The sequence below is a fragment of the Notolabrus celidotus genome, chromosome 22, assembly GCF_009762535.1.
Source record: "Notolabrus celidotus isolate fNotCel1 chromosome 22, fNotCel1.pri, whole genome shotgun sequence".
NCBI lineage: Eukaryota > Metazoa > Chordata > Actinopteri > Labriformes > Labridae > Notolabrus > Notolabrus celidotus.
The window spans coordinates 17,295,575-17,580,065 of NC_048293.1; the positions used below are offsets into that span (position 1 = coordinate 17,295,575).

At 41.3% G+C, this 284,491-nt stretch overlaps 17 protein-coding genes and 1 long non-coding RNA gene across 30 annotated transcripts in view; 7 read left to right on the forward strand and 11 right to left on the reverse strand.

Moving 5' to 3' along the window:
• Window positions 1-7,500: 7,500 nt before the first annotated feature.
• prkcha (protein kinase C, eta, a) lies at window positions 7,501-31,212 on the reverse strand. Of its 2 annotated transcripts, none has more exons than XM_034675170.1 (14): window positions 30,466-31,212; window positions 24,636-24,699; window positions 22,209-22,362; window positions 22,079-22,113; window positions 21,911-21,993; window positions 21,188-21,317; window positions 20,957-21,090; window positions 20,728-20,859; window positions 20,402-20,575; window positions 17,614-17,768; window positions 14,631-14,769; window positions 13,119-13,307; window positions 10,677-10,823; window positions 7,501-10,530 (listed from the first exon to the last, which is right to left on the reverse strand). In XM_034675170.1, the coding sequence occupies exons 1-14, from the start codon at window positions 30,814-30,816 to the stop codon at window positions 10,381-10,383; spliced, it is 2,037 nt and encodes a 678-aa protein (XP_034531061.1). In that variant the 5' UTR covers window positions 30,817-31,212; the 3' UTR covers window positions 7,501-10,380. The 2 variants fall into 2 exon arrangements, with proteins under 2 accessions (XP_034531061.1, XP_034531060.1); XM_034675169.1 differs by having other exon boundaries at window positions 21,188-21,320; window positions 30,466-31,211.
• A 7,694-nt stretch (window positions 31,213-38,906) lies between these two features.
• Window positions 38,907-51,605, reverse strand: slc38a6 (solute carrier family 38 member 6). The gene is made up of 16 exons (XM_034675779.1): window positions 51,321-51,605; window positions 48,952-49,085; window positions 48,756-48,829; window positions 47,200-47,252; window positions 47,054-47,093; window positions 45,011-45,089; window positions 43,015-43,100; window positions 42,867-42,925; window positions 42,709-42,780; window positions 42,216-42,272; window positions 41,766-41,845; window positions 41,085-41,185; window positions 40,760-40,884; window positions 40,395-40,539; window positions 39,993-40,087; window positions 38,907-39,895 (listed from the first exon to the last, which is right to left on the reverse strand). Exons 1-16 carry the CDS (start codon window positions 51,411-51,413, stop codon window positions 39,812-39,814), a joined length of 1,377 nt encoding a protein of 458 aa, XP_034531670.1. The 5' UTR covers window positions 51,414-51,605; the 3' UTR covers window positions 38,907-39,811.
• A 43-nt stretch (window positions 51,606-51,648) lies between these two features.
• On the forward strand, window positions 51,649-56,110 carry trmt5 (tRNA methyltransferase 5). Its single transcript, XM_034675778.1, has 5 exons — window positions 51,649-51,745; window positions 51,891-52,483; window positions 53,628-53,752; window positions 53,881-54,520; window positions 55,864-56,110. The coding sequence occupies exons 1-5, from the start codon at window positions 51,738-51,740 to the stop codon at window positions 55,920-55,922; spliced, it is 1,425 nt and encodes a 474-aa protein (XP_034531669.1). The 5' UTR covers window positions 51,649-51,737; the 3' UTR covers window positions 55,923-56,110.
• Window positions 56,111-56,117: 7 nt separating this feature from the next.
• Window positions 56,118-87,720, reverse strand: mnat1 (MNAT1 component of CDK activating kinase). The gene is made up of 8 exons (XM_034675782.1): window positions 87,513-87,720; window positions 80,600-80,752; window positions 80,127-80,200; window positions 78,957-79,060; window positions 78,574-78,714; window positions 77,237-77,368; window positions 67,720-67,841; window positions 56,118-56,420 (listed from the first exon to the last, which is right to left on the reverse strand). Exons 1-8 carry the CDS (start codon window positions 87,599-87,601, stop codon window positions 56,300-56,302), a joined length of 936 nt encoding a protein of 311 aa, XP_034531673.1. The 5' UTR covers window positions 87,602-87,720; the 3' UTR covers window positions 56,118-56,299.
• Window positions 87,721-90,056: 2,336 nt separating this feature from the next.
• six4a (SIX homeobox 4a) lies at window positions 90,057-95,369 on the forward strand. The gene is made up of 3 exons (XM_034675332.1): window positions 90,057-90,926; window positions 92,487-93,190; window positions 94,254-95,369. Exons 1-3 carry the CDS (start codon window positions 90,193-90,195, stop codon window positions 94,844-94,846), a joined length of 2,031 nt encoding a protein of 676 aa, XP_034531223.1. The 5' UTR covers window positions 90,057-90,192; the 3' UTR covers window positions 94,847-95,369.
• Window positions 95,370-102,256: 6,887 nt separating this feature from the next.
• On the forward strand, window positions 102,257-104,402 carry LOC117806396 (homeobox protein six1b). The gene is made up of 2 exons (XM_034675330.1): window positions 102,257-103,139; window positions 103,982-104,402. The coding sequence occupies exons 1-2, from the start codon at window positions 102,580-102,582 to the stop codon at window positions 104,274-104,276; spliced, it is 855 nt and encodes a 284-aa protein (XP_034531221.1). The 5' UTR covers window positions 102,257-102,579; the 3' UTR covers window positions 104,277-104,402.
• Window positions 104,403-105,027: 625 nt separating this feature from the next.
• On the reverse strand, window positions 105,028-144,473 carry LOC117806399. Of its 2 annotated transcripts, none has more exons than XR_004629663.1 (4): window positions 144,137-144,473; window positions 113,360-113,418; window positions 112,909-113,015; window positions 105,028-105,310 (listed from the first exon to the last, which is right to left on the reverse strand). It is a non-coding gene; the product is annotated as an uncharacterized LOC117806399 (long non-coding RNA). The 2 variants fall into 2 exon arrangements; XR_004629662.1 differs by lacking the exon at window positions 144,137-144,473 and adding an exon at window positions 114,436-114,597.
• On the reverse strand, window positions 125,312-127,898 carry six6a (SIX homeobox 6a). The gene is made up of 2 exons (XM_034675331.1): window positions 126,836-127,898; window positions 125,312-125,556 (listed from the first exon to the last, which is right to left on the reverse strand). The coding sequence occupies exons 1-2, from the start codon at window positions 127,405-127,407 to the stop codon at window positions 125,391-125,393; spliced, it is 738 nt and encodes a 245-aa protein (XP_034531222.1). The 5' UTR covers window positions 127,408-127,898; the 3' UTR covers window positions 125,312-125,390.
• Window positions 144,474-156,752: 12,279 nt separating the features above from the next.
• On the reverse strand, window positions 156,753-173,988 carry ppm1aa (protein phosphatase, Mg2+/Mn2+ dependent, 1Aa). The gene is made up of 6 exons (XM_034674681.1): window positions 173,600-173,988; window positions 170,309-171,162; window positions 170,088-170,205; window positions 168,521-168,632; window positions 168,340-168,397; window positions 156,753-161,554 (listed from the first exon to the last, which is right to left on the reverse strand). Exons 2-6 carry the CDS (start codon window positions 171,143-171,145, stop codon window positions 161,525-161,527), a joined length of 1,155 nt encoding a protein of 384 aa, XP_034530572.1. The 5' UTR covers window positions 171,146-171,162; window positions 173,600-173,988; the 3' UTR covers window positions 156,753-161,524.
• A 2,327-nt stretch (window positions 173,989-176,315) lies between these two features.
• dhrs7 (dehydrogenase/reductase (SDR family) member 7) lies at window positions 176,316-180,231 on the forward strand. The gene is made up of 7 exons (XM_034674669.1): window positions 176,316-176,517; window positions 177,319-177,471; window positions 177,587-177,693; window positions 177,932-178,171; window positions 178,407-178,529; window positions 178,632-178,847; window positions 179,652-180,231. The coding sequence occupies exons 1-7, from the start codon at window positions 176,391-176,393 to the stop codon at window positions 179,691-179,693; spliced, it is 1,008 nt and encodes a 335-aa protein (XP_034530560.1). The 5' UTR covers window positions 176,316-176,390; the 3' UTR covers window positions 179,694-180,231.
• On the reverse strand, window positions 180,045-193,163 carry pcnx4 (pecanex 4). The gene is made up of 11 exons (XM_034674668.1): window positions 192,998-193,163; window positions 188,833-189,607; window positions 188,559-188,738; window positions 187,409-187,947; window positions 187,195-187,295; window positions 186,928-187,050; window positions 185,429-185,789; window positions 183,683-183,786; window positions 181,450-182,558; window positions 181,129-181,315; window positions 180,045-181,023 (listed from the first exon to the last, which is right to left on the reverse strand). The coding sequence occupies exons 2-11, from the start codon at window positions 189,528-189,530 to the stop codon at window positions 180,772-180,774; spliced, it is 3,654 nt and encodes a 1,217-aa protein (XP_034530559.1). The 5' UTR covers window positions 189,531-189,607; window positions 192,998-193,163; the 3' UTR covers window positions 180,045-180,771.
• Window positions 193,164-198,866: 5,703 nt separating this feature from the next.
• lrrc9 (leucine rich repeat containing 9) lies at window positions 198,867-212,475 on the reverse strand. Of its 10 annotated transcripts, none has more exons than XM_034675713.1 (33): window positions 212,361-212,475; window positions 211,757-211,864; window positions 211,412-211,630; window positions 211,007-211,147; window positions 210,823-210,886; window positions 210,651-210,721; window positions 209,674-209,856; window positions 209,205-209,360; window positions 208,888-209,096; window positions 208,639-208,770; window positions 208,358-208,537; window positions 208,118-208,238; window positions 207,811-207,946; window positions 207,577-207,717; window positions 207,364-207,488; window positions 206,932-207,114; window positions 206,722-206,841; window positions 206,371-206,562; window positions 206,162-206,287; window positions 205,740-205,880; window positions 205,463-205,643; window positions 205,160-205,380; window positions 204,946-205,068; window positions 204,726-204,856; window positions 204,507-204,615; window positions 204,283-204,422; window positions 203,613-203,749; window positions 202,943-203,160; window positions 202,006-202,074; window positions 200,995-201,120; window positions 199,642-199,831; window positions 199,304-199,457; window positions 198,867-199,190 (listed from the first exon to the last, which is right to left on the reverse strand). In XM_034675713.1, the coding sequence occupies exons 2-33, from the start codon at window positions 211,811-211,813 to the stop codon at window positions 199,157-199,159; spliced, it is 4,530 nt and encodes a 1,509-aa protein (XP_034531604.1). In that variant the 5' UTR covers window positions 211,814-211,864; window positions 212,361-212,475; the 3' UTR covers window positions 198,867-199,156. The 10 variants fall into 10 exon arrangements, 5 of the variants coding, with proteins under 5 accessions (XP_034531604.1, XP_034531608.1, XP_034531605.1 ...); XR_004629734.1 differs by lacking the exon at window positions 212,361-212,475 and adding an exon at window positions 203,339-203,360 and having other exon boundaries at window positions 198,870-199,190; window positions 205,463-205,640; window positions 211,757-212,199; XR_004629735.1 differs by lacking the exon at window positions 211,757-211,864 and having other exon boundaries at window positions 199,304-199,495; window positions 205,463-205,640; window positions 212,361-212,473.
• Window positions 212,476-214,401: 1,926 nt separating this feature from the next.
• Window positions 214,402-236,204, forward strand: rtn1a (reticulon 1a). 2 transcript variants are annotated; one of them, XM_034675946.1, is made up of 9 exons: window positions 214,402-215,131; window positions 223,604-224,317; window positions 225,470-226,156; window positions 233,521-233,728; window positions 233,816-233,954; window positions 234,173-234,242; window positions 234,564-234,610; window positions 234,702-234,760; window positions 235,351-236,204. In XM_034675946.1, the coding sequence occupies exons 1-9, from the start codon at window positions 214,906-214,908 to the stop codon at window positions 235,391-235,393; spliced, it is 2,193 nt and encodes a 730-aa protein (XP_034531837.1). In that variant the 5' UTR covers window positions 214,402-214,905; the 3' UTR covers window positions 235,394-236,204. The 2 variants fall into 2 exon arrangements, with proteins under 2 accessions (XP_034531837.1, XP_034531836.1); XM_034675945.1 differs by having other exon boundaries at window positions 214,608-215,131; window positions 233,813-233,954.
• Window positions 236,205-236,472: 268 nt separating this feature from the next.
• tdrd9 (tudor domain containing 9) lies at window positions 236,473-257,449 on the reverse strand. Its single transcript, XM_034675944.1, has 35 exons — window positions 257,205-257,449; window positions 249,910-249,983; window positions 249,735-249,802; window positions 249,058-249,279; window positions 248,134-248,256; window positions 247,769-247,849; window positions 247,519-247,683; window positions 247,326-247,429; window positions 247,135-247,254; window positions 246,874-246,958; window positions 246,735-246,792; window positions 246,522-246,626; window positions 246,334-246,431; window positions 246,097-246,228; window positions 245,147-245,309; window positions 244,979-245,042; window positions 244,369-244,432; window positions 244,200-244,244; window positions 243,719-243,772; window positions 243,317-243,433; window positions 243,045-243,152; window positions 242,787-242,887; window positions 242,521-242,691; window positions 241,860-241,971; window positions 240,865-241,080; window positions 240,647-240,736; window positions 240,295-240,552; window positions 239,434-239,601; window positions 238,865-238,935; window positions 238,667-238,776; window positions 237,800-237,896; window positions 237,576-237,714; window positions 237,112-237,230; window positions 236,957-237,029; window positions 236,473-236,829 (listed from the first exon to the last, which is right to left on the reverse strand). The coding sequence occupies exons 1-35, from the start codon at window positions 257,330-257,332 to the stop codon at window positions 236,734-236,736; spliced, it is 3,999 nt and encodes a 1,332-aa protein (XP_034531835.1). The 5' UTR covers window positions 257,333-257,449; the 3' UTR covers window positions 236,473-236,733.
• On the forward strand, window positions 250,801-254,058 carry rd3l (retinal degeneration 3 like). Its single transcript, XM_034675947.1, has 3 exons — window positions 250,801-251,161; window positions 251,852-252,185; window positions 252,693-254,058. Exons 2-3 carry the CDS (start codon window positions 251,872-251,874, stop codon window positions 253,057-253,059), a joined length of 681 nt encoding a protein of 226 aa, XP_034531838.1. The 5' UTR covers window positions 250,801-251,161; window positions 251,852-251,871; the 3' UTR covers window positions 253,060-254,058.
• Window positions 257,450-258,957: 1,508 nt separating the features above from the next.
• kif15 (kinesin family member 15) lies at window positions 258,958-271,911 on the reverse strand. The gene is made up of 35 exons (XM_034675690.1): window positions 271,734-271,911; window positions 271,522-271,552; window positions 270,992-271,178; window positions 270,818-270,894; window positions 270,663-270,700; window positions 270,462-270,559; window positions 270,186-270,365; window positions 269,826-270,035; window positions 269,607-269,732; window positions 269,355-269,477; window positions 269,120-269,267; window positions 268,875-268,966; window positions 268,569-268,778; window positions 268,179-268,356; window positions 267,968-268,097; window positions 267,368-267,509; window positions 267,094-267,261; window positions 266,872-267,000; window positions 266,645-266,750; window positions 265,357-265,522; window positions 265,126-265,276; window positions 264,943-265,028; window positions 264,775-264,853; window positions 264,584-264,670; window positions 264,378-264,482; window positions 264,158-264,280; window positions 263,908-264,054; window positions 263,695-263,790; window positions 263,435-263,599; window positions 263,185-263,279; window positions 263,039-263,102; window positions 262,920-262,957; window positions 262,710-262,842; window positions 259,612-259,743; window positions 258,958-259,510 (listed from the first exon to the last, which is right to left on the reverse strand). Exons 1-35 carry the CDS (start codon window positions 271,759-271,761, stop codon window positions 259,442-259,444), a joined length of 4,137 nt encoding a protein of 1,378 aa, XP_034531581.1. The 5' UTR covers window positions 271,762-271,911; the 3' UTR covers window positions 258,958-259,441.
• A 1,452-nt stretch (window positions 271,912-273,363) lies between these two features.
• On the forward strand, window positions 273,364-281,433 carry tacc3 (transforming, acidic coiled-coil containing protein 3). The gene is made up of 17 exons (XM_034675691.1): window positions 273,364-273,499; window positions 276,448-276,613; window positions 277,097-277,224; window positions 277,309-277,355; window positions 277,440-278,544; window positions 278,651-278,693; window positions 278,799-278,937; window positions 279,055-279,113; window positions 279,203-279,333; window positions 279,469-279,553; window positions 279,685-279,813; window positions 280,315-280,382; window positions 280,470-280,513; window positions 280,594-280,754; window positions 280,841-280,947; window positions 281,030-281,150; window positions 281,242-281,433. The coding sequence occupies exons 2-17, from the start codon at window positions 276,449-276,451 to the stop codon at window positions 281,305-281,307; spliced, it is 2,598 nt and encodes an 865-aa protein (XP_034531582.1). The 5' UTR covers window positions 273,364-273,499; window position 276,448; the 3' UTR covers window positions 281,308-281,433.
• Window positions 281,434-282,198: 765 nt separating this feature from the next.
• The window catches only part of LOC117806737 (fibroblast growth factor receptor-like 1), a 28,413-nt gene continuing 26,120 nt past the window's right edge, over window positions 282,199-284,491 (reverse strand). Inside the window, exon 7 of the mRNA XM_034675777.1 lies at window positions 282,199-283,744. Coding sequence (XP_034531668.1) covers window positions 283,299-283,744 — 446 coding nt within the window. The 3' untranslated portion in view covers window positions 282,199-283,298. The remainder of the gene's footprint in view (window positions 283,745-284,491) is intronic.

Sequence of the window (284,491 nt, forward strand, 5' to 3'; positions counted from 1 at the left end):
ATCAAGTCCGGACACATTACCAAGTCTGACTCACACCATCCTTCCGCGTCTCACTTCCTGACACTTTTAATGTGTTTCCTGATTAAAAAGCTTCAGCTGATGTGTGTTTTCAATGAAAAATGGAGGCCTTGGGGAGTTTAAAATACTTGCTTTGACCTACAAAACAAAACAGGACCATTAGCTGGAAAGTGACTACATTGGTGAAGTTATCTTTCAGGCACAAAGTCAGATTCTGATAAAAGCAACTTACCGCCCTCAGAGTTGAGGATTATGTTTATCAGTCCCCCAGAGCAGTCTCACATTGTTCGCTTAAATAAAGGCAGAGGGAGATTTTTCTACAGTGCACTGTGCATGTATGAGCAGGACAGGATCAGCAGGGTGATAAGATGGACTACTTTGGAGGCAAAAACAACTCCAAATGCAAAATTCCTCATACCCTTACAAACAAACACTGCTCACCTCTGGCCTTTCAGATCCCGTCCAATGAGATCGAAGCAAACCTTAAAAACTATTGCCGTCTCTAAATGACTGAAATGCATGAATAGATTTTCTTCAGCATGACCTTAATGCGGCAACTTGCCATCATGTCAGAAACACCATTAATATGCATCACTTCCAAAAACACAGCAGCACTGTCGTCCAACTCTGAATCCACTTTCAGGTATGTGAGTCAAATAACAAGGTTAATGTGCATCATGCTGCTGAAGGCGATTCATGGAGGTATTGTGTTCTTACTTCCTTCCATGTATTGTTTGTGTAACACTCCGTGAAAGTCATTACAACAGTGCTGCACGAAAACTATCAACGATGAAGAAAGGGGGGAAAAGAATTGTGCAGATAATTGTGGTTTTGACATCTTTCTGCATCAAACCAATAAAAAAGCTTTCTGGTTTACACTTTTGAGTTTCTAGCTTCCTTTAAACTTTTCCTTCAACTTCACATGAACTCTTAAAAGCTTCTCTCTGTTTGCCTTCTCTAAACACAGTGACATGTTAACTTTCTTTATTGTTGTGTTTGATCATAAAACCTGAATTCTGAAAATGTGCACAAAGACCAAACACACCTTTGCCCTGCTCTAGCATGTTTGTTTCTCAAGTTCAAACTAGCCTGCATTCATGTAGGTATTGTACTTGAGTCTCAGGGCAGGCTGTTGTAAACTGCAGGCAGGGATTCTGTCCACACATTTGGCCACTCCTATTGACGTCAAACTCTGGTGATTAAGAGATGAGACAGAAATAAATACAGAGGCACCTCACACACAGAGACAAGCCCTACCTGAATCAAACCGGGCCACAACTCTGGAGTTTTGTAGATTACTCTGCTGAGCACATTCATTGAGTCTTTCACAAGACTTAAACCACACACACACAAAGACACATTTAAATCAGAAGAGGATGAATAAAGCCAATTAGGTCATTGAATGCAGCACAAAGGCTTGAAATTAGACAGACAAAAGAAATGGCAAATTATCTTAACCAGCAAGCGCACAAGTCAGACTGTTTTTTTTTCTACCAACGCGATGACAGTAGCAGTGAAATCCTGACTAAAACAGAGAGGATAGAGCAGGAATGAAACTACATGCACACATGTGGAGCAATATTCTCCAAAAATTAACCATTACACACTTTTTTAATGTATTTTGTATGTAATTTCTTTAGTAAAAAGCCTCTACAGTCCATCCTCTATATGTGTGTATCTTTCAAACAAGACAATAGACATCTTCAACACCAGGATTCTGTTACTTCTGTAGTTTCACAGTTTGTCTTTCCAGCATTGTTCTGCTTCAAGAATTTATTTGTTGCCAAAATGGACAACCAAAGAACCCACTTTTATAGATCTGCTGTGAAACAAGAAATGTTCAAGACACTTTTTATCAGACTATTTCCTGGTCTCAAAAACTTTCGTCGTGATTATGAATCGGCACGGGACAAATGATCTTAAACTCGGTCAAGGACTACAATGAGCTTGTAATGACAGTCAGAGGCTAAGCAAATCACCCTATTGCAAATTACTATGTTTTCATATAAGCAATTAAAAAACAATGGCCATTTTTATCACAGACAATGAAGAGGCTCCCAGGCTTCATGAACAGTCTGACTGTTGACATTGATGACTTTAGTTGAGTGTCGATTAGAGTTAACAATCACAGGGTAACTCCTGATGTGATAATACAGCAATGACTGATGAATTATAAGACAATCATGCATTATATAAAGATATCTGATTTTCTAAGATGATGACATCCCATTAAAGGTAATGTGCAGGATTCATTTAAGAGCCTCCATGAGGAGTCTTGGAACCAGAGCGCCATATTAGTTTTTAAATTACAATATCAATATTTAGAGCCGGTATTTAGTACAAGTCAAGACGACAATGCACTACCATATCAATATTTGTCCCATCAGTACTGTAAATGCAATTCAAATCAAACAGCATGACACAAATATTTCTCTTGCTATGATATGATCATAATAGTGTTTGTGACTTTCTTTGTCTCTGGTTATTTCAAACCAAAATCTTGTTCTTTTGTAATTTGCACAAATTTAATATTAATAAAAAATTCTTCATGAAAACTTTTTTAGCATAACATAAATCATTCATCCCTGCAGCCATTAGGCTTCATAACTCTCTAGCCAATGGGAGATGAGCTGACAGACACCTGAATTACTTGTTTTATGTGATTTTTATAGTTTTATCTGGCAGACACCTGAATTTCCCTTCAGGGATTAATAAAGAACATTCTTTTCTATAGGCTGGTTGTCCTTTTCAAGATTTAATAAATGGTGCGGCAGTGCATCCTGCCATGTGTGGCAACACCTTCCAGAACATTTCTCTGATAGTTTGAGTTATCACACCTGACACTGATGATGACTCATATACAACTTACAGGCATGGAGATTTAAGCTTTAAAAACAACCACTGCCAATTTTTAACCACAGGTTAACAAGCTAAATTACATAATTAATAATAATAATAAGTTGCCATTACAGAAAAGGTCAAACATAAAGCTGCTGGGCAACTTTGCTAATTAATAATTAGAATAAAATATTAATTTCAAAGATAGCTATGCTCTCAAGCTTATAGAAATCTTGCTGATCATTGCCAAAAAAACTGTATTGCCTTAAAATGGAAATCAAATGTTGGCATTCCTATTGGGCTCTGGCTCTCTGACATTAACAAATGTGTTCCGCTAGTGAAAATAACTTGCAGCCTGAGAAACAGGAGTAAAACATTTTATAAGATATGGCAACTGTATCTGGACTACATGGAAAACCTGCCGTCTCACATGATGGACTGTGCCACTGTATAACAAAACTGTATTGAGAATGTCTTGAATATCACCTTTGAGGTGAAGATTCATCTTTGTCTCTCTTTTTGTAACTTTTTGTTTTTCTATTTTCTATTTTTGTTCTTTTGGAACTGCCTACTGTCTGTATGTATTCTGTAATGTTAACTTATCTCATACAATAGGCTTCCTTCTCTTCTTTTCTGTCCTTTATATTGTTTTTTTTTAAAGTTTAGTTTCTTTATTATTCACCATGTCATGCACCGAAAAGGTGCCCAGCCCATATGGACTTACAAGACAAAAGCAGAACAAAATAGGAGCAACAACCTAAGACGAAAACGAAAAAGAAGAGAGCAGTTACAACACTGCACGTGTTCAGCAATAACCTAAAGTAATTAAAAAGCATAGTGGTACACTTCAGACATCTGACAGTGACAACAACTAAATCAGACATACAGTGTGCGCCTACGCTGCTGAACACAAACTGAGCAAACTGGAACACTTAGTTTGTTAACAGGTACTGAAGTCTATCTTCATCAGACTTGCAAAACAAATCAGGACAGCTTTCTGATATTTTGTTGAAAAGGAGGCACCTGCGATCATGATATGATAGACAGTAGAATAAAAAGTGCATTGCATTATCAACTTCCTCCAGATCATATATATGTCTATATTCTGTTTGTGTTTGAATCTGAAAAGCAAAATAAAATATTCCCCCAAAAAACAGAAAGCAAAAGATCAGCTTCCATAATAAACTCAATATTTCATCAGAAACCTCACACCTCCTCTCCAGCACTGCTCGCATGAGCGCCCTGTCAATGCTGGCACACCAAACCCACATAAAACACTAACCTTAAACCAACACACACTTATCACAACAACAAAACTATCAAAACAACAACAACAACAAAAGTCAAAGATGCTTCATGTAAATGTGGATTATCTCTACAACGAGCACAAACAGGGACGAAGCAACGCTGGTGTTAAATTTAAATAAATATCAAGCCATACTTCATCAACTACATACAATACAAACATAGCAGACACATGTTCCTTGTATTAAATTATATTAAATATTAGTTAAACAGTTTTCAGTGTAGTTCAACGTTAGCAGACTGGCTATGTTAGCTTGCTAATGAAAACAACGTCGGTTGTATCTCTCCAACAAACACACCAAACTAACCGTTAATCTTTAAATTAGGCTTACAATGTGTGTCAATATACATTCATTAATGGACAAAGTTGTTAGGCAAGCTCTCAAACAATAATACAACCCGCTGTGTAGCCTTAGCTAGCCTTACCTTTTCTTTTCGGGGACAGTTCCTGTGTCCATGTCAGGACGAAGGACCGGAGTAGAGTCTCTCTATCGGTATCAAGCTGTATCCGGGCCCGCCGAGAAAACAACCCAAATATCACGGTTTATCACAAATTTTGATCCGTAAATCCTCCACAGAGTTACATACGAGCTCTCGCTGTGTGTTATTCTTCAAAGAAACTGAGCTTTCATCCACTAAAGAGGGTCCGTTCGTCGGGTCTTCATCAGAGATTGTGCCACGTTACGAGTGGAGAGACAATCACCGTGGAGGATCACTGGCTCCGCCCCCTCCTGACTCCGCGGACACGCGCAGTCACATGCTTTCTCTCTGTTGTGTACGCGCACGGAAAACCTCACAAACTGCAGCGTTGCAGAGTAAATCTACTATCTAATTACGAATTACTTTTACTCCACTACATTCAGAAGACAATTATTGTACTTATGAATCTACATTTCTATCAATGCTCTAGTTACTCTCTACTTTTGCTTTGAAGTCAGCTGTTTAATTTCCTTCTCTTTTCTGAAATCTGATCCCTAAGACAGTACAATGTGTTTGTGTAGTTCTGTTTGTCTCAGTGGTTCAGCCATACTTGTATCATGCATCTCCACAGTTGAACGTGGAGCGAGCACAGAGCAAGTTTCACTCAGATCAGGCAGTTCATTTAGAGGTGGTAATGATGGCTATAATTCTCCACCTGAGCAACCATGGTCATATCTTCAGCCCGTGTTAGAGGTTTTTGAAATAAAGAATGATACGTATTGTTTGAAATGTTCACACTGTTTCCCACACTGCCCTAACATACAAACATTCACTGTCCAACCTGAGAAAGTGTGTTGAGCTACGCAACATTTGTTTCATTCCAGATGAACATTTCAAACTAAGTTGTCTGTGCTTGGAGTAACTTAGTTGCTGTTTTTATTACATGGTATAGTTTTTAGAGATTTCAAGTAATGGTTTCTAAATAAACATAATGTAACAGAATGTACTTTTATTTATTCTTGACTGCCATCATGCTTTTTGAAAATACAAAGTTTTGAGTACTTAAATATTTTAAAAACAAATACCTCAGTAATTTAACTCAAGTAATAATCTGACTGAACAACTTTCACTTGTATTGGAATAATATTTTACCTGGAGTATCTATATTTTGACTTAAGTAATAAAGCTATGTACTTTGTCCACCCCTGACTAACTGTAATTTTCAATGAAAGTACAGTGTTTGGGTCATTAATGTTAGAATATATGTCACTAAAAAGCAACTGCATAATTTATATAGATTAAAGTTTATACATCTCGTTGATCAGTAAAAATGATATGTCTCTAAAGTGTATTTTATTCATCATGATCATTTAAAGCAGGGGCGTCTAACTCAGTTCAGGGGCCACATACAACCCAAGTTGATCTGAAGTGGGCCGGACCAGTAAAATCATAACATAATAACATATGAATAACAAAAACTCCAATTTTTTCTCTTTATTTCAGTGCAAAAAAGTTCAAGAACATTCTGAAAATGTTCACATTTAATTAACTATCTTTCTACAAAAACAGCTTGTGTATTTTTGTCATGATGAGTCTCATAGTAGGCCGAATATTTCCCTCTTTAAGCCCTGAAACCTGCTGCGAACACACCAAACACGCGTTTCCCAGTCACCTGACACAGAGTGTGATGTTTAATGCAAAAGAACAGGGATTATAATAATGAACAAGGTAAATTTGACTATTTTGGACCCACCAGCTCCAGCATGAACAGTTTGCTTGCTGGTCAGTGTTGTATGCAGGGGTGTAGTGCTAGTGTTAGTAGTAATTTTTTCACTTTGCAAAGTTGTTCCGCGGCAGCCGGATTAGAACCTCTGGCGGGCCGGTTTTGGCCCGCAGGCTGCATGTTTGACACCCCTGATTTAAAGTGAAACACCTTTGGGTATTTGCTTTTGTTGTAATTTCACCAAAGGTACAGGGCAGGTACCAGGTGGCAACCACTGCTGCCTTTTAACATAGGCACAAATAAGCCCACTTTGACAGGCAAAATCCTTCTCTGGTCTTTGCCCCCTCAGTCTCCAGTTTCATGTATTGCTTATCCCCTCTTTGCCCAAACTCAGTTGAATATTTTCTGTGGAAATAATTTCCAAGTATTCAAAAATTGAATGCAAAACTGTATATTTCCACTTTACTGGCTTCACTAGCTCAAAAAAGCTCTTGTTCATTTTCCTTAACTGGTTTGGTGATTTCTGTCCGGTCAGGCTCCTCCTACCTGCCCACATGTTTGGCAGTTATTCACGTGGCCTGTGATTCAGCTCTAACATTGGGAAAGAAATATGGAAGGAAAATGTTCTCCCATCCTCCAAAAAGTCCAAGAGAGGATCACTCCACAGAAAATCTCCCCTTTGCTACATTGCACTACCTTACTCCTCATCCTCGTGCATATGTTTGATGTTACTCTCCTGCTATGAGAAGCTCTGTTTATCTCTTCCGAGAATTGTTGGCTGGCAAAACACTTCAGTTTGACTGGCAGAGCTGCACACTTTAACCTGAGGACAAACAAATGCAGGACCAGGCAAGCTTTCTGTTGCTCTGCTATAACTTGATTATTAAACTGTACGGCATTGTCGCCTGATACAGAGAATCAGCAAAACGCATTAATAATACTGTTTCTATGTGTATTACTTATCTTGCTGTTGCTAACTAAGGGTCACAGAGTTGGTGAGTATTCATTCCTAGCTAATTATGTTTACTTATTTAGTCAGTGTGATAAACTTTACGATTGTCTGGCAACGTTTATACCCACCTTTTTCTATGTTCCGGAAAGGTGAGCCCTGTCAGTTATCTCTGTTGAAGTAAACAATAGATTAGTATTTGAGGACCATTTATCAAGTGTCCAAAACCGGATTAACAACTGATGTCTTTTGAAGTGGTGCAACCTTTTTAATGCCTTACAAGCTCATTTAAAGTGCCCTGAAGGGACAGTCTGCTGTGTGATAAGACTATTAACACAGCTTTGAAAGGGAAATGGTGAAATGTACATGACAGATTGCATTATCTTTGAAAACCCTCCTTTGATTCTGCTTCCTGGGTCAGTATCTTAATACTAGTAGCTAGTTCTAGGACTGGTCAAAACCCTGAACTACGGGCTGTATGTAAACTCACAAAACTCATTCAGTGAACAGAAGTTGAACATAAAAAAAGGAAGATTCAGACAGGGTGATGTCTATGTAGTCTTTTTCATTATCTGCAGCTACTCTGGAGGGTATCGTCCATTCAGGCACAGACTGAATCGAGCAGTGCTGAGACGCTGCTGGCAGCCATCAGTAAGTCTCAGTAATAGAAATGGAGACAGGGCTCCTAAATCTCTCCTCTCATTCAGACATTACCCGAGGAAAGCTGCCAGACAGGGGGGCACTTTAATGGGCAAACAAAAAGTCAAGTCATTTAATCCAATGTCCTGTTCTCTGTGTAGCACACATCTTTGTTAGGTCAGCTTAAAGCTCAGCAAAGTCCCTGAGATCAATGCACCTCCAATTCGTGAGTTGAAATTATATTTAAGGTGAGCTAGAGACTTAAGAGGGATTAAAGCATGACAAGAAGAGCTTAACCGAAGCCTCAAGTCGCACACTTGCACTTGCAAATGTAACGAATCACCAGCGCAGGCCTGTTTCTACTTTCAGATCACACCCTCGGGGGCGTTTTGTATCAAGGTTAACAATTTACAGTGTTTAGAGTCTCAGTCCTCCAGGAGAGGGGGCTGAGGAGATAAACAGATGTGATGACTTCCTCCCCCAGAACCAACAGGAAGAGTCCATCCCCGTCCTGAGGTCAGGGCTGTTCATGTAATGGCAGCTTCTTCATGAGGCTCTCCTCTCAACACAACAGTTTCACTTCTTTGTCGTTTCGTTTTATAGGTTTCAACTTTTGTAACCAGAAGCAGTAATGTTCTCTATTCATGCTTCAAAAAGTATCATAAAGGCATGATTTGCTCGTCTTTTTTTCTTCCTGTTTATATCAAAGGCGACAGTAATGGTGCGGTGTGGTTTCCTGTTTACTCTCTGCTGGTTTGTAATGACGACAGAAGACTCTGACGCCCCCCACCAGATGATTTATGTTGCTGTACTGTAGGGTTAAGGTTTTTAGTTATCCCCCGTCTATCACCTCCTACAATAGTTTCCATATTTATCTATCAGGGAAGGATGTTAAACTGTGCAACAGGGAGAATATTTAATAAGTTTCTCTTATTTGCATGTTTGAAAATGCCCCCATGCGAGTCCTCATTAACCAGGCAGTCCATCTACAGACTAAAAAAAAAAAGCATCTGTGAGCAATTACTCATTACTTTTGAGAAATCTTCAGACAGCGTAAGACTCATTTAACATCACACTGCTATTCTTCCTGTTACCGGGATGGCTGTGGTGAAATCGCCAAATTTTCAGACATTTCACAGTCAACATGAATCACCTGTCCTTTCACCTCCAATAAAAGTATTGCGTCATCCTCAACATGCCCTGTTGATTAGAGCACAGAGATGGATGCCAGGTTTTTGTTACAGGGTGTGAATAATTAAGTAACACACATGACCTACCCTATGATACCGACACCTGCGACTTAGACACATTATTTTCATCCCCAATAAGATGTCCAAATCCACAACATTCCTTCCTGTTGGAGGGAGTGTGGAGACTGTTTGGCAGACAGTAAACATATCTTTAAGTTTTTGTCCTCATGTCACCCTTCTGGTAAGGAGGGCTGCATTTAATCTCAGAGACTGGATCTGACACTTGATTTCTCTTTCCCTTTTTTGGTACCTTGGAAACTCATAGGTTTGAGTATAAGAAGAGTAATGGAGAGTAAGTAATGAGAAAATCACAATTACTCTTTAGATCCAAATGATGAAGGGAGACGAATCCTGGGACAGATAGGAATACAACAATCATAAATACTCTTAACTGAGTTCTTCTGAATGTCTGAATGCATCTGTGTGTTGTGCATTGTGCCTGTGTCTATTTTATTGAACTATTTTTCTATTTCACCTGATGAAACCGCAATATATTCATCCTTTCCTTTATCTATTATAAAACAAAAATAGTAGGAAAAATAAGTTTTCCCTTGATATGAACTTAAACTTAACTTAAGTTTATTAAATTAAGTTTAAGAGGACGTTCTGCTGTTCTAAGTTTCAAAATGGTGGGATTTCACCATTTGGGCCGGGTCTGCAAGTCTGTTTGAGTTTGTTTAATCTTGAAAATGATGTCACGTCATTGAGGAGCTATTTCATCAGTTCACTCAGTCCTTCCAGGCAGCTGGAGTTTTCAGTAAATCTCTGGCAGGCTGGTTAACACTTACTACTTACTTTTTCTTCTCTGGACTGAAAACAAAACATAACTCATACTTTTGTACTCCAAAAAAAAGTGCCTTTTTCTATTTGCTGTTAAAAGAAAGCAAACTTATTGGTCTGCATGAGAGCAAATGTAAAAACAAAAATCATGACATGGTACACCTTCTCAAACAAGTTTCACATCAACATGCCAAAAAGACACTTGTACGAATGAATGAAGATCACGTTGCATCAGAGTCAGAAATAAATGTCATCTCAAAGTTCAAAGCCATGTTTTTGGAAAATTACAGGAGTGCTTAAGAGCGCAGCCCGTTCTTGTCAAGCATGTGTCTGGCTGACTCCTCGGACACTTTGCACCCTCATGTCTCTGGGGAATGTGACAGTGTTGGACTGTTCATGCCACTGGGAACTGTCCTGAACACACATAGAAGATGCCTGCTGGATCAATCAGGAGATATCTAGCTCTCTAGAAGCTCAGGCGAAGTGAAGGAGAAGTTTCGAAACTCGTCCTGGTTGATGGAAGGGATCAGAGGGTCATCGATGGGTGTGAGGGTGGGTTCTTCCTGAGTAAAATCTGGGTCAAAGTTGTTGACGTCCTCTGGCGTTTTCTGGAGGTGAAAAATGAAGTTATTCATCGGCAGCAATGTTTCTGCAGCAGTCAAGGTAAGACAAAGTCAAACACTACGTAATATCTGCTGAGTGCTTTCCTTATCTTTTTTACACATAATCATGCCATAAATGTCTTGTGACTTACAATCCTGGGCTTGAAGGGAGGCTCCATTTCTCTACGATTCAGCTTCTCCCAATCAATGCCATGGAAGAAGGCGTGGCTGGTCACTGCACTCTCTCCACCCTCTGAGGCCACACAGCCCAGACGGCGGGCCGGGTTTTTGGTCAAGAACTGTGAAAACAAATAGATGGAAGAATTGTTGGACACTGGAGATTTGATAACAAATGAAAAATATATTTAATGTATGATAAAGCATAAGAGTAAACAACTAGTATGAAAAGGCTTCAGAGGAGTTCAGCAGATTGTTTAGGATCTGTACCAACTGGGGAAATGTGACGCAGGTTAGTGAACTAGATCAGACTAGATTGTTAATGGGAGTCTTGCTATATTGGACTCGATCCAACATGACATCCAGTCAGTCCTGCCTCCCTATTCAAAAACACACACACACACACACACACACACACACACACACACACACACACACACACACACACACACACACACACACACACACACACACACACATACACAGACACACACTCTAGATTGTGACTGGCGCCTCCCACAAAGTTCAACAGGGTCCAATGGAGCAACTAAGGTGTCTCAACTTCCTGGTTTTGTGCACAATAAAACAATACAGAATTGAATTACCTGCTGAGCTCCAACTGTTTCTGTGCAACACTCGTGTAATTGAAGCCAGAGGGAGAGGCCCAAACAAAACAACTTAAAATTGAGTTAGAGTTTTTTTTTCTAGTTGCCTCAAGGAATAAACCGAAAAACAAAAACAAATGTGTTTTGGACGGCTGTCTGTCTCTTAGCTGGTGAGTCCGTGCACACCTTAGGGCTGACAAAGATGTTCAGACGAGGCTTCAACATAACTGATGAGCCTCCATCTCCACTTTAAAAGTGTACAGATTAACCCGAAGTCATTGGGAAAGATTCATACAAATATCAGAAGCATGAACAGCAAAAAGTGCACAAAGGAAATGAGACCGTGAGACGTGTGCAGGAAAATATTAATTGGTGATTCATTTGAGCTGGAAAAAATGGCCAAGTGAAGAAACTACACACTTTACTGTAAAGACATGGAAGAAACTACACAGTTTAATGCTTATGCAGTGTCGTGCAGAGAAATGCAGCTGTGAGCATTATCGAGCTTACAATTTGGACCGAGAAACAAACCCACACAAGTGCACCAGTTTGAGTTTTTGATGTGGAAATGACTGAGTCAGAAAGAAAAATGCGGGGGTCAACCAGTTCAGACAACAGATGACAAAGCTAAAGACAGAAAATTCCACTGAAGTTGATGCCATCTTTCCATGGCTACACGTCAGCTGTGCCATCCTAGGCACCAGACCTACAGAGTCAGCATGTCTGCATGAAAAAGCTGAGTCCTGCCAAAACTGTGTATTTGCAGAATCAGAAAGAAGTTCATCGGTAAACTGAAAGGAAATTTACCGTCAATGATTTTGTATTAACTGGATATTGCATTACCTGATTACTTTCATCCAACAAAGATTGAAACAATTATCACTTTTTGCTTCTTTTTTTTTTAACTAAGTCATTTTTTCATAGTAATCATTTCTAACATATTCAGTATTTCAATGGAGATCCTTACAAAGTAAGATTGACCGCTCAAGTCCTTGAACTTGGGAATGGGAACAAGGAGAACTTTACAACGGATCAACCCTCAGTATAAATAGCGCAGCAGCGTTCAAATCCACTCACACAGACATGCATCTTTACGTCACATGTGAGGCTGGGGAGATTGGTCCAGTGCTTCTTCATGCATTTTGCAATAAAAACATGGATAAGAAGAGGAGTGAGGGTTCTCAGGATGAGGGGGAATGGGGGAGCACAGGAGGAGGAGGACAGGGTGCATTAGAGGAGGAGAACGGGGCAATGAAGAGGAGGAGGAATGGAGCAAGGGGCGTTGTGATATTTATAGCTTGTGTGCTGTGACTGGGCAGTGGACCATGCCTTAATATAGTTATGTAAGAGACCCAGGCCAAACAGCTGGCTGTCAGAGCACCATCAGGCTGCGAGTCACTTTGCAGTCAGAGTGTCAGACAGTCTGAAGGACAACAAATAACAAACCCTGACATCAGAAACCCAGCTCAACCTTTAACTTAAGTCACACTGTAGGCGCGAGTGATACTGTCCAGGAATGCAGGAAATCTCTTTTAGTAAATGTTCATTCAACTCACTGTTTTTTGTTTCTTGACCTTGCTGGCTACAGCTCTAGTGATGAATTGATCTCCTTTATCGTCAGCTCAGTTATAAAAAGCTTTACAGACATTTCCTGCAATTGTGTACAATCAAAAGAGCCCGGCAGAGAAAATCTGAGGAAGGCAAATGTTTATGAAATAGGCAAACACTACAGCAACAACTTGCCTCCATCTTTTATGCAGTCTTTACTGTTAAATGAACTAGATCCTGAGAATTGCACATAAAAAGACTCACAGCTTTGAGTATATTCACTGCCTCTGTGCTGAGCCAAGAGGGATAAACAATCTCTTCATTCAGGATGGATTCAAAGAGGTCGTCTTCATTCTCTGCCTCGAATGGAGCATGACCTGACAGCATCTCGTACAGCAGCACTCCGAGAGCCCACCAATCAACAGAGGGTCCATACAGCATCTCCTGCAGGATCTGTGGAAACACAGCGATCATTAATGTCAAACACCGCAGCACAGAGAGCCTCAGAGAGCAGATAAGTGTGTTTCCAGAGAGGCTACACAGAGGTGCATGTGTTTATGACAGCAAAGAAGCCTTTCATAAATCCAGATGCACAGCTTTAGTGGAAAAATATTCCCCAAAACATGAGGACATAGACCATTTTAATCCCTTATAATGAGAGCCAAGTATGCCTTCCAGTCAGGAGGGAGAGAGGGAGTGGACCGCAGTGTTTGTTTTTGGTGAAGTGGTGTGATGGAGAGGAGATGGGAAAGGGAATTGCATCATATGAACTCAGAAAACCTGAGCTGCTGGTATTTGAATCTACATAAACTGTAAAATCTGTACTTGGGGGTCTGGCTTTTCAGCATGGGTGGATATTGGATTTTCATTTGTAGTATACATGTAGTTCAAGCAGTATTGAGCAGGCTGTGGTGCTTGCAGGAAAAACAGTCCCTATGGAGAGCAAAGGCAAGCAGAATGCAATCAGCAGTAACAGCATCCCGGCTCCAATTGGTGGTAATGTGACAACACGTCCTATAAACAGAAATCAGCATGCCAGTGCAGCAAGCAGTCTGTTCTAGATAAAACGTTTCAACTCAAGTGAAAAATCAGCTCGACAGCCAATACGTTTTTTGATTTCCTAACTTCCTGGAATGCAATATAATTTAGGAATCTGACCTTTCCGCAAGTATTTCGAAAGTTGGTTTTGTTTCCTCTTATGTACAAGGAATTAACATCATGATGTTGTTAGTAAAGCAAACTTAAGACCCTTTAATTAAAAAAATCTGTTTATTCTAGGGCTCAGATCGCTAAAATAAACAAAATTAAGCCTCTGTGTAACTTACTATTTACAGTGCAACTAAGACTCACCACAAACAAATGGACGGATGCTCCTTAATGAAACAGGAAATGACAGCATTCACTTTGCAGACATACAGTATATGTGACATCAGCTTTGATTTTGATCTGAACACACGGACGGTTCTCAAGTTGCTGATTTGACTGAAATTAATGGTGTGTTTTTTTTTAAGGTAGGGTTGGCTGGAAGTCTTTCATTTAATTATCTGCCGGCTACACTGGCAATTAAAAATGGTTTTGAGACTGCACGTATTCAAAGTGGCTACAATGTATTTTCATGCAGTTGTTCAATGTAATGTAAATGTATAATACAGCATAAAAATGCCTCAAACATCACAAGAGTGGGGTATAAAACATCCAAATGTCTATCAATAGAAGTCTGTATAGGTCTTAAACTGAATGTATGTGAAGATATCGTTAGTTCGTTTAGAAACTGACCTCAGGGGCGATGTAATCTGGAGTCCCGCAGAAAGTACCCGTGGCCACGCCTTCAAATATGCCCTCTTTGCACATACCAAAGTCTGCCAGCTTACAGTGACCATCTTTGTCGAGAAGAACGTTGTCCAATTTTAGATCCCTGAAAAGCAAAGCAAACAGAGAAATTATAGAATTAGTGATCTGCAGGCCTAAATAAAGACAAGTTAAGGCTGGGAACTCGTCAGCCAACAAGATCCAATTAAAGCCACCAGTTGCTAAAATGTGAAGTTTGTGCTTATTATGCAGATGTTCCTTTTTGGTGTTGTTTCTACTCATATTTGGGGAAGGTAGAAATTTGTGGTGAGTATAAAAATGTCTTCTGAGGACAGAGAAGCTTCTGTAGCAGCTGGAGCCACAGACAGAAACAGCAGCCAGGAGAGGTCTTACACATTCAGATGACAGAAGGAAAAAATGACCTGATGCCAATATTTATTTTGCCTCAAGGAAAGGTAAAAGGTAGAAATGCTTCTTTTATATGAAATATCAAATGACCTGAGGACGTTTTCTGTAATAAAATTGACTCACTACAGTATACAAATGCCCAACTCTCCACAGAAAGCAATAAAGGTTCTTAATATAACTTAGATTTATAATAAAATGTACCAATATATACAGTGTATGAGAGGAAGCATCTCCCTCACTGCTGACTGTGCATGTATATGCCTTCATAACCGAACACTAGAAAAAACACCCCACCTCAGATGCTGCTTTGTCATCTGACAGAGTTTAAAGCTGCTGAGTGTGGACTCTGGAGTTCAGGTGTAATCTGTGATCAGACAACCCTTCTGTGGACCACGGTCATTTCATACAGATTGGCTGGAGCAAGACGGATGAAGCTCCAATAAATAATGGACTCATTCTGAATATATATTACCGCATTTGTAAAATAAATTAACAGTTTTTGAATGTCCGGTGTGATCCAGTAAAAACCTGTTCAGACCACTCTGGTTTGGTTGGATTAATCTGGTTCTCTCTTCTCTACTGTAACCTGATTGTGAAACAGTGACTCAGATGCTCATGGTGACCATCCCTAGCAGCGTAACAAACAGGAAAACAGACGCTTTCACGTCAAGACCACTCAGCTGTAAAGTACACAGTTTAGATGATGTGAAGTCTTTGTGTCTGAAAATCTGAAATAGAGGCCAGTAAAAGTAATCATGTGAAGTGTGCGTTTGTGACTTTCTACTCTAGGTATGAGGCTAGTATAGAACTGTTCATATTTGTTATGTTAGTATGACTGTGTTCAAGGTTTTGCTACCATGCTCTCATTGCTGAGCTACAGAGGATTGCAAAAGAAGCCACTAGAACTAGTGCAGACTGCGTGATAACATCAGCAAAAGTCAACACCTTTAATATTGTCAGTACTAAGGCATGATGTTTATCTCACTGCATGAACAATCAGTGGGGTAAAAAAAAATGGGTTGCATTAGTGTAAAATTTCCAAAGAAGAATCAGGGAAGTGCTGACAAATGCTGTGACGCAGACTGTGAGTTCTGCTAGCTGACTGTGGTTGGAGGGCAAGAAGAGTGCATTTGAGCCTGCCACCATAGCCTTCTGAAGTCAGCCTACACTCACATGAACTACTGTGACACTGGTCACATAATCTGCAGGGTCTTTTCATTTTAAGATGAATTAAAGCATTCTATAAATAAGAATTCTGGTTGGAGTTCTTACGTTTCCCAACATGGAAACCTCTTCTGGTCTGTACCGACATATCTTCAGATGGCTCACAAAGGGGATTGTTTATTGTGGGGCTTTTTTAATCTAATGTTTGCATGACATTGAGCATCTGTTCATGATGCTGTGTTCATCCCCGGAAGGCTTGTGTTCAATTTGCTTGTCTCATTTGAAGTGTGCAATTTTAGTTTTAGATTGTTTGAAATGAAGTCTTCAATTACAAGAGCCTTGGACAGAAGTTGAGGTCTTTCTTTACCCAGGAAAACACAGCTTGTGTCTATCTATGCCAGGGTTATTAGTTGAAAATATGCAAGGCCAACTGGCTACTTGGTTTCTGTCTTTTTATTTTATGTTTTCACTGTTTTTCTTTCCATTACTGTACTTGTTCTATTACTTTCTCTCTGGGTTTATAAAGGGATGTTGAATCCCTGTTAACAAATATTTAAAAAAAAAGGAAAAAACACAGCATTTTAAAAATTCTCCCACAATCTTTCAACTTCATTTTAAAGATTGTGACATGGACACTGGCGTCAACTGAAATGCCTCAGAGGACACCTGAAGTTAAAGAAGATACCATTAATGTTCATGAGAAGACAAACAGCACTGTGACTGAGGCTATAACCTTTGTTTCAGGAGGCAGCGTGATCTCTGCTCCTCTTACACGGATGGCCTGATGTGCACGCTGCTCTTTGCCTTGTTATTCTCGTAGTAGCATGCAAACTGCTTGTGGCCTCTTAAGTTAACAGTCATGCTATGTGGTGCTTGCTGACACGGACCACATGGACCACTAAATATAACTCACATAATTTAGCTCACATGATGTCCCCTCATTATCATCATACACTGGCAGGGAGACCACTACTCTGCCAGCCTTCTCCAGCATGTGGATAACAGCATCAGAAAAAAGACATCAGGGAATAAACTCAAATATGTAAAGACCGGAGCTGCAACATAATCAACATAATGGAGTTATTTGATACAGGGTGCACTTTTAAATAACTTTTTTTTTTCTCCAAGTGTCTGTAACCAAGGTTTTCTGTCGTACAATTGAAGTCTTCAAACCAAATTAAAGCCTGGTTGTATTATAAAGGGTTTCTTTTTTCAGACTTTCCTGGGGGGGAAAAAAAAAAAAATGTTTTTAAGGATTCATCTGAGGTCAAAGTAAGATGGAGAAATACTGTACCAAATTTCAGAAACTTTTCAGTACATTTGTTCAACATCTTTAGCCCCATGCTATTGGATACGTATCAGTGTTCCCTCATCACACCTGTAGATGATGCCTTTGCTGTGCAGGAACATGAGCGCAGAGGTAATCTCTGCCGTGTAGAAACGTGCTCGAGGCTCCTCAAACTTCCTGGACTTCTGGATGTGGAACATAAGATCACCTCCGTTCACAAACTCCATCACAAAGAAGAGACGGTCCTTTAAAAAAAGTAAGCAAAGAGATGACATTTAGACATTGGCACATAAACCTGAGTCAAGTGCCTGTGTTATTAGACGGCCTATAAAGCCATGACCATGCTGAGATTGCTTCAAGGATGATGCACAGATACTTCTAATAAATTTCACATGTCTCCTTAATGGATTCCTGTGCAACTAACCGCAGCTAGAAGTCAGCCTGGCGAAAAAAGTACCGATCAAATCCATAAATCTTTCTTTCTCATTACAAGCTGTGGTCGATAAATGATCTAGAAAATGAGATCATGGTGGGGGAAAAAAAATACTGCAGGAGGACGTGATGTAAAGATCTGCCATAAAGCTTCCAGAAGAGGTTAGGACACTCAGCCACAGCTGAGTCTGTTTATCTGCTCTGTGGTTTACAGTGGGCCGGTATTTACCTTGAGCTTACTTGTATAATGTTAAATAATAATGTGCTGCAAAGGCAAGGCAGGCAGAACTCTGTGTGTGGTCGAGGTGTGGGAAACTGCTACTCTAGACTGCAACAGTTTTAGTTTTCCTTTTCAATAGATTATAAATGAGATCTTCCTGAATATCAAAATGTGAGTCAAACGGACATTTTAACTCTGAGATGCAAAAAACCTTTCATCTGAATGTCTGATTCACAGTTTTGACTTCATTTTGTTCCTTGAGGAGAATTTGTTTTCACATGAACACTGTAGTTAGCACACACGTCTTTCTGTCCTCAAACACTGAATACATAACAGTATAAAAATATTAAATTACACAAAACATTTAACTCCCGACTACACTTGACTCAAAAAGCATCTTTTCAAAAACATATTTAACAATGTAAGAGGAATGAATCTGTAGTAGGTGACCTTCAATGTCATCCTACAGCCAACTTTCACCCTGCATTAGCATATGGCAGGTGTTAATGCTGATGAGCAAAATGTCTTGTCTTCATGTAGTATAGGAGACATTTATGTCCATAACACCTCACCACAGGCTCAACCCCTTCTCACCCTCTCTTCCACTCTTTCCAAACGTACACTATTCAAACACCACACATATAAGAAGCTCAAACTGGATCTAAAATCCCACTTTGAAGAGGATGCAGAATATTTGCTGGTTTTGTGAGTTAATTTATCGGTCAGGAGAACGGTGTCACTGAGTCAATTCCTTACTTCCTGTTTCTCTATTTTGATCCGAGGTGAAGTAGGTCAGCGGTGGTTAAAACACAAAAGCAGATTAGGAGTGTGCGGTCTGTGCCAGGAAGAACAGCTCTGGCAGTGAGCGCGCATCTCAATCTCTCACTCTCTCTGAGGCACTGCTTCCACCTGCTGACCAGTTTACACATTACAACCAAACAACCCTGTGTTCATGCTTCAACAATTCATACTTAGTGTACACAACAGTGTGTAACTGAACCTGTTAAGAGTGAAACAAAGCAAAGTGTTCTCTTCAGTTGGGTTATTTATGTCTTATTACCCGACTGTCTAACTAACCACCCAACGGTGTCAAATGTTGGATCCTGATTGGTCAAAACCACTTGACCACGGTTATTGTGGCAAAAATGTTAGTTTCCATCTGGACTGGTTTTGAGAGTCAGGAAATACCAGGCACACATATTTGAGAAGTCTGGGGAGCTACTTTACCCCGACCGTCTCTGATTGGGAAAACTACAGCAAGATCCTGTCCTGCATTCCCGGGACAAGGCTGGTGAATGCATCTCTAACTTGCAGATTAATGAAGTAACCTAAACTGTAAACTGTGATTATCGCTACATTTGCCTCATTCATCTATAAAGGTGTGTCGTCTGCAAAGCCCTTAAAAGTAGTAGCAAAATGCTGACAGAATTATTACTGCAGAAGTCTCGTTCACCGCATCTAACTCAACTTTCAGAGGAAATATTCAGTTCAACGTTCTTTACAACAAATAAGTGGGTCAATATTTGTACTTGACAGTGAATTCCACTGTTCAATTCAATGTCAATATGTTCCCCAAAAAGGCTGAGGAGAATCAATTGACATGGAAGCATTAACGATTGTGGAATCAGAGAGACTCATTTTTAAAGCTCCCACATGCATTCTGTAAACTAGTTTAAAAAAAGGAAACCATCATCTCTGATATTCTCACACCGTGTGAAACAGGTATATTTCATTATGGTATTTTCATGCATTTATTTGTATGCAAGACAGTTAAGGGATGAATTTAAAGGTTTACAGAATCTATTTGAAAAACAAAGAGAGGTAAAGCAAATTGTTAAGTAGTAAATCAATGTATACATGACTTTATTTTAAACTGATATTTTAGAGATGCCTATGAATGATTGAAAAATATCCAAAAGTGTATTTTACCATAAAGACAAAGCCTCATCTTTAGTAAGATAAGAAAGGAAAAGACTCAGAGATCATTACATTTCAGATTCTAACAAATAAACAAAGGATGTGGTTTCATAGATGCATCTGGTTGCAACAAGGCTTTTCTTTTGCACAGTGTTTTTTTTCATTAAGACCAAATCTAAAAACATTCTTCAGTGAAGAAAAGGAAAAGAAAGCATTTAGTTTAAGACAAATCATCAATTCTGCAACAGATTACCATTACAACACAGGCCTGCTGAACTGCGTCACTGTGGTGTTTGTGTCTGTACTGACCGGTGTCTGGAAGCAGCAGTAAAGCTGCGTGAGGTAGGGGTGACAGCAGGCCAGCGACAGCACCCTCTTCTCTGTCATGGTACACTCAACATCATCGTCCTGCAAAATGATGTCCTTCTTCAACACCTTTACAGCGAAAACCCGTTCTCCATCATTCAGTCTCGCCAACATCACCTACAGATATAAAAGACACAAACAACACAGAATATGCCTGATGAAGATTCACAAGACGTTACATATTCTGTGTCATGTTAATTAATAGGAGAGGTTTATAAGTAATCAATTCATTACACACAGCATTTTTCATACTGTCTTGTTTTTCCCACCTTGCCAAAGCTGCCCTTTCCGAGGACTTGTAAAAACGTGAAGTCTGAGATGCCCAGCCGGGGGGTCTGCAGCTGACATTCAACACCCTCTCTGTCTTCAGAGGGCGCTCTCATCTGACCAACACTTTTAGCCTATAGAGCCAGAAAGAACAACATGCAGATTAGGAAACATTCAGATCAAATAAAACAATTATTTGGCTTATTCTGGGGGAAAAACTCTCCCTTTTACCAATGAGTTGCGTTTAGAGAGTCCTCCAGCCTGCAGACCCATCTCTGCAAGCTTATTAGCCAGTTCCACACTGTTGACTCCACAGCTGGGCGCCACATTGCCTTTGCAGCGGATGTGAACATTCATCTTACAGACTGAGGAGAGGGAAAACAAAGGACATGAACATTTAATAAGACAAACTTGAAAACTGGAGGTCTTGTTTTAAAATATAAGTGTTGTTGTGTGTCTTACTTTTACAGTGCAGCCCCTGCCGCACTATTCCCCACAGCAGAGAGCCGCAGTGGTCACAGAAGGTGGGCGACTTGTAGTTGTGGATGTTGAACTTGTGAGGGACATTGATGCTGAAGCCTTGGGTTACGGGCTGCTGAAATAAGACAGACCCAAAACGCTTTATTACACTTAATGTTAAAACAGTGTACTCAACCACCATGTATGTAATCTAACTCAGCATGAGTGGCCACATGAACTGTGAAAAATACTTCCTATTTTTTATAGAGGGCTCTGTTTCTGTTTTTGCTGTAATTGCTTCCCTCTGAATGCCCCAGAGGAAGAGAAACTTGTTATGTTCAGCAAAATGTAACAAAATCAAGCGAAAATGAGCAAATGCTGAGCTGCTAAAAAGAGCACAGACGTATAAATAGGAACATGTGAAAATGCTAAAAGTATCAAGCATGAATGGAAAATTATAGTAAAGTGCAAGGCAGGGTTCTGGTTCAATGGCCAGTTCAACACAAAACAGGAACACACACAGTCTGCTGATCACTGCAGGTGTTTATCAGTGGTGTGTATGTGTGTGTGCACATCCTGTTTACAAGATTACTGATTTAAAATATAAAAATAAGAGTGAGGTGTGAAAGAGGAGGGGAGTGAGTGGGTGTGTTTGAGGGCTTGACACAGTCGGATTGTCCATCACTGAACAGGAAGAGTGTTAACTTGATACAGGAGTCCTCTTACCTGTTCTTTCGTTGGCTTCTTCATGCGTGGACACGCTGTGACGACGTGCTGGTGGCATCGTTTGTGAACCACGCAGGTACACACTACAAAAGAAACACAGTCAAACCCTCAAATCTAAATGTTTAAATGTCACGAGAAAGTGTTGATAACAAAACAAGGTCTGCTCACCTTGACACTGGTAACCCTGCTTTCCAAAAACACCCCTACAACAAACACAGAGACAACATCAGATTTAGTTTACAGAGCACACAGACACGCGCGGGGGCGGCAGTGATTCAACCCCACTCCACTTTCTCACCATATGAACTCCTTGCAGTGGAAACAGAAGGTGGGCTGACGGAGGAAGGTGGACATGAACTTGTGTCCGTTGACCTGGTGGATCCTCCGCCTCACAGCCCCCTGACGCTTCCTTGTAAACTGCTTGTAAGTCTTTTCTTTTACCATGGCGTCGTCTGTGAGGACGAAAGAGAGAGAGAGAGTTTGGGTTGTAAGAGTGAAACAAGTTCTTAATAAGTCAGAAGGCTTTACAACATTTAATTAGACACAAAAGCTAAGGTTTGGAAATACGTCAACATCGATCACTGTTGTCATGTTGGTGGCGTCTGCCGAGCAGTTGTACTCAGCACTTCATAAACAAAGGTTCAGGTCACTTCTTTTGTGTTAGAGGGCTTACTTGCAGACACAGAAATACTGCAATTACTACATTTTTCTGTTCGTTGTGTTAGTTCTCGGGTTGCTCTCATACTTGAGCTATTACCATCGCTACAACTGACAAAAAAATCCACCTGACGCCGCCAGCACACCACTGACCACTAACTAGACAAAGTCAGGGACTAGGCGGTAAACACAGTGGAGCATTTAGCAGCTAGAAGAGCGGGAGACTTCACACAAAATGAAGGTTTCTGTTTGTTCTGTATGTACTGATCGTGTCAGTAACTACTTTTTGATGATAAGTTCACCATTGCAACTCTAAAAAAGGGTGATAATATAACCAGTGATGTTGTGTTGAGGGTGTTGAGGGTCCTTTACGTAGAGGAAGCTGCTTATTCAGACCAGATTAATGCAAATGAGGTTAAGAGCGTAAATGAGGCTCAGATTAGTGCCACTAAAACACTGAAAAGGCAGATCATGTACTTTTTTGAGTAAGCTGGCTTAAAGAAACATTTGATAGTTGAAATTGATATCAAATGTTTCCCTCATGTTTCCTCATGCTTGCCAATGCTTGATCAAACATTCATAGTTCGACCTAATGCTTCCAGCTAGACCTGATTTTCTATTTCCATCTAATATCATGCTCAGAAGATTAACACCTAGTTATTTTCCTCCATGCAACAATTACTGCAGCATAACAAATGGTGAAAAACATACATTTCTATCTAATGAACATCCCAGTTATATTACATTTTTTGTAACAGACAAAAGGATGACAAAACAGAATGATCCTTCAGACTTTAAGCTGTGCAAATGCATGTGCATGGTTTGACTCATTGTGTGCAGCTTAAGCTAAAGTAAGAGAAACTAAAGTCAGAGAAGCGCAGCTATCTGTCAGGTTAAAAAAAACACACACATACATATACGATGGAAACTGCTGAGCCCTCACCACTGCCGTCAAGCATGGTGTATTTGTGGTAGAAGTGTGAAAGGGGGCTTTACTTTGAGAGATGTTGTACACCAAAAAATCATTTACATGTGCACTTTTTTTCCCACTGTAAATAACTTTAATTAATTATTATGCATATAATGTAAATATACAGTTATTGTTTGCAACGTCACATTTTCCAAATGAGTGATTCAAAGGGTGTTTAAATGGGAAATTAAAAAACAACTAAAAGTCAACTGTCTGCAGCTCCTCGTATCTCCCCTGAGACTGACCAGCACACAAAAATACTTTTTTTTTTTTACCTTTTGGGGTCACCGACACCTCAGGAATGATAACCCTTCAAATCAGCTGACTGTTACAGTTTGTGCACAGTGAAAATGTCCATATAAAGTCTGCGGTTATCTCTGAAGTTTGGTGAGTAAACTGAAATGTTTGCTTAAAAATTAGTGACAGTGAGGTGCTTTACTTCAAAACAAACATCCCAGTAGACTCTACAGAATAAAAGAGGCCGTTTCTAAGCAGTGCTTTTCAAAGTTATGAAAAATGATGGCAAAATTCAGCAGCAAGGGGATGAACGAGAATAATCTTTGTTCAAGTTGTACATATAAAAAATGATTAAATAAAAGAGGAGTGAATCTGAGAGAAATTAAGCACACATTGGTAAATGCAGAGCTAAACAGAAGGAACCCTTCAACATCAATCATTCTTTTACTGGTAAAAACAATGATGAAAATAAAAAGGGTGACGGTTGTGCAGATTTCCATGAGTTGCAAAGACACTGACAGCACTAAACTTCAAAATGAAACACATTTGTTACGTGCTTGATGAGCTGTGGGGCGTGACAGCAACAAATACAAAAAGGTTAGTGAAGAAGAGCATGACTTCTGCAGTCATCACCTCTGAATACATGACGTCTGAGGGAGGAAGAGGTGCATACCTGGCTCATACCAGCCAGGTCCAGTCACACAGAAACATGTGTGCACACCTATACTTCAGGCATCTAATATTACACACGCACAATTTAGCTATTTAAGGGCTCAGTGGTGATAATTATTCAAAATGACGTTTAGCATGTGGTGAGAAACTCTGGGCTGGGTTTCAACGTACAGAGGTGGACAGACTTACCATCAATGAAGGATCCAGTGAGTGTTACATGGACGTAAACTTTGCCTTCTGGCTCCAAGTCCATCTGCAGACACACAAACAACGAAACGCAATTATATTTCTGCAACAGATCAACCACAATTCCAACACGACCAGTTTATTATAACAAAAGGTATACATACAACTAACCATATGTAGCTCAAACTGCATATATTAAAAACAAAACAAAAAAATGAACACATATTTAGCTTTCATAAATAAGGCAGAATTGATGCTGCAGAAATTATACTTGAAATGTGGATGCTGTTTAGATATATTTAGTTACTTTAAAAAGCAGCTTGACATGTGAGCGTCTGCCTTTTTGAGATGCAGCTATGCGGACTCATATTGTTGCGTTCTTTAGTGTGTACGTAATGTCAGAGGAATTTGGACAGCGTAGCAAAAAGAAAACAAAGCAGGTCTGGCAGGTTGGGCTGGTTGCAGGGGTTGTGTTGACCTGACGCTCAGCTGAGAGAGTTGACTGACAAATGTCTACATACTAAGAGAGGGTCTCTATGGGGGCGGACGGCGTCGAGCAGGCAGAACACAAAGCTTCCTGCAGCAACCACTGAGAGGAAACATGGGTCACAATGCATTTAAATAAGGATCTCTTTGTTACATGTGCACCCACGCCTGGAAGAGAAACGCCTGCCCACTAAACATCAACACATCAGGTGTTATTTGCGACCACACTGTTGGTACATTTCATGTGAAACTGTCATTTAAAGGAAGAGCTCATTCTGCTTCATCTCACACATCCCCACTTTTGTTCTCAGTTACCTGTTCATATCCTGTGTCTGAATCTGCAGACAGCACGTCTGACTCGTCCACTATGAGGACTTTCTGTGTAATCTTTGGTATTCTAAACTTTGCCTTTGGCCATTGTCTGGAGCAGAACTAAAAAGCTGCGATGCATTTGTGAAATTTCTCTCTCTTCATGTCTGTTGGCATGTCACCTTTGTTTGAATAACCCCTTCTGCAGCGAAGACAGGCAGCTTATGCAATAGGTCTGTTTGATGTGAGAAAGAGCTAAAAGGTGCGATAACGCTGAATGATGCAAAGTACATGATGTGTGACCAGTAAACAAATACAAAGTGTGCACCAACAGTTCCTGTCTTTCTGCTGTTCTTCCTCTGGTTGTTACCCATCTCTCATGAGTCCAAAATAAATACCAAATTAATCTCAGGGTGGAAAGAAGAGCACAGTTTTCAAGACTGGGAAAGGATTAACTAGATCCAAAATATATTTGAACTTTTAGATTTTTACATCTGTATGATTGTGTTATTGTTATTTCTTTCGTAAATATGTTTTTTGGGCATTTTTGCCTTTATTTGATAGGACAGCTGAAGAGATACAGGATATGTGGGGAGTAGAGAGTCAGGAGGACATGTAGTAAATGGATGAGGCTGGAATCGAGCCTGCGACCTCTGCGACCAGGGCTATGGCCTCTGTATATGGGGCGTGCTTAGACCGCTAGGCCAACAGCGCCCCAGTTATTGTTATTTGATTAAAAAAAAGGCTCAAGGAAAAAGGGTAACGCAAAAAATATAAATGTTTGCTTTTCATCTTTTCAATACAGTCACAAATTTAGGTCTGTGCAGGTTCAACATGGAACTCTAACTCAATGAGAGAGCTTTGTGCAGACACAACCCACTCTCAATCCATGCTCAGAGGTTTTGGATGGCACTCATCTTGGCGGACCCACCACCCAAACCTTCAAACGAAGAGATAGGGTGTAGGGCAGTGGTGTCCAAACCTTTTCCAAAGAGGGCCACATTTAATGTTTTCATAATATCTCAGGGCCATGAAATATCTATTTAATAAAAAAAAAAAATTTCTCAATAAAACAGTAACGAGGTAGTCCTCAGTTCTCCACAAGCCATGTAAACATTAGTAAACTTTATCTTCTTCTGGAGCAAAATGTTTTTCATAAGGGTCGGGCAATGTGGGAAAATCTTTGTATCATTATTTTTCTATGGCAGGATCACGATCTGGATTTCATCGCACTTCTTTTTCATGTATTTTTAAGACTTTTCTGACCAGCAGACAACATTTTATAACAAAATAATTATTTTCCTGCGTTCTGAACAATTTTTATTAACAATTTTTGCCTTTTTTGTACGATTTCATAATTTTGATCTTGTCTTGGGTCCTCTTTTGTTTCTTCTGAACTTTGAGTGTTCATCAAGAACATTTTCACATCATGATGAAAACATTAATTTGAAAACCTGTCAACTTTAAGAGTTCTCGTGTTTCTTCTGTATTGCCGTCTTGCAAAATTCCCAGTGATTTAGCTTTTATACAAGCAGTCCATATAAAGCTTTTTGAGACGTTTCTGGATTGACTTTAGTTTTGTTTGTTTTGAAAGAAACTACAAATGTACAGATGATTCAGAATGTGATTAATTTCTGTGCTATAAATAACACAATTTAAGATGGAAGCTTGGGGCCATAAATCCATGGATCTTTGGCCGTGATTGGCCCCCGGGCCGTACTTTGGACATGCCTGGTGTAGGGAGTGCAGAGGGCAGTTTTGGAAAGGCTCTTATTGTGCAAACCGACCACGTAAACTCAATGAGAGCATAAGTGCTACATTTAAAAGATAATCACTAGCCTCGTGTGATGAGTGTGATGATGTCCCTATAACTCAAATGTCTGATTACTTTAAAAAGAGACTGGAGCAGTAATGACTGCTGCCAATGACTCTTTCGATTAAACCTAATGTGGACCTGATTTCACTAAAATGTATCAGATCTGATGGTTGATGGATGTTGGTGATGGCAGCATGATGGTGTAGTTAAAAGCAGAACTTTAAATGCTTTATCACAAAGGAGGAAGTCTCTTCTTTTTTTTTTTAGCCACAGGCAATGAGGCCCACTTCGCTTGAGCAGACAGAACACTTTGCTGGAAAATGTTGCGGGTCCATTTTTGGCCCACTTTCAGTTTCAGTGCCCCTCAGATCAGCCTAAAAAAGATCGCAAACACCAAACATGCCTCACAAAACTAAATATATCCAACATATTGTGACATTTAAGAGCCTAAATGACTGAGTCGAAGATGCGTCAGTGTGCTGTCATGTCCTTCAACAGGTGGGAGGCAAAGGAAACTGGACTCATGTGTTCAAATGTCATCTGGTAGATGTCTCAGACAGATGATGTCAATCCTGATGCTTCAGTTTTAGTTAAAAGAAGAACTTAGGTAACTTTGAGATTGAATGTTGTGATTCTACATCGGTTTACAGCAGCAGAGACCTTCAGTTTTCAGTGTATGTGAAGTTCATCATGTGGGAGGTCAAAGGCACTATAAAAAATGTATGAAAGACAGAGGAACATCTGGATAAGAGCCATTAGAGAATGAGTGTTTTACAGTGAGCCCCTCGAGCGCTGATCAGATGGTGGGAACGATGTGATAAACAGCAGTGTGGGCGTGTGCAGGCTTGTGTCTGTAGTCGCAGCACCTCATGTGTGAAACAAACCAGCCCCACAGCACTTCTTCAAAAACCCTCAACAGCTCACATACAGCAGATAACAGCTTCAAGCTTGTGTCTAGAAGTGAGAAAGTCAGATGCACCAAAAAATTAGGTCTTCAAAAACTGCAGACCAAGCTCTTCACTTTCACACCACTTCCCCTCCATGCTTAGGGTCTTTGAAGGTGTTAACAATTTTACTTTTCATTCTTTTTGTTCACAATGTACGTTCTTAAACATGCAACAATACTCACTTTTCTCACACAAGTATGTACTCTTCATATCATTTTCACATTTAAAACACAGAAGAAGACTTGTGTGTGTGGTTCAGCAGATGATGCTTTGAGAACCTTTTAGTGATCATATCTAGCTGACTGTACTTTTTACACATCCATTGGCCAGTACTGTTTAATGTGATCAAATAGAAACACGTGTGCTTCCCTTCTTTAAAACATCACACCCATGCAAATTAAACTTCCCCTTACTGGCATTCATTGCTGTTACTTGAAAGTCCTTGTCATACATGATGCACAAAACACTTGATTATTTTACTTCTAAAACACAAATTCTGAGATTGTCAAATTCTTTCACTCTGACATGAAGTGCTTTGCAGATTATTTTAAACCCGTTTGGATTTACCTAAGGTTTAAAACCAGTTCAGATTTGTCAGGTTAATTCTCCAGAGGAAATCTGCATGTAATGAAGATTGTGTTGTGCTTGGTAGTCGATACCACCTGAGCCAGCTCCAGGCCTGGACAGCTCATGTTACAATCACTGACACCTGCAGTGGCTTAAGTCCTGGAGGGATGAAAGTACTAAGTCATCAGAGGGAAACTCCTGTCTGAAGGGGCAGTTTATGTTTGTCTCTGGAAGAGAGTAAGACTCATATGATGGTATACTGGAGACATCTAATTCAAGCTTCTATGTGGACTGTTTTCTCCCTGTTTTGTTGAGTGGACATTAAAAAAAATGAATTTCTGACTGTTTTTGCCCCCTTGTCGGTACAAGCAGGTGAAAAGCTGTGCAGGCTCAAGTATCGTGTTTCTTGATGCACCCTGCAAGCAGAATTAACACATCGCCTCTGCAGTGGTATGTGTGGTTTCAGACTATATCTGCTGGTGATCAAAGCAAAATCAAGCAAGCTGTGAAAGGTCCATGTACAGCAGATGTTGTCCACTTCAGGACGTGCTCTTTACTTATGGTATACTGCTTTAGTTTTCCTGTGCCTGAAGACAATGGTGAGGGTTGGGCTGAGAGCAGATGAGACACAGTGGATGCAGTCAGGCAACAATGCAGGCAAAGTAGTTACTCACTAAATGCCAATGGCACGTGTTGTGAACAAGAGTAATAGCCTGTTCAGTTTCCTGAACCTCCTCCCAAATATGATGAGCATGTGTCAAAGATCCTATTGGAACTCTACAACATCCCCATGCAGTTTAAAGGGCATTTAAAGTTCATCAGGTTGGATTCATTGATTATGACTTTTCTATTTACTGAAAGCATCTGTTTTATGGTATTTATGTGGTAAGTAACGCGGGAAAGAATGTCTAAAAAAAATGAATCCCTTGCATATGACAAAATATCCTTTTATCTGATAGCGACTAAACAGATAAATACAATAAAATAATATATTCTAAGATGCCATTTCCCATCCCATTTTCATACTCTACAATAAAGACTTTGAAAGGGCCACCAACTACACCCTAGGAACACAAAGAAGACAAAGGCAGACTATCTCCAATGAATCTGTACAGATAAGGCTGTGATACTGCAATCTGACTGTTTAAATGAACCACTTGTGATTTGGGAATTTGCACCAGTGAAACACAAAATCAACAAAGATAAGCTAATACAGCCAGGGTCAGTTGTGTTGGTAGCACACTCAAAAGTGTTAGTTTCAATAGCGTATTGACACACAGAGCACATAGGCACATACGCAAAGTGGGTAAAATGGTTTTGACTGCTTGTTGAAGGATTAAATGGATGTTAATCATTACAGTTATGTGTCTAAACTAAAATGTAAACACAGCATTGTTATTGGTTTAAGTGTATTTGCACCATCTACTTATCTGCTGTTGTCCATTAATAATTTACATATTTATCTTTTACTTATTTACAACAAATACCTGTTGGCAGGTCTGGTTTACTATCTTGTGTTTTGAATGCATGTGATACCACATATTCAACATATTATGACACACTGGTTTACTTTACATGAGTATCACTGCTTTTTGGCATCAGTGTTGTAAAGGGTTTTTAGAGTGCAAGCAGGTTTGAGGGCAGGACCCAAGTGTGCCCCCATAAATTAACTTTTATATATTTCATTCTTGGTTCCATTTTGACTCACCCATCCCTCAAAAGTCTCTCCTGTGTTGGAGGTCTTGATGAGGTCCTCAAACTGGATGATGCAGTTGGCCACAAAGTCATCATATCCAATCGGTGTGTCGTGGAAGACCGCCAGCTCGATCCGTTTCCCGTCCTTCACCTCATGGGAGAACTCCTCGTTGTACGTAGGGTTCTTGGTTTTCTGTTTGGTGTGAGTTTGTCCAATTTTGCAGTCGTCCACTTTCACCACAATGTATGGGTCCAATGCTGGAGGGGCTTTGTTGAAGATGACAGAGTGGCGGAGGGAGAAGGTGGTCGGCTTCAGGTCCACCGCCTCACCAATCCGCAACTTCAGGTATCCGTTAAACTTCATTTGGATCAAGTAAAAACCACGTCAAGCAACACGCGCAAGGAAAAGACGCTCAAGAAGCGAGGACGGAATAAAAACGCGTATGCGTAAAACCCAACTACATAGAAGCGACAAGGTGTCATACATTTATTATCAAAACCTTAAAACTACCAAATTGGGGTCACATCTCGCTGTCTGGAGCTTTCATCCTAAATTAACATTTTGTCCTCGCGCCGTACAACACGAACATGAGCTGTCAGCCCCCGAAACGCCTCCTTATGTGGACCTGTATGTGAACCTGGTCCAAGTAGTTTCAGTAAGAAGGAAGCCACAACACAGCCATGCTGGTGAGTTCCGCATTACTTGTCAGCGAGCACACACACCAAAAACACAGCACGAAGCCTCTCAACCTGTCACTGTTGGTTTTCAATGTCACATGGTTGAATTTGTAGTTCTTGTTTAGAGTCTGTTAGGCTACTCCAATAACCATGATGCATCGCTGTGGTCACTGAAAGTGTAGTGTGGCTCACCTGTCCTGGTTGGTTGGGAAATACCGCCATCTAGTGGCTACAATGGTGAACTAAAGGAAAGACAAAAAAAAAAAGAAGCGCCTATGTCAAACCCTGAGGCATAGATAATAATAATAATAATAATAATAATAATAATAATAATAATAATAATAATAATAATAATAATAATAATAATAACAAAAAGAACAACACTAATAATAATAATAACAATAATAATAATAATAATAATAATAATAATAATAATAATAATAATAACGTTTATTTATATAGCACTTATCAAAACAGACATTAAAAAGTGCTTTACATCATAAAAAACCCACAACAATAAACAAAGCATGAGGAGGAGACATATTGAGCTAGCAAGACAATTTAAGAGGAACAGCTTAAAGGAACATTTGAGTAAGAGTAAGAGCTAATAAAATACTAAAAGCAAATAAAACAAAATAAATTAATAAATTAAAAATAAATGTAGCATCATGGATAAAGCAAAGAATTACAGGAAGGCCTTTTGATTGAAATGTGTTTTCAGCTGTGATTTAAAAGAAGAGACTGATGTTGCTTGCCTGAGATAAGTAAGGTTTTATATAAGTAATATCGTTAGATCTACTTTCTTTTCTTTTTTTAAATTTATTTTTGTGGTTTTGTAACAAATATATAACAAACAATACTGAAAAAATAAGACAGACAGTGTCATTGTGAGTGAGGTAAAATGTTTGACATTATAAACCATAATAAAGGGAAGAAATAAAAATAGAATAAAATAATAAATAAAAAATAGTGTAGTGTTAAGGTGTGTTACTCGACAATATTAAACCTTAAGGTTCTGTTAGTACAAGAGTGTCCACAGGAGAAAGAAACAAGGCAGTGTCCACAGCAGAATACATGAAAATATAGACCTCATTACACGTTCATATAAGTCGTCCAGTTCTTCCAATATTTTTCACCTGTTTTCGTTGCATGTCTTAGAGAGAAAGTCAGTTGTTCCATAGAATACACCTCTTGGATAATTTCTTTCCATTCAGTGATTGTTGGGGATTCTTTATTCAGTCATTTCTTGGTGGTATCGTTTTTACTACCAGCTAATAGTCTTTGTAGTAAATATCTGTCCTGCCTTTTTAGCCCAGTTGGCACATTTCCCAAGTATATAATACTGAAGTTAAAATAAAGCTCTCAGGTAATACTCTTTGGTCTCAGATCTCAAAAAAGGCAGCTGGGGGGAACAACTTCAACCAGAGCAGCAGAAGGTGGCCCTTGGGATTTAACACAAAAATTAGCCTAATTTGAAAATCATCAGAATTATTTAGTCTCAACAGGGTTTAATCTGAGCAGTCAAAATGAAATATTGTTGTTAATCACAAACCCTGGACAAACTTGAATTTGATTAGATTTGATTTGATTTGGGTTGATTAGATTTGATTTGTACATGATTGGCCAAATTAATTATTCAGATCATCCGCAGTCAGCTGGTGTTTAGATCATTTTTTAAGAAGGACAAATGAAGAACAGGATTTGTTGTTTTGTATTTTTCTATCATTGTAAATTTAATATTCTTGAGGTTTAGATTGTTGTGTCTTTAAAAAATAACCACTCAGGGAAAATTGTTCATATTTCATATTTTACAGACATCTCGAAGAAAGGATTTAGAGATCCATTTGAAAAATCTTTCATTGAAATATGAATGCAGTTGCTAAATAAAGAGGATAAAAGTCATAATAATTAATGAAATTCTCTTTCTTTTCTACCCATGCTAACCTTTTTCTCTAACTGCCATGTTTCTCTCTCTCTCTCTCTCTCCTCTCTCTCTCTCTCTCTCTCTCTCTCTCTCTCTCTCTCTCTCTCTCTCTCTCTCTCTCTCTCTCCCTCCCTCCCTGATGGTGCTGTGCCTGCTCCATCTATAAAAGCCATGATCAAAGTCTCCACTTTATTGGTGTTAGACTTGACCTCTCACCCCACTCTGCTAAATGTCAGCGCTCCACATCTCTCTGCTCCAGCTGTTAGAAATAAAGAGCTTGACTCACACATCTTAACACATCCCTGGGATACAGACTGTCTTGTAAAGAACGTCTCAGACATGACGACCTGACTGAGTGGAGAAGCTTGTAACGATGCAGCAGGAAGATAGCTGATTGAATTGCTTCAGTGGGTGCAGATACACTTAAAGCTATCAACAGCAAAGGCATGAAGTTTCAGTCTGACATGGTGGGTTAAGGTGAGACATTTTGCTCTGTGTGCTGCAGCTTACCTGGATCCCCAATACATACAAATTTAAACACCCAGCACCTCAGAGTCAAGGTATTAAACTGTTTTCATTTGCCCATAAGTCAGAAATTGAGTAAGAATACATTTCATTAAAATATTTAATTTGTCCAGCAGAGGGCAGAGTAAGACTTCTAAATTCATTATTTCTCTCCTTACCTCCGTCCTCTTCTCCTTCATTTCTTGTCTCGCTATCACAGTGAGGCAACTTAGAAACCCCAGAGGCTGACCTGTAGTTTTAAAGCAGATGATGGTCCCCCCCCCCCCTTATTCCTCCTTCTTTCCATGAAATGGTATGCATCCCTTCCTCTTTATTCCAGGTTGTTCGAGGTTGTCATGGCCATATTCAGAATTTTGCACCCATGTTAAAAGTCTGCAACTTCACATCACCTAGCACCTTACTCAAAATACAGAGTTCTGGGCCACATGTGTACATGTATACACATAAAGGCATGCATACTTTAAACATCACACATGCAGGAAACCATAACTAAACTTCTGATGTATCTCCTCAAGTTGCCAAACTTTTACTGCACACAAGCTCAAGGCATGGCTATCATAATCCTCCTATATTTCAGAGCAGGCTGTTGCTCTGTATACGACTTCATTTCAGCCACCTGTAGAGCCTCCACATTCAATTTATGTCCGTGTAACCCAGGACAGCTCAATCCTCTGGCTCCCTGCCCAGGTATACAACCTATAGCTGCGGCTAATGAACCATAACATCGCTGCCAAACAGGGCAGCGGGGAATAAAGAGTGTATGGCCTAGATCTAGAGAAGCCCAGTCCCAACTCTACTGACCCTGGTGAGAGTAATCCTGCGGGGCTAGTATACACTCACACCACGCCTCAAAAGAACTAACCTTCGTCCTACAGTCACCAGACCCCAACCTCTCCTCAGGTAGGGCTGCACAAAAACCCACTAAAACACACACACCAAATACACACACTTACATCCCTGTGGCTGCCTGAAGTGGAAGCAGGGTTGCTCCATAAATCACACCTGTAAAAGCTGATTTGGTTGTAAATGTGCTTTATTCACAAGTGGTGTTTACTGCCTGCGCTGTAGCACGAGAAAACATGACTTATGATGGCACTGCTCAAAAAAAAAATGCAACAAAAATGGGGTCAAAAGTTTATGAGTTTGTGTCACAATAAACAGTTTTTTCTGTTTCTAAAACATCTCTCCTTGTTGGCCTTTTTTTTCCATTACTACAACCTTTGTAAAAGAAATAAGAAAGACTGGATGACTGCAACAACAAGCACTCTAGGTACTGTAGCGAGTCTTAAATCTGATACCCTTCCACTGATTGGTTGAAAAATAAAAGAACAACACTAATCAATGAAGAGGATGTGTTTTCTTAAGACAGGGGAGAAGAGAAAGGAAAGAGGGACTGGCAAAAATAGAGCTGTTGTTGTGAAAATTGCAGGAATGTGACTGTGAGAGTGGTTGTAGCTGAGTTGGACAGCAGAGCAGAGTGAAGTAGAGAGTGGTGGGGGGCTCTGTCACAGACCCCTCTAGGGTAATTGGCTCCAGATGTGAGGCAGCATGGCCCCTGCGCCAGCAAGGCGTCAGGGCCGCATTAAGAGCTCAGCCCGGGGCTGATGGGATCGCAGAGAGACAAGCTCACCCCTGCACCCCAGCCCAAAAATACAGCCTGTACCTCATACTGTGCTGCTGACCACTGATGCTCCATGAAGCCCCCTCCTCAGCCCCCAGCTCATCATCTGCCAAAATAACCAAGCACTGCTGTTCTTCCAAAAACAAGGCGCAATCCTCCCTGTTTATTTTCCTTGATTTCTGCTCGGACAAATAAAAATCTCTATCTAAGGATTGTTGTCTTGGTGGCAATGGTGACAGCAATCTTGGGCTCAAATCTATTTCATGTCATCCTGCTGCTCTTGTGCTGGCCCTGACTCTTGACTGACGGGTGATTTGGGTGACAGGAAATTCTTACCTTGAATACTTTTCAGGACACTATAGTAAGGATCGGTAGTTGTGGTTGAAAGTCAGCTTTGTGCAGCCAGTGGTGCTCAAAAATCCAGTGGAAGTATAGCGAAGGGCATCACATGTTTACACAGAAGCAGCATGGAGCACCAGAGACACATCTGGTAAAAAGAAGAGGCAGATGACAATTTCAAGATTGTGACTTCATACATCAAGATATCTCAAGATATGCAGCCTGTTGTAGTGATGTTGTAAGAGATAATGCATGGTCCATCGCTTTGTTTTAAACTGGTATTGTCTTTTATATTTCGTTGGCCTTTCATCAATTCAATTTCACAATAAGAATGAACAATAGGGGAAAAAAAGAGTACATTGTAAGGTATCCCTAGTCTAGAAAAGAGCCTTCAAAGCCAGGAATTCTCTTACTGTGACACAAAGAGCATGTATACTGATAGAGTGTGGAAATTGATTAAAAGCAGAAAAGCAGCATGGAGTAGAAGAGGGAAGAAAAGGAAAGAAAAGGAAGGACAGAAAAAAATCAAATGGAGGGCACTCTATCAGTGATGACATTTACGTATTGATGGCGTTTGCTGAGTTGCAGTTCGCCACCGTGACTAAAGTGAAAAACCACTCATCATGCCAGCCAGCATTAAAAGGCTTATGTGAAAAGACCCTTGAAGCACCTTTCAGGCAGGAATGCCTGTTGAATGGGATTATGCGGGTAAACAGAAAGCAGATGTGCATGTTCTCAGCTGTGCCTCTACCTGTAAAGGCAAGTGAATCTGATTATGTTGAAACACAAACAGGAAGAGGAAGTACTGCACTTGATTTCTGTCAATAACATACTGATTTGTAGAGGGTTTCAATGTCCAAATCAAGAGTTAGAACAATAGGGTGCATAATGTGATGTAAAGTAATGGCTCCCAATCATTTTTTGTCAGACTTGATTTTCTGTTAAATAAACAAAAGAAGATTAGAGCTACTGAGACAAGTTTTCTTGACATAAGGCCAGTAAAAAAAAAATTCTGACATCTTTTAAATCCTAACTTTAAAGTCAAAATAATGATAAAAAGAAGGTTTAGTTTTTTATTCTTTTCAGGGCCTAACTCTATGAGAATGTTTTTCATAGGCCCTGACCCTCTTCAGTATAAATTGGGTACAAAGTGCCAGAGAGGCGTAATTTTTGATTACCTCACAATATTTTAGCATAACCTCCAATTTCTATTTTGTTACCCCGCCATACCTCCGGTACCTCCATATTAGGCTACCTTTGAGTGACCTTATGTAACCTCAAATTACTTTGAATCTCTCCAAACCTCTTTACCTCACTATATTTCTGTGTTACCTTACAATACATTATCATTATCACAAAATATGTTTTGCATTACCTTGCAAAATGCTTGTCTGTGTCTCCCTCTCTTTCTGACAGTAGGCCTTGATGTGTTTCTACCAAGCTGAAACACACTGCTAGGCTATGAATCCGCTCTAGTTTTGCTTTGAGCTGGGCATGGTGTATACGGATAGAGTAGGCTAAATCTGCTATTATATTAGTTAAAGTAAGCATTAACGTTATTATTCATCTTAACTGTATAAATTAGTTTTACCAAGTCAGTGAACTGTAACTTCTGTTGGCTTGCTTACTGGCAACAACACTCAACTTTTACATGGGGACTACTGCCTCAGGTTGATGACAATTTTAGGGTATTGTAAATTTGTTAAAGATTATCAATACACCAATTTACATTGATAATGATAATACTCATGCCAAATCTTAACTAAAAACCGGTGAACAATAAACTTTAGCTGAATCAGTTTTACCCATGAAACTTCAGATACAGATCTACCCCCAAGATCAACCTCTGGTCGGCAATCACTGGCCTCATCTCTGATTTAATAAAATGACAAACTGTGTCAGGGGTCAAAGTAGCGTTTGGATCAAGCCCAGCTGTTACTCAAAAATCCTGTCCTCCAACAACAGAAAATGATTTTCACAAAACACAGCCAACACCTCTTAAAACAATACAAGAGCAGTGGCTGCCAGCAGGGGATTAATTTCAGCCCACCATCGTTCCCCCGCCTCATTCCATCCTCTTACCCCAGGAGATGGTGTTGTCATACTGCTGGACATGGGCCCAGGGTGTGAGTGAGTTTAACCAAACAAAAACACTCCAGCCTCAAAAGGGGACACATGCTTCGGTTAGACTTCCACAAAAACAACTCTGTTTCTCTGTTCACATGCTTGCCCCCTACCCACGATAAACCTGAGGCATCTGGTTATCTCTAGTTAGGCTTTCATAAACCAAGAGAGGAATGCCAATGAAAAGAGGAGGACATGGGCTGCTATGAGTGCAGTCTGACACTAGGTGGTAATCTTGTGTTGCCAATGGGTTTGGTCAGATTTTTTTTCTTAATGGAAAGTGTGAGGCAAAAGTTGTTTTAATTCTTAAGAGGGTTGATGTTTTAACAGATTTGGTGACCCACAGTTGATGGTTGCCAGTTGAAGAGCTAAAAAGAGTAAGCTACTATTAACCCCTTAGAGGTCAATATTAAAGTTGAAAGTGTGTTTGTTTAGCTTAAAGGCAGTGTATGTTTTTAAATTGTAAAAGTAGTGGGGTTTTTTCAACTTTTTGGTTTGTGAGTTGTCATGATTTAGAGAAAAATAGCCAATGCTTAACTCAATTATTCATGAAAGTATTGCAGATATTTTTCTACCCCGTCAGTCATCTTGAATCCTTCAGATTTTTTAATTTGGTCCTATTGAAGGGAGAACCAACCACTGTGTTGAAAACCACTGAACTAAAAACAGTAACACATTTCTCACCTCCTGCAGACTTGTGTTTGTTTTACTTTGAATATTTGTTCATTTTGCAGACAATATATTATACGTCTGACTGCAAGACTGGAAATGAAGATTTTTTTGCATTGTTGCATTGCTACTTTTATGCACCAATCTGAGTACTTCCCCCTCCTCCAATCAAATATATTCTCATCATGAGTGTAATAGAGGTGGGTTTATTCATAGGTGTCCTTCAAAGTGGAAGGTGGTGGCAATATTTCCTGCACAGGAAACCATTGCTCAATGGAGTGTGAAGGGCGAGCAGCCGCTGCTTTCTGCAGGGACAAGGAGGTCGGCCAGTCTAATTCCTGAGATTAAAAGCAGCAGCGGGTGGCTGTAGGTTCCAGAGCTGCATGAAGACAATCTAAACAGCATCATGATTAGAAACGTACCGAGCATGTGGCTTTCATTAGGCCCAGACTGAACCCACAGCACAACACTGAGAGCAGGTCTCACTGTGCCTGCCAATCAAACACACAGCCATGAATGTGACGTTCTCCACTGATAAAACACGATAGTTGTTAAATGAGCAAACCGACATGTCTGTATATAAAGAATATCCCTTTTATTACTACCGGAGGTCATGAGCACCGTACAGTTCTCATAACACAACCACATGAGGTACATTGTAATTAAGTGGTCCAAACAAAGCATGATCAGTTTTTAAAATCTGTGACCTGACTGGTCCGTGTTGTCACATTCATTAAAGCTCAAGAATACAAGTAGCAGCAGTAACACTAATAGCCAAGGTTCAGACTGTAAGTGGTGACGAAAATCACTGCATGGTTTGGATAATAAAAACAAGTTTAAAATTAAAATAAAAAAAAACACTTGGCTCCTTAATCTAAAAGTCCAATCTGTTACAGAATCTGCAAAGTGTGAAGATTTCACAAACTTGATTTGAGAAAGTGTAAACCTGACAAATGTAGGATTCAGACCTGGTCAGATTGCAGATTTGTTTACATAAAGTGCATGATCGTCCACACATGACAGTAAAAGGTCTGTCGGAAAGTAAAAACAGAACGTGATTTAAAAACAGAATAAAGGAAAGGAAATGGACATCTTGCTTAAAGCGGTCTTGCATTGTTCTGTTACAGTAAACCTCAACTCTTTCTTTCCAGGCAGAAAAAAGAAAGACAAAAAAACTCAAAACAATAAGTGTGCAAAGTCCCAAATACATGTGAGTAAACATCAGTGAAAAGTCCTTGTTTCCCCGTCGGCTCATTTGTGCAAATTTTGGTCCATTAGTGAGTTACAAAAAAACATAGGAAAGCAAAAAAAACCTTTTAGTTTCGAGAACAAATTTCCCTTAAATAATCTGCCTGAGGAGATGCTGATTACAATCTGTCTGTTTCCTTTCTTTATCCAGTATTGAGTTTCTTTGGCACGCTTTTCCCTTTTCTTTGCTCTTGCTCTGGATCAGGGAAAGTGGTCGGGGTTTGGGAGATGTCAGGAGCTCTGTGCCAATGTGATAACGATGACAGAGAGGCTGATGATTCCCATAATTAGACCAAAGACCACCAGGAATAGAGCCTGAAAACATAAAAAGCATAAACAACCATGTTAATATTATCACAATGAAACCATTATTTTGTCACTTGAAATAAATATCAGGACAGCTTGTGGTTACCCCGATAGAGTCAAAGGTTTTAAGGGGTTGGCCGCTGATCTTGAGGTAGAAGATGCCGGGGAAGACGAACAGCAGGCAGCTGGATGTGGTTGATCCTGAGGAAGAAACAGGAAAGTTGACTGAATTGCAGACAATTGATTTTATGTGTGATTATTGCAGCTTCATAAACTGTTTGAGCAGCACTACAACATTAATTATGTATGAGGAGAGACTGTAATGCTAACCATCAGGATCAATAATTGTGAATCCCGACATTTCAGCAGAAATACTTCTCTTAATGTCTGCTGAAGTTGAAAACACATTACCAAACAAGCAACTTACTGAGTCCGTAAATAAAAACACAGTAAAGTCAAGCTGAACAGAAACTTATTTTCTTTTCCAAATTTCAAAAACATCACCTACCCACTACCCCAAACACATGTCTGATATCCGGCACAAAGATGGCCATCAATAGCACCACGGCCAAGATCATGGAGGTTACGATGATGTGGGTCAGCCAGGAGAAGGGTTGATCTCCACGCAGGAGCAAAATCACAGCTTTACGTGCCTGCAGCACACACAGACAAACAAAGCTCAGTGTAAGCAACAATACCCAAAGAGTTAAGGTTAGGAAATAAGCAGTTATAAAAGACACTGATTCAAAAATAACCTATAATAAACCTTATTTCATGTTTCAAACCAGTCAAACAACTTCAAACATTCAAGAGACTGGGATACTGTTTTTTGTTGGGGTGTTGACAGAATTAAAATGACATCAGTGCACTTACAGGGAAGTGAATAAGTGGCACAGTCAGCAGCACTGAGAGCAGGATGGCCAGTCGGACTGTCATTACCATGATGTCATGACGCAGATACGTGTCGTAGCTGAGTAACAGTTCAGAGTCCACATGAGCTGTGATGAGGAGACATAGATGAGACTCGGTCAGGTTAAGCGGTTAGGCATCTTTATTAATCAACATGTCAGTGAAATAAAGATTACTTTAGTAACTTAACAAAAATGACAGGTTTCGAAGACAACACAGAAACTGTATAACACATACTGCGTTGTTAAAGATCACAGGGTTACAGCACCATGTTTAGCTGCAGGCTTACCGTAGAAGGTGAGGTAGCCGAACACTGCAGAGATGAGGTAGAACAGGAGGCTGAGGCTGATGCTGACATTTGTTACATTCTGCATCCTCTTCTTAGAGGGTCTGAAAACATGAATTTAAGATGTTTTTTTTGGGATTGTATTTTATTTGGGGTTTAGTAATCAAATGCCAATGATCATTCACAACAGTGGAAGGCGTCACTTATCTGTGAAGTGAGTATACCCCTAATGACTGAGGCCAGCTGTCACTCACCACTTGAGTGTAGAAGGACAGAGACACGGTGATCATCCGGAACAAAGTTAATCAACAACTGAGCCAGAGTGATGATGCCGATTTCAAGATATTAGTTATCAATGCAGCAGAGATATTAGACAACTATCAAGCAGCCATGAAATATTAAAGTTTTGCAGAGTGAAAGACTGACTTGAAACGCGTGCATAGGTATGTTACTGGAAAATGGAAGACAGGTATGCCTATTTCATTGGAAAGCTTTACAAATGAAAAAACACCATCAGTTTGTTTTATGATTATTTTCAATTAAAATAATTTTAATCTATAACGACAAAATCTGGTTTTCAAAAAGTCTCTATCTAAAAATGACCCTTAAAAATCCTGGTGGTCTTATATCTGTGCCAACACGGAGTGTCAGATGAAGTAAATGGTGAATGTGAGATGTGCTGACCTGTCCAGTTCGCAGTAGATTGGCAGGATGGCTGTGTGGCACAGGAATGAGAAAGCCATGGTGGGGATGGCGTAGGCACTCTGAAACACACATCAGTTAGATCACAGCTGTCCTTCACAGATGATCCGCTTACAGTGTTACACAGGAGTGAGCAGCAAGGTGGGTCAAGGTGAGCTCTGATGTTTTTGTTAGGAGCAGATGTCGAGATGTTTTTAACACTGAGGGTCTTTTTGTAAAACATTGTCGAGCTGAGTTTGAATAAAACGATGTCTTCATGCTACATGCACATATGGTCTTTACATGTAACACACGTGGTGAGCAGCAGCTGCACAGTGCACTGGATTTCCTTACACAAGAGTCCAACAACTGCAGCAGACCTACTTTCAACAGCTTCTCACTTGCCACCTCAGAGGCTCAGCATGAGAAAAAGGCTCGTTTTTATCCACATACCTTGCTGGAGATGACAAACAGCTTTGGTGTGCATTCAGAGCTAGAGGAATTTGAGGTCTGCAAAACGAGGGGAGAAGAGAGAAAGTGTTATTAGTAAAAGAGAAGGCTTCTGTAGTGCTGCTGAGGCCAACATGGAGCAAAAAGCTGGACTCCAGAGGTGGCTTTGGAGCTCAAAAGGAAAACAAGCATCTAGGTAAACCAGGCCAGCTCTGAAACTATGGTACGATCTGTATAATTCCAAAAGGCCAGAGGTTATTTCCAGTCTGATGTGAGGTCACATGAACTTCCTTCCCCCTCAGGAGGACTGGCACCGTTCACCATGCAAACCTCTCTGGTCCTCATCAACCAGTCGACACAGTCGGTAAACTCTGGTCTCCTGGGTTTCCTCTCATAATCCTGTGGCCGTGACCGTCTGGTCCACACTACAGACCGCAGACTTAGGGTTCCTTGGCGTGTGTGTGTGTTTGTGTGGAAATTGAGATGTTGTTGTTACCTGGAAGGTGTCTGGAGGTGTGGTTATGTTGTGAGGCAGCGGGCAGGGGATGGACCATTTCTTAACCACAACCTGGAGAGGAGAAAAAACAGCTCGTCAACAACAGACAGATGGGGAAAACCAAATCAGTTGAAAAGGAGGTATGTTTAAGAACTCACCACGACTGCAAAGTAGAGCATGAAGAAGAAGGCAATACTACTGGTGTAGCCCAAGAAGCCTGTAGGAGTAAGAGACAGATCTGCTGTGAAACAATAATTTAAAGCAGTTGCACAGAAAAAAAGACAGACACCTTATCTTCTTACTGACCTATTTTAGGTGACATCGACAAAGGCAGAACGATACAAAGAGTGACAATGATCAGAAGCAGCCTGCCATCTTGATACCAGGCATCTCTGCAAAACAAGCACACATGAATTATTAAGAAGGCCGACGCTGAATCAAGCCACATTTCCCATCATCATCATCCTCCAGGTCCTGCAGTGGATGTCATGGATAGCACAGATTAATGTCCTGAGCCTTAAAACAAACCTGCTCTGGAAAATTTGTCTCCATTTCGTGCTCAAATATAGAGCGACAGATTCATCATGTGGTATGAATTAAGGGCTTTAGCTCTTGCAAACCATAACAATTATGTAATTCACATGCAAACGTCGTGTCGCTCTGTCATTTGAGACCACATTTCACTTGCTGTTTTTTTTCTGAAAGGGGGGAATAATATTTTCCTTTGCCGAGGGATAGCCTTGGTGGTTTATTCAGGATTGGGGAGCTAAAGGAGGAGGAAAAAGGAGGCGAAGAGGGAGGAGGGGTGGCGTTTGGAGGTGACACATGTGGAAGGCATGCTGGCTCTGCTGGGGTCGGGGTTGGGGTTGGGAAGGGTGCTGCCTGGCGCTGGACTGCAGCATGGGGGTCATGAGGGACTGGCTCCAGCGCTCTTTATGGGGCTCCCACAGTCGGCAGCACCTGCTCTGACCACATCAACACCCACTGACCCCGGTTTGGCAGTTTCACAGCTGTGGCGTTAGCAGAGGCGCAGATGGATTTGTCTGCGTCTACACTCGTTTTTCTGCCCTGTAACTGGATGTCGACGAGACCTCTATTCCGACCCCGACTCCCTCTTGTCCAATCACCTCTACCACAACCTAAGTTTAGCCGAAGTGCTCTACCGCAGCTTAGCTAAACCTCTACTCTACTTTTACAGAGTGATAAGCAGACCCAGGGATGTAAAAAAAATCTCCAGCCCTGCTTGGATCCAGCTCGAGGCTTACAGTAAAGAAGCAGGATACCTACACGACCCATGAAATGTGGAACATTTCACGCCATAACAAGATGCAGGATCGCTCTGCGTTAAGGTTGGAGTTTGACTGCCAATGAGTCAATCTTCACATAGTGTTGAAGATCAGCATAAATCTCGCCAACGCTGCGCATGAACCAAATCTACAGCTGTGCTTGTACTGAGCCTTGTTATAGAACTGAACATGACGAGAGGAACTTAAAGGGCACAGACAAAAACGATCAAGCATAACTTTGTTTTTGTACTGCTGTGTTGTGATAAATGAGCCAGAAAAAAAGATGGGTTTTAATATAAAACAACTCGTTTATTTCGGCTTTGATTAGGTCAAGTGAGTGTCTTTTAACATCCCAAAGCCGCTCATTAACAGAGATGTTTTGTTTCCCGCAGCAGCGAGCTGTAATTAGAATGGCAAAACTGATATCCCCTTGTATCAGTCTGATTCCGAGGGAACATGTGCGAGAGATTTGGGGGTGAAAGGAGAGCGCTAATACAAAGCAGCTGTGTGTGGAAGATTCAGATGTTGACGGATCGGGCTGAGAGCAGCTACATATCTTAGCTTAAACCAGTGTGGCCAATAATAAAGCGATAGGAGTTACTTTCTTGGCCTCGGCCTGCAGGCTCGTCCTCGTGGGCCAATGAAAGAGCGGCTGCTGATGATGCGTGATGAATGGCTCTCTGTCATAAATACATTTCCTCTGGGCATGCTTTGGGCTATACAACACAGAGCTCCCTCTGATCATTCACACACTAAATAGAGGTAGTGCACTGTGGTTTGGTGAGCAATCTTCTTCCATGCGTTGTTCATAGCTTTCTCCTTTTTCTAGTTTCTCTTTCTTTGCAGTGTCAAATTTGACGAGTTTGAAGTCAAAAGTAAGATCTACGACTTCATGGGAACAGGAAAGACTCAACGTTATCTGCTAATGCAGCTAATCTAAAAGAATGGTTTGGTTTTAGCCTGCAGCTGTGACAGATTTTGCAAAGAAGTGAGCTCAAATTGATGAATATACCCACCCTGTGCCGTGTGAGCTCAAGAAGCTGTTGATGGCTGCAGGGAGCTCCGACTTCAAGATGAACAGATAGGATGACATGGCTGAGGAAAGAAAGGAGAAAAAAAAAGTGAGAAAAAGTCAGATTTTTTAATTTTAGTGAGCAAAGAATCACACCACAATACTAAACACAACACATACAGCACAGCACACTGCTACAAGCATGTCTGAATAGCTGTGTGAGGTTTGTGTGTTTTCCAGCAAAAGGAAATGGAAGGCAGGGTGGATGGAGTACGGCAGCTCTGAGTTAATACAGATGGGTGGGGCGGGAAGCTAAAAGGGATCACCAGAAAAGCCCTCCAAGTGGAGGAGGAGACGTTATGCAGATCTTCAAACTGCTGCAAGCCCGGAGAAGCAGCAGAAATGAAGGTAAAGCAGAGGGGGGGAGGAATGCTAACAATAATGATCTCTGACGCTAATCCAGGTATTTCTCCCCCTGCTCCACCTCTCGAGGAAACAGGATATTATCAGCCTCCGACGGGCTCCGACATCCTTCCATGGACAGCCAATCAGAGAGGGGATCAGGGTCACTTCCTGAGGGTCGTACCAGCTTCAATAACATCAGGAGTAAAGTTTGAAACGAGAGCCGGGGCTTGAACCAGGCGGGGAGGATGTTTCTGGTTGAATGGGGATGCAGATGCAGTGTGTGGTCAGTCATAAAGGGAGAGTGTGTTAAGGGATTTAAGTTTTGGGAAGCAGGGCAGAGCTGGCTAGAGTTAGCCAGGACCTTATAGCCTCAGGGGCAGGTCTTGCACTCGCCGTTAAATAAGCCTAGACCATAATCCCTCAGATCCTGTCTTTGTTTATGAAAGAAAATTCCTCCAATAACCCACTCAGCCCACACAGACACAAGGACATGCTCACTCTGTGAATACCATTTATGAGCACTTAAATCTGTCAATAAGACGTTATTCTGAGGTGGGGATAGCTTTGGAGTTAAGGCTGCAAAAGTTTATCAATCAACTTAAAAGGAAAATAATTTTAACCACACTGACGGGGATCACACAACACTGAGATGCAATGCTTTAGTTTCATGCAGCTGGTTAGCACAACACGTTTCACGAGAATCCCTGGATTATACTTACGTTCCTAAACAAGAAAAGGCCCTTGAGTGAAGAAAAAGGATTGTTATTGGCAAAAGTGGGAAGGAAAGAATTCTAATAAAGTATGAATGTAAAAACTTATTGGAAAACTGACGTAAACTTTCTGTGTGTGGTCAGCTAGCAGCGGTAAAGTGTGTTCAACATAAGACAGAGCCACTTTCATTTCATTAAGAGCGAGCAGAGAGGCGGGCTGAGAGCTCTGGGCTGGTCAGTAATTAAGGTCAATTGGCCCATCAGGCTTTGGCAGAGCAAATGAATGTTTACCCAGAGAGAGGCTAATTGCGCTCTTATAAAAGGGGGCCCGGGGTTGTAGACAGATGCATTCTGGAGTGCCGGCTCTCACACTCTCACACGTTCTGCCCCATGCTGGGAAAACCACAAACATACCAGAGGGCACGGCAGTAATCCACTCAGACGTGCCGCTAATGACTGCAGAGGAGCTATCACCTCAGCTCTGCACTGTCTGAGAGGAGCGGTGTGTGGCTGTAGGGACAGTGAGAGAGAGGTGTGTGTGTGTGTGTGTGTGTGTGTGTGTGTGTGTGTGTGTGTGTGTGTGTGTGTGTGTGTGTCCCCATTAGGTTACTCAATGCTGGGTGGGTTTACCATCAGTGATCAATTAGATGAGAAGTCAGGTTTCAGGCCCAGGGGAGGGGGCCGAGAGGACAGCGGCTACAGGGTCAAAGGCTATCTGGAAATCTGGATATTAGCCTCACAGGAAGGACGAGCAAAGCAAAAAAGGCCTCTGATCACCAGTAGGAGGAGCTATCTACCTCTACAGTAAACCAGCCACAGTCTGACCTCACACTCTTCATCACTCTGCCTCTATAAAAACCACAAAATCACTTTATGTCCAACATGTCAGACATAATGTATGAAACTGTGCAGTCAAATGGGAGCTGACTTACCACCAATGTTTTGGATGAGAATAGTGATTGCAACCAGAACCTACAAAGAAGTTTGAAAGGGTGGTTAGTGTGAATATGTCTGCTGCTGATACTGAGATTGTAAGTGAGTGAATTCCTTTGACACTAATCCAAAAGACAACACTTACCTTTCCTGGTTTTTGCAAGGCTCTCCCTCCAAGTTCTTCATATGAATTTATGCCTATGAAAGTCAATCAGAAATATAATATAGTAACTCAATTTTCACTGATTTAAGTGCACTATGGACAGCCTCAAATACAAAAAGAATCAACATCAGTGCAATGGAGCATGAGGTTCCTCCGTTTGTCAAAATGTTTAATCAACTAAAAGAATTAAACATCTGTTTGGCACCTGAATAACTAGTCATTTAAAAACCTTATTCATATTTTGCTATCGTGACTCCAAATTGCCAGTCACATGTTGTATCTAAGCTGTAGCACAGCCACCCACCACAAGCTAGGGCTGCAGCTCTGGTTAGTGGCAACTACCTGAATGCTATAATGCTCTACTACCCAGATGTAAATAAACACAGATGACCGATGGCGTCTTATAGTGCGGTGCGGCCTGTCGGTATTCTGGTCTTTAAAATGGAGATAAAGTTGGATGCAGGCTTTGTCTAGTTAATCTGGTTTACAACCACTAGGCCAGACCAATGTGTAACCAGCAAAGACATGTGGATATGCAGCTGTATAACACATAGCAAGTTAAATTGACACTGTTGACCCACAGACTCTGTGATCCTATATTTAACAGAGTTATGCTAGCATTATTACTATTATTTTTGATACATGAATTTATTTATATATTCTTCTTCTCTCTGTGTTTTGGGGAGGGGGTGACAGCACATATCTTTGTCTGAAATTCTGCTTTGTACACACAGGGAGCCTTTGTTCTGTGAATGATAAAATAATAAAAATGTATATTAAAAATAAAATTATGCTCAATTTAACTGTTTTAGTGCTTTCTTCCCTTTGGACTAGTTGGTTTGTCAGAATTTAAATGACTTGGAAATTTAACGTTCTAAAACATCCCTGATCAAAACATGGTACCTGCCTACATTACCCACAATGCAACATAACTGCCCAGAGTTCGGTCTGAAATTTAACCATGTTAAGATTAAAAACGCTGTTGAGTGTGTAGCAGATAGTTAGATTAATTAACTTCTTCATAACTACATCCCCAGATTCTTTGTCATTCGAAGTGACATCACTAGAGGCCAGTTATTAAACTCACAACTGTTCTATCTGCAGCCACATCAGGCTATTTAAACCGACGGCTGGTTAATCTCAAATACCTGAACACACCTAATGTGTAAAATTAGTAATGTTCCTTTTCAAAGATGATCAAATCCGGATTAGAGTGCTCTCCCTCGTAAAAAAAATCTTTCAGTTTTGGCGACTAATTAATAAGAACACAACCGACCATCATCTATTCTTGTCTTGCTCTTCTGAACCTTAAACATGATCTAAATACCCACAGATTAGATCCCAAATAGGGAGTATATAGAGACAGAAAACAAAGAGAAAGAGAGAGCATGATCTTGATGACACAGACCAGGATGTGGTAAAAAAAAAAAAAGTATATAAAGAGGGGGGGGGGGGGGGGGGGGGGGGTTAAACCCCTGGATGAAAGCATGGGGATGTGCTTATCCAAAGTTAGACTGTATCCATTGTTAACCCCTCACCTGTTTGGTCACATAACTTCAGGAGGAGATGGATAGAGTATGCTGCCAGGCTGGATACTGCTACCAACAGGATACTTCACAGGGAGGAAACAGAGAATGAATTAGTTTATGTGTGGTTGTATTGCATCTGATTTTTTTGAAGCACTGACATATTTGAACAGCAGTGTGCTGAACTGTGTGAAAAGATCACTCTTACCAAAAACCAACTATTCCAGTGCTTGCCATAGCGTAAGCTAGACCCAGTATGCCGCTGCCCATGATGGCATTCATCAGATTAAACACAGAGGAGGCGAAGGAGGCTCCTTTGGTTCTAGTCTGTGCTGATGATCCCTGCACACAGAGGATAGAGGAAACATTTACATAAGGATACAAGTAGACTAAATGTGAAGATAAAGGAGAGAGGAGAAATCTGGTTATTTTTGTAAGAGCCTTAAGAGAATCTTTCATGACAGAACACGGAACAACTGGCAGGCCCTGATGATGGATGTCATGAAACAACACTGCAGTGGCATGCAGGATCAGGGAATGGGAATGGTTGGAGTGGGATTTGAGTTGCTGGCTGTGGGACAGCTGCCTGAGCTCAGGATAAGGGGTGCTGCCCGAACTGCTTGACCTCTGTAATAGGGGATATCCTGGAGAGAACAAGCGGCAACTCTAGTGTCAGTGTCACAACAAGCTTGGCTTGACCTGTGAGCTGCTGAATCTGAATCAGCCTGAGTTACAGTACTGAGGGGACCGGATGTAAACCATGACACCAGACGTAATGCAGCTTATTAAATTAATAGAAGGATAACATTGTGAAAATAAATCTGTGCTACAACAATAGGGTTAAAGAAAGTAGTCATGTTGTCATATGAAAGCATTCCCACATTTATTTGTATATTTTGTTAGGGGAAACAGGAGGGTTTGGGCATATCCCAGCATGCACCACCGCAGCTCAATGCTGAGTGAAGCAGAACAAGTACTAATAGTTGACACATTTTGTGTCTTTGATGGTTTTAGATTAAAGAAAGTGTCATTTAGATAACATTTTCAACTATCTGTAATCATGAGACATTTGTTTTTATACTGAGTGGTTTCATTAAGTCACTAAGTATGACAAAGGTTTGTTAATTTAAGGAAATGGGCTGTTTCTTCTGGCTCCACTTCCTCTGATTGAGTGAGAACGACTCTGATTAATCAAACTGATCAAGACTTGGAGTTACTTCATCCACTTAAGCCTGTCAGGTTGATCATAACTACTGATAAACTTTGCTCTAACACTCAATGAAGGCACAGTTAGTTTTTTGCTTCTGCAACCTTTCAGATGTGAATAAATAATATCTGAGAGAAAATCCACCTCAAAATGGAATACTTGAGTACTGTACTGTACATTTTTTGAGTATCTGTACTTTACTTGAGTATTATTTTTTGGGGGTACTTATTACTTTTACTCCAGTTCATTTAGAAGACAATTATTGTACTTTTTACTCCACTTCATTTCTATCAGTGCTTTAGTTACTCACTACTTTACTAAGTCAGCTGATGAATTTGTGGAGCAAACACAGAGCAAATTTCACTCAGATCAGGCAGTTCATTTAGAGGTGTAATGATGGCTATAATTCTCCACCTGAGCACCCATGGTCATATCTTCAGCCCGTGTTAGAGGTTTTTGAATTGAAGAATGATACGTATCGTTTGAAATGTTCTCCTTGTTTCCAACTCTGCCCAAACATACAGAAATTCACTGTCCAACCTGAGAAAGTGTGTTGAGCTATGTAACATTTGTTTAATTCCAGATGAACATTTCAAACGAAGTTTTCTGTGCTTGGAATAACTTATTTGCTGTTTTTATTCCATGGTATAGTTTTTAGAGATTTCAAGTAATGGTTTCTAAATAAACATAATGTTACAGAATGTACTCCTATATAGTCTTGACTGCATTTATGCTTTGTGAAAACAACGTTTTGAGATTTTTTAAGAAGTACTTTGAATACTGAAGTATTTTTAAAAGCAAGTACTCCGGTACTTTAACTCAAGTAATAATCTGACTGAGAAAGTCACTGTTATTGGAGTAATATTTGACCTGGAGTATCTATACTTTGACTTGAAGTTGTTTACTTTGTCTAACACTGATGGTTTACAAATATTAGTTTGCATTTGTTGCTGGCTCTGAGGGTTTTTCACTCTAGAACTTTTCAAATAAAATACTTTTCAGCAAAACAAAGGGAAATTAATTTGATTGAAGGGCTCAAAAAATTCCATTTTAGATCAAACGTGTTACATAACCAACTTTAAATTGACTAAGCTGTGTGTGTGAAGTCTTTACTTTAAAGTATAAAATGTCAAGTGTCATTTATTCATTTTGTTGACGACATAAATAAACATGTATGTATCCTCAAATCATTGTTAAAGCATGACTTCGTATTATTCCTGTTTTAATCTTGACTTTTCCTTTAATTGCTGACTAAGGCAGAGAGGAACTTGAACGTCTCAGAGCGCGCACGTGATGCGAAGTTCACATAATTAAACTGAAGCTTTGCTGCTTCACAGCCGAAGAGATCAGGATGATGTTTCAATACTTACATTTCCTAATAAAGGTGTCGTTTCGCTTCGTTCTGTGTCCCCGGCGGTGCATTCATCATGTAAGCTTGTGTTTGTGTCTGTATTGATGCTCATTTTCTACTCAGGAAAACTCAGAACACTCTCTAAACGAAAAGCTGCTCCTCCGCCAAACTCTCCCGATAACGTGTCGACGTAAAGCTGAAAAGTTATGATTCCATCTTCCCTTGAATCACTTTCAAACTCTCCCTTGTCACCCCGGCACCAGCTGACTGTTGTTGTTGATCACCCACGTCACGTGCCGGTCTCTTCCGGCGCTTTTGAAGCGTCAGAAAAATTATCGTCCAATCAGAAGACGACTCTCCGCTCTCTTGACCAATCACAGCTCGGCATCTCAGTCGACCATTGATGACACAATTGAAGCATGCCTGAGAGCGGAGGATGTTGAGGTGAGCTCTGAATGTCAATTATTTTGATATTTATAGCATATTTACTGTTAATTTAACCTTCGTCACTTCAAACTTAATAGCGTTTAAGTAATAATACACGTATTAACTGCTCAGGCTCAATATAACAGCCTTTATATCGTTCCAGGCTCCTTCTGAAGGTCTTTACCTCCGTGCAAACTCAAAGAAACCAAAGAGCTGGTGCTTTTTACAGGAGCCTCTTTTCTGTTGCATCACCGCCAGTGGGTTCTGCCTTTGTTTTGAAGCCCACAATGGATCATAAACTGTACCGGCCTCCTCCAGAGGTCCGGGGTATGACCTCCCTGGACAAGGAGGCTTTCTCACAGACCGTCACTGTCCCAGCTCTACGGGTGCCGACTGGGGTCTTAAACAAAGTGGTAAAGAGCCTAAAAAAGGCAACCATCCAGCGCCCTGGGGTGCCCAGGGTGGTCCAAGACAAAGAGGAGAGTAGTGACTTTCGTTTGGTCCTGTTGGACCCCCACAGAATGACGTCATCAGGCTCCTTCAGTGAGGCTGAAGCTGAGGCTCTGAGGTCCTTCAGTGTCTCTGAGGAGCTGCAGCACTATGAGATGAGGCTCACATATGACAACCTGAAGAGTGAAGAGGTACTGGAGGCGGTTCTCCCACAGGGTCAAGATGTGACCTCTGCGTTCAGCAGGGTGGGACACATCGCACACATGAACCTGAGGGACCACCAGCTCCCCTACAAAAACCTCATAGGTGAGATGCACATAATGCAACAGGGACAGTGCTGGATGTTAGGACAAAGTATATCTGTTTTGCTTCTTCATACATTTGTTTATGGCTTCTCTTTGAATCCCTTATCTGTCCTTTTAGACATTTGAGTCTTTATGTTAAAAAGCTTTTAAAAAATGAGAACACTGATAATCACTTATCACATCATTACAAATGACAATGGATCATAAAATAGAGTGAATGGCTGTTTCTACCATCTCTATTTTCTGTGTGTGTGTGAGAATGACTCTGATTAATCAAACAGATTAAGTTTCATCAATCTGTCAGATAAATCACAGCAGCTGATAAGTCCCCAAAACACCTCACAGGGCCACCATTTGGTACTTTTGCAACATTTCAAAAGTGTAATGGAAAGGATATTTAAGAGAAAATCCACCCAAGTTTAGACTCACAGAATCACAAGAATATCCAAACTGTAACAGTTTCCTTATTCTCTGAAGAAACCGACTATAAGCCAATAACTTAAACATTGTGACATTAAATCTATCCAAATGTGCTTAATGATTGAGCCACTGTAAGAACACGTCGAACAAGTACGTCTCACCAGAAGAATTCAACTTTTCTACTAAATCTACCTCTGGCCCGTGTAGTATTTTTAGAGTTGTGTCGGCTTATAAGCTGCAAAAATTACCTCCAAGTTGTTGTTAACTTTGAATCCTGATGAGATTGCTCTCTAAATACATATTTCAAGAACAAACACACATAAAACCAAACATTGAGTTACATTTAATGCAAAGTTAAATAAAGTTGAATGAGTTTTAATTTAATGCAAAATATTCTGACTTAGATAATATATCAGTTCATTGCAGCGCGAGGGCTCCTTAATAAGCTAATAGCTACCATGTGAGAAATCAGTTCTCATAAGGAATAAAAGCTGATATGTTATCATTACCCTCCTGTCTCATTATGATTTGCATTATCACCTTACTCACAACACTTTGTTGATACTAGCAAAATAAAATACACAGAGCTCTTTGTCTTCCCAGGTTAATTACATGCTTTTATTTTCATCTTGTGTAGTTTTTTAATGTATCCAGCTCGAGGAAGTATAGATTTTAGAGTTACAAAGTGATGTTGATCGCTGACTTTGTGGGTTCTTTCCCTGTAGGTCAAGTCATCATGGACAAAAACCCTGGTGTGACCTGTGTGGTCAACAAGACAAACACGATTGACACAACTTTCCGCTTCTTTAAGATGGAGGTGCTAGCTGGAGAGGAAAACATGGTCGCCAAAGTAGGTTCAAATAAAAAGTTGCAATCATGTAATGTTAATGATCTTTGCATACTTTAAAACTCTGTTCATTTCCACTTTAACATCCTCAGATCATTGCCTGAGTATAACCTTTTGTGTCTATGCTGCAGGTAAGAGAAAACGGGGTGGCGTACGAGTTTGATTTTTCTCGTGTGTACTGGAACCCCCGGCTGAGCACAGAGCACCAGCGTGTTGTGCAGCTCACCAAACGTGGTGACACTGTGTTTGATGTGTTTGCCGGCGTTGGCCCCTTCGCCATCCCAGCCGCTCGCTCCGGTGCCCACGTGTTGGCCAACGATCTGAACCCAGAGTCTTACCGGTGGCTTCAGCACAACTGCAAACTCAACAAGGTGGAGAGCAAAGTCCAAACCTTTAACCAGGACGGCCGAGCGTTCATCCAGGGAGCCGTGAAGCAGGAGCTGCCCGCGCTGCTGAAGCGGAAAGCTGGTATCCATGTGGTGATGAACCTGCCTGCGCTGGCTCTGGACTTCTTGGATGCATTCAGAGGCCTGCTGAATCAGGAGCCTGGCTGTGAGGAGACACTACCCATAGTGCACTGCTATGGTTTCTCCAAAGACAACGACCCAGAGACTGATGTGGTGAAGAGGGCGTCCCGCAGCCTCGGGTTCCCTCTGGAGAAGGAATGCTCTGTGCATTTTGTCCGCAATGTAGCACCCAACAAAGATATGCTGTGTGTGACATTCACACTCCCTAAAGAGGTCCTCTTCAGCCGTGACCATGAACACACAGGTGAGGATGTTATAATACAACAGTGTGAAGTTATGTGGTATGATGAGGGCTATTTGGAAACAGACAACAGAGCATATGAAGAAAGAAAAAGTGATTTATCCTATTGTAAATTAAGTTTCTAAATCCTTTCAAACTTGATTTAATCAGTTTTTTCCCCTAAATTGTTTCATCATTATTATTCTTATTTTGAAAACTCATCGAGTCGTCGAGAAAATATTGTGAAATATTGTTTTTTACATCCCTTAAATGAAAGAAGCTTCTGTTTCCTGTGGTCTTGTACAGAAGTAATCTTAAGATCTATGTGGTTTGAAATGTTAATCAGGTAGACTAATGGATACTGAAAATAATCTTTTGTTACAGTCCTACTTGTAAGTATTGTTGTGTGTGATGTACGGTTGTCATAATTTTTCGATACCATGTGCTTTAAAAAACATACAGTATCCATTATTTATGTGTTGATAGTTTGGAAAAGCATAAAAGTTATAGTTTTAACCAGAAGCTGTCGAGAGAGAGAGAGAGAGAGGAGAGAGAGAGAGAGAGAGAGAGAGAGAGAGAGAGAGAGAGAGAGAGAGAGAGAGAGAGGAGAGAGAGAGAGGAGAGAGAGAGAGAGAGAGAGGAGAGAGAGAGAGAGAGAGAGAGAGAGAGAGAGAGAGAGAGAGAGAGGGGATGTTATTTTCCGTTGTTTCACAGCAGTTAAGAAATTTATACACACATCCACACCTCCTCACAAACGTGGAGGAAGGTGTTGGATTTTGTTTGCAGTTGAAGTTGCTCTTCTTCATGCCTGCTGTGTGTGCGTCTCTCTGCTCTGTAAACCATCACAGTGACTACACTGCTTACTGCTATCATGACAGAAAGAGAATACAGACATTTGTACAGATGTATTGTTTTAAATGCTAGTATGTTTTTTTCGTTTGTATTGTACATTTGTTAACATCTTCCTGCCCAGGGACCACAGATGAAAATTAGCTTATAGCTAACTCTGGCTTGACAGTTTTTGTTTTGCATGGCCCCTGTCAAATAAACTAGTAAAAAAAATAAATGTAAACTTTGAATAACATCAGATACACACCACCACACTTTCAGTGAAGATGTTGTTTTGGGCTTTCATTATTTGAAGGAAATTGATAGCTGTTTTGCTGTTTTCACATTATGTAAAATGTTGGTCTGGGCTTAGTGATTATTTCTGCCTTTATTTGTATCCGTCTTGAAACAACCATTCATCATTTAATTTTTACTTTTACTTTATTAAAGTTCAAAATGTTGGTGTTGTGAACTTTAGCGTGATGTGTGTTTGCATGTTTTGATGAAGTGCCAATTTTCTTTCTTTTGTCCGTCCACAGAGTCCGAAGAACCCGCACCAAAGAGACAGAAGTGTGAGGAAGCTACAGATTCCACATGACCTCACTTCTCACTTTTGAAGTTTTTGAGTTGTGAATGCTTGTTTTTTTTTTTTAACACAAAGTTCTATTGTTCCTTTTTATCAAATATGTTGCATAATTTCACAAGAAATCAGAATCTGTTAGAGCTGTTCCTCTTCAGATCATTTATTGTTTAAATTTTAAATAAACTAATGGAATGATGGACGCATCAACTGTTGTCATTGTGATTTTGTTTAATATAAAGTTAATACAAAATAAAAGTCATACAAACCCAGACCAGAAACAGTCAGAGCGTTGCAGCAGCAGCAGCTTTCCTCTGCTCCATCATGGCAGCAGTGTTTTTTAAAAGTCCTTTTCAGTCACATTTGTCACCAGTGGGCTGTTGTGGTGGACATGCTCATCCCTTCAGAGGGAACAGCCCACTGAAAGCGTCCTGAATGGCTCGATGACAAGCCAAAGCTGAGGAGTACCCTCCAGCTATTTCCTGAGGCATGGCAGCCCGCACGTGGTTCAGATACCTGAGAACACACAGAGAGAGCCCTGGTCAGTAACAGCAGTGAGCTATTTTGTAAATAAAGTGGGTGAGTGGCAGCCCGGGCGCTGCTTTAAAGAGCAGTTCCTCTGAGTGTAACTTGAGTGAAAGTTTTTTCTTCATTAAATCCACACTCTGAGTTATTTTCTCTGGCTCTCTGCAACCCTTTGGCCCTTTGATGAGATCAACGAAGACAGACGTACCCGTACACTAACACTGGAACACCTTGTGCCTAAAAGCCTCTCCAACATGGCTCTATTAAAGTATTATGGGTGTCTTTTATTTTTCAAGTGCTTACAGATGTCGCCTGCCAAAGCCTCTTTTCAGGTTCTTAAGCAAAGCCAAAAGTCACTGTTTATTTTCACAGTCGAGCACAGACAGAAAAACAGCCGAGCTGTTAATTTAGTCTCCACATCTTGTCCCCGCACTGAAAGATTCCCCTCTACTTACCACTCGTGTGTATAAAGGGGGGGCTGACCTGTGTCCCCCACCCAGTCTAATCCTTCCTTCACTGTTGTGTGCTGTCAAAAATCGGTCGCACACATGTTCAGCAGCACTTTCTCGCAGCATCGGCAGCTACAAAGCAATGACAGCAAAATCCTCAAACTACTGAGACAACACGTACTCCTGCCCGTCAATACTTTCTCCCTCCCGCCCTGCAGGATTCATAGAGTCCTAAAGCCCTCACACGAGTCTGGCTTTCGTGGCCCCTGTTCCTGTGAGCCGGGGAAACTTCAAAGTGAGACGAAAATCAAGAGCACAGACGGCCCTCTGTGATTTCTGTGCCCATTCAAGCTGCTTTACAGAGTAACCCAACACCTGTGGGGAGGCTCAGAGAGACTGAGAGAGAGAGAGAGACACTGAGAGAGAGAGAGAGAGACTGAGAGAGAGAGAGAAAGAGAGAGAGAGAGAGAGGGGGGCGATGGACAGGGAGGAAAAAAGGTGTTGGTGAGACTTCATGCTGAATAGATGTTATTTGGATTTGGTGTTTATGACTCTACAACCTGGTTTGTTTGGAGTCTGAATTACAAGTTGAAATATTTATTTCTTTTTTAAAGTTAGATTTTTACAGCTGAAGAGAGACAGTACATTTTGGGAGTAGAGAGCGGGGGAAGACATGCAGGGGATGGTTGACCAGCTGGGAATTGAACCGGCGACCCCTGCAACGAGGACTGTAGCCTCTGTATGTGGGGCGCTTAGACCGCTAGGCCACCAGCGCCCCAAGTTGAAATATTTTGCCAACATTTCTGACATGAAAGCAGAAATTTAGGAACATTGCACATCACCTCGGCCTGTCAGAGTGTAGACAGTGAAAGTGCGAAGAAGAGCAGCACATGATGTCAATCAGACTTGCACACAAAGACCACTCATCAGCCACTAGAGAAGCAACACACAAGTTCAAAACAGGAGGCCCAGTGATTAATAATAACTTCATTAGGCACAAGCTGCTGTAGCCTGTCCTTCAGAGCACTTGAGGGAGGTCTTCTCATATGGCTTCCTGCATCAGATGAGTGCTATCTATTGATTATATTGTACTGAGGCCTTTTTAATGGTGAAAAAAGTGGGCTATTTACAGCCCGGCTAAGTCTGCTCTTCCTGCTAATCTAATCCCCAAGCTACTCATGTGGTCATTCCTTCCAAGAAAGCTGAGAGCTCTGTGTAACTTTATACCTGCCTGCCCCTGAGGAGAGAGCAGAGAACATGAAGGAGAGGCAGAGGGTGGGGGGCAAGGGGAAAGAGGGTGGGGTGGGAAGAACGGAGAAGAGAGAGAGAGAGAGAGAGAGAGAGAGAGAGAGAGAGAGAGAGAGAGAGAGAGAGAGAGAGAGAGAGAGAGAGTGAGTGGAGGGAGGATATGAGGTGAAATCACCTTTGGGTATCATCATCACAAACCCTCTTCTCTTAAACCAACCCTGTCTGCCCTCTGCTCACCCCAAACGCCGGAGGTTAGTTCAGTTCTGCTCCATTAACTCAGCGGCCGTATCCGCATCTTCCTGTAAAGGCCAGCTTGCATGCATGTACATACACATGAGCAGGTTTTGGATGTAGGTGAAGCTGAAAGATATACTCTTTCCACATGACTGTACTTGTACAACACTGAAACATTAAGAGGTCTGAAATGTGCAACAACATGAAATGCGTTAAAAATGTCAGGAACACTGTCCTACAAAAACACTCCGACTCTTCACACATCCTCCAATCAGAAAACAAGATACAACGGACAGACGCTACGAGACCCTCTGACGCTACTGTTTCACACTGTGTGCACTCACCCTCCCACTCCCACCCCATCCCCTCTCTCTCCCTTTCTCTCTGAGGACTGGACTGCCTTTTGTGTTTCGCAGGGCCCTGAAACCCAAGCCGTTTCGGCCGGTAACATCTTTCACTCTCCGGGCCCCACTGGAGCATTAGCTGCAACTCGATATGGGTCTTTTCAAAGCCTAGTATTATTGGGTAAATATGGGTCACTTTGGACTGGCCCATTATGTCGCTTGGGGGGGGGGGTAGAGTGGGAAAAGACGGGTGCAGGTGATGAAGACAACTGAATGACATAGTATGACGGTTTGCAGGGGGTTTCCATGAGCGTGCACACTGGGAGGAGTGATATGCTGTATTATTGTCTTCTTCAAGAAAACAATGAGCGTGAATAACTGTGATAGTCTTCAGGGAAAAAAAGCACCATGAGTGTGAGAGTCAGAGCACTTAACGTTACTTTTCCTCTGTGCATGTCTTTGCAGCTGTGTGCACTTGGATCAAAGAAGTTCAGAGCAAACAACATTTTTCCACCCGCTCCTGGAACTCTGAATACCTGGGAAACGTCTCCTGCTAATGCTAACAACGCTCAGAGATTTTCCTCTGAAAGTATCCCCTGCTACTGCTGCCTGGAAAACGCAGCACGGCCCCATCCTTAACTCGAAGTGAAAAGAAAAGTGGGGAATCGCTCCGGCGGGTTCTGCGTGATTTCCAACTGAGAATGTGTGGCTCCTCTCAGTGCTTGGATCGGTGATGCTGCCTTTGAAACGCAGGGTGTTTGGGGTCTGTTAAAGGGAAATAGCTGCCAGGTTGGGACTATGGAGGGAAAACAGTAAGATAGCAGAGTGAGGTGCAGGCTGCGTTGGGCCCTCCTGTCTAGACTCCATGTGTTGGCTGGAATTGGATTAAGAGGAGATGTGGAAAAGAAAAGAGGCCTGTAATGCTACAACAGCTACTAAAGACAGCAGATACTTTATCAACTTAGAGACAGTGTGCAGAAACACAAGACATTAATAGAGGCATCTGAATCAGCTGAAAGTAACGCTCAACGTAAAATATACCAACTAAGACTTGACAGAAAGATGATAAAGCAGCTCCGTTACCAAAAAGGAAAACGTGTATATCTGGATATCTGACATGCTTGGAGATGATTCATAAATTATGAAGTCTGGCATCAGACTGGGCTTTAGATTAGCACCTGTCTGCTTTCACAGCCCCCTCACTGATCCAGGGTCAGCCTTTGTTTTGACTTCAAAAGATCAGAGGCTTTTTGGCTTCGGCTTGTCTTCAGTGTGATTCATGACTCAAACAGAGTATGCTGACTTCCATACGGCTGGTGAGACTTGTACTGTTAAATCAACACTAAACGGGAAAAAGATGACATCTACAAAGAGGAATCAATAAAACCTACCCTACCTGAGACCGCTCCAAGGACCGAGGCCTCATTAGCTTTGTTTATTAAGCACAGGAGCTTATCTGTGAGTGTTGAGTGCACAGAAAGGGCAGCTGATGAGCACAGGGGCAGGCTATATCTGCACAGAGGCTGCCCCATACTTCTGAAAGGCCAGTCATGAGGCTGCTGGATGGGAGCGTGGATGTCCGGAAGTCTTCCTTTAGCGCTCTGCTCCGGCAGCAATGGTGGAGGATTCCTGGCCTGGAAACGATGGGGGCTTGAAGAGGGAAGGGTGGAGTGGAGGGGGGGTGCAGAGCCACACACCTGCCAGATGATTTGTCATTATAGAGGGGTCAGCACTCAGCTGTCACCCCCTAATCACCCATCCTACCCCTTGAGTCAGCCTCCCCCCTTCCCACCTCCACCACCCTCCACCCCGTTTCGCCCCTCAAACTCCACTCCAGTCCTCCAAAAACACCCCCTGCATTCCTCAAGCAGCTCCGGTTACACTCACAGCACCATCTACCCCATCGCCCCCTCCTTCCTACACTCTACCCTGAGAGAAAATGTACCCCTGTGAGAGAGACAGCACACTGAGAGCATTGTGTAGATGTGCAGTGTGTTTCCTCTCCTTGTGTGTGTTCATGTATGTGTGAGTACATGTTTATCTAAGGGCAGAGCTGTTTGTATCGATACCGATGGAGAAGCAATGGCGTAGAAGTTTCACCAGTATGAGGACGTGTGATTTGGTCCGGGCTGCGGTCCAGAAACAAAAACCCCCGCAGACAAGCCAAACACAGAGGACTCTCACAGGTATACTATATCTGTCAACAGCGGTCTTTCATCACCGCAGGTCAGAGGTCACACTCTTTTCCATTGAACGCAGCTTCCTCCGGGACGTGCGAGTGTGTGAGACAGATCCTCAGCCATTAGCCTCCCCACTGTCCGCTAGATTATCTCAAGTTGAGCTCTGTGAGTGTTTCTTAGGGGGGCTCAGTGCGCTTACATCATATCCTCACGAGTCCACAAACCCCTTATCCATTATCGTGTTTTATCATCACCGCCGACTGGCCGAGTCTGCATCACAGAAGAGAGGAGCAGAGGGGAGGCGGGTATCGCTAACACTTAGTTAAGGGGAGAACATGTTTAGAGTGTTAACAGAAGCTTTGGGTGACACTTGACATTAACGCTTATAGAAATACATTCTCTTGCGAAGTGACTGACAAGCTGTAAGCTGTCCTCAAGAAGGCAGCTTGTTGGCATAAGTGATAACAACTGAGAGCTACACTTGTTTTCTATCTGTAAACGAGAGCATTGTGGAGTTTTCAGGCCCGTTGTGCTGCTTCACTTCCTGGTCCAAGCCGTCACCTGTCACTTCTTATCCACTGCTCTCTCTCCAGTCTTGGCCCTGCACCTCCTCTATTTGACCTGGTGGGGGCAGTAGAGGCTGCCTGACAAGCTGGGCAGCTGCCCTCACACCTAACCGCAGCAGCCGTGGGGCTTGGAGAGGCATCACACAACCCGCTAGCCACTTGATACAGAGAGCATCTTTCTTTCGTCTCCAGAGCTGCCACTTGATAACTCTGCCCCCTGGAGAGCACGGAGGAAGGAGGAGGGAGGGTTTCGGGGGGCAAACCAGACAGGAGGGGGAAGATAATGACATGACATCAGTGTCATCGTTAACCAAATGGGGCCGTAAACAATGGAAGGACATATGCTGTGCAGAGAATGGCTGCTAGCACAAGGCACACCCTTACAGGAGCACAGGCGAAGGAGCCTTGACAGTTAGATGTCACATTCAGGGAATAGAGAACTGATACACAGAGGAAGAATAGGGTATTCCCGAGGGGGGGGGGGGGGGGGGGGGGGGGTCTCCACAGGTATCAGTTACTGAAGCACCTCAAGCACTCAGGAGAGGCAAAAAAGAGTATTCAATTAGGAAGAGAGAAGGGAAAAGAGCAAAGGAGGTGGGAGGGGAGGGGTGAGGAAAACAAAAAGGCAGGGAAAGCGACAGCAGTGGGAGGCTAATAATTCATACATCATGTTGAATAAGTACCTCCGACCATGAGGTGTGTGTGGCAAGTCCCTACAGCCGAGTCCCACGTGACGGGAGTTTGTTTTCTTTCTCCAGCTCTTAAGAGGGGAAAATGAGCTGTTTAATCCCCCTGTACATTGCTGGGCCCTTTGCCCCAGGGGTGAGGAGCAGGGGAGAGGCACAGAGTTCAGGTCTGCTTGTGTTTGAGTGGAAAACACACAAAACAAGTACCAGCAAACTCCAAACCAAAGAATGAGGCTGCTTTGAAAATCTCAACACAGAACCAGGTTGTTAAAATAGTCTGAAGACATCACCTCACCCTCCTCTGGGTGTTGACCCTGTGGCCCCAAGGCCGCGACACAAATACATTCACAGGGAGGGGACCCTGTTGTCCTCGGAGTTCCCTGCCTGCATCTGTCTCCTTCCCTGGCAGTGGCCTGGTTTGGCCTGGCCTGAGTTCATCCCGGGAGGAGACTGCTGGTCTGTCTGGCACATGGCCCACAAAGGGAAAACAATAACACTAAAAGCAGAGCTCTTTCAGATGACCAGAATACACACAAGACAAATGTTTCTCCCCAGTGCTCCCTCTGTTTCCGCCTGCTCTTTGGGTCACAAATGACTCATCCATGAGTAAAAAGCCTCCAGTCAACTCCAGTGTGTGCTTATTTTGACTCATACTTCAAGAGAAGATCAATATTTGCACAGATCTATGGAAGGGAAAACAATAGTGATCTGGCCTCCACCAGCTCTGTCTGTTAATGGTCTGTTTACTGAGACAGACGGGATAATGGCCTGGGTGTGGGGGCTGGGGGAGAATTGGACAGTGGCGGCGCTCCACTCTGTTCCTCATCTAGTCTGTAACAATGAGAACATAAAGTACAAGAAGCTGAAGCAAGGTGGTGGCTGTGTGCTGTCAAAGAAGAGGAGGAATCCTGTTGACACGGACATGTTTGCAAGTCAAATCGCTTGACCCGAACCCCCACACTCAAACTCTGCCTGCACTCTGATTTTGCTATGCAAATTTATAAATCTGGGAGCCGTGTCTGCAGGCAGGCATTCATATCAGAGCTATGGAAACACCTGAATGGTCAGAGAAGCACTGCTCTGATGTCTATAGTTACTGGCCATGTTGGATCTAGTGACACAAAACAGTGGCACGTGCTATGAGTGTGCAGTGTTGAAGAATGGAGGATATCAGATATCTGAGAAACCAAGTTCAGCTTTGGGTCTTGGTTATGGTGGCAACCCCAAAGTATTTTAAGGAAAGCCCTGCTGTTACGCAAGGGCCATATAAACAATTCACCCATGAATGGTAACATTTGGCAGCATCAGAGAAAATCTAATTGGTTGAATGAGAGCAAAACATTCGCCTTGAGACATTATCTAATAGTAGTAAAAGTAGATCAAAGACTGTGGGAGTTCATCTGAGGTCATACTAACCGGCGCCTCAGTCTCCAGCTCATAACTTAAGCATCAAAGCTGTGTGTGTGTGTGTGAAGCAGAGTGCGTGAGTGCATGACTATTTGAGGCCAAGAATACGAGACCGTCCTCTCCAAGGTGCCATCACTCTGCTCCCGTCAGTCTCAGCTCTCTGACATTCTGGTCCTGCACCTCAGCTCCCCCAGGGTCAGCGACCTCTGATCCCTCCCCCTCTGGCCCTTCCAGGCCCGACAGGCCCATCAGATGGATATGCGCCCTGTGGGGATCAGAGAACCTGGGATCCGTGGAATAACTTCATGGCTGTTCCTCGAGATTTCTCTGGAGCGGCTGATTTTTCATCACAGCTAACTTGCACTTTCATCGCAGCGTGAAAGGGGAAAACAAGGGAAGAAAATAATGACTTGTTTGCTATTTAAACGTCATTCTTTAATTTAGGGATGGCAGGAATGGATTCAAAAGAACTCTACGCACCATGTTTAGTGGTCCTGCTCCCTCTTAGAGCCAAATCAAGGGGTCACTGGTAGTACTCTTGGCCAGCCGGGCCCAGAGCTGGAAAGATGGAGTGCTTCGACCTGGAGTCAGGCCAAGCAGGCAGGGAGAGGGTAGCAGAGGCAGCTGCCAGGAACTGAGGGCTGTGATGGCACCACTGACTATTCTGGATATCTCCCTCCCACCAAAGCACTTAACATGCAGAATGATCTTACACACAAACAAACAAACAGATACACACAGCGTTCACATAAACACGCAGGCGCACAGGGATGTTTGGAAAGCTTAGGAACACAGGCAGGGGAGGAACATCACTCAGAGACCCATTAACCCCTGGCTCTCAACCAGAGCAGTGAGCAGGCGTCTTTTAAGTAGACGATGAACATCACTAGCCTACATGTGTGTACGTAGAAGTGATTTATGTATCACTCCTGTATGTATGCACTCATGTCCACAGACGGATGGTTTCTCTTTTTAAAAATAATCTTGTTATTGTTTGTTTACCTTCCACCTGGTCACTAGTTGTCTGTTTGGTGGGAGAAAGTGCTCTGAAGACTACTTCCTCCTGCACAGGAGTAAATCCCCATGAGAGGAGCTCCAGACTAAACACTGCTCATTCAGCTGTTCTCCTTCAACCTACCGACAAGAGACGAATGCTTGACAAGCGCTCCCAACAGAAAACCTCACTTTTTCCACCAATTATAGTGAGCAATGTAGAGACGGGGGGAGGAGGCAGAGCTTCATAATATTATACACACTGGCATTTGGCGAAGCGCATTGAGCAACCTCTGTCAGAAAGAGATGGGCTAATTTCAGGGCGACCCGTGCCAACACAAACAACTGTTCTGGCGAGCTTTCATTGTCAGCACTTGAGGTTTGAGTCAAATTTTTCAACGCTCCGCAGCCAATTTCTCTTTCCCCTTATTTCCCCCCCATACGATTTGTCCCTGTCCAAGATCCCAGTCAGTCTTTCAACGCCTACGCAGTCAGAGTGAAAAAAGTTGAAAAAGTGTTCCTGCAGAGAGAAAACTCAGACCCGTATGCTTTCCTACACACATAAACAAAAACATTTAAAAAATCAACGCACAGCTTCAGCATGTGTCTTAATGAGCTCATATACCTAAACACAGACCTGCTTTAAATATCATGCAGGCATTACTTCACTGGTACAGTGTTTTGTGATCTATGCTAAAGTTCTGTTCAGGTTATGTCCATCGGCAGGCATGGTTTGGCAGGAGGAGGCGGGAGTTAAAACAGCTACTGCTCCGTTTCCTGTGTTCTGGGATTCATATCACAGCCATGTCAACGTAAACATCATATGTTTCTGTTTGTGCCTCCAAAGCAGTATTTACTTCAACCTTGATTTTGTTTATTAAAGGCTTTTACCATTATGCATAAAAGCAAAGGAGCCATGGCAGGACATTTGGAGTCCTGGCTGTAATCTTATATTCATAGCCGACTCATAATTCTTACAGCTCACGCATGGTTGTGGGTATGTGCCATTCAATGAGACAGACAGCATTACACCACCATTATAGAAACCTCACACAGTGGGGGTCTTATCCTCTGTGGCATATCATACGCACCTTTGCACATCAGGGGAGGAGTAGTTTGATCATGTATGTGTGTGTGAAGGGGGGCAGATGTTGAAGCTGAATGGGCACTTTTGGAGGCCCTGTTGCCTGAACATGCAGCCTTTCCGCTGCTCCAGTATTGAGGCAGCTGTCTTTAATAGAAGAGCTCAGCTCAGCCCATATTTATTCAGGTACAGCTGACGGAGAGGGAGAGACAGTGAAAGAGGCGTGGCCCTTCTTTTTCCTGGCAGCCGTGCAGCTCTCCTGCGGTTTTTTGGGGGGCAAAGGGACAAGGCGAAAAAGACACAGACACTGAGACAGAAGGAGAAGGAGAGCAGTGCACAAGAAAAGAGTGAGTTGAAATGTAAAAAAAGCACGGCTCCAGTTCTGTGTTGACTGGACATCCTGTGCAAGAGACCTGCCCCAGAGGCCCCGGGGGCCACCAGGGAGGGGGTGTGTGAGCTCAACTCTCCAGTCTCACTTGATGGCTGTGTCCAAGACAAATCACCGGCGCTGCTGCTGTCACCGTGGGCCTTGACCAAGACAAACAGCCGTGTTTTAAAATAAGTACCTGCCCCCTCACAGCCTCTTTCACCTCATCCACACTCAGGCACGTCCATATCTCCCAACACATTCAAGCATATTCCCTTCACAGGTCATAGAACTGGAGCTGCAGTCCAACGCTTCACACAGGGGACCCACTTTTCACCCTCTCAACGCTGTCTGCCTGCTCTCTGCTCTGCACACACACACTGTGAATTTTTTACCACATCACATAAGCTCCATTGTAGCCAAAATGCTGGGACTGCAATAAGCGGGGTGAGAGTGAGTGTGTATGACATAAAATGTACAGCACATTTAAGGGACACCGTCTGCGAGCATGTGTGTGTGTGAGCCTGATCGTCTATGTATATCTGAGCTTGCATGCACAAAACCTCAAACTTAGCTGAATCGCAAACTGCCAACTGCGCTGAAGTGTCAGCACTATTCCTTGCTTTTACTTAACAGCACGTTGCATCTTGGGAGTTGTGGTTTGTCTGATGGGGCCTCTCTGTGTCGCTGCCTGCGGCCTGCAGCAGTGGGACTGTTGTTCCTAACTGAAGTGAACCTCATTTATCTCTGTGGCAGAGCTCTTCCTCTCCAGCGTCGGTCCTCCTGGACCTCTGAACTGCTGACACCGCCCCCCTCCTTTGAGCTCCAGCATGCGGCAAAAATTGTGAGATGTGTTTCATCTGCATATTGATCAGCCTGGCCAAAAGAAGTAGGACCTCAGCACTTCACTGAATACATAATGTAAATAAGTATCAGTTATTCTGCTTAAACTCTCTTGCAATTCTTTAAGGGAAAAATGTTTCGCCCTGAGTCGATGATTTTCCAGGTAATTAGGTGAATGGGATTACACAACAAAAGTCAATAGCAACTTTTATCCAAAGACAAAAGACGAATTCAGGAGAAAACCCTGATCCTGAACATGCTGACATTATGTCCAAACCTGCACATCTCAGCCAAATGAAGGTTATTGTCAGGGTGAAGCCGTGCTGAGACTCAGAGAGCTCGCCCAAAAAGAATATGACCCTGGTTGCTCCTGTCACCCAATAAAAGCAGGCCGCTCTCTGTGTGTGGGCAGGCTTTAGTGCCAGCCAGTTGCAGTGCAGATGGCTGGGCGCTAGGCTGTCTGATGGATAGCATACATTCAGCGAAGACTGGACCAATGGCGTCGTGGATTGATTGGCCCAAAGGGGCTGTCGGGGGAAGCACTTCCTGTGTGTGTTAATGGACGCTCCTGCAGAGGCACTGTGGCGGCTTGAGGCAGAGCGATGGCTGTTACTGCCTTTTTCTCCTTGCCCTCCTCCTTGTTTGCTTTCACTCTTCCACATTTATAGAGGAGTGGAGTAAGATAAGCCAGGCTTCCCAGGCAGTCTCTAAGACCACTCCAAAAGTTGTGCAATAAACTACTGTACGCTATACTCCATGGTTTCTCATATATTCCCAGAAACTACTGTTGATAACCTAAATACCTTGATTTTTTCCAACCTTTGTGTGAACTTGAGGAAACTGAGTTTTCTCCTCCTGTTCCTGGCAATAGTGTGTGTTTTTTTTTTACCCGAGTCTGCCAAGCTGCTCCAGTTCAGGCACCGGGGGTCCGCAGATTTCAATCCGAAGGGGCTTGTATTGGTACAGAACTTCCTCTATCTTGGGCACAGGCTGAAGGGACACTGTTTGGCGCTGAAGGAAAGAAAAGAAAGCACAGGAGGACATTCATCTTCATTGTCTGATTTTAGTTTGCATGGCAACACTGGAAACTTTTATGACACAATCAGAATGACACAAACAGAAAAAAAACAGTTTGGAAAAGGCTTAATGTCAATCAAACAGCAGCATTTACAATCACTAGTTCTTGACCGACTGGTTTGGAAAGAGGAGTTTTCAGTCTCCCCTGACACTGCTGGTTTTGTGGAGACACAATTGAGACAATGAGTGAGCTTTTTTTGTTGTCAACAACTAGTCCTGATGGAAATGTGATCTCAAGAAGAATGGGGTTGATGAGGAACTTGAATTCTTGATAACAGGAATATTTCTGAGCTTTTACCATGGAATCATCAAAAAAAACCTGAAGAGTACTAAAAATACGTTTTAAACTCTTTCAAATTATGACTGCAGGGGACCCAGAAATGTGAGTTTTGAGACATGCAGTGTCAAATGAAAAACCTTTTTTGGATCCACAATTACTCAAACTTAAGAATCAAGTCAGACAACTGCAGTTCCTTGTTCCCCTGACCGTAGAGTAGAGATGGAGTGGGAAACACGATACTTCTGGAGGACACTGTAGAAATGTTCGACTTGGGGCTCTGCCATCAAAGGGGAATTTCCACCAAGCATCAGACCACTAAGCTTTCTCCAGCATTAAAGTAATGAGACTCAGAAGATGAGCCAAAGTCATGAAACAAACCTGGGATTAAAAAGATGATGTCTAAACAAACACTGACTATTTTAGCAAGTAGCAGAGGAACTGAGAGACAAAAGAGAGATAAAAAGATAAAGAGGGAAAGCAAATAAAAGAGTGGTGGGGGGATATATAAACAACAGAACACAGAGGGGAGCTGATGAAAACCAAGCTAAACGAGTAACATGTGCCCCGCGGCCTCAGACTGCCTGCGCTTACACATGCTTTGGCTCTTGATAGCGCACCCACGAGGAAATAAAGCAACAAAATCCGAGCTAGAAATGACTGAAGCACCGAGTGATTCACACTGAGACAGCTACAGGTTTTTAATCCAAACACAATATGGTGATAACTTCCTTAAAAGGCCAGCGTGTAACAGACACTACTACCAATAAAACCTGTACCATGCTTTTAAGATGACAAACCATCCATGCTGTGTGGCGTCATATGGATCACAATAAGTTTGAATATGACTGCATAAATTCAGAATTCAAATTCTATTAGTATCACAGAGTCCTGTTTCCCTGGGTGACTTTCTACCTGAACAGAACTAGTCTGAACCTGTCGCACAAAGTGATAGTTTATGCATGCAGGTGGAAAAGCAGCAGTGATCGCTACAAAGGGAAATAAAACCCACTGCCTTTTTATTTCAGACAAAGAAACAGTGAGGAGTGAACTACTACTCAAAATCTAACATGTTCTTTTGTTGTGTGACCTTATTCTGAGGAAACTACTGTTGCTGGAATGAAAGTATCTTAAGCGTTCGTGATAATGACATCACATTAAATCAGTGCCATCACATCACGTTTGGTCACTGGTGAGACACTTGACAGGAGGCGTGATTGTTAAATATTTTTTTTTCCTTTCTTCAACTTTTTTCACACTGAAATGGAGTGTTGTTGTGTTACGTTTAAACATGAACTATGAATGAGGAGCAGTGCATAAACTGTTCTGGGTTACTGTTTGTGGATTATACTAGAGAAAACCTGGAGAATCTGTGCTGTGAACTTCCAAAATGAATACTTTTGTTTTGTCGTCCTTTGTCCTATTAAAATGACAACGTGTGGAAGTAAACACAATCTGTTTTTGCTGCTTTATTGCTTGTTGGGTGTACATGTTGCAGTTTATTTATGATTACTTAAAATTCTAGAAAAGCTGGTCTTTATTTTTAGACCTTTGTACAGTAGGTGTAACTGTATCTGAAAATAAAATTTAAAAAAAAACAGCACCTAATCTGATGATGGATGAGGGAACAGACTTTTCAGCCTTCTGATTTGTCAAACAATTTGAATCCCTCACATTTTTCTTATCAAACACTAAAAACAAGGCACCCTCTTCTCCATAGTTTTCAGTCAACCTTTAACCCCGAGGTGCCAGTGATCCCCTCTCCTGTCCCATTCATTCATTCAACACAGTGGCGCCCCAACACAGCCTAATGAAACCCAGACCAACCGCCCCAAACCCAGTCACTCTCCCTCACTTTCACACTTCCTCAACCCCTCCATCCATCTTCCTTCAGACTTTCAGCAGTGTTTTACTCCCCTACTGCGCCAATCAAAGAGACGCACTGGGGCGGAGGGATGGAGGGGGGAAGCAGAGGAAGAAAAACTACATCGGTGGACTGTTAAAGAAAGAGAGCAGCAAATTGGGAGTTGCAGATAACTAAAGTGCAGTAAATCAGATTTTTAGAGCAGACAGACGGAGCACGGCCAACCCCCAGTCTGGAGAAATTTCTGTTGCATTCCTCTGCAAGGGCACCTTGAAATCTGGCAGAGACACCTCATCAGGGACAAACACAGCCTAAGACGTGCATGCACAAGTTTAGACTGTGTCCTTCAGAGTAAACTCACTAAAATGTGTAAATTAAAGCTTTGTTGTACTAATACGCTCTGAGACAAGACAAGCTATCTGACTGATAGTGCATCTAATGCAGAGCTGTGTCCTCTCAGGCCTATGCTGTCCTCAACTCCACCTCATAACACTGCTGAAACTTTCAATCATAAACTCATCACGTCCTATTAAAAGCGAGTATGAATTACGGCACATGAATGTTGTTTTCCAAATGCTCCGGTGGAAGAAAGCATGAGAAAGAGGGAGGGGGGCAAGCCTGGCTGAGCAGAGAATAAACGGCTTAGGAACCAGGGGCCACTGGAACAACACGACCGAAAGAGCCAACACAAACATCTGCTTTTAACATCACAGAGGCCCATCTTACTACCTATACAGCATTGTGTGTGTCCTCATGGCACTTTCAAGTTAGTGTATACCTTGTATTTAAGACTCCCATAATACCCCTGTGACACCAAAATTAAACTCTGGGGGCCGTCAATCTTAATAAAACCGCAGGGGAGGACGATTTGCGAAAATCACCAACGAGCCAGAGGGAGTTGTCGTCCTTCTTTTAGGTCTTGCAGTCCTCCTTAACCTACCTCGAACCCAGATAGAGTTATAGTGATCTCGTAAGACCAGCTCCAATTTCTGGAAGTGGAACTGTCTGAAAAGGTCAAGTAAATGCCGTCACTGGTGCCTATCCTCCTTTTGGTGAAGGGGACAGGTGTGCCTGGTTGGGAAACTGTTAAGAACTCTGCGCCTCTCACAGGGGGTGGGGGGGGGGGGGGGGTTGAATTCGGCTTGTGATGTGCCGTCCTCTTACCCTGTCTTAACTCTGCTGTCTATCTGGGAATGAAACGGGGTTAACTCATCTGACAGAGTGATATGGCAGACATTCGTGTGACTTTTATGGGACAGGGGTCCCATAAAAGTCATTTTAAGGTTCGAGTGGTGGAGCCCAGAGGTGTAGCACCAGGGTACCAAAGCTTTAACAACATGATGATGGATGGAGTGTTTGTCAAACACAAAGAACTTCAAAAGACAGATTTTTCAATCACTTCTTTGGATTTTTGAGCAACATTTAATTTATAATAATCAATCAACATTCTCAATGTCATTTCTAATTTTACATTTGTACAAATGGCTGCAACACAGACTTTAATTTTATGTGCACAATAAAAAATTGACCAAAGGCTCTCAGTTTTCATCTTAAATCCTGGGTCACCACGAAGAACACCACCAGAAACACGTGCTGCACTCATCCACACACACACACTGCACAGTCATCAGCACCCTCCAGGCCCCCGTCTCTCCTGACTTTGCAGCTCAGCAGGACACACCAAGGTCCCTGAGAGTCCAACCTCTCCATCAGCACCTCCCCTCAACATCCACAGAGAAAAACACACACACACACGCACACGCACACACACACACACACACACACACACACACATACACAAAAACCTCATCACGCTTTTTTCAAAGGGGGTTTTGGAAGTCTCCTGTAACCCACGCTGAGCTCCAGAGGCACTGAAGCCCTCGTCACTAATGCAGAGGGTGATAATGAGGACAATGAAAAGCGGACAAGCGGACAGTGTTGTATTGGGGATAATATTAATAAGCCTTGTTAGGGGCCAGCTTTGTGGCATCTCATCCTCAGCTCTTACTTCCACCTTCTGCCCTGGCACTGCCAGCGCTTCTGTATGGATAAAGAGCTTTGAGCTGCCCACCGGCCAACTGAGCAGCAAGTAGCAAGTGTAAAAGCTGCTGCCCACACAGTGCCTCCCCTCGCCTTACAAGTTTAAATATAACTGCCTGACCAGTGGCAGCTGCCCCGGCGCAAAGCCCTTAAAGCTGAGAACTCCTTTTTCCAGCCTGCCCGTGGGCAAGGGGTTGCTGAGGCCAACCTAAACAGGGGCAAAGCCAGGGGCAGGGGCAGAGGTGTGAATGCCCACATGTGCTTGTGCCAATCAGGGCTGACCCCCATCTCCCCAAGCCCCTGCAGCCATCGACCTACATGCCATCAATCCATTCAAAGAAAGAAAAGGTCAAAGGGCGAGCGGTTATGCTCTCGCTCTTTAATGACAACCAACATCTTATGAATACTGATCTGAAAATGTAAAAGTGCAAACATCGGTACAAATCTGTCTTTTGTCCAACGTGGGAATAGAGGAAATATCACTGGAAATATCACTGGAGATAGAGTGAGTGGGGGTTGGGGGAGTGCGTAGCAACAACTCGTGGTGAAACAGGTTCGGCAGGTCTGCCAGGGGAGAGCAGACTTTGATGAGTATGTCTACCAGGCAGAGGTCACTGTGGAGGACAACTTCACCAAGTAAAACTAAGCCAGAGCAAACACACTCACAATGTGCGAGAGAGAGGGTGAGTACTCGTGTTTTTGTTTTCTATTGTTTTCAAATTCCTCTTCCTAAGTGTTGGACAGAACAAAGCCAGAGAACCCGGGTTATTTCAGACAGCTACACATCTATGTTTAGGGATAAACTTTCCACCCACACTTTGTTTATGTGTGCGCCCTGCTTTCATTAGGTGCCCACATTGGCCTCATCAGGTATGTCAGCTGCTCTGCCACGCCAGCAGTGCTGGAACCTGGGACCTTTCATTTAAGATGGCGCTGAAAGCTGCTTCAAGGTGGAGAGATTCTCCATCGGTCAACTGCTTTCAGGAATGGGAGCCTGCAGCAGCTGAGGACAAACACTCAGACACACACACACACACGCACACACGCACACACGCACACACACACACACACACACACACACACACACACACACACACACACACACACACACAAACCCATCATGCTTCAAAACGATCAAAAACCATTAGAAAGAACTGATATGACTCACGCAAAGCTTAAACAAAAAAGTGATTTATATGCTAATGACCCTCACCTCGCGTCCATGTTTTGTTTCAGAGCAGGTGCCAAACCTGATGACTAGACTTCATGACTCTTGTCATCCTGCGTGGCACTTCAGCCGCTCTTATGTGTCAGACATCAACAAGAAACCTGTTTAAACAGCGAGTAGTTGCCCCTCTCCCACACAGAGAGTCTCTTTTGATATCAGCGGACTTCTATTTTAAAAAGACACTTTATTCTTCAAAGGATGTTTACTCTGACTGGCTGAGGGGAGTGTCGTTTATATGTGTGTGTGTGTGTGTGTGTGTGTGTGCACCCGCACAAGGGTATGTGTGTCTAAGTTCAATAGAGTGCCTACAAAGTGAGGGATTAGTGAGTGATTCCAGACCATTCCTCAGGCAAGACCGGGCCCATCCCACCTCACATCACACCTGGACCGAGACTACTTTCCCCGCGCATCGGCAAACTTCCTCAAGCATCCGTTCGACAACAAGTTAACACACAACCAGATGAGCCAGAATCAAGGTGGTTGGAATCCCCTGAAATCAACTCCTGGAAAATCACCCGCTCAAAGAGAAGTGCCAGGATGGCTGAGATGTCTCTTTGCGTGTTCCCAGGAAACACCATGACACAACTAGGTGCAACATTAGATCACTCTTTAAATAAAGAGTGGAGTCATTAGGAAGCTGAGGAAGAGTCGGCTTCCTCACGCTCCACGGATTGCATGGCTCAGAGACATGCAGATATGTCATTCCACCACTGATGGCTCACCTTGGCCCAGGGTTAAGCAGCTGGCCTGAAGTGCTGGTGGAGCAGAGTGGTAGTGGGAGTGGGTGAGGGGTGTCAGGGGCGGCTGGTGCTGTGACTGGTGAACTTGCACATCACCAAAAACAAAGGGGGTCATAAAACAGCGCATGTCCATTCATGCTGGTTACAAACAGAACTGTATCACCTTAGAGCACAGCTTCACAGGAGAGTGGATCTACTGACAGCTTCGTTTAATGTTCATGATTTTTTTTATCATTGACAAAGAGCTTCTGTTATGTTTTAGTGAAACTGCTCTGAGCCTGAGGTGACTTTTTTGGCTCCCAAACTAAACTGCAAATAAAAACTTCAGGTAGAAGCACCAGAAGCTACTAACTTGATAAATGACTGATGTTAAAAACAGTCATTAATTTTCTATTACATGTTGGATGATGTCATGACCAAACCATCAGCTTTAATGTATATCCCAGTCACTGAAAAGAACAGCACAAATCTGCTTTAATGAGAGTAAAGGCGTATTGCGTAAATGTGACCCAGCTTCAGAAATGTGTTTTTACATTCGCCTCTGATTTCTCCTGAAGAAAAACTGAAACCCAGCATGGAACAAGGGACCACAACCAAGCAGATAAATGAATTCCAGCAATCTGCAGGAATCCACCACTCTGTGCTGAAACACCACCAAGTCAAACAGAAGTCATTCTTATGGACTCTGAGGTGAAGGGAAATCCAAACCCACATGCTCCCCTGACTCGAGTTCTCAGTCCAACACAGCAGATGCATGGTGGGAGCTCTGTTCCACCAACGGCAGCTCAGGGACGGGAGGATGAAGAGAAAAGGGAAGAAAGAAGTGAGGGAAAAACAGACACAGAAGAATCCAAGAGCAACAAAATCATGCTGCTCTTCTCTCCATCAGCAAGTTTAACTTCATGCTGCATATCAAGGAGTGAGAGTGAGAGGACCACATCCTCCATTTGGATCAATTCTGTGCTTTTCCACTGATGGCGGATGAGTACGGTGCCTCTTTAGGACCAAAAAGTGAATTTATGTTTTTGTAAAGTCTCTAGTTATCCCAGCATCCGATTATTTAATCAAGGATGTTAAACAACCAGTGGAAAACACAATAAGAAGAAAGGAAGATGGAAGGAGTTTGGTTGGACCTGATTGTGTTAAAAGCTTGCTCTGGTTGGAGCCTAGGTGAGTCCTACGCACATATCTCTCCCACGCACCACTGAACTGTGGGAAGACAAGCATGCCTCATGAGGGCTGCAGGGGAGGAGGTGGGGGTGATGACACAGCTTATCTCCATCACAGTAAAATGAAAATAAACTACTGAAAACCTGAAGAACGGCCAAAGAGGAGGCCTCTCCAGGCGGGGCGAGCACAAAACTGTGAGCTCTGAGCAGCCGCAGCCCTGAGCCCCCATCCTCTCCCTGTGGGTCCCCGTGTTTGCTCAGAGGAATGTGATGACATGACTGAAGGTTTAGGGGCCTGTTCACACAGTGATGAAGATCCAGACCCAGAAGAGGAACATCCTCTCTTTGAAGGTCTGGACTGTTATCAACACTACATTGTAAACAAGCAATACAGATGAGGTGTGAGTATTTCTGGTCTCTGTAGTTTCTGCCACTCTCTTGTTTCACGATGCTTTTATTGAACCGCTCTGACAAACTTAAACTAAAGTTGCTGTCACTCTCTTGAGGCAGCGGTGGTTCCACCGCCTAGGGACCTAAAAAATATTTAGGGTTACCTTGTCAAAAAAAGCAACAGCTTGAAAACTTTCTTCTCATTAAAGTTGTATTACTCTGTTACCTGAAAGCTTTAACTTTTTGTTCATATCACAGCTTCTGTAGAAAATGGAATAATTGCTGCTGCTGCAACTTTTTAACCCTCCTGTTACCCTCAAATTTACTAACATTTTTTATCATTGGGGTCAATTTGACCCCAGCAATTTAAACCTCCAGAAACTGATTGTTACCCAGGTTTATGTGTCAGGTACTTTATGTTTCTTTGTTGACTACATACATAGCCCTTTAAATAAAATATATTTCAAGCATAAATACAGTTTAAAGCATTTAGAAGGATTTTATTTGTAAAACAGAACATCAAACTGCTGCGAGTTTGTCATGCTCTCGTCGGCCCTGCCTTGTTTCTATGTTATCAAAACGTATGACACAGAACACATCATTGAATGTCTTTTGAGACATGGTGGTTGGATATATTATAAATCTCAATCTGAAGGTTGGCGGTTCGACCCCAGCTCCTGCAGTAACATTTGGTAGTGTCCTTGGTTATAGTGACCTCAATTTCATCCAAAACAACCAAAACTAATGTGTGTAAAATGATGATATTTCTTATGTTATATACAGCTAAAACAGCCTGGAGTCAAATTGACCCCAAGGAACACAGATGCGTAAAAAAAAAAAAACAGGGAATTTGAACATAACATTATAATTATATGTTTTACCAGTTGTCCCCATTAAATTAGGGAAAGTCAGGAAATATGAAGCCCAAAAAATGATGTTAATCATTAATTTAGAGACGATAAACATTGAATGGGGTCCAATTGACCCCAAGGATAATAGGAGGGTTAAGGTTGTAAAATCCTCCTGTGTAATATAAGAAACATCTGTGAAATGTTCTGGCTTCTGGTTTGCAACACTGAGTCGATCCTCTATTATGACGTTTCATCCCTAGTCCACATGACCTGTTTTTCCTGCATACACCAAACCCTGCTTAAACATGATTGGTCAATACTACTCAGACAACAAACACACTACAAATGGAAACCAGAGCTCTCATGCTGAAAATCCAGACCTCAGAGTACAAATTTGACAAGGAACCTGTAAATGAGGGTGATGGTTGTTCTGATTTCCCTGATAAAAAAAATAGAGGCACAGTTGTCTGCACTCAACTTTAAAAAAGCGCTTAAAAGGTGGCGATAAAGTCGATTGTCATGGTTAAAACTTCACATAACAGAGCATTTAAAGAACTTATATGAGCTACCAGGACTTAAACAAATTAGATTTAATGGAATAAACTAAGGTAAAGTATGCTCCTGCTGTCTTAAAGGGTGATTCCATGATTGTCAAACTGGATACAAGCATGTAAATTAACAGCTTGATGCTAAATGCACACCGTAGTGTGTCACATTACATTTGTTTGAATGAAATGGGTCAGGGTAGAGCGAGTAGGTGTTGCACTTACCATATGGATTCCAGTTGAAAATAGATTGGTCGGCTTGACCACCTGTTTCTGCTGCTCGATCTGCGTCTCCAGCTGGGCAGCACGGACCTTGTGTTGGGCAAGCAGGATTGTGGCAGGAAGCCTAGACTGCTCCTGGAGAAACAAGAGGGGTTTAGGCTTTAATGAGAATGCACATTTAGGCGTGCGATACATGCAACAAAGTGCTTCATCAGGAACTTTCTGTCCGGTAACTTCTACACGTTGAACCCTTTTCCCCTTTGTTACTGTTGTATGTTATGAAGAGATGAGAAGCTATATTACCCCTCTACACAGTGACATCTCCGTCTAACTTGATAACCATCAAGTGTAGGGGGCTTTGCTCTCAGGCTAGCTTCATCATTATTGATGCAAGCTATATTAACAAAACTGTGGCACTGCAGGGGGACGCTGCTTCAAGTGCACTGCGCCGCCTTCACCTCCATTAAATACAAGGTCGAACGTTTCAATTTCTTCTGTGGAGTGTTGCCAAGCACGGAGGTCTAACAACACAAGCCTGGACAGACTGTTCACTGAAGACGTAGGACACTTTTGGTGGTGTGGACGATGGTGGTGAGATTGAAGAAGACTCTTCAAAAAATAAACCAGAACTGCTCAGAAGTCTCAGACCACATTTGAACTACTTCCACTTGAGTGAGTTGCATGTCTTCTAAAGGAACTGTGACTTAAGTTGCTTGACTTGGATGACCATTTGAGATTGAGAGCTTCAAGTTTTGGAAAAATGTCCAAATAATGACATATATTACAGTCCAATGCTGTAATTCTGTGTTTACACAAAAAAAGAAACAAAAAGTTCTAACAGTTTATTTTACTGATCAGCTCGCCACTGCAGCAACAAGGAACCTGAGTCTGTGTGTAGGCATATGTGCCGCAGTAAGTGTGAGCACAGTGAGCCACAGGGATGTACAGATGTCAGAGCTCAGGATAGTTCCCCCAGGGGGGTGTGGGAGCTGATCTCATCTGCCTACAGTCAACAGGCCCTGTGCCTTAAACAAACAAACACACAGCTTAGCCTGCTATCTGTGATGGTCCTTCAGCAGCCCGCTCTACAGGAACAATCACTTCCAAAGCCTGCAGGTCAACACAATGGAGCCGAGAGGCTTTGGAATCACAGAATGAGAACAATGCAGCCTGCAGCACAATGACTGGTAATAAGCTCTTAATGATCTCACAGCTATGGACCCTCAGGCTCAGGGTGTGTTTATGTGGATGTGTGAGTGTCAGACATGGGGCATCTGTCATAATGTGGGGGCTCATTGCTGCACAAGCCGGTGGACACATGCAACATGTGTGTCCCTCACCAGTTCATCCAGCAGAGTTTGCTTGTTCTTCCTCTTGGCCTGTAGCTGCCTCTGCTCTTCCTGCAGGACATCTAATCTCCGCTGCTCATTGTCCCGCTGCTCCAGCAACAGAAGCTCCTCCAGCTCCTCCTGCTCACGCGTCTGATGAATACAGAGAAGAGGAGAGGGATGCTGCAGAGAGAAACTCTTGTAATTGTGAAATAATGAGACTGAATTCTCATCCAGCTCTACTGATGCATTATTGTACTTGACCCTTGCTCCAGTTTCCCAAACAACAGGAAGTATTAATAAGTAATGTCTCCTACAGTGTTTCTTGGATCATCATCAGCGTCGTTATTAATAAAAGCTTTATGCATTTGTGAAAAGATTGTCTTCATACTTACGAGTTTTGCCTTGTTCTTCTGGATGATGTCTCTGTGCTCCCTCTGGTATTCTTCCATCCGCAGCTTTGTGTTCTCTACATCAATGTTGTTTGTCAGGTTAAACACTGCAAAAAAGATGCAAAAAGAAGCTTGTAGGGGACAGCAAACTCAGAAGCTGTTTCACTTTCCAAAACATATTTAGCCTAGGCAGAGGTAAAGAAAGAGAGTTTTATTCATTCATTTAGTCATTTTGGAACTATTAAGTGCAAAACTGAGTGTCCTCCATGACAGGCGGTTTAAAAATGTGAGCCATCATCTCCCAAAAAATGTCAGCAAAACCCCTCCCTGTTTCATTAAGGTCATTCATTAATACATTGGAAAAAGCATATATAGATAGATAGATAGATAGATAGATAGATAGATAGATAGATAGATAGATAGATAGATAGATAGATAGATAGATAGATAGATAGATAGATAGATAGATAGATAGATAGATAGATAGATAGATAGATATTTGTTGATGTCAAACTGCAAATTTAAAAGAAACCTTTCATCAAGGCAGTTTAATCTGAAATGTTGGTGGAATAACTGGGCTTTAAAGGGTTAAAAAAAGTGTATAAAGTAAGTAAAAGTAAATTCCAAACATCAAACTAAAGACATCCACCCTGGAGCTGTTTCTCCCTCCGTCAAGGGTTAAAGTCATCATTGTATGACAGAAACCGGATATGTGACATTTGCATTGTTTTCTCTCTTTCTGGCCCTGTCTCTGCTGTCCTGCTCTGCCCATAGATGTTACATTAGTCAGATGTTACACATACAAAATATCCCTTTTCTAGAATGTAGAAAAATTACACCAATAATAAGCCTTTGTGGGGAAGAAAGTTATTGTAAAATACAAAAATTACTTCCCCCTTTTAAATGCAGTGTGTAGACACCTCTAATGGTTGGTAATAACAGGTTTCGGACCATTGGGAGGAATTTTTTTATTGCATACAAACGTGCAAAAAGCCCATGGTGGGTTTCAAGCAAAGGCTTTTTGGCAAAGCTAGTCTCTGATCCGTGCCTCTAACAGGCTGTAATGACTGTAAAACATCCCCCTGTGAACCACAGTGAAGGAGAAAACATTATACCAGTAACAGTCTGTTATGCCGTCCAGCTCAGCATAAACCTCCAAGTTGGTGCTCCTACCTATGTCCTCCACCTGCTCCAGGTAGTCATTATACTCTCTCAGGCTAGGGAAGTCAAAATCTCTCTTGTTGTATCTGCAGAGAAAGAACAAAATGATGGTACAAATAATAAAACCAGATAAAAGCAAACATGCACCAACATTAATAGCTTCCATTAAATCAACCATTTTATAATACCATGTCTGCACACTCCCTAATAGACACCCATTAGATGTCAATTAAGGGGCTATTAAAGGACAGATGAGAGGGAAAGATGGGAGGCAGGGAGGGGCTGAGGAGTAAAAACCTGGCAGGGAAAGAGCCTTCCCGTTCGAGCCCCCCCCCCCCTCAGGGAGCCTCATTGTCTACAAAACAAACAGCGTAATGAGAAAGACAAAGGTGGCTTAAGAAGTGGGAGGAGGCACGAGATGACACATAAACACGCAGAGCCGCGCCCCTCAACACCCCCCACCCCCCCTTCTTCCCTTCACTCACATCTTCAGCACCTTCTTGCGAATCTCCACCTCTTTATCTACGGCCGGGTCCTCGAAGAGCTGCACGCGGAAGTTGCTCTTCCTCAGGGGCGTGTCGCACTGCACGCAGTTACCCGAGCCACGCACGAACAGCATCTCCACACAGTTCTCGCATCTATAAAGGGAGAGGAGACAGAAAATAGAAAAACATCATCATGCTAGATGTGAATCTCCCAGGGGCAGAGCTGAGAGTCAGCTGTGAGCATGTGTTGTCATTCCAGGCCGCTGAAACACAGTTTTCCTCAGAGTAAAGCAAGTTTGTGTTGGTTTTTTTAATGTCTGTATGTTATCATCGGCGCAGCGGGTGATAATGGGGCAGATGAATATTTCCTCTTGAGTGCTCAAAGATGGCCTGGATTATGATTGGAATGTCGATTAGGCTGCCTCCAACTCTCAGACAAGAGGAAATTAGTCTGACACCCCATCAGTGGAGTGTCTGTCTGCACTGGAAAAACATTTGCTTTATTGTTATTTCAACAGACCTCAGTCATTCTGCCACGTTGCATAATATGATAAAATCCTGTAATTTACAGTGTAGCCTATCATTATAAGAATGGACTATTACGTAATTTTAAAAAAGGCAAGGAAGCCTAAATACACAATCCTCTCATACGTACTTCATCAGCAAATTTCAGAGGTTTGAGACGCATGATCCCTTTAAAGGATTTCATTTATTTAAAAAGTAAAAGTTCTCGACATACAACTCCAAAACTTCCCTCTTTTCTGTCAGATTATCAAACTTCATGGAAGGATGCTGCATTTAAAATCCTTAAATACTTTGCAAACTCATCTGGTGTTGATCACAGCATGAATCTAAAATCTGTGTATGAATCTGATTGTTTTTCAAGACTACATAAGTAGCAGACCGGTGCAGTCATGATGATGAGATTTTCAGGCATCCTTCGGTTCCTCCTATGAATCACAATCCTCCTCAGCAAATAGCACGTCTCTCCAGCCGTGACCAATTCTGAGCAAAACGGCGGAAACACTCTTCACAAACTGTCGAGGCATTTTTAAAGAGCAGGTCTGCTGCGAACCAGCGAGGTTCACTCTGTGCACCATCATGACGTGAGTCCATGGCAACTGTCAAAGTTACCTGAGGGCACAACCCTGAGCTGAGCCATCAATCACACCTTTATGCAGGTAGGCGTATACCCATCAGTCACACTCTAATGAGGAGTGGACATTTAGGACAAAGGGAATGCTCCTACCTCTCCCCTGATGGGACGGAGGGCCTGGATAAACGTTTGCACAGTGCGCTCTTTTAATTAAGTCCCAGCAGAGCTTTATTTCCACAGGAATTCACCTTCCTGCTTGTGACCACCTTCACTAGAATGGGCAACATCTGGTTTCCAAATGTTACTATCTGCTTCTGAGCACTGACAGATTTTATAATAAAATACAGGGAAGTTGACGGGAAAAGGCAAGATTTGTCACTGCACGTCATTGTTGGTATGGTTGAGTCATTTCTTTCCAGAGCTGGGTCTTAAGGCTTGAGACTCTGGTGTCTAGTCAAAAGCTCTCAGGGGATTGAGCCTATTAGAACAATCATAGTCAAAGTTATCGTGCAAGACGTTTCACTTCATCAGCAGGATTCAAAACAGAAAAGCAGTTAAAGGAGAAAGTGCAGAGCCATGAAGTTTGGCTGTTATGGGTCAAACAAGCTGAAATTGCCAAAGTATGACACCAAGCATTCTAAGCTATACAACAAACACATCAAACTTTGATGCAGCATGGATCAGGGTTACTGTGGCTTGGCTTAAGACGAAGCCGCAAAATAAGAGCGAAAGCAGAACGCTGGGCAGAAACATCTGCGTTGTCCAGCATGAGGAGCCTCCTGCTCAAGTGCACCCTGGAAAAGGCAGATGTTCACTGCAGCCCCAGGCTACAGGAGATGTATAGGCCTGGCCATATGGAGGTAGATGGAGGGATTCGGCTTGTTTCCACAGGCCCACAAAGAGCCCATTCATCAACACGTAGTAAGGAGTGGGGCGTAGCTTGCCCCCTGCCCCATAAATGGACCACACAACAGAACTCTCTAAAGGGGAAATCCTGTGTAACTCTAGAGCAAAGAGGTTGAACGTCTAAAGAGGGAGGGAGGAGACTTTTAAGAGTCAATTTGCCATCTCTGCTCTGAAATACGCCTTCTCTTAGTGACAGCTTTCAGAGTGTGTGCCTGTTGCAGTTTGCAATCAAAGGGGGACTCAGAAATCTCTTGCCACGGCGTACTGAACAGACTTTAAAGTGAGTTGACTGATCTCTAGCAGCTTGCCATCCCATGTGTCCCAAGGCTGGTGTCGCTGACTGAGTGCTCCCGACTCCTCCCTCGCTCACCTGTCCTGCTCACAGCTCCAGGCTCCTATCTCTCCCATCTGCAGCTGTCAGCAGGTCAAAGGAGGGGGTGGGAAGAGGAGGGTAAACACTGTCCTAGCTCAGCAAAGAGGCCTTTTCCCTCTCCACCACCTGCCCCCCACCCCATTGCCCCTTGGTGACATTGCCTGCATCTTCGCCTCCTTCATTTACTAGAAAGAGCAAAAACAGAGCAACATTTTGAAGAGACAAGAGGAGGGTTCACTTCAGAGTTCATCATCTCCAAAGAGTCCAGAAACAGAGCAGAGCTGGCTTTCTGTCAAATTTAAACCTGCGATGGCGCTCTGTCCTGCCCTGTGACCTACAATACCTGCAGCAGCAGGGTCTAAAAATGCTGAGGCCCAGGAGTGTGATTGCTTACACAGGGCTTGTGTGGTCTTAAAAAAAGAAAGCTTCGATATGGTGCTTCATTAAAGTGCAAAGTGGGCAGAGAGACAGGCTCAACATTTGTCCTGACATAATTACATTTGCGTTCCTGAAAACAAAATCAAAGACATTAATGTATATGAAGAAATGCCGCCCAGTGAGGATTGAAAACTAGACAAACACAGGTTAACTCGGACTGTATGAGGTTTTCTATTAGCAACATAGGCACCACAACTTCAAGATTGCAAATTCATTGCTATTTACAGCGATGCCTCACAGATCTTGTAGTTCACTTCTGTCTTTCAGAAATATTTCAACACTTTGTGAAAGATGGTTCTTAGCTGTCCCACCTAGATCAATACTCTCCAGTCTGTCAGTCTGATAGAGAGCTTCAGACAGGGAGCCGTTCACTTGCCAAGTATGCTTTGCCATGAATGTAGTAGGCAGTAGGTAGTAGGTACTGACTGCTACATACTGCGTTTGAATTTAGTATGTCGTATGACTGTTCTGGTGGATCTGTTCTGCAGTACGCTGGGTCAGGCGTCACTGGATTTCCGGTTTCAGAAAGCGGAAGTAAACAACGACCAAGCTGATAGAGAAACTGCTTCTTTAGCATCACTTATGATTTAAAAAGTTAGGAGGCGGTTTATATGGAATTTAATAATTTTCACAGCACCTAAAAACTGAGTGCCCCCTTAAAAAAAAGGAGAAAAAAGAAAAAGTGGAATGAGCGCTGTACATTGTGGGAAACAGTACGCGAGGAAAACTGGTCTGATGCATACTGTGAAAATTTCCCGAATCAGTAGACATTCGGGGAGTTTTGGCATACTGTAGATTTTGCTCTTGTTCACATACTACTTACTACATACTGAATTTTGGCCAAATCAGTACGTACTGCTAGTATAGTAGGCGGTTTTGAAAACAGCAAACAGTGAGGAATAAGCTAGCCAGGCTTTATCAAAAGGTTAAAAATCAGGCTGCTGGTACCTTCACAGGCGTGGCTACAGTTGTATTGACCTTTTGATTTAGCGCTCAGCAAGATGTTCCCAAATTACCCATCTACTTTGATATGACAGTTTGTTTTTAGTTTGGCTGAGAGAGTTTAATGGCACCCTTACCTAAAAATAAAAGTCCATATTTACTTCTGTATAGCACCCAGAAGAAAACCTGGCTTCTACTTAATGAGGGTGTGTGTCTAAACAGTCATCCTCACGGTACTGGGTGGACCCCTCTAATCCCCACTGTATGCTTATGCTACTATCTTTTGAGCCCGACCGTGCCCAGTGTCAAATGCCAAAGGACATTCGCCCGGTGTCATTGTGCAAAAGGTAATAAATAACAAGCATCAAATGCCCCCAGTGACAGGGATACAAAATGTGCTGTGGTGGGGTTTATATTTAGATGCATGCTAAAGGAGGAGAAGCTCAATACTGCAATGCATCGCAGCGTAGAGGAGCTCAGTCAGCTCAGACTGGAATGGACGATCAACAGGGGTAACGTAAAGAGAGGAGAAGAGGCAAACAGTGCAGAAGGTCCAACTACAGCGGGTGTTTTAATTCTACCACAATTATGATCATTATTATTCAGATTTAGTTATGATCTAATTATACAGCTCCTATTTAAAAAGCACAGAAGAAACACCCATCAAAGTTTTCCAGGGATCAACATGACTTCCACTGGAGCCCAAAACTTGATCATTTAGTTTGTGTATCACTGTTAAAAAGTAAAAAGCATCTATTTCACACATCTGGGATGCATTTTTTGAATTAATTATCCAACTATTGATGCTCAAAATACATTTATTTCAATGTGATTTCAATATTTAAAAGCGTTAACACACTAGAGAGTTAGGTGGACATCTTGCATAGCAATCAGTTAATGGGATTTCAGTATATATACTGTGTTTGCATGAACACATTCTGATGTCAATAAAGAAGCCTTTCTAATTTCACATTTTTAGGAATTATTTTTATTTCTTATCACTGTCTCTAGCTGCATTGCTCCATCTACAGTACACGCCTAAGTGTCTACCAGCACTTGGAGAGGTCTGCCTGCAAACAAAAAGACAAATGACACCAGTGATGAAAACACAACAACAGTTTGAGAATGCAGCAGTTTCCAAGTGCTGCATTCATACACCGTCGCACCGGCTCCGAGGAACAAATCCAAGGTGACCCAGGCTAGGACATCTCTCCATATTGCTTCATTGCAGAATCATTTTAATTTTCTGTGTGTGGCCCTGCATCCAGACAGAGGCAGTGAGTTATGAGCTGGCTGACCTGATGACAAAGCACGGATACTTCCTGACGGTACAGTCAATAAACAGACAGGGTCGAAAAAAAGATGCTCTCATCAGGCTAGCTCTGTCGCTACATGATGCTCATGGAGAGCGTGTCCCATTTAAATAAGCAGGTTTTTAAACAGATGACAAGGTTATATGATTGAAAACGCACAGCAGACACCTTTACCAGGTACGGACATGAGAATGAGGAATATTCAAAGAGTGGTGTGAGAAATTAGACGTGGGCCAAAACAGCATACTTAGTAGGCAGCAGAATTCAAATGATGACACTTTCAGGAACTAATTTTTCCTTTAAATAACCGGGATATCTTTCTGCCTTTATTTTCATTTTAAAATTAAACATTATCTATATAATAACCTTATGATAGGTTATAGGTTAAAATAACTTGTGGAGAGCAATTTGTATTATTCTAAATAAGTTTTAGACACCGTTTCGGGTAGAACTAATACTTGATCAAGCAAACCCCCACTGCAGGAAGGAGAACGGAGTCACAGACTTAACCCGGTCAGCAACCCCTCCAATCAACACTGAGGTCTGTCATCCTCAGGGCTGAAACACACACACACTCACTTTGCCAGACAAATAAGCTGATTTTAAATTGCACTACAGTAAAGTTTTTTGCACTTTTTTAAAACCATATTTTATCATATTTATTAGCTTACTTATTTTATCTTTAGCTTATCTTTTCTAGCTAGGTCTTGTTTATCCATTCTCTTCGTCTTGTGTGTATTTCCTATGTTTATCTGTTGTTGTCGTTTCTACGGTCTGAGAGAGAATCGCAATATCAAATCCTCTGTATGTCTGGTGCATACTGCAGTTTTTGACAATAAAGAAGACTTTGACTTTGTTTTGGTCTTTGTGTAGTTTATTTACTATTGTTGCACCCACAAGTCCCAAAGCTAGATCAATCATGATTCATCAGTTAGCAGAAAAAACTGTGCAGAGTTTTACTGAAACCAAAAACACAAATACATACTCTAAAACAAACCTAATTCCTTTCTTTTGCACCCATAACTTTTATATTTATACCATATTTCAAATGTCTTAGTTGCTGGTAAAAGAAGCTCTGATATCTGTAGCACCATTGCTTTGTTTGTCTGACTATTCCTGCACATGCATTTTGATTCTGTCTTGCTTGTTTTTATTTCTTGTGCCTGTGAAGCACTTTGTAACCGAGTGTTTTAAACGTGCCATATAAATAAATGTTTATTTACTTACTTTCTTACTTTCTAAGTACATCCCCAATTAGTTTTTATATATTGTTCAAATAGGCAGTTAAGATACATTTTTATTTATTGTATTTAACCTTTATTTTACCAGGTAAAACATTTTTGAGAAGCAGTTCTCATTTACAAACATGACCTGCACCTACACGAATAGGAAAGTGTTATTGGGAGCCAGCAATGTTTCAGAGTGATTAGCTAAATTGACAGGACTATCAGGACAGTAACAACAGCACTTCAACTTAGCTGCTGTTGTAATTCGTGCTATTTTTAATACATAGTTCTAGTCTACAGTATTATTGTCACATAACTTGTTTAATAACTAACAAGAAGTAAAATTATCCTCCTCTGTTTCTGTTACATCTGAGGATGAAATTAAACAGCCTGTTAGCTTAAAGCTAGTACAGATGTTCAACGTCTTTTTAACGTTCGTCCTACATTTACGTTGAACATGTGTCGTAGTTATTCATAATCAAGACTTTGGTCTCCTGTTTATGGGTTTCTTGAGTTGAAATGAGTCTTTTTGCACAGTTTAAAGTAAAACTCGTCGAGCTGTGTTGGATTCACTTCCCCCCTTCCTCTAGCTTGTTAGCTGTCAGATGTAAATACTCACAGCGTGTGCCCGCAGACATTCACCATCAGCTTCAGCGAAGGATTCCTGTATTTGGTTGTTTTGCACCTCGGACATCCCTGGTCATCCATTTCGATCTACGAAACACGAATTACAGAGCTGGAGAAAAATGTCAACAACAACCAGGTGCTCTGCTACCACTGTCCAGGCAGCTAAGTACTGTGTCACACAGAAATCAGTCCGACGTGAACCGCGACTAATAAGAGAAGTTCCTACGTAACGATAACCTCTCGGGTGGGAGATGCAGGACATTAAAGACAAGGACAAACTGGCTGAAAACAGTTTTTATCCCAGAGCAATAAGTGCACTAAATTCCAAGTAATGAAATATAAAATGGGACTGTGCAATCTTCCTGTTCACTGAATGCCTGCCGGTTGAATCCTGGATGTGTCTTGTGTTAAATATTTATTTATGTTTGTCCACTGTTTTATGGTTTTTATGATTTTTTATTTTCTACTTTATTTACTGTTCTTTTATGCATCTTTTGCACTGAAAGGGGTTGCACCTCAATTTCGCTGTACAATGTACAATGACAATAAAGATATATACTATTCTATTCTACATGTAGTAGTATCACTCGGGGGTCCCCATTGAGACTCAGGGGCGTCGTAGTGGGGTGAAAAGTGGGACTGACTACCTAGGTTCAAAGTGGGGAGTGTGTTTTCTACTACGCTTTTCTAAAAATACTAAAAATGTCTGAATAAATAAACAAACATTCAGAATCCCTTTCTGGAATTTTCTTTCCGGCTCCGTGAGATACGCGTCTCTTGCCTGAAGTGGGGAATTGTCCTATTTTCATAGCATCTAGTGTGGCTGAATCCGATTGAAAGTAAACTGTAGGTTTTTGGAGTTTTATTTTATTTCATGAGGTTAGATTATACCAAATAATTCGCCCCTTGTTGTTATTCAACAAATCGCTTGGCTTCAAATAATCTTGTTTACAGAGGTGGACAGTCTGAAGGTCAATATGGTGCAGTTACATTTGGAGAAATTAAAAAATAATAATAATATTGATATGTAGCTTAGATTTGAGCCAGTTAAGCAGGAAAGTTTTAAGCATATATTTTTGTATAATGCAAATAAACCAATATTATAGCAGCAATGTTATATCTTGTGGGGTTGGCTGTGGTGATGGGGGCCACTGAGGTTTATTTTCAGGGGAGCCAGAATTCCTGGCGACGCCCCTGGCTCCGAGATAAAAAGTGATCTATGTCCTCTAATAAACACCAGGCTTGTATCAAACGAGACAAAGCATAATGTTCTGATACTAATTTTCACTGCCTCCAGCACATTACTTACATATATTCCATTATCTAATGTGAGTCAGCACTGACACATAGTTAAAACCAGAACGTCCTCCTCTGGTGTTCCCCAGGGTTACGGATATCATATTTGCTCGTTGAATTTGTGATCATTTATCTATTCTTCTGGGATTGTTCACGAGGATGTATCTCAGTTATTTTAAATCAACAATTTATAATGATGACATGGCACTATATTGGTATTACTTTAATAATTTCAAAGTCAAACTCACTTCAAGGGAGGTTGGCTCACATTATTGGCCAGTCTTTTCAAAGGTATAGTCCTAATATAATATAAAACCTACTAGAATAAACATTTGACATCTATGTGTTGCCTTCAGAGCAGAGCTGGTACTTCTTTTGATAAACTATATCATATCAAATTACATAAAAGGCCCAAGATATTTGCTCTGGGATCTTACTAAGTTAGAGTTACATCGTTTTGCATTTTTTAAACTTTTATTACAGTACAAAGTATTTGCATACATGAAAATGTTTTTGTTATTACTACATATATGGTCTTAAATGGATTTGAGCTGATATCTTTGCTCTTCTGTGCTATGTCATGACTTAATGTGTGGGTGGCTTGTGACAGAGAATAATATGGTCATATTTTATTCTAATCACACCAGGACCTTGAACTATTTTTGCATCTGTCCTTAAGGTTAAAAAAGTCCCCACCTATAAAATGTTTTGTTTTTTGAGGCTGTATCTGATGGTGTGGTAGCTATGAAATAATAATGGAAACAAAACATAAGAGAAAAGAGGAAGTGCTGTGTGAATTTCATTATTAAAAATCCCTCGATGGTTATATCAAACAAATCCAGTCAGAGTATCAAATTAATTTAAAGTGATGTGATTCAATGTCGAATTCTAGAAATGATTTCAAATCTGCACAAGTATAAGTAGTCTCAGAGTTATCCCCCTTGGATTTCCACACCTCGGTATGGGAATAAAACGCTTTTATGTTTTACGTAAAGCTAAGTCAGCTCCTGACAATGCAGACAACAAGGATATCCCGTTCCCACGATCCTAGCAGCACTCACCTTGCACAGGTGAGCTACGGGAATCTACAGTAAGTTATGAGTGACAGCTGGAAACTAAACATTCGTGTCTGAATCCCACTCGCTCCTCCCTAATGGGGCCCTCGGCGGCCAATAGCGTGGCTCTCCTGCAGATAGACCCCAGCGTGTCTCCGTCCAGATCCAGTCCCCGCAGAGTAAAAGTCACGTTGGAAGGAAAAGGGGAGAGAGATATCTACTTACAGCTGCTGTCAGATATCCGATCGCATTCGCATGGCGAGGAGGTAACCTGATCGAGCTGGGAGGAGTGACTTTACCAGGGAAGGCTTGAACAAAAAAATGTCTTCTTCTTCTGCCGGAGAAGTCACAACAGCAAATGACATCAAGAGGGAAAATGTGAAGGAGGTGGATACGCGGGAGTGTATCAAGCTTGTGGCGCTGGACGCGGCGGAGTTGTCCATGGAGCGCACGGCTCCCAACGCGGACTCGGTGCGCACGGATCTGCTGGTGAGCGCCGCTTCCTCCCTGGCTTTCTCCCCGGAGCAAGTGGCGTGCGTCTGCGAGGCGCTGCAGCAGGGAGGCAATGTGGACCGGCTGGCCAGGTTCCTGTGGTCCTTGCCACAGAGTGACCTGCTCCGAGGGAACGAAAGCATCCTGAAAGCCCAAGCTCTCGTGGCTTTCCACCAGGCTCGGTATCAGGAGCTGTATAGTATTCTGGAGAACCACAGTTTCAGTCCGTCCAACCACACCTTTCTGCAGGATCTTTGGTACAAAGCCCGGTATACCGAAGCAGAGAAGGCGCGGGGGAGACCCCTGGGCGCCGTGGACAAGTACCGTATCCGGAGAAAGTACCCTCTCCCAAGGACTATCTGGGACGGCGAGGAGACTGTGTATTGTTTCAAGGAGAGGTCCCGAAACGCGCTGAAGGATCTGTATAATCAGAATCGGTACCCCTCTCCTGCCGAGAAGCGGAATCTCGCCAAAATTACAGGACTCTCCTTGACCCAGGTCAGCAACTGGTTCAAAAACAGGAGACAGAGAGACAGAAACCCGTCCGAGGCACAATCAAAAAGGTGAGGAAACTATTGAAGCAAGTTTTATAAACTAAAAACTTCAGATGCAACAAATTATAACAAGGGTTTTTTCTGACTGTGCTGTGCGTAAAGGGCGCATTAAAATAGACCTACGCTATTTTTAACAAATGATTTAGAACTTTTTTCGAAGAGAGACTCCAACATTTTTCATTGAGACTCGAGTCAGTGACTGACAATACTCTGTTTATTTCATAGACTTCCTAAGTTTTACACTATGAACAATTAACAGTGAACAGTTACTAAGCAAAAAAAGTGTGCGTAAAAGGGTTTGGAGCACGCTTTTAATGTTTTGAAATATGAAGCGGTTGTCACTCAGATCCGGTTTCAAGTGTGTTGCTGCTAAGGGGCATTGAAACCATAAGCAACTAAATAACATAGTGACTCCCACAGCCCGGTGATTTGACTGTCAGGCACCAAAAGTCCTCAACTTTGACGAAACAATGAACAATTCAACTTTCATTTCATCTTGTAAATGTGTGCCTGTATGTGCACGGAGTCACAGGCGAACACACTCAACACATGGGCGCGTGCACCAGCACATAAATCGTTTTCATTCTATCTTTTTTTTTTCAGACCAAAAGAGATCTTAGAGCCTCTATGAGCTCCTGTGTTTCTCTTCATAATCCTCCACACAAACAGACTGAAGCGTAGCTTCTTTCATGTTTCTCTCTCTGTGAACAAAGCTGACGCACACCTGGTGGAGGTGACCCCTCTCTCTCTCTCTCTTTACACACTAGCTCTCTCTAACACACATTCAAACACACACACTATTATGTTTGCCTTTCAGTTGCTAAAATGATCATTAACAACGTTTGTCACTTTATACCCTGTAGATTTGAACACACTTATGGCAACCAGTGTCCTTGTTTATATCTCTTCCTGGGAGTGTGTGTGGTGTGTGTGTGTGTGTGTGGGGGGGGGGGGGGGGGGCAGCTCATGGTGTGTGTGTGTGTGTGTGTGTGTGTGTAGGCAGCAGCTGTTTGAATCAATCTTAAATAAGAGTTGTTCATTAACAAGCTGTAACAACGAAATCTAAATCACTTCAAAGGCTTTAAGGAGAGAAAAAAATGGATTTCAAATTGTGAAACCATTTCAAATCAGAGGAACAAATTCAAATAAATACCCATAGCCATTTTTTTTGTCACGCAACCACTGCTGGCATTTTGTCACACTAGAATTTATAGCGCCAAATGGTTGCACGGTTGTTGGTGTGAGCTGGTTGTTGTCAGTGCGGCTCTCCATGAGGTAGGAGAGGGCAACACACAGACAAACACAGCCTGCTCTTCAAAGCTGTGTAATAACACAGCAACAAATGTGACCCTGTCTGCTCTGTGTTCAGCAAAGAACAAGCTGTGGACAGAAGGAATTACAAACACTGGTTCTTATTGAATTTATATGTGAAATTGATTTAGTGTGTCCCCTTTAACCAAAAAATGATAAATTATATTTTACAGTTTCACTTCAATTTATTTTGGTTAAAGTGTGGCCTAAAGTTTGATTTTTCATACACTTTTTATAATGTTTCCATCTTTCCCACAGTGAATCTGATGGAAACCACAGCACAGAGGATGAGTCCAGCAAAGGCCAGGAAGAGCTGTCTCCTCGTCCCCTCTCTAACTCCTCAGATGGTGTGATCACCCATGGGGCTCTTCCCCTTCAAACAGGGCATTTGGACAGTGGGGTGGTCATCCAGCAGATCGGGGACATAAAGCTGCCTCCTGGTTCTAGCAGCAGCAGCCTCTACAATGGAAGTCTCGTGACCAGTAACACCTCCTCATCCGTGTTTCACAATGGAGGCTCGTCTTACCTCCACACTCCTGGAAACATCCTCTTCAACGGGCTCAATTTGGGTATCCAACCCTTAGCTTTCAACCCTCTGCGGTCATCTGGAGGGGTGCTGCTGGGGGGCTCAGGTGTGGACATGCAGATGCAGACAGGACAGGAGAAAGGACTGGGTGGTTCTGCAGAGGACTCGGCCCTGCCGTATGCCTCCTACCAGGGCTGTGTGAATGGCGCCGAGGTGAAGCTGGAGGGGGTTCACACCATGGCGGCCCAGAATGGAGGCTCCTCCGTGCTCACCTTCGGCTCCTCGTCAGGGCCGCTGCAGCTAGGGGGCTACAGCCTGGTCCAGGTACCGAGTGGAGGAATCTCTGACGGCGACGGCAGCTCATTACTCAACAGTGACGTAGGTCTTCCTCCTCTTCAGCTCTCCTCTGCCTCACCTGTCACGACAATCACACAAGGTGGGTTTAGAAAACTACTGAAACATAGAACATAGAAGCTTGTTTGGCTTTTAATCTTATGCTCACTTTGAAGTTATAGTCAGATAAACTGAAGTGAGATAGATGAAAACAAACAAACAGAAGCACCTTAAAAGATTAAAGAATGTAGTGATTTGATTAAAGTGACCAACTAAGAGCCTTCAAGTGATATTATCTATTAATGGGGAAACTTACATCAGGATTTAGAGGCAGTCGGAGTTTGTTTTCAGCTTTTCAAGCAGTTAAGTAAATTCAGAACTGTTGCTGATTTTTCAATAATGTGATGTTTCTTTGTTATTTTAGCAATGGCAACCAAGGAAAGTTCATATCAGGATTCATTCTTGTCCTAAAAGTACCAAATTACAGACATATACTCTTCTGCTCTATGAAATTATGGATGATGTATTCCTTTATCTCCTAGCTTTCAAAACAATCAGACGTGACCTTTGCCCCCTTTAAATGTTCTGGCAAATGCTACATGTCCGAGCCAGTTTGTCAACAGGTCTCTACTACGTCCCCTTGAAATCTATCTGAGCTGCTTTATTCTTGGCTTGCCTGCGTTTGGGTCGTAGCCCGAAGGCTAATACTGAACATATCACAGAGCGAAAGAAACAGGGCCACACACACAAACACACAGAAGAGGTGGTCCTCTGAAAACCCCAGAGATGAATAAAAACAAGTTGTGGAGTCACCATCACTCATCATCATTGCGCTCTTGATGTGCAGACCAAGAGGAGGAATGTTTCAGACAATCAGGGGCCTTGAAACACACTAACAGGGAATAAGATGTTCCAGCTCTCACTTTGACAAAAAGCAGAGAATCTACACCAGCATGAATACTAAGGGAGAGGAGAAAATTGCAGCATGCTGTTGAGTCCTGGCTCTCGCTCTCTGGGGCTCTGCAGGGTCGAGCTTTAAGAGTACAAAGTGTGTGAGACATGAAACAGCAATTTAGGGGCCAAGGCCTGCTGTAAGTGAAACGTAAAATACTGTGAGAAAAGGTGTAGATAACTTTATGTACTGATCCATCTTTGTGTCACCACAGGTTCTTTGTCTCTGAACAATGCAGCTGTGACTTCCTCCAATGGCAACTCGTTCCAACAGCAGGACAAGCTCACCATGTCGTCCCTCCACCACAGCACCGTCCTCTACAACATGAGCAGCGAGAACCAGCCCTCCATCAAGAAGGAGCCTCTGGAAGGGGTCGTCTACTCCTCGTATCATCATGGCCTCCACCACCTGGACCACAGCGGTCAGCTCAGCTACACCACCCCTAACTCACAAGACGCCGCCTCCAGCCGGGGTCCTGCCTCCACCACCGAGGTCCACACCATCAGCTCGTCCAGCCCTGAACCAGAAGTCTACACCACCCTTACCGTCAGCACGCCCCTCATGGTTCAAACGGACCCCAGCGGCCACCACCTCCAGCCTTCAGAGTACCTCCGTGGCATTCCGTCCTCGCACCTGATCGGGCCCGGCGGGAGCGCCTTCATGAACCTTTCTGAGAACAAGGTGGAGGTGGCCGGAGGTGTGAGTGAGATGGTGCGAGTGATGTGCGGGGAGATGGAGGCGGTGGAGGGGAAGGATCTCGCCAAACTACAGACAGTGCAGATGGAGGAGGACATGGCTGACCTTTAACCTCTCCTCTCGTTGAAGCCCCTCCCACCGCCCAAGCAGAAACATGGTGAATCTTTTTTGTGTGTGAACGAGTGCGTGTGTTTTTTTTTACCATTTACTTCCCTTAAATGTTAAATTATTTGTGTTTTGACTTTTACAATGCACTCTAGCCAGAGAGAGGAGCCCCGTGGGTGGGCTTTATCAGCTTATCATAAAAATAAAAAAAAGTCTGTGACATGTTTTGAAAAGTCCCGGCTCGTAAGAAGGGCGGCAGTTGCGTGCTCCGAGAAAAAGTTGTGTTGGAGTTTGAGCCGTGTTTAAATGTGCATTTTTATAGACAACACCTGCTACTTCCTGTTGAGTGGATTTGATCCACAGAAGCAGGTGCTGGAATGCCTCAAAGTCATGTGACCGGGATGTTCCTCCAAAACTAAATGCGTCATCTGGGTCAAACCAAAAAGGTCATCTGGTAGGGGGAGAAGAGGGAGAGAGAAAGAGGCTGTGTGAAAATGGTCAGTTAAAGAGCTAGGGCTTTACTCAAGGACTGCACAAACACGCACACACAAACACACACACACACACACACACACACACACACACACACACACGCACACACACACACACACACACACACACACACACACACACACACACAGAGGAAAATAAGGTCATTAAACTCACAAAGCTGCTGATTTAGGAAAAGTGTCCTTCAGGAATCAACTTAAAATCTCTGAATGCCTCTTAAGTTTCTGCAAAACTCTGCTTTTTTGTGCTTTAAATCATACCAAATGAACTCAAAGTTAAGACTAATGTGCCTTTCTGCTTCTGAAAAACACCACAGCATTGGTCTGTCTGGGCGTTTGCACTACCATAATTGCACAACCTTTCATTTGGAGGGCTTGTCATGTGTAACACACTTCAATAAATGCACACTATTTCAGTAACAACTCAGATTTCAAGCCTCATCATCAACCGTAAGATGAAGATAGGAATGATGCCGTAGAGGTCTCACTCTGATTCATGTTGTTGTTTATAAAGCTGCAGCTCGTAGTATGTTAACTAGACGTGATGATGCTGTTCTGCTCTCCTGTTTTCTATCTAACATGTCGCCCTTCATGGATGCTATTTTTCTATAAAAGGATTGTAACCGTTTCTCTTTGCATGGACACTAGTGCCTTTTTACTTTGTGTTTTTTGTGAATACCACTGAAAGTAAGCCTGTGACTCCGCTGGCACATTTGTTGGGTGTCAGTCGAAGGGGAAAGACGAGAGAATGTGCAGCCCATTTGTCAAGTGTGTCCGGTGCTTTTCACAACAGGGGCCTAATTCCTCTCCTTGCTGTCGTACAGTACATGACCGTTGTAGCACATTTCATTTCAGCCTCACAGCCAACTCAAACCATGCATATCTCTCAGTGCAACAGTCGCACTCATGGACTAGTAATGATTTTTCTTTGTCCGGATTTATAAAACGATCCCATCAATTTGAATGGACAGTTCAGTATACTCTCAGTGCTTTAATGTCTCATACCAAAAATGAGCTGTGGGCAAAACGATGGTCATTTGTGTTTTTTTTTATCTTAGTTTGGATTATATGTTTGTTATCTGAAATTATGTGAATGTATTTTTCTAAATCTCCATACTGCAATAAAAGTTTATATTTATAAAAACATTAAACAATCTTTTCACTTCTTTTTGACTAATTGAGCTCAAAGACAACATGATTAAAATCAAAGAGTTGTCTCTGAAGTTTTTAAACATTTTAGGGACACATCATATTTGCATTAGAAGTGTATGGCAGACAAATATACCATTCCAAATATTTCAGGGTCCTGTGCAGCCAAACACGAGCATGGGGAGGGGTACACAGTAATCCTGCAAGCCTGGTGCAGCTCTCTGCAAACCTGCAGTGATCGTTTGCACATGCCTGGCAACCTGGACTTCATTAGCCCTCCTTTTCTCATCTCAGTCCCTGTAATTCAAATAAACAGCAATGAGATTTCCAGAGGTAAAGCCCCTTTTGGGTGGGGGGTCTGCAGCTCCCCACAGCTCAGTCCAATCCTATGGCCTTTTTCCCCCCAGAGTGAAGGCCGGACTCGCCCTGCTTCAACATGTGGAAGAATGAATCTGAGGCGCTGTCACTCAGAAGAAAACAGTCCCAACTCCTCTCTTGGCTCCTTAAATTCATAAAACTTCCACCCGGTGCTTGTTCGCTCAGTGGGCGCCCGACCAAAACAGCAAGGAGAGATAAGACGGGAGACAAAGTTTGACAAATGGACAAACAGCGGGGGATTTTGTTTTATTCACAGCGTGTCTGTGGTGGATTAGAGGAGTTGTCTTCCTGGCTGCAGGAGTTATATATGATCTAAGTGATGACCTAAATAAACAGAGGCTGTTTGTCCGTGCTCACTGTTGAGGCACAGAGAGAGAAGAGGAAGAAAAAAACTGGGAGACTTAGCGGGAAAGGGAGGGAGAGGCAGGCAAGCGGGAGATAGAGTTACCTGTGCACAGGTGACCTCGTTGCCATGGGCAGTGGATTAGCTGATTGTTAGGTATCAGGTGACTCCTCCTGTAATATTGAAAAGGGTGAAAACGGCTTTGTTGGAGCCCAGAACAATATCCCATTCGCAGCAGGGACAGGCTCACGGTCTGTGGGTCTCACGGGGAGGGGGACAGAAAAAACTCCAAATTCCACCTTTGTATTGTGACTATAAATTAGACAAGAGAGGAGAGGAGCTGTTCCCTCACAGATCATAGAATCTCACAGTGAATGGGACAGATACTCACTGCGTAGTATGTTTTTTACTTTCCCTATATGGGAAAATAAAGACATCCCCACATCTTAATACGAGAGGATCATTTTGTCTACATTTCAAACATGCATCATAAAACATACCTGATCGTAGTAAACGAGGGAACTCCCCCAGAACTCTGGCCTTATTAAAAACACTGACCTCTGCTCTTTCAGATGGTTTCAAAGCTGACATTTAATGCGGCGCAGCAGACTGCAAGCCATATGTAACATGACCTGGGGAGCACGGTACTCCACTGCTCCACGTCCCACTAATGAGAGGGCAGGGGTCAGCGGGTACCAGCCTGCTCGCACAGACCCACCACCACCGGCCAAAGCAAGGGGAGAGAAACTAAATCTGCTATTGGCTCGTGGAAAGTTGGTGGTGTTTATGAACGAGAACTAGAGGAATAAATGTTCTCAGCTGATGTAGATTTTTCTATTACCTCCAGTTAAAATAGGTGAGCTGTTTGCTGGCTGGCAGGGTCGGAGGTTTGTACACACTTCATCATGTAGTGTTGGGAAGGAGAAGATGAAACTGTGAGTCACAGGTTCGTCCTGGAAAGAAACATAAGGGCAGTTTTAGAGGGACACACACACACACACACACACACACACACACACCCAGACAGAAAGGTAACAGCTGGGTGGCAGCAGCATCTCCTCCTCACCACAGTGGTCAAAACAGGGAGAAAAACAACACTCTGTAACGGGAGCAGGCCACATGAGGCCATTGATCTTCACATGGCAACACACACCTGCTGCTGCTCAACTGTCCACCTTAAAAGTGAAACATGTTCTAGAACTCTAGAAACTCACTCTCTCCTGGAGTCATTTTTGAATGTGTATGACAGCATTGTGGTGGCGCCCCCTCTCTGCCAGCAGCAGCACGTCCTGTTCTTTAAATCCTTCCTTTTGTTTGTTTATGCATTTGACGGCCCGCCTGGTTTGTTTACTCACTCCAGCCCGGCAGCAAAATAAAAAAAGCAGAATTTCCCTTTAAACAAATACAACCATCTTTCCGCTTGAGGCGTGTTTACAGAGCAGAGCACTGTAAAAAAAAAAAAAAACTCCAGGCCGTATAATTGCATATTTGTGGAGGTGGTCCTTGGAGGAAAAGCGTAATGATTTTGATGGGGAGGAGGGGGTTAACCCTCAGTGCACTTGTACCAGGTCTAATTTTCCAACATGACAGGAAACTCTGTTAAGCTGATAATTGCAGCTCCAATTTCATTTAACTCACTCATGTCAACAGTTGTGTTTTGTTTTGAGAGAAGGAGCTGTTTTTTTCTCCTCGCTGCCTTTCTTCACCTCTGGAATAAAGCGCTTTTACTTTTAATTAAAAACACGTGGAGGACATGCTGAATTAACCACACACTGTAAAACAATGACTCACTATTGATTGGATTAATACACTGTCAATAAATACTCAAAAAGAGACCACTGAAGGATGTTTTTTGAACAATGTTGCCTTCCATTTAAAGGACAATAAATACATGTATTCATTCTTAATTGGGGGAAATGTTATTTTGCAGTTTAAAATGGTCTGAATAAATAAATATTTATAATACAGCGTATATTTGAGAGGGCAACTTTAAACCGCCACCAAATCTGTCCCATAAAAAAAGCTTAAATCAAATCAAATCAAAACGGTTGGGACTTAATCTGACATTTTTCATTGATTTCAACAGTATCCAGTCCATACAGCTGAAATAGCATTTTTGGATTTAGTCCGAGTTAAACCCATCTGTTCGGTGAGCCATTCGTCATTTCAATTTTCCTCCATCTATAAAAAAGCCCCTCCGGTAAGAAACACAGGCTTTCTGTTGATGTCAGTCTGATGAAGTGTTTCGAGTCGAGTCGTTTTCTTTCTCTCTTTTCTCCCACAGCTCTAGATGCCAGCGTTACAATTCATTTTTGCTCTAGTAATGAATTACAATACAGCTATTGCTCATTCAATTGCCAATGTGTCTTTTTACCTCCAAATTTAAAAAAATAGTCGGATTAATTAAACAAAGAAGGACACACAAGCACTATGTTTCAAGCCTACATCAAGTCAATTTGGTGTAATAAGAAAAGGCGAAAAGTTTACTTTCCTGGGATGAGAACACTCTGACTCATGTGAGTTTTCCCAGAAAAGGAATGACTACATCTCTGAACATCCGTTATATTTAGCTGCCTTGATTTTTCAAGGAGACTTTACAGCCTGAGTTATTGTGGGCTTTGGAGGAAAAAGCTTGTAACGAGAGTGAGGAATCCCTGCTCTATGTGAACCCCGTTTTGCACGGAGTAACGAGTGATAGTGCACCTCAGTGTTGCATTACTGGTCGGGGTCTGAGGAGTCCATGCAGCACTGATGGAGGCGCAGAGAGTCCACATCTTGAAATAATCTGGCCCCCCGGGCTGCTCGGGTTAAAGGAGGAGGCGCGGCGCAATGTGGTAGAGATATTAGAGAAACCCGAGAGCCGCTCATCAGACAGCTCATTTACTGAAGCACTGAGCTTTTACACACAGACAGAGAGAGCATGAAGACCCGAGCTCAAGTGGTCTGAGTGTCCACTGAAGCCACAGTGAAACATGTAGGCTGGAGGATGCACTAATTTAATCAGGTTGACGCAACAAGAGGCGCGTAAAAACAAGCGTAAAGCTGCTTTTTAAATACACTTTAACTTAATGACTTAATATAATATTATTTAACTTAAATAACTGAAATATATTGCAGCTTAAGTAAAAAAAATAATCTTTTTATACATTTGTATTATTATATTATCGTTGTTTCTTATTCCTACTGCTTATGGCACTAGTGGCATTTTTTTATTTCCCTCCCAAATCTCGCTGCTTTATCAGGGACTCCAGGCGTGTTTCAGCCAATGATCTAATATTATTTTGTTAATTTTAGCACAACTTAATATGTTTTCCATCCATTTAGGGAAGATTAGCAGTTTATGACTAGTCCAATGTAACATAAATGCTTAAAAAAGTAGTTGGTGTATGATGTGACGTGCTTTATATGAACTTTTCTAATCCAAACTGCCACAATAAACTTTCATTACTGAGATGATTCTATTGCTGGACCAAACCTATTTAATCCTGTGGTTGGAGTTTTTAGTGTAGATATTTACCTAAATTGCCAGATTTTTTATTATACAATCAAAGCATATTTATGCAGTCCAGAAGCTGTGTAGATTATATCTGTTTTCAGTTGTCCCTGTGCGTAAAAACTAAAGTTCAAAGCATTTTATCTTCACAGTAAAAATCTTTCTGCAGAGTGGTTCTCTTCTAAAAGCTTTCACTGAGAATTTGTTTAGGTTACAACATTATTTTCTAGGTCACATCTACTCCCTCTAACATATTGAAAGAGGGGTTTTCAGTTTCAGACTCTGGTGCAGATAAAGAAATGTGATCTATATGGCTCAAACCAACAACTGCCCTACCAAGAAGCAGTGTCGCAGAGAACTCATTTACTAATGGATTGGTTTAGTGTTTCACCCAGCAGAAAACACTGGAGCCAGTGCGGTGCCCGTCTAATCCCTGAAATATAAATGTGGGCTACAGGCTGGAAAAAGGTTTGCAAAAAAAACCAACACGTGGTGATGAAGAAAGAAAACATGAAACAACAAATAAAAAGACATTTAGATACAATTTTCAGAACCAGAAGCTAAAGGTTCGTAAAATGGTTGTATACACATTTAAATTTATTTTTTTTGAAAGTGTATGGATGTAAAAACTGTCAATATTTCTGTGTGTTTATTATCCCAGATATTTGTCCAAATTTCTGGCATGTTTTGGGCATGTATATAGAATCAGCTTCTCTCTCCTCCTTATACACACATACATACACGCACATACACACACACACACACACACACACACACACACACACACACACACACACAAAAACACACACATACACACATACACACACACACACACACAGCTGGTGGTCTGTATATCTGTCCCATAACACCTCTGGCAGGTACTACAGCAAAGGTTTTCTCATATAAAAGACGTGCGTAATTGCGCACACGGAACCACCTATCATAGGAGCTTATTAAATTATATCGCCTCATAAAATAAACAGCTTGGGCAATTAATGGGAGGTGGGGATACTACAAAATGGTCAGCCTGTACGTAATTAAGGTAGTGGGCGTCAACCAGAATCAGCTGTGACAGTAAATAGACTCCAAGGTAGAAAAAAGATCCTTCAAAATAAAGGGAAAAAAATAATTCAGATTTTATATTTTTGAAACAGTTTTTTATAATGCTCTGCACTTCCGTCAATTTATTTTGTGGAGTTTTAAGTGTTTCATAGATATCTTTGGTCTTTAAAAGTGTACAAACTTTCCCTAAAAGATAAAAACGTTGGTGCTTTTGTGGGTTCACCCTCCACTGACTGTGATTACAGATAACGTAGGAGGAGATGCTAAGTGTGGTTTGTCCCACGTGGGAAACTTGAAAGCATATATATAGTCCCAACCAGCAGAAGATGTATATTCACAACATGTTAATACGGCTTTTTAAGAGGTCTGTAATAATTGATTAGTGTTTAGGTGCCGCTCTGCTCCCTCAGCTGCAGCGCGAGAGGGACTGTGGGGGCGGGAGGTGCATGGGAGCGCTCCTATTTCAGCCCCTGACGCACTGCCTCTGGGGAGGAAACGGAGCCGCAAACTCAGTCCTGCTCTGCTGTACACGGTGCAGGGCAGAAGGAGAGCCAATCACCGAAACGCACAGGCTCCCTTTAAGCCTGACATATCTCCAACAGGAACAAATTGTCCCAACAATCAACATCCCAATCTGCTGCGCGCATCAGGGTCTGGAGAGGAGTGGAGAGCCTACAGGCCCGTGCTGCGCGGAAGGATTGCGCTGGATTGCATCGCGAGAAGAAGCCCGAATACACGCAGAACACAAACGACCGTTTTCACTTTGGATACCGACTTTCAGGACGGAGGAGAGACCTCGGACATCATGTCTATACTTCCGTCCTTTGGGTTTACGCAGGAGCAAGTGGCGTGCGTTTGCGAGGTGCTCCAGCAGGGAGGAAACCTGGAGAGGCTCGGCCGCTTCCTGTGGTCTCTGCCCGCCTGCGATCACCTCCACAAGAACGAGAGCGTCCTCAAAGCCAAGGCGGTGGTGGCCTTCCACCGTGGGAACTTCAGAGAGCTGTACAAGATCCTGGAGAGCCACCAGTTTTCTCCGCACAACCACCCGAAGCTGCAGCAGTTGTGGCTGAAGGCGCACTACGTGGAGGCGGAGAAGCTGCGCGGCCGGCCGCTTGGAGCTGTAGGGAAGTACCGAGTGAGGAGGAAATTCCCGCTGCCCCGCACGATATGGGACGGCGAGGAGACCAGCTACTGCTTTAAGGAGAAGTCCAGAGGCGTCCTGAGAGAATGGTACACACACAACCCATACCCGTCCCCGCGTGAAAAGAGAGAGCTGGCCGAGGCCACGGGACTGACCACCACACAGGTCAGCAACTGGTTCAAAAACAGACGGCAGAGGGACAGAGCCGCGGAGGCCAAAGAGAGGTACGAGTCACTAACACGGCTCACAGGCTGTGCTGTCTTTTACACAGAAAGTCTTTTACGTTTTTGTGTCGTTTAGACCTGATTCAGAGGAGAATTAAGGCTCGATTATGAAAATATATTTTAAAAATGTTTCTATAAGCAGCCAAAGGAGAAAACACAGGAGTCACACACTGCTCAGGCAACACTACAAAATGCAAAAAAATTGAAAAATAAATATAACAGCATCACAGACAAGAAACAACTCATTTCAAATTCACGTTTTGGAATTATCTCTTAATTTTGGATATGTTTATTGCCCAATGAAACCCATCATTTTAACGGTGCTGAAGCATGAGTAAATAGAAGCTGGTTGTTGACAAATGATGGACTTTCCTTTAAGCAAACCGTCCTCTGTTTTGTCTTTCCCTGGATTATTATATTAAATCCTTAAAAATATCTGCTTCATAAATTAGGATCATTTTGTTGGCTTTTGTACAGGCTAATGTTTGGAAAATGCACAACGTTATCCGGTCACATTTTAGAGATTCTTTTGGAGAGAGTAAGAGGTTATATTAGGTTACAGCGGAGTGAAATAACGCGTGTAGCCTAACACATGGATTTACAGACTGGTTAAGATAACTGCAAATAACAGCAACAATGAAAGGAACAATATTTCTTAAGCAAACAATTATAGAGGAGAGAAAACACAACAGCTCTCAGATACGGCCTTGTATGATCTGATGCTTCAACAAAACAGCCATGACTGCCTTTCACCAGCAGGCCCCATACACGTGTTTAATGCCACATTAAAGGAATAAATAGTGCCTATTTTTCTCTAATTTTCCCCTTGATGTCATTTCCAGGGAGAACAGTGAAAACAGCAACGCAGGCGGCAACAAACAGAACCAGCTGTCGCCGCTGGACGGAGGAAAGTCGCTCATGTCCAGCTCGGAGGACGAGTTTTCTCCCCCTCCGAGCCCCGACCAGAACTCAGCGCTTTTGCTCCAGGGAAACATGAGCCACCCCGGGGCCTCCGCGTACTCCATGTCCGGCCTGGGGGGCCCTCAGCCGGTGCACAGCATGCACGGACACCCGCATCAACTGCAGGACTCCTTGTTGGGACCTCTAACGTCCAGTCTCGTGGATTTGGGCTCTTAAAGAGGCTGACAGATTATTTTATTTTACATGAAAAGTGAAAAAAGAAGACTGATAATCAGATTGAGTACATGTATGAAATAACTAGTAACCTTCCTGGTAATATAAACTGACTTGTCTGTCGTTAAATTTGGTTAGAACAAAATTCCTATGCGCTTAACCTGTGTATCAGCCCTGACAGGAGATTTTTTTTTTCTGATCTCTTGCACATAAAAACACACAAACAGGACCTGACTGAGACTCTTAAACTCAACGAGACACTTAACTGGACTGGCCCTTCGCTTAATTTATGAGATTTTGTTGAGTAAAAAGAATTAGAAGAACCTCCTGGAAACTAAGAGGTAACGTTTTCATTAGAGTCATGGTTATTAGTTTCCAATAAAACAAAACTAATACATTTGTCTCTCTGTGTTATTTGTGCTTAGAGTGAAAACAAAGCGTATAGTTTCTGGCCCTTTAACCAAAAGAGGCGGAACAGAATTAATTCAGGAAATTACGCAATATATTTTCATATTTCTTTTTTTCCAACTTAAAAATATATTTTTTGTTTTTTTCCTAAAAAGCTGAAAAAATAGACTTTATTCTACATTTGGCTACATGCAAATGTTAAGTGTTTGCATCTCAGGTAACTGATGTGATAAGAACCCATATCAAAATCATGATGAGTCACTCTGCGGTGGAGATCAAAGCCTGCTTCCTAGGTGCTTCTCTCTTTAACAATAATTACGGTAATTCAAAACACAGAATTCAAACACAGAGCCATGAAGGGAAATTTAATTATACAAATGTGAGTCAACATGAGCAGCTGTCTGTCAGGAAGCTGTTGTGTACACACGAAGCAGCCTTTGGATATCGTGTCTGTTCCATAACAAAACATTTGACTGAAGGAGAAAGACTTTTTTCCGTTATATTTTTTTTTTGCCGGAGTGCTGCGGATCATTGGCTCCTTGTGACCGTGTTTTCTTTGCTCTCTCCCAGAGTTTGTTCTGTCGGTTCCGGGCCATGGGAAAGAGGCAGCACTCAACTTTTTACCAGCTCTGGATATTTAGATTTTTAAAAAAAAGAGAAAAGAAAAACATCCCATATGCGAAAAATAGAAATGAAGTTTGATTGCCTGTTTAGATGTCCTTAAAACAAAAACAGAACAAAAAAAATCATATATTGGAAAAAGAGTTCACTTCATGTGTAGGTGCCCTTTAAACAAAACAACAAAACCAAAACAAACAAACTAAAGCAGGACAAAAAATATTTTATTATGTACTCTAATTCTTAGGTCACATAAACAACTACAGAGACTCTAAATCTTAAAGACCTCATAATAATAGTTCCTATTACAAACAACAATACAAAAACAATACCTTTAATTCGTATATTATTACCAGCTATAATAACAGTAATTAATTAGAATAGTAGCTAGTTATAAGGTTACATAACAATAATAAACACCAGATTCATTATTTGGGGACAGATTATGGGAATATGCTGGTCTGATAGTAAGATTCTGGTGAGGACAGCTCTCTCGTTTCCCGCCCCCCACACTCTCTTTGGGCTCATGTCAGGGTAAATTGTTTTGAGCAGAGAGCACGGAGGATTTCCTGAGCATAATCTGAAACAGTCGCTGCTAGCATTACTGCCTGATTGCAAAGATTGCAGGGCTGCAGCGCCCGGCTTCAGTGGAGGGACCTTGAGCTATTCTGCATCCAAGAGGCCTCTCTCTCCCTCTCTCTGAAAGCCTCAGGTCGACTAAAAACACCAGGGCTGTGCCCCCCATCTTTCACCTACAGCTCTCCATATGGCCTGTATGAGTGATGCATCTGTCTGGCTGTCCTCAGCAGACCTTCCATCATCAGGCTTTAGGTTGTGTTTTCTCTGTTTTGAACGTTTTAATCTAACATGTGAGAGTCAGAGCAGTGGGAGAATATTCAGATTATTGTCTTAAGCAATGCCACGTTTGTAGGAGTCAACATAATTTAAAAGATACGCCAAATAAACTTTAAAAATACAACATTTTCTAATCAAAATGTTAGGCAAGTATCAGAAGTAAAAGATATTGTTATGCAGGAAAGCTTGCAATGTAATTTAACATCTCTGTGTTATGCTGTTTAATACAATGAAACAAAGTTATGTGAGATTTTGTTTTGTGTTGAATTTTGGTCTGCAAGGTGTCAGTTTCAAAAAGGAATGAATAACCCCAAATGTAGGAAAACAGAACATTTGAATTGCTTAACGGGCATAACTCAAGACAACAGCAACACCTGAGATTGACTTAAAGCATCTGAAACCTTTGTTTTTTAATCTTTACAGATTTCTCTGTTACATAAAGTAACGATGACTTGCCAAGCAGAAGTTGAAATTTTATTAAGAGAGGCACATCTGGGTAATATCCATCAAGGATTTACCCCTAAAAAAAACCCTCAAATTAGTTAATTTACTTCTTTGGGATTCAATCAGATTTGAGTGACAGCAGCCTTCAAACCAAATAAAGGAAACCCACAACTTTTCAAGACTGTAAATCAAATGCAAAAATACAGAAAACTAAAAATTAGTTGGGCTTCAACATTCAAAGTAGAAACCTGGTGGAGAAAATACAGTACCTTTTTTATGGCCTTTAAAAGTGTCATTGAAGTATGCTATGTATGCAGTCTACTGTTAATTACACAACATATGAAATCACACCCGACGTGTCAACTTACAGAAGAATACCTGCAAGGGCTAGTTATAAATAATGTGACTTACTCATTGCAGGAAGTCTGATTTTTTTTAAAAGATACAATTTCATGTTGAAAAGTGCTACGAGGTATTTTTTAAGGTGAGGCATTTTGCGTTAAAACCAAAGACAACAGAAGTGGCAGTAAATAAAAAACGCTTCAAGTTTAATGTATTGTTGTTCATTACAGAAATGTATTATATTAAATTAGCCTCCACCCAAAAGTATCCCACAGCATTGCCCACGTGTCACATCGGTAGAGGTCAGCAGAGAGCAGAGGTCCCTGAACATCATATATATCAGACTGCATCACGTGTCTCTCCCTGTTGGCACACAGTACAGCTGAATATTCACAAATTAACAAACAGGTGATCACAAAGCTACCAAAGTGCCTCCTCATACCTGTTAATCTAATGACAACATGTCCGGTAGCGTACATAGACACAGCAGGGATTAAACAGGCTCTGTGACACATGACAGAGGGAGGCTCACAGAGTCACCTTCAGGATGTGCGGAAGACTAAAATCAATCCAACACGGAAACTCTGACAGTGCTTTTAATCAAGCTCAAACCCCTGCTTTCCGAATGCGTCTGCAGCCCTAAATCTATGTGCTGCTGCGTCTTCCTCTCATCTGCCATGCAACAAGTGCTCCATGCAGCGTACAGGCTGCATGACAAAAGATGGAGGCGTCTGTGCCAGTAAGAGCAGCTGCTGATAGCAAACAGAGGCCCAGTCATTTCATTTGACACAGGCGTAAGTGGCAGTGGCTCTAAATCAACAGCAGGAAAGGGCCCTGACGTGTGCAAATAAACATGGAGAGTAGCCTGCATGAGTGCAAGCAGTCGGCCTCAGCGGGCTCCATGTTTTCTCTGGCATCCGAATCAGAGAGAATCTATCAAATAAGGACTGAATCTGAAGCTGAGGTAACTTCTCGGTGGCGTGTTTTCGTGGTTTGGTGCCTGCAGGTAGCTTTACCCCAACATGGGAGCCGGGTGTGAGACAGGCCCAGGTATCCATAACCACAGGGCTGTATGGGGAGCAGGGGAGGGGAGTTGAGGGGGGGGGGGTGATGAGGGACAAAAGGATCTTTTCAGGTCTGCCTCAGAGCGGCAGGGCTGTTGGTGCAGGAGGGGAGGGTGGGAGAGATTTTCTTACCAATGATGCATGGATCTGACAATGTTCCTGCCTGGACGTAGCCAGAGGCAGATGCAGGCTGTGTGTGTGTGAGTGTGGGTGGGTGTGTGTGCAAACTCCTGTGTAGCAGAAAGAGAGGAAATTCGTCTGATTAAAGTAAGAAAGAAAGTAAAGTATAGCAGGAAAAGAAAAAGGTGTCTGCTAGACTTCAGTGACATAAACATGCAGAAAAACAGAGAGGTCGAGTTAAACCACCTTCAAAAATGTTAATTATTCTGATGTAGAAACAAACACAGCTTCTACTCAGGAGCGAAGGAAGTCTTTCATCCAACAGGAAGCCACCATGTGACAGAGCTGAAAGAAATATTTATCTCTTTCTCCCAGTCGGATGAGTGATGCATGACCCAGAGTTCAGACATGAGGAGGAGGAGGAGGAGGAGGAGGAGGAGGAGGAGGAGGAGGAGGAGGCTCTGCAGACGTTCCTGAACTATTAGGTGTTAAATAGCATGTTGTGTGTCAAATGAAGAACATCATCATGAAAGGGGGAATATTTTATGATACCTTACAAGAGAATAAGACAAAAGACAAGATAAGACGTGTGTGTGTAATGTCTGCGAAAAAGGATGTGTATAAAAGAAATGTTGCCAGAAGGCGAAGTCTCATATGACTGACTCTCCCACAGACAAAGGGCAGCTCTGGTTCCCGAGAATCAGATATGTATATTTTTGGAGCTGGGGGAGAAATGTGATAGTGGCATTAGTCTCAAATGTTTGATCAGGAAAGTGACTTCAGTCTGGGATGTTTTTGAGCAAAGTTTTGTGAGGACGAGGGGTTTTTCTTCGTTGGTTTCGTGTTTCAAAAGTTCTCTCGAGAAGGACAAACAGGAAAGATGTAAAGTAAGACAGCTCAAAACAAATCTATAATATTCTTTATAAGTGGGATGATTATTGGTTTACTTTGAGTTGAAATTAAGGGTGGGACAAAATATGGATAGAGCAAAATATTGTGGTCCTAACTTGTGATAAAATCATAAGTCATATTGCATCATGAGCACCAAATCTTGGTTTTATTCAGCTTTTAACAGATTTCCCTTCACTTTGATTCACACATCACTACTTCATGACATCTCTAGATGGCGCTAACGACGATAATCCTGCTATTAACTTTTCAGGGTTTTTTTCTGTATTCTTCAGTTAATCAGAAATAGTCAATTATGGCAGAATCATAGTGTTGTGATGTTTCAATGTGCTCTCACATCATGAGTTACCCTGTGATTCCAGCCTCCAGTGGAAATTGAAGCACAGGTGCAAACATCGAATCAAGGAGACACTGAAAATACATCTTATATTTATTGTCCTCTTCCTGATCCTCATTTAGGAATATGGATTAATCATGTCATCTCATTCTGCAGTCTGCAGAAGTTAAGGCTTAATTGTTTCTATGTCTTTGTTGTTGTTGATAAATCAATTGAAAAGACCTAAACTAACACCTATGTTGATCAGGAGTAAGGGACTTGGGGAAAAGAGGGCCCTAACAGGCTAAAAATCAAATCCATTGTAGAATAATCTGCTGATAATTTCCCTAATTAATCCATTTACAGTTGGTCAGAAAATGTTGAGAAATGTGGATCAGTGCTTCCCACAGCCTGAGAAGATGTCCATTGGTGTCCCATTTACTCTGCAACTCAAAGATTTGTCACTTTACTGTGAAAGATGAGTAAAGAAAGCTGAATATGTTCACTTCAAAGAAGCTGAAAATGAGATTCTTTTGAATGTCTTTCTAAAAAATGACTCAATATTGGTTGCACTGGTTAAGTTCAGTGGTTAAATTGTGCACCTAATTTACAGAGGGTAGAGACCTCCAGGCAGGTGGGCACATTTTTCAACAAATCCGACCTTTGTTGCATGACATCCCCCACTCTCTCATCTCAGATTCCTCCCCTGTCTACAGTCCTGTCCTCTCAGTACCGGCAAAGAAAGCCCTCAAAATAATATGACTCAAAATCACAAAATATTTCTACTTTCCTCAGTTTCTGGGTATTGTAGTTTTTTTAATCAAATGTTATTTCAGAAAGAGAAAATAGTTTATTTTTCAGGGATTTTTAACCCGACCAGTAAGACAGACCTGGTGTTCTTCTACGTATCTGTGGTCGCAGAAGTTAGATTCAACACGGAATAACCTCCAGTGTCCATGCTTGTGTCACATGTGCAACAATGTGGATAATTCATGTTGGTGTACTTTTACAATCAATTCAGCACAATAATTCATCTCCACCAGAGGAGGAACAATATCAGGTTTCAGCTGAGAAGGAAATACCTCTTAGCTGGGTCACGTCATCGTTGGTTTCAGTCATTTCTTTGGGTTTGTTAATACTGGAAACATTTAGACTCTCAAGAAGCAGAGCACATCACAGCACTGTGATGATCGACTTCAGCTCAGGTATAATGTGTTCTTTTATTAAAGTGGAAATAAAAGCTCAGGTGATTGATGTCCTTGGTAAAATTTGAGCACGTTAATGTAATCGATCGCCAAAAATACCAACGAATTGATCTGACTCAAATCTACAGCACTCTGTATATCCAAAGACTGATGCATAGTACTCATTCAAACCACGGACTTATTAATACACCAAATAACAGCTAAACACATCAATGAGCCTTACTGCTGCACTGATATTGTCTTAATGCAGGAATGGCATTTTTAAAGATCTACACCACAGAGAAGTAAGATCCCACAGAAATAATAGAAGTTAGTTGTCTTTTTACTGTTCGCATTCCAGAATATAACACCTGCTGAATCTTTTAAATACATATACTGACTCCAGAACAGAAAATTAGAAATTTAAAAAAGCAGTTTTAGTTCCTAATCTAGTCTTGGAGGTCTACTCCTCTGTATCCAGAGGTTAGTCTGTTAACAGTGATCATAAAACAGCCTTGAAGGCTTCTAAAAGGAGCCAGACAACAAATCTCATCATGATGGGGTTTAGTATCAAATAATTGGCGATACTCCACGACTGGATTAATATTTGATAATTCTGCTCACTGTTACGTCTGGGCTGCTTGTTGAGCTCCTTCTAATGTGAAACTAAGAAAGACCCATGAGTCCAAACACAGACACATCCCTGCTCCAGGCTCTGGGGGTTTTCAGGGAGGGGCAGTGGTGGCAGACACAACAGGAGGAAGTGCTATGGGATATGGGATAATGAAATTTACCTCACACTCCCAAAGGGTCTGCCTCACCTATCCTGGGGCTCACAAATAGCTCAAGTAACTAAGCCCCTCTTACTTCACACACATGATCCACACCCCCGCTGTGCCCAAAACCGCACCACAGCGACCCTCCACCCGGACCCTTCAGCTATGTGCAGTTTGTACTTTATTTGTTTGCAGTCGTTGGAGTGACAGCAGCCTGAATTTGAGCTGCCATCCTGCTCCCCCTCACCCTTCATCTTCTCACTGCAGCAGAGGGATAAAATAGCCTTCTTGGTTTCATGAAGGAAAAAAAGAAAAATATTCAGGAAATGAAAGTTGTAACACGATCCTCTGTGTGCCAAACGTCTCCCTGAGCAGGGACAAAAGGCCCAGAGAAAAACTGCTTGGCCTTTTTTAGTCTGCACATGATAGGAGGAGAAAGAGGGAAACAGAGAGAGAGAAGAAGAGGGAAAGCAGAAAAATTAAAGACATTTGATGAGTTATTAGGATGCAGAGAACAGAGGTGGAGGAGGTGAGGGTGCTGCAGTGATGAACCCCTCTGTGCAGAAAGTGTTGTACTCCTGCAGCCCTCTGCGCACAGAGCCCCACATCCCACAGATATTCATGCACCAAGCAAAATAAACTTCCCATTCCGGCTCTGCAGTGTTTTCCAGCAGGCCTCTCCGGAGAGAAAACCCTTCATGACTCCTCGTTTAGTGTTTAGTGTGTGTGATCCAGTCAAGTGTGACCAAGATGACACACAGAGAGAGAGGGACAGAGAGAGGGAAAGACTTTTAATGCACAAAATATTCTAAATCTGTCTTTAAACACTCAGGAAATGTGTTCCTGCTGTTTGTGGCTCTGAAAACGTGTGTCATGGCTGATCACCATGCTCGACACACTGGCAGCAGAGGGAGGGGGGGCGGAAAGCTCCACTGGTCCCCTCTGTGCTGCCTGGTGCATTTGCAGCATGGTGTCAGCGGCCGGTGGTAATTACCGGGCTCTCTCGGAGTTACCGCTACACCAACGTGCCACCGGCTCTGGTATGCCAGCTAAGCTCTGTTATTAGGCACAGAGCTGCCACTGGACTGTGGGTGCTACTACTCAGCACTCTCAGAGTCACTCAGTTAGTCAATCTGTCGGAGCTCGACTGATAAATCAGTAGGTCGTATTATCAGGCTGATATCGGCCTTTTCTTGTGTAACATATAATGAAGAGAACAATGCTCGAGGTGAGTCAGTTCATTATCTAGTTCGTACAGAAGACATTCAAACCCTTTTGTTTACGGTCCTCTCAACACTTCTGCAGAAAATGTGTCAGAGCACCGCAGCAGAGCAGACAATGAGACACACTAGACTTGGTTTACAAAGTATAATATTGCTGTAAAATTGACCTTTCCCTGAACCTTACAGACATATCTGCGTATTATGAGTGCTCTATCCTGAAATGAGCAAAAACATCTCTAAATTTGCAGCAAATTCTGTAAATACTGAACACTTCTCTTCTTCCAGGGGTTCTGCCGACAGCTATATCTACCTGTCAGTCAATCAAAATGACGGAAATCTCTTAATTAAGTCGAAGAAAAGTTAGAAAAACGCTCACCCTCTGAAGAAGCAGCAGAGAAGAAGAAGCCTTCTCACCGTCATCTTTCTGTGTCTTCAAAGCTCACCAACTCCTGGTGAACTGCAGAGATTGTCTGTCAAAGGAACCTGCCAAACAAAGTAGATCAGTTAGAGACATCCTGGAAATTAAGTTTGGATCAAATGTTCAGTTAAATATTGAAAGAATGAATCATAGATCTCAAAGCATTGTGTAACATGTTGAAATGCAGACTTAATTTTTCATCAATAGTGTGTTCATGGATGGTGCAGCTTTTCAACTGCAGTTATGGTGCTGAAAACTTCATGAATCACATGGTTCTGCTTGTTTTGGTGGTAATCCACTTTGTAACATGCTAAAAATCTGACACAATAGGATACAAAGCAACACAACATGAATGTGTTGTGTACTAAATACAATGAAACACGGGGTGGCCCTTTAAAGCTGTCAGTACCTGTAATCATGACAGCACAGACTGCTGAGCTCCTCATCATGATCAGTACCAGTGGAAGCCTGTGGACGGTACAGAGATAAGAAAACTATAAATGAAACTGTATATTTTTTAGACTTACTGTCTGCTTCTGTGAAAACAACGGACCCCAGCTGGAATAAATATTTGACCACAATGGCAGTGTTTGTATCCAGTGCATTGTTGAAAATATCAGACTCAGTATGAAGAGTGAAGAACTCTTAGATGGCTATGAGAAATGTATTTGCAAATTCTTATTCTGCTTTGTTTATTTTCTGATTCTACAAAAACAAATTGAAAAAGCAAGAAAAATCCAAAGTACCACAACCCTCTGCAGCAGTCCCTGCTCAAACATTAATATCATTCTGGGATAAACAGGGGGGATAGAAAGTGCCACAACAGTTTTAACAATAAAACAGCATTTAGAAGAAGTGTGATGTGAATTCATGTTAATAGAGGGACAGGTGTTTGAGATGGTAACTACTGTAAGGAGAGGTTAGCTTAATGACACTGGGTTGATTTGGAGCTCCTGCAGATCCACCTAAAGGGCCCCTGCTTCTCAGAGTCAGGCAGATTCAGAACTACAACCTCAGAGCATGCCTGAGAAAGGCTCAAGGTGCTGAACTTAAACTTGGCGACAGCTGCAGAAACTGGAGACCAGGGAGTTTAAATTTAGACCCTCAAAATCCCAACTGCTGCCGTCGCCCTACCTCGACACTTTCTTACACATGTACGTTCACACCCTGCGCCCAGTAATGCTGTCCGCTCGTTTACACGGGGCTGCAAATGTACCTGCAGTTAGCTGCTTACATATGAAGGTACTTACACGGTTAGACATAATGTAGTGTGTGTTCAATTAATGCATGGAAGAGTAGTCATTAAATTTGAACTATTAAATAGATATGATGTCCTTTTTAAATACAAAAACAGTCACTGTAGATTTGTTTAGCATGTAAAGGACCTTATAATACAAGGTTTTTAATCTTTCCTGTGTCGGTTATAAGCAGTCTGAATATATTCAAGGCTTAAAAATTGATCCTTATACAATCTACATGTTTTACCTGCAGTCCTGTGGTGATACAGTGAGACAGAAAATACAGAACTTCCAGCTACTGAGCTTTTTCTTTTCCAGCGTGGATCTTGAGCACCACCTTGTGGTCAAAATCGGTACAACAAGTACACGCAGCACTAATATGATAACGTCTCATATATTTTTCAAACAAGTAAAAAATGCCTGTCTGTTCATATTTAAAAAGTTGTTGATCCTTAAAAGAAATAATAATTAAAATAATAAAAAACTGTAAAATTAAAATAGAATATGTAGAAAAAACAGATTAAAAAATGCATAATGCAACTGAGAAAAATAATAATAGCATACAAGTAAATTATTAATCTAAGTGGACCTTTCTTAATTCTGGCATTACATCAAACAATAAAAACTAAAGAGTAAAAACTAATTAAATGCAAAAATTAAATTAAAAGTTAAAATTAATTCATAGGAAATATTTTAATTTATTTAAAGAAATAATAAGACCCAACACTATTTACTATGTAGTTTAATTTACATAAGTACACAGAGCAAGAGAGAGAGAGTAGATCAAACATAACTGGCCGCATACAATTTTTTAATGCTCATAAAATGTTTTAAGTGTTTGCTGTCTGTTTTTGTTGATGGTCACTGTTCTGTTTTTTCTTTTGTTTTTGACTCTGTAAAGCACTTTGAATTGCTCTTTGTATGAATGGTGCTTTATAAATAAACTTGCCTTAAAACACACATACACAAAAAACTTTGAAAAAATGAGTTCTCATCCAATTTCTTGCAATCTAAGGACTTTTCTTTTAAACATACATGATGCAGAAGAAATAGCTTTACATACATATGTATATATATATATATATAAATCTGTAATGCTGATGACTGAGCTGCAGAAGATCATTTTTCAAGTGACAGGTCCCCACTAATGTCTGAAGAATACAGCAACATTTCATATCGTTTTTGCTTTAGTCACTGTCTCCATCTAGTGGTCACATGTTGTATTCTACTCACTGGCCTAGGAAGAATACACTTCATTAATCCCTGTCCTTTGTAGATTCATTAGTGCTTAGTGGTGTTGAGTAAGAGTTTTTGCAAGCGTTTTTTGTAAGCATTCAACTACTCTTTTATTTTTTCAAATATTTCACATGAAAGAATAAACTGCCGATATGATGTTACAACAAAAACAAGCTCATTGAATTTCACCAAATAGGGAACAGCTTTAGGACCAAAGATCCAGGTTCCTTCTGTTTTGGTCATTTGATCATTTAGGTCATGGGTTATGTCGCAGTGTGACATGATAGTGACACACTTCTTTTGTTCATTGCACCTGTTATTTCCCTTGTGTGAAATGTCAAAGTTTGTTCTGTGAACTTGGCTCATGAGCCTCTAATATTTTAGTTGACAGTATGCTTGCACATCAGCGCATCTTTCTGTGCACTTCTCCGTTTAATGAAAACATTTCAAACTAGAAAGGCAGCCAGAGGTTGAAGAACTCTGCAAAGATTAAAAGTATTTCAAGATAAACAAAACTGCTAACACAAACTTTGTTTAGGTGCAGTTTAAGACAGACTCTGAGGATAATGGTTGTGCCAAGCTTAAGTGATGACATCTATACTTTTATTTTCATCTATTGTTTCATTGATTAAAAAATAGTAGATTACCAATTGGTCAAAAGTTGAAAAGGTCCAATCATTCACCAGTACACCAAGGTCCATGAAAATTATACATCAGTTTACAAACATACAGGTTGATAATGAATGAATGAAAACAAAGCTCTTTTTCCTCTGGGGCCCCCTGCTGGTCTAACTGTTCATACCAGAGTCCAAATTAGGATACTGCATTGTATCCTCCTTATTTATTTTACTTGCTGATGCTCAACTGTTATTTTTAGCCTAGTATTTTAAAATAACTTAATCTGCATAAGCATGAAACCGTTTGTTTCCCTTCAGCTTCTGTAAACCAACAGTCTGTGATTATTCTGAAGACCATCTGACCTCTGTGCTTCATCTAAGATCTTCTCTATTGATATCAGAGTTATCACAATGAAGGGACTCAGAGAGCGTGTTTTCAGATCAAACAGACGTTTCATTCAGCATCAGGTCAATATCAGTCCAGTGGGGAGAGTAACCCTCTGATGTGAACATGACTTCACCGTGTTAGAGCTGGCCTCATAATTACCTCACATTCTGTGCAGCGTAAAGCAAACATTATATGAATGGAACGATGACAGGCCAACCTTGGATCAATGTATCAGTTGATTAATTGATTGTTCTGCTGAGATGCCTCTGGAGCACAGCTCAGGACCTGAACATGAATTTGATGTAAAGCAGGGCTGAAGGGGGGGCAATCAATGTCAGACAGACTTAAAGGGCCCTGGATGGGTTATAACCTGCAGAACAGAGGATTAGTTTATGATCAATATGCAGCTCTACATGTGATTTCCTTACATTTAGGGCAATTATGAATCAATGAAATGAGGAAAATGATTTAATGTTGGACTAAGGGTAAAGTGGAGTCCTTTTTATATTCTTAAGGATGTCCATTTTATTCTGCTTCAAACCTTTTATTGGTCTTATATTAGATGGGAATACTGAAGATCTATTTCTTACTTTCTAACAGTTGATACATTATTAAAACTCAAAACATTGTTAGAGAATAGATCCTAACCATTCTGCTCAAGACAAAAAGGAAATAAAAGTGTATGAGTTCAGGTGTCTGTGAACTGTCGGAATTTCAACTATACAATATTTTTCCAAGAGGGCTACTTTAAAGTAAGTGTTCTTCTGTTTTCATCTTTTTGAAACATGTTTGGAGGTCAGCTGTTTTGAATTTAAATGCACTGCAGTGACATGTAGAATTAAATACTTCTGTGGTGTATGAATCCAAGAACAAAAAGGGATGACTTTACATCTTCACCTTTACGGTTTTACATTTTCATCACTGTTCACTGTTACATTCATTTTAACATGATCAGTTGATGGGCTGAAATTGCTGTGTTAAAGAGATCATATCTTGGTATTGCTGAATTAGGATTAATTTACAGTTCTTTTAAAGACAGACATGGATTTGTTCATATTGAGAACCAGGTGAACTGTGTTATGTCAGGCATGCTTTAATATTCTTTCACTGAGTAAACGCTAATAAAAGAGGGACACGAAGTTAGTAGAGCATCCAGTTTTTCACAGACGTGGTGCTGTTTAAAGCGGTGGTCATTTTGCTTCAGTATAGCTATTGCTAGTTTCCAACTCCTGCTCCTTGTTTGGCTTGAAAGAAAGAAAGAAAGAAAGAAAGAAAGAAAGAAAGAAAGAAAGAAAGAAAGAAAGAAAGGAATAAAAGAAAGAAAGAAAGAAAGAAAGGAAGAAAGGAATCAAAGGAATGAAAGAAAGAAAGAAAGAAAGAAATTAACATGCATACAATAACAACTGTGGAAAAATAAAAAAAAGCTCAGAGGGTAAATAATTACACCAAGGTGACAAAGTTACAACAAACTGTTAGAGCTCATGATAAAATAGTTAAAAACACTTCCATCTCTGATTTTGCTTTAGTCACCCTTTAAAGAGCTTCATATCTTGTGTTGATTTTATTTTGTTTGGCAGTGTATTCCACATTAAACCCTAGAACACTAACGTTGGGTGGGTTTCACCCATGTGATTGTGGTTATGTGATTTTCATTATGTTGCTGCTGTCTGAGTTGCATGGGTCCCTGGGTAGCTTCATGCTGCTCTCTGATGAAACCCAAGGTAGGTAGGTTTCCCTTCTACCATCCCTTTTTATTTTCAGCAGGGACACGTTCGGGTGATTTTCACCCAACGTTAGTGTTTGAGAGTAAACTCTTCGTTTATCTCTCCCACAGTTATCAGTGATGCAGGGAGACTGTGCCTTCACTGGATAAGGCTAACGTGTCCCAGGAATGGGTGGCCCAAAGAACAAGTTCCCAGCTCCATTATTAAAAGAAAAAATCATTTTCATCCCTAATTTTTCACTAATTTTTGAGCATTTTTATAGGGTTCCACCATGATACTTGTTTTGCATTTTATGAGATGTTTTGTACTGGGAAATACAAGAGGAGTACATCAATTTGCAATGTATTGTTGTACTATTATATATTTTGATGTGAAGTACTTTTTATTGGGCATTTTATATTTCGGGTAAAATATCCCTGATGTTAGTGATGGTGTTACTAAATGTTACATTAGTGTTCTAGGGTTAAGAGCCTTTTATGGAAAAGTCGACTCCCTAAGGGAGATCTAAGAAGTGTGATTTTATAATTGCCACTAGCAGTGCCCCTGGTGTTCCTATCACTGTTTTACCTGACCAAAAATTTGCATAAGATTTCTGATGCTAAGTTTTACAAATTTAAAAAGCAGTTTAAGATAGGAAACTTTTTTTAATTGATCAAAACTGAGCAAATCATGATGCTTCATTAAGTGACAGTGATGCAATCTCCTGGGTTTTTCATACATTATTTTTAAGGCTTGGTGGTACAGAGATGCAACAGGCTTAATTATTATCATGGGGGCTTGGCTCCACACTGTGACACAATACTGATGAGACTGTAAAACACAGGAAAATAACATATATCAATTAATCTATATCAATCTATGTGGCCGATTATAATGAGATGTTTGACATGAGGGAGTAATGTTCTGGTGTCCACATAATTTTGGCCACAGGGGTACGCACTGTTCAGAGCATTGATTTGCTCATTACATAATGTTTGATGTAGAATGATGATAATGATAAGACTGATAAATGATGATTTAATTTGTTACAACATACTGTAATGGGTAATGTTGATGAATCAGGTGTAGAGTAGGTACCAGGCCCTGTCCCTGTCCATGGTGCTGAAACTCTCCTGCAGCGTTCACTATTGATACAGAGGAGAATAACATAAGTAGATAATTTCATGAGTTAGGACATGAGTCACTGACCCTGAATGACTTCTATATTCTTAATTATTATTTTAATTATTTATATTTAATTTTAATTTTAACAACTTGTAGTATTTTTCAGTCTTTGAGGTCAGCATTTTGAAAGGTGAAATTTTAACTGAGTTCAAGTTAAATTAAAAAGACAATTAGTTTATGCCTTATTAGTAAAGGTTCAAGTTTAAACAAATAAATAACACAATGTGCCATCATCTGTAGTGAATAATCTACACTATGAAATTAAATGATAATGAGTAGCCTAATGTATTTTTCTGGTTTTACAGTTAAAAAAAGGCTCAGGACCTTCCAGTGTGGAGATAAATCATTTAAACTTATTGAATCATCTTTGTTTGTTTTAAGTGTAAATTGTTGTTGTGTAAAACTGCAATAATGCTGGGTAAACTTTCTAGGATCCTTCATGCAGGTTCACGTGATACATCTTGACCATCAGGGGGCGTCAGTGGTTCAGTGATGTTGGAGCAGTGAAGCTTCTGAAGATGAAGCAGATACAGAATAAAGTGAACAAAAACTGAGTTGTTTCTTAATTTTTCTTAAAAGAAAAAAACACTTCCTGATGGTCAGAAAAACATCGGTCAAGCTACAATGACAAGTAAGGAAGAAGACATAAAGGCAATTTAATAGCTTTATTTCCAAGGATGGGATAACTGAGGGGAAAGGGCGTTTTTTCTTTCTTTCTTTCTTTCTTTCTTTCTTTCTTTCTTTCAAATGAATATTTTGAGATAAATTCATGGCCTTTGCTTCACAATGACCTGACAGAAAATGACCGCTGTTGATTTCTTTTGCTCTACAGAACAGAGGCTCAAAAGACCACACAGTGAGTTCCAGTTTGACCTTGTAAACAACAAGCGGGCAGGGTGAATGAAAAGTTGTTGGAGTGCGGAGAGGATGGAGAGATGTGGTTTGTAAAAGGGGGGCGGAGGACCAAAAACAAAACCCCCTCTCCTCGAGTGACCTCAACTACCTCAGGACGCGTGTAAAGACGGTGTGATAGAATTCGTTTTTATAATAATAATAATAATAATAATAATAATAATAATAATAATAATAATAATAATAATAATAATAAAAATAATATGATTTCGTTTAAAAAGTTTGAATAGTAATCAAAAACTGGGCATGAAAAGTTTCATATTACTTTTTCTGCAGAAGTGTTGTTGTGGTTTATATCAGTCTGTTTAGGCTTTAAAGTGAAAACTGAGTTTGTTTTGTATCAGAAACCAGAAACAAATAACTACAGGTGGCATTTAAATGTGGTGGAGTGAAAATAATAAAATAAATGACTAAAACAACGCAGGGAAAGCAGGTGAGCTTTAAAACAGCTTAAAAATGCTCTTGTTAACAGAGTAAACTCCACGTTTACATTTCAGCACTGGAGAGATTTGCAGAGCATCAGAGTTTAACTAACATAAGTCTCTGCATGACGACACTGTAATGTTTAGCTGCAAAATTGCAACAACCTGCAAAACCCCAGCTCATCCGTCAAATGACTGCATGACTCGGTGCCGGGTCGATGAGACTGTTTAGAAGCAGCAGGTCCAGATTATACTTCAGCAGTCTCCTAAAAACTGAGCCCTGTTGAAGCTTTCATGCTCTGGATAGTGAAGCACACTCTCTGCACGTTTCCAGTGGTTCATTATGGTTATCAATGTGCGTGGATGTCAATGGAAGTCAAATATTGAACCAGCACAGACAGACCTGTCGCTCTTACTTTTGTTATTATGAAGAAGTTTGAAAGATCAATCAGGAAAATTGCTGTTTTAATTTCTTTTATCGGATTCTAAAGGATGTCGTGTATCTTATTTTGGGTGTTTGAGCTTTCAATTTTGCCAACTAATTAAAAAAAATAGTTCCATGAAAGATACAGTATTTATCATGTAACACTTCTCTATTAGTAGCCTCCGTACAGCAGGTTTGATTTTAGACCTCTTGGCAGACAGAAAGCAGGTTTTCAGAGCAGCAGGTTCCACAGATAAGAGACCCTTATAACTGTCTCCTCAAGGTTGTGTCCTTCAACAAGTGTTACAATTTCATGGTATCACAGTTAATCAACCGGTCATGATTACAAAAGCGTATTTGTGAAGCGGAATGAAGAAGGCATAACGTTGCAGTAAAAGGTGAGAAACCATGCAAGTCTGGTTTGTTTTCAGGACACAGAGATGACACTTACAGGTTGGACTTTTCAAAGCTGCTTGACTCAATCATCCCTCAAATAAAAAAAAAAGCCTGAATGCGGTTATATTTATTAAAAGAAACACATTAAAGCGTTAGTTTTTGCCTCTGATAATGTGATAAAAGATGAACGGACTCATTTTGACATAAACTACTGCAGTGCACAGAGTCCTCACCTCCATCCTTGCAGTTTGACACAGGGACTTAAGAGCAAGACAAGGACGTTTCTACAGCATCTCGTATCTGTGGCATTCTCTGTTTGCAGACTGTAGATAACAGGTTATTCAGTATGCCACCATATAGCTAAGCAAGGCTACAGTTTCAAATCACTCATTTCTGCCCTGTAAATCTCTCGCCTTGGAAACAACTCCTGCTTGAACTCAAACAGGCTGGCCTTTTCTAGGACTACTTGAACACACACTGAACTCCATATACACGTTGAAATATGGAGTGTAGGCACGATTTATCATTCAAAGATCAATGAGTTCATATCATCAAAACAAAGTGAAAATATTGTTTCTTATCATCAAATGTAAGATTCACTCACACATACAGCAGCCTATATATTTTTGAATAAATACAAGTGAAACGATACAACATCGTATCGTGATTTAGACCTCATTATAAACTCTTAAACCACGTAGCCTAACAACATTGGATATTAAGGGATATACTAGCATACTCATTCTGAATTTTATTGTTTAATCTTTTGGACTTTTAGTAATATGGTGCTATTTTTATACTTGGATTTTTAAAAAGCACATTATTATTATCAAAACATGGAGTAGCACCCTGAATGTTCTCAAATGCGAAAATATGCATCAAATTCAGCTTTTCAAACGAGGTGTTTCAACTGTTTGAATACCTAAAATGAATCAGAAACAACCTAATGCAGACTCTTGGCAGACAGATACCCTGACAGGCCTCCATGTGTGCGGTTATTTCTGCTGAAAAACTATACCGTGCCTCAGAGTGTCTGCACTGAACCACGTTGACACATTCAATAACAATAAAAAGTCAAGGCTGCAGCCTGCCCTTCCACACATATCACAACAGAGCTGAAAAGAGCCTCCCCTCACGTTAGGTTAACTGCATTGATGTGACACCTTTAACTCGTCCAAATATTTAGTAATACCTAGAGATACTTCAGCTTACAGCAGCCAGAGCAACCCACAGAGAAGCATGTGCTCTATAGCGCTGCAGGTGAATTAAGATGGGGTGATTTATTACATTTTTAGCCCATTCATTACAGTTATGACTATGTGCTGAATCTATTAGAAGGCTACTACCCGTCAGAAAACAATCAACTGGTAATTAAAGCCGTTTAATAGGCCAAGCCATGAGCTCACACTGAAGCGCAGACACACACACACACTCACACACACACACACTGGAGAAGTTGTGATTTCTGTGGCCCAGACTCCCCTCATAGGACTCTTTTCTTTAGAGAGGGACCCGCGCTCGCTCCCCTTCACAAAACAGCGGCAGGGCCCCTTTTGTCCGCGCGGGGACCCCAGACCCATCATTAGCACTGATTACCGCTGACCAGTTTGACAACCTTATTGACTGCGAGAAAGACTTTTTCATCCAGTCCCCTCCGGTCGTCCTTATTTTCAATAGAAACGGAAATATTCAGCCATTTTGTCCCCGTGGTTTTGAAAGAAGAGCAGCAAAAAATATAAAAAGAACCCCCCCAACCCCTTTACTTTCCCTTCACTTGTTTCCTCTCTCTATCTCTCTTTAGTAGCTCAAAGGCTTTTGTCTGCTGCTGAAGTTACTGTAGACTCATTAAATACAAATTGGAGCAAACCAGGTGTCTGTCCCATCAGATGGAAAAGCTCGACTTTAACTTCTGGTTCTGTCTGTTTGCTCACTTTTTTCTCTTATCCTGTTTCTCATCACTAAAAGACTTTGAGCATCTTTTAGGGTAAACAGTCTTGAATCGTTTTCAGTTTGTAGCAGCCTTATGCAAGAAATATATTCTACCTTACATGTTCTAAAACTGGGATTAAATTGTGTGCTGGGATATTAAATTAGTATAAGGTAGCAGAACAATTACAGCAATAAAAAACTAACTAAGTTTACTATTAGCTAGTATAGCTAAGAAAGCCATGACGAGGAAATGGCTGAATAAAGAATCCCCAACCATCAATGAATGGAAAGAAACTATTCAAGAAATGTATTGTATGGAACAACTGACTTTCTCACTACGACATGCAACGAAACAAAGTGAAAAATATTGGAAGAACTGGACAACTTGTATGAATGCGTAATGATGTCTATATTTTCATATGTTCTGCTGTGGAAAATGCGTTGTTTGTGCCCCTTGTGGACAACCTTGAACTGACAGGATCTTAAATAAACAAACAAACAAATAGTGGGGTGGCTATAGCTGTTATTCTACAGCATGCATGTCCAGTTCTTAAGTGTCTTAGAATTTCTTTAAAGTCCTTGCGTTTTTTTCTCCTCTCTGTCCCTTACTATGGTATATCATGTCAAGCATTTTACCTCACTCGTGATGAGGACCCTGTCTGTCTTATGTTCTCAGTATTGTTTGTATAATATGTGTTACAAAACAGGAAAAATAAAGTCTAAAAAAAAAAAATAATAATAATAATAATAAATTAAGTTAAGATGAACAAGTATGAGAAACAGCACTCACTTCGAAATACTGTGGCAGATTTTAAGCGTTTAAATTTAATTCCTGGAGGTAGGCCTAACATCTTTAGTCAATTATAACAATCACATTTTCTTATATCATTTTAGAATAATGCTACAGGTGTGCATTAAGGCAAAACTGTTTCAGTAAATTATGTGATTGATTTTTCCATGATGAATCCATCACAAGCGCAGTTATAGCCCTTTTTCTGATGCACTAGTCTTTCTTTAAAAACACGCTGTAGGTGTCTTGGGGAAAAAAATATCCCTTGAATGATTTAAGTCTCGTCTCTTTACGGTTTCTCCTCCATGCACGAGCAGAATAAAGCCTATTTTGTCAATCTGCTGTGTTTTGAGCTCTATGATCTCTCTCGCAGATCATCCGGGTTAGTGAGCCGGCCTCTCGCTGACCTCGCGCTGTCACCCTGCATTACACGACGCAGAGCATGTTGGCCAATTAGGGCTCGCTCCAAAACGTGTCAGGCAATCCAGCAGCAAGGCGCTATAATCACGAAGATCCTTCACAGGGAGGCTTTTATAGAGAATTGATATTCAAATAAAATCAACACGCTGATTGTTCCCACAAAGCAGCCCTCAATAAAAAAAATAAAGTCTATCCTTTTTTGACCAACAATTATTTTATTAAGTTATCTCTTTTTTCCTTTTACTGAAACACATTTCCACTAAAGCGCGCATGCTCAACAGGTTCACCTGTGTACAAGGTAAGTATTAAAAACACCAAGCAAATGAATATGAAATTCGAAGAGACAAGAGCAGATCGGTTTTTTTTAAATAGGCAAATAAACATTATTTATAAAACTTTGAAAGTAAAGTAAAAATATCACAGTTCTTTTTCAACATGAAATACCCACAGAGAACAGCAGGTTAGACGCTCGGGTGCCTCAATCCCCCCCTCCCACATTTTTTTTTTAATTTTCTTCTTTATTCTTTACTTTTCATCTCGGGTCGTTGGTTTATTAGTCCGTCAAACATGTGTTGTCCGTGTTAAGTTCTGTTATCCACGCGTGGGTAAAACGCAAAGAAAAATATAGGCCGCAGATCACAGATTTGGCACCCGTCAAATATCAGTCCGTGTGTGTTTGTGTTGTTTTGTTACTCAACGCAGGCACTATGACTTGTTTTTATTAAGATTGTCTCTCAGTCGCATCCACCCTCTAATTCATCGACACCCTCGCTGTGGCCGTCAGATGTCACATTCACTGTCGCTGGAGGTGATGGAGATGGCGGAGGCGGCTGCTTTGCTGGACAGACTGGCCTCCGGACTGGACGAGTTGCCCAGCCGGTCCACGGTGCCGTCCTCATCCGCCAGGGAGCGAACCGAGCCGCCGGAAAGGACCTGCTGCTGGAGCCTGCGAGGGCAGAAGACACAGAGACAATGTTACAGAAGAAAAGGTCCATGTGCAGAGCATTTTATACTATACCATGTGCAGAGCATTTTATACTATACCATGTGCAGAGCATTTTATACTATGCCATGTGCAGAGCATTTTATACTATACCATGCGCTTACTATAACGATAACATTCATGTTCTTCACAACATTATTTCTGAAAGCATCATAGCCTACTGCTAGCAAAGCAGCTACTTCCAGTGATGCTATTTAACCAAGCGTCATTTTATTTTGTAGCAAATATATCAGATGTGTTCTATTTTTTTTTCACATTTTGTAAACTAATAGTCAATTAAAAACATTAAAATACTAAATGAAATTTACCAGCCAGAAATGATTTAACATAACACTGAAATGACACCAAGACAGAAGAGCTATTTTATTTTCGATGGACGCATGACTGAACATATAGTCCTTATCAACAATCAGGCCCTGCACATTTATGGTAGATTTTTAGCACAAGCATCAGAACAAACCATTACTTTCCTTAAAAAGGAGGCTATACTTACAGGATAATTTCAATGCTGTTCTTATTAAGACCTCAGATATTACTATAAAGCATTATCATTCAACCACAGGAAAATCAGAGCAGATTTAGCTGCATATAAAGGCCTTTCAACACATTTACTTAAATTGTGATTGTAAATAAAAACCTATTATCTGGTTAAAAACATTTAAAAGGTAGCCTTTGACATTAACAGAGGAAATTAATTGACCTTAAGTGGACTAAAATCGAATAGCCATTAAAAGGAAATTTAGCTTATTCCTTGTTAGCCTCAATTTTGCTCTCCAGATTTGTGCTAATCTTATTCACAACAATTAAAGAGTTAATTCCATTTATGGGGCTTTGTTGATCACAATAAACATAAAAAAGAAAAATATAAATAGTGAAAAATTACATGAAATCAATGCATTACATATTATTTATTAGCATCACTACTGGCTGCTATTTTCTGTATTTTAGGCACCCTTAAAATACACGAACGAAACAGATGTAATGAACAGCATTTATAGCAAAAATCTATTTTATATTTACATTACAGGTTTATTTTTAATCTCTAGAAATTATGTCAGACCTGTCTGTCTCCAGCAGCGTGTGTTACGGCCTGTTTAGTTGCATTAAACTGAATGGCTTTAAATCACATGACAGGAAGACTTTTTCTTTTTACTACGTCCAGAAAAGTAGCTTTGTGTTGCAGGTGTCGTGGTCAGAAACCTTGCAGATGCACGGGTCTCACCTGTTCTTGGCGGCCGCCGCTCTGTCTCTTTGTCTGCGGTTTTTGAACCAGTTTCCTACTTGTGTGGGTGTGAGTCCTGTCGCCTGTGCAAGCTCTCTCTTTTTACTGGGATTCGGGTAGGGATCCTGCAAATACCATTCTCTTAACAAGTGCCGGGTTCTCTCCTTGAAGCAGTGGGTTTTCTGCTCTCCGTCCCAAATGGTTCTGGGTAGGGGGAACTTCTTTCGCACTCGGTATTTGTCCACCGGCCCCAGCGGGCGTCCCCGCAGCTTCTCCGCCTCCTGGTAGTGCGCCTCGAGCCACAGCGCCTGCAGCTTTGTGTGCGACTCTTTGGTGAACTTGTGGTTCTCCAGGATGTGGTAAAGTTCGCGAAAATTGCCCGTGTGGAAAGCGACGACGGCCCGGGCCCTCAGCACCGACTCGTTCTTGTTGAGGACCTCGCAGGCCGCCGGCGCGACGGGGAGCGACCACAGGAAGCGGCCCAGGCGCTCCACGTCCCCGCTCTCCTCCAGAGTCTCGCAGACCCCGGCGACCTGCTGGGGGCTGAAATTCAAGATGGGCAGCTGAAACATGGAGGCTTCTCCTGTGTTTCCCTCTCCTCCTCCTTTCTCCTCTCCAGCACTCTCTCTCCTCCGCGTCGACTCCTCCGCCGCTTCTCTCAGTTCGCCGCGGTTCTCCAAGACCCTCCAAAAACAAGACAATCCCAAAGTTGCCGAACCAGACGTCTGAGCAACGTCGGGAGAACGCCAAACGCCAAACACCGCGGAGGAGGACCGATGGTGCGCGGGGGGCCGGCTACCGCATCCTCGGGCTGGGTTAACTTGGCAGGCAAAGGGCTGAGGACGCGAGGGAACCACAGCCGGAGCCACGATGTAATTTTCAAGGTAGGCTGGGAATGAAAGTAACGAAAGAATTAAAGCCGGAGCCGAGATGGTTTTTTTTAAAGGGGGGAGAAAAAGACAGTCAAGCCCCCTCCGATGATTTCCTATTGGACTTGGCAGATTGGCTGCCCGGTTGCCATGGATGCACGTCAATCACTGTCAAGTTCGGCCAATCAGGCGGAAAGGAGATCTCAGCACCTCCCTTTTCAGAAATAATATAAACATTTTGACCTTTTTTGCGTCGCGTCTTCAAACGTTTAGCTGCCCCGCCGTGCTTTAAGAAACAGCCCGTGCCTTTGTAAAGAAAGACCCTTCAGTCTATATGAGAACACACACAGCTCAGGCTGCCTTTACAGCTCTCCAAACCAACTTTGGGAGGCAAAATGACACCCTGCCCTGCCCAGCCCAGCCCGAGGCCAAATATCAGCATCATATTTTTACATTTAGGACGATATCACTTGCCCAGCTGAGTTTTACACCATGTGGATATTTATCATGAAATAAATTGTTTTTAACGGTGTAATTATATTTCTATACCATAAGCACACGTGTGAAATAATTTATAGCCTACCATTTAATTGTGATTTCATTTTTACACGCATAAGCATGCAGTTCGTTATTTATTACAAGCTTATACGCTTTTTTCATAAACTAAAACTGGTGTTGATTGAAAACATCCTTCAAAAAGGGTCAATGTGGCCTTTATCTCAACAGGACTGAATTTGCAGCCAACTCTGTTTCACAACCTTGAACAGAGTTAGCCGAGGCTCCCCGCATTTTTCAACCTCACAAAAGTGATAATTTATTAAGCATAATAAATTATATCAGAGTCGAAGTTACGATGATGCATGCTCTTTTATGTGGGCTATGAATAAATGCTCTTTTTGAAAAACACAGGCTAATTGATTGCTGTTATATTGACAGTCTCCTGTGTGTGAATGTGTGTGAGTGAGTGTGAGTGTGGGATGGTTATTCCTGCAGACTGTAGCTCCCACACTGTAACTTAAACTGCCTTTATTTACAGTATGTTTGTATTAGGCTGCTCACAGGCTGTGATGTCAAAGCAGCAGAGGAGAAACCTTGTGTGTACATATATTTATATTTACATATTTAGGCTATATATAGGATTATGATGACCCTGGCAGGCTATGGGCTCTAGTATCAGACACACTCCGTTTTGTGCACAGGCTGATTTAGTAAATAAGAGGGCGGATAGATAGCGCAGATGGTTTGAAGTGTCGGGTCAGATTATTTCATGGCTGGATACAGTAGTAAAGTTCATTCTGACGGAAAAGCCTGATATTATTTTCACAGATCCCCCACCCCCCATATACACACACTCACTCACTCTCTCTCTATCTCTCTCAATCTCTCTCTCTCTCTCTCTCTCTATCTCTTCCATGCACGCGTACGCACGCACGCAGCACACACTCGAGCTGAATCCCCTTCGGGCTCTTTTTGCATGAATTATAGAGTCTGGATGCGGGGTTATGAAATGCCTTCTGCACAGGAAGCTGTTCATTCTCATGCTGGTTTAATGGAAACCGCTGCAGCATTACAAATTAAAATACAAATCTTAATAATTAAGAATTTGTATATCATCCCCTGACGCGGATGGATTTGTTTGGCAGAAATAGGCCTGATTTTACGAGCAAATAGGCCGCGTCAGCTAAGTAAAATTGACCATTCACAGCTTATAAAGTGCTAGAATGAGCAGATAAAAATCCTAAGGTGACTCAGTGGCCATTCATTCACCCATATTATCACACAAACACGGTAAATATAGGTAAATAAAGGATAAGATCTCGAAATGCAGCAGTGAAAAGTGAAAGGCGAGGGACAAGGTGCTGCTCTGAAATATTTAATCTCCCTGTAAATATTTCATCTCTGCAGTCTGCACGTCCCAACCGAAATTTACAAGGACAGCAATACTTTCTCGAGGAAGCTCCGCATCAATAAAACATGGGTGAGTTTTGGATCCTTTAAACGGAGAGCTGGAAATAACAATTGTAGACTATGCTCTGTAAGCAACACGTCTAGGTTAAAGGCAGCATTAAACATTTATTGAATACGAAAAAAGGAGGTCTGGAGATGATTTCTCTGTCAGGGTGACGTCGTGTTTTTGTATTACTCCGCTAATAACAGGTGGCTTTCCTCTACATATTAATCTCAGGAAAAAATAGTCCCCTTTTTATTCCCTCCTTGTTATTATCTGTTGTCTCTAACCTTTCAAATGTTTTTATATTCAATGCTCTTTTCCCTTCACCTTCCATATCAAATCATAAATGCCATCCTAAACAGCCTGATATAAGCTCTACTGTAACCCACTGCAGGCCTGTGTCACTGTGTCAGAGGATAGTAGAACTCCTGACACCAATATCTCCACACATTCATCATGGCAGCACAGTGGATCTCATTCAAACATAATTTTTGCTCTCTTTGGTCTTTGTTTCATGGTTTCCACTGACACTCCTCTAAGAGACTAAACTGATTTTGAAGGGGTTGTAGGATCCTACATTGAAGATTGAACCCTTTTCATAGCTGGTGTTTCGTTTTTTTTTTTTATCTTGATGAAAGACTTTTCCTTTTATTTTTGTGAACCAAGAGGCGCTGAAGGCTGAGTTACATGAAGAAGAAAAAAAAAGCAGATTGAAATGTACAATGACAATACAACCCAACCCAAGACAACTCCAACTTTGATGTAAAAAAGGCCAAGAATTTTTGATTCTTTGACGAGAGGATATAAAGAAGCAGACTGACAAACATGCCTGATTTTTTGTAAATCTGATTTTTGAGTTTGCCACAAGGTTATAATGATTTTCACATTTCGTCAATGCTCTGCAGACCTTATGCAGGATCGTTATTTCAGGGTCTCAAAAATAAATACTTTGAGAAGTCTTCAATTTTTCAGAAAAATTTTAATCTTAAATTCTGCAAATCTCTGTCTGTTGCTGGTGATGGTGTAGTATGAGTGAAAGCTCTGTGACTTCTGATAAACAGACATTAAAGTAAGTGAAATACTTTCGTCAACTGATGTTTCCAAGATGAAGAAAAATAACCCATAGGTTGATAATTAACTTTCAAATTCCATAAAATGCAAGTTTAGAAATGCATGATATTTCAACAAATCTATATAATAGCATTAAACATGACATTATGGGGTATATTAAAGGGTCGTTTCACTTCATGGACACACAACAACAACTCGATGTACATCTGTCCCTGGAGGTTTAGTAAAGACAGCTACAAGGTAAAGAAAGGATTAGTACTGTGCACAGGTGTGGTGCTCCCTGCTGCACTTCCCTCTCATTTTATAAGTGAAGTCTACATATACTTTGTGTCATCATTATTATGTAGCTGGGTCGTAGCCAGCCCTGGGCAGAGGGAGGGAAGGAGTGGGGAATAGTTACATGTGAACAGGCTGGAAATGACCCAGATTCCCTGGGATCACTGGAGCAGACGAGACACTACAAGAGCCTGTCACCAACAGCCATCCTGTCACTGCCCCATACGAACCTCCTGCACCTTCATCCTCCTCCTCTTCTTCCCCATTATAGGGTGATGTCTGATAATATGCAAATGTGCATAAAGGCACATGAAACACATATCAACAAAGTGTTAACAGACTGCCTCATTTGCTGTGTCTGTGATTAAAACACTGAAACAGCATCAAGAAATGCAAGCAGTGATGCAAGACAGTGCTACACAATGCTAATGTAGGGACAATGCCTGAGGCGGTGCAGGACTTCTGCTTAGGAAAGATGGGGGACGCAAACATTACAGTTTACATTAACAGGCTAGCTCGACTTCAGGGTTGTGTTGACTGCTCCCTGCAAGACAGACTGTTTTAACTTAGTCAGCTGTCCCAGCACGGGATTAACTTTCCAATTAAGATATCATGTCAGCAACACTCCCTGTAACCCCTGTGTGACCCGGATGTATTTAAAGGGCCTGGCTCATGCAGCGGGGACTTAAGAGGAGTCACTTCGCTCATACGTTGCCTCACACTGACAGGGGGGTTATGGCAAAGCTCTCTTAGAGTTGTGTTTTCAGACCCATTTGCCCTCGAGGGCAGCATGAGCTCTCGATGCTACGTTTAATCTGGGGATTTGTGGTAACAGAGAAGACTTCTTATCCACTGACCCATTGGCCCTCAGTGTACGTAATCCGGTGCGGTTCAGTCACACAGGCCTGCTGACATGGATAGAGGAGAGCCGATACACTGCAGCAGTCCGTGTGGGGGGCGCGCACACACACACACACACACATACACATGGCCAGCCCTGCCCTGACACACATACTCCTCCCCCAAGCTTTTGTTTCACAGGGCAGATACTACACTGCACAGCCCGGCCAGTTTTAGAGCAGCAAGTGCACGTGATGTTTGACCTTAAGTCCACTGAGTCAATTCACACTACAAGTGTACAGAATATTACACCTACTAGACTGAGATCAACAGCAGCTCTGAATATTCATAATCTGACTAAAAACTCATTTATGAACAGAGCGGTTTGTAAAGTAAATACAGCATGACTGCATTTTTCAAAGATATCTGACTGTTGTGTAAATTTCTGCAACACAAGACGACAGGCTTCACAGTCATCTGCAGCCTGTACATGTGAACTTTATTCATCCACTATTGTAATGCAAAATAAAAAGACATATCCTGTACTGAAGGTTTCCCTGAATCCCCCCCCTGCACAACTCAAATGAAAACGAGAGAAATACCTTTAGCTGTGGTAAACAAACACTACAGTAAGAATAAAACCTTGAATCTTTGGCAAAAAGCTATGAGGCCTACCTTGAAACATACTCTTATTTATTTCTAAAACAGATTTATGTAGCATGCTATAGAGTGCATGCAATTATTACATCCATTCCACTCCTGAACGCAGTCAATTTCTTGCCAGATAAAGGGCTAAATGAAACTGGGGAGAGTGCATGTTGCACACCGCCTACTATATATTACCTGTGTTTGTGAGTGTTAGTGTAAGAGGCAGGGCAAGAGAAGAGAAATTGCAAATGAACAAATGCAGGCGCCACCTATAGCACTCGCACAACAAAAGTGATTGTGCGTACAAGGCAGCATTTCGCTGTTGGAGCTAAAATGCCAAGCTGGTAATTATGGACAGTAAATCTTCTGGTCACAAATGTATACAGCGAGTTTGAAAGTTGAAATTGAACGCAGCAGTAAGAAGTGATTTTCATAGAAAACATACGTAAAATTGCATCTATTGGCGTGTTTTTCTTTACAACTGCTGCTTTATTTTCAGCCATACTGTATTGTGAGTGTTGCAAATGAGCGCTGTAGGAATTCAGATTTTATATACGCCTTTTATTTTCTTTTAAATGGAAAAATTTGCTTGACAAACACAAGCACTATTCAACGAAATAAAAAAATGTATAACACAGGTCAGTTGATTGAATACTTCTCTGCAGCCCACACATTATCGCTGCTCTTCATTTTCTATTTCATTCACTAACAAACGATCTTTACAATACATCTGACTCACAATAGAGGAGATAAGCAGAGTTTTTTTATGTTCCATCTTAAACATTCTTATCCTTACGTCTATTATGATACCAGTGCATTGAAGGTTACGGGCTGAGTTTGTTACACCATTATTGTCAGCATAGCGGGAGGTTTCTAAAGAACAAGCCTTCATGAATGGTTTCCCAATTATTCTGTCCATGTGTGACAACAGAACACCTCCTTTTTTGTGTTTCTGACTCTTTCTGGAAAGCCTCCTTCACGTCTCCTCGTTGGTGGGAACACTGGGTACCCGTAGAGCATTTTAAGCTGCAAAAAAAAAAGAAGAAAACTCACCCTCTCCAAAAATAAAAAAATAATCCTGTCCATGTCAGAGGATCTTGACGACACCCAAAGGTGACATGAGTCAAAACCCATCACGGTCAGAGGGTCCTCTGGCACTGGGAAGCTACGTGATGCGTGAGTCAGGGCACAGGTCACAACGTCGCGGCCATGCTGCCTGGGCCTCACCTCCACTTCACATTGTCTAAGAGCCTCTGCTTCTCCAAGACAACACACACAAAAGGACACACTAACACACACACACACAAATGACAGTCAATAAATGTCTCTTCTAGCAACAGACTTTGCTCTTTTGTCTGCACTATCGCAGCTTTTTCAACAGTGACCTTTACAGACAGTATTTTGAGGATGTGTGTTATTTCATGTTGTGTATGTGCATAAAAACAAAGAAGCTAATATGAAAAATAAACACAAATATATCTACGTATCGTGCTGGACTAATTCTATCCGTTTATTAGTATACATTCCCTAAATAGCTATATGCTGCCTGTTCAGGCAGATTGACGTACACGGAAAAAAAAGATAGAAACAGAAGACTGAATTGTGTCCATTAGCTCAGAATGATTCATAGTGAGGCCCTCATAGTGCAGTGACTTCACCCTGAGCTCAGAATTACTTTATAGTAAATGGTACACTCATCAGTGCATTACACTTTCCTATACGGCAAGGATCAAAAAGACTCCTCTAAGTTGATTAGTTTCTATAAAACACGATTGTTTCCTCAACCTAGTGTTTTATTACTGCCAGCCACAGATGAGTAGCAATCTGCAAGGCTCACTCCGAGAGGAGCCTCAAGGTACAATACGGCGCCTTTTCATTCAGAGTCCGAAGAAAATACTTGGGCTGAGGTTGATTTTAAATCCAAGGCCTTAAAAATGATTCCTAGTGTGGAACAAAAATAGCAGCCTACTCTACAAACACCGCTCTATAGGCTGCGGTGATTGATCAAATAATCAGTAATGTGATTCAAATTACTAACTCAACTTTTGAATTAATGAACATGTATTGTGCTTATTGATTTTTTCTTTATTTTTTTAACAAAAAATGTAGAAATTCTCTGATTTCAGTTTTTTAAACAGGAACATTTTCTGGTATATTTTAGGCTGAATGACAGGAAACCAAACATCTTCAGGTCAAAAACAAAAACAGACACCTGAGGATTAAAATAATTTTCCAACAATTTTGATTATCAATTATAGATCTGAGGGATTTTTGAATATAAAAGGTTAAACTTATTTGACTTCAGCTTTTAATGAACATGTATTCTGGTCTCTTTAAGTCTTACTGACAAAAAAATTGAATATTTTGGGGGTTTGGACAAAGAAAAAAGAGATTTGGAAACACTGATCAACATTTTCTGGGATTATAAAAAGCAAATAACTAACTGAATAAAGAAAAAAAATCTACAGACTAATCATCCCTGGAAATAAATGTTAGTTGTGGCCTTGTATTGTTATATTCAAATAAGACTGAAACTGCTTAAGCGCGACAGCTGACAATAGATTTGTAAAACATGTATATTGAAGGGATGGGTTACGGACATTATCAAGGATTTCCTGTATCCGATTTGCCTCCCAATATAAAAAAAGTCTTCCTTTTTTTCTTCTAACAATTTTGTGCCAGCTCTTATTCTGTGAATTGTTTTCACTATGAGGGGCAGAGGGCAGGGATATCCTAGATTTCCGGACTCTTATAGTCTGTCAGCTGTGCTTTATTGATGGCTTATGTCAAATGCCATTCTGACAGAGCTCATTAGGATGAAGGGAGTTGTCTAGGTAGAGGCAGAAGAAGGCAGAGCTGGCGAGCTGCCTGATCACTGTGTGCACAAAGCTCACCACTGCACCTAGAGGGTGAAGGCTGTGACAGGAGTTAGCTGACAGGGCTATCTGTGTGTGTGTGTGTGAGGGGGGGGGGTTATGGATAGAGATGGGTAAGGGAGGCTAATGCAGTGCAGGAAGAGAGAAAGTATATGTGTATGTGCTCATGTCATTGCTCGAGTTACCCGGTGTCACTGAGCAGGTCTCTGCTTGATGCGCCGACTCCAAACACAACTGACAGGCTGAGAGTCATCTCGCTTTCGCCACTCACACATGCTCAAATATTTATCCGTGTGCAGTCCACTGTGTGGCATCAGCAGTCTTTTGCTACAAGGACAAGGCCCTGTGGAGACTTCAGAGACCTTGAGAAGATGAGTCAAATTATTTCCTCGCTGGTCCCCACTCCTCTCCACGGCACTCTAACTCTCACATCACCTTTATAAAAAAAGCCACAAAGATTACATTTGAGTTGCAGCTGGATTGTCTCTTGGTATAGCTCTCACAGGGAAATACAACCTCATCAAGTGATAACTCTCAAATAGCCAGCAGCTGGGGTCTAATACTTCTCTAAACAGCTGAATCCATATCTGCTGTGGCCAGCGGCACTGGTGATGAGCTCAGACTGTTATGTGACATCTTAATATAGTGATTAAAAATGCATGTTTGGAGGGTGAGCAGAGGGGTGCTCTGGGTGCTCCTGCCAGGGGAGATTAAATCAGTCTACTTAACAGACAGGCCGGGGGTTCAGGGTCAATGTAAATGAGCAAGATACCAAAGTCAGCTGTTGGTTTTCTAAAGAGACAAATAAAGCGGCAAAAGGTGATAATATCATAGCAAAGAGGAGAGCGTGATCAATAAAAGGCGGTGGAGGCCAGCTGTGGTGATGGTGATGTGGGAGCGCTTATTCATAAGCTCTCAAACAGAGTTCAAACCAATTCAACATGAAATCCGTTATTAAAAGTTGGCATTAAAAGAAGATAAATGTATCAAAAACTGAGCGCATGAGTCGTGTCACTGTTTAAAAATGTGATACAAGTTTGTTTGTTTTCGTTTCATCCAGTTTCATTAAAGTCTTGCCAAACAGTTTGGCACACTGAAGCACATCAGCAGCGACACAGAGCCAGGAAAACCTGAGACTGTGTGAGTACGCATCTTAGACTGCAAGTACCGCCGTACGAAGCCAGGCCAAAGAGATGTGGCTGCTAATCCAATCAGATGAAACAACAAGCTGAGCTGATCAATTACTGTTACTCTGTCTTTGCCAAACATTCACCGACAGACATCTGTTCACACACACACACATGCAGGTATATCGACAAAATGAAAACACACACCTCATGATTAAATCTGCCTTAAGGACACAACCACAAAAACACACTTACTGAACCTGAAACACATAATCAGAGTCACACTGTCAAATAAATAAAGTCAACAGAGTTTTAAATGTGTTAAATAATAAGGGGGTTGTATTTTGTATATAATCATGGATGTTTTAAGTGTAATTGCTTAATATTTGATCTTTTAAATATTCATAGAAATGTTGTGGATTGAATTTAACTGAATTTGGCAAATGGCTGCGACTTAAATCAGTCACTGCTGAGTGTTTTTCTTTTAAGGAAATGAAACTAATCGACTGTTTAACTGTGTCATAATAAAATGAAACCTGTCTGGCTCTCTCAGCAGGATGATAAATATTTTTTTTAAAATACGCCAAATACGTGACCAATTTAACACTAATTCTTTAAAAACTGAGGGTATAATATTTTGACTTCAGAGCAAGAGTGTCTTCAGTTTTTATTATCCTCAAAACAATCGACAAATCATCTCAGGTAGGTACAAACTACTCCGTCTCTATCAAAGTTCTATCAGGGTTATTTTACTTTCAAATGTGAAGACTATATCTTGTTCCAGACAATTTAACACATATAAAAAGAAGCTATTGTATACAAGATCGTTTTTCTTTTTGTGCCTTGGTGGGTTCCTGACAGTTTTTAGCATCACCATTTACAATCTTCCCAATGCTTTTAGAAACACTGACTGTCATGGCCTTGTGCTGAATAATACAGCTTTAGAGAGAGCAGGGGAATTTTCCTCAGGGCACAGGTGTGCCCTGATAGTCTCATAAGCCTCCAGCAGCACAAAGCAAGAAAGATGCTTTCCTGCTGAAAAGGAATGGGAAGGCACGAGGTGGAGAAACAGATCAACAATGGCTTTTTTTCGTTTGGGTGTATTTTGTTTTGACCTTCAGACGCAGCTTCAAATAGACGCGACACCGAGGGGGAAATCAAAAATCCTGATGACCCTGAATCTCTACACCCGATGTTGGCATCGAATGAATATGTGATGTTCAAAGATGACTGGGGAAAAAAAGTCTAATTCTGAAAGTGTAATATGTTTTCAGACAAACGAAGAGACGAAGTGTGCGGGTAATGCCTCTCCACAATCGGCAGCACCAGCAGCCACAGTCGCTTCCTTTCATTTATTCACTCTTGAAAACAGAAGTGTTGCACACGTACCTATAATAACACCAATAAAAATACATCACACCTAGCAGTGCTGGGACTGTCATATACACCTTCATGGAAACCTTACTCTCTACAAATATGCAAGATAATTAGATCCAGCAAAAGCTGAAATGTATGACCTGATTTCTAGTCTTGTGATGGTCTGAAATGGTGTGAGATGTTTGACATGCAATGACAGGAGACACGGTAAGTGGTCAGACTGCTTAGTCAGGCCACCAGGAGAGATGGACAACACTCATCGAATATGGATCTGAAGAAAGTGTTCACTCAGGAAAATTCAGCGAGTCTGTCAGAGAAGTCAAACTCATCACTCTCGTCATTATGGGATGCATTTTGATTTTTCGGAGATTTGAAAAATGGTGATTGCTGCAGTTTGGAGAAGATGTGAAATTATCAGAGTTTCAAATGGCAAATCTGCTGCCTACAGCGAGATGGGGGCTCAGTGAAATCCTGCCTGTCCTTGTGTGTCACTTACCAGCCCCAGGAAAATACTTTTCCTTTTTTTTTTTTTTGCTGATAGCGCAAAGTGTCTCCATGAGGCTAATGCTTTATGTCAGTTTCTATACCAACACACACACTTTAGAAAGAGGGAATGCACCTTTACTTTGCCCATGAAAGCGTTTTTCTTTTCCCACAACACTTAGCACAGCAAGGTTTTTAAAGTATCGACACAGTTGAAAAGCTGATGACTAGGTTTTTAGTAGGTGCTAGAGTTGTACTGTAGAATCCTCCATGATTCACCCTGCTTTTGTCTATTTTCTCTTCATTTTATTATCAACACTTCAGCAACAAGGAGAGCTAGACAAGTGAATTGATGGGAGGGTGGAGCAGGGAGGGGAGAGGGAGGAGAAGGGAGGGGGCTGATAAGGAAGAAAACAAAATAAAAAGGAAAACAGACAAGGAGTGCCAAGCTCTGAAAACTGGCATGCTGCAGTTGTATGTCAGTCACCTAGCAACAAGTCCTCCCCATCACTTACCCCCCGCTTCCCTGTCTCCTGCTGTGCTCACTAATTCAACAAATCTGCTCCGAATGTATGGCTGCTCTCCTAACAAAACGCATTCTGCGCTGGGGGCTGAGGATGTGGGCCTCCGCTGAGCACGCCACTCAGCTGCCCATTGACCACCGGGGCCTTTCTCTGCACACACTAAGGAGCGAGGGACAAAGACCCTGAAAGCAGGGGCAGCTCCACAGAGAAAACATTTGCTTGTAATTGTGTTTGACTGCATAATGAAAATGATGTTCTTTTTTAATTTGGGCTTGTTAAGGCCACACTATTTTCCTCTGGTCACCTGATTATTGTAAAGACACAGCCCCCTCACTTGCCCTGCGGGCCACTGAGGGGGGAAATATTGAAAATGGTCCAAAGACCTCCCCACGCTTTACTTTAACCCCTCTTGTGTTTCAAGTGTTCTCTGGCAAAAACATAAATATGTAGACCCTGTTCATTACAGGATGGGAGAGTATGCTGGGATGAGGATTTTTTTTCCTCTCTCCAGAAAGGATAATAGACAGTGAGACACACACACACACACACACACACACACACACACACACACACACACACACACACACACACACACACACACACACACACACACACACACACACACACACACTCACACTCACACTCACACTCACACTCACACACAGAGGAGTGCTGCCATGCTTGCCCTGAGTTGTGAAGCATTGAGAAGGTTAGCATTCCTGGTGCTACTTCAGTGAAACAGACCATTAGTGGGAGCATCGGGCTAGCGCCCAAAAGAGTGCTTCAATGGACACATTCACATCCAGTGATTATTTGCACTTTTTAGCCCCCAATTTCCTGTTTTATTAATGTGTTTTTCACATTCAACTAGCATTCCTCCTTTTTCTCCTCGCTGCTCTGGTGAGGAGCATTCAGGTGAATGTCTAACCCTGGAAAAGAGAAAATTTAAATAACTCCACACTGACAACCAGTTGGATCAAGTGTTGTATGAAACGGGTGCACTTTGCCAAAACCTGTCTTGTGGAACTTACTGTAGCGTTCAAGTACGGAAGCCCTAAGCAGACACGCAGTCACACATTTTTTGTGCTTCTTTTTCCTTTGACAGGTTCATTTGGTCATATTCTCGAGATCTCAACTTTACGTTAGATTAATGTTTTGAATCCCAGATGTTGCACAAAGCAACAATAAAAAATAGACTTAACTGTCTTTTCCAAACATATTAATGTTGGCACTGACTCCATTTTAGATTTTTTAAAAGGTCCAACCTGTCAATTCGGATTTTGTCAGATTGCAATTCCTTTTTCTTTGAAGAACATTTATTGACAGCAAGATTTGATACTCAAAATGAAACATTGAAGGGGCGCCTTTTGCCGAGCGTGTGCCGCATATGCAGAGGCTACAGTCCTCGTCGCAGCAGTCGCTGGTTCGACTCCCAGCCTCAACCATGTGCTGCATGTCTTCCCCCCCTCTTTACTCCCCAAATGTCCTCTCTTCCCTCAGCTGCCCTATCCAATAAGAGCAAATTGCCCCCTAAATGATAAATTAAATAATTAATTAATTAACAAATACATAATTAAATATATATAAAAAATAAAATATTGACTTTCTTTTGTATTCTGGTGCATTGTTTCATCATATGTCACACCAGTAGTGTCTTAATATACGTAAGGCAAATCCAAAAATGTATTAAATCATGTTTTCAAATGAATGCATCTTTTTTTTATTCTCACTGGCTGAACTCCTTGAAGTTTTATCATTCAAGTGTCCTATCATAACCAAAAAATGTGACAGGGAATATTAACTATATAAATATTATTTTACACAGGCACAGGACCAACTATGTTAGAGACGACCAGCCGATCACTGACTGGGACTGAATCTGCTGATTCCAGTCACTAGCCGGACAATTGGTGCAACTCTACTGGCAGCATCACAGTCTGACCTATCACAGTGACCAGCATGAGGAGATAAATTAATGTTATAGTTGCAAAAACAACTTTGTTATCCTGAGATAAAGAGAAACGTCAGATGAGATCTTGAGATAACTGCTGAATTGAATCTGTTATCACATGAAAACTAGTTTTGATGTCCCTAGATAATGAGAACGATAAGTCAGAACTCAAGACTAGCTCGTTATCACAGGAAAACAGAGCAGTACAATCTTATGTATGGTTTATGTCTGCTTAGGGCTCCCGTAGAAGCCCTTCCTTGGTGACTTTACTGCCGTGTTTCTCCAGCTGAATTCTGTCACTTTACACTTTTCTGTCTACCCTCTAGGTTTCCTGTCACCCTTCCAATGGACTTCTATTCAGTGATTTAATTGGTTTACGTTGGGGTCTTGTGTTCACAGTCATCCCCAGGATACCCCCAATAAAGCGCAAGGCTGCTGAGAGGTCACAGGTGGGAAGAAACAGCGTCGACTTCAGCTCAACTGATGTTCAAAAGTGTATTCTGCAGGTTTCCGTCAACGCGGCGTGCAGAGACGGCCAGCGTGCGTGACCCTGACACTGAACTCTGGCCTCAGCAAAAAAAAACATCCCTAACCTTTTACTGCAGGTGTAAACACTGAAGTCATTTATAATTTGGGCTCATGTTATTGAATCTCACAGTATTTGTAGATGTCTTACAGAGCAGAGCATCGTCGCGCACACTTCCATAGTCACATACGGTAGGTAAACTAACTAGGGACTGTACGAGACAGAAAAACTTGTCACCGTAGTCAGTATTTCTCTTGCTAGAGAAAAACTCATCAGTTTGTGAGGCTAACAGCGAAAGCTCTGTAGTGCATTTAACAACGTTTACATGAATTATATGTTTGAGATAGGACTGATTCATCTTACTGCACACTTTGGAGGTCACCGTTTTTAAAGCTTTTATCGTGTCCTCCTGAAAGGTGTTTCTTATGTTTTATACACCAAACAGAACAATTAATACATCGCTCTAAACAGACGTGTACTTTTCAATCAACTCCTTTATGTATCAGTTTAAACAGAAAAACCAAAAGAATAATTTATCGCAGGGCTGTTGTATGAGACTCCAAGAAACTAAGCTTGTAATGTACCTTGGAAGCAGGTAAACTTAGAAAAAGAGAACAACAAAAATATATCATACAAAAATCTGAAATCAAGAAGTAGCAACATGACAGACCTGACTCAGCATTTGATATAATTTCCTTAAAAGTAGCCAATCAATCATTTTTCAATGTTCTCATAATAATCAGCTGTGGGGTGTCCATGGCCTGTAGCGGTCTAAGCACGCTCCACATACAGAGGCTTTAGTCCTCGTTGCAGAGGTCGCTGGTTCGACTTCTGGCCGCAACAATTTGCTGCATGTCTTCCCCCACTCTCTACTCCCCCTGTTTCCTGTCTGTCTTCAGCTGTCCTATCAAATAAAGGTGAAAAAGCCCCAAAATATTAAAGATAATAATAATAATAATATTAAAATCACAATACTAATAATAATAATAATAATCAGCTGTGACTGTCATTATTATTTATATGGCTTCAAACATTTTTGAGCAACAATATAAGATTACAATTTGTTTTTAGCAATGTGAGAATTTTCTGTTCTGTATCACTACAATTTAACAAATTAGGTTAAAGAAAAGCTAATTACAGAAGTGGCATGTGACAATGCAATTGTTGTTTATGAGCACGTTTTCCCATAAAAGAGCTTTCAGTCAGTTACAGGAAATGCTTAGTCATTATATAATGAACATGTACATAACAAGTAAAAGTTATCACCAGACTTTTATGGGACCCACTGAATAAGATGGGGGAGGAAGAAGGAGGGGTTCAGGCACCATGATGAATTAATTCCTTCTTCGAGGTGTTAAAAGCAAATCTCTGTCACCTCAGTTTGGTCTCTGTTATTGAGACTGAGCAGGTGTAAAAAAAAAAGGCTGAAACAGTGCGAGGGGTCAGATGTGAAAGACATAAGTCCTGTCAGACTGGAGTGTCTGGAGGGCATGCAGTAACACCCACCAAACCCTCCCCACTATAGATTAACAAGTTGGAGCAGCACGTTGACGAGGCCTTGCTTCATTTGTGTTTTTTAAGTGTCAACAAGTGAGCGCGACTGTCTGTCTGTGTGGGTATTCTCAGGACTTTCACCATAAGGACCCCAACTCTGACACCAATTAAACAGATTATGTCTTAAGATGAGAAGAAAACTATAGCCGTGTGTTACCACCATGATTGCTTTTGACAGGGTCACAGGGTACCATGCAACAGTGCAGGACCTCAACAGGAAGCTGCTTTTCATACAAGGGAACAGCAAATAAAGAGAAAATAAGCACTCTAAAGGGAATACATGAAAATATAAATCAGCTAGGAGTGCAAGTTTCAGCCTGAGATACAAACCAAAGTGATTATATGGTAAGGTATGTTAGACATTTAGAAATGCAGCTCTCCTTCAAAACGGTCTAAATGACTAATTATTATTATTGATCAACTTTATGTGACTAAAATTGAGATGTACACTCTACAAGCAAGAAAAAAACCTTTATACAGTCTGCTTTTAAGTGTGGCTTTCTCTCTAAGTCTCTTTAAAGGTTTATGTGGCTAATCTCTAAGCATTTTAATTTCTTACCAGTTAACTCAAATGCCTGTATGTGTTATACTATAAAATGTATTTGCACAAAAGGTATTCAAGTGAAGCAACCTTGAAAAAAGGCAACATCAAACCGGAAGGAAGAGCAAGAATCTAACTTTAAGACCAACAGATAGAGAGAATAAATGTGAAGAAGAACTTTAGAGTAAACTTTCTCTGACCTCTCTGATCCCTTCTTTTTAGTGATCATTCACAGCTTTTAACACTGGGCAAATGAGGGATAAAAACATACTGTCAAAAACCATTTACGATGCAGAAACATTCAATGGTTTTTATAGCAAAATTGTGTTCCCTTCAAAAAAGAATCACAGAGCGCAGAAAGAAACTAAAGAATGTATAAAATAGAAAGTCAGTTATTTAGAAGTTATTAAAGGAAGGCTAACGTGTTAAGAGGACATTTTTTTTAGCTTAAAACTACAGAAGTAAGAGAGTGTTTTTTTATTAGCTGTGTAGTCTCCTTATATTTACATATTTACATTATAGCTACTAAATAGTATTTCAAAGACAGGAAAATCTGAAATTGCATCCAATTAATTCAATTCAAGAGGTTAGTTTAATGTACAGAAAGCACCTGAAGTAGGCCTCACCTGCTCACATTAGCATTTTTGGGCCTTGCCCTGAAAGTTGTAGAAGTATCTGGTGTCTTACCTTGATCTGAAGGGAAGGCTTAGCATGACTCAGTTTTGTGGGGGAAACCCAGCGGCCTCCACCTCCACCTCTTCCTCCTCCTCCTCCTCTCTCTCTGTTTTCCTTTTTTCCCTCCATGTTTTCACGTTAATTAGCAGCAGTTGAACTGTGAGCCGTAAATCAAGAAGTGCGGAGTGTATTAATGAGTCGGACCACCCAGGAAAACTATTTTCTCTGCACTTTCTTAGCGGACAATGTGAGGACACTCGAGTGTGCCATGTTCTGAAAACCATGAATGAACATTCACAAGAGCAGTGCTGCCACATTTCCAGCAGGCTAATGGCTGCAACAAGTGCTGGTTAAAGTTTCTTACCGAAAAAAGAGAGAGAGAGAGAGAGAGAGAGAGAGAGAGAGATTTTAAACAAGAAAAAATAAATCAGTTGGAAGGAGCCAGATCTTTCTTAGTCTCTCAGTGCTGAGCTTTAAAAATGTTAGAATAAAATGTTTACTTTATTGACAAATCGAATTTAAATTAACTTTACTCATGAATCACCTGCAGACTTAGAAAAGTCCCTTTCAGATGCAAAGAAATACACATGAGGTGACAAGATTTGTAGTGAGTTAGAGCAGGTATTTTTCAGATTTGGCCATTTTATTTTATTTTTATAAAAAATCAAGGTTCACATAATCTTGAATGTAACAGAAAGTCAGCTTAGGTCATAGGTTGGGCTACGTCTTGACAAAGCCAGATACAAAAAGATAATAATAATGGTAAATGTCTCGTCTTTCAGAAACCAGCCAAAAATTCTTGCTATGAATATGTTATATTTTTTTCTCTCAAGAGCAGATCCTCAGCACTGAAAGTAGTGCTTAATTGTCTTCCATTATAAAGCCTCACAAAGCCAGACCACTGGCTACTAAAATACCAAGGTTAATCTTGATTAAATATCTTTGCAGGGTACAAAAAGCATATTTTACATAAAACATCCTTCAAGGGGAGTGAAGCACGATGTTTGAAAAAAAATATAAAATATTGCTGATGGCAAGGCCAAGCATCCCAAGTCTCAAATGAAAGGTATCAAAGAGATTAAAGAAAAACCATTACAAATCAACATACCACTAATATGGGTTCATCTGCCTTCCCCATTATCTTTGTCCCCAATTCAAGTCACAACTTAGCAAGCCGGAGCTGCAATCTTTCCTCAAAGTACATTTTAAGATTTTACATGAATACTCTTTAGTGCAGATGCAGTACTCTCACTTTTTTTTTTTTTTTTTGCTTTTGTAGCCATCATTCATTGTTAAAGAGAAGTTTGTGGCCTTTAAGAAGCTGTGTACAATTGGCTAAGTGCTGTTGAAAAAGAAAAAGTCACAACGGTTACTCTTCATCCGTGGATTTCTTACATGAAAACAGTCAGCGAAGGTGAAAGTTAAATATGAGGAGTTACTTCATACTGACTCACACACAGGACTTAAGCTTTGCTGATCATTGTCAAAACACAGTACTAGAGCAAACAAAGTGCATTTAATTGAGCTGCAAGGATTCTTGTGCACAGCCAGCTGTTTCAAGGCTTCCCTCTCTTCATTGCACAGCCAGCTGTTTCAAGGCTTCCCTCTCTTCATTGCACTGTAGAGAGGAAATCCCCCCACAGCCTGGATGCCCCTTACCAGTGACTTTTCTGTCACACTTACCCCACACACTCCAAATGTAACATCCTTCTGCAGAGAAAAAGAGAAAGAGAGAGAGAGGGGAAAAAAACATTTCCTGCCACACCTGTTGATGAATTGTGTTTGTGTACATGGCAATGACATTGGTGTCTTTATGCCACCCAAAATAGTGGCTTCCTCTCATGGATAGTGGTGAATGAGGAAACCCTTTCACATAAAAAGACAGCAGAGAAGCTTGTGGCCAACTGAGAGGAATGGTCATTCACAAACAAAATAATTTGGACAGGAAAGTCAGACAACGCCTGAATGACTGCTTCAGCATCAGAGGAGAAAAGGCCTGTTTGTGCTGTGTGGAGGGAGGCTGAATGGTGACAAATGACCCCCAAGGGCAGCTCTATTATACCAAGAAAATAGAGGAACTATATAGGAAGTCATGCCCTGTCAGCACACAATTACAGATTCAGAGCTGCATCTAAAACATTTTTTTTTAGATTTAGATTCCAGACATTGATAAAGAGTTTGAATGAAGATCAATTTCCAATGCTGTGTCCAGATTCTGAAGATGATGCCATAAATCTTAGATTTTGTTTACAAATCAACTAATTCATGAAATTCATGTGGGCGATACACAATAAAAGGACACAAGGTTATAAGTAAATGTTTTAATCACATTTATGCCAAATATTTTCCTAACTATATACATTATTTATGCTTTTCTACTTCAAAAATAATAAAAACCTGAGTAACTTTGAAACAAACTATTTGACACTAACTAACTTCTGAGCTTGTTGTGTTTCTTTAGGTGTTAAGCTCAAAAGAAAAATTCTCCCCCACTATATCAAACTTCATTGTACTACACAGACATCAGGTAAGAATGCCAAGAAGAAATAAAAGTGGAGGTGTATTTCTTTCTCAATGAATATCACCTATACACCTCTTCTTTTCATGAAGCTTCTGCTAATTCTCACAACATAAAATAATTATTACAAGGTTGAAGAGTTTAGCAATAAGAATGTTAAACAATGCATGACCTTACCATTTCAGAAAATCCAACTGAAACACATAAAGAAAACTATATCCTTAAAATCAATCTTTTTGAACAATACGAGATCGCATTATATTACATGTTCTTCTCTTCTGTTACACCTGTGGCTCAACAAATTAAGAGAGAACTTTGCATCAGCTGGCATCAAGAGCCTCATCTTGCAAAAGACACTTTCTGGAATAAAATCGTGGATTTTTTAAAACCGTTCTTTGTTCTTTTTACAGTATGTTTTTAAACTGGGGGGACATTTGGATTCACCAAGGGCAAACATTTTCATCAAATCTCAAACAAAATCCAACCCGACACGTTCAGAGTTATAAAAAGTGAACCAAACATTCTGACACGTGGAACTGTAATCAAAGCAATTATAAAAGACGCAATAATTGTGTCCAAAATGTACACTTCATAACGCTTTACCCAAACTTTCTGTTTTTACAAAACACTTTGTATTTTATCTTCTGTCAGTGGGAGTTCAGGGAGTTCAGGGTTGATCCAGAAAATGCTGTTGGTGCAGAGGGGCTACATAAGCATTAAAAATTCTAATAAGATCTTAATGAATTGGAAAACAGCTTAGCTCGCTGATAGGCAGCAGAAATTCTTTAAGGCTGACATTCAGTGTCACCTAATATTCACTCAGTGCTTTGCACACAATAAAAACATGAATGTAAATCCATTCATAGACCTGAAGGCTGCATAGTTCTTGACCTTTCCTGCTTAATTTAGTGTAAGCAATAATGTAATGTATGAGAATGAGTGTGTTTAGTGAGAATAGAGACACAGTGGTGGATAATGACAAAGAGAACAAAGACACCGAAGGCACTTAACCTCTTAGATGTCACTGAAAGGAGGAAATGTCACCTCGTCTTAATCCGCCGTTGACCTAAAATACACAAGCTCTGAAAGGCTTTCACAAAACACAACATTCATTGCAGTGACAGCTGTGTTCAAGGTTTTTATTTGTGGACATTCATTTAACAGAGAACAATGTGGTAACGCTCAGGACTCTGGAGGTGTTCCTATCACCCCCTGAGGGAACAAACACAGCCTGCAGACACACGGTGTGGCACAGTTCAGTGTTCACTCTGGACTTCTTGAGTGCCGACCTGCAGGCCGTGTTGGTAAAATAACCTGCGGTCATAAAGCAGGAACGCAGAACAGCTCCATTGTTTACCGTAGGCTATTCACCGAGGAGTCCTATGACGGACCGAGAAAAAACCGAGGAGCACAACCCACTTGATTCCTCTTGAGTCGGACATAATGGAGCGTGGATGGAGGGCTTTGAAAAGTAAGCTCAAAGACTCGCTTATTGTCCGATAACGTAAAACAGGATTAGAAGAAGGTTCCTAGATGGCCTTCTTCTGGTATTATAGAGTCATATGTGTCACATGAGGACAGAATACACTGTAAGTGAAGACAGATACTATGTTTCAAACACTGGCTGCACTAACAATAATTACAATTTCACTTGTGTATGGCTCCTTAAAAAGCTCCTGTGAGGACTTTTTATCTCTTATGAAGCAGACTATGAAAACTGATGTCTCTTCACTAGGTATAGAAGAAAACAAGACCATCAGCAAGGAGATCCATTACTTCTTTATAATTATTTTAATTTCTGAGACTGCTGCCGGGGGTCGGTGTCGGACTCAGCTACTGCCAGCTAATGAAACAGACAGTTTTTCATTTTTATTTATTTTTCTGTAGGAAAGATTCTGGATGATTAATACATTTTAACTCTCATAGGAAGGCAGGAGAAGATATGTTTGTTTATTTGTTCATTACAAAAATCAGCAAAAATTGCTTTGTCCAAAGGGGGTGCCAAAAACAACACAAACCAAAAAGTTCCTCACAGGAGCTTTAAAGTTAGATTTATGCTACTGGTGTAAGATACAAAGGGGTGAAAATGAAAATGTACAAAGTGATTAAATGTTTGCTGGAGGAAGGTTCAGAAACAGGAAACTACCCAAAGTAATCCCAAATGCTACAGTTAAAGCATCCTTTAGACCTCTGTACATGTTTTGTTTAGCAGAAAGAATGTGATGTCGGTCCCATGGCGCCACCAATGCAATATGTAAGCGCTCATCAAGGTTTCACATCTCACATAGAGGCGTGGAGGCACAGTGTTCTTACTAATAAACAGTCAATGCTTTGGACTAAAAGCAGGAGAGACAATGGGCAAGCAGCCTGATATCACTCTGATTAGCCGCATCTGTATGCTTAGCTTGTAGGTGTTGTTTGAATTCTGCTCATCACAGAGTGCATATTACTTTCCACAAAGTAACTGAGTCTTTCTGGAGTTTTTTTTTAATGAATAGTGCCAATCAAAAGTGCAATGGTGTTGTTTTTTTTCCCCTCACAATGGCAGCAGGAAACGGGAAGACACTGCAGGAGCCTAACTACGGTGTGATGAAAGGGACAAAATAGCCCTTGATAACATGATATAATAACATAATGCTGGGAATATTGGAACTTGGAACACCGACATAATAAGAGGCCTGGAGGAGGAATAACTAAATGAAGTCAGAGAACCTTGAGAAAGATGCTGTCCTGAACTGTTCTGATGTTCTGCTGAGGTCTAAAGGATCCCAAACTGATGTGAGTTAACCAATCACTCGTTCATAATAATTGAGTATTCATACTGTTCAAAATGATGTTATCCAACGGTTGCAGGTTTAAATAGGTTTGTATAAGTAGGTGAAACTACATGGAGAGTAAAAGTAAGAGTTTATGAGATGTGTTCATAAATGAAGAATGGAGAGTAAATAATTATTGCGATGGACAAATATGAGGGAGTCAATTCTTGCTCTACATCCTCTGATTAGTTCTTGTTTTAGCTGAAACCTCGGAAGAAGAGGATGTCTGGGTCCTGGGGAGGAGAAGAAGAGCAAGGATGCAGATGTGATGAAGTTTACAGACACAGAAGAAGTGACGTGATGGCATGCAGGAAAGAAATGACTCAATCACCCATGGGCTGCATGCTACCAGATATCAGGCAGCATGCGGAGGAGATGGAAAGGACAAGAGGAGTCACATTGCAAAGTTATAATAAGAGAGAAATAAAATAAAAAGATGAACAGTTGAAGGCCCAGCGAAGACAGTATGATGACAAGACACCTAAAGAATGAATGTTTCCATCTCAGCACAGCCCAGTGACAGACAGGAGAGCATGCTGGGAACAAGAAAAGGCTTCATAGGTACAAAAGAAAAACAATTTGCTATCAGTGGCATCAATACATTTTCACAGTAAAGGACAACAGACAGTCTTAGACAAACAGCGTAATACAGAAAATTGCTGTTATGGATTGACAGGAGAAAGTGACAAAGGTACAGAACAAATACTGAACGCTTTCAGTGAAGACTAACCATAATAACACCTTATCATTAACTTGGTTTTAACCTCTGCCTTTCAGACAAAGCTGAATCCATTATTGTTCATATATGTCTTAGTGGCCTCTGCAGGGCTTGGAGAGACTTTAGAGGTAATTACTGAGGCGGTTCAGGCTTGAATCACAATGAAATGAAGCTACAAGAAGGCAGTAAGATGATAATCAATAAACAGATTTTCTTAGCTTTTAATGGCTACTCCAGTGACTCTTATCATGTGCACATTTAAAAAAGAAAAGGTAAAATTAAAGCAGCAGAGGATGCCCTGCCTCAAACCTCCTTTAAATAATGTTTAAGACAAATTATTGGGAACAGAAATATGTTATAAAGGACACATATTCAATTCTATTTACAACAATGAAATATTAATACGGAACATATCAGTGACACGCTTACTTGAAATGCTCTTTATTATTTTTCCAACGAAATATCTAACCTTGAAATACTTGGTAGTATTTGAGTCGCCATCACATTAGTTTGGGAAAGGTCGTGGCCTTGATTTGATACTGAAATGGTCTGTTGAGATTTGTATAATGACACATTTTCAACATTAAATGAAATCACAACCTTCCCCTGGACTTGAGCGCTTTCATATAAGCTCAATCCCAAACAGGATTTAGGTTGTGAAGCCCGGCCTCTGAAGTCTGATGCTGCACCCGGTACATGTCCCATCCACACTGAGACCGACACTTAGGTGACATAGATACATTAAAAACTATTACCTGACGAAGTCCATCCATCCAGTCAAACATTAGGATTTTAAAACTTTTGTGAGTAAGTGGGCATGCTTGTCTTTTCTTTGGTGCTGTAGTGATTACAGATACCCACCTTTGAAGTAGATAAATGCAACATTCCATGTTACCTCTGAATGAAATCAAAGCAGCGATATTATATGTACAACTCCAAGTCCAAGTTGGGACACTGTGTAAAATGTTAAGACAACAGAATTGGTTTTTAAATCTGTCAAATCACCTAAAGTTCCTCAAAAAGTTCCTGGGGAAAGTTCTTGAGGTCGAAAAGCACCTTATGTTTGATTGAAAATAGTGCAAAGACAACATTTTTTAAAATCAAAATATACTCTCTTTTTGAATTGATACCAACAACACATTTAAATAAAAGTTAGGACAGGGTCGTGTTTACCATTGTACTGCATCACCTGTTCTTTTAACAACACTATGCAAATGTTTGGGGACTGATAAGACCAGTTTCTGGGGTTTTGTGAGAGAAATCTTCTCCCATTCTTGCCTGATATAGGATTTCAGCTGCTCAGCCATTCAAAGGGTGACGAGTCAGGACTGTAGGCAGGCCAGTTTAGCACCCAGACTCTCCTACTACAGAGCAATGCTGTTGTAATAAGTGCAGACTGGGGTTTGGCATTGTCTTGTTGGAATATATGAGGTCTTTCCTGAAAAAGGCGTTGTATGTATGGCAGCATATTTTTTGCTTGTCATCATCTCATCCTAGTCATGGAAAAAAAGGTAATTGACAAACATTAAAGGTCGTCATTTTCGTTAACAAAATTAATCCCAGTACTGCATGTACGTATGCAGCAAAAAACTGTGTTCACGGAAAATATATTTTTTGGAAGTGATTTAGAGCCCATGCAGTGATTTTCACTAGAGTCATGTCTGGCTGATGATCAGTCATCAAATGCTGGTTTCCATCTTAGTCCCTTTTATACAGAGATTTCTCCTGATTATCTGCATCTACTAACAATATTATGAACTCTTGATGATGAAATCCTAGAATTCTTTGTTACTCTACACTGAGGAACATTATCCTAAAACTGTTGAACTACTCACTCACGCAGTCTCTCACACTGGTGAGCCCTTTCTAAGCCTTCCTTGAATGGCCTTTTATACCAAGCCATGTTACTAACCTGTTGCATTTTAATCTAAGTAGTTAAGAGATGTTCCTCCAGATGTTTGTTTTAATATCACACAACTTTTATGAAGCAGTGTTTTGTTGTCCCTGCCCCAACTTTATTTGAAACATGTTGCTGGCATCAAATCTAAATGTTTTTTCAAAAAACAATATATTTTTTTCCCCATTGTCACCATATATGTTGTCATTGCATTATCTTCAATTAAATATAAGGTTTAAATTATTCATGACCAAAACCCCCAAAACCTATTTTCTTTTCAACATATTACACATCATCCAAACTTTTTATAATTTTGGGGTTGTAAGAATAAATTTAAAAACAACACTTGGTATTGTAAAAAGATAAGCATGACTCTGCATTTACTGTCCAATGCATTAATGTTGGAAAAACTGTATCTGTTTTGTGCTCTAAACAGGTGGAGTTACACACACCCATTTCTCATGTATATTTCAATAAATTGATAATTACCCACTTAACTTAATTTACCTTTTTCATAGAATATTAGACTTTTTAAAATTTGCTTCTTTGTTTCTTGCCATCACTAAAGATGAGACAATGCTTCTGTTAGGCTTAAACCTTCTGTGAGGAGTTTTCAGCTGGTTATGAAACAGACTAAAAATAACACTGATGCCTCCATATGGGCAAATAAAAGCAAACAAGACCATCAGGGACAAGTTTGTTTATTTCTATACAGTGATGTTCAATGTTTGTAATGGTCCTGTAGGTGTCAGATGACGCTACACGCTGCCAAAACAGCAATTTACATATTTTCAATTTCAAATCACCTTGAGCTGTGCACTTGAATGTTAAAAGGAAGCATGATGAGATTTGTCAGTACAAGGAAAACAAAAAAAAAACGTATTCAAGTAAAGGACAAGATCAGCTAAAAAAGGAGGTATTGTTTTGTCCAGAGGTGGCGCCATATTCAGCACAAACCAAAAGGTTCCTTACAGGAGCTTTAAATATTGGTGTGAACTGAATTCTATATTTTGGACAGACTAGACATGATGAAAATTAACAGCAACTTATGTTGGACAACCAGAAGATTCTAAAAAATCTTCCTCTTGAGCTACAGAGTACTCCAAATAGCATATTGTATTCAATGAATCACTGAAAAGTTACCTGGATTCAATGTGTAGAGTTGGAAGACAAGTGTCCTTCAAGTCAGATCTTGAAACTGAAATACTCACTGCTTGAACTGCAAGTCAAGCACTTTAAAAATGATCAGTGTATTACATTATGACCTCAGAACAAACAAAACAGGTGTTTCCTACAACCATCATGTCACATTAAGAGGCGTTTCAGTTATTTCATCCATCCCCTGTAGCTCTAACACACAACCAGCCAGCCTCTTGCCAGACGAGTTATTCTGAGTAAGAGCTTTGACACAATGAAATATGGATAAGAGTGGTGAGGATCGTGGGCAGCTGTCAACAGATTCCACAGCATCCCGCCACTCCTGATCAATCAGCCGCGTTATCTGAACCACAACGGTGCTGACCTCCTGGCTTGAGCTGACATTAATCCTGAATCCTCCCGTCAGAGAGCAGGAATGACAGGACGGTCTGAGAAGGGGCCTAACTAGGAAAGGTGCCGATGCTAATGAGAGTATCTGTGGCTCTTTAACAAGCCTGCGTGGTTTGATGCCCTAGTTTACAGTGAGCTGTGTGTCTCAGGGGTGCAGGATAATGAGCCGGCCCGGGATTCCCAGGGCAGCAGCTTGTGTAACCCACCTCGTGCATGGGGACGTTCACTCCCAGAGAGTGAAAGTGAGAGACAGAGAGAGAAAGCAAGAGAGCAGGGAGGACATATTGGAGTCTGTAGGAGAGACGAGGGGGGGGAGGAGGGAGGTGGCTGGGTGCATGTCATCCCTGCCTGATATGCTTGTTTGTACACACCGATCATTGAATCGCTGCAACCAAGTGAGAAAAGCTTGTGTTCTCTGTGACAAAGTGACCTCGGGCAACGAGAGCACTCACAGAGAGAGGAAACGGAGAAGGGTAAAAAACATGGCGGGTCGTGGGAGAAGCAGTAGAGTGAACGTGGTTCGATTTCATCCATACTGAGCTACATCTTCTCCATGAAACACCCGCCAAAGACCTCCCTTTCCCCCCTTTGCTCTCCTGTGCTTAACTCAATCAAACATTTCCCTGCAACCCTGAAAAATCCAGCTCAGAGTGCACTCCAAAAGCAAATTAGCAAATGTGGAGCTCGGTGACCTCAGCGTGGCGACCATAACACACACACACACTCACACACACACACACACACACACACACACACACACAATGTGCAGTGTGTGCTCCACCACCCCCCACCTCTTACTGCTGCGTCTGCATGGCTGCATTAGTTAAGCTCAAATGGGTTTTTCTGCCATGAGAAGCAGAGCATGACATGCGCTAAACAATGGCAGGCAGATGACGAGCCAGCTCCATTTGATGATGGCCTCTGCCGATGCGCTTGTTTTTTTTCTCCTGTTTTTTGATGTGTAGGAATAGAGACGCAGGATGAGTCATTAGGGGTGCACAGGTGGCCCGGGATCTAATGAGTCACATTTTGTGTTCTAACATGCAAATGGTTCAAATGGGGGGGATGAACATGCCTGAAAATGTGCTTATTTTAGATAAGTGAAGATTCGTTTTCTGAATTTTGTGGGACTGTATTTTTCATCTGATTGAAGAGCGGCAAATAAGAGGCTCCTAAAGCAAGGGGATCCATTCAGTACTCAAAAGTACACCAAAATAGCGGCAAGAACTTTTAACTGAAACATTTGGATGATGACTTTTTAGTAATTTTCAGTCAAAAGTCGAGTCAGAAATGTGAAAATGCTGTTATATCAGCAACTTAAAGCCAAACTTGATATACAGAAAGTGTCTGTTTCCATGATTCACTCCAGAGGACTGTTTCTCTGAGTGTGAAAGCTCAATCAGGTGTTACCATTCTCTCTCAGCTATTAACACTGCCCCCCTCTGGCAAGCTTGAAGCCTAATGAGGATGCTTTTTAGTAACAGTCAGAAATACAGCTAATGTATAGAAGTCAAAGCATGAGTGATAGGTTATCTAAAAGTAAATACACAACCATTCAAGTGAAGTAAGCTGCAAAATATGCCCTTAGATGTGAGTAGTAAGTTGTTAAAGTGGCAAAACACACTTCGGCATGCATGATGAATGTATCCACACACACACAAACTTCTGCAAAAGTAGCTTGTTGTTAAGCATGCTAGTCTGTCATCACGGGAGCCACAACAATCCAAATTATACCTGATCTATTAACTGCTCGCCACTGAGCACCGTTTGAACGTTTGACCTTCTAACACAGCTCATGACATTATGTTGACATTTAAAGTAATCCCTCCCACGGTTCTTAATCCCAGTGGCCGTGGACTGCCCTGACCCATCCCTCCGAGCCTGAGCCCCTTACATGCACTCAGCCCACAGTGACAGAAGAGGCAGGGGGGGACAAACACGGCTCTGATACCCTGATAAATCCACAAGCACCTCTGCGCTGTGGAGAGCTCAGGGGGTGTGAAAGTTGCAGGGATGAAAGACAGAGGTTTGTGGGTCATCAGAGACAAAGTGAGGCACTGTATCACACAACGAGGTTAAATGTTATGTGATATCCCACGTGTGTGTCTCTTGTCTTCAAGGTTTAAGACACAGAGATCAGCAATGATTTCCTGCACAACCTAGAAGTTCATTTAAGAACACGTACAGCTGCTGTTAGGGAATCGACGTCTTCTTTAGAGGCTTTTTCAAGAACAAGGACATTTGTTCTCACTCAAATATTGTGCATTATTTTGCATAGAAAGTTTACTTGTTTGAAAAAGAAACATGTATACAAAGAAGTATACAACAGCATCATGTGTGAAATGATGCAACATTTATTGTGCAAATTTAGCAACAGCATGAATCATTTCCTGAAACTGTTTTTGAATTTAGAAAGATCTCCTTCCTTTATTATCATTTTTCTTCCATTTCCTTTACATGCTTTTTGGTAAATAATTCAAAATGTTCTAACTAATATTTTCTCAATGAGTAATATTTCAGTTGTTTGCTCTCACATGTGATCCAACTTTTAGATTTTTTTTAATGACAAAAGATTGAACAAATTAATGAAATTAGAGATTTTGGAGATGATCTCAAAACAACTTTAAAATAAATTAAATGGATTAGTTTCTCGTGATAACTGCAGGGTTTTTTTTTGGGTGGCTAAATCAGATGCTCATTTCTTGACTGAAATGCAAAGGTAATATGTGAAAGACAACAACTATTTTCCAAAAGTCATCAACGGTGACTTTACACTTTTAGAAAGTGATCTGGTTAATAATTTTAGAGGAGAGATAAGAGTCTGATATTTGTTCAAGTCCTTTCAGAATGCACAATAAGATGAATCACAGATAACATTAAGAGCTAGACAGCCTGTGCTGCATTATTACTCTAAACTTACACAATTACCAGCAGAGCAAGTTCACTCTTGACAGTATTATATATCTTTTCTGATATTAACAACTTTATATCTCTGGCATCCAGGCACTTTGAGTGTTTGAGTTTCAGGTTGTAATAAGTGTTTTTAAGGTTGGTCCATGTCTTCCCTTAACAATGGCAGAGTTTCACTCGTACAGCAGGCCCAAAGAGATAAAAAGCGATGAAATGAGAGGTACAAGATGACAACCCATTTATTTAGTAATACATTCTGCAAACTAGAATTTTTATTCAAACTTCAAAGGCTAAAAAATGAAAGAAAGGAGGCAAAGAAGGGGCGAAAATTTAAGGAGCAGGGAGAGAAATGCATCAATTCACAAGCAAGGAATGCAATTTGTTCAATCGACAACACAAATAGTACAATTTAGTTCAGGGAACAAAGCTTTTTTAAACATTTTCTTTTTTTCCATCCTGCCATTCCTTTGGAGCTAGAACATAATACAAAATATACAGTTATTGAACTTTGTAAAATCACTCACAGAGGCCTCTGAGAAGCATTTGAATCAACATTGACAATACTTATCTACAGCACTCTAAAGCTATTCTTGAATGTGACCATAAATAGAGCAGACATGAATGTATGTATGCACATTTCTGAATGCTTACAAGGTTACCATGTTAAACACTTGCATTTGTTAAAAGAATGACATCATCTGCGGTGAGAAATTAAATAAGCTTCAAGACCGAGATTCAAAAGGGGGAACACGGGGAGAAAAGAATAGCATACAAACCAGCTGTGGCTGAAAAGTTGTACCTTGTGAGAACCAGGACAAAGTCACTTTGTTGATAGCTTAAGTACCCTAACATGGGGACAGTTGTCTTAATCTGTGAGAGTGTAATGTCAGCAGCATCACTCCTCCTCGTAGTGTTTAGTTGAACAAGTACTTTAGGGGGCAACATGAGATTGGGTAAGGCAAATCGGTGAGCTTATTTATGAGCTGAAAAAGGTCAGCAAAGTGAGGCTCGAGCCGCCCTGTGAGGGGACGAAGAGACCGCCACTGCTAAGGGTCACACAGTAAACGCCACAACCGAGGTACATCAATATGTACAAGAGGGTGCAAGCATTTAAAATCTCTTCTGCCAGGTAGTCCTCCGTACAAGAATATACAGGATGCATTCCAGGCAACCAAAGGTAACTCTGTAAATAGCTTTATAATCTTTTTTTTCTTCTCTACAATAACAACTTTCTGAAAGAAAAAGTGAAAGCTGATTATACAGATGATCAGTGCATATGACTATCGTCATTTAGTCACACCTACTTTTCTCACACATCTCACGTTTCTAAAACCCTGAACTCTCCATACAATTCTAGATTTGAGCTAAGTGAGCATCACACAAGTGGAAGAGGTGGTTTAATTACACAGGTGAGCATTCAAGGAAGTGTGTGTCTGTGTGTTTATGAGGGAAAGGGGGGGGGGGTCAGCTTATACCACAAGGCCAATAGTGTTCCTAGTTACTAATTTCATTACTTGTTTGTTAGAATCAGCACAATTCAGTCAAATACTGTACACGAGCACAGACGTATCCCACCCAAATAGATCAGTGTTACAAATCAAAGCAGGGAGAACCACAAGGAAACTGCTCTCTGCAGTTTGGATCTACAAAACACAAGACAAAAACATTTCCTATAAATGTTATGAGGTATTTCAGTTCAATACAAATTCAAACGAGGATGATCGATGCTTGAGATCCTTGTTTTGTTCACTTTTTGTCAAGGGGTTGGGAGAAACAGGGAAGCCATAGAAATGTACAAAATGTAAATAAAACACCAAAATGTGACAAACTAAAGCCAAGCCACTTCTGATATCTGTTAACATTCCACCTACAGCATCATTTAAGGGGCCACTTCCTGATCTTTTTTAAATCTTGGGGTGAAGCAGAAAGCTGTAGAAAGGGGGGTCGTCAGGGGCCTCCTGATGCAAAGAAATATTGTTTGCTCTTTATCACAAAGAAACGAAAATGTGAATGAAACAAACAAAACGCAGCTGGGTGTTCAAGACTGGGATAATTTGTGCACATACTTAAATATAAGCAGTCAAATAAAAGTGATTATTTAGCTGAGATAAGAGACAAGGTTCTTTTTAACACTCTGTATCGACTTGTAGAGTTTTTAATCGTAGGTTTCACAAAATAAATAAAATGATATTTTTACTTTTCTTATGTTGTTGAAATTAAGTTTGGGATCTTTGTATGGGAAAGACTATATTTATATATATATATAAACACATTTTCATGCAGAAACACTCAACCAAGTTTACAACCTGACGTGTTTTCAGTCTCGACAGGACATCTACAGAGTTATTTATTTCACTTTCAAGGAGGCTGACTGTTTGAAGGTACTCTATGGAGTTTCCAGTGTGAACAGTCATTTTATGAGCAAACAATCTGCTTTTTGCAGGTCGTTAAATTCCAACAGAATTTCCACTAATCAAAACACCAAGCCGCCTCATTGTCTAAAATCTGTTTTTTAACATTTTTATATCTTTTGCACATTACTGCCCCCCTCGGTCAGCGAAAAAAACAAAAACATTTGATTACATCCAGTGATTTTGTGTTGTACGTGAATGCTAGCAGAGCGAGGACTTGCTCATTAAAATGTTTCTCAACAGCACCCCCCAGTGGTCAAAAATGCCAAGAAGTCGCTTCAAAAGTTACTAAAAGAAAACTCAAATAAGTTAATTTCACTCTTCTATAGTTGAACATTTTAAACATCGTCTACAGGGTTTACATTTTTTATTATGTGACTTCACAATCACTAAATGTAAGTGGTCTTTGGCCTTTTTGCCACAAAAGCATAACAGAGCAGCAAATTTAGGCGTTTAGGATTTTAGTTTTGTTAAGAATTTAGAATGAGCTTCCCGCCACAGACCTTAACGTGGTGACGACAGTTAGGATTGTCATTTTGATAAATAAGATGAGAACAGTTTCAGTACATGACTGTGGTGTGTTATGATCAGAACCAATAGATGAGGAAAGGGAATTATTTGTTGCCAAGACACGCACAGGGTGTTAACTGACCATCCCAAAATAAACCAGAATCACATTTTGTCCACGGCAAAAAAACTACCTCAAGCGAAATGATTTATTCCTTGAAAGTTTGAGTCAAAAATATATACATACATAAATTTTCAAACAATGCAATTTTGAACAAAAAAAAAGGCAGAAGAATAAATTTTGAAATAAAACCATTTCTCTTGAAGAAATGTAACTACTGTGTGTGGAGTACAGATTTAGTCAGTGACTATCTTTGCAGAGGGGGGAACTCACTTAAAAACAAAAATCAACCCACAGATCGTAAACGATCACAGCTCTGCTTGGGCTTGTGGAGCCGGGGATGATTTTTTAATCAGATAAACTTCAGGGTAAGAGAGCGGATTTGTTCTTGTTTGAGTGTCAAATAAAAACCATGGGAGAAGAATCAAGAGTTCCACCTGTTGTAAATTCTCTCTAAAATAATCAGTGCTTCATCTGTTCACTTGGGTCAAATTAACAAATGTTAAAGTTAGAAGCTAAAAAATGAATCTGTACCACACAAAAAAATGAGTTCCATGAAAAACAAACTTGGCATAGGCTGTCATAAAGCTGAAACAGGTGATTATAAATCATATGGCACCCTCAGAGGGCAATATGAGCAATGTTTAGAAACTGGTATTCAAATATGACACAAGATGTGTAAAGTAGTCAGCCTCTAACTAGCTGCAGACTGTGGGTAAATTGAACTACTTGTGTCATCTCAGGTTATAGTATAGTTGTGATTTATAGCTTGAAGTTGTTCAAATAGCGTTACAGCATGTAAACTCTGTTATCCAAAGCGTTTCATATTCAGAAGTAGTGAAAGTCTATTTTGGGTTGTTAGGGATCACTGGCTAAAAAAAAAAAGGCAGACAATGAAAACTCCAGCTCGCTCTGTCGAGCATTTTTGCTAATTTAGAGTTGCACAAAGAGATCTGCCTTTACACTAACACACGTGCGCGCATACATACACACAAGCACCCACGCACGCTTGAAGGTATCTATTGCACAGACAAACGTGTGAACAGGGGTCTTTTTTTTTTTTTTTTTTTCGTCAGATGCCTCGAAGAAATGAAAAAGAAAGTATTTTTCACTTCACACTTCCAAAATAACTGAGAAACACTTTGCCATTATTTCTAAGCATGTACAGAAAACCACTTACAAAAATAAAATACAATTAAAAAAAAAAGCAAAGGGAAAATAATTAGGATTTAAATGGTTTGATATAGAGAGCTTACTGTGCTGTCAACTATACAATTTACCCGTTTCTTATAAAGGAGCATAGACCAACTGAAAATAAAATAAAATAAAACAAAGAGAAGTCAAAAGCGCAGAGACATTGTTGTGCCTGGAGGACAAGCAGAAATATTCACTGAATAGACATTTGTTACAATTCCAGAAGAGCAGGAAAAGGCAGATAGTGCATAAAAGGTTCTCTTTTTCATTTCTTTCATTTTTTAACTTAAAATCAAGCTGCATTAAATACAGGCTGTTTGTACAGGACAATTGCACTTCACAAAAACAGAAATATACAAACACACACAAGGAAATGTGAATCAAATTAATTACAGCAACAACAAAAAAAAATCACTACTTAAGCTGATTATTTAACAAAAAGAAAGAAGACCTGTGGACTCACTTGTTATGGGTTACTTTAGAGGAGAGTATTAAGGTGGGTGAACATAAAGGGGAGACGAGACGGCGGGGATCCTGAACTCCAGAGTGGACTGGTGCTGCACTATTCCAGGTTTGTGTGCATGCAACTCCTCTTCCTCCTCCCTCTTCTCCTCCTCCTCCTCCTCCTCCCATGAAATTCCCTTCTTAGAAACCAAAAGCTCAGAGTGACGGAGAGACAGACTGCTGAGCTGAGCTGCTGTTGGTCTTGAGAGGATGGTGGTTTGTAAACGCTATGCTGTGTTAGTGGTAGGAGGTTGTGTTACCACATGTCGTCTGTGGACGCAGAGTCCTTGATAAGAGAGAAGAGGAAGGAAAAACCCTTCAGACTCGGCCTCTACATCCACCAGCTCTCTATCTAGAGCTGCTCTAAGCATGTATGACACAAACTGACAGGCAATAACATCATTCAGGGGCTTACAGAAAAGCTTTGAATCATCACCATTTCTTCACCTACATCTTTGATGTGAATGTCAGTAATTCTACATATCATCTTGAAATGAAGTAATATATTATTTCTATTTAATGCAGCATTAATCAACTTGTCAAGTGTACAGCAAAACTGTACACCATTCCCTCTGAAGAGATATTATTCACCGGCTTTAACCATTTACTGAATTTAATCATTGATCAAAATAATGAAATCACATTTTCTAGTCTGACATTTCAAACGAGAGAGACGTTTGTGTTCATTTTGCAAAAACAGAAAAAATGTAAAGTTTGTTACATGACTCCCCAAGTACAAGAAGTCTTACCTGGCCCTGCATGTCAGTGTCACAGTATTTAAATGCACTACAGCCAACACATGTGGCTCCAGAGAGAGAGAGAGAGAGAGAGAGAGAGAGAAAGAAAGAGAAAGAAAGAGAAAGAAAGAGAAAGAGAGAGAGGTGTGCAGATAGAAAACATGAATATAAGTGTCTCTGTGAGACTCTGGTGCAGCTGTGGCAGAGCAGCAGCTGTCTTACATGAATGACTCCTCCGCAACTTGAACAGCAAAGTGTTTTAGGAATTTAAAAAAAGTTCCAACACTGATATCAGTGATGGTCCAGGCTCTTCATACTGCCTCCATGCTGTTTCAAGTATCAATAGGTACTCATTGAACAAATAGGGTATCAGAATTCATCTGTATTCAGGTTAATCATCAGGAGACAATCGAGAAATATGACTATGTGGTGCTGAAAGAGTGCATAATGTTGATTGAAGCCAGATCGGTATAATAAGAAGTGTTTAGTTCCTGGAGAAGACACTTTAAATTAATTTGAGGATTTTTATATTTTCATTAACTAAATTAAAACTTGTAACTTTGGTCATTGGATTTAAGGATTAAATTCATGAAATAGATTGATTTAAAACTAAGTAGAGATATTATTTATGCTGTTTGATTGATTGATTTTTACATACCTGGTAAACATTTTGGTTATGGGTGGAGTCTGTAGTGACAGTGTTTTGAGCTTGTTTTGTTTGGAAAAATGAATTGCGGATGTTTCAATTCTCAGAATAAATGGACACACGTTGATATTCAGCATGTTTAACGTTTTGAACACCTCAATACAATCCGTAGATATTCAATACTGTCAGTTATAGACATTGTGTTGTGAAGGAAAATTTGATTCAGGGGAAAACTTTTACGTTTTTTTTCAATTATTAATTGATAGTTGATCGTTAACATTTCCAAAGATCGATCACGGAAAATACTTAAAATTTACATCCCTACCTGTGAGTAATATGGTTTTTCTTTATGGATGACAGTGGACACGTGTCAGAACACCAGATAAGCGACATTTTCAAACTCTTGCAAGAAATCTGCCACTTCAACTCCCTTACTCGTCCCTGCTGTCATTGAAGGGACGGTGGCCTTTGTGGACAAAAAGCTCCTTTTTTGCGTGACATATATGATCCTTCATTCGTCACATTTTCATCATTAAAAATATCTATCAATACGAATACTTTTGCTCACAACTACTTTTTTCTTTTTCCAATGCCTTCCATCTGATGTATTTCACGCAGCCACTCACTACATACAAAAAGTGTTCATAGTTTGTTTGTTCTGTGTCACAGTGGAAACATGGCAGGGGGCCGCAGTGGAAGGCGACCTTCTCCTATGTCGATACAAAAGGCTCACCCTGAGTTAACAACAAAACAATGTTTATATACAGGTGATTATACACTCATTTAAACAAGCTTAGGAAGAATATTCCATTTCTACCACACATGCCAACTAAGTACAAGAGATACAACTGGAATCAAGCTCTTAAATACCTCTGCAACATGAGAAACAAAGGAAACTACAGCACGGATTTTGTGCTGCTTCAGACTTTGGAGAATGTTCTCCTACAAGAATCTGTTTTCAGGTTCAGGGTAGTTTTATATTTGTAAGGAAGCGATGAAGGTGAGAAACCACAGCCGACCAGCAAAATGTAATAGCTGCTTCCTTACACCTATACACTCCAACCAAGATAGACACCGTCAAACACACCAAGTCTTCTGAACTCCAGATGACTTAACCTGCTTTGTGCTTCAGGAGTCAAACCACCTGCCCTGGTTCTCTTTGAAAAGATCCCTCTCAATCATTGCAGTAAGACATCACTCGTATATCCAGACAACTTTTGTTTCAATCCCTCACTCAAATAAGAAAAATAAGTCAAGGCTCATATACTTTAATAACTGCGGTGTTATTTCATGTCAGTAAAAGGCTGAATTCACATATTTGAATGAAGCAGTAATGGCTACAAAACATCTGATTTCCAATCTCACTTGAGTATGACATTTTTGAAAATACAGTTCTCTAATATGTCAGCTAGGCCATGAATTGGCATCTTGTTTTTGGATATTCATACATCTATCTAATTCCAGCGTGAATGAATCTATGACAGGTTGAATCTGGGTGTGTGTCATTTCCATAAAGAACAGATCAGCCTTGGTTTCTGCAGCTACACAAACATCAAAAGGGTTTGGATTAGAGCCAAGAAAACCTGATTGTGCCATCCCTAATGTTCACTCCTGTTGCAACATTACCGGGTTACAATAAGTAAACTGTGTGCAACCAGTTTTGGCTACCAGCTGACAACAGACAGCTTCAGGAGCCTGCCAACTCTAAATGTCAGCAGAGTCTCAGTTTAAGTTGACAAATATTGTAGACAAAAAGATTGTGAACATGTTCATTTGCCTGCCAAAAATATCAACTTATTGTACTAAGGCTGGGCGATATACATCGTCTGACTGTTGCAATTGAGGCGTGTGCAAACATCGCAGGACATGCAATGTCGGTCACATGACCTGAAACATTTCATGCTGCAACAAGTTGCTCCTTTTCCATGATTAATGTACAATACACTATTTGAGCAGACAGATAACTTTCCACTGAGCATGTAGAGTTTGTATCTGTGTCACATGACAGTAAAAGGTAAATATGCATGTGAAGCATAGACTGTATAAATAAATTATTATAATGGATGTAGTATCCATGACGTCACCCATCTATTCCTGAGCGCTATTTTGAAGCCAATCGTCAGCTGCAGCCATATTGGAAATGCTGGACTCAACCAGGCATAGTGTGAGGTAAAGAGGCGGAGTTTGAGCCTCCTAGCCAACAGCTATGTGTTCCCGTCTGACAATCAAGTCAATCATGTCCTTATTTGGGCAAAAACTTGTAATCTTAATATCTTCTGAACCGTCGCGTTAGAAAGAAATTCACCCCCCCTACAGTGTGTTCCGGTAGAGAAATTAGCTACTTAGAGCGAAGCCGTTTTTTGAACCAGGCTGTAAACATGTTTATTAATGCTGCAAAGATCGTCTTTTTTGAATTGGTGTGTATGTGGTTTCAGGTGTTTCTGCAGCCAGCCTCAAGCGAATTTTCGATTAATTGCAGTTTATAACACTTCCCCATGGGCTTTATATTTTGAGACCGGAGGTTGCCGCTTGATGTGAAGCTGCTACTATCACAGATTAACATTGTGAGCACGCATAAGGACCACTAACGGGACCAGAGAGGGTCTACTTCTAGGGTCTACACCTGTAGTACTACAGGCTAGTGTCGTGACAATCACTTGCAGAAGAACACAGAGAGGTTTGTTTGATTAGAAGTGCTGGTGACACAGATTTTATATAACTTTAAACATGTTCAGAAATAAATGATGACATTGTTTGCGTTTAGAAGTAAAGGTTATGAGGTAACGTGTCGCTCCAACTCTACTCTATTCTCCTCTTCTCTCTATATAAGTGTCAGAGCCACTGTTAGATGGCTGGACACAGTATTTTTTTATTGAGGGTATAAATGTGTGGTACAAACTCCTGTCTTTTTCAAATTTCTATAAACATTACATTTGTTTCAATATTGTAGTCTTAAATTGTGCCATGTCCATCTTGCTGAACTTAAAACCTCTCAATTCAGACCATTCTGCTGTTTTGTTTTTGTTCTATCACTAACGTTTAAAATTTCACTTTAATTTCACAACTATTAATTTCAGTTTCCAAAAACGTTTGTATGTAGAAAGGATTGAGTCGCTTTTCCACCCTTTTAAGTTATTTATATCTACAGAAAGTGTTTTTGACACAGTTACTCACTTTGAACATCTCTTAAAGAATCAAGTGTACTGGTTGTATAATTCTGTTATTGTCCTTCAAATTACTATTTCATAAAGGGATTTCTCAACTTACATTTCTCACCCTGTTTATAGTCACAGAGAAAAAGATGTGATTTCTTCGGCTGCAAGAAGACAATACCTTTACATTTGCAATAGAGTGTGTCTACCAGCGTCTCCAAGGCTAGCCAGACAATATGCAAAGCAACAATAAGAAGTTTTCAGTCAGGCGGGCTTATTGCCGGGTCTGCAGTCAGCGATTGTGCCCGTGGCTACACCTGATATCTCTTTTTCTACAGTTTTGGTTGCATTGTCTGTTTTTAACAATGCAAAGCAGTGTCATAATGGCAAATACATTATCAACAATACATTTTAACAAATAATGTGAATATGTTATTGAACCTCAAGGCCTCTTCTGTATTTGTTGGTGCTAAAGCAGGAGATTATGATGATCTGTTAGGATCTGTGTCTCTGTCTTCATATAAGTTCACATCTATAAGTGAAATCGGTATTGTACTCAAAGAGACCTTAGCTGTAATGTGAATGTCACGTCAGGAATTACAGATACAGAATGAGGTGGATGGATACATCCAGAGCGAAGGACAAAAGAAAACTTTGAGTGTTGGAATATACAAAGTTTGCCGTGCTACGAGAAAATGGAAAAAGAGATTAAGAATAAAAAACAGCTGATTCTTCTCACAGGCTTTTGCCTTTCCAAACGGAGAAAAGGAGAGACACGCACAGGTAGGACCACGGCTCCAAGGACAACTCAGACAGTGCAAAGAGGAGAGGTGTCGCTTGAAAGACTTGAAAATAAAAGTTTCTCAAAAGGAAGAAAACGAAAACAAAGAGCTTCTTGACAGACTGTTTTTTTGAAAAGAAAGCAGGTGAAGACTGAGAGCACACGGGGAAAGAAAGAGTCTGTGGTCTGATGAAAAGACCACAGAACCCTCAGCCATGATGCTACGTGCTATATCAATCCTGTCCACATGACAGTTTCACACCCAGTGGTTGTGTTTCACTGCAGCTATCAGAAACACTAAAAACGAACGAGGCCAAAGGCAGAAAATAAGGTTAAGGATCATCTGGTGGGAAATAGCAAATCATTAAGGGCGTGTTTGGGGTGAAACTGAAATCCAACCTCACAATAACAAACAACCGTGAGTGTCAATAATTTCACCTTAAAGCACAATGATTTATAAAGATGAAAAGCATCTTAAAGCTTTGTGATTTCATATCTTAAAGTGCAATGCTTTTATGATACGCCCCTGCATACAGCAAGATTAACATCAGACTGGCTTTAGACCAAGAATGATTAAGATCTGTGGCCGGTCAAAACCCTGTAATGAACTTTGATTTTGAGTTACTGTAAAAGTTTGGAGAAGCCACTTACTGCTTTACCAAACTGGAGTAAGTCTGCATCAAGTGGACAATGTCCTCGTGTGCAAAGACGAGTAAGGTCTGTCCTGAGAGACCTGAAAGTGCATATGCTGCAAAAGCTGGTTGACTTAAAGGTTGAAAACAGCTACTAATACGACAAGATTCCAACAAATCAATCTGAATAAATCTTTAAAAAAGAGGAACGTTGTTTTACTTTCCTCACAGGAAACTTTGCAAAGAATAGTGGTAGATTTTGTTTTCTAGCAACACCTCACAACTCGGAGGAAATCAAGAGAGCGACAGTTTTCTGAGGGTACCTTATTTAAAAATGTTTTTTTGAAATCCATCTGCACACTGAAGTTAATTACCGAAACAATGTGCCAAATGTCTTTGACAAGGCCAGGATGACACGTGCACAATTAAAATGTAGCAGACCCAGTGAGTGTATCTAATAAAAAATTCAAAAGCTATATAAATAAATAAATATCCAAATATCTGAGCTGTCGAGGGCAGCTGCTTTGCCGTCTCTTTGTGTTCAAAGGAAGGATGAGCAATGTGTCTTTTAAAAACAGGATTTGAACAAATTGAAGTTTCATTCCATCCGCACAAATACCTAACACTTTATCACATTAGCTCTTCCCCTTTGATTTAAAGAGAACTCATCAGTGAAATCAGTTCATGTGATACAAAACTGAGCCTTTTTTAGCACCTGCGATGCAGCTGTGGTCCTTTGTTAGACTCGGACAAAGTAACGCTGTTACAGTTTTGCTCTGACTGTGGCAGAGAAAGTATGACAGATTTTCTGCTGGCCTCAAACAGAAAATAGTCAAACTAAAATGAATGTTGTTTTTATATATCTTATCTCTTTCTTGTACTCATTAACTGGACAAAATGTGAAGAGACACTCTGGACAGGTCATTTTGTCACTGAGGAGTCTGTTTTCTTTTCAGCATTTTAAGCCTATTTCCCTATGCAACATGAATATTGTCTTATTCTATTTTGTTGATACTGAGTTCATGCATTAAACTGGTTAATGTCTTCTGGTTACACATAAAAAACATGCATACTCCAAGCAAAGCACACTTATTGGGGTGAAATAACAAGCTGGGATACTTACTGTGTCATCACTTCGGTAGGGGTTGAGTTTGTTGTACACCGCTTCAATAACACTTCGTCTGGAGGGGAGGAGGAAGAAGTGTTGAAATATTTCTCATCAGTGTTTATCACAACAGTCAGTATTATGGATAAAAGATATACAGTGATTGAAGTGATGATTATTGGTCAGAAAGCTCACTCACTTGCTTGCCAGTTCTCCTCCAGGAGGGAGGTTAGGGATGCTCTCAGATGCTAGCGTCCGCATGACATGGACCAAATCTGGTACACCTTCATCCCCCTGCTTTTTGATGATCTCTGTTAGGAAACAAAAGTGTTTTCATTTAAATCGCGTATTAAGGGAATATACAAGAGTAGCTGATCAGATTATCTCATTCATATATGCAATACAGATGTGAAAATTTAAAAGAAACATCATCATTTTTTAACAAGAGTGTAGAAGTTAAGGAAGGGTTTGATTTTTCTGTTACTGAAGTGACATTGATCCTATCATTGGTCATGCTCTTTATGCTTCTTCTGTTTTTCTGATAACTCTAAAAGGAAACATATGACTAATCCATGTGTATGTTTGATATGGGATTGTTAATACTTTTTTGTACACATAAAACAGATAATACTGTGTGTCAGTAATCCCTCTGTTTGAGCTTTTTCTCCATTTAGAGACTTTTAAAGGGAGTTTTTCTAAAGTGAATATTCTAAGGCGAGACTAATTTGCAGTTTTAACCTTTATCTTAAAAACTAAATCTTCATGCGACTTTGCCTCCTGATAAAGATTTGGCAGTGCAACACTGAAAGGGAGTGGTAACGATTTTAAGAGACCTATGTCCGGCTGCTGGACCCGCAGTAGAGAAATATTAACCAGAGAATGATTCAAAAAGACAAGGACTTTCTCCTGGTCGTATAGTCAGCACTGAGTAACATGTACTTCAATGATTTATAGATGAAATAGTCACAAACTTTAAAATAAAATGTATTCTAAATTCTTTCTTACAAAACTGGTATTAAGATATGATCCACTATGGATTGTTTATAGTCGACATGAGTTCCTTGCTTAAACAAATCTGACCCACTGTTGTGCATTTCTTACCTCTGAACCAAGAATACTTATTTATATTCCACTGATGGTTACATCACGTTGAACACTGTGAGCCAGTGTCCAGCAGTAGGATTACTTGCGTTTACCTAAGCCTTTAGCTTACAGCATTTTAAAGAAAGTCTTTTCACACTGGACTTGCCTACAAAAATGGTATGTCAGCTCCTGGCTTACTATACCTGAGGAATGTTAAGGCTTGAAAAGTGGATTCTAAGCTTAAAACCTACAAAAAAACATATTTACAAAAAAACCTTCAAGCTGCTGCCAACAGGTGTTTTATGTATCCATATTATTAGGGCTAAGACTGGAAGCACTATGTGTGAAAATGTTTTAGACATGTAAGAACCACAGGATGTTGAATTCACTCAATTAGACAGTATTAAAATAGTTAGTTTTTCAAAGTGAATCATTGGAATCTTCTTTTTCAGACTGCTTTAAGGGAGTTTTGACTCTTCATACAGCCCTGGCATTTGCAAACGTAATGTTTTCACATCAGGTTAGATGTTGAGAAAGCCTCATTATTTAAAACTTCATGTAGAAAAAAGGGAATAATGGGGTTCGCAGTGTATAAGAAGGTCATATGCAAAAGTGAAAAGGGATAATTGTGTCAATGTTCATCTTTCTATGATAGACTAAAATAATAAGAAATTTTCCTCTACCTTCTACTCTGGCCTCCAGATATTTATCCAGCTCGGCCTCCCGTTTCACTGCTTCTGGGGACACCTTTGGCGCTCCGGTTAAGCAGATTAACACAACACTCATATTGTCTCGGCTTCCCTGTGAGAGAAATAAACATCAAACACAAGTCATGCAAATCAACCGTGATACAGAAACAGAAAAGTAACCAAATGGGAACATAGATTTGTATGGCATACAATACCTTGTACAAGCAGGTGTCAACAATTTCATTGCTGACTCTTTCAAGATCCTCTGTCACCTCTAGCCTTGACCTTACAAAGTCACACAGTTCCTCATTGGCCATAACATCCCAGATACCATCACATGCTAGAATAATAAATTCATCTTCTCCCTCGTTTCTCTCTATTGCATAAACTTCAGGCTCAGGAGAGACAAGCTGCTCTGTCGGGCCTTTGCCATGCACACACTTGTAGTCGAAGTCTCCCAAAGCTCGAGACACAGCAAGGGAACCATTGACTCGCTGGATCATGACTGAGCCACCGGCATTCTGGATCCTTTCCTTTTCCAGAGGGTTGCTGGGTTTGTGATCCTGTGTGAAGAAGTGAACAGCTCCACCCCGGCTAAGAAGTCCCCGCGAGTCTCCACAGTTGATAAAGTAGATATGACCTGGAGATATCATCACTCCCACTGCAGTAGAGCCGCTGCGGTCCACACCATGCTTCTTCTCTGAGATGGTTCGCATGTGCTCATCGATCTGCAGGAATCCCGTGCGGATCCCTTTCTTCACACTTTCAACTGACTGCTCGTCCTGCAGAGCACCCCGGAAGTCTGAGTTGGCAGTGATGTGGTCTAGCAGGTGCTCACAGCAGTATTTGGCCACCTGAGAGCCGGCATGCCCATCATAAACAGCAAAGAATGACCAGGGGTCGAGACCATGAGGCAGGCCAATTACTGCTGTGTGTGCATCTTCCATTTCTACCCTCCAGCCTTGCATGCTACTCAGGCCATACCTCAGGTTGTTGCCCTCACCACGGGAGTTATACTTTTCCATCTTTGGTTTGTCCAGAAATGCGCCCATTTCGTCCCTTGTGAGATCTATAATTCAATTCAAAAAAAGATATCTGTTAATAATTTTTGGAAGAAGTGCAGTGTTTTGTATTAAAGCATAAATATCAACAACTTTATGGCAATATTCACTATTTCATATCAGTTTGGTAAAAAGGCAAGGCAGCTTTATTTGTATAGCGCATTTCATACACGAGGGCAACTCAATGTGCTTTACATTAAAACTTTAAAAGCATTGGAAAAATTCAGACAAGCATAAAAGAACACAATTAAAATGACAAATATAATAAAACAGAAAAGAAAAGGAAAATTAGAAATATATTAAAAGTACATTTAAAATTTGCATTTAAAGCGAGTAAAAATAAGCTAAGATAGGAAGGCAGTGGCAAATAAAAAAGTCTTAATCTTTGATTTAAAAGAGGTGAGAGTTGGAGCGGACCTACAGCTTTCAGGGAGTGTGTTCCAGATATTTGGTGCATAATGACTAAACGCTGCTTCACCATGTTTCGTTCTGACTCTTGGGACTGAAAGCAGACCAGTACCTGATGACCTCAGAGGTCGAGATGGTTCATAAAGTAGCAGCAGATCAGCAATGTATTTTGGGCCTAAACCATTCAGTGCTTTATAAACCATTCACAGGATTTTAAAGTCTATTCTCTGACAGACAGGAAGCCAGTGTAGGGATCTAAGAATGGCAGTGATGCGGTCTACTTTTTTGGTCCTTGTTAGGACTCGAGCAGCAGCATTCTGTATGAGCTGCAGCCGTCTGATGGACTTTTTTTGGGAGTCCTGTAAAGACCCCGTTACAGTAGTCTAGTCTGCTAAAGATAAATGCATGGACGAGTTTTTCTGCATCCTGCTGAGACATAAGTACTTTAATCCTTGATATATTCTTAAGGTGAGTTAAAACAGATAGCCCTTAGTCTGACCATTTGCAGTGGTGGACAGCAACAGAGTAAATTTACTTGAGTATTATTTTTTGGGAAACGTATTACTTTTTACTCCTCTACATTTCTATCAATGCTCTTGTTACTCACTACTTTTGCTTTGAAGTAAGCTGATTAATTTCCTTCTCTTTTCTGAAATCTGATCCCTAAGACAGTAAAATATGTTTGTGTAGTTCTGTTTGTCTCGGTGGTTTAGTCGTACCTGTATATCGTGCGTCTCCCCGGTTGAACGTGGAGCAAACACAGAGCAAATTTCACTCAGATCAGGCAGTTCATTTAGAGGTGGTAATGATGGCTATAATTCTCCACCTGAGCACCCATGGTCATATCTTCAGCCCATGTTAGAGCTTTATAAAATGAAGAATAATACGTATTGTTTGAAATGTTCTCCTTGTTTCCACTCTGCTCAAACATACAAACATTCACTGTCCAACCTGAGAAAGTGTGTTGAGCTACGTAACATTTGTTTCATTCCAGATGAACATTTCAAACTAAGTTGTCTGTGCTTGGAGTAACTTAGTTACTGTTTTTATTCCATGGTATAGTTTTAAGAGATTTCAAGTAATGGCTTCTAAATAAACAGAATGTAACAGAATGTACTCCTGTGTAGTCTTAACTGCATTTATGCATTGTGAAAACAACGTTTTGAGATTTTTTAAGAAGTACTTTGAATACTTAAGTATTTTTAAAAGCAAGTACTCAAGTACTTTAACTCAAGTAATAATTTGATGGAACAACTTTCACTTGTATGGAGTAATATTAGACCAGTAGGATCTATACTTTAACTTAAGTAATGAAGCTGTGTACTTTGTCCACCACTGACCAACCATTAGTGGCAAATGATTAGCATCTTGGAGTTCAGACGCCATGCTCTAAGCTAAAAATAGTGGACCTGTGTTCACATTTTGGCTACATATTAGGAGCAGAGCTGTTGTGGATCACACTGAAACGCCCTTTAGACCACTGCCTGATCAAGACAGACGTTCAAAGTAGGAACAAAAAAACAGTCATCTATGGATAAATTTAACATTAATACACCCCTGGGAAGCATCTATGTGACCTTCTCGACGCACAACACTTCAACATACAAGCTAGTCTGTGTAATATTAGTCCAAGCTATCGTTAGCTAACCGACTTACCAGTTACTCGATTGCCACCAAAAACAATTCAACACATCTGACAAATGAAATGAAACATCAGAGCTAACGTTGTGGTGAGCTGTTTACATTATCAACCTGCTCGGTACAGATAGATTCTACTGTTGTGCTCGCGTAACAAGCCAGATTTGTTGCTATTCCTCACCACAACCCAAATAAACAAACACCCTTGCCTGGTTGCGGGCCTTGACCCTTGTCCTCACAGCTAACTTTGACAGGCCTGCCTTGAATCGGGTTTGCTAACATTATACAGAGCGAGCAAGGAGAGCCATCGGCCCTGCTAATGCTAACCTAGCAAAGGGAGCTAACTGCCGAACGCTCCTCAGGAGTTCAGGGGTTTAGAGAACACATTTTCAGACTCACCAAGTTTCCAAAATACCAGATGGCAGCGACGGAATCTGCGACAGTGTGAAGGACTGTCTGGCTGCGGTTAACACCAGGAAGGGACGCCGAGGAATCTGTGAGGGTTGCAGAAGCGGTTAAGCTAGCAGCCAGTTAGCTAGCTGTGAGCTGTCGTCACTCAGCGCATATAAAACGTCTCAGTGCGAAGGTCCCTGTTTGAGAACGTCCGGGATGCATTACATTCTCTCAAATGGAAATCTAAAATATTCTCTAAGGAATTTTCTTTGAATTCTGTGGGCCGGAGATGTGTGTGGCAAAGGCGGGGGGAAGCTGAAGCGTCTGTCCCAGCCTCTCCACTGGACAGCTTGACAGCTTGCTAGCTTAGCGTTAGCTTCAGCACAGAGCACAGAGCGAGCCCCCAGGAACAGGAGGCTGTTTTTTTTTACATCAACTTTATTAAAACATAAAGAATAATTAAACCAAAAAAACATAAAGAATGAAAGGTACAAGGGAGTCCATACGAAATAAGTTAAATATCAAGTCGAACAGACGGAAGACTACAATAAAAGGATGAAAAAGTTTGACTGTCATTATGTTTTAAAAATGTTAAGTCTTGAAAATGTTGGAGTTTGAAGAAGATTGAATAGTTGTTGTTTTAAATGCAATGTAGACTTTTCATTTATAAAAATAAATAAATTGAGGTTTTCTTGTATATTTTTTACAGAAGATGATTAGGGCCACTGGGGGAAATATATATATAATCCTGAGAAAAAAAGTCTGAATTCAGAGAAAAAGTCAGAATTCTGGGATTAAAGTCAGAATTCTAAAGTCAGAATCCTGAGAACAAAGAACTCTCACTTCATTTATAATTCAGAATAATCATAATAATAAAAACAATTCACCCTCATTTTTTTTATTTCTCTGGTGGCCCTAATCCTCTTCTGTAAATGTTGTTTATGAATGTGACATCAAAAGATTAATTTAAAAAATTTGACTTTGCTTTTGCTCTGATTTCCAATTCTGAAAGTCAAAATGAACACGTTTGTTTGAAAATGTTGGATGAATAAGACTTTAGCAATGAACATAACTGAACATGTTTTTGAAAGTGTTTTAATTGTTTTAACCTTTCCAAAACAGGTCAGGTGGCTGTGAGCGATTTGGGCGTAGTGGATACACTGGTTAATTACAACTTCCGGGATCATCACGTGACCCATGCAAGCAATTATCTTAAACAATATTCAGCGGCTCAAATATCGTCACTAAACAGTTTTCTCAACCACTAACCACCACAAATTGCTTCAGGCAGCCTAGAAACATGTGAAAGCCTGGAGTCACCTTGTCACTACATATGTGTGTGTGTGTGTGTGTGTGTGGGAAAACAGTCTGTGTTATGTTGGTGCGAGCAACCTGAGGGCACATCCATGGCAACATGTATGACACACGGCCGTCAATAATAAACATGTACGTCTAGAAATGCGTAAAAATATAATTTCATCGCCCATGCCTTGCAACTATGGACACTTATTCTGTACTGGCATTGTACATAATGCGATACAAATAAAGTTTATGAATAAACACACATACACACACAAACAGAGCCACAGCTAGAGGACCCGGATGTTGCTGGTTGCGTACTCGAAAACATGACATCATCCCTGTGGACTCTTCAGGCTGCAGCACAGAAGCAATGTTTTCAGGAACACTTGTTTACAAATCTGATTTATTGTCTCCCATAATGTCCCAGGCCTTGCATCCATTTGGAAATAAAGGGGATTTAACTGGGCGCTCTAATTGCACATAATGAAGTCATCAAAATGATAGATATGCAATAAATATTTGCTGTAAAATGCTAAAGGAATATTGTAACAATAACAATACTAATGTGTTGTTATTATCATTATCATTATATTATTGGTATAAATTATTAATATATTATTATAGAATATTAATGGATGAGAATGACAACAATACAATTTAGAATATGAATAAACCTACAAAATAGTTAAATGCAAGCCAGCAAATCTCAAATATAAATGTAGAGGGCTTCTGTAATGATTCTAATATTCAGTGCTGTATAAGAAATGTATCAGCCAATCAAAACAGCTATACTAATAAAAATGAATCAGATCAAATTAAAAAAAATTTGGAGAACCAACTTTTTTCTGTGTACATTTTTAGTTAAGGTTCATTGCTGAAAAAGCAAAAGAATAGTCATGATTAAGAAAGGCCCACATCGAAATAGAATAGCCTGTATTTGTCATTGTCAGGTGTACAAGGAAATTAGAAGCGCTGCTCCTGAAGGTGCATGTTATATATACAAATAAAATAAAAACAGGTAGGAAATATGTATAAAAGACAATACAAATATAGAATAATATAAAACGAATATCACATATATACAGTCAGGTCGGGAGAAGAGGTATTTGGTTTAAGATATTGCACATTATATGAAAAATGTTCACAGTTCCTGTTATTGCATTGACATGACCATTATTGCACAGTTATAAATATAAATATTGCACATGAGGGGATTGAAATCTATATATTGTCCCATTGCCTTTGTGACATATGCTTCATAGAAATGCACACTAAATGGTATTTATTGTCAGAAATCTTAAGTACTTCTGGGTTACGTAAAATCATCATGTGTTGATCAAAATTAACATAAAGGCTAATCCATATACATTTGTTTTGAAAATATCAGAACGGAAGTGGCGCAAACAACCGGAAGTTGTAGTTTTTAGTTGTGTTAAAGCCTCATTACCCATTGAAGCTTCTTCAGGAAATAGATCTATTCATTTATAATCAACAGATGGACTGCTGCACTGTGTCGCTGTGGTGTTTTATACCACTTTATTTACTTCTTCACTTTCTATGTTTCATTTTCATGGACGCGGACTTCACTCTGCTGTTGGCACGTCTGATAGGTCACAGACCAGGTGAGGCATTTTAGCATTATCTTTACTGTCTGAGTTTACTTAATTCTCCATGTGCTAGTTTAATGAAATGATGGAGACACACATACAGTCCATGAACTGGCCGTGCACTCGAGCTCTGGTATCGTCGGACAGCTAACAGCAATGAGTTTTAGTTCATCTCTGATCCATGACTGTATAACTTACTGGGCCCATAAAACATCACACTTCCAGTTTTTGCATGTTTGGAAATGTTCTTTCATAACTTTGGCGCAGTCTTATCACTCTCAGACGTTTCCATATCCAGTCGTAGGTAAAATATGTTGCATACTTATATGCATCTGCACATCAATGCAAAACAACTGAGAACAGGTGAAAGTCTACCATGCACCTAACAAGTCACAGTCACAGAGTTTGACCCCACTGAGAGCATGCATGCAAGTATATTGGTTGGACTTTCATGAGTACTTAAATTCAGTTAGAGAACATGCAGGGTTAGTCATTAGTACAAAACTCAAATTAAATAGATGTATCATGTAGTCCCATTTATCAAAAATGACTTAAATGACTGCACAAGATGTGATCTAACAAATTTAGTGTGCAGTTTGAGTGGAAATAGGATTCTTTTTGAATACGTCATTCTTACACAAGCTCTAATTTTACACACATTACAGCTCAAACACTTCACCTTTTATCCCTGGAAGAATTTCTGTAATTCTTTTCTACCTGTCACAGATGAGAGCCCGTGTTAGTCTTATCCAGATCAAGAGCCAAGAGGTCTCAGACACATTACATACCGTGAATAACTGTTGTGGTTTTTTGTAGAGAAAAAGCTGAGGCGGCTGGTGGTGTGGATCACTGGAGCTTCAAGTGGTATTGGAGAGGAGCTGGCCTATCAGCTGGCACGGTGTGGGTCTCGACTCATCCTGTCTGCAAGACGCGAGGATGAGCTCAAGAGGGTGAAAAGTCAATGTTTAGGTGGGATATTTTCTGATTGCAAAACACTGCCTCCTCTTCTAAAACCAACAATAAAATACTAACGGGTTTCAGTACATCACCTTAGTTTAAATTTATTTTCTATTTATTCCTCAAGAGCGCTCTGACCTCCAGGATGAAGATATTCTTGTTCTCCCACTTGATTTGTTGGAGAGGACGTCACACGAAGAAAAAACATACACTGCTATCCAGTACTTTGGACGTGTAAGGATAATACCATCTGATACATTTTCACTTAACTTTGTTATTTTCTCCTTATTACACAGGCTGTGTTAAATACTTGGTTCTGATTGGCCATAATGACAATCTGTTAGTTAGACTCTGGTGGAACAAGAGGGATCATGTCAGTCAGCTGAAAGAAGTAATTAATCTGACATTGCTTTGCTTACTGTTCAGTTTAAAGAAGTTATAATTCCAATCTGTCTTTTCCATGTCTTTTCAGATTGACGTCCTCATTAACAACGGTGGCCGAAGCCAGCGCTCTCTGTGCGAGGAGACCAGTGTTGATGTGTATCAGGCTTTGATGGAGCTGAACTTCCTGGGCACAGTCTCCATCACAAAGCAGGTGCTGCCCCACATGACGCAGCAGGGCTCTGGGAGCATTGTGACTGTGAGCAGTATTGTTGGCATTGCTGGAGCGCCGCTGTCAACAGGATACTCTGCCAGCAAACATGCTCTGCAGGTAAAGAAAGAGAAACAGCAAAATGACATGCCAATTCTCATTTTCTCTCATTAAAAATTTCCATTGTTTTATTTTTCAATAATCTTAAGGATATATTATTTTCAGGGAGACTGATTTCAGTTGCGAGGAAAAAGCTTGGGTTAATCATAATTCTGGAATAGAATCGATTGTTACAAGTGATTGGCTGTCCAGGTTTGTGTACACACTTTTCCTGATTTAACTTGTTTGCCTCTAGGGCTTCTTCAACTCCCTGAGGTCTGAGCTGACTGACTTTCCAAACATACTCATCAGCACTGTGTTACCAGGACCTGTGCAATCCCAGATTGTCAAAAATGCCTTCACAGAGGAAATAAACAAGGTGATACATTTTATATATCACAAAGCCTTATTTGATATATGTGCTTTAATACGACAGTAGCTATTCCTATTTACATTTTCATTGTTCCTTTCACTACCTCAGCCTGTGACCTTAGCCGGTAGTCAAGAACACAAGATGCCAACAAGCCGCTGTGTGCGTTTGATGCTGGTGGGAATTTCCAATGGAGTCAAGGAAATGTGGATCGCACAGCAGCCCTTCCTCCTGTTTTACTATGTCTGGCAGTACACTCCCACACTTGCCTGGTTTGCCACAAATCTGTTGGGCAGAAAAAGGGTGCAGAATTTTAAAGCTGGTCTGGTAGGTAAATCATATCATTTTTTACCCTGTGTGTTATGTTGCATATTTTACCTAAGCTGGAATCAGGGAGGTTACATTGGAACGAAGGCTGAGAAACTCTAATAGAATAAAGGTGTTTTGTCTAATACCTTTATTGATAATTATGGCATTTTGGGTATGATTGTTTTCTTATTCTTCATAAATATGCAAAACACTGCCACCCCTCAGCTTGGGTACAATATTAAAATAACACTTAACTGTGTGTCCTTACTGGCTAGCCATGCAGATCTAAGTGATGTGGCAAAACATTGTATGTGGAGCACACATTTGTCACAGCAGAGGACCATTTGATATGACAGGATATGTCCACTCTTAGAGCTGAGTTCCATTTGAGAAGAGTGTTCTGCGGTTTTAAAACAGATTGAAAATGATCCAAATTACCTGACATATTATGAGAATAAAGCAATGAGTGACAGTAAAGAGGATTACAAACTGACTCACCAGCGTTTGTTTGACTGTTGGTGACAGTGCAAGCTGAGGGTCAAAGAGAAAGGTGCACTTCCATCCGACCAGACACTCAAGCTTCAGTTCAGTGAAGTCTGGGATGATTTTGAGATATAAATAAAACAAACTGCCATCTGGAGCCGATACAACTTCTACTCTGTATCCTTTAAACAGTGAATTCACAGGGGTGAGGGCAGATTCAGGATCATTCTTGGAACCACCAAACAAGTGCTCTAGATAAAAAAATGCAGATATCTTTAGAGTTTGTTTTCATGGACAGAAGTCAAAACGAAGTGCTAACTGTTAGCCTTTCTTTCCTAGGATGCAGACTCTGCGTACTTCACGAAGCCCAAGACCTCCTGAAAGACAAATACACAAGAAGAAATGAGTCAGTTGCATTCTGCAATCAACCAATCGAATGGAGAGTGGGTTGTCCTGCTACATTTTGAGGTCGTTGCCTTCTGCTGGAAAGAAAACATCTAACGATTGCTCTCCTGTTACAGCATGACAGAGTGTGACAAAACAAGAACATATGTCATGTTTTGAACTCTAATGTAAAGTCAATCCTATATTTTCCTGTTTTGTAATGAACACTCAGATTATGTGAGTGTCTGGGTGTTAACCTACATGAATGTATTCAACTTGTACTGAACTTTTGATCAATAACATTTGAACATTTTTCGCACAGGCAACGTAATCATGTGAAACGCAACAAATTAGCTTCTGCCAAGCTCTTTTATTATAAGTATACAGTTCCACATATAAAAATCAATGATATGTACAAGAGACTATGGACAAATTCATTTCTTTTCGTACTTAATTGTAAACAAGTGAATTGTAAACAGAACAATAGCACTAAACACCTTACACATACAGCAAGACATACGCAAGGCACATCCTTGATATCTTAACGAAACATTAAACTTCTCCCGTTTTTGTGGACATCACTTAAAAGTTGTGAGATCTAAAAAGTAGGATCAAACCAGAGGTAAACAGCAGGTGTCTTCTAGAGGGAGGGTGGGCAAAGTTATTCACTTACTGTAAAGCACAAACATCAATAAACGAACCACAAAAACATGGGTGCCTTTTCAAAATACCAGCGTTCAAAGGGAATTCTTTTCTTGAATGTGCTGTTCTCAGAGGTAGTCCACATGGCCAGATAAAAGCTGATAACTTGCACAGGAGTGCGGTGTTGGTGCCACTGCTTCCTCTGCTGTGGTGCAGGAAATGAAAGCACCTAAAAAGGGAAATGAATGTAAAAAAAACAACAAAAGGTCCCTATACAGACATTCTTCTTCTGAAGCCATGATAATCAACCGTTTAAGTGTGTTCCTCACTTTGATATTATTTCCACAAAGTTCTTTCTAAAGACCATAAACTTTGGAAATGGACTCTTTGCTCTGGTTGGTGCGATCAGCAGAAAGGGCAGAAGAAGCCCCGGTCAGAGGCAGGGGAAGTGAAGAGGGGCTGAGGAGTAGATGGGATACCCCAAAGGGGGATCTGCTGCCTGAACAGTCAGGTTCCTTAGCATAAAGGGGTGAGCCTGGATGCTGTAACGCTCCTCATCGTCATTAGTGGCATAGAGGAGCTCCCAGGAAAGGTTGGCCCACTGTCCTCGTACCCCCTCCCCGTTCAGACGACCCAAATGCACCAGCTGCTCCTGCAAGGACAGGACACGCCCGGTGTACGTACCCTGGGGGGAAAAAAGTCTAATTTAATACCCAGTGAATAGTAATTTAAGTCCTTTTACATTCAATTCTTTATACTCTATATCTGAATGTAAACAATGTGTCACTACCATAGCGAGGTCATGTCCAAGAGAGAATAAAAAGGGTTTCTCCTGAAGGACGCTATCATGCCAGCCTTTCTCCGTCACCAGGCCAATGTACCAGTCCCTTTCGTATTCCTCCAAGGCGCTGAACAATTCCTCTGGGGACTCCATTGGCCCTAGACTTGCTTGATCAAACAGCAGCTTAAAACCAAACCTGAAGGCAAAAAGAAAAACAGCATTAAAATCAGAGTAACATGAAATCAACATCATTTTTTCTAGAATAAACAAGCCTGAGTAATCACTTACCCAAACATAAAAACTTAAATGTCTCTATAAAGTAAATTGTACCTGAAAGCGCGAAGTGCAAGCTGGTAGAGTTCTTTACTTGAGGAAAGCCAGTTGAGTCCTTCCGTCCACGGTATGTCTCCACAGTAGAGTCTATAAACATAACTTGGGCTAGTGAAAGAAGACTCCGCCCCCAGAGAGATGAGACATGAAAGTGCAACCTGTGCGTGCAGCTCTTTCAACATTTCATCCTCCTTCAGGGCCTTGGTCATGTCCTCTGAGGTCTCACCTTGCACCGTGGGCCCAAAACGTCCCAAGGTGAAGCGGAACCAGTCCTCAGGAAACAAAGGCTTGAGCTGCAGTAAGCGGGAAGGCAGCAAAGGTGCTGTCCTCCACCCTGTTGGTAGGTTGAATACCTCCGACTGAGGGCAGCTGAAGTTGAGCTGAGGGAGAGAGGCAGGACTCTCTCTGAAGACCTCTGGGTTCCGGCCTTTGTCCACCGCAGGCATGCCAATGCCCAGACCGAGGGGCTGCAGAGGCTGCAAGGCAGAGAGCGCCATGTTTTCAAAAAGACTGTCCATCTCCACAGAGCCAGGCAGAGAGGCCCCCGTCTGCAGTGCGGTGTGTCCAGGCTGGACCTCTGCAGTCACTAATGCCACTGTCCGCCTGGCTGGTTGAGGTCCAAATAAGTCATCCTCATCCGACCAATCACCAAAAGAGGTCAAACTGGAGCTGTCCTGTCTGAACCTGAGAGATGACACGTTAGATTCCACCATAACAACCTCAGGAGGCACCTGGTTACAGGTGGTCTGGGCCAATGTGGAGGACTGGGACTTCCTGCCTCCGACCCCCGGCCCTTCCTCACTGCTCCACATAAATCCTTTATGTTTCTGCACACAGTATCGGAGGAGCAGCCAGACCAGCGCCTTCAGAAAATCCTCCTGAAGTTTTCTCAAGTTATCATGAGAGTCGATGATGCCGGAGAGCACGTTACGGGCGTCCGAATAAACTCGCACTGCAAGAGCAGCACAAGGAGTGAGGGCGTTCCCCCAGTGTAGGTTAAAGCCTTGAGTGAAACCGAGCCGCTCGGGACGCTCAAAAGCGGCCTCGAACACCTCATCGACCCTCCGGGCCTCCACTGTGTGGCAAGATGTCTCCTGCAGCTCCAGACCCTGAAACAAAAACACAAACTATAAGATGACATGGGAAATGATTGCATTAGAAGCTATCAGGGACTAGTGTTACTTTTATTTAGAAGTAAATTTTTCTTGGAGAGTCAAATTCATCTACTCAATACTTTAAGAAAACTGAATAAATCTGGCAGGAAGGACATCTCAAAATACGATCACACCATCTTTAAATAACTATGATATGATACAATATGCAAAATCTTAATGGAGCTGATCACTTCTTATTGAAGCTTCTGAAACTACACTTTTTTCTCCAACTTTATTAATAGAAGATTTTTAACATTTTAGACAGACAGTGTGATATACAACATAAGGTATAAAAATATAGAATAAACCTCAATTGTCACATCTGAATGTCAACTCCATTCCCCACACACCACCCATTACAAGGCCATTCAACAACTATGAAAAAAATAAAAAATAATAATAAATAAATAAATAGTATTAAATAAAATAAATAACAAATAGTAAGTTAAAATTGCACCTATCAATCCTCCAACTCCGAGGAGAAATCTAGAGAATGTCTATAGTTCAAAAAGGGATCCCAAGTAACATGAAATGATTTCACCGAGCCTTTAAGTGTAAACCTGAGCTTCTCAAGCTTCAACTTAGAAAGCACCTCACGGATCCAATGACTGAAAACTAAATTAAATTTAGATTTAAAGTTAGATTTTTGGGGACTTTTACACCTTTATTTTCAAGAGGATAGGACAGGACCTGGACATTCGAGAGTATAGGAAACCAAGAGAGAGAGAGAGGGGGGAAAAACATGCAGGAGAGGGGCAGCAGGCTGAAATCAAACCTGGTCCGCCCACTATGTGGACGTGCAACTCAACCATTAGGCCAAGTCTGCGCCCTAAATTTAAATTTAAAATTGATAAATATTGGTTTGAGTTATCTCCCCTTTCGTTCTCTCTCTTTCTTTCTTTTTATAACTGAAAACACCACATGCTTTAGAATATCTTATTTTATAGTTATACTAAATAAAGCTTGATAAACACAGATCCCTCTGGACATAATCTGCGTGGACATTTCTATTTCTGTGGCTTCAAATATAGAAAATATATATTTACAGTCATTCTTGATGAACAAACAGAAAGCAGTACCTTAATGTTGACTGTACAGTAACCATATCCTCTCTCCAAGATCATTATCCAAACCATTCGGTCCTGAAAGCGGCCAAGAAAATGAGAGCCCGGGGCGATAGAACCTACAGAGGGGAAAGAAAACCATCAGCCAGGAGACATGTAACATGTCAAGAGAGGAGCTGTGTAAATTGAGGGCAAGAATAAGTAAAAATATACATTTATATATACAACATATAACACATATGAGTCAGGGAGCATCTTGTTCATTTTGCATCAGCTGTGTGTCCCTGCGGAGGAGCTGCAGGGAATCATGCATCACAGCCGTACAGGAAGATCATGATACCGTTTTAACCGCCTGACAGCACAATAATCTAAATATTGAATCTTTCTTGACCCCAGCTTTCCATTACTCTGTAAGAACTCCTCTTTTAACACTTTGAGGTTTTCTCATTTATGAGCACCAGATGTTTATTTCAACACAAATGGACAGTAACAGAAAGGTGATGGGGGGGCTTTTGTTTTTGGTCGCCTTCTGCATGCTCTGCTCAAGAATAATGTCATGTCCCGTAACGACATCTCAGAATAGTCCCTGCCGCTTCCTCATGATGGGAAGTGACACGCAGGGCAAACTGCTTTCCTGCTCACAGCTTCCCGGCCCCCAGTGTGAGCCGAGCAGAGCAACACTACAAACTGCCATCGGTAGACTGAGAGCATCAACCTTACAAGCACTTGTTCTGAATTATACATTACGACTACAGCACTTCAAGATAAGAAAAATAAATAAAACAAACAACAGATGATGACTTCACCTCGGCTGATTTCTACAGTTTTAAATCATCTATCCATAAATAATGATTCACCTCTACAGTTTTTTTTTCTCCCCCGCCTTCCTCCTGATCGAGTGCAGAACAAAATCCTCGCAACGGCTCCGTTTGGCCTAAGAGTATTACGCAGTTAATGGTGCGGAAACATTTGGATGTAATGAATACAGATCAGAGCGATTTTTTTGGGTCACTTCACAGGAAGCTTAACTGGATCATACGAGCTCACATTACTGCCAGCGATTCCGAAGAGCTGCTCACAACAACATTCCTCTTACTATTAAAGCATATGAAGGGACGGTTCAGTGCGCTTTGATCTGCACAGCCCCTACTTGACCTGTAGGAGTGATCAGTCACTGCAACTGTAGTGCACGTCAAAACATAGGGTCATTAAATTAATATTTATGTTTTATCCTGTTTGGAACGTTTAGTTCTGGCGGCTGTAAATTACCAAAACAGCAAACTGCATGGTACTAAAAAAACGAACATGTAAGCCAGCATAACATGTTATATTTTCAAATGTATATGACTCTCAGTTTCAGCACTTTAAATGATTTAAAGCTACCATTTGAAAATAGACAGAAAATAAAAGTCCAACTCTTTCGATTCATCCCTCATTTCAGTCGGAGTTCAAACGTCAAACATTTGCTGATTTCAGCTCTTCAAAGTTAAGATTGGCAGCTTTCTTTACCCTGTATGATAACACATCAAAGAGTTTAGGGGATTTCTGGCTGTGAGCTGCAGACAGGAAGCATTTGAAGATGGTAAAAATAGCACTTTAGATGCAGCTCTAGATTGAAATACACTCTTATGTTGTCAATGGAAATTAGATGGTCAGATCTTACAGATACTACATAGTAAGCACTATTAACTTCTAACATTTGAGAAAGTCAATAAAAATACAAACAACAGACGGGATTGATATCAACTTCAGAATACTGACCCAGTGACCCTCTTGCAAAAGCCATCCTCAGAGCAGAGGCCAGACTCCCACTCATCTGCTGGTAGAAGATTGAGTCCGGGCATGGACAGGCAGTTCCCACAGGGCCGGGCCAACTGCGCTGAGGCCTGGGGAACCCCACCAGGAAGATGGGCAGTGTGAAGAGAGGCAGCAGAGGGGCCGACAGCAGGGCAGAGAGGGTCACCACCGCCAACAGCAGTGGGCACAGAGAGGCGTTCAGGGCCAAGAGGGTCCCAGCAGACTGACGGCGCTGCTTCTTCTCCGTCCACGACGTCACCAACACGGTCAGGCTGAACTTCAGCTTAGCAAAGAACTGAGTCAGTCTGTCAAACAGGAGGCCCACCTGGATCAGGAACACACGAGCAAACATGAAGCACTGATTAACTGAACTAACACTACATGTTGTAGACAGTTCAATCTGTGATTTCTTTTGGCAGACCTGTTGTACTGTTCAGGTGTGCTTTATAAAGAGGCACTGAAGTTAATATTGATCATTTTAAAAAAAAAGGAAAATGAATTGTACCTATACAAGTTTTAGAAATTAGCCTCAATATAGTAAAAACATTTCTCTGAGTGCAGTAGCTGGACATACTCCCGGATGTAACTTAACGTCCGACTTAAAGCTGGAAGTTCTGACAGACATAGTTATATGCCCTGTGAACCAATCAGACTCAAACCCTGTTTGTGTTACACCTGAGAGTAACATTTACACCTAGGGCAGCAGAACAGGTGTACGTTTGTTAAGTCAGACTAGTAGGCCTCTCAAAGGTAACAGAAACAGAAAAGGTACCTCTCAAAATACGTAAAAGACAAACACGATGGTGACATGTCTTGTTGGAGGAGGATGAATAAAAAGACATCTGAAAGTGAGCTGATATTAAGCTTTTGTTAGATTTAAGATCTCTGAACAGAAGCAGAGCACTGTTCCTGCCCTGCAGGTGCTGATGGCTTTAAAACTTATGCAAATAAGGACGTCAGCTCTGGACTGGATGGCATTGACCCTCTTGTCAAAGCCATCCAGTCCTGTGAAAGAGAGGGAAACCCTCCAAATATATCAACTACTGTGCTGATATATAATAACAGTTTTCATACAGACCTCCCAATTCCTATGTGGATAGCTTTTTTTTGTCTGTGAAAGTGTTGTTCAGTGACATCTTTATGTTCTGCAACAACTGCAGATTCTGTGATGAGTATTTTTTCTATTGGTTTGTGTTATCCATATCTTCTGCAGATATGTTGATGGGAGGAGAGGGTGGGGAGAGGTGTGTTACTTTGCAACACTCACAGCTTCATGAATGTTCACATGGACAGGCGTGATAAGATCAGGTGCAGCTACGACTGCTCGAACCATTTGGTGTAATTCTAAATCAAATAGTCTCTCCAAGCTTAGTCTGACGTAAGAGACAAGGCTAACTTAGTTTACGCTCAGCTAGTTCATTCTTTGAAAAAATTATTTGGAAAAAGAGGGAAAAATTAATCACCAGAAGAAGCTGAACGCCAACGCCCACGTCGTCCCACCCTGGCAGCGTGTTGTTTCCAGCTACAAGCCGCACCAAGACCACCACCACCACTTGCAGCAGAGCATCCTCTGAACTCTGCCACACCTGAAACAAAGAGGACAGACTGTAGGGAAAATTGAATATATCTTAAGCATACTATTGCTCTTTAAACTGTTTATTACAATGACTGTCTTTATTTTATGGTCACATTGATACTAAGGTTGGAGGTGAGACTGAGTGTGAGCATACCACTCTAAAGGCTCGTGTGAATCCCACACTGAGGGAAACCCTGTGCAGTAGCTGCAGAGACTTGTCCATGGACAGGAAAGCAATCATAGCGAACGGGGACACTGTGAAATAAAATAGTAAACCCAGGTCAAAGACACATCTACATTTAGAACACCGTTGTGTTCACACAGGCTGGAAAATGTCAGTCTTGAAACGCACATTTGAAAAACCTCACCAAGATAAAGAAGGACTCTTCTGATGGCTGCAGCAACATACAGCCCTCTGCTTCTCTGCTTGAAAGTCTGCACACTGGACATTCCTTTAGGGTACAAGGGATTGAGGAACACCCCTCCAAATACATAAGCCCCCTGGATTTCCCGAAGAGCCCAGCAGAGACAGAAGAGTACAAGGAGGAGGTAGCTGACAGGAGCCTGGGGTCCAGTACCAAAGCTCTGGGGCTGAACCGAGCCGAGGAAGTGATGCAACAGCCCTCCCTCTGCCACCGCCACCAGTAGCAGGCTCAAATAGAGCAGCAGTTCCCTGCAGCCCAGTTTCCAGCCAAAGGAACAGGGAGGAGGAGGTGGCGACCCCCCTCTGCGAAATCCACGATCCCCGAAGGCAGCCCCAGGACTTCTGCAGAGAGTGCCAACCTGGCTGAGGTCCAGGCTCAGCAGAAATCCCGTAGAGATGGAGAAGAGAACCACACCCAGTGACGATGGGATGAAGTAATTACACACGGCTATTCCGCAGGATACAGCAAACATCAACAGCAGCCTGTGGGACAGAGAGCACACAAAACGTCACAGGCTGCTGTCACACATGTCTTTTTAATGAGAGTATTAGTATCTGATGAGGACTGGTTCCCTGTAAAACATGACTGTGATGCGAATGATCAAAAACACTGGATAACTGCTTTAAAACTCATCTGAGCTCTGGGTTTATCTAGTTTAAAGAACATGACTGAAGGCATTGTTTCTCTTAATATATGTATGCAATATGAAGAGATATCATTTTCATATAAAATGTATTATGTCTCAAACAAAACATGGCATTTTCTGGTGACTCGATGACCTAAAAAGAAATTGAAAGGATAAATGTGGTTCACTGGTTGTTAATGCAGTAGATAAATATGAACGACTGCTCTTTTTATGAATGATATAATCACACATTTTACTTTGACTTGAGAAATACAAATCAATAGTAGCCTTCGTTGGCACCAGAAGTTCCTGATGCAAATCATGAAGCATAGGAAGGATTAAATGACTTCATTTACCAACATGCTGAGTGTTTTTTTATAGTTCTGAGTTTCAGATTTCCTGTTTTGTTATTTTAGCTCTTGGTTCAGCAGGAAAACAAGTTAGAAGCACGAGCGCTTCAACACATACCTGAGGTTGCTTGACATCGGTGAGCCTCCTAATCCAAACACAAGAGCCTGCTCCATCCCCCAGAGGAGAAGGGCATCCAGGGGGGGCAGTATCCCAAAAGCCCACAGCAGAGGTAGAAAGAGGAACAGCACATGGAGAACCTGGCTGGCCAGCTGGAGTTCAGGACAAGGGCCTGAGAACCTAAAACAGTGATCAAGACACACAGATTTATTTGGTATACTATGAAATAGAGTAGAGTATTTCACATTTCAATAGATGTAGTGCTGTTGCTCACCTCTCAGCCAAGTCCACAGCAATGAAGATACAAATGTAGAGAGGACGAGTGAGAGGGGTGATCTCATATGTGTCCTGTGCCTGAAAAGTGGCCGTTTCAGTGGCGGTATTTACAATGAGGGAATACTCAGCTATACACAATGTCACCCAGCTCAGGACAAAGACGACGAGGGATATAGCAATACTACCATAGAGGGCTGTCAGTCTGCCAAGGAACACATACCACGTCCCTAAGCCACACAGCACCCCGGCTAATGCTGTATGCAGAACCACATTCAGCCCAAACCTCTTCCCAGGGGCGATGAACCGGACTGTCTCTGGGCTGACACAGTGGGTGAATTCCACTTCCTCTTCATCAACCAGGATGTTGGGAGCTCCAAGTCTCTCCACAGCGCCACTCCGTCGGGCAGCATACAATGCCAGGGCCTGGACACCCGCTGCAGCCCCAAACATAAGCAGACCAGAGAGCACTGTGGCGTGCAGCTCCTGAAGCAGCTGCAGCTGGCAGAGCAGAGTACCGATTCCCCCAAAAAGCCATGGCGTCAAGAATAAGACCGCCTGATTGACATAAACATATGGTGGGGCGCAGTAGCCCAACTTGAAGCGTGGACCCCCCAACACTGTCTGGGGGAAGCGCTTCCAGAAAAACTCCTGCTTGTACTCATTAAGAAGGGGCACATCTGGCCCCATTCTGACCATTCCCAAAGGGCTGGCAGGTCATCTCCACACAGCCGAAAGAGGGTGCCCATTCATCGTCCCATACATGAGGCAGCTGTCTGCAAGAGAGGACATGAGCAGCTTGTTAATGTAGAGATCATTTATACCCCAAACACAGGACATCAACACAATATATAGCTGTTATTGATGTACATGAGTTGCCCCAATCTGGGTCTATTATGAAGTGATATTTAACAAACAAGTTTAGAATGACAATAAATGACCTATTTTGCTGCCGGTATTTCAATGATGCAAGTGTTACTGAACTTTTCTCCAAACTCTGGAGATAATCAAACGTATTCAAACTCCACAGACCCCCTGCATGAGACTCTAGAGTCTCTGAGCAGCTCCTTCAGCAGCAGACTGAGACACCCACCCTGCAGGACAGAGCGCTACCGCAGGTCCTTCATCCCATCTGCAATCAGACTGTTTAACACCAGCACCGCAATGTCCCGTTAATTATCTGCTAATTATCTGTTATCATCTTGATTTCACTACATGGCAGTTACTGTCTGACTTGGCAATATATCTCTGTCTTTCCGGGTCAAGGTTTATGATTCACACCGACAAACTATTCTGTCAATCTCACATCTGAATCACACTGATTTCACATACTGTGTATGCTTTTTTTTAATAACCTGGTGCAATTTTATCTGTGCAATAACTTACATCACTATCTATTCATCAGATAGAAGTGTACATAGTGTGTATATCTCTGTAATATTTGCCATATTTCATTTTATTCTATTTTATTTCATCATTACTATTATTATTGTTATCATATTTTTAACTATTATAGTACATTGTTGTACTGTCCCATGTTGTAAGCTGCTGTAACAAAATAATTTCCCCCAATGGGAGATCAAATAAAGCATATCTTATCTTATCAGTTGATAAATGATACCTGACAAACTGCAGTTTAAATTAAATAAAACAAAAAATAAATGAAAAATGGTAACTGTCCATGTGTTATTTACGGTGGCCCTGAAGGACAATTTTTTTTTTTTACAAAAGATGAAACACTTCTACAAAGTTGGAGATAAATTTACATTTTGTAAAACATTTTTACATTTCATAAAACAAAATTACATCAGCAAAACACTTTTACCAAGGCCAAAACAAATTTACATTTCAGAAAACAAATTTAAACAAGATGAAACACTTTTACAAAGTTGGAGACAATTTTACAAACGAAGGAACACTTTAACCGTTAAGTCTGACTCAGTTTAGCCGGGGGCGATGTGGTCTGAGGACGTTTCATCTGAATTCTGACACATGATGAAGGTTTTGAGGAGATATGACGGAGCTTTTCCAGAGACATGATGCTTTTTCATCTGAGGTCTGACACCTCTCTCTGATACCTGAGGATGTCCTAATATGTAAACCATGTCGCTCCGTTTGGTTTCTCTCCATCAAAACAAACTAAATGACCCCTCACCAAACGGCAACTTCCAGTCTAAAAATATGAGTCCAATGTTCAAGTGCTAAAAACTGCAGTTCATCAAGGATCCGCTTGAGGCTGGCTCCGAAAGTACTGGAAACCACATACACCTCAATTAAAAAAAGACGATCTTTACAGCAGAAATAAACATGTTTCCAGCCTGGTACAAAAGACGAGTGTAGTCTGGATAGCTCATTTCTCGATCGGCACACACTGTAGGAAGGGTGAATTTTTTTCTCACGTGGCAATTGCAAAGACGTTTAGATTACAAGTCTTCCAATGAGAGGCACAGCTAGGGATGGGTACTGAATCCAGTTCTTTTATAGGTACCGACCGAATTCCGTCGGTACTACTTAGTACCGATTCACGTAAAATCAAACGGTACCATGTTTCGGTACCTAAACGCATCCTTGGGACTGGAAGGGAGTGGAAGAAGAGGCGATTTTCCATACTTTCACCCTGTAATAAAGTTTGAGACTGATCGGGTGGACGTCTCTGCTCTTTACTCTCTGCATCTGAGCGGGAGCGCGCCACACGGAGCCTGCAGCTGACGGGCGCGCGCACTCACCGCGAGGCAGAGCTGCAGGAGGATTTAACCGACTACCTGCCCTCTTTATAACCGTTCCTGTGTGTGTGAATGTCCAACAAGTAAGTTGTGTGTCCTGTTATTATACAGAGACGGAGTACTGACTTTTTCCCGTCCACAGGCATTCACGTGTGTTCATTGATAAACTCCCGAAAGAGCAATTAGACGCCACGAGCACGTGTCAGCTAATATATCTAATCACCTATATATCCTGTTTCTGTTCATTTCATGTTAAATTAAATAAATATGTTAAATTAAAAAATTTAGAGATTTTATTATTAAACAAATTAACATTTATTACCACATAAACACACAAAAGTACAGAAAATTGGTACCGTTGAGTACCGGTACCGATTCCCAGGTACCGGGTATTGGTACCGTATCAGTTCAAATGTGAAAGGTACCCAAGCCCAGGCACAGCTGACTTGATTGACAGGCGGGAACACTGTAGCTGTTGACTAGGAGGCTCAAAGCCCGCCTCTTTACGCCACAATCGCTCGACAGCAGCAATATGGCTGCCACCGACGTTTGGCCTCAAAAGCGCTTCAGAAACAGATGAGTGACGTCATGGATACTACATTTTTACAAAAAAATATACATTCCCTTTCTGTAAAAATGAAATGTTAATTTGGTTCAGAAAGGGTAAAAGTGTTCCGTCTTTTGTAAAATACTCTACAACTTTGTAAAAGTGTTTCATCTTGTTTAAATTTGTTTTCTTAAATGTAAATTTATTTTGCTGATGTCATTTTGTTTTATAAAATGTAAAAATGTTTTCCAAAATGTAAATTTGTCTCCAACTTTGTAATAGTGTTTCATCTTTTGTAAATGTGTTTTGTCCTGCAGGGCCACCGTAGTTCTTGCTATACCAGGCTATTATCAAGATCAAGATGTTCAGGCCATATAACAACAACAGGATAAAAACCCTGACATCACTCTTTCGTATTTTCAGTGTAATCTAACCCTCTCATGAGTTCATTGTAGGGTTCAAATTGTCTTCAGCACGTTGTGTAATGTGACTTTATTAAAGATAATGTTAAATAATAATGGAATCACTAATATCATCATAATTTAAAGAACACACAGTGTACAGGACAGGAGCAACAGAGACTGAGTTTCCATGAAAACATCACAGAAGCCTCAACATTAGCTTGTGGATGCGCTAATGTAGGCTAACACGCTCAAGCTAAAGACAGGACATAGTACAGTGAAGCTTTATAGACTTAAATCAACGAACCTACATAAAATTAAATTAAGTTATCCACCTTGTCGAGGACTGTTCGTTTACCTTAGCTAGTTTTATTATTATGAGCTAGCGATGCCAGCGACTCCTTTCAGCCTCACTCTCCGTTAGCTTGCTGTAACAGACAGGTAAACGATGGCAGGTTGGCAGCCTGAGGTGGAACTGGTGAGAGAAAAACTCACCTTTGACAGCAGGAGAGCAAACTGGAGATACGCTTCGATGATTTTTTGAGGATGCAGGTAGCATGAAGGGAAAACAGGCGGAAATTGTCAACGTTATCATTAGCTGTGAGCTAACGGCTTCAAAGCCAAGCAACATCAGCATGATACACAGACGGATTGCAGCCAATAGGAGGGAAGAAAGGAGAACAGCGCGTCCTCTGATTGGCTTATAACGGAAAGTCCCGCCCCTTATGCAGTAAGCCCCACCCCTTCAACAACTACAACAGCGCGCACGCTCACAAACACAAACAGTCTGATATCACAGCAGTGAAAAACACTAAACCATGTGCGTGAAGTCTTTAGGATTGAGGCACTGGGGGCAAATATGATCCGACATTGGAGGAATATGTCTGTGGCTTGTCTATATCTTTATATATTATAGAATCATTTTAATCATGAATATAGGTCTTATATAATATATGTATAATATATGTCTTATATAGGTCTAATATAGGTCTTTTCTTCCTGCAGTGGTCAGACTCTATAATCAATAATCAATATATATGTGTGTGTGTGTGTGTGTGGGTGTGTGTGTGTGTGTGTGTGTGTGTGTGTGTGTGTGTGTGTGTGTGTGTGTGTGTGTGATTTTAAGATATGCTTATCTTTTACCTTTTTCATTTTGATTTTAATTTTAATTGCTAATAACTTTTTAATAAATGTTCATTTATAAACTCTTGTTTGCTTTATATATTTCTTTTGCACTTTGTCTACTCTGTTACTGTAACACTTGAATTTCCCCGTGTGGGACGAGTAAAGGAATCTCTTATCTCATCTTATACTCGAATACAGCCTATCACCGTATTCATTTATAAAGGTAAGGAAATGTCAAGATATCGTCACATCAAAATAGAACACAATCAGAATCTGCTCAATGTAGCTGTTTTGAGAAATGAGGCTCTTTCTGTTGCTCATTTTTGTTACCAAGTGCACACACACCTGACATAAAGTCTGTGTACACACTTCAGAGTATCTCCTATACCAGGGGCCTCAAACTCATTTCAGTTCAGGGGCCACATATAAAGCCAGAGTTCATCTGAAGTTGGCCGGATCTGTAAAATCATAACAATAACCTATAAATAATGAGAACTCAAATGTTTTCTCTTTGTTTCAGTGCAAAAAAAGTACAATTACATTCTGTAAATGTTCACATTTAATCAACTATATTTTTACAAAAACAGCTGTTGTATTTTTCGCCATAATGTGTTTCATATTGGGGCCAAATATGATTTTCTTTAAGCACTCAAACCTGCTGCGAACACACCAAACACACAACACACATTCACCTGACAGAGTGAAAGGAAAAACAGAGAGATTATAATAATGAAGAAGGTAAGCTTGACTATCATGGTCCCCTCAGCTCCAATGTGAACTGTTTGCTTGCTGGACAGTGTTGTATGTAGGGGATCATTAAGTGCTCTAAAAGGTCTTTATGAATTTTAAGTCTTATTTATAAGTATGATTTTTCCTCACTTTGAGGAAAAATGAGTCCTGGAGTGCTGTTCAAATGCGCTCCGTCAGCACCATGATTTTATGCGACCCCCAGAGGATTAATTTGAATTATTAGATACTTTTATTGAAAAATTGCAGTTAAGGTCTTCTCTGTATTTTTTCACTTTGCAGAGTCATCCCGCGGACCGTATGTTTGACACCCCTGGTGTACACACTTCAGAGTATCTCTGGATCCCCAATATTGACTCTTAAACCAGTAGTGACATGTGGGGTGTTTAGAAAATACAGAATGGCAAGTACAGTTCACAGACATGAGCTTAGGTTACCTGCCTGCCTGTCCAAGAGTATCTATCACAGAAAAAGTCAATCTGGCTCATATATGCAGCTTGTGTGTGAGCGATGCTGTGATGCTGTGCTTCAAACATTAAGTTAAGACTGATATGGGAACTAAAAAGAGGCAAAGAGTGTTCAGTGTAAAGCCATTCTCATTTTGGACATTGACTATTTGGGGACATGCTTATTTTTATTCCAGTTTGTTGAGTAGGGATACGTCCTGTAAGATATATTAGACAAACTTTGAACATTTGGTATGATTATTAACTGCAAATCTGTCACTATTAAATGCCTATAGATATATGAGATTAAGCAGAAGAATTATAAGACTGTGGTAGCCATTTTTGTTTAAAGTTTGAACATTTCTTAACTGGTTTAGATCAGATTTATTTGAAAAATACAGAGCTATCTAAAAAACTACAGATAGGCTTTACCTTTTCTTCTTCTTTTTTCACTCCACCATGCTTTCCACAGAACAATAAAAAAAACATGCAGCTTTTCACCTCTAATTAAGTCAAATAACACATCACAAGGGCTTGCTTATCCGCCTTTTCCTAAATAGTTTTTCATCATCTCACTTGCCTGAATCTTCAAATCCTGAATCTAATGCTCTTAGTTGACCCCAAAAAAGTGACATAGGATTAGGAATATTAATATTACATTCTAAATCCTTGTTACTATGTTTTTAATACAAAAAATACCAAATCCCCAAAGTATTTTATTATTTCAATATGATGAGAGTGACTGTGTTCAAGAGTCGTCTTCTCACAAATGTTGAATTTCCCTGGAAGAAGAAAGGCTAAAAGAGGGATCATGAGGTTATCAGCTAAAAAGGCTGCAATATCAGCACAAAGGAAGACAATAATCTGGAGAATAGGAGATTAAATTGTTGTTGTTGTTGTTGTGATTCTTGGACAGGGCTGAGGGGATAAGGTAGGGCAGGAGGTTGTGTTTCCTGGTCAACTTGAAAAAAGCAATTTTTATGTTGTGTAGGACACAATAAAGCATAACAATTGAAAAGCCTGTCAGTCATGACAACACGTATTAAACCCTGTAATCCCCCTATAGCACCACTTATTTAAAATCATTGCTTTGTTTTTGATGTAGCAGCTGGATAAAGCATATCAACATGAATTAAGACTTAAAAGTCATTAAAGCAGAAACAGAAATGCAAAGAAAATGTATAAAGAGGCTGCTACCAAAGTGGTTACAATTTACAAAAAGCAGACTATCTGACGGTCTCCTGAAAATTGATTCCTGCTACATTTACAAAATTGGGTATTTGTCTGTTGTTTTGTTACTGTTGCCTTGTTTTTACCATTTTAAACATGCGCCACGCTTTGTGTGATTGGAATAATGCGAGATAGGTTCAATAATGTGACAAATCACATTCAAGTCCGGGAATAAATAGCAGTTAAGATTTAATGTTTTCTGCGAGGTGTGCGCTCATACAAAATGTCTGCACAAAATAAAAGCATTTTCCTATTCATTCTAATTGTCACTCAGAGCATTCTTTCATCTGTGTTTTCCCGTTCTCTCTTTAGTCCAGGGAGCCTCAAAGGAAACAAATTACAGGAAAATGACAAGCAACAACAATAACTCAATGACAGATTTCGAGAGAAGCAATATGGCAAGATTGTTTTTGAAAAGAGGATGTATTTGTGGGGATGAAAAACAAACTCGGGACATAATATACCCCTTTTAAAAACAAGATAATTTCTGTTTTGATGAGGACCTGCAGTTTGTTTGCCTTCAGCAGCTAAGTGTGGAAGGAACATTTTGGTTTTTCAACAGCAATTCTAAGTCAAGTGTTGGTGTTGAGGTAATTGTAACCTCTTTTGAAGCCCTTCTAAAGTTAATACAGTCTGGTTAATGTTTAATGCATGTGAAGTTTAATATTGTTCATCCATTACACATGCTGCTTCCATAAGCACTGCACAACATGCAACGTTATCTTCAACATCAAACATCAATCAATGTCCTCATCCCTCTCACTTCACACAAGGCAGCGGACACTAGAACCTGAGTAGATAGCAGCGAAAACATGGTCCATTCAGCAATTATTCACAGAGTCTTGGACTAATGGTGCTCTGAATGCACAGACACTGCAAATGTAGGGAATTAGTGGACCAGCAGTAATAGCCCCATACAGAGCATGTGTTCCTCTGTTGTGTGTGTGTGTGTGTGTGTGTGTGTGTGTGTGTGTGTGTGTGTGTGTGTGTGTGTGTGTGTGTGTGTGTGTGTGTGTGTGTGTGTGTGTGTGTTTGGAGGGGATGGGGCAAAGAACATCATCTATAACTGATTCACAACAAGCACAAACATGTCTAATTGTGAATCCAGACTACAACTGAAGAAACCAACTCAGTCTCCCCCTCCACTCTCTTTCTCCCTTCTTTCATCCCTCCTGCTCGCCCGCATGCTCGCCCGAGCCGGGCTCCATATCAGGCTGATGAAAACATAACCTGTCACATTCCATCCCATTAAACCAGCTAAGAACCATGTGGTCTGCTCACATGGAGGAGCAAGGAGAGAGGGGAGAGATAGGCAAAAGAAGCGGTGCATCTGGGTTCACTCAGAACTGATGAATTATTCACAATCTTTATGCTGATGTCATTTAAATGTTAAAAACACCGGCAGATATGCAAAGAGAGGCATACTACATAAAGTGCAAGGCTCGCTATAAGCTTACACTATACACACACTGATATACTGCTGCATTAAAAACAGTTATACTGCTAACATATCTGTACTGAACATACTGTACACACATCAAAAATGTGTAATTATCCTTTGCAATGTCTAATGCATTAGAGAGCTCTCAGTGAGCCCCCAAATCTGTGCATTAGAGTTTTTTTAATGTGAGTCCATCAGCTGCCATTTGATGTCAGGCAGAGCAAGGTAATGACAGTGCACTCACTTGCACTGTCATTAGCCCCGCTTAATGCCGGGAATTAACACAAATTAAGTGAAGTTAAGTACATGCATTAGAGGAGCTTGTTTGGGGAAAGCTTTTCACTTTTTCTGCCTGGAGCTGGTTGTTGCCTCACATGTTCAGCTGAGGCTACGCAAGCAGGGAATGCAAAAGCAAAGTATACACGTGTCTGCCTACAACTGATAAATTACTACCTACAGAGAAGGTTGTAAATTCATTGAGGATTGATTAGCAGCATGTACAAAGAGAGCTTATGGAGCTCTAAGGACACCTAGTGGTCACAGTAAAGCCCCTGATCCATTTGGTCTAACATCCAGGTTGGTGAAGATAATAAGACAGAAAATATTATACTAAGAGAAACATTCTTTGGAAAGAGTGTTCTTTATGAAAAGAAACTGGGAGAGGCTGGGTCTTAAATCTCTCATGTACTTTGTTAAGTATTATGAAAAGTTGAAGGTCTCCAGCAGAATAAATCTGTGATAACATACATTTTGATATTCATGTAGCACATGTCCTCTTTGAACCTCTTCACACAAAGATTCTCATTATATCACTTTCACTTATTACTAGAATGAAAAGGTTTCAGATTTGTGTTTTTCTAACTACAGGACCAATAGACTCAATTGACAGGAAGACAGGATTATAATCTCATGTGGAGCAGACCTTACATCATAAATATCAAGTGGAGTTGATTCATTTCTGGTTATAACACACAAGATTTGCCTATTAGTCGCACAAACTGCACCGGGCTTTTCGAAAAGAGGCTAACATGATGAAACCGTCAATCTCTGAAATCCATTTGGACCTCGTTCAGGATTACATCTTTATCTTAGCGACCACAGATTATTGTCCACAGAGAGGTGTGTTAAAGCTGGATTATCCACTTGTTGGGATGCATTTGACCCAATGGAAGCAGCATGCCACTCTCACACGCCCTTGCATCTGTGAGTGTTTTTTTTTCTCCACTTGTTTATTGCCAAGGATGTGATGGCTGTAGGAAATGACACCAAAACCTTTCATCCTCAGATTACCATGGTTAGTGATCCACGTATGCGGATAAAAAATAAGGTCATAGTCATTATGGAAGCATTTGAAAGGGATGCATTACAATCAAACTAATTTCCTCTGGCCTGAAATTTTTTTTATTTTTCACTGAAATTGCAAAAGGGATTTATTGACATGGAGCAGCAAATGAAAATACATCAAATGTATAACTTTAGACGATGGCAATTTTGCGCTATATCAAAAAATAAAAGGGACTTGAATTACCCCATGTTCTGTTATTTTCTTTAAACAAGCTCATATACATTGAAGATATAATGCCCTCAAACAATATGATTTATATATGAATATTTAACTGTGTACTGATTGACAAGTATCTGTGCATGCTCCACTGCTCCAGGCTGTTACATGGGAGGATGTTTGCCTCTGGTTGGAAATCTTAAATATAAAAGCACAAAGAAAACAGTGAAAATGTATTCTAATCTTTCAAATAGATCTTTCATATTATAAAACAAACATAGTTCAGATTTTAAATTTTTTGATTTACCCACCTGCTGTCTTGCTCTTGGGTGGGATACGTGATGATTCTGTTCCCATCTGAAAGGAGACCGGAGGTCGGGAGGTTGCTTCCTGTTCTTCGAATGTGTCTGAAGTTAATGTCAGTTTGGGGAATTCGAGGAGCGTTTACATGCTTGTTCCTTTTGTCTGTATTTAGAGTAAATAAAAGGGTGTGGGCTAGAGAGCTGAAACAAAGAGCGTCACACCTGAAGTGAATCTAACGCACAATGATGCTCTATTTAATTGTTAAATAAGAAAATTAAAAAGTGAACTGCACAATCAAATGTATCGAGAGACTCCTGATCTGCAACAGGAAAAACGTCACACTCACTTGTGTATGTGAATTGATATTGAACTTCTTCAGCGTTACTTGGAAGGATGTCGTGCCTATGTACAGAGCCCTGTAGTCCTCCACTTAGACCCATTGCTCTTAGAGGGGGGTTACGAGGCAGAAGAGGTCGCAGTCCAGGCAGGTTTATGTCAGCTGCAGGGAGAGAAGCTCCAGGGCATTGGGGACATGGCTTAAATAGAAACATTGAACAGTAGGGAGTATAAGGAAGATAGAAGTGACTCTCCAGGGCATCATTACATTAAAAATATGAGCATACATTAAGATGATGTTTAAAATGTATAAAACATATGATTTGCATATAGTGGTATCTTAAAGATAGGAAGCAATTAGTACTCATCATTAACAATGTTCATATATTCAAGGCATGAGTTGACAGTAGCAAATGAGCGAGCAGTGATAATGTTTCTCTTTGTTTTAATGAGAAAACCAAGGATCTCTAGTCTGTCGGTTCCACATCTATGATTTACAAGCAGAGGGGGTCGTGTTGACCTGGCTAATAGGGAGTAAATCCACTGGTGCATTATCGGCCGGGCACATTTCATCTAATCAGCAGGATGATGCCAGCAGGCTTAGGCTGCTTTTAATTCAGAGCTGCAGGAGAATTACTGCCCTGGTCTCTCATTACATGAACATCAAATCAGTCAAAGTAAAAGAGTTTGATCCAGGATTTTCCCTTTATTTCATGGCTGCCGTGGAGTTGTTGACATTCTGTTTCTTTCAGTTGAACTATATCTTATATGATCAGGCCCGTTATGAGCTTTTTGAGTACATTTGGAGTACAAAGACGGTGTGTGAATATTTAAAATTTACCCTAAACATGTGTGGGAAGGATATACTTTTATATAAAATCAAATAGTATCTGTGTTTATATTACGCTTTCTCTAGTCCTCTGACCACTCAAACCCCTTTCACATTACATGTCACATTCGCTCATTCATATCATACCGGAATCACACACTGATGGTAGAGGCGGCTATTTAGAGCCCATCAGTTTTGACTAATCCCATTCACACACCAGAGGACAGTTTGGGGTTAAGTGTCTTGCCCAAGGACACTTCGGCTGGTGGGTCGACCTGGGATCAAATCCCGACATTCCGACTGAGAGACGACCAACCCCACCTCTGAGCCTCAGCTGCCCGGTCTTTCAAAGCACTCTCAACACCATGAATACATTTATTGAGCATAAATGCTGTGTTATCTTATCTTTCCCCCCAGTGGAAAAGAAATACAGCAGACCTGACCTCTTTTTATCTAAAAGCTTCTATGCACAGTATATATTCACATGTGTGTGAGTGTTTCTGTGGGAGTATTCATGATGTGTGCAACTCTCACTGATGGATCAGCGCTGAGGAGTTCAGCCCGTGTTTTTTCCTCCAAGGTGACCATCACTCCATCCAGGACCTGCAGAGAGGACAGAAGGAGCACCACAGCTGGTCTGTGGAGAGAATTTCTCGCCACCTGGAAGAGAAGACATCATGTTTTTGATAAAATGAAAACAGTATGATGCTGACTCTAACTAGAATTCAGCATTATTAGCATGAAGCCTCAATGAGGCCTGACAGATATCTGGAATGAGTATTCTGCTATGTGGATCTTACAAAGTAATTTTATTCCCAATAGCTAATCCAGAGACCCAGCTGACAGCATCAGAGACCACCTTGCCCAGCTGAGGAGAGTCTCTGGCCTGGGTAGAAAATAAGTCCATTCATAGAACTCTGTGTTCCTTTAGGACACTGCTGCTGTTATAAAACTGTGAGTGCATGCCAATGGATGCCCAGTGGAGATGAGGAGACAGACTTTGGCCAGGGAACATGGGCGAGGTAGCGATCTCATGCTGCCAACAGCAGGAGGTATTGTCTCTGGGGTGACTGTTGGCCTCTACTCCCTGGCAGGATTAACCCCTCCTATGGGAAAAAAGGGGGATGGGGTCGAGGACCATGGAGACTTCCACAGCTGAGTAGAGCCCTGTGGGCGATAGCGATGCCCCGGGCTGCATTGAGGTCTGATCCATGAGCTCCAGATGGGTGATGTAACCAGGCCAATAGGGCCCTGCCATTTGGTCAACGGATTTGTCTCTGATGCCGGCCAGTTTGAGGCACAGCAGATGGGCCATCATGTAATCGCTTAATTTGGGACCTCAGAGTTACATTGGGATAGTATGCTGGACTTCAAGTGAGAAATTGAGCTGCGAGCATGCTTTTGATGTTTTGTTTCCGAGTTAAAGAGATGAAAGTGTCCTGTGACTTACAGCTGGAACGTTCACATCACCGAAAAATGTTCAAACAAACCTGTAAAACATTTTTTTCCAAGTTGTGTTTTAAATCCAAACACTTGTATACTTACTGGATTTCCAACAACAGAGAGCTCCGACAGTGAAGGAAGAACTTCTAGCTTTTCGACTTCTGTGATGTCCTACAAAATGTTAGAAACACAGATGAATTTCAGGTTAATTTTCATTTGCTAACTATTCATTTCCCTTGTTTCCCCTCTGGTTGTAGCCTGCTGTGGGTTGATTATGGAGACATATGCAACATGGCTGACCCCCTTGTAATTTTAGTGTTGGGAGAATGGAAGCAGCTGATGGGGGAGATTACATGTGTGAGCTCATATTAATCTCATGAGAGAGTTTGGGCACGCAATAGGGCATCAGGGGTGTTTTCAGTCATTCACAGGTTTACGGCTGCATTTGGCTGCTATTCAAAGACAGCCCCCACTGTGAGAACTGTCACGCTGTGATGATTGCTGTATTTATGTCTTAATTGAATGCATGAAAACATTTAGGAAGTAAAGAAAAGAAGGAACTGGCAACCCAAGTGCAAATCACTCGGCCTTGGTGAGAAGGAGATGCAGACTGAGAAGCTGATTACACGTTCCCTGATTGTTAACGTCTGTCTTCATACACATGGCCCTGACCTTCAATCAAACTTGATTCTCTTTAATGCTACCCCTGGCATACCACAGTGGGGTGGTAATGACTCATGATTACTATACTTCATGTCTTACTTTGCAGATGTAGGGAAAAGTAATAATGCTGCATGCTGAATGAAATACATTCTTAAACATCTAGCACATTTTGCGCATGAATCAATCAGTAAAGTATGATGGCAAATCAAAAACTGCACAAAAGCTTGCTGTGACCTTGCTGGTCACCTCAGGAAAAGGCTTTAGTTTGAGTTATTATGGCAGCCTAATTGAAAATCTGAAACTTCAGGTTTAATGAAAATCTGTATGTAAACAAAATCTAGCAGGTGAAGAAATGTTGGTTTCTTATGTAAAATACCTGCAGTTTGTTCATGCCAAGAAAGAGCTTGCGTAGCTCAGTCAAAGGATTGAGATGGTTGAGCTCCCGGATCCGGTTCTCTGCTAGATGCAGTTCTAACAAGACATTCTGCCCAATGAAAGAGTTTTCAGACAGAGTTTTGATGCGGTTCCGGTCTAACACAAGCTCTCTGAGCTGGTGAAGCCCTTCCAATCCTTCCACCTGGCTGATCTCATTACCTAGAGGGAGAGAAATCCTTATTAATGCATCAGAAAGATATCAAAGATCAGTCCTATATTTCTATAAGCAATATAAAAGGGTAAATTGCAGAAAATAAACAATATTAAAGGCTGCTTTTATGAAAAAATTGTGAAGGGTTTTATGGTTTGCTTCTGGTGAAAAAGGTGCTGAAATTACTGAGACATCTTCAAAAGGATTCCTAAGAAAAAGGGAAGAAAGGACAAGTAAGGTCGGCTTTGTGGGACAAATAGCCCTGAAAAAGCAAAACTCAATCAAAAGCCATCAAAAGCAATTGAAAGAAAGTCAGGAGTTCTTTTCTCCAAGTCTCATCTCCCACCTGGCCTGAGGTCCATGGGAGACTTTGCTATCAGAACTTGCCTTTTCACAGGCTCTTTACACGGAGCTCTGAACAGGCTTTGTGAGGATGCGGTTTTTCGTCAACCATACATACCTTGGAGAAAGAGTGCTTTAAGATTGGTGAGCCTGCTGAGCTGCAGATTGGCCATATTGGAGATGCTATTGTGACTCAAATGCAGCACCTCTAGGCTGCCCATCAGTGGCTCCAGACTGCCAGTGGGCCCAGTGTCCCTTAAACACAGTCACAGAATGACAGTCTACGGTTAAATGAACATCTCTTTTGTCCCTCCTGCTGTCCCGTTTAACCTCACAGGTGCAGACCACCCAAAGGCAAACACAGGAAGAGCAAAAAAAAACAGCCTCCCTGTTACAGCACTGCTTATGTGCTGGTTTCTATGAAAGGAAAATACAAACAGAGCATATAATTATTCCCCTTATATTCTGACAATGTACTGTAAATATATAATCAAACATTTGGTAAATCAGATTATTTAAGGTGTTACATCTCTAGGGTCAATACAATTTTCATATTTGTTCCATTCACTTATCTTGCATCATGTTTTAGGGATTTTATAGTATTTTTTTGATAACCACTAAGCCAAAAATCTGTCTAAACAGCAACAGCAACAGCAACAGACACATTGGCTGGTCAGTACTGCCCCCTAATGGTGGCAGTTTACAAATTCAGCTCAGCCTTTCATGTCACTCACATCTAACTTTAAACCGGTATAGAAACATGATAACTGAAATCAAATCTGCGTTACCTTTTCCCTTTGGATGGACTCTGCTTGCCGTAACCACTGGAGTGAACTTTGCTGTGGAGTATCTGTCTGTTTGTCAGATGAGCTTGGGTCTTCTGTCTGGGCAGGATGGACTCAATGTGGTTGTAGTTTAGACACAGAGCCTGGAAAGAAAGCATAGATATGTCCACAGCTCTGGTGCTTTGCAAGCTAGCCTGATGACATTTGGCATTCAATGTGATTATTACTTTGATGTTTGGTAGGTAGATGAGGCCTGAGAAAGAGGTGAGGTTGTTGTGGTCTAAGTTGACACTGCGCAGGTTACAGAATAGGTCTGCTGGAGGGAGATCAACAATCCTGTGAGGAAATAAAAATGTTTTCATTATCCATCACTTTTCAGCAGAAGTAAACAGCTACACTGATGTCAAGAGCTGGGTGTGTGGTGTCCTGTATGACCTGGATGTTACCTTATAGAGCAGGACTGCAGGGTGAGATAAGTGATGTCTGTGTAGTGTGAGTGGCCAAGCTTCTCTGCAACCATGTCAGGGGTGAGTCTCCCTCCAAACATGTCCTTTGCATTTTTACACTCAGTTACCTCCTGGAAAAATACGAGACATGGTGGGTGTATTATGTCATCATGACTACAACATCTGAGAGGTTTAACTTGTTGCTTTTTCCGGTACATACAACAGCAATGCCATCCAGAGCTTTCAGGGAGGGTAAGTGGAAAACCACATAAATTCGGTAGTTTTCGAGCCGCTCCAGTAAAGGATTCCCATAAAGATCCAAAATGATGAGATTTGATAATCCCTGAATAAAAGAGGAGGGATTAAGTTCAGAAAACACAGCTGAAGGTGGGGATATAGATGTAATATACTGTCCTTATTTCTCTCCCACTTGCCTTCAAAAAGTAGATATCTTGTGATGTGGAAATTTGGTTGTTTCCAACATAAAGCTCAAGAAGGGAGCGGACTCTCTGGATGCCATGCAGGGAAGTGATACAGTTTTTCTCCATAGACAAAAAGGACAGGTTGGACAGCTGATCCAGGCCAGAGGCATCCAAACTAGACAGCTGATTCCCATCCAGACTCAGCTTACTGAGGCAGTGCAGTTTTGAAAGGCCTGAAGAAACAGACAGCATCAACAACCATTCTTTTGGTTCATATTTTATTATTCTGGTTTATCAATTGACAGTTTGACTCACCATTAAATGTGCTGATGCTGTTGTTGCTGAGGGAAAGCTCCTCAAGCTTTGTGCAGCATTCAAGACCCTCGACTTTGGAGATGTCATTATCATTAAAGGAGGCCCAGCGGAGGTTGATGAGCGTATTCAGATTGGTCAGTTTGGAAATCCTCTGGCTGTCAAAGTTCAGGGTGGTGATCTGCTTAAATTAAAAAGCCATGGACACAGAAACATGCATGAATGACCACAGATGTTAAGTTTGTAAAGCAAATAACTAACCCACATGCCTTCAGTTTACCTTTGCAGCCCAGTCTGGTTCCAGCTCAGTGTTGATGCTCCAGCTTGCAGGACTGAGTAAACACAGGAGCTGGGCTGTTGACAGCAGGCTGAGACTGCGGGGCCGGTCATCGTTAGTGCGCGAGTGAACCAGAAGAGATGCCTGAAAGCAGAATGTCAGCAGGTCTGATAGAATTACAGTGAACCCTGGAGAAAACAGTTAGAATTTCATACCACTGAGTACTTAGGGAAATTAAATGATTGCTTTAAGACAACAAAACAATTCAAAATCCTTAAAAACAAAACTGTCAATGTAACACATTATACTCTAAACGCCTGAGTTTGGTAATCAGAAACAACATTCTTAATTTAGATGTTAAATGTTTTCTACATTTGTTCTAGCTTTGGGATCTTTGTTACACAACACCACACTCAGATCTTGACCTGGTTAATTTTGGATCCAGCAGCCATCCGAACAGCATCAGCAGCCTCCTCCTCTGCAACCATCAAATCATCCAGGTGTGTGAGGGTCGTTAGACATCCCAACATAGTCCTTCTGACTGCTTCAGGCTGCAGAAAAAGAAAAACAACATCATTTTATGTATTTCTGTTCACTATACATCTATTTTCTTGAATGGAATGAGAGGCCACACCTTGTTCCAGGGGTTGTGTCGGATGTTAAGTCTCAGTAGAGCTGGTGTGTGTTTTCTCAGCACAGCTGTATCGTCTCTGGCCTTGGTCAACTTGTTCCAGCTCACATCCAGTTGCTTGAGCTGTCCCAACCTTCTTAGCCCCTCGAGGGTCACAAGGCGATTAAAGCTGGCATCCAGAAACTCAAGGTTCGGCTGTGATTTTGGTAGCAGAGAGAATAGATGTTAAAGACTTTTCCATATATAACATAAAATTTGACAAAGGATTTTACAAATGAAATACTGCTTTCCACCGACATTAGAAAGTATGTCAAGTTAAAGCTGAATAACAAGGTTTCCCAGCATCAGTTTTACCATGTGAGAAATGTCATCCAAGCGTGTGAACTCATTGAAGCTGATGGTGAGATGCCGCAGGGATGTGAGGTGGGAAATCTCCTTTATTTTACTCAGGCTGTTGCCATGAAGATTCAGCACCTGGAGGTTTAATACAATAAGAACAGTCCGTTGTTCGTGTTTGAAACGGCTACAGAATCATCTCCTCGATTACAAAGCCACAGTACTTACTGTAATCTGACTAAGGACATTGGCTCTGGCTACATTGAGCAGAATTTTGTCATTCAAGCTTAATAACTTAGGCTGTGGCTTTAGCATTGGTTCCATGTTGAGGGCTTCCTTGTCCAGGATGATATCGTTGGAGGGAGTACCATGAGCTCCTGTGATATGGCCTGGCAAAGGATGTTCTGCATCCTAATAACAACATCAGAAGTTAAAAGATTGCTTCGTAATGATCTACTTGTAGTGCTTATAAAAAAAAAGAATAAAATAATGTTAGGACTGAGAGGAGATCTGAAAAACAAGGCTGAACATGATCACAACCATGTCATGCTACTTTGGTTTTAGCTCAAGTTAAAAGTCTGACAAATTTGCTGTCAAATTTGGCTGCAAACAGAAAGTTGATTTGCAACAGCATGAAAATATTCCAGAGTATTAACTTACCCCAGTGACATATTCAAAATACATGATGTACTCAGGCAGAATGAGCTCATGGTCAAACATAAACCATTGTCTTCTTCGGGGACTGCACTCAGGTCCAGTGTGTGTTTTTGAAGAGAGAGGCGTCTCTTCAGCAAAAACATGCAAAGATGCAATGACATTGTTAAAATACAGACTGATTAAAACTGTTTTCTTGCCTTATCTGGCAGCACATACCGCCACTTGTTGCAGCTCTTTGCTTTGTGTCCATATTGCGATAAACTGAGTACACTTTGGAATAACTGCTTCTGTCCGCTGATTCTCCCTCTCTGATGGGCATGCTGTGGCCCACAAATACTTTGGAGACAATTATCTGACCTGTGGAGAAAAAAATAGGCACTGACTGTTAAACAACAGTCATAATTTAGACTAGAGCAAAATAAAGACTAACAATGAGCAAATGAAACTCACCATGTCTAAAAGGGATTGTATCTGGACTGTGCTTGGTCTCGCCTTGGCTGGCTCGGCGAACAGCATGTTCAATTCTGGGCTGTTCAGTCACAATCAGGCTGTTGGACAAAGGTATGGCACCCTCGATCTCCAAGGGCTAGTTGTAATAGTCAGCATGGTTTAGGGTTTGTGGGAAATAAAGAACAAAAATTACAGATTCATTTTGAGAGAGGCATCAAAGCGAAATAAGTTCTTGGTTACTTGCCTGATAATTATGAAACTGTCAAGTCTTGAAACAGACATTTAGGAAGTCAATAAGTAAACCTACCTTATTTGGTTGGGTTGTTTTAAATCCTTCCTCTATAATGCTCAAAATGTCTTCCCTCTCATTATTTCCTTCAGGATCAGCTGCGTAGAACAAGTGCTCCAGTTGACGCCTGTAATTCTTTCTTGAAGTAAAAATTCAACGTAATGAAAAAAGACAGTCAATAATCATTTATAAATGCTTGCTAGTTAACTATACAAACAAAAATACTATCCATTTTCATTATAAACTAGTTTAACTTACTGTGAAAAGGTAGCAGACTCCTCACTGGTTAGTAAGTTGTGAAATCTGTCCTCAAAGCGAAGCTTCAGAGCACTGTTGTGGATGCGGATAACTTTAGTGATCTTAATACCAGTGACGCCGTGATTCTTGAAGTCTGGATGAGAGAAGCGTGACAGCAGGAGGTCGCAGCAGGAAGTAAACCTGTCAGGCACACAAGATTAAAACTATGAGTCATAAAAAGTCCTCTGTAATTGGAAATTGAATGATGGTTGTATTTGTATTATATGATGTGAAGTATTTACCAAGGGTCTGCAGAGCAGCCCTCTTCCAAACGAATATTTCCAACACTTTCTAACTCCATTAACAGAAACTGGACACTATATTCCATCATGAATGTGGCTTGGGACATATCTCGCTGGGACCAGGCCTCAATCCTGAATATGGGTAAGGAATATTACTTTAAAGGGCTGTTTGTTGAATCAGATGCTACAATGCTGTAGGAGTATGAAACACGTTAAGCTCTTGTCTGCTACATATTCAATTATACAGACTCATCCATTCTCCTTGTCCATAGCATCAGTCTCTCCCGTAGTGCTTCAATCTTGTGCAGTATTTTGCACTCCATAGCAGAATCATGACTGATGTTGGTGGGTGAGTCGCTTCTGTCAGGTAAACCTTTAACCTGGAGGGATGATTCGTCCTTTAACGTGCCGGCAGACTCTTTACGACCAGTCGGCACCTTGGAGAGCTCCCGTTCAAGCTAGGTGGGCAGAAAAATGAAAACAGCTCTCCTCACCTTGTACAATATCAAACACCTTGTTACAAACGTTGGTTACAGCTGCTAACACAGTTTAAGGACTGTATTTACATTTTTCAGGGAATGGTTGATTGTTCTGATGCACTCTTCAGGTAACTGTAACATAGTTTTCTTCCTCTCCATCAAACTCAGTTGAGACTCTGCCAGGTTTCTCTGAGCAGTACGGACACGCATGTTGTAGTACATCGTTTTCTTCATTACTGTGGACTAAAAAACAGAAATAAAAATCATAGATGCCACAAATAACCTCTAAGAAAATGCTTACTTTACGTACTGCATGGGGTCAAATTCTGAATTTAAGAAATGTTAATTAAAGTCTGTCTTATTTTAAAATATGTCGAAAGGAAGAATAAAGCAGAACAAATGTGTTTTTTCTTCTAATGCTAGCTAAAAAAAAAACAAGTAATTGAAATGCATTAATCTAAATAAATCAAGTTCATTTAATTCTTTTAAATCACAAAGCAGAGATCTGATGTACTCAATTAGTGCAACTCAAGGTTTTTGCTGGTCTCCTCCATACCTCAGCTGCTTCTTTGACTTGCTGGCTTGAGACTTCGTAGGTGTCAAGTCGCTGGAGGCCTGGCATGTGGTAAAGAACATGAGTGGCATAGTTACACAGCAGACACACTGGGTTTGAGGTGGATGTCTGGTCCTTCAGTGCTAGTTCTCTCAGATCAGGGAGGCGGGCGAGCTTGGTCAGCTCCTGTTACAACAACAGAGCCCACAGAGCAGTTTGTTAATAGGCTTCATCGCAATTCTAAGACTTGAGTGTATCATAAAAATACTTCTGTTACCCAATTATGAAACATCCCACTCAGTGTTTACAGTCATCCCTGAGGTCCACATTTGATTGTTCTGCCTTGATGATTAAACTGTCAGATTCTTTTTAACTCTCTTAAAGGTTGTAAGAAGCAAGAAGCCGGATTAATCTGATCTCTTGGTAGTTGTAACTTTCTGGGGACTCTGTGCAGGGAGTGGCAATAATTGCTTTTTTTAAAGCCAAACTGGGTTAACCAAAGGTGAGAGAAGGAAAGCAGGGTTTGGACAAAAGGTTGCCTGCAGAAACATGAGCTGAGGTGTTCATCCAATCAACAGTAGAGCCACAACACTTTGTGTGTTTTGCTTAGATGACCTTGAACCAGGCATGACTCAGAGTAAAAACTCTGAATGAGTATGTCATTTAAAGTTTACATCTCAAATGTATAACTAACTAACACCAAGGAAGCTTTTTGTGCTAACTTTTTAAATAGATATAATCATAAATGTATATCATTCAATCAAGAATAACAAAAACTCAAATTCTGCCTTTTAATAACTCAGTGAAGGTCTTGTGCAGCTAACTCATTGTAGACTTGATTGGAAATTTGAACTGGCTGAGACCCTGACATTTCACAAGAATTGGGTTAGACCCTTTCTTCAGACCAAGGATTTTAATAACATTTGAGAAAATAAGCAGAAAAACATTTACAAAAGCATATTTCTGTTTTATAATCTTACCTTAAAGGAGCTGATCTTGTTCCCAGAGAGATTAAGATTCTGGAGGCAGTCATTATGGTCAAGGCCATGCCCTTAAATTAAGTTATTATAAAAGATTTCATTATTATTCTATTCAGCTTGCTGCATATCAATCAAAACTGGCTCATAACAAACAGACAATTTAAAAACCTACCAATCTTTTCAATACTGTTGTCCACAAGGTTTAGCTCTTTGAGATTCTGAAGCGAGTTTAAGCCCTTTGGAGTAAAACACATGCAATTAAGACAGATTTAAAAATGATTACATTAAACATCAACTCTTTTGATGGACATGCAAACACATGTTTGGTACATGAATCCAGATATTACAATTCAAACCTGTATCTGACTTATGCAGTTATTGTTGAGCCACAGAACTTCTAAATCAACCTGCAACTGTAAGTTCTTTATTTCACAGATATGATTATCATAAAGGTAGAGTTTCTTTAGTTGCAGACATTTCTGGAGTCCTGATATTTCCTGAAAAAAAAAGAGCATTTAAAAAATTACTGAGATGTTGCATTTAATGCACTGTTAACATACATTGTGAACTGTTTTGATTAAGCTATTGGATGTTTCCAAAAAAAGTGATCTTTGCATGCAACAGAAGAGAAAGAGATGACATTGAGGTAAGCTTCAACGGTCCCTTGTTCATTCATATTTCATAAATTAATTAAGTTAATACATCGTACATGTACTTACAAGGCAAGGCATTACATGTTATTGCAGATTATCAGAACTTACTGTCAGGTTGCACTCCACTATCCAGAGTTCTTGAAGCAATGGACAGCAGTCAAGCCCTTCGATGTGTTTGATGTTCTGGCTCACTATGGTGAGCTGACACAGCCTGGGGAAGAAGTTCAGACCAGCTATACGAGGAAAACCAGAGAAAAAAATCTCCAGGGAGCTGATGCCTCTTCCTTCTTGTGCAATTTTTTCATAGGACACCCCATTAGCTATGCACTGCAGAGAGAAAAACATTTAATGTGACAGAAAAAACTTGAACAATAATACTGCTGAGTTGTCTGTTGCAGGGAGAAGCATGAAATCTCGGTATTAACTTATAAACCAAGTACATTTGCCACTCACCAGCTCTTTGACCACTTCCTCATCACCACGGTGCTTCTGTTTCTCACTTTGTATCATAATTTTGGTGTCTTAAAATATCCCCTTATAATACAAACACCATGTAGTAACCTTAAGGGCATGGAAACTAATTTAGGTTATTAAGTAAACCCTAAATGTTGCAACACATTGATGCTAATTTTGCAAGCCTCTTAAATTATGCTACCAGCTGGCTAACATAAGGTGCAGGTTTTCTGATGTTTTAAGCTGAAGTGCCAAGAAAGTTATTAACTTCAGCTGAAGCGTCCATGGCATGTACATTTACGCCGTTTTGCACTACAAATTACTTAATACCGGCGGACTTGTTCGGCTCTGTTGTAAACCGTGAAGCTAATTCAAGTTCAGCAATGTTTGGCATCAGTGTGTGTCCGGTATCCATTCACAAGCGCCGTCTGGTTGCTAAGGAGCCATGTTGAAACGTTTGCAGCACTGTTGATACTTTGAGCTGCCACACGGGGGCGCTACACTGCAATGTTATTCTCACTGTACACAGGTTACTGTTGTGCTGTTTTAGGACCACATTTATAGTAAATAACACTCTAAAATTGTATTTACTCTTACTACCCACCTTTAGTGTGACTCATTGGTGTTGAAGTACAGTACAGCTGATGCTAGGATACTCTATCCCCACAGCAGCCCATCCAATTCACTGACTTCCTCCTGCATGTGAAGTCACCATAGGCGATTCAAGGATCAGATGTTTAGGGGTGCTCAGCAACCAGAGAGCTGCCCAGCCGGGCAAGATGCATATTAACTGATTTGTACATTTTAATGCAATTTAATTCTCACATATGTGAAAGACAAGTATCACAGTTTTTGGGAAAGTCTGTGACTAAACCATCAAATCTGATAAAGGTTATTTAAATGCTGAGCCACAGCAAAAGAGAAATGGATTGGAATCATAAAAGAAACATATGGTAACCCTTATTTCAGGGGAAAGACAACTCATTTTGATTCAGCAGCTCCTAAACATATACATAAACAGTATGTATGTTTCTGGAGTAAACCAGCCCCCTTTAGTGAGTACCAAAATTACCAAAAATTGACATTGGAGTTATTTTTTTAACTGTCATTTTAAATGCAATGCACAACATGTAAAACACATTAATATAAATTGACTTTTTCAATGTTTTTCTCTGCCTTTTTCCTCTTTGTCTGTATTATATAATTTGCTAAGTTTTGCGTGCCATTATTCTCTGTTTGTTTTCTTATTTGGTTCTTCCTGATCTTGCACTCTCTCCTCTCCTTCCCCATTTTCATCTCTCAATAAAATAATATACAAATAGATTGTATTAAACTAGATGAAAAATTATATAAAAATTAAAAGGAAATACAGTAAAAAAAAAAAAAATCTCTTAAATTTTAGGGCTGCTGGGACTCAATTTAGGGTGCTTCAGCATCTCCAAAAATGGGTTATGGAAGTCACAGTCACCAATTTCACCTCATTAAACACATTTTCTCTTGTCATTCACACCCGTCAATGTCAAACACCTTTAATCTGACTTCATTTGTACGCAGAAAATGCCTTTCATATTTGAATCTGCCCCAAATAAAAATTCCAACCCTGAGCCTCACGGACACAATGCGGGGGCATGTGCATAACTTTGTGACTGGGGTGGCCCAACTGAGGCTCTCACATAGGCAGGGGTGGCCAGGGCATTTACAAATAAATAACATTTGCCCTTTCTGTCTTCACAACTTTCATTAAAGTATTTAACAGTTGTTATTTTCTTTTGACTTAAAAAAAAAAGAAAAAGAAAAAATTAAGGTCATCAAAATTAGGAAAGCCCCTGTAAAGGGAGGATGCAACAGTTTGTTATTTTAAGAGCTTGCTAAATGTATTTATTTATCCCGGGGGAAATTCAGTTGTTACAGAATGTTCTTATTCACAGTATGAAAAAGTCAAAATATGAATAGAAAGAAGTAATAAAATAAGATATAAATACGAATTAAATAATATAAATTGGATTAATAATAAGTATAGAAACGCAGAATAGTTACAGTTTGCTATGTACAAAAGCGCTGGGAATGAAAGTATTATATACAGGATGTTGAAGTGGCAGGGATATTGCACAGTGTATTGCACAGAGTACAGAATATAGTTCAGTCATCAGAGGGAGGAGTTGTACAGTCTGATGTCCACAGACAAGAATGAAATCCTGTGGCGTTCTGTGGTGCATTTAGGGGGGATCAGTCTTGCGCTGAATGTGCTCCTGTGATTCAACAGCACGTTGTAGAGAGGGTGGTAGATGGCCCAACTGAGGCTCTCACATAGGCAGGGGTGGCCAGGGCATTTACAAATAAATAACATTTGCCCTTTCTGTCTTCACAACTTTCATTGAAGTATTTAACAGTTGTTATATTCCTTTTGACTTAAAAAAAAAAAAAGAAAAGAAAAAACATGACAAAGTGGCATAAATCTTCTAAGCTTAATTCTTTAAGAACTTACAAAAGATGTTTTTTCAAAGTCACATTTGAGGGCACTAATAAAGAAATCTATTGTCAGCCTTTTAACTCATCCCAAATTATAGCTTTTAATAGAAACCCCACCTCTGACAAGGCAAACAGGGGCAATCGGATTTCAAGGGGTGCCAGTGCCACCCTTGGCCACCCCTCTGGACACGCCACTGGGTAGACTTCCATGTGAGAGGAGAATACGTTTTTAAGCAACCTAACACATTTCTCTGTCATCGCCCCCGTCAATGTCAAACACCTTTAATCTGACTTCATTTGTACGCAGAAAATGCCTTTCATATTTTCACATTTGAATCTGCCCCAAATAAAAGTGCCAACCCTGAGCCTCACGGACACCATGACGTCAGCGTTGGAGCAGTGAACTAAAACAATCAACCTCACTCCTCTCCTCCTCTTCCTCCTCTCCTCCTCCTCCTCTCCTCCTGCTCCCCGACCGACCGACCGAGCGACGGACCGCCTCATCTGTGGCGTCCACAAACCCAGGCTCAGTCCACAGAAAGCCCGTGAAGAGAAGCTGCATTGTTTGCACCAGTTTCCGCTCATCTACAGTCTGCTCCTGGTGCACGATTAGAGAAGAGGAAGAAGAAGAAGAAGAAGCCTGGTAGTCGTTAAATCTGTCCGATAACAGGAGAAAAAGCATGTCTGCTAAGCCCGGTGAGGAGCTAGGCTCGGAGGGGAGGTGGTTTGGGGATGACTATGAAAGGAATGGCCTGTTTGGGAACACACCGACCCGGTTCGACGAGCGACGTGATGATATGAAGCCGAGAGGCGGCGAGGTGGCGGAGGACGACCTGGATCAACAATTTCATCATTTTCAGGACGACGGGAAAAGGCCTCCCGTTGCTATGGAAACTGCATCTACAGGTACCACACTTTAGGCTTGATGATTTGCTATTTATTTAGTATTTATTTATTTATTTGCTGTCTGTATCAACACAACAACAACATCTGCGTTCAGGTGTAAATACAGTGGAGCGTGAGAGACGCAGCAGAGTCGATCTGTCTCAGAGTCTGCGGCCTGTCTGTCTCTCTCTGTTTAAACTTCTCACTGGAGCAAAATAACAGCCAGCAACTTCAATGTGATGATAGTAGATCAGGTGTCACAACACTGATGCTGCAGACGACTGGACTGAAACAGACGTCTTCATAGCTTCTGCCAATAATTGTTATGAAACATCAAATATGATGTCAGAATCAGAATCAGAAATACTTTTTTATTTTTAATTTAGATTAGATTAGAATTGTTTTTATGTGGAAAATTGTCTTTGGCTTCACACAGACAAACAGACAATACAACATTTGAGAGAGCTTGGGGTTCTTCCTATACAAGGATGGCCAGCAGAATTCCTTAAAGGAGCCGATATAAAATATAAAACATGCATATAGCCTATATGTACCTACACATACACGTACACATACATAAAGATACACATGTATATATACATACACACATACACATGCATGCACATAGACACATGTGCACACATACACATCCTACAATTAAGGTCATCAAAATTAGGAAAGCCCCTTTAAAGGGAGGATGCAACAGTTTGTTATTTTAAGAGCTTGCTAAATGTATTTATTTATCCCGGGGGAAATTCAGTTGTTACAGAATGCTCTTATTCACAGTATGAAAAAGTCAAAATATTAATAGAAAGAAGGAATAAAATAAGATATAAATACGAATGAAATAATATAAATTGGATTAATAATAAGTATAGAAACGCAGAATAGTTACAGTTTGCTATGTACAACAGCGCTGGGAATGAAAGTATTATATACAGGATGTTGAAGTGGCAGGGATATTGCACAGTGCATTGCACAGAGTACAGAATATAGTTCAGTCATCAGAGGGAGGAGTTGTACAGTCTGATGTCCACAGACAAGAATGAAATCCTGTGGCGTTCTGTGGTGCATTTAGGGGGGATCAGTCTTGCGCTAAATGTGCTCCTGTGATTCAACAGCACGTTGTAGAGAGGTTGGCAGATGTTGTCCATGATGCTGTGGAGCTTTGACAGAGTCCTCCTCTCTGTCACCACTGTCAGAGAGTCAAGTTCCACCCCGACAACATCACTGGCCTTACGGATCAGTTGTTGTTTATGTATGTTTTCTACTGTAGCTTCAGGTTGATGTTTGAGTCTGTCGGGAAGGTTCAGATGGTGGAAAGTAAACATAAGCAAACAGCCTGTTGATCTTTGAAATGTTTATGAACACTTGTATTATATGCTGCCTGTTTCTGTGATATAATGCCAACACATTTGACGTGACGGACCAGATGGATGATACATAGATTACAGGCCTAAGCCCCTTTGCTTTCATGACCAGTGACCGACTAAACACTATCTAAAATACAATTTTTAAACCTGATAAGTCCTGATGCAACAAGCAGCCTGCATGACTTGAAGATTCCTAAATCCCTATTGTGGTATTGCTGATTATATAGTTTGTTATTGGTTGCAGCAGGCAGTGTTTTTGTGGGAGCATCACGCAGACCTCAGTCACTCTCTTCAGCAAGGCTCTCTCGTGCTGCTATTTTTAATCCAGAAGGAGCAGGGCTCACTATTCGCTGGGTGAGCAAAACTAGAACCATGCACTTTCATTCAAGAATTCACTGAAAAATTCATGAGATGATGTTTTTAAAAAAACGCTGCCTAGTTTCCTCTTTTCGCTGTTCAGGCCTTTCGTTTCTCTGGCTGCTGCTGCTGCTGCTGGTCAAAACAGTTTTTTAGAATCCATTAACAACAAAAGCATTACAGAATGCTTCAATTGAATTTGCAATCCTTTGAGACGCATCATTTGGCACGGATGTAGAACTTAAACAATCGAAGAAAAAAAGGAACTCACTGGAACATTTATAGAACGTACGAAGCTGAAAAATCATCCCCTGTGAGCAGACTGAGTCTCAAATATGTGTGTACTAGCAGCTCAATATTTGTTTTTCTTTATTCAAAAACAAACAAAGCATAAGTTCTATTTTCAAAACAGTGTGCCAGACAAGCTCTCACTTGTGTAGGCGCAGACACGCACATAAACACATTCACACAGACTGTCCTCGATTCCTAAAAATGAAGGAATGACTGTCTGTTATTGCTGTGACTACCACCGAGCTGTGTCCGCGCCAGTGAAGTAATCTGCTGTGTCCCTTATCTTCTTGGTTGGAGCAGTGCAGATCTCATCATGTCAAACAAAGCAGAGAGGACATTTTCCTCTCGACCAGACATGTTATAGTCCATTTGGATCTTTGTCAAATACTTCGCCTCTTAAGCAAACTCTCCTCCTCTTCTGCTTTGCTGGTGGGAAATCCCAAAATAACATTTCATGTTTTGAAACTTAGATTATTTTTATGTTACTGAGGCCAGAGAAGGCATTTGGCCTTGAAAGAGTATGAGCTGTGAAAAAGTATCTGTCCAAGACGTCTAGAATTGCCTCGCCAGGTAATCGATCCATGCCTGTCTTAAATCTTGTTCACAACAGTGATCTACCCACAGGACACCGATAATGCTGATTCCAGATGTATTAAATTACCACAGGCTTTGGATCACACACAGTACAGTGCAGTCTCTTTTATCTTCAAAACTTTCACATCCTGTCGAGGTTTTAAAGAGATGTGGGAGAGAAAGTTTGTGGGAGATATTGCTGCATCATGACCAGGTCTGTGAGTGCTGTGAAAATCCCACAGTCATGTTTGTTTTTAGCACATGGCGTGTCAGAAAGCCTCACTTGCTCTCATGCATTGAATGAAACAGCTGAGTGCATATTACAGACAAACAGGGACACCTCACTTTTACATCTTTTTTTTTCAAAAGGTTTGTGGCTCCTTCAAGTGCATTATAACGATCACTTTCTCACGTCCTTGACAGGTGGATTAGACTGGAGCCTCTCCTCAGTGACGGGGATGAGACAGCATATGTCTGGCTGGGTCTCTTCCGTATCTTTCAGATAGGGAAAGCACTTAGTGGACGGCACTGGACTGCATAAGCTAGCACAGTGCATTTGTGCCTTTAGCTGTTGAGAGCTCTGCTCCTGTTCCCAGGGGGAGCGAGCAGTGCTCCGTCTTTTCAGAGTAGACGATAAAGATGCAAGATAATACAGTGGTGGAAGAGGAGGAGGAGGAGGAGGAGGGGGGAGCTTAATGGCTAAAGAGGCGAGGCTGTGACAAGAAGGCTGACAGTTCAAACATCTGTGACTGTCAGGGAAAAACTGGAAACATAAAGAACTATCCCTCACAGACATCTTGACTGTCAGTGGTCAGCAGCTTGCAGGTGAACCTCTGTTTACTTGTGGTTAAAGATGTATTCTCCAGTACCTTACATAATTAAAAAAGGCTACAGGTGTGTACAATATGTCAGAGGTTGTCTTGTCTCTTGAATAATGTGGCCTAAGCGCTCATCCTGCCAGATCTCTTATCTAATTCATCAGTCTCCCAGACCAATTAGCTAAAAGGACAGATAGGCGCAGGACAGGCCAAGCCCTGAGAGCTGCACTGCAGGGGACAATAACAAAAACAAAACAGTCCTGCCATCATTATGTCAATAAGTCATATTTCCTGATGTCCTTTGATCCCCTGTGTTTACCCTGAAAACAAATAAAAGCCAGCATGTGAAATATGATGCTTTGATCCTCCTGCCTCGGTCCAGCTCTGTAGCCTGAGGGTCTAAATTAATCCCTGAGCAGAGTGCAAAAAACCTGCTCATGGGATTAGAGCCACTATCAGACAGACACTTATTAACAGACTAGTCCATCTTATGTTTTGTGTTGGTTATAATATCCTGCTTCCTCCAGCCTGCGTCAGTTCTCTTCTATGCCAAATTGTATTTGTACTATGAAAGTGATACATCAATCCAAAGTCACACTGATTTGACAGCTTTGACCCAAAGCAGACAGCACACTCTGTCTGGATCCTCCCACATCCTCTTCATTCATCCATAAAAGCTCTATCCAGGCAAGGAAAACAGGATCAATACAGAGCACAGGTAATCTATGTGCAACTGCTTCAGAATCTAAATGGGGACAGATTAGCTTTTACTTCAACTGGTGCTACATTGACTCATCTCTGACAAAGGCTGCTGGAACAACATCCGTCCAGTTTAGTCTTCAGTGTAGACTGATGGTTCTTACTCAAATTGTAGTTCTCATCATGTTGAATCAATTCAACTCTGAGCAGCTGAACCCCTCCGCACAGCTGTTCCCCTATCGACCTCTGCGAGTAGTTTGGTTGTATCTCAGCCCTTAGTAGACTGTCGGGGGAACTTCAATTTTTATTCTTCCTCTTAAGCAATTAAAGCATGATAGCTAAAGATGAGTATTCATGAATTTAATTCAGCAAAGAATATTTTAGTAATACATGATAAAAAATAAGCAACATAAAGCTGTGAAAGCAAGAGAATACTAAGACTCCAAGCTGAAACAAACATGGCAGGTATTTTTAAATATAAATTTAATATTCTTTAATATGAAAATCATAATAGCTATTATAAAAAAGGCTATTCAAGTTTGTCATTTACTAATTTGTATTGTCAGCATCAATTTGATACTTTAAATGGAGATTCATTATCCTGAATTATTCAGCTTCATCCAAAACATTTGGCCTTTTCCAACATGCATTACAGAACACTAGTGTTTATTAAGCAGTAACCAAAACAATATATTTTCATGTCATATATTCAATTAAAGGTTAAAGCTGATATGTTGTTTATGTCATCTTCAGGGCTTCTCCTAAGAGCTCTAAAAGCCTCATAATATCTGAAAGCCATTGCAGCCTTTTTGTGCCACCCATTCTGTTATTTGTCTCTTTTTTTCTCAGGGGGTTAAATTAAAATGCTAGAGCATATTATTTAACGTCAAAGGCACAGATCGCCCTGAAAGAGGAGAGCAGTAAGCGTGCTGATGGATTGTTTTCCCCAAGGTCATGGCATGAAAGATAACTCCTGAAAGGTAACACTGCACAGTCCAGAGGGTTACAGATGGAGTGAATGTTACATAGCAGCAGATAAACAGATGTTTCATTGAAAAGCTGAATGGCCAATAGGCTGCATATCTGCTGTCTCAGCAATGAACTCTTAGCCTACAAAAAACACGATGTTTCAAGACTCCCAAACATAGTTGCTACTTTGCTTTCTCACCTTATCTACCTAAACTGACTCAACAGAACACAGGCGTTATCTGCTAAATTTAGGATCCGTTATCTTCGGGCCCTAAGATGGCACTGCATTAAAAGTAGACATGATTCTGAAGTGGAAATCACTGCAGGGGCTCCAAATCACTTCAAATAACCAATGTCTGTGACCACAGGTAGTCCCTGCAGCCACAAATGCAGTTTAAACTGTGCCATTCAAATAGGAAACCCTATATAAACATAATCCAGAAGCGCTGGTGACTTCATGAAGTCTGAGGCTGTTTGAGATGGACTGAAGCAGAGTGGAACACTTCCCTGTTGGTTCATGAATCAAAATTTGACATTCTTTTTGGAAATGATGGACATCATATCCTCAGTTCTAAAGAGGAGAGGGCTTGTTATCAGTGCACAGTTCAAAACCCAGCATCTGTGATGTTATGGAGATGCATAGGTGCACATGGCGTGGGTAGCTTACACATTTGGGTGTGTGCTCTTTTTTTTTTTTAGGTTTGAGGACCAGTTTCAGTTGGGACATTGTTCCATCAGTTTTAATGTGGGAAATCAGGTCTTAACTCCCAAACAGCCCTTTTAAAAGCACTGTTTAGAGCTAACAACTGGTTTCTGAGGAGTCATTCTGATATGCAAATACAGAGAATTACCTTTGAGCAACATGCAAATAAAAACAGAATCCTGGGATATCTTTAAAAATGGGTGCCTAAATCAAAACCAGTGCAGATTAGACAATGATTGCATAATAATGTCTATAAAAGCATTAGCAGTTAAAATGAATGAAATTAAATCTCATGAGTAATTGATTTCTGCTTAAAGAGTGAGCTGATGAATGTCCACTAAATAATTCAGGATAGAAGCAGCAGACACTCACAGCACTTCCTAAGATGGATATTTTTGTACATCCTTGGTTAAGTGTTTTCAAGGCAGTAAACCCTGTTTGAACAAAGTCCCTCATGCAGCTCAGTAAGCCCCTCATTTCAAAGTGGTAATATATTCATTTTGCACGCCAGGCTCTTTTGATATTGTCTGTGCTCACATATTTTAGTCCACAGCCTAATAATTATGTGCCCATGCCTGGACGTAGCACAGAATGTCAGGCTGCATTAGCTTAGGAGCTGCACTGGCTGCACAGAGGACAACAAAAGGACTGCCCCTTCACAGCACATCCACCAGGACTTATTTATTTAACTGCACCAGCCTTTCAGTGACATGATTATGTTGTGTGGCTACACTGTGAGCTGAGAATTCCTCTGTTGTCACGTCCAATCCCATCTGGCTGCAGCAAAGCATTTGTTTCAGCCTCATGGGGTTTTTCCCGTGTCTGGCTGCTACAACATATCAGCAGACTCAAAATGCCCCCGATATCAACGCACCAACTCTGTCAAGTTCCTGCTCAGAGCGGCCATCCTTTTACTGTTGCAGATGTCTTATGCAACGGTGGGAGAGTTTATTTGAGTTATGTAGAACTGGTTGATAAAGAGGGAGGGGGAGTGTTGCCTACCGTCAACAGGATTACTGGCAGTTCAAAGCCTCAGAGATCACCTCTCTTCACAGTTTGTAGTGGCCCTGAGTGCCTCCCACATCTGCACAGTACGTATTGGTACAGTTAGTGTTAGATTATGGTGGTGTTGCCAGGGTGATGGCTGTTGGGACCTATACGATGGTAGTACACTAAGAGGATTATACATTGCTTGTCTTTAGCAGCACATCAAGGGCATTTATACTGTCTCTCTGAGCTGAACTTGGCTCAACAGCTGTGCCCATCTATATTGCATACTTAGATCCATAGGCAGCTCTGATGTTGCTCCACAAGACATCTGAGTCTAACCCTAAATAATCCAGAGCTCAGGAACGTCTAGGCCTGCTTTGGTTTTTCTCCATGTCACGTCCCCCCTCCTCCTGCGTCCCAGCATGGGTGTGTAGTGTTTATACCATTGTGCTGCGGTATGATGTATTGTTAATGACTGGTGGAGCAGCAGTAGGGAAGGACAGCAGAAGGGAAAGGTGGTGGGGCTGTAGAGGAAGTGAAAGGAGGGACGGGACGTCCTGACCTGTTGGCTCTTGTGTCAGTCAGTCTGCATCCTCCACAGCTAACCCTGAGGCTGCTATTTTAAAACCTTCCCCCCTCATCCAGCCCAGCAGCTGGACTCAGACTATTAATAGCACCACCGCTGCCCTGGGAGAAGCAAGGCTGAAGAGCGGGAGGAGCTCAGTATGTGAAAGTACGAACTCTAACTTGTATACAAAATAACAAAAATATAGGCATCAGAAACATGGGGATGTATGACGATCAGGGACTGTGTTATTGCATCAACATGAGACAGTGTCGCTTTTTTGGCTTTAGACTGAAAGTTTGACATAAAGTCAACAAATCTGAATTCTTGACTTGACCTCGACCTCTGACCAGTGGATACAAAATGACATCTCTATCTATTCTATCTCTTCCTGTTTTGCAAGTCATGTGTAATATGAGCATCGTTACATTTCCCAGCAGCACGGTAACAAATTATTCAGGGAGATGTTGAGTGTTATTTTACAGCAGCGCGCAGCGAGTCACAGCTATCACCCCCACTGTTCAAAACCTCATTGTATGACTGTAATTATCATTACTTCAGGTTTTCTTTGTGTTTAATATGAAGATGCAGAGTTTACAATATTTATTTTGTACATGAATCATTTATAACAGTTTTTGTCAGGGTAGCATAGCGTGGCTATTTAGACTCGTGGGTTGCTAGCTTGCGCATACCGTGTGTTGTTGACATCTTCTGGGTGTTGTTTTTATGACACTAATTTGTCAGAGGGGACAGTTGAATGATCAGTAATAGCAGAGCAGAGATGTGACCAGAGAAAGCCTTTTGCCTGCATGATTCAGAACAGACTCTTGTTGTGGCTCTGTGGTTTTTTGGACCTCAACAATCCCCCTTTGTCCCACACGGGTACAAGTACCCTCTGTTACTGCTGCCTCACTGATCTTCACAACTGAGCACCCAGTCTGGCTGCACCGCACTCACAGTGCCACAGCCCCTCTTCCTGGCAGCTGAAGCGTGGCCTTGTTTAACTGGATGTTTTCGTTAATCAAACAGCTCAGACACAGGATGATTAGATTTGATAGTGTGACACAGACAGCGCTGTCACTCTTCCTTATTGGTTTTGCTTTTCAAGTGTAACATCATTGAGTGACAGTTGACTCTTCCTGTCTCCCTCTGTAGATGACCCCATGTCTGGCCTGTTCAGGAAGCCAATGAATGACGATGGAGAGGTCTACACTTCCCTGCTCTCAAATCAGAGCTTCACATCTGGCCGAGAGTCCTCCTACCTGTCTGATGACCGGAAGCCCTCCTCTGGCATGGACAGCTTCTCAAGCAACACCTACAGCTTCAGCTCCAGCACCAAGATGACCTCTGACCTGATGGACGACATGCCAAAAACTCTGATGGGCTCAGACAAGACAGAATCTTACAACTACATGGACATCAGCCACGGGGATGAGAATCGTGACCGGAGCGTTGGAGCTTTGCACAGCTTGGTGGACACAGGATCTTCTGGCCTCGACTCACTGGGCAGCTACATGGATAAAACTCCTGGAAAAGTTGAGGATGATGAGGAGGAAGATGAAAACCTGGGGTCAGCTCTGGGCTCCCACTCTTTCCCCTATGTGGAGGAGCCTTCTGATGAAGAGCTGTCAGACTACCGCTCCTACAGAAACCTGGGCGGCACCCCGCAGACCGCCAGCCCAGTGAAGATCACCCTGACAGAGTCGAAGCCTCCTGCCGCCAAAGCAGAGCCGCAGAAAAACCCTTCCCCTGTCAGTGGGTCAGAGCGTGAAAATGTCCTCAGTGTGGGACAGCAGGGGGTTCCAACAGTGACGCTATCGGAGCCAGAAGACGAGAGCCCTGCTTCCACTCCCAATGTTTCCCCAACACGTACGCACAGCACACACACGCTCACACAATACATTTATGATCAGATGCATTAGAGGTTGATAAATCTGTCATGCAATATGCAATTTCATATAAGGACAATTAGCAATTCTGCCTTTAAAGTGGGGATGGACAACTTTAGCTTGTTAGTAAACTCAGCTACTTGGTATTATCATGATACTCTTCAACGCTGCAGCATCACCAAAAAACATTAGAATAAATGTCAGTGTCATGAATTAGAGAAAAACCTGTCACGTTAATCAGTCCCTCCAGGAAGTTGTGATGTTGTGAATCACCCAAAACCTTTTGTCATGCCTTTATTAAGTAGATGGGACAGTGGATAGAGTGGGGAACTGGAAAGAGAGAGTTGGGAATGGATTTACGCAGGCTGCACTCTTCGAGGACTTTAAATCCTCCCCATCCTCTGAACATGGGGTGCACGATTATGGGGTGTACACTGAGTTAAATCAAGAGGAGGTGGACTTTAACTGGGAATTCATAACAATATTTCCAAAACTCTGTCTTCTTGTGATAATCTATCCAAACATTAGGAATGTTAGGCATCCACTTTGCCACTTCCTGGTTACTTGTGTTTTGGTCGTATGCAGCACAAACATTGTATTTCATGGCAATATACTCATTCTCTCACTACTCACTGAGTAGTGTTTTACACAGATAATAAAACCTCATAACATCGCAACTTGCATAACAGCATTTGGAAAAAAGCTGCTGAGAAATCAGGCATTTTTTCAACCTCAACAATCTCAGATACGGCCCACAAAACCCTGGAGGGACTGGTTTGTATAGTTTCAGCTGTTGCCCTGCTCTACCTTGAAAAAGACTGTGTAGCATAGCAGTGGCAAAGAATATGATTCATAAACAAGCAAACAGTCTCAGTTATTTGTCAAATAAAACTAACTTTATTAATGACTACCAGTAGCATGAAGTATAATTTGCACGGGAAAGCCTTTGTGTTTTGAATTAAGCAAGGTGTGTTTATTAGTTTATGTTCAGTTTCTCTGAGGAAGGCTGTTATTTAACACTTAGAGTTTTTACGTCTAGCTGTTAACTTCATGTGCAGACATAGTATGATTAAATTTATTGTGTGAATAAAGACTTTAACGCCGATGTCTTTCTGTCTTTCTTTTTGAGCAGAAAAAGATTTCTCTTCCCGTGACATGTACAAGGCCGATGAAGTGAAGCCAGCAGCTTCCAAAAGCACTCCCAGCACAAAGGCCGGCAGCAGGGAGCACGATGGCAGCAGCGCGGAGTCTGGAGACTCAGAGATCGAGCTGGTTTCTGAAGAGCCTCCAAAGGCCAGTAGCAACCCATTCGCCCAGGCGCCTAAAAGCAAGGGCACTTCCAACCAGCCTAACAACCCCTTTGACAATCCCCCGGTCTCCAAGGGTGGTTTTGGCCTGACTGGCAACCACGCTCCACCCACAGCCTACAGCATTCTGAGGGAGGAGAGAGAGGCAGAGCTTGACAGTGATCTCTTCATTGAGTCTGCGTCTGAAGAGAGCCCAAAGAGAGAGCAGGGCTTCGGTGGCCCCAACAAGGGAGTCAGCCCTCCCTCTCCCCTGATTCCCAGTGCCATCCCTCCCCGCAGTCAGGCTGAGTCTGTGCCAGCCGAGCCCCTGATCCCAGAAAAGGTCAAGACCCCGGTGAAAACAGAGGAGGATCGCCCCAGCAAGCCGAAGCCTCCAACTGCGGCCGTGCCCCCAGAGGTTCGATCGGAGAGGCCCCAACAGGACGACATGCACAAACACACCACCGAGGGGAAAGGAGACCTTGGAAAAGCTGCTGCCTCGATCTTTCCCGAAGGCTTTGACAAACAGAAAGGTCAGTCAAAATATCCAGATTTTCTCTGAAAGAACAGTCAGTGCGTCTTTATGAAAGTAAAGTATTTTACAAAATGTGTCTGTAACTTTGCAGTTTGCAGTCATGTCACCATGTGGGCTTCTATCTTGAGTACTGGCTTTCCACAAATAGTGCTGTCATCTTGAACAGGTAGTTATGTACGTGCTGGCGTGTTCTCATAACTAAATAAAGATGCTAAGGAATCTGCTTTTCATATCAGGGTATAACTACTCCACAAAAAAAACCGAATTACAGCATACTACTCTTGAAATCCCTAACAGTGCTTGTGTTTGTTTACTTCCTGGTAGCTACACGCATGGTGTGCTTGGACATTGTTTTGTTTACAAGGTATAGAGGATTGCAGCGAGGGATGGGATGTTCCTCTGCTGAGTGTGTGTCTGTGCTGGGAGGGGTGGGAACTGCTTGTGTTAAGCTTTCCTGAGATCTGTTTCCCCCTGGTGGATGAAGTGAGAACACAAGCAGAGTGATGATGCATGGATTTGCATTCATTTGCAATTGCAAGAAGCGATTGACACTCAACAGCGTCAGTGTCTTAGCAGGAAAAATGTGTCTGTTGAGTGGGAACAGAATATCAGAGGGATAAATTGCAGATGTTGAGAATAAAAAGCTCCTCTTGCATTTTTACATCTGGCTTCTTGCATCCAGTGATTAGATAAGTCAGAAAAAGCAGCGGTGGTCAGCAGGAGTTAATGCCGTCTAAGCTGCACATTTGATGCTGGCAGGAGTATTTTGACTTCTAATGGCTGCTCTCTGTCCTTGTAAACATTGGGTTTACATAACCCTATGATGTCAAAACTGGGGCACACTCCTACTCAGGAGCTCTGAAAGGCTTCCTCTTGAATTTTGCATAGTTACAGAGCTGAAAAAAGGCACGTCTGAGAAAAAGACAGACGGACGGGTTCACTGGATCTCACAGTCTGGGATACATGCTGATTTAACAGAATGTGATGACTGATGCAGGTAAATAGTTACACATTGCACAGGTGTGATAAAAACAAACACAGATAAAAGAGGATTCCTTGCTTTGTTTACTGTAGGAAGGTTCTGGAAATGTAAAAAGCAGGTCACATCCTTCTGTTTGTCCACCACTAGAGGGCACAGTGCACCTTTGTCATCGCCGCTCTGATTAGACGAGCATAAATCGTTATCATCAGTCTGTGCACTTCCATACCAGTTGCTATGGCAACAGTGATAGGGGAGTGTTTCGGTCTGGTTCAAAGAAAACCTGTTTTTGCCTTCCACTTGGTGGATTTTGGCTCTCAAGTCTGTCACTGCTGCAGCGAGCAGAAGGTGTGAGGTGTGGCTGTCTGCAGGGGGGGCGGGGGGCACAGGGGGGGACAGGACCATCGGCTTTGATGGGATTAAAACAATTTCTCTGCTCAGTGCTGACACCACAGTGACGCTGCTGTTTTCCCCTCAAGCATCCTACATCACTCTTTAAGTTTCTTTTTCCCTCTCTGATCAGACACAATGTGAGAAGGAATCATGAAGCGGAGACACAACCTGAGGCGCTAAGCAAGGAGCATTATGCTGTAAACGCACAGGGTCCCCCTGTTATGAATTATTTAAGAGTGGGCACTTTGCTTCTTCAATTATCAGTGAGTCATAGTGAAAGCAGCTATTTGGATCTCTAGCTTCAACCTTAAATATTGTGCTGTGCAAATAAAGAACAGACCTGGATGTTTGCCACATCTCTCCTGAGCAGCATGGTCTCAAGTCCAGCCGTTTTCAGTGCTCACAATATTTCTGCTGCATCCTGTCAGTTGTTTAACACAGCATCAGACATTTAAAATACATACTGTATCTCTTAGAGTAAACAGAATGAAAACATGTAGGGTAAAATTAGCCTGTATTGCTAGTTTTGGTTAATATGGTTCTATAACACTGATGAGAAACTAACCAGCTCAGATATAAACCTGAGAGTTGTGCTGGATAATATGTGACAGTGCTTTAATGTTTCTTCAAAAGCATGTGTAGGACCCTCCAACTGTTTGAACCCTGTTATTGTGCTCTGAGGCAGTCTAGGCTTTTCTTGTGAAAACTGGTGTACCCTCCCTTTACACAAAAAAAAAAAGCTTCCAACAATCACCACCCACCCTCTCATCCCTTAGGCTCTTAATCATAGCACGGATGGTTTGCTGCAGCAGCAACCGTGGTATGGTGTTTACAATTTGACCCCCTCTCCCCCTCCCCCCAGCACACGCACGCACGCACAGACACACACATACGCACTTTCCTCACTCGTTGTGTTCTAGCCAGAGCCGCTCCACAGCATCAGTCTGTGTGCTCCGCGAGCCGGCAGCACCTTGGAAACCTTTTTTTTCCTCCCTCCCTCCCTTCCTCCCTCTTCGTCATCTCTGCATCCTTTTTCGACCATTCATGCCTTTCTGGGATGAGTGAGTGAGTGAGTTGGTGCGACGAAAAAGAGGGACACAAAGAAGAAAAAGGAGACCATAAAGAGAAAGAAAGAGAACAGGGACGTAACTGATCACCAGCATGCAGGCCACTGCAGACGTGAGCAAGAAGGAAGTCTCCTGGAGCAGCTGGAAGGGCCAGGGTACTGATGTTTACAGTGATTTACTCCTCGCTGGGTCTGTGGTTTGTGGCTGTGAGAGATGGACTGTTAGCGCTGCATGTTGGATAAACAGTCATGTCACTGTAGATGTGTATCCTTGAATTGTGTATGTGGGCTACGCATGTGTATTTGTATCATCTAAGTGTTAAGGGGGATCAAACAGCGCTGTTTACCTGCGACTCCTTTCACATGGACACGCCCTGATGACAGATGCTTTCTACTGCATGTGTGTGCGCCCCGAAAACACAAAGAGAGGGGGTGACAGACGCTGGTGGGTGTTCTGGATAACAAGCTCATACACACAGTGTGCATGTTAATATGGATGGCAGTGTTGTGCTGTGGACTAAAGCGTGCCGATGTTTTGCCCTCCCCATTTTGTAAGAGTGTAGGGGAGCATTTTAGACATGGCGTATGCTCTGTTTTTGTGTTAGCGAGGCAGTCCGAGCATCCGGACAGCACTGACAGACTGTCTCCATAGTAACCAGGGCACACCCATCCTGATTACATCAGCCCTATCTCTCCGGCTGCCATGGCACCTCGCAGAGACTGGGCCGGAGGAGAGCAAACCTCCGTCTGTCTGTTTCCGTAGCGTGGAGGGCTTGAAGGAAAACGTCCAGGAGAGAAAATGGCGTCCCTTTCCTCCACAGTAGTCGTGTTCTTTTATATCTGACATCTCTGGAGAAGCGGCTCAGGAATGACAGGGCAAATGGAATCTGTCTATTGTGTCCACACAGAGGCCATCACTGTCACTGACTGCAGATGTCAGACCCCCCATCTGCCATCATTGTACCGAGTCATTATTGATTTAATGTAGCTGGAATGAATGTCAGTGACTGTAACACAAGAGCCAAATCCGTCCATGACTTTAGGCGTGTATCAAATTTAGCTGACAGAGTAACAGCAGAGGATGAAACTGATCAGATTCATTCTGCAGGTGAATGTTTCCTGTCAGCTTATTCCATGTGTTTGAATGTTAAGTCTTTGAATGTTTACGGCACTAATTACAAAACTACATTGAACTGATTAAAAGAAACCAGGATGTAAATGATCCAAAACTGGGTCATCTGCACTCTCAGGGCTTCAGATGACACACATGCATGCTCCAGGTCAGAAATTACTACAACACTACGACATACACCTGTGGCTTCTAATCCAGTAATCTCCTTTCTAGATGTATGATGTAATGTTTCACAGAAAAGAAAACAGGACGGAAAGCAGCTACAGAGCCAGGCTTATAAGATTCATTTACAAGTTTCTGAAAGACTAGAGGGGTAGAAAAAACGTTCTGCACTTTGGGGTGGACTCAATCTAATTGGCTGTTGTATCACATCATTATTACATCCTTTTTTAAACATGAAGCTGTGATATCGTTCAGAAAAAGAGATGTTTGACCTCACACAGTTTATTCACTTGGTAAAGGGGATTTTGAAGCATCAAATAAGTTTAAAGGAGAGTCAAACTTTACAGCAAAGTTGGTTGAATGATTCAATCCTTTTCAGTATTTCAGCCTACGTCTGAGACTCAAGTCCTGAATCTCGTCTTCTGGCAGCCGAAGTCCCTTTGCATGTTTCGCTCACTCCGGCTGACGGCTTGTTTGAGGCCACAAGGATGTCTTCAGTGATTTAATGAGGTCAGGCTAAACTAGTTTCACTACAGCAGAGGGGGAGGGAGAATCATATTATTGTCACTTGTGTTAATCGCTTGCTCTGGTTTTTTTCTGGCGTACGTGTTGAATATCAGAGTTCACAATCATCGACACACAGAGTCAGGCAGGCTTGGTTTGTACTTCCTGTTGTGGGATGTAACATCCTGTGTATCTCATATTGTATCCTCAACCATAATTAAGGGTTGTCTGTTTAAGATTAACTGTTCTACACATTTGAAGCATGCCTCACTGTGAACATAAGGTTAACTTAATTTTAAACTGTTGATGTGTAAACCCCTTTTTTTTCAAATTAAGAACCAGGAGCTGTAACGTACACATTTGTTTTATTCTTTTTATCCGTCTGACGTTAGAGAGAAGTTTGTTGAAAACCTTTGTTGAAGTTTGTGTCGTTAAAATACTAATTTGCATCTATTCGCTTCTTACACACAGTCTGTTACTTCCTAGACACAGACTAGACGAGTAACATGCGTTGAGTAAGACCTGCCTTTGTCCCTTTGTGCTCCCCAATAAAGGGAGCGGCTGTCTCCGTAAGTCGGGGTGTGGAGGAGACACATTATGTTCCACTGATTCCCCAGATTCAGAGCAAATGAATCTCTCTCTGTTCCCAGAGGAACGCTCTTTACCCTCCCTCCCTCCCTCCCTCGGCCCCTCCCTTCCTCCCTCTCTCCATCTCTCAGCGAGTGGTGGGGATAAAATGGAGCATGGTAACTATGGTAACTGCATCAGGCAGGTGCTCAGCAGATCCTTGCTTCGAAGCGTTGGAGCAGTAGAAAATTGATTTTCTACTACAGTTTGACGTCGTAGTGGTTGTCTTACCTTTAGCTACTGTCGTCACATGATGCATTCTTTATGCATCAGGGTTCTGGTTTCATTTCCCACTTTTCATACGCCGTCTTTTATTTTAGTCGCTGCATGGCGGTCTTTGTTTCGTGCCAGCAGGGCTGCGCTTAAAAGCCTCAGCATAAAAGATCTCACAGAGAGAGCATTTGTATGTGTGTTTTAGTCTGTGTGTGTGTGTGTGTGTGTGTGTGTGTGTGTGTGTGTGTGTGGTGGATTGCAATGTGATTCTTTGGCAACCGCACCCCATAGACGTCCCCCCTCCCCTACCCTTCCTCCGTCCCCCTGCGCAGGCAGATGCTGATTTGCTGGTGTGGCTGTGGCCCCTCCCCTCCTATGCAGGGGGGGGACTCCCCCTTCAGTGCTCTCCTTTTGTCCGTGGATAAAGCAGCTGCCTCTTTCCCTGTTCAGCCATGGGAGCCGCAGGTCAGTACATGCTTCTACTGCACTAGCTAATGCTTTCCAGTCTGCCTGCAGCCTGTGCAGCACATCACAAGGCACAGTCACTGTCGCTGGACAACACCTGTCTGTAGCAGAACTGAGTGTTGGAGTGTCTGTGTGCTGAGACAGCTGCTGTGTATGCTACCTGCGCCTGTGTGTGTGTGTGTGTGTGTGTGTGTGTGTGTGTGTGTGTGTGTGTGTGTGCGTGTGCGTGTGTGTGTATGTATGTGTGTGTATGTGTGTGTGTGTGTGAGCATCTTCATTTAAACTAGAAGCCACATGGAGAGTTTGTCATCAGTGGCAGGAAAAAATGGCTTCTGTGGGGAGTGGTGCATGAACAGCAGCTGGCACATGGATCCTGTTCTCATTGTTCTGAATGAGAAGTGTCTTTGATTTGACAGTTGGGAGGAGCAGGCACCTAGGTCAGTTAACTCCTTCAGTTACTGATAAGAAAAGTAAAGATGAGATTTTTTGATTTACTGTGACTAAGATGGCGTGTCTGTGTGAGTGAAGCTGAGATTCACTCAATCACAATGACTGTTCTTTGGCCACCAAGGTTGAGCCTGCCTTTTTGGCATCCACAGATGCCTTTTAGTGGAGAGTAAAGATGGCCGTCATCACTATGCTGCTCACGGCTCCTCGGCTAAAATTAGAGCAGGCAGGCTGGCGGACAGCTTGGAGAAGAAGAGTAAAACACCCAAGAGACCACAGCCACAATTCTCTATTCTTCAGAGGCACAAAACTTCACATTTGAACACGCAGGTTCTCTTTCGACATGACGTGGTGGATATCCAGGCAGAACCAACAGATGAACCTGAGTGGTACTTTTAGATTAGTGCTGGTGGTGGTGGGGGAGGCAGAGGTGAAACAAGCAGCCACCAGTTCTCATGGAAACAGGGCCTGTGTTTCCAGCCGACACAGCCCACTGCCAGAGGAGGACCATGTCGGCTTCTGAAGCTGTAATGGTAGACTGGGCTAATCCTCAGTTATCACTCCTCGCTCATCTTTGCTAGTGGCTTTGAATTTCAGGCCCAAGCACCCGAAGAAGTGAGAAAGTATAAGAATAGAGGAAGATGTTCGAGCTGCTGCAGACATGTTGGTGGTTTTAGATTCCACCAGTTTGTATCTGAGAGTGTTTCACTGCATTGAAGCATCGTCATCCTTTATCTCTGCCCGTCTGGCCGTGTCACATCGAACCATTATCTCAAAACTGCTGATAAAGCTTCTAATCCTGGGACTGACTTCACAGAGCTATAGGTCAATCATTAATTCTGTTCTTTGAGGGGCGAGTGAGCGTGTACCTGCAGCGTAATGCAGCTCCCTCTCTTTGTACGTACAGCTGTTCATGTATGAGACCAGACCATGTGACACTTAGAAGTACACGTCAGGTGTAAGAACAGTCGGACAGGTCTGAGAGCGCTGTAATGCTGTAATGACTTGGACACTCGCTTGACAAGTGAGAGTCGCATACTATCTCCTGCAAAGGTCACTCTATATTAAGGAGTAAAGAAACGAAACTCCAACACCTTCACGTCACCTGGCAGCACCACAGCTCACTGTCACCAAGGAAAGAAGCTGGGTTAAAACAGGATCACGTGACAAGTGGAGCTCTCCCAGGACGTTGAGTTGTGAACAGCTTCCAGAGATTTGACCCAAATGTGTGGTGTGTAGAGCACAGACGCCAGATCCCGTTTGATAAAGAATACATCCACTGTCACCCGGGCCTGCATGTCTCACAGTGAGGGGTCAGGTCATTCTGGTTGTAGAGATCCTTACCCTGTTTGTCCTTGTTCTGTCTTCCCTCAGCGATTGACCTGCTCTACTGGAGGAATGTGAAGCAATCGGGCGCCGTGTTCAGCAGCGTGCTACTGCTCCTCTTCTCCCTGACCCAGTTCAGTGTGGTCAGCGTTGGAGCCTACTTAGCCCTGGCAGCCCTCTCCGCCACCATCAGCTTCAGGATCTACAAGTCTGTGCTGCAGGCCGTACAGAAGACCGATGAGGGGCATCCTTTCAAGTAAGTAAAAACTGAGGACTGTTGAATGGTCTGCTTTAAAAAGGTCTGAGACGTGTACTTACCAAAATATGTTACATGTGTCAGCAGAGCCTACCTGGAGATGGAAATCGCTCTATCCCAGGACCAGATTAGCAAATACGCCGACAAAATCCTGCTGTACTCCAACACCTGTATGAAGGAGCTTCGCAGGCTGTTCCTCGTACAAGATCTGGTGGACTCTTTGAAGGTTTGCCACACTCCTACTTGTTTGCATGTTAGCATCTTTAACAAAAGGTTCTCTTCCAGCTACTTAATAACAGCCTGGAGGTCTAAGATCAGCTCTGACATTTTGGGAGATTTAAGAGGGCTCTGTTTTTTACTCACTGCATCCTGATGATGCATGCGTTTACTGTTGGTTATGTATTTTACAAAGATGAAAACATCTCCCTCCTGTGCGTGTTTCAGTTTGCTGTTTTGATGTGGCTGCTGACCTACGTGGGCGCTCTCTTCAACGGCCTGACACTGCTCATCCTAGGTACGGTTGACTCACAAAGACTCCAGCATTTAAGCCTATTGTTCAGCAGCTCAACGCAGTCCATACAACAAAGCTGCATTATATCATGTGTGTTGTCATTTGGAAGAACAGCCTGTCCTTATCCCTACACTGTAACCAAATTAAATTATCAGTCATGTTACTTCCCTGTGGAATGTGCACACTATCTGTTTGCTTTTCCAGTTTACTTTAGATAAGTGTTGAGTGCTCGCTGACACGTGTGTTCTTGTTTGAGCGTATTCCCACTGCACAGTAGGTCAGAATACTCTAACACTGACCGCTGCTCTCTTTTTGCCTTCACAGCTGTGGTCTCTATGTTCACCATGCCTGTGGTCTATGAGAAACACCAGGTATGTATCTGAGCGTCATGATAACTCCCATCGAGCCTGATGCAGGACATTCAGTCCAGTTTGTAACCTGTCGTTTTCTCTCTGTTACTAGGCGCAGATTGATCAATATGTAGGACTAATACGGACCCAGGTCAACTCTGTGGTGGGGAAGTGAGTGATTGCCATTCAGATTTTTTTGTTCAAAGATCTCAAGAGAAAATCAGGAAGCACATGCTGGTCACAAATCTGCGGAGAAGTCATTATCGACTGGGGGATTCTTGTATCTCAAAAGAGACCTTAACCAAACCCTGATTTCGGCAGTAGAGCTGCTCAGGGACAAAGTGATAAGACAGTATTTAAACTGTGAAGCTTCCAAGACACTGTTAAACTAATCAAGTCTGTTTAATGTAAATAATAAACCACAGTTCCTCCAATGCTGGCTGTACGGCTTGAAGACTGCTTTAGCATTTTAGGGAAATATGCTGTGGACAAAAAACTGATTTATATTCTTCAGCTCTGGTACATCAGTAAACTTTAGAATTAGTCCTGTAGTGTGTAAAGAGTTTTTTTTTGATGCCATAACGTTTTTTCAGACCAGCCTCCATTAGTTTTCCAATTTTAGTCAGATTTCAAGAGCTGGATGTGCAGACTGCCATAAAAAGAGAAATTAGAAAACAGCGGGAAGTTAGGATAAGCACAACTTAATCTAGGATAAATATCTGGTTGGGTATGTGGGATTAAAGTCTGTTTTCTCTGTACAGGATCCAAGCCAAGATCCCCGGGGCCAAGAGGAAGGAGGAGTAAGAACCGTCTGTCTCACCGTGAAGCGGACAGTCCAGTCCAGCTCGGAGTCAGGCAGCGCGCTCACTGTTGAAGAGCCTGGTCATCATCTGTGGGGCTTAGTGCTATGTCATCTTGGTGTTCTCTAAAAGCATCCACTGGAGAAGCCGTCACCCTGTCTATAGCAGTCTAAACACTAACACACACACCGTCACACGTTCATAATCCTGTTTCTAGCTAGACGAGAACACAAAAAACGAAAGAAACAGACTTTTTTTGTGTTGCTTATTATAAAGTGCATGAAGTCGAGCCTTGGGTAAACGATATTTGATATCTTTTGTGCAGTTTTTAATTCATGCTACATTTTGCTTTGCAGTGCTTACCACAAACTGAACGGTTTGGCACAAAAAAGCTAAATGCCCTCAGACGTGCTCTGCTGCCGATGTTAAATACTGCTTCATGTTTCTGAGTTAGCAGACAGGGCTTCTCTCAGTATATGTCAATATATAAAAATATCAAAAATGATTTCCTTTTGGTGTTTCCAAGCACAAAATAATTTAACAATATGCGTCTTAGATGTGGTAATGTAGGGTTTTTGCTTTTGTATAACCATAAGGAACAAAACACACGCTCATGTTTTAGGTACTGTTGTACAACTACTATGAAGACAAGGAGTATCTGGTGATATTTAGCTTGTTTGAATAACTGTCCAACTTTGTACTATGTTCAACTATACTCTGTAGTTCTTTAGACCCTGGACTCTTTAACTATTTGCACTCTCACTATGTATTTAATTACAAGAATAAGAAAAATAAATGTACCTTGATGTATAACATCTCCTCAGCTGCTTTCCTGATGACTTCACATTTATAAGACGTCAGTGAAGAGTTTGTGTGCAACACCCTGGCTAAGTTTGAGGTGATAACACTTTGGATGGGAGACCTGGAATGATGAGCTATAAATACAAGCCAATGAATTCTGGCACAGACGCTCCACGTAGTAGGAGTTCAGTTAGAGAGTGTGTATGTGTGTTCAGACTATTTTAGCTTGACTCCAGGGTCACAATGAGACTATGTTTGAATGAAGAGTGATTGACAAGCCTCATCTGTTGCAAACAACTATTTTTAATAGTCCACTGCACAAGAACTGAACCTCAGCAGCCCCTCATCCAAACAGGAAATAACTTCTTCTGTCATTTTTGGAACATCAATGAACAAATTTGGGCTTTTGCTGCTGCCTTTAAAACTTTGGGATAATCTGAACTTCAAATATATTACCTTTCTGAATGACATTAAATCAAATTGTCATAGTCAGACATTGAACGGTTCTGCTAAACAAAAGTGCAAACAAAAAAAACAGTTTTCTTAGCTGTTGAGGAGGGTGACAGGATGGAGCTGGAGAACACCTCTGTTCTTTGCCCTTCCAGGCTCTACATTAGCCATCTTCAGAGCAGGATCCACCTGCAGGTTCAAAACACACACATTTAAAAACCCACCAAGCTAAGCTGTGCACATAAAACAGCATAAGAAGGATAACCAGCAATTCAAATGTAGCAACTAATATGTGCGGGAGCTATCGTGTACATACCTGGTTCCACTTCCCGAATTTCTCATAGAGATGCGGGGAGACAGCTTCCCTTGATGGTGACTTGATGAAAAGTCTGAAACGTATAATAAAAACATATAAAATATGTTTCACTCATATTGTAACTGAACTGATTTCAGTGGCTCTACGTGTGTGACCTGGTGAGACGGTCCTGGCATTCCTCCTGCAGTTGGGCGATCCTTTCAGGCCCCAGATGTTGAGTGCCAGAGGACCCTCCACACACTAAGCGGTTCACAGTCCCTCTCAGAAGATTTATCTAAAAGACAAATAAACACAGAACCAATTATTAGAACCAAAAGGAAGAGCTTCATTATGTGAGACTGGGATTGGAGCTCTGCAGTAATAGATTCAGGGCTGTAGATCATTAAAATGCCAGCGCAATCACAACGTACGGCATGAAAGTTTAGTTTTTCTTTAGCACTAGTTTTTCTTTTACTTATACTTTATTATTACGAGCTGTTGGGATGCCGAGTCTAAAGAAAAATCATAAGAGGTGAAAAGGTTGAAAATAAATCTGTCCTTGTGGAGACATATCACTTGTCAGACACTCTAATGCCCTGAAGCCACCCTCTTCCTCTGCCAGCCCGGTGACAGCTGTTACCTCAGTCATGTCTTCAACATCAAACTTGAGGTCAAAGGCGAGCTCAATGTCGCGCTCAGGTAAGATGCCCTCCTGTGATTGACTGTTCCAGCCCAAGCCACAGAGGGCGCCGGTATAGCAGGTCCTCTCTTCATTAGTGCTATAAAACAAGGAGGAAGGCATGAACATCCCGGTTTTTATCATTTCTGTCTTTGAGGTGTGAAGTTCAAAGTCTGTTTGTTTACCGTAGCTCCATGATGGGGGTGAAGAGCATGGTGACAAGTGCGGGCAGTCCAGGGATGTCTGGCATGATGGAGGTGTCTCTCAGCAGGATCCGTGTTCCTGCAACAAAACCAAAACTTTCACTACTCTAATAACTGATGTGGAGAGTAATGATGATCATTAGCTTAGGCATGCAGTTAAAGCATAATACACATAATTTCAGGCTTTGTCAATAATAAAGGAGATAATTTACAGTAATGGCAAGAAATACAGCTCAAAAGAGCATCTTTGGAAAGCCACACAATGTGCAGCTCACAGTGTCAGCAGAGAAGTCATCAGAAACCTCACTAAATCTGTTTACCAGTGACCTCTGACTCTCATTGAAAGAAAAGGAGCTTTTAATGGACGTTTGAGAAACACTTTAGATTTGAAATGTTTCAAAGACACTAACACTTTTATTTGTATACAAATGTAAAGAAAACTGTTCTTTTAGTTGAAGTAAATATTATTATTTTCAATCAATAGAACATTAAAAATGGTACCTAGTTTTTAAATTTCGCAAGTTATATACTCTTATCACCAACTTACATAATAATTTGGCACACTCATTTCTGCAGATTCGGAATTTATTTAAAAATACAGCTGAGAAAAGCATCATTTTAATCACACAGTTGAAAAAATGTTATTCACTATCTGACTTCCTAACAAATTTGAAAACGACTGTTAACATAGTTTTTAAAATATTCACAAAAATGCAACTTGCATCATAATTTGGAACAAGGTGTATATGCAGTCATTTTCTTCAATGGTAGTAAAAAATATAAATGAGTGCAGTTTTAAACAGCACATGGGTGCACATGAGTTTGTCAATGAGATGTTGGATCATGTACCTGAAGCATTGACAGAGACGGTCCCAGCCACCAGCATCCTCTGATGTTTATACTGAGGGTTTTCATTCACGGCCACTGAGTTGATGCTGCTCTTCTCGACGTGCACCGTCCTGCAGGAGGACACACTCATAAACAAAAGGAGGGCAGGGCACTGACAACCTGCAAGTTCATCTTCCACTTGAGGTACGCAATGCTTACTTGTACAAGGTCTGTTCATGCAAGCGGCGAAATTGGACCTTATTGGCACTGTTGGGTCCGTGCAGAACGGCCTGTAGTGTTATAAAGAAGGATGCAGTCAGACACATGATGTATTCATGCGGTCACTGTGAGTCAGTCAGTTTCAGTCACCATGTCGTCATTGTTGTGCTTATCAGACAGATTAGGTGTGTCTGAACATATAACACATGAAGAGCCGCTAGAATGGCTCCATCTGCTGGACAAACTGAGACGAACACAGAGTGCAAACTAGATGACATAATCCATCTAATAACAGAATATCAGCAGTTTACACTTCATCCTCCAAACTGATTCTTTTAACAGTTTCCTCTTCAAGGTAGAGGAAGCAGTTTATTTTAGAAAGACTTACTTCTTGTTAATGAATCCTTTCAACAATCAATGAAAACAAACGCATACAAAAAAAAAGAAACAAAACCAGTTCAGTATCAGTGTCTCTACGAATGACATGACCAGATGACTTACCTGCTTATTTATTCATACATTAGTCATTCATCTTCATATTTTTAGGATTTGAGTATGGGGTCTCTTGCCTTTGCTTTGGCACAGGGCTGGCGACTCTTGGAGAAGTGATCGAGCAGACCATTGATGACTTGCTTCTCCTCTTTTTTGCGGTCTTTCCAGGAGCTGCTGACTGAGTTAGGGACGTAAGTACCTGCTTCCATGTCTCTGTAGAGAGTTGTCAGTGCCTCATGGTTTGTCTGCGAGAGGTAATGACAATTATGACTGAGGTAATTTTTCATAAAGGGTTGATGTAGCAGACGGTTAATAGTCTAGGCCCCAGGACTCACATAGATTTTTTAAGATTCACGCCCTGATTACATTTAGACAAAAGTAAAGCTGGACACTTTATCTAACCACGCCATCTGCTGGACGAAGTCAGTACTGCGGTTTCAAAAGTTAACATTTAACAGCGTCATTATGTGGGCAACGTAATAAACACACAACACACAAATCATTTAGTGTGACAGCAATTAAGTAGTGTAGTCTCCTGGTCTTTTTAAAGATGTTTCTACAGGTGTTGTGATGATTTGTATTTGTTAAAGCTGAAGGCAGAGACCTTTGCTCTCGTGGTTTAAGTGCCCCTCTATCTACAGAGACTATAATACTGATCACATCGGTCACAGATTCAACTCCCAGCCACAACCCTTCGCTGCATGTCTTGCTCTACTCTCTGCTCCCCTCGATTCCTTTCTCTCTTCACCTGTTATATCGATAAAGGAAAAAAATCAATTTAGAAAAAAACAAACCCCTCTGTAGGATGCACAGTGTCAGCTGTGATATTGAAACGACACACTAAGGTGAGTAATTATTTGAAGTATGGCATGTTATGACTGAACTCTTTCTGTTGGCACACTGCCTAATAAATCAAAGTGGGACGGCTGCAGCGTCACCTTGGAGTCAAAGCTTTCTTCAGCCTTCACAGCATGTCCTTCTTCCACCAGGATGTCCAGCACACTGGTGTTTGTTGTCTCTGTGTTGATGTGCAGCTGCACTCGCATGACACCATGGAGGATGGAATACAGTGACACCAAGAGCGATTGATCTTTCACCAGAGTGCTGAAGCGGTTGCGGGCTCGGGAGCTCCACTGGTTCCCCAGGATAATGGACTGGGCTGAAGGACGCATTTCAATGACTTGGAACTCCTGAGCCTGAGACCACGAGCAGAGTGTTGATTTGTTAGAGTATGAACAGAGGAGTGGATGAGTGTGCATGGTCTGTAAGAACAGTCAAAGTATTTGCTACCTGGAATGGGTGGGACAGGATTTCAGACGGGATTTCCTTGAGGTTGCTGATGTCAACAACTGCTGTGTTGCCGAAGTCCAAGAAGAACACCTGAAGGAGGACAACATATCCTGAACATGAAGTGACACATTTTTCCAAAAAGACAAGAAAATGAGCTGCGTTATAAGAACATAGAATGGGTTCACTTTATTATTACCAGAGACCTGAGCTATATTTACCTCCACTGTATTTCCCCGGATGTGCAGGATCTTGGCCCGGTAGTACATGTTCTGCTCATTGGCTTCAGAATAAGGAGCCAGACACAGCAGGTTCGGGTAGAGGGACACGGTTACAGGTTGCAGCGTTTGCATGTTTATCTCCCCTGTCAATCTGCGCTGCTTTTCCAAGCTGGCTTCGTCTGCCTGGAAGCCCCAGAAATTCCCCACGTCCAACACCTACAGCAGAGATCAGAGGAGAGATAGGACACCTCAGTTAAAGAATCAGACATTTAGGCTGAATCAGGAGTCAAGTTAAGTCAAGCCAAATGTATTTATAAAGCACATTTTAAAACACAGCAGAAGCTGACCAAAGTGCTGTACAATACATACAAAAAGAGACAAACAGACAACAAGGAAAGCGCAGCATTGGGAATTGAAACCTATTCAGGGCGAGAGGACTCAAATGCTAAAATATAAGTGTGTTTTGAGGCAAGTCTTAAAAGAGTCGACAGTCGATTGAAGAGGGGAGGCTGTTTCAAAGATGTGGGGCCTTGACACTAAAAGCGCCCTTCAGTTTATATTTTGACCGGGGAACTGCCAGGAGACCCATGTCAGAAGACCTCAGAGGCCTGGAGGTTTTGTAAGGGCTCAGGAGGTCAGTTATTTAAGGTGGGGCCAGACCATTCAGAGCTTTGAAAAAAAAAAGCTAAATTTTGAAATAAATTCTAAAGCGAATTTGAAGCCAGTGGAGGGAAGCCAAGACGGGGCTTATGTGATCCCTCTTCCTGGAACCAGTCAGAAGCCTGGCTGCAGCGTTCTGGACCAACTGCAGGCGGGACAAGGCCGACTGACTGATTCCAGAATATAGGGAGTTACAATAGTCAATAGTCATGTATTACTATTTCAAGGTCATTTTAAGAAAGAAATTGTTTTAACTTTAAGATGGTTCTGAGCTGGAAGAAACTATTTAGGAGGACTTAACCTCTGTAGGACCATGATAACTATAAAGGACTCACCTCAGTGATGTTAACCACAAACAAGCGGTGGTTAGGCAGTGCGTCTGGGTCAATGGAGCTGCTCACAACTCCAACCGGAGAAACAGAATGGCTCTGGAGGTCAACATTAACCCTGCTCAGCAAAAGCAAACAGAGCAGGACTTCAGCATAATGAATATATTCAATTTCACTTCCTTCAAGCTGAGAATGATGTGGAAAACTGCATTCATCCTGCTTGCATGATACATTTTATTCAGTCACATTGTAAATAAGAGTGAAACATCTGGAAAGTAATAAATGAGAATGGTATAATGTATAATATGTATCACGGTGTTGATGTCGGGTAGCTAAAAATGTGCCAGGTCACTCATGTACCCACCTCCCAGATGGAGAGGGAAGAACCTGGTGTGGTTTCTACCTGAAAGAAAAGACTCCTACAGAGCGCTAGGATGTCAGATTAAATCAAGACTCAGTTCAGGAGCTCTGACAAACGCAGCCTGTGACGCAGGGATTCCACTTTGTAAAGAGACAGGCAGTCAGTCTTTTTTTTCACTCGTTAGAAGAAAGCCACAGTAGAACTTTTCTGCTCTTTGATGTTTTAGTTTTCTTATCTTACTAAGCAAGAGTAAAATATTTTGAATCCCCTCAGATAGGAAAGAACTACTTGTCAAAAGGACCATACCGTGTATATTTCATATGTGTTATGTGTCTTTCCCCGGCACACATTTCGATTTGCTCAACAGGGAAGACCGACAGCTCCATGCGAGGGTTCTGCTGAGACATGAGGAGGGCGAGGGACACCTCAGGGAGCACCCCTGTGTCCTGGGATGTCCTGTAGAACTCCACATACGCTCTGAGACAGACAAACACAGTCAAATATAAGTATGCACATTTCAACTTTATTAAGAAGATAGGAAATAACAGATATGCCACGGTGGCCTGAAGTACCTGGAGCTCTCAAAGGAAATGGTTTTGACCTGTCCACACAGGCGGAACAGAGACTGCAGCTGCTTGTAGTACAGGAAACTGTAAGGAGGGAGGTTTCTCAACTGAAAGCAACATGTGGTCTTGGGTTATTTCAACGTTTTCAAAGAACAAGTCAAAAATACAAGCGGTCCCATGAAGGTTCTGAGAGTCATTACACAGAAGATAGCTGTCAATAAGAATTATGAAGACTGTCTCTGGGCTAGGCTCTGTGGACCGTACCATCACTGTTGTTCTGGGGTTGAAGCCGCTCATCTCTCTGCAGGCCATTTCGTCATCTATTTCCCCAGGAGCAAAGTAGTTGGGGTAGTAGGCACCAGCAATGACCACCTATGACAGATAAAGGTAAATCCTGAGACAAATCCTGTGTATTCACTATCTGAATACTTCTATTTAGAGTTATTAATGGATCTAACGTGTACACAGTATAGCCTCTATTAGACATGTCTAAGTGTACAATTATACGTCCAAGGATATGCACAACTGACTCTAACCTGAAGAATGAACTTCAGTCTGTGTGTGCTGGTGTAATCCAGAAGTTGTGCGTTTTCTTGCACATGCATGTTGAACTTAGACACTCGCTTCTTCAGCTCCTCGTACAGCTCTTCGACCTGGACAGTGAGGTAATGCATATGAGGTCTGATCATCTGGTCATCAATTTGAGAGCTAAAATCAAAGTTCATTCTGTGCATCAAAAGTGTCTTTGTCAGAATCAAACAGATTGTAGATTTAAAGTCTCTCTTTACAACGTTCAGGAAAGCCCCTGAATGAGACACTTCCTTTCTTGGTAATACTTGACTACAGACTGCAGGATTAATGCCCACTGTTCACTGCCAGACACGGATGCCAGTAATGTGGCTGGATGAAGTCCAGTGCTCTTTGCTTCATCTCAGTACCTCCCTGATCCTCTTGATCTGAATGAAGTTCTCCTTTCCCCAGTTCAGCTCGTCCTAAGGGAAGAAAGCAGCCAGAGCAAAGAAAATGCAACACTTCAACATAAAAATGCAGAAAATGAACAAGTGCTGTATTCAAAACTATCCTCTAAAACGTTTTTTCTGCTGCAGATTCATTTAAAAAAACATCTAAAATGAAGAAAACTCATTTGTACTTCCCTTCAGCAACCTCTTTGTCCATGTTAGCTCCGTGCTTTAAATCATTCTTTGTTGATATATTAACAACAGAACAGGCTCATTATAATTCCTTCAATGTCAGCCTTGTTTAAGATCATTTAAGACTAAATAAATAAGGGAAGCATTTCAAAATATGTCTCTGTACTACAAAACAGGAGACTAGCTGTATTTTTTGACCTGTGAGAAATAAAGTCAGTGTATTGTTTTCATGTCTGTGAGCTTATGTTTGGTTGTTTGTTTTGTTCACCTTGGGGTGTCTTAGCTGTCCTTTCTTCTTGGCAGAGTACCATGCCTAAGAGACAGAGACAGAGAGAGAGAGAGAGAGAGAGAGAGAGAGAAAGAGGAAGGCCTTCAGGCAAATATGTAAATCCATCAAATAAGAAAACGTGCTGTAAACATGGCATCACACACATTACCTTAAAGGCGTTGACAAAAGATATGGAGTCACTTAGCGTGCCATGGGCGAAGGCAAACTTGCTCCTGAAACACCACAAATGATTCAGTGCACAAAGAACAACACATAAAATACATTGAACCAAATCTGCGTCTGCTCCACAACAGGCAGGTCAGAGCATCTTCAGGGTCTGCAAACTGGGTTGTGTAGGAATCTACATGAGCACTGCAACCAAGATGTGCTGTTTGCCAAAATATATTCATGAATATTGAAAGAGGGAAACTACATGTTGAAGAAAATGGCGCATGAATAGCAAAGTATGCATTAAAAGAGAGCTTAAACAGACATCTGACTTTGTTTTTTGTTTTTTTTACAGATTACTTAGAGCTTTGTTTTTCCAGAGAACGTATCATGTCTGGACTTTCACTGTTTGGCGTCATAGCTGACAAAGGTTTTATGGGAATCAAGAAGTAAATGTGAGTCAGTGGTTGAAAGAGAGTTCTTGACAACTTTGAATTACATGATGATAAAAGTGTCCCAAATACGATGTGTCACTTCAGTGGGACACAACTTTGATTTACACTGACAGCCTGTTAGTCAGTAAATGAGTGTAGCTGCTGGATGTGACTCACCTGTGGCCGGCAAGCTGCTGCATGGACGGAATGGCAAAGAAACTCTTCAGAGAGTGTGAGGCAGCTGAGGAGAGGAGAAAATGATGTTTAATAGGTCACTAAAACGTATTACATGCACATATACATGTTTAAGATGAGTGCAGTCCGGACAGATTAACAAAGACTGACCTATGATGAGGCACTCATCCAGGCATCCAAAGACGTGGCCCAGGACTATCAGCTTCCCCAGGTACACGTTAACAGGTAGGTGGGCCAGCACTATGCCAAGGAACGTTAACTCGCCATCGTCATTATGACCCTTGCCAACGCTTTCTGCAGATATTGCACCCATCTACAGAGCAAACATCCAGATGTCATGATGAAAAAAGGATTTACTTACTGCATTGAGTCAATCCAGTCCTAAAAGCTTACATCAAAGCAACACTTTCACCAATAACGCCTCATGCTCCAGTTGACATTTCAAAGCGAAAATTCAGTTTGTCACGCTACTTTTATTCTATGTGTGCTATGTGCATGTGATTGAGGAATAGCATAGATATTCCACTGTACTTGCATGAAATTTGGTTGTTTTAGTCAGGATTATGCTAAAATATATTTCCTCCAACTATATTTAAGTTCCTTATTAAGAGCCAACCTTCAATTTAGTAAATGCCTGGTTTATAACCATAAATTCCCATGGAAAGTTTCCAACTTTGAAAATTCCCAGAATTTTCCAACCCTAGTAGTGCCTTTTGTCTTGGTGTCATCTGTCTCTACGTATTACGAATTTCTGGGTGTACCAGGACATTATTTCCCATATTTATTGTAAAGTACTTTCAACCTGCTTTTAAAAAGAGTACAGTACAAAAATCAAAGGTGTATATTTTGTTAGTGATGGAGAGAAACCAGAATTAAGCACACACATATATAATGACACAGCACTGCCTTTCATAACAGTCAACTAAAACACTGGATGATGCAAACAGCGGCTGGCATTAAGATCCTTTGAGAGAACTCCTGGTCTAATACTTAGTGACAGAGCTGGGTGGTCAGCCATCTGCCAAAATACAGCCAGACATTCCTGACTGCTCGTCTAGACGGTCCGTGGCTCACTCAATCTGCACTTTTTTCCCTCCTACCTCTTTAAGCTGAAGCACCGTCCTCACTATGTCACTCAGGTCTGGGGGAGAGAGTGCAGTGGAGAGAAGGGAGCGAGGATCTCCCATGTCCAGCAACTTCACCTTCAACATGATGGTGGCCAATGGGGCAAGCTGAGAGAGAGTTAAGCAGTAAGACGGGGAATGATTGTGGCATCGAAGTTAAAGCAGCTTTGAAAAAAAGGATGATAATATTCGGGCGTCTGTTAATTCTCTTACCAGCATCTCAGGGGTCATGTACTCTGGGATCTCATTGCACCAGAACTCTTTGGGGATAAAGCGGTAACAGTATCCCTTAGACACTCGACCTGCTCTGCCTTAAAGAGGGAATAATCGATATAAGAGGATTGAAGCGGAGAAGATTGTTAACACCGAGGAGATCCAGTTATCTGCAGGAAGTAGTCTACCTTTTCTCTGGTTACAGTTGGTTTTGGAGGCCCAGGTGAGACGCAGCGACTGATAGTTGGTGTCTTGGTCACAGACCATGCGACGGGCCAGGCAGAAGTCGATGACTATGGTAGGAAAAAACACCAATGTCAACATAGATTTCATTCTTTTAATAAAAACAATTCATTAAGGAAACACATAGAGCCATACTGAGGAAAAGAAAAAGACAGAACCGTATTTGACGTCTGGAACGGTCACTGAGCTTTCAGCGATGTTGGTGGAGAGGATGACCTGTTAGGATGAGGAGATCTTTAGTGAAGCGCACAGGGAAAAAAACCCTGTGAGGAAGAACAAGATATATGGCTTTTTTACCTTCCTGTATCCAGGGACAGGGATGAGAAACACACCATTCTGCTCCTCCAGAGTGACACTGGAGTGGAGAGAATAAACCTGCAACCTGAACAACAAACAAAAAATCCTCAGAATGTAACGTAACATTTCTAAAAAGGTAAAGCTCAGAATAAAAAGTGGTATGACAAGTAGAGATGATAATATGCGTCATTTTTAACGAAGGAAAACATGGACAGAAAAAGAGGACTCAAGGCCAACAAAGAGGTACATCAAAGTACTCACCGTTTGTGAACCAGCTTGACCAAAGCCTCATGCATGAAGCTTATTTCATGCAAACCAGGAAGGAAAACGAGAACGCTGCCCTGCTCTGAAGAAGTCATGTTGCCTTTTGTATCTCCTTTCCTGCTCACAACACACAGAATGATTTATTTGAATCCCCCACCTGTTGTTGGAGATAAAGATTAAAGGCTCACCAGGAATCTTTGCCCTCCATCTCATCAAAACTCTGAATGAGACTGATGGCAAGATCGTACATCTCCACTGAAATGTGAGGGTCTTCTGGATAAGGTGACTCAGCCTGATAAGGACAAACACAGAAACATCCAACTTCAACTGTTTTGTTTCAACACAGAGTAGCAGCAGCAAAAGCAAAGCATATTTTTTCACCTTGAATCTGAACTTTTTTTTGAGGTCATCCAGATAAAACTCCTCAATGGCATAAGGAGCACCCTCCACCTCGAACACGTAGGCAGGGATCATCTTGCCCCGAATTGGGGTGCCAAAGTAATCTGCAAACTGTCTGCAGTCAATGGTGGCTGACATCAGGATGATCTGAAAATGATTTTTTTTAAGAATGTTAGTTCATCAAATGCAGGAGGAGGACGAAGGCAGGAATTTCAAATTATTCCAGAATGACCTTGACATATCGAGAGTTGGAATGAAGAAGTTTCCTCAACACCAGCAGGAGGAAGTCCATCTCCTCTGTGCGCTCATGGACCTGGGCACAAGCAGAGAAGGTTATGATCATTAATGAGGCTACATGAAACCTGAAACTGAACTGAAAATGTTGCCTCAGTCACCGAGTAAAGAAAAAGAAACTACAGCACAAATTTAAGAAACACATACAATGTAATGAATGATGAGAACTACACAAAAAATATACACAAGGTGAAATGAATGCAACTGCGTTATTACGATCACCTGACACAACACAACAAACTCATTGAGCAGTATCAGTTTAAGAGACATGCACATAAAAAATGCTGTGTTGTGTTTATCCACCTCATCCACAAATATGTGGGTGTACTCAGTGAGGCTTTTGGTAGCAACCAGTTTCTGCAGCAGCACTCCTGTAGTCACGTAAATGAGCCGTGTGTGCTCTGTAGCCATCTTCTCCAATCCAACCTGAAATACAAAGATACAAATAAGCATTCGTGAATGTAATAACACGTACACTTATATGCTTATTTAAACTGTTTAATGAGCGGCTAACTCTGCAGTTTAAGTCTCAAACAAATGTGAGTCATGTAAGATTACAGGTGTTTGTTGTTGTTTTATTCTACCAGGTAGGGATGGAGATGGTTCATTTTGATTGATATTGATACCAACATCAAGCCACCTTAACAACCCAAGTCCTCATTGATTCTACTATCCACTAATCAGACCCCCCTCCCCTTGAATGAGAGAGGAGAAGCGTAGGTATGTGTGTGTGTGTGTGTGTGTGTGTGTGTGTGTGTGTGTGTGTATGTGTGTGTGTGTGTGTGTGTGTGTGTGTGTGTGTGTGTGTGTGTGTGTGTGTGTGTGTGTGTGTGTCAAAGAGAACTGAAAAAGCAAGGTGGTCTGTTTGTTTGAAAACAGATGATAAAGGTAATAAATTGAATGCTAATGGGGACAAAGCCAACCAAGTAGAAATGGGTAATACGTCCTTATTAACTCTTTTAATCGTAACCCCCCTGCGGCAAACACTAATATCTCTTGCTAACAATATCTGTTTATGTTTTCTCCAACTGAGAGTGACATCCTACTTAATTCCAGAGGGCTGCACCAAGCGGGGGAGAAACAGTTATTTTTAGACAAGCTGTTTGAAAACTCTGTAAAACATATCCTGACAGAAAACAAACAAGAGCTTGACAACACGTGCAAACAAACACTCTTGGAACATGTGACAGATGTGCAAAAGGCTTTTTTTTTTAGTGTTGCACTAACCTGATATCCCACCAGACTACCCAGGGTACACTTTCGCTGTTTGGCGACCCATCGTGCGATACTTGTTGCCCCGATTTTGCGTGGCTGGGTGACCACGATGTTGCATGTGACATTCTTTTCATTGCAATGGTCTAAAATGTACTGTGGCACCTGGGTGGTCTTGCCACTGCCTGTGGCTCCTCTGATGACCACTACGGAGTTGTTTTCTATAAGAGAAACCAGCTGGAGGCAAAAACACAAACACACACGGTGAGATGAGAAAAACAAGCAGATACACATGCTCTGTTAAAAAGTCCTGTAGTCTACTTGTAGGATATTATTGAAGAAAAATGTATGAAAGTTAAACTAGACAAGTGTGAAATACTGATTGTTAACTGCAAACCAACACCTTAAAGTCTGCATCAAGAACATCCTATTTAAATAAGATATGCTGGGCAAAGACAACACATCAAAAGTATCTCAGATAACCGACTCTCAAGTTAGCTTTTGTTCTGCTGCATTAAAACTCGTCTCAACTCATCTTGAACAAACAGTAAAAGCTTAAGTGCACCGGTGACCCGCGGACATCATGGTGATTTCAGAACTAACAGAACTAAAAGTACTTTGGGGGAATGAGAGTTCTCTTTCAAACCATCAGACTCTGTATTTGAGTGTATGTGTTGGATCGTACAGTTTACCTCCTGTCTGTTCTTTGTTATGGGTAGGCTGGGGTACTCGTAGCTCGCAAGTGTAGGAGGAGCAGAACCTGATGAAACACAATCAAACGCAGCAAAGAGAATTAAATCCTCTAAGGCAGATTCCTGAGGGAAAAACCATGTGAGGGAGACACAATGCAATACACTTCATACTCACTCTTCGCAGAGTCTCCTTTTTGGAACCACTCTGCATCATCTTTCAGGATGCCTTCATCCAGATCCTTGCAGGGGCTGGAACACAGTTAAAGCAATTTAAGGCACATACTCATTTTTGGAGGACAAATAAAGCAAAAGATTTCAATAAATCCAGGATGAGCACAATCTACAGCACACTGTCACTCATGAAAAGTCCTTAGTTTTAGACCCAAAATGCATTGCTGATCTGCTACTACTTTATGAACCACCTCGACCTCTGAGGTCATCAGGTACTAGTTTGCTTTCAGACTTTGGATGTGGGTTAAATTATAGATTGCAGTAACTGTGGGGTTGTTTCTTTTATGTGATTGTATTAATAACATGGAGAACTGGGAATGTAATGGAATTTGTCAGCTGTCTTCTTCTTAGCTACGTATGCTGAGGCTAATGATGGCTACTACAGCCGATCATGCAGTTTGACGTACCAGACACTGAAGAATACTGCAGATCTTTGAATGTGTGATTTTATCATCACGCTTAAACTACAAGTTCCATAACACTGAGGTTATCATGTCACATTTAATTCGAGTGGAAGTTTGCAGGTGGTGATTATTGCATCACCTGATTAGAGTTGAAGCTTTGCTCCAAGTCTCTGCTTCCTCTCATTTCACTATCTGGTCAGATATACCTGGCCCACCCAACAGTAGAGCATTCCCAGTTGTCTCTGCCTCTCACTTACCAAGTGAGGGGAGGATTTTTTATTTTTTTTCCAACAGCAAGTACAACCATGACAGTACTAAGCGAAGCTCAAATAAAACACACCCACGGCTCGTGCACACACATGCACTCTCGCCCTCTTCCTTTCTCTCCAGTGCACACATTTCCTGCAAGCTACAAAGCAGCTGACCTTACACTGAAGCTGCATACTGCACAGAGGAGAGAGGGGTGAAGGGAGAAGAGAGGTGACAGCTCGTACTTAGCTATGTGACTAACTCTCCCGGAAAAAGCCTGCATGACAGGAGCAGTGGGAGGGACGAAAAGGACAAGACAATAACTACAACACAAAGAGGAAAAATTGCTTTCAACAAACAGGACAGTGGAGGGCTGCTGCAGACACACAAGTGATGAAATCCATCTGACGCTGAGGGAGAGGAATCAACACCTAATGAAGAGATGAAGTTTATGTGGACTGAGACGTGGAGACAGCTCGGTGGGGGATGTATTCTGTGAAGAATCCAATACAAAATTTCACATCAGTGGTGCAGATTTTGCCTGTAAGTACAGATCCTTCCTTTGTCTTTTCAACCAGATAAGAGTGTGATCATTCCTGCACGTGCTGTTTTGAGTATTGGCTATCATTAAAAGTATTTGAGAAATAAATCAATAATAAGTCACATATACAGTTTGTGTCCAAAGAGGCTGACCTCTGACCCCGCAGGCTGCGTAATCCATCTAACCCCAGGTGGAAGCTTCATTGAATACATCAGTCTCGGGGGGGAAAAACAAATAGATATACCTTGGGCATCACCCTCCACCAAGTTCCATTAACTGAGGGAAATCAGGGCGCTCATCAGGCAGAGACCAGAGGTCAGCCCAGCGAAACAGGGATCATCCTGATGATAGGGCTGCAGAGTTATGTACTTTATTAAAATGAATACTTTCACATTTCAAATTGAGGTTGCAATTTTTGTGACACATTTTTACTGAAGCTGAAAATTTGACCCCATTCTCAGTGAAAATGTTCTCCACATTCCTCTTTTTTTCACTAACCAGGGCTTCACTGATTTGACTTTCTCTCTTTGCACATCTCATACCTTAGCACAATATTGCTCTGTCTTCTGAAGGTGCAACTTAGAAAGAGGTTGCTGTTGATTGGCTGCAAATGAATTAAAAATCCTGCAGAGGGGAGGCCATGGCTTCATGATGCTGAACATTTAAGGATTCTTGTTTCATTCGTTCTTCAGGCCTGTCTCCTGTGACCGCCATGCCCCTGTTCAGCTGGATGAAATGGTCCAATGAAAAGAAAGCACAGGTTGAGAATGAAGAAGCCTCTCTGAAGACCTCTGAGCTCGTGCCCAGTCGCATGTTGATCAGAGAGCTCCTGTGGCATGTAGAGGAACGCGAGCAGCTGGCGAGGGAGCTGGAGCAGGAGAACAGGCTGGCCCACAGTGCTCTGGGTCTCCGCTGGTTCCAGAAGTACCCCAGGTTACGGACCCTCATCCCTACATCTGAGCTGAACCAGCTGGAGTTCCTGTGTGCACAGATCCCTCCCGTCCATGCAGCCACTGTGCTCTCCAGGTATTTGTAAGCAGCCCGGCTGCGCTCCATCCTCACATTAGTATGCTGTCAACAGTGGCTAGCTGCTTCTGCATCAACACAAGGCCTGACAGCAGGCGAAGCAGAGACCCAAAGGGAAAGAAAGGGAGGGAGGGCGGGCTGCCAAGAAAGCCATTATGTGTTACTATCACAAAGAGGGCGATGTTAGGTGTGAAGGTGAAGGGGGCCCTGTGAGGCTGAGTGAGGCCAGACTGTCGGGGTTTTCATCCTCTCTGTTTCAGTAATAATGATATTATAAAAAGGATTCTTCTACATGGTTGAGCAGCACAGTGACCTACTTACTTTATTTACCATGAAACTCACTGCTGGGTCACCACAGTGCGCTTACACAAGCAAACAACTCAAGAATAACATTCAATGAGAAACGTATCAAACAAAGAACACACCGTCATTATGTGACCTCTAGTTAATGCTAATTCTTGCTCCCTCAAGTGTTTCATTAACTCTACTGGTGGCATCCTTCCACAGGTTTCGCGAGGTGCTTGCCACCAACAACATCAGACCATGGGAGCTGGCGTCTGTTTTCAAACAGGTGCTGAGGGACTTCCTCAGTCAAAAACTCTGCAATGAAAAGGAGGACCTCTCAGTGCAGCCAGCACAGCTCCGACCAATGGAGACTTGGACCAGTCGCTACAAAATGAAGCAGGGCTTTGTCACACCCACAGTCCCAAACTGTGGAGACCACCAGAGGGAGGAGATCCCAACAATATCCGGATATGTGGACTGGGCCATGAGGCACTCCGGTTCGAACACAATCTTCAACAGAGACTGGGACCTTCCTTATTTTTACCCGGTTCCACTCAGGTCTACAGGAGCGTACAGCACTACACTATAGCTTTATTTGCACAGGCCGCATGAAAGAAGTCTTAACCTGGAAGAACAGGATGAATAAAAACATAAAGTCGAGATTGAAGAGTAAAATCCTTTTCAAGACAGGAACAGCAAAGATGACTGCACATCCATCCATGCACACGTAGCACTGATTTAAATATTAAAACCATAAAGTCTCTATTGCTTTGTCAGAACTCATGTTATAACTATTACACTGTGGCTTTGGCAGCATGCTTTGGTTGTCATGTCCTGCCTCCCGAGACTCAACTTCCCTAATTCACCATCCCCCTTACCCCTGAGGGACTACTACGAACTTTAAGGGACGTGTGCACAAGCAACTTTAGAACTTTATAGACATTTTCAGAGGAGCATATTATGTGGAAAAGGCTTATGAGAGGACGCACTGCTCTAAACATCTTTGGTGTTGTTCCGACACAAGGAAACACAGAACCCACTGCATTGATTCAGGATGTAATAACTCAATCATCTGTATTGATTTCAGGGAGGTCACAGTTTGTGAACAAAGTGTGGAGCGGTTTTAGGCTGGGTGAACTATTTGGGGAACTGTACAAATGCAATGATAGTTTTCCACCTGCTGTTTTCAATCCCTAATCAATGGACCAACTTTATTCCCGTCGTCCTATTGAAAAATCTTAGGCATGTATTTCAAAGGAATATTGTCAGGTTGTGAAAATGAGTCACAAGAGCACTGGATGTCTTCACCTGGACAAATAGGCACCAACCTGAGTGGACATAAGTTTTAAAAATATGCAGTGGTTGATGTTTTTATTATTTATCTGTTCATGGGTGGAAAATTTTAACAATTTGCAAACTTAATTTCCTGTCCTGGTCATAGACTTTAAGTCTTTAGAGTCTTCTCAGTGAATTTGTGTCTCCTTGCGATTCATTAATTCTGCTGTAATGTTAATACGTTTTGAGCAGTTAAACCAAAGAGTGATGTTATTGTCAAACAACTCCAATTTTTTTACAATTAAAGGAGAAGTTTTAGAGAAAACCCAGTAAAATAAACAAAGTTTGAAGATTTTCTGTCTCATTTGTTAACACATTTATTTCATTCAGTATGTGTAAATCTTGTCTACAGCCCTGACCATGTCACGCTGCAAATATCTACATGGCAAAAATGTTTAAATTGTGAGGTTCAAGATAGTAAGCTGTAAGAAATCTAAAATGAAATACTTATTCATACTTTTACTGGTATGAGTCAGCTTTCCTCTATTAATGAGAAACACACCTGTTATTGTGAAGCTATTCGTAGCCAAGTAGTTATACATACACTTTCTTAGGGTTGCAAAGGGGTGGAAAATTTCCGGTAAATTTCTGGAAAGTTTCGGGTATATTTCCATGGGAAGTTAAGCTGGGGAAATTTGGAAAGATTCCAAATTGGAAACTTTCCATGGGAATTGATGGGAATTAATGGGAATTGAAGGGAACTTAATGGAAAGGTATCATATCCAAGCATAAATATTTGTTTTGTTATAAGCATGTTATATCCATCCAAAATAATACAATTAAAACAGATTTATTTGTTAGTAGAACTTTATCAAGTGTTAAATATTTTATTGAACAACCAATTATTTCATTGAAGAACAAAAACATGAATGTTAAGTTAAATATTACTCATCCCCAGACCCAACCATAGACTGTATAAATAATAGACGTAGTATCTGGGACGTCACCCATCTGTTCCTGAGCACTGTTTTGAAGCCAATCGACGGCAGCAGCCATATTGGAAATGAGGAACTCAACCAGGGATAGTGTGACGTAAAGAGGTGGAGTTTGAGCCTCCTAGTCAACAGCTATGTGTTCCCGTCCGGGAGTCAAGTCAGTCATGTCCTTATTTTGGCAAAAACTCGTGATCTTAATATCTTCTGAACCGTCACATTAGAAAAAAATTCAATTTTGATAAAAAACAATATATTTGAAGTTTTTAGCCAACTAATGTGCTTACAACATGAGTTCTGTGGGCTGCACTCCCAACCATAGAAGATGCTCCCTGGCTGGCTTGTGTGACCATAGAATGTAAATAAAAATGGGCAGCGTTGCTCCGCCTCTTCCTGTTGTACGGTTCTGAAGCCAAAAAATCCCGCTCCTGGGCGCAGCCATTGTGCAGCCAGAGCCTGTGAAGCCACTGTAACGAGCTCCGCCCTACAGCGTAGCATCACAAGACGCTGTGTGTCTAGGGATGGGTACCGAATTCGGTACTTTCATAGGTACCGACCGAATTCCGTCGGTACTACCGAGTACCAACTCACGTAAAATCAAACGGTACCATGTTTCGGTACCTAAACACATCCCTGTGACTGTGAGGGAGTGGAAGAGGAGGCGAGTTTCCATACTTTCGCCCTGTAATAAAGTTAGAGACTGATCGGGCGGACGTCTCTGCTCTCTGCATCTGCGTGGGAGCGCGCCAAACGGAGCCTGCAGCTGACGGGCACGTGCACTCACTCACCGCGAGGCAGAACTACAGGAGGATTAAGTTTATTTTATACAGTCTGACCCTCTCGCTCCGACTACCTGCCCTGTTTATAACAGTTTCTGTGTGCGTGAATGCCCAACAAGTTAGTTGTGTGTCCTGTTATTATAAAGAGACGGAGAACTGACTTTTTCCTGTCTGCAGGCATTCACGTGTTCATTGATAAACTCCCGAAAGAGCAATTAGACACCACGAGGACGTGTCAGCTAATATATCTAATCACCTATATATCCTGTTTCTGTTCATTTCATGTTAAATTAAATAAATATGTTAAATTAAACAATTTTTCTTTAAATTAACATTTATTACCACATAAACACACAGAAGTACAGAAAATTGGTACCATTGAGTACCGGTACCGATTCCCAGGTACCGGGTATCGGTACCGTATCGGTTCAAATGTGAAAGGTACCCATCCCTATGTGTGTCTTTTGAAGTTTCCCTCTACGGCGGCTGTGAATCAAAGGAAACCCGGAAGTAAAACCCTGTTTTTTAAACTTCAATAACTAACGAAAAAGAAACTTTTCAGGAAAAAGAGGCCTTGAACACAAAACAGTCAAATACTAACTACATATCACCACAGCATACGGATATGAGAAACATTCATACGACGTGTATTTATTTTTTAAAGTTTGACTGCTTCCCCATTCAAATGAATAGGGGAGATGGATTTTTTGACCTATACTGCAGCCAGCCACCAGGGGGAAGACACTCCGCTGAAAGCTTCACCACCAGCCGAGGGAGCTGCTCCCCTGTGTGACAGCTGCCAATCACGGTTCAGGTTCAGAGGTCATGTGGGTGTGGTCAAGTTGAAAGCTGACCAATCACCAGAGGGTCAGTGCGTCGGTCAAAAGTAGTTTGACTTGCGCAAGCAGAATTCAGCTTCGAGAACAGAGCAGTGCCTGCGCGCGCGCGTACCTCGCCCTGGCCTCGCTGTGCTCTCGCGGACAGAAACTTTCTGCGCAGAGCTAATTTGTGCACCTGCGAACTGTTGTTCACAAGCAAGTGTCACTCTCCACCTCTGTCCCTGTGATTTTATGCGCGCTCGCAGCTGCCTAAATACCTCTCAGTTGTTGAATCGCGAGGAGTACATATCTGAGCGTGTGAAATATTATTATCTGCTCGTGTATATGTTTTTACGAGCTCTCCCGTTCTGACACAAATCTATCCCCATGTTTGCCGTTGTTGCCGCATTTACCGTAGAAAGCTCCGCGTCTACAGCTTGTTTAATTCCAGTTTGGTGAAACCTCAGACACATTCAGTAAGTTTTGATCAACTCCTTGTTGAAAGAAGCAGATGCATCTCAGAGTGCCGTGAACTGTGTCAAGTGCCTCTGTCACTGCGAGGTGCATTCAGTGACCGTCGTAAATGTGCAATACAGAACTTTCATGGCATTTTTCTGTGAATCAAGAGAATCAAAATACAGTCACAGGGGCCACATCAAGAATGTTTTCTAAAAACTACTGTAATTTGGCGTATTTACTTGTTATTGGGGGGGGAAAGAAAAAAGAAAAGAAAAATCGCAACTTTCACCGCAATTTTTTCAAAAAGCTGTCGCAAAATCCTGGAGGGACTGGTAAAGGGTGAAGCCAGCTAGCTAGCTAGCTCGCGACACTTTAAGCTAACCGTTACCTTCCTCCGGTGTGTTATCTCACCTGGAGTCTTTAGACGGAGCTCCATCAACACTCTTCTCGGCCGCTTCTTCTGTCAGTTTAATGTTGGCGAACTGAGCACCCGAGATGAACCAGTCCGTGATTTCTTCCGCTGTGAACACTTTCTTCATTTTGTCTTCTCTAAAGTGTTCGCATGTTCCCACCTGTGGTTCGGTCTGAACTGGTCTGAGCCGGTCCGAACTGAACGAGGAGGTTGAGCGTCTACATCGACCCCTGGTGGTTGGACTAAAGTAATAAATCATGCGAAAAATCAGACTCCTCCCTTTACAGTATTTTTTAAATATTTAAATTATTTACTTATTACATTAAATTTAAAAAAAAAAAGAAAAATAGCACGAATAAGATAAGGGTGAGGGGATAATCTTGCTTTTAATTTGGAGTAGTTTATTTTAGCCCTGGACTGCATTATTATTATTAATATTATTCTTTTTATTATTATTTGTATTATTTGTATTATTTTAATCATTATCTAAACCATTGTTTTAACATGTATTTATTTATCTTTTTTGGTTTGTGTTCATCTGATCTCGTTAACTCTACCTTATTTTTAACTTTTCCTTCCACTCTTACTTATTTTATTAATTTTACTGTGTTGATTTTCTTTTACTTTTTAAGTATTTCTTTTTTTTAATCATGACTTTTATAATTTTACCATTGCTGTTGTTTTGTGACTGTCGGTCACTCTGTGAAGCACTTTGAGCTACCTGTTTTTATCTATGAAAGGTGCTATATAAATAAAGCTGAGTTGAGTGAAATTATTTTTGAGGACTGACTTGACAGAATTCTGAATTCCAGGTGTAACTTTAGACTCTAACACCTGCGTCTAAATTTGGGAGTATTTATTTTAGTATTGTGTCATGCATATAATCATATGCACAAGACACCATGAGTTAATGCAGTCCAGGGTCAGTACGCACAACACTCATTGTAAGGAAACTGAGGAAGAAAATTATTACAAAATAAAATTAATATAAAAAATGCAGACTACTTAAAGAGATTACCTATTTTCCAGGCTTTTGAAAATGATCTAGTTCAAACACGTCAGAATTAAACAACCATCCTAGTTTTTACACATCTGTCCACCACAATACATCAGGCTTTTCAAAGGCAATTTCTTGAAATAATATCTCTTTGAGGTCATCATAGTTTGTAGTGCTAAAGAAAATGGGACTCCACTTCATTCAAATCACACAACTCACAAAATCTGTTTTCTTCTGGAATATTATTGAATTGACCAACCCTCAATGGCCAGAAGAAGAATACCAGATCATAACTGTGCAACCAAAGATCTTTGACTGCTAGATAAACAAGATGTTAGATATAATTTGGGGATGATATTATTTGGAATTCTGATTTAAAACTCACAATTCTAAGAGTTTTTAAAAATATTTTTTAACAAAAACTCAGCATCGTGCAAAGTAAGTAGGTGTGACAAAAGAAGAATTAAAAAAAGTTAGGCCCAAATTCTATTTTTGATGTATTATGTAACTTAACAGAGAAGAGTTTATAGAGACAACCTGTCTGGCTTGTTCAGGAAGTCGGATTCATTACATATGAGAAATATTGATCACATCTGTCGAACAATAGAATTGAAATATTAATTTGTGACAGGTGCTCAGTGTGGCCTGGTTCAATGACAATCTTCAAGAGAAATTTGTGATAAAATTTTACAGAACTGAAACCTTTAAGTGAAATAGCATAAAATCTGAAAAAAGACATTATAGCAAACTGGAGGTCAAAAGAAGAAGTTTTATTTAAAGTCACCATTAAAAAAAGTAAAAGAGCATCATGCTAAGAAAGACACTGGCCTTCACACCTCAATATGACAGGGACACAATGAACCATCTACTGAAGACACAGCTGACATGCACAAGACAAGAAGATTATAAGCAAACTTCTGTAGTTTTCACCGCACATTCAACAACTAACAGAACCATCTGACGAGACAACGAGATGACTCAACTGGTGACATTTCATTACAGCTGGGCTGTCAATGCAGCTGGTATCACAGATCAATGTAAAATGTACAGTATTCCCCCAGGAGAGACTTTGTGTGAGGTGTCATTTGAACACTTGTCATAAGTTCCCTGAATGACAAAAAGGCAAAAATCTGAATCGATGTCTGTGTATTTTAACAATTCAAAAAGTGGAATTAAAAATAGTTACAGACTGGCTCAAAGATAAAGTTTATGTCCCTTAAAACTTTTAAAATCTGGATTTTACGTCATCTCCAAGCACCCCGTGTTCTCTCGCATTAAACCGTTCTCCGTCCTGAGCCTTTCAATTTCCTTCGAGACAAAAGAAATGCAGAGTTATTGACCTCCTGTGATCACTTGCCTCATGTGACCAAAGAGAAACACAGTTTTATGATGGCAGTTGAGTTAGTTACCTCTTGCAATTTGGTGTTTTCCTTTTTCAGCTTCACCAGATATTCGATCCTTTGTTTGTGGTTCTTATGGCCCACAAGCTTTCCATTTTCCTCTGACAGCTGCACATTCTGCTTGCGGAGAACCTCGTTCTCCTGAGAAATAGAAAATAGATCAGAGCTACAGCTTCAATTAAGAGTTCATTGACAAAGTAGAAGACAACATTTTTGTTGATGGATCAACAGTTTGAATGTAACAAAGAATATATTCTTTCAGGGGACTTCTAAGTACTCAAAGTCGCTTTACATAAGGTAAAACTAAAAATAAAACATATAAATAAAACAAAACAGGGACAGAGGTGGGGCAGGGGGAGAGGTCATGTGTTGTATGCTTTTTGGAACAGGTAGGTCTTGAGGTGGCTTTTGAATGATTGAAGTGAGTCAGAGTTGCGGATGTGTGGAGGGAGAAAGTTCCAGAGAGTGGGGGCAGTGATGGCAAATGCTCTGTCCCCCAAGGTGCGGTGCTTGGACTTGGTGATAGGGGACAGTAGATTGGCATCTGATGATCTGAGGCGGCGAGATGGGGAGTGGCGTTTGAGGAGGGCGGTCAGGTAAGAGGGGGCGAGGTTATTGAGGGCTTTGTAGGTGATGAGCAGGATCTTGAAGTGGATTCAGTGCTGAATCAGGAGCCAGTGGAGGTGCTGAAGGATGGGTGTGATGTGGGCTCTGGAGCGGGAGTGGGTGAGTAATCGGGAAGCTGAATTCTGGACATATTGAAGTTTTTTGAGGTCGGTGGAGGGGAGGCCATAGAGAATGCTGTTGCAATAGTCAAGTCGGGAGGTAATGAAGGCGTGGATGAGGGTTTCTGCAGCAGATTAGAAGACTACCCCCATAAAAACTAAGAAAACTATTCCGACTAAACCATTAAGAAATGGGGATAAGAAGTCTACCAAGAAATCAAGCAGTAAACAGACGATGGGCGTGTGAGAGGGACGACGCTATCAATTAGCAGTGTAAGCTAACTGAAACAGGCATCAATAACGGAGTCCAGTGTGGAGAAATGGCCGATTCAGAGCTCATTCTGAGAGAATTAAGAGGATTTCTCCAAGAAAACAGAGAACAACTAGAAACTATCAAAGAGGAAATGAAGAAAGCGAACACTAGACTGGATAAAGCAGAGGGACGAATCGAGAAAGCAGAGGAGAGGATTCAAACGTTATGACTGAGATGCTGAAGCTACATGTGAAGCTCGAGGACAAGTTGATGGACCTGGAGAGTCGCTCTAGGCGCGAGAATATAAGGATCTACGGAGGAGCCTGAAACGGACGCTGCAACGATGGTCACATTCGTGGAAAGTCTGCTTCGGGAGGGGCTCGGAGTGACTGAAGACCTGCCTGACCTGCAGATAGAGAGGGCGTGCCGCCACGTGAGTTATTAAACTAATACTTTGAACAGTAATATGACTATAAACATTGGTAGAGACCAACTAGATTATAAAAAAAAGGGTTGTTCGGGACTCTTCCTTCACTGTGCTGCTTTCGCCGTTAAAGGGCCCCCTACACCGGATTCAGGAGGAGGGCTCCCTTTAGAGCCGTTTCGGAGAGGCTCAACAGGGTCTGCCTAATAGACCCCTACATAGGAAGTCACACTGATTAGCATTTTAAGTTTGTTGTTTATTAATCTGTTGTTTGTTCATTGTTTATCTGTTTACTCTCTGCTGGTTCTCACAGGGAGGGGGGAACTTACCAGGTGCGTGAGTGTGGTTGAGGTGGGAATCACTTAGATGACTAACAGATCCATAAGAATGGCCTCGTTTAACATAAATGGTGGACTCAATCCAATTAAGAGGGGTAACATTTTGTCTAAACTTAGGAAAGATAAAGTTGAAATCCTGGCAGGAAACAAGTAAAATTTGCAGATTAGGAGACTCATCCAAAATTTTGAGGTGGTGCGCCTACGATTCTGAATTTGTATCAAATAAAAATGATGATGGATTTAAAAATTGGATTGCAAAGGGTTTAAATATCTATTACTCATTTATCCACACGGGGGCATTCCAGGGCTTTTAAGCTTTACAGAATGACAATTTATTGGGGAAAGATGACTTTAGTAGATAGTTGCAAGTTAGACATTACTTTAATCAAAACATGAAAGAGGCTTCAGGTAAAATCGAAACGGGGTTCCTTCAGGTATTTCTCTCATTACTTAAGTCCTGTTCGTGTCACAAAATTATTTCTAGACTGAATGTTGGCATCCAAAAATCTAAACAAGGGAACACAGAGTAAAGAAGAAATGGGAAAGAGAAGGAAATGTAATGATCTCTTGGGAGAGTTGGGAAAAAACATTCCAGTTATTGTGGATCTCAACAGGGTCAAACATATGGCGTGAGTTTGGTTGGAAAAACATTGTTAGATTTTCTGTTACACCCATCCAGAAATGACATCAAGGTAGTGGGGATGCTTGTTGGAGACTCTGTGGAACTGTTGGAGCCAGCCACTTTCATATATTCTGGAACTGCAAGGATATTAAAACGTATTGGGTATTACTTGGTATACTGTTGACGGCAAGTAAAAAAGCCATAAGAAGAAAATGGTTAAAAATAGAACCACCCACAGCTGAGGAGTGGATTAATATTGTGCACGAGATTTTCATTATGGAAAAACTGTCATTCTCCCTCAGAGTGCAACACGGAAAGTTTTACCAGATTTGGACAAAATGGACTGAGTATGTGAAACCACTAAGATCCGATTTTGTTTGAAGTTATCTGTATTCTTTGACAGCCCACTCTCTTCGGCTACTCTTAATTGTTTTATTTTTGAGAATCACAAGAGGAAGCTCCCCTGTTCTTTTGTTTATGTGTTGTGGCAATAGAATGACTTAAGAACAAAAAACCTTGGAAAGGCAACATGGACAAATAACAGTCGGACTATATAGTATCACCTTTCCCAATTCCAAGGGAAAGTGGTGATTATAGGATGGAGAATATTTGAAGCAGACTAAAGAAAGACCGTGATACTGAGATGTTAAATGCCAAAAAAAAAAAAAGAATATATTCTTTTAGTAAAGCTTCTGCAGTGAGACCTGCAGGTTTTCCTCTACTTTAAGACCACTCTGGCTCTGACCTGGAGTAGTTTTTCCTCTTCGAGTACCCTGTGGTTCAGGTCTCTCAGCTCCAGACATCTGTTCCTCAGCTCGGTGGTCAGCTCCTGAACGCAGGTTTGAGACTGGGCCAACATGGACTCCTGGGCCTGCAGTCTAACCACACAGAGAGCTTGTTAACTCATGTTTTGATGGAGATTGAGAATAATAACAATAACTAAAAGAAGGCTTACTTCTTCAGAGTGTCAGACAGCTTCTGCTCTATTTTGTTCTGTGAATAAAACGAGAGGACCAAATGATTATGTGAGTATTCAGTAAAGTGAAGAACAGAGGGAGAAAAACAATGACTGACCTTCTCTGCTCTCTCCTGCAGCTCTCTTCGCATGGACTGCTTGATGGCTTCATCTGGCTCTTCACTGAAACAAATAGAAAGTAGTGTTATTATTTTTTGTAAACATCACAATGAATGATCTGAGGTATTGGATGAATAAACTCAACCTATTGGTTTTCCCATTCTGGTTCTGCTTGGTGTAAAACTGGTCAAGTAAAGCTTGGATCTCCATTCGGACCATCTCTTTCTCACTCAGCTGAGTCTGAGGACAGAAAACACAAAATATTTCCTTTCATTCAAAAAGGAATCAATTTTGATGTTACATTTTTAAAGTTAGGATGATGACAGTAAACCCGTTCTAACCATACTGAAAATGTAAAGATGAACAGCTATGGATGAATGTAACTTTGTGTTTACCTTGAGCCGTTGGATCTCTTCATTCTTTGCAGTTCTCTCAGCGTTCAGCTCGCTTAAAAGAACCTCCATGGTCATCATCGAGGAGCGCCGATTCTGCAGCTCTCTCTCCTGGCTCTCCAGCACCTGGGTCAGGTCTCTGTTGAAGCTCAATGGAGTGCAGGGGGTCTTGATAGAAGAAACAAACAAACCAGAAACGTTGCACTTCTGACTGCATATTAAAAACCATATAAAGCCACACAAAAAGCAGTGATGAGCCTTACCCGAGGTAGAGATTTTGGTGTGACTGTCAGTCCAGCTGGGGATTTGAAACCGCCATTTCTGATTGTCCTTTCCACGGCTTCGTGCTGTTGTTGCACCTGGAAAAAAAGCCCTTATAAATAAGTAAATGTGATAAGACTGTTGATTTAGTTAACTGTTGTTGTTAATTTACCACCCTTGTTCTTACTATATTGACATAATTAAGAAAACCTCACCTTCTGCTGAAGACCCTTAATCAAGATGTCCTTCTGGGCTGTTTTTGCTTGAGATGCTTGAAGGAGGCCGTTCTGCTCGTCTAAAACTTTAGTGAGTCTGTCGACTTCCTCAGTGGCATAAACAACCTCCTCCTGCAACACCTCCACCTGAGGACGGACACACACATTAGTATATTGGGTAAATATGTCCCAGCAGTCATCACTCGCAGTAACAAAAATGTATCAAATAGATAAATCTGGTCAAACTTACCTCTATTTTGTTGGACGCCACACTCCTCTCTAAAGTTTCCTTAAGGTTGCATATTTCTGTCTGCGTCTTCGAGTCCTGTTCCCTCATATCGTCTCTTTCCTGGCAGGCAGCGTCATACTTCGCCTGGAAGAGCAATGAAGTGTCAATTTTGACTACTGCATAATTACTTGTAACATATTCATGACAAACACAGGCTGACAAAGCAGAGGGGGTGAAGTACTGTGATGTCTTTGATGTCTTCAGACAGTTGCGTAATGCACTCATCCTTCTGGCTCTGCTCACAGCGGAGGTCTCTGGTTTGGTTCATCAGATCTAGAACAACATCCTGTCGAAGATACGCAGATTGGATTTAAAAGGGTAGCAGACTCACTTGAATGAGATATGAAGGAATATAAACGGAAGGAGAATTGTTCCACTCAGGCTTACTTTTCCCTGCTTGATCTCCTGCTCCAAGCTTTTTATAGTTTCACTGGTAGAGTTCAGATTTTGCTCAAGATCAACTACTTTGGAGGCCTTTAAAAACGAAACAAAAAAGAGGGTTTCAGTGACTGAGCTGCAATCGTTTTTATCTCACATAGTTTTCATTTGCAAACATGAATCTTCTCATCAGGACTGACCTGTTGTTGATTTTGTGCATTCAGGTCTGAGACTTGTTTTCTTAGCTGTGTGTTTTGCTCCATGGATTCAATGAGTTCTCTGAGGGAAACACAACAGCACTCATTATGATATGAGATTTTGAAAACAATGAAAACAAGCAGTAAACACATAGACCTGTAAACACTCACTTTGATGTACTTTCTTTGTTCTCTCTTAATTGGGAGATCAGAGTGCCTGTGTGCTCCTGCTCGTTCTGCAGAGAACCATTCGCTTCCTAGAAAAAGGAGCAGAAAATACAAACACTTGAGTATTCCTCACATTGACATCTCAGGAAGAATAACAGCGATAGTTGAGCTAATGGTTCCACTCACTGTGAGCTGTGCACTCAGTTGGTGGAGCTCCTGCTGCCTGTCCTGCAGCTGCTGTCTCGCCTCATCAGCCTCAAATTTGGCCTCGGCCTGCAGCTGGTCGAATGAATCCTGCAGTGTGCGATGTTGCTCCAGAAGCTGCTCCCAATCCAGCCTGGAAATAACAGAAGGGAAGTTAAGGGCATGCAATGAAATGAAGAGAAACCATGCAGATGTTTGAAGGCTCATGCTTACTGGACTTTGTCGAGTTGGAGCTGTGTGCTGATGAGACTGTTGGAGAGCTGGCTCATCTCTCTCTGCTGCTCACTCTGGCCGTCTTTGAGCTCGTTCTTCACCAGAGCCAGCTCCTTATCGGACGACTGCAGTACCACGCGGAGATCACGGATCTCACTCCTCAGCACTAGAGGACAGGGAGAAAAGACTTGACACCTAAGCACTCTTGTTTGTGTAAATCCTAAGAGGCAGGCAAAGAACAAAAATGTTGATCTATTTTTAATCTGATATCAATTGTGTTCTAATTGAAAACTGAAACCAGACTGAAAACTAAAGGGGACAGGGCTTTTTCAGCCAGAGCTCCTACACTCTGGAACAGCCTGCCAGAGGAGATCAGACTTGCAGAGTCAGTTGTTTTATGTCATAACTCAAGAAACATTTTTACAGGAAAGCTTTTATTGTATGATTTTATCAGAACCAGAATCAGAATCTGCTTTATTGGCCAGGTATGCTTGAACACAGAAGGAATTTGACTTTGGTAAACTGTGCTCTCTTTGTACAAGGCATAAGAATAAGACCTACAAATAAAAATAAAATAAAAATAACATCAGCTATAAATACAAAAGAACAACAAATAGGCATGACTAATATGTACAGGCTAAAATAATATGATTATTACATTTTAGCTCTGATTTTAAGGGTCTGTTTTATAAGTTGGTATGGTTTTTAAGCTTTTTAAGCATTTTGCTTTGCACTTCTTCTTGTTTTTATTGCCTGCTGTAAAGCACTTTGTTACTTGTATTGAAAGGTACTATATAAATGAAGTATTATTATTATTATTGTTATTAATTGTGTTTAAGACATAGGGGAAGGTAGGGAAAAGATTTAGCTAGAATACTGTAATGTAAGTTCCCTAATCTTTTATAACCATAGACGGTATGTGAAAAAATGATTTGCTATTCTAGTTTATCGATTGCAACTGTTTTACTCTGAAAAACAACCATGAATAATATATTTTCACGTGATTTTCCTTTTTTTTCTTTTATTACTATTTTAGCAAAAGGGAATAAAAAGAATGTTTTCATGGTTTAACTTTTTCTCCTGATTTAAAATAATCGAAAACGATTAAGGATCGTAATGCTGGTGACAAAACTTGTATTCAAATTGTCTTAAGCCATAAACATCCAAGAGAAAACACAATTACTATAATTTTCCTCTTAACTTCCTCTCAGTGTTCATCCATTGTCTCTTCTTCCAATGACAGAAACTTTCATCAACAGCTTTAGGTTGAAAAACATTAACCCCCTACCGTCTGCGGCCTGCTGTTCAGACTGAAGGCTCTCCTGCAGCTCACTGACAGTTTCTTGCAGGTTGAGCTGATCTCTGGTCTTGTTTGCTCGTTCAGAAGCCAGTAGCTAAATACGTTTTCAAGGACAAATACAAAAAGAGGAAGTTATGTCAAGGTCATCAGGGTTTTTAACAAAATGTTACATTTCAAAGACAAAGGTGTAAATTAGAAATGTGTGGACCGCCTACCTCATCTTTGCGCTCAGTGTCCTGTGACATCGCAGCGATCTGCCCCTCAAGTTTTGCAATTTGCTGCAGCAGTTGTCTGTTCTTTAGCTCCTCCTCATTCAGCTGCGTCTGCACACGACTCGTTTGATCCTGATGATTAGTTAAACAAAGAAATGAGGCACAAGGAAAAGAGTCATTGTGTTTCTTGTGCACATTTATAAGGGATACTCCACTTTGTCGTACCTGCACTTGCCGCAGTTCCTCGGTCAAAGCCATCTCTGTCATGTCTGGAGGAGGCTGCTCACACCAGATGTCATCTCCACCATCATCGATCCCGTTCAGGTGTTCTGGGCTCGCCAGAGGCACAAGACGGGACCGCAAGTTGTAGGCTTTGGTGGGAGTGGTGAGAATCTGGACGATGGACAGAATGCATGTTAAAATAATCTGCAAGGCACTACATTTATTTTGAATGTAGTAATGTTATTTGGTTGGCCTCCAAACCTCAAGCTCTGCTCACCTTTATAGTTTCAACATGAATTCTATTCAGCTCAGAGACCTCCTGCTGTTTGTAAGAATTTGTAGCTTCCAAAATGTTTTCCAAATGTCTGTTGGACTTCTCGAGGTATCTTTTCTCAGACTCCAGCTGAGACAACTGTTTCCTAAAAACAAAGAATCCATAAAATACATCACATTAGTTTAGAGGCCTATGAAGCACTGCAAGAAAAATGGCCTCTTCTGTTAAGATCACTAAATCCAGCAACCTTAGAATAAAACAACAGCCTCTTCTTTTAGGACAAAATTCAGAGCTATGGAAGAACATTTCAATAAATTCAATATGTGAAGCAGGAAGAGACATTGTCTTGCCAGATTTGCCTCAAGTGGATGTCCGGAAACATAAACAGTTGTCACCCATTTGGCTTTATTTATTGCTCAGGAAGCAGTAATTAAAAATAGAGGTGTTATCATTGTTGTAACTATTTTCTGTTCCTGGGTTTTTGGCAAAACTGGTTTCTAACTTCTTGATGGGTTTGTTCCTGAACCCCTGTGGAAATGTTGAATAATGCACATTTTAAGTTTAGCCTGTAAGGTTTTTTATTTCCAATTCAACGCTCCTTACTTGGTGACTTCTTTGTACTCCTCAAACGCCTGAAGTGCAGCACCGAGGTCAGACTGTTTCTGAAGTAGCTGAGCCTTCAGCTTCTCAGTTGCAGCAGCTGAAACAGATTCTGCTGAAGAGGCTGCTGACGCTGTGTAGGAGAAACAAGATAATTAACACATGAATAGATACACAGGATAAAGTGAATGATGTGAGCTGTTTATTATCTTACTCTCGGTGTGTCTCTCCGTCTCCATCGTCCTCTGGAAGACCTCTTCCATCTCCGCTGCAACCTGACCCACAGCCTCTTCAGCGTTCACCACTGATTCAAGAGAACGGAGCTGACGGTTCTCCTCTCTGAGACTGAAGTTCTCCGCTGCATATCGGGTCATCTTTGGGTGATGATCAACCTAGAAGTGCAGATTTTTTTTATACGATGAACGGTGCTATACATGTATAACATTTAGGAAATTAAAGGCCAGCATTTAAAGAAAAACAAACAATACAGAATTTTCCTCATCAGCTTTATAGTTCCAAAAAGGATTATTAAACATCTCCAAACTCCAGGTTAGGCTCAGCTGCCATGGTCCAAGCAGTGTTCAAATAAAACTGTATTTTGTACCTGATCCCTCAAGATCCTGATCTCTTCTTTCAGCTGGTCGATCATAGCCTGGGAGTCCTTGTCGGTAGGTGATCCGTGTTCTGCCTTCAGTCTTTTCTCAAGGCGAGAGATGTGGTCCTCTCGAAACCTGACGATCATCCGGCTGGAATGGATGAACTTATCTTTCTGAGTCCACGCCTCCTCAAGCCGAGCCACCTTCTCGGTCAGCATCTGAGGGGAGTCAAAAAAACACAGTGAGTTCCCCTGCAATGTGATTTGACTTCAAAGCAGTATGAATACCAAAATGGAAGAACCCAAGACACACACCCTTTTTTCCTCTTCTCGTTTCCTCCACAGACGAATCGCAGAAAGAAACTTTGTTTTATAAAAGCCACCCTGTTGATTTCCTACGGAGGGAACTGATGGAAAAAAAACTGATTTACACTTTTGAAACATACCAGAGAACCTTTTCATTCATTTCTATTCTTAAACCAAATTTTATATGTAACACAGCAGCCTGATTTCCTGTTTATTTCACTGCTGTACTTCATTTCATTGTGTGCAAAAGTTACCCATAGGGATTTCAGGTCCACCAGGAGCCATATCTCTCCCATAGTCCGCTCCCTGAGATGCCAGCACCTGTGCGAGCTGCTCCTTCAGCTTCTTCACCTCAGCCTGCAGCTGCCTCACATTTCCCTGAGTGTCTTCGTTGATAATGGCCTAACATGACAAAGTAAATGTGCAGGGATGAGATTCAGTGCTTTAAATCTGAAATCACTATAATCTGGCTGTGTTAGTGACAGGTACCTTATTCTTAATCAGCTTCGCTCTCTGGGCAAAATGTAAGGTGGACAGTGTTTCTCCAAAACACTTTGATCCAGGGTGAACATTGGCTATGATGTAGGTCTTTGCATTTCCTCCCAAAGAGTCCTGATGTTATGATACACAACAGAAAAGGTTAGTACAGTGTATAATATCTTGTAGAATGACTTTTGAATGCTTTATTAAAAAGGGTTAGAATAAAGTGTAGTCTATTTATAATTAAGAAGCAACGCTCACTCTTAGCAAGAATGTGAGTTTTGAATCCCTGTAGCAGATGTGACGGTTCTTCCCATTGGACACATCAACCAGTGCCATGATCACCTGACCAAGGCACATGAGGGAACGATTGATACTGCTGGCTTCCTAAACAAGAAATATTACACACATAAGCTGTTAGCAACATTAAAACCATAAATTAACCTCAATATGCAGCTCGATTCATGAGCAAAGCTTCACCTTGAGCCTGGAGCCTTCTGCATGAGTGTCTTTCTGCCTCTCAGACCCAGCCAGATCCACCAAGTTCAACTGAGACATTCTGATGTTCACCACTTCATTGATGGACTCTTTGGACTCCAGAGTCATGGTGAACACAGCGTGAGATCTGGAAGACTCTCGGTTCATGGAGGTAGAGGCTACTCGTCTATTACGCCAGCCCATGGACAGCACCTAAGAGGTCCCAAACATGCTTTGAGTACAGCTCTTTAAAAATACTTCTTAAGATCGCACATCCATTGAATTAACTATCATTTTAGTAATAATAAGCAAAGTAGTAGGCTAATAACCGTGTATGAGTCATACAAAGAAAGATGTTCATACCTGGTAGGCTTCAGCAGCCGATTTGACAAACTTCTCCACTGCTCCATCAACAAACACTCCTTTCTTTATGTTCTCCCTCACGAACAGGCTGGCTGAGGCGGTGTCCAGGAGGTCGTAGATTTGTTCATTGTATATCTCAATAAATGAACATTTGCAAAGGAAACTCTTTGACTGACCAGACTAGAAGAATAAAGAACAAAACATCAAATTCATTAGGACACCATTCAGAGTTTATTAGTTGACGACACTCTCGTGCAGATAAATGTCAGTGCTCACCTTTTCAACCTCTCTGTTGATGAGGAAGAACAGGTATTCAAAACTTCGGGGAATAACTCCTCTTAGTTCATCTGTGAAGTTATCCAGCTCTGATGGTCCTAGAGAAAGAGAGAGAAGAGTCAGAAAAAGCCAGTATAGAATTACTTAAATGCTGGATCTGGTGTTCATAGTACAAAATGCAATGAAATACTTAAATCTCACCCAGCATGGTGAATGTTTTTCCTGAGCCTGTCTGTCCACTAAAAAAGCAAAAGAGGAATCTGATAAGAAACTAAACATGTGCTTCACATGTATTACAAAACAGATTAATAAGGTCAAATAATATCTTTAATTATTGTGATTTTAAGTCAACTTACTAGGCAAATATTGTACCGTTGTATCCATTCACACAAGACTCAACAATATTCTTAGCCACACTGGAGAACACAGAGTCCTGGGGAAACATGTTGGATAAAAGTCAGACAAGGGCCAACTGTAGAGCAAGCTTTCACCCCCACAAATATGTTGCTTTTTTAGACTCTGTCGCAAACCTGAGATGTGTCCATATCAGCAACATGGTCGTAGGTGAACGTCCGTGGTTCTGGTTTTGACAGCAGGCGGATGGTGTTGGGGGAAGTGACAGTGAGACACAGATTCTGATCTCCATCTGTGGTCAGCCCGGTACCCCGGGTCAGTGGTCGCACCCGTACAAAAACTTTGATGGAATCGCTGTCACTGCTGTAAGGAGACAAACAAAAACATTAACTCTTGTTAGAAATGAATTTTTGCTGTTGGAGGTAAAAATAATCAGTTCGGCGTTTGTCATCCCTGCGGCCTGGAAAGTCTGGGAGATGAAAATGTTCAATTCATGGAGAGATTACACATACTTGACAGTCTAAAGGGTAAAACTAGCAGACAAATCTTTTTAAATATGTGATAATAACCCTGATCTAAGATCTATCAAAGAACATGAGCAGTGTGAAGTGGGTAGGATCTGTAATGTTAGTATGAGATATGCAGAGTAGTGTTAAAAGTACTGGAAAGTGTGAGGACTGTTAAATTAAATTAAATACCACCTTACCTGGCAACAAGTTGGGATGAATCACCCGACCCTGTAAACAAAATTGTGAGATTGTTACACTGTCATCTGGCCAAGGATCACTTAGAGAAGGTGGTGCAACAGATTCAGCTATTCTGCTAATGTTAACGGAGGTTGAATTAAAGCGTCAATACGTTTGACAGTTTCAAGTATTTTGTCTCCGAAGGCAATCCAAACAAATATGTTTCCTCTACCTTTTCTGCTGGAATTCATCGTTGACATAAAATGTTCCCTGTAGTTTGTCAGCGATGACCGTCTACATAACACGATTAGAAGAAATCTCTCTCCTCTGTTTACATCCTCAAAATTGGCGGGCAGGATCGCCTGACCTTCTTCTTCGTCGTTTACTTCTTCTTCGTCGTTCAATACCCGGATGATACAAACCCTCCGTGAAAGACAAATGTCGCCCCCTATTGAACCCGGAAACAGCAGCATGTTTTTTTATTTTTAATTATACTGAACATTTTACAAAATTACAAACTCTCATTGAGGATGGTAAACACAGATTACTATGGAAGCCCGTTCCCGCCAGTTAAAAAAAACTGAAGATTAATATATATATATATATATATATATATATATATATATATATATATATATATAATATATATATATATATATATATATATATATATATTATATATATATATATATATATTAGGAATAGTAAAAAAAAAAAAGAAAATGAAAATTGGGTGAGAAAAGTAAAACAAAAAGAAAAAAAAGTGAAGTCATATATCAATAATGAGAAGCTAAGTCATAATAATGAGATAGGTCTAAATGGGCTTCAATGTGTGTTGCGCTGCAGCTACAGTTTGAAGGGGCTGAGACAAAGCTTTGCAGACCTTAATGCCTTCATGGACTTTCAGTTGCAAACGTTTGGCAAGCAACACAGCTACAGTTGGATGCACCAAATATGTTGGATGGACAGAATAATTACAGACTGAGAAACTGTGTGTCAATTGATTCGAATGATTGATGGGTACGGGGTAGAACTGTATGTGCACAACAGTTTGAGACGGCGTGTGTATGTCTGTCGTGGGCCAAACTATGTATGGCATATAGATGGCTATGACAAATTAAAGCCCTATGGAATATGCATCAGTGGTTGCATTGATGGTTTCTCAAGAAAAATGATATGGAAGCATTGCAGGTTATTTAATTGATGCTGTAACTGAAAACAATGGATGTTCTCAAAAAGGTTATTTCACGATTTGTGAATCCACATCTAAAGTAGTCTTCAATGATGATATCCATTAAGGTCTGCAAAGGTTTGTCTCGGCCCCTTCAAACTGTAGCTCCGGCACAAGCACAACACACATGGAAGCCCATTTAGGCCTATCTCACAATTATGACTTAGTATCTAATTATTATGACTTGACTTTTTTTTTGTTACTTTTCCCAAAAAAAATTTAATTAAATTTTTTTCCTCATTCCCTAAACTTTTATTTTATTTTTTTATTTTTTCAACTGGCGGAAACGGGCTTTCCATAGGATTTGCGACTTTATAAAGTCGAAATTTTGAAGTTTTTTTTCTCGAAAATGTACTTTTTTTCATACTAGCCCTAATACGCCGTCGTACCAAAGGATATGGGTTTCATAGTCCTGATAAATTTCTCAGGAAAATTAACAAATAATGTTCTCTTTTGCAAACTTTTAACTCCTCGTTTTGTATCATGTTGACATTATTTTCATCTTTGAAGTTCGCTCCTAGGGCAGGGTCTGATTCGCTCACATCCGGACTTCAACGCGATTGGCTGCTGATCCAGGAAGTGCGTTTCCTTTGAATGTTTCCGGTGATCTCATTGGTCCGTTTCAAGACTTTTAAATTCCAAACGGTTGTTTCCCAGAGTCAGTGAGGGATTTTCAAACGCACATCATTGTGTCTTGACCAGCCTGCTGTTGAAACCTTTGACGAGTTATTTTACATTTTTCGGCCTACTGCAGCTGTGTTTTTAAGGTAGGTGACAGATTAAAACCTCTGTTGTCCGCTCACAGAACTGGATTCAATTATATGTCTCTTACTCTTAACGGTTCTCTTGGCAATGTCTTGTGTTAACTAGCTAACATACGTTAAAACGTGACGAAAGTTAAGTGAACATAGCCAATATTATTATATTGTTGCCAAAAGTATCGTTAGTTCTGTTCAGATTAGACTAATCAATGTGTTGATATTGGTTGCGATTTACTAGAAATGCTTGCTAATGTTCACCTGTGACCTCCACAAAGTTAACAACACATTTTAACATTATGGTGGTCACAGGCAAACAACGCTGACACATTGATCTCCTATAAAAGTTACACACGGTGTAATAAACAAACTCTAAGGTATCAGAAACCTTACTTGAACTAACGGATGAATGAAAATAGTGGTCACAAGACATCAGTAAGACAAAGATGTCATTGAACTACCCAGAGTGTGCACGCAGATCATGCTTGGGCGTGTAAAGGGACACACTGTGGGGCCATAAATATCAGCTGATTCAAACGCATTATTATCCCATCATCATCTGTGTACGTCTAAAACATGTAAAAGTTTGCCACAGCTGCTATTTGTGCACTAAAATACTAAATACATCGTAAGTATTCTACACTGCTCAAAAAAATAAAGGGAACACTTAAAAATTACAATGTAACTCCAAATCAATTGCACTTCTGGGATTTCAACCTGTCCAGTTAGGAAGCAACACTTATTGTGAATCAATTTCACCTGCTGTTGTGCAAATGGAACAGACAACAGGTGGAAATGAGAGGCAATTGGCAAGCCAACCCCTATAAAGGAATGGTTCTGCAGGTGGAGGCCACAGACCATTTCCCTGTCCTCATCCTTTATGCCGGATTTTTGGTCACTTTTGCATTTTACCAGTGCCCTCACTACTAGAGGTAGCATAAGGCGATGTCTGCAACCCACATAGTTTGCTCAGGTAGTGCAGCTCATCCAGGGTGGCACATCAATGCGCGCTGTGGCAAGAAGGTTTGCTGTGTCTCCCAGCACAGTGTCAAGAGCATGGAGGAGATACCAGGGGACAGGCCAGTACACTAGGAAACATGGAGGGGGCCGTAGGAGGACAATAACCCAGCAGCAGGACCGCTATCTGGAGGAGCACTGCCAGAGCCCTACAAAATGACCTCAGGCAGGCCACTAATGTGCATATTGTGAGAAACGGACTCCATGTGGGTGGTATGAGGGCCGGACGTCCACAAGCGGGGCCTGTACTCACAGCCCAACACCGTGCATGGCGATTGGCATTTGCCATAGAACACCAGGATTGGCAGATTCGCCATTGGCGCCCTGTGCTCTTGGAGGATGAGAGCAGGTTCACACTGAGCACATGTGACAGACGTGACAGAGTCTGGAGACGCCATGGAAAACGTTCTGCTGCCTGCAACATCCTCCAGCATGTCCGGTTTGGCGGTGGGTCAGTAATGGTTTGGGGAGGCATGTCCTTGGATGGCAGACCTCCATGTGCTAGCCAGAGGTACCCTGACTGCCATTAGGTACCGGGATAAGATCCTCAGACCCATTGTAAGACCATACTGGTGCAGTGGGTCCTGGGTTCCTCGGAGTTGATTGATGCCCTGATCCAGGTCTGGGAGGAGATCCCTCAGGAGAACATCCGTCGTCTCATCAGGAGCATGCCCAGACGTTGTAGGGACTGCATACAGGCATGTGGAGGCCACACACACTACTGAGCCTCATTTTAAATTGTCTTGTGGAATTACCACAGAAGTTGGATCAGCCTGTGATCTGATTTTCCACTTTGATTTGAGTATTATTCTGAATCCAGACCTCCATGGGTTAATGATTTTGATTTCCATTGATAATTTTTATGTTATTTGGTTCTCAACACATTCCACTTTGTAATGCATAAAGATTTTCAACTGGAAGTTTCATTAATCAAGATCTAGGATGGGTTGTTTAAGTGTTCCCTTTATTTTTTTGAGCAGTGTATTTTATTTCAAATATAACCCTCTGGTGATCTTAAATCCCCTGTATGTGAAATGTTACTGTTACAAAAGGCCTGTAGCCTTGTATAGGCTGGCAGATCAGCTGTACATTATATATACTTTATTTCAGACTCATAGGTCAATATCATCATAAAAAGGTATACAAAACTAGAAATAAATAACAGATACAAAACAGGGTCGACAAAACATACAGTGTTTCAAGAAATAAGAAAAATACCTTGTGTCACTTAATGTGGGCTGAGGAAGCTCCCTTAAAATTTCATTATCTGAATCAACGAGGTAACACATTAATACATAATATTTCTGAGCTCAGCATGAAATGTACGGACATTATTAGAGACAAACATTCTTTGCATTATAGAATATTACCTCCCTATGAAAGCCAAACTATTCTAGACTCCATTTTTACCACATAAGGCTGTACTGGCAGGTAGCATTGTTTTTATACATATTTTAAAAGAATTGCGACCAACACCAATACCTAATTTTAGATTTAAAAAAAAATATCAACTTGTAAATGCTCTTTGGTGGACAAACTGTAATGGCGGAACAGTTATAACATTTTTCTGCTTCCTTATTTGTACAAGGTCCATTTCCTCACAAGCATGCTGTTGCTGTTTGTGTTGATCATTACATTTCTTGTATCTCCTATTGGTATTAATCTGTGTACAAATATCAATAAAGTAAGAATTTGATTACAAAACAAACATACATGAGTGTAATATTTAAGTGAATATCTAGACGTTTGCAAACCAACATAAGTTACTACTCATCTTTTGGTTTTAATCTCATTCTGTTGTGAGGTTTGTCCACTTCTCTATACCCGGTTAATTTATACACACTTCAGTGCAGCCTTTAAGCGTCTTATCAGTGGGATGCAGCTTTGCGGTTGACGCCTGCAGTCGGGACCTCTGTAACTTACAGTTTTTCTTTCCACAGGATGAGTTCTGTTTATGTGAATGATGAGAATCGTGTGGTCGGCCCTGGAGGAAAGCAGAACACTTCAATTAATGACATTTTTGCCCTGGATCAGCCAACTGGGAGGCCCTCCATCCTGCGGCAGACTGAGAATCTACCCAGCAAGACCGTGCCCAAAGGGGCCAAGGTACAGAAGCCACTCGCCTTATTTGACCTCTTATCTATCAAAACAAAATGCAACTTAATTCCCATTCATGGTCCTGTGTGATTTTTACCTCTTCTACACGCCTGGCTTATGAAATAGATGTGTGAAGTATTTATCTTAAAATCTTTAATCTTATGACTCTTCTGATCTTGTTTTTATACAAATTGATGAGACACTAATCTAAACCTAAAGTTTTGACTAAGAAAATCAACCGTGAACTTGTACCTGTGCACCTTTTTTATGTTCTACATATTATAACCTTAAGGTGTTTGTTTCCCCAAACGAAGTTAGCTCTCAGAATACTTGTACTGTTTGATGAAGCCACTAAAAGGATAGATTAGGACATTTTTGCAGCACACATTTTAGAAGTATACCAGAAGTCTACTTTTAAAATAATTGTATTACAGTTTTTTTTACGCCAAATCATGTCTACCACTCACCTCACTGTTTAAACTGTGTGTGCAGGTTTGTTTCCAGACTCCAAGAAGAGATCCTTTGACTAAAAGATTTCTATCTCCTTCCAAGTCTGTCAAAATGACAAATGTGGATGATTGCACTAAAGCGTTTGAGTCTTTAAATTTGGACATGAGAAGGTAAGAAACATTTTTTTAACTATAAAATGCCTCCAGCTGCACAACTGTTCTGTTCCAGTAACTAAGTCTTCTCTGTGTTTACAGCCCTTTGCCACAAGATGCTGCTGTGCAGTCTGATGAGCCCAAACAAGGTAATTTATCCAATGATACAAACTCATTAGTCCACGGTTTCCTCTAACTGCAGAAAACTTGCTGATCATCTTCTTCTTCCACAGAAGTGTCTTCTTATCCCGATGATAACATGCCCATACAAAGCAAAGGAGGCTATCAATTGGATTTTGACAACCTTGACACCATGGATCCATTTCAAGGATCTAATAAGATGGTCCTCTCTCCTGCAGTACCCTCTGTCAAGAACCCACCCACACCCCAAACTGAGCCTCAACAACCAAAACCAGAGAATAACTCAGAGGAGCCTGCCAAAATAGAATCAGCACTGGACGAGACTCTTCCTTTCAGTCTGTCAGTGGAAAACTCCCTGGTTGACACCTCTGCAAACATCAGCTCCACTGAGAGCAGCGTTGTCACCATCGTGAGGGTCCCTCAAATTGAAGAACAAAATTCATGCACCGCCACACCCGATGAAAAACAACCCGCTGAGACGTCTTCAAGTTTTAATCAAGACAAAGGGTCTGGCAGTTTTATTGAGGATGCTCCTCTGCCAACAAAAGGCTCTTACAACTTTGATCTTGACAACCTGGATGAGATCAATCCTTTCCAAACTGGTGGCTCAAAAATTCAGAATTCACCTGTCATTGAAAGAAAAGCGCCAGAAAATAACCCACCTGTCGAGGAGATTCTGATGAAGGATGATCAAGCCAAAAATGTCGACGCACCCAAGGTGGCCCAAGAGATGCCTGTTAAGCCCATGGCTGCTGTGGCCCCGATCTCGGCCATACCTTCAGCTGCTGAGTCCACATCCCAGCCAGATGATGCCCCTCTCAAAGACGGACCAGTCAAGCTTGAGTTCAATTTCGATGATGGCAACGAGGTCAAAAAGAAGCCTCCACCCAAGAAATTTGGCAAAAGGCCACCAGGTCAGAAACCAAAGGAGGAAAAGCCGACATGTGACACCAAACCACCAAAAGAAGTCCCGGTGAAGCCTGACACCACTGACAATGCTGAAGTTCCAGCTCCCAAAGGGTCTTACTCGTTTGATTTTGAGAAGTTTGACGACCCAAACTTCAATCCCTTTGGAACAAAAGCAAGCATGAACAACTCTCCAATCTGCAGCAAGAAATCCAGCCCTGTGCTCACTGAAACTCCTCCTCCAGAGCAAGTGGAGAAGCCTGCAGAGACAGAGGCTGTGCCACAAGCATGGTATGTTAACTTTTTATCCAGGTCTATTAAAAAATTGAATTGCAGTGGACACTTAACGCGACAGAAATATATTCACTCTACATTTTAACACTTTTGCCCTCTTTAGTGCTGGAGAGAGCGTCCCAGCTGCTGAACCCAAACCTGAAGTGGTAAGTACACACAGATAGCACATCTCTCTGCAGCCCTACTCCATTTCTCCATCAGATTCGTTGTTTGTTTTATTTTGCTGGCAAATAATTGTTTGTGCAATACAGAAAGCCGAACAGAAGGATGTCTCTGACCTGAGCGAGACATTTCAACTTGAATTTGAACAACGTGTGGAGCATCTCTCTGATCAGAAGCCACAGAGCGCCCTGCCAGACTTAAACGATGAGTTTGTTCCTGGAACTGTTTGTAAGAAAACTCTCACTGTAACTCTGTTTTGTCTGTTTCAACAATACATTTTATAATGTTTGACGTATTACCTAAAAGAACGTGATTCTGGAATTAACCTATCATCTTTATTTCCAGTCATGGCCAATGATTTTGATGGACAGATCGATTATCTGGAACAGTTTGGGTCCAGCAGAGTAAGTCCAACTTCATGTGTTTGAATAACATTCTCTTGATTGCCAATTCATGACCTACACACGTTTAAATATAATTATTTTGTCTGCAGTTCAAGGAGTCTGCTTTGAGGAAGCAGTCCCTGTACCTTAAATTCGACCCTCTCCTGAGAGAGAGCCCAAAGAAGCCGGCAGGCCCAGCTGCTCTGACCCACGTCCCTCGCCCTGCGGCCTTTGTAACACGGTATGACGTACTTCTGTTTTCAGTGTTCCTTAGAGCTGAATTTATTCTGCTTTGGGTGTCCTGTACAACCAAATTAAATATGACTGATATGTAACTTCACTAACAAGGATTCTGTTTGTTTTATTTTTAATTCAGGCTTGAAACTCCACAGATGGCAGAGAAGCCTGCAAGTGTAACTCAAAAGGATGATTTCCAACTGTTTAATGACGCTGCAGCACCAGTAAGTCACTATCACATGCCTGGTGACTTTAACATTTGCTAAAACAAGCAGAAGCTGCTGCCCCCTGTCATGGTCACACATTCATCACATATCTCTTAACTTCATGTATTTACTCTGGGACTCTCTTCTAGGTTGCTCCAATCCTCGAGGGTCTCGTCCCTCATTTCCCCCAGCCAGCACATACGGAGGATGCCATTATTGAAGTGCTGAAGTACAGTCAGAAAGACATGGATGACGCCATCGCCAGGGTGCAGGCAGAGGTTTGTGATGTTTTTAGTCACTTTGTTGGAGTGGAAGTCAACTCAGTGATTTGTGCAGACGGAAACTTCCACAGAGCACCTTTTGTTTAGTTTTCAAAAAAAAATTCCCTGGAGCAGTTCACAGTAATCAGATTACACAGCAGTACACTCTGGATTACACACAAACCTCTAATATAAAAAAGAAAACCTGTTGAATGTTGTTTCTGAAGCCAAAAAGTGAACCCGAGTTTCTGCTCTGATTTTAACAGACAATCATTTAGAGTAGAGTCAAATTACCCTTCAAACACGAGGCACAGGGAACTTAAGGAGCAATGATCATCAGTAACACCTCCGCTGGCTGCTCTTGCTCTAAATGTGGTGGCTCAAGCTGCAGAAAAGACTGCTCACACTTGTATAAGTTGAATAGGGTGAGAAAGTGAAAGCTGTAGTTTTGAAAAGGCTCTGACACATAGCTCATGTTATTTAAATTGACACTGATTTAATCTGTATTTTCTCCTATAGGCAAAAGAAACAGAGCAGCAATGGAGTGCCAAGTACAAAAAGCTGCACGATGACGGACAGGAGATGAGGTAGGAACTGCTTTTGACAACTTTTTGTTAATCTAGATTGTTTGGTTGGTGAAGTGACATTTGACTATCTACTTTCTCTCCACACAGGAAAATAATTGCAGAATTTGAGCTTGTCATCTCAAAAATGATGGGTAAGTTGTTAGATATGTTTTGTACTGTCCAAAGGATTTTCTGATGTGTGTTGCGTCGTTAATTTTCTTGTATTTTCCAGCCGATCAGGAGAAAGAGAGAGAGGTGTACCAGGCAAAGCTCAGCGAGGCCTTGCTGGAGAAGGAGCAGGTGTCCAGCGACCTGAACACCATGGAGAGATCTTTCTCCGACCTTTTCAAGAGACTGGAGAAATACAAGGATGTCGTCGAGGGTTACAAAAAGGTCAGAGCCAGGACAGCATGACACATGTTGAGGTTTCAACAAAAGCTTGTAGTAGTTTGATCTGTAAACTGTTCTCTTTTCTTCAGAATGAGGGGACGCTGAAGGCTTGTGCTCAGGACTATCTGATGAGGATCAAAAAAGAGGAGCAGCGCTACCAGACCCTGAAAGCCCACGCTGAGGAGAAAATTACCCAGTAAGAAACCTGACTCTCCTGTTACGAGTGGATATCTACCAAACTTTATGGGTGTCTGATCGGAATTTGTTGTTGATTTCAGTGCAAATGGAGAAATCGCTGAGGTGAGGTCCAAATATAAGGCTGAGGGATCTGCACTTCAAGCTCAGCTGCGCCGGGAGCAGCTGAAGACGCAGTCACTGGAGAAGAGCCTGGACCAGAAGGTAAGAGACAATCTGTTATCTATATAAGTGTACTTGCAGAGTGTTGCGTTATCTTCATGTTTGTTTACTCCTCTTATTTTGATCTTTACAGGAGAAAGAGGCAGAAGAGCTCACCAAACTTTGCGACGAACTAATCGGCAAAGTGCAGAGGGGTTGAGCTTGTTTGTAAATACTGTAAAATATTTTCTTCTTCTTCAGTGTCCAAATCATTTTCTTGCACTTTGTTTTGTCTCTTTATGTTCTTAAAGAAACTGTAAGTAAATAAAGATGATTTAGAGGTTTAGAGACAGTGTGATTGTGGTTTGTCTTTTACACCAGTATGATGATTAACCACTAGGGGGCAGCAATTCTTGTGTTTTGCACCATCTGGGATTTGAATTTAAAGGATTATTCAGATATAGAAGCAACATGTTAGAGGCCTGAAAGAAACATCTTCCCTTTGTGGGATTTTCTTTGAATGCAGTATTAGGAGAACGTATCCCTTGTGAGTCCGGAGCCAAAGCTCATCTCCATCCTGAGATGCTTACAACCAAACAAGAGCTCACCTGACACAATGCTCCCCTTCTTTCCTGAGCAATCACAGGGTCCTGTCACATCACTCCCACAGCAGAACAATGCACTTCCTAAATGGTGAAAGGAAATCCTACCTAGATTGGAGTTGAATGAGGTGGTAGTGCGGACCAGAGGCAGAGCAGGGGGGGTAGGAGGAGGAAGCGGAGAGGGTTGATTCACTTAAATGGGGAGAAAGATGCTGGTCACTCGGTGTAGTCTTGCAGGGGCCGTCACTCATCTAAAGAGGGGGCTGTGTGAGACTGCTCTTGTGTCTGTGTGCTGTCTATGCAGTCATTCACCACAGATACTTCTGCTGGCTGCCCTCTGTGTCACCCTCACAGACCCCTCAAAGGAAGAAAGCTGACCTGTCTGTACATGGGACAGCTAACTGCCACAGGTTACAACGTAGCTTTGACACCTGCTGTTGGTAACAAAACTGCACCTGCCGAAGAACAGTTAATGTGGGGACAAAAATGAATGTGAAAAGCATGTAACATTCGTTTCAGGTCATTTAATGAAACTACCAAACCATCATGCTTCAGATGACTTAGCTTTTGAGCCTTGAACAGAGTACATCATCATACTGGATTGTCAAATATAACCAATTACATACAGAAACCTAAAATATTGGCATTAACTAAATGTGATTAAACTGACAAAGTACTCAAAATGTACTAAACATAACATCAACAGTATACTTTAATAACATTACATACATAGATATGTAAAAATGCCTTACTCTGAAAAATAAACTTTGATACATATTTAGCAAAATAAATTAAATATTCATGACTCAGTTTGATAATAAAGACTACAGCTTCATAAACTGTGGTGAATGCTAGTTTAACTCCACATGCGTTTAACTGATGATGGGAATCTACCTTTAAAAAGACGTTCAAATGATAACGAGAACTGATTCGGAAAACACATTTCTTCCATCCCTTGCAGTCTTAGGCTAGGTTTGCACGCCATTAAAGGCTCTGACACTCACCGGCCTACTCTATTTCACTTTCAACAGGAACAAAGAGGGATGGAGATGGAGGGAGGCGACAAAGGGATAGTGGTCTGCATTCCAAACATTATGCATCTTTAACAAACAAAAGGACTACCTGAGTAGGAGCGTAAAAAACGACTCCTTTGTAAATCTTGAGTACCATTTTCATCTTCATTCATGCAGACTGTACAGAACTCTGCACTGTGACAGCTGAATAAGTGAAAGGTAAAACCCAACCCCCCCCAAACAGCGATACCCCAAGTGGGAAAATGCAACTGCAGAGGAGGAGCTTTCAGCTGGCCTGAATAGCTGCGACTGAACTCACACGCTGCAAAAATGTTCTTCTCCTCTGATTGTGTTAAGCGCACAACAAGGATCAATGGAGTTTAGTGGTGTGAGGATCTGAACGGTAGAGATTAAGCACCAAATATGGAAGTTTGGATGTATCACTGGCCACTGGTTTTCCCATAAGCACTCTTTCCTGACACGCTCCAGCTATAAGAAGAGTGTGACGAAGTTCATAAAGAGCAATGCCAGGTGAATGTCACTCAAGAGGTCCATAACTCACTGGGAAAGTTAGTGAGGGATATTTGGCACACTGGCTAACACTGGAAATGAATGTGTTGATGCTGATGTACTTTCCCGTCCACATGGGAGTGAGTGTGCGTGTGAATGTCTGTGTAGATTTTGGGGTAGATTTTAGGGGGGATTGTCGGTCCTCCCTGACTGAGGAGGAGCTGCTGCTGTGCCAAGTACTCCTCATAGTTCATGGAGCTCATGCAGTCTTTCTCCGGGCTCGAGGAGCTGGATGACGGAGCCGCACAGCCTCGATCCCGTTCTCGATACGGCAGCCGGTGGGAGCTCTGCAGCACCTGTGCACCAGCGGCTGAAGGAGCGCTGGGAGGGGGGCAGTGTTTTCTGCTCTGGCAGAACCACAGCAGCACCGTGCCAAAGATGAACACGATGCCAGCGGGGATGCCGATGATGACGGGCCAGGGGAGGGAGCTGGAGGCCGGGGAGAAATTCGGCGTGATGGGAGGCTTTGTGTCTGCGAAGGAAGAGAGCCAGAAAAGAATCAAAACATGTTTACAAGTTTTGAGTAATGCCAAGAGGTTGTTAAATGAACAGGTGAAGAGCTGGAGGCTAAAACAGACTAAAATTTGTTGTCAATTAATATCAATAATAAAAAAATGAAATGGCCTGATTACTCTTATTTTCTTTGTCAAATTAAAGTAAAAGAAACATAAACGTTCAGATGGACAGAGAACGGATGACATCTCTTTCTCAAACAGGATACGTCTCCATGTCACAAACTCCATGCTTAACTTGCGTTGACTGTGGAAGGCATAAGATGCTACTGAGAGCTCTGCAATGAGTTTACATAGATCCTCTATCTTATTTTCATATTAATGATGCATTATTACAAAAGTACACATCATAGAAAGAGAATGACCTCACTTTTTTTAGGCTTAAATCAGCAGGATTCTTTTATTTTGAAATTTAATTTTCTTGGCTTATTAATGATTCACACATTTGTAGAAAATATTGCCTGTAGGTGTGAGTGTGTGTGCGTGAATGGTCGTCTGTCTCTCCATGTTTGCCCTGTGATCGGTTGGCGACCTGTCCAGGGTGTACGCTGCCTTCCGCCCGAAGTCAGCTGGGATAGGCTCCAGCCCCCCGTGACCCCGAATGGGATAAGCGGTCAAGATAATAGATGGTAGAAAACATTGTAACTATATTTGATGAATCAAGTCATCATTTTATCTCTTACAAGCTCATTGCTCTTATTGTTACA

Bases quoted from the DNA above. Each gene is read 5' to 3' on its own strand.
- prkcha (XM_034675169.1), bottom strand. From the start codon at position 30,816: ATGAAGTTTAACGGATACCTGAAGTTGCGGATTGGTGAGGCGGTGGAC. The intron at 22,114-22,208 runs GTGAGAAAGTGG...TGTTTGTTGTAG, and splicing joins CACTGCAAGGAGTTCATATG to GGGTGTTTTTGGAAAGCAGG. The intron at 10,824-13,118 runs GTGAGTCTTTTT...TTGTTTTCACAG, and splicing joins CAGTGAATATACTCAAAGCT to TTCTTGACCAAAAACCCGGC.
- slc38a6 (XM_034675779.1), bottom strand. From the start codon at position 51,413: ATGAGCATCAATACAGACACAAACACAAGCTTACATGATGAATGCACC. The intron at 47,094-47,199 runs GTAAGTGTTGTC...ACTTCTTTGTAG, and splicing joins CCTTGCAAAAACCAGGAAAG to GTTCTGGTTGCAATCACTAT. The intron at 42,273-42,708 runs GTAACAACAACA...CTCGTTTTGCAG, and splicing joins CACCTCCAGACACCTTCCAG to ACCTCAAATTCCTCTAGCTC.
- trmt5 (XM_034675778.1), top strand. The intron at 52,484-53,627 runs GTGAGATGCACA...CTTTCCCTGTAG, and splicing joins CCCCTACAAAAACCTCATAG to GTCAAGTCATCATGGACAAA. The intron at 54,521-55,863 runs GTGAGGATGTTA...GTCCGTCCACAG, and splicing joins CCGTGACCATGAACACACAG to AGTCCGAAGAACCCGCACCA.
- mnat1 (XM_034675782.1), bottom strand. From the start codon at position 87,601: ATGGATGACCAGGGATGTCCGAGGTGCAAAACAACCAAATACAGGAAT. The intron at 80,753-87,512 runs GTGAGTATTTAC...CTCCCTTTATAG, and splicing joins AATGTCTGCGGGCACACGCT to ATGCGAGAACTGTGTGGAGA. The intron at 67,842-77,236 runs GTAAGTGCAACA...TCTTTCCTTCAG, and splicing joins TTTCAACTGGAATCCATATG to CGCCAAACAGTGTCCCTTCA.
- six4a (XM_034675332.1), top strand. From the start codon at position 90,193: ATGTCTTCTTCTTCTGCCGGAGAAGTCACAACAGCAAATGACATCAAG. The intron at 90,927-92,486 runs GTGAGGAAACTA...TCTTTCCCACAG, and splicing joins TCCGAGGCACAATCAAAAAG to TGAATCTGATGGAAACCACA. The intron at 93,191-94,253 runs GTGGGTTTAGAA...GTGTCACCACAG, and splicing joins TGTCACGACAATCACACAAG to GTTCTTTGTCTCTGAACAAT.
- LOC117806396 (XM_034675330.1), top strand. From the start codon at position 102,580: ATGTCTATACTTCCGTCCTTTGGGTTTACGCAGGAGCAAGTGGCGTGC. The intron at 103,140-103,981 runs GTACGAGTCACT...TGTCATTTCCAG, and splicing joins GCCGCGGAGGCCAAAGAGAG to GGAGAACAGTGAAAACAGCA.
- six6a (XM_034675331.1), bottom strand. From the start codon at position 127,407: ATGTTTCAGCTGCCCATCTTGAATTTCAGCCCCCAGCAGGTCGCCGGG. The intron at 125,557-126,835 runs GTGAGACCCGTG...CTGCCCTCGCAG, and splicing joins GCGGCGGCCGCCAAGAACAG to GCTCCAGCAGCAGGTCCTTT.
- ppm1aa (XM_034674681.1), bottom strand. From the start codon at position 171,145: ATGGGCGCATTTCTGGACAAACCAAAGATGGAAAAGTATAACTCCCGT. The intron at 170,206-170,308 runs GTATTGTATGCC...TTTCTCTCACAG, and splicing joins TTGACACCTGCTTGTACAAG to GGAAGCCGAGACAATATGAG. The intron at 168,398-168,520 runs GTGAGTGAGCTT...CCTCCCCTCCAG, and splicing joins GGAGGAGAACTGGCAAGCAA to ACGAAGTGTTATTGAAGCGG.
- dhrs7 (XM_034674669.1), top strand. From the start codon at position 176,391: ATGGACTGCTGCACTGTGTCGCTGTGGTGTTTTATACCACTTTATTTA. The intron at 178,530-178,631 runs GTGATACATTTT...TCACTACCTCAG, and splicing joins TCACAGAGGAAATAAACAAG to CCTGTGACCTTAGCCGGTAG. The intron at 178,848-179,651 runs GTAGGTAAATCA...TTTCTTTCCTAG, and splicing joins AGAATTTTAAAGCTGGTCTG to GATGCAGACTCTGCGTACTT.
- pcnx4 (XM_034674668.1), bottom strand. From the start codon at position 189,530: ATGGTCAGAATGGGGCCAGATGTGCCCCTTCTTAATGAGTACAAGCAG. The intron at 188,739-188,832 runs GTGAGCAACAGC...TCACTGTTTTAG, and splicing joins GCTGTGGACTTGGCTGAGAG to GTTCTCAGGCCCTTGTCCTG. The intron at 187,948-188,558 runs GTATGTGTTGAA...TCTGTCCCACAG, and splicing joins CCGATGTCAAGCAACCTCAG to GCTGCTGTTGATGTTTGCTG.
- lrrc9 (XM_034675713.1), bottom strand. From the start codon at position 211,813: ATGATACAAAGTGAGAAACAGAAGCACCGTGGTGATGAGGAAGTGGTC. The intron at 207,489-207,576 runs GTATGTGCTGCC...TTTTTGCTGAAG, and splicing joins AAGAGCTGCAACAAGTGGCG to AGACGCCTCTCTCTTCAAAA. The intron at 199,191-199,303 runs GTGGGTAAATCA...TTTATATTTAAG, and splicing joins ACCCAAGAGCAAGACAGCAG to ATTTCCAACCAGAGGCAAAC.
- rtn1a (XM_034675945.1), top strand. From the start codon at position 214,906: ATGTCTGCTAAGCCCGGTGAGGAGCTAGGCTCGGAGGGGAGGTGGTTT. The intron at 215,132-223,603 runs GTACCACACTTT...CTCCCTCTGTAG, and splicing joins TATGGAAACTGCATCTACAG to ATGACCCCATGTCTGGCCTG. The intron at 233,955-234,172 runs GTTTGCCACACT...TGCGTGTTTCAG, and splicing joins ATCTGGTGGACTCTTTGAAG to TTTGCTGTTTTGATGTGGCT.
- rd3l (XM_034675947.1), top strand. From the start codon at position 251,872: ATGCCCCTGTTCAGCTGGATGAAATGGTCCAATGAAAAGAAAGCACAG. The intron at 252,186-252,692 runs GTATTTGTAAGC...ATCCTTCCACAG, and splicing joins GCAGCCACTGTGCTCTCCAG to GTTTCGCGAGGTGCTTGCCA.
- tdrd9 (XM_034675944.1), bottom strand. From the start codon at position 257,332: ATGAAGAAAGTGTTCACAGCGGAAGAAATCACGGACTGGTTCATCTCG. The intron at 248,257-249,057 runs GTTAGTGCAACA...TTTGTATTTCAG, and splicing joins GTAGTCTGGTGGGATATCAG to GTTGGATTGGAGAAGATGGC. The intron at 247,430-247,518 runs GTGAAAAAATAT...TGTCCTTATCAG, and splicing joins AAAAAAAGTTCAGATTCAAG to GCTGAGTCACCTTATCCAGA.
- kif15 (XM_034675690.1), bottom strand. From the start codon at position 271,761: ATGTCAACGATGAATTCCAGCAGAAAAG. The intron at 269,268-269,354 runs GTACCTGTCACT...TTGTCATGTTAG, and splicing joins CGAAGCTGATTAAGAATAAG to GCCATTATCAACGAAGACAC. The intron at 264,483-264,583 runs GTAAGCCTGAGT...TATCTTCGACAG, and splicing joins AGGAGATCAAGCAGGGAAAA to GATGTTGTTCTAGATCTGAT.
- tacc3 (XM_034675691.1), top strand. From the start codon at position 276,449: ATGAGTTCTGTTTATGTGAATGATGAGAATCGTGTGGTCGGCCCTGGA. The intron at 280,383-280,469 runs GTAGGAACTGCT...CTCTCCACACAG, and splicing joins GATGACGGACAGGAGATGAG to GAAAATAATTGCAGAATTTG. The intron at 280,948-281,029 runs GTAAGAAACCTG...TGTTGATTTCAG, and splicing joins GCTGAGGAGAAAATTACCCA to TGCAAATGGAGAAATCGCTG.